Consider the following 288,358-nt stretch of genomic DNA (forward strand, 5'->3'; position numbering starts at 1 on the left):
TTGTTCTCTAGTCTCGCTAATAACCTTCTTGCTAATTGTATGTACTCCTCATCTTTAAGAAGGGATTTATTAAACTTCCAGAATGTCTTGCATTTTCCATGATTTTTTTCCTAGCTGAAGTGATATCATTATAGGGAATGGTCAGATCTATAAGATGGTTCTATTTTTGCTGAAGTAACTTCCCCGGCTAATGTTTCTGATATCAGAAAGAAGTCTAACCTAGCCTGTTGTAGTGGGTGTCTCTTGCGCCAAGTGAAACCTTTAGTCTCAGAATGCATCTCTCTCCAAATATCAACTAGATTAAACTCTTCAATAATGTTTTTTACTATTTTCCTCGAATTGGGATTATTTATTCTTTTATAGTTGCAATAATCAAGAGTTGGGTTTAACACCAGGTTCCAATCACCAGTCATGATGACATAGACTTTTTCTCGATTATGCAGCTTTTCTTTAAGTTCACTGTAATAAGCTGGACTATCAGTATTTGGGCCATGAAGGTTAACTAGCAGATAATCAGAGTCATCAATGCCCACTTTTAAAATCATAAAGTTTCCAGCTGGATCATTGTATAGATCTTTGTATTTGTATTCGAAGTTATTATTGATTAATATTGCCAGACCCTTAGCGTTTGAACTGTGAGAATTAAAGTAAATATCATATCCCCATTTCGCTTTGACAATATGTTCTATTTTTTTAGTAAAATGAGTTTCTTGAATACAGTATACGTTGTATTTTTTTTCTTTAAGGAAATGGAGAATATCATCTCTCTTATTCGGGTCTCCCAAGCCTCGACAATTCATAGAACATATAGTTAACTTATCCATTATTTTTAATTAGGAAAAAAAAAAAAAAACCAAACAAACAAACTAGACTGCCCAAAGAGTCATAATTAGACTGCTTCCTCTTCCGAAAGTAAAAAATAACAACGTACAGAGCAACAACATGTAACAAGAAACAAAAAGGCTGGCACGGTGGCGCAGCAAGGCCACAGCATTTTGCCATGAGCGGTATTCACAGATGTATTGATGTCGATGATGTATACTGTTACAGAAAGGGATGACATAAAGGTCCCACTGTGCATCTATGTTTACGTCGGTGAGCTTTTTGCTGTGCATAAGCGCTACCTTTATTTACGGCTGCGTACTTTTTCTTGATGCGAGTACATGGGAGGGGGGAAAGAAAGCACACTCAATTCTAAGTAGTAAGAATTCGTGCAGTTTAGAATTTAAATGCGCTAATAACTGTCTCTTACTTTTTTATTTAATAGAGAGAGTCTCAAAGGGTGGGCTATTTAAAAAAATAAATTAATTAAAAAAAAAAAAAAAAAAAAAAAAAAAAAGGTAACCCATCCTTGGCTCTGCGTATTCCTACTAGCTTCTTCACTCCCCTTATTTAGGTCTCAAAGAGTACAGAACATATATATATATGAAAGTTACTTACCAGTACACACTGGTTTTTGAGGGGAAATCAAATATATCTGATTTGTTACCTTGATAAAAGTTGTGCAGTTTGGATGCTGACTTTTATTTTGTTTTAGTTCTCGGATAAACCGAAGACCCAGAGGGCAGTAGGATATTCCTGAGTTCTGAGCCTCATTTATCATAATCTTTCTATTATTTCATCCGTTTCCCCCTACACACCCCTACTCATGTATTTGTTTGTTCACACAGCGCTGTGTACACAATTTGTTCTCCTTTTATTTGTGTTTCAGAGTGCCCGGATAATACTTACGGCACGAACTGTACTAATGAATGCACGTGCAACAGACAGAACACTCAGTCGTGTAACAAGACTACTGGCGTCTGCACGTGCAAGGGAGGCTGGACTGGCAGCACGTGCGACACGGATGTGGACGAATGCACGGCAGGCTCTGTGACGTGTCCGGGAAACTCAGTCTGTATCAATCTACCTGGAACCTACCTGTGCTCTTGTTATTCTGGTTTCTTCAAATCAAACCAGACATGCTTGGGTAAGTAATAAAGAAGAGTATCGCCCTTCTAGTCAGCCAGTCACTGTGTGTGTGTGAATGTGTTGTGAATGGGGGAGGGACCAAATATCACAGAGATCATTGTTTGGCAACTTGGTATAGTTCTCAAACATTCCCTTCTATTTACTATTTTTTAAGTATACGAAACAGACATTATAACTCTTATTTGTTTAAAATACTTTTTGTTTCAATAATTGTGATGTCTCCTTACGCCGTATTTAGAATAGACTGTGACGCGCGGTAGAAATGTTTAACGGACATGCTGTTTGATTACTTCAGAATGTGCTGAAGGCTTTTACGGGGCCAGCTGCACCAGTGCATGCAGCTGCAGCGTCAACACCGTCTCCTGCAACAAGACTACGGGCTCCTGCACGTGCAAAGCTGGTTGGACCGGCACGCGCTGTGACACTGACGTCAATGAGTGCGCCCTCGGCGTCAACAGCTGTACAGGCAGTCACGTGGTCTGTGTCAACGTGGACGGCGGCTACCGATGCGACTGTTCAAGTGGATACACCTACAACACGTCAGCTTCCACATGTTCTGGTAATACCTGGCCACAACAAGTCGTCAACAAATTTTACGTTTCTAGCTCCAAAATTTGTTGCCAATAATTCAAACAAATAATATTTTACGGAAAAAAAGAGTATCGTAGTTTAGTTGTATAATGTTCTGTACCAACTGTTGCGTTATCTGAGTGTTAAAAACGGTTTGTGTAAATACAATGTGACAGTAAACTGTAATGTGCTACACACAGGACTATAAAACGAGTGTGAGTATTTCTAATCGAACGAATCAATGATGTCTGTATTTAAATGCCTTGAATCAAACCATATCCCCATTAGAAAATTTGTCTCTTAACAGAAATAAAGGCTTTACATGTTGTGTCGTGCCTTAGTCACGTGAAGTTCATACAACGAGAAGAAGGCGTTTATTTATTGATAACTAGTGAGAAGAGTATTGAGATGAAGGATTTGCTCTAGTTATTAGTTAGACCTGACAGTGACGCAAGCGTTCTGTGTATGATAAACATGTTGATAACTGAAAATCACAGATACCGACGAGTGCTCCAACAACTTGGACGACTGCCTTCAGGTGTGTACAAACACTGATGGAAGTTATACCTGCAGCTGTGCGTCTGATTACTGGGGAACTGGCAATGATTGTACAGGTAAGCCTATACCATCGGTTTCTCTTTATAGTAAATATAGTTTTCTGTTTATTTAATTTAAATCGGAAGCGTCTGGGATTTAAATAGAAAAAAAAACATGGTCAAGGGAATGATGTCCCTACTTAACGGAGAGGTCAAAAGGCTGTTTACGAAAGGTAAATGTATACAGACAAAACTTTAGAAAAAAAACACACATATAAGCACAAACCAGAACATAATAAACAAAATAGATCAACAAACAGGACAGAAAAATTCCTGTAAAGGTAACATGCCGGCACTTAGCATGTAAAAGAAAGTGCAAACGGAGAAAGCTTAGCTCAATGTAGCTCGTGGAACCATGAGAAAGTTGCTGTTCGTACTGATGTATATGGCTATTTTGATTACCTAGACACTAGTTGTGTGCGACGAGTTCATAGGATAATCAAGGAAGGGGTTTTATGTCCCAGATTATTTTCCCGCAAAATCTGAGATTTGTATTTGATTCTTGTTGCAGAGCTGACTAAAGTCCCTGCCACACTGGTGGTGGACATTCCCATACCAGCCAGCGAGCTCGCCAATCCTTACAGCGTGAAGTATGAAGGGTGGAAGCAGATGACTGCAGGCGCGGTATGTATGACATCTCTTGTGTTTGTTACCTGGCTACATCTATCGAGACAAAGGTGTGAGATAATATTCGGATATAGTTCCCCTGACTATCAGTTCAGGTAAAACAGTTGAACTTAATCTCCCAAATTTACACGTGTATATAGACCACTATCTACATTATAATGTATTTGATTTATTTTCATTAAGTTTCTATTGAGTTGTTTCTCTTAAGATTTTCTATGAAGATTTCTGTTAAGACTAAGACATTGTATTTAGATTGTGTCATTACTGTTTATTGTTGTATATATTCATGCATATGCGCGTGCTGCAGAATACAGACTTTTGTAGTTTTTGTGAGCTCGCTTGTGTGTTATTCAGGTGTTTAAACGTTTGACAAGCCTCGTGCCAGGCCTCAAGGAAGTACACATTCTACGCCTTAGGTACCTGATATTATAATTACCTTAGTAAATAATAGGGATAACTCATTATCAGCTGCAGACCAACAATCTAGTCCCGTAGATGCTAAAATGTGCACATCTTATGGTTAGCACGTAGCCTGAAGATGCTCACTTATCTTTCGATCTGCTGCTATGGGTAAATGTTTGGGGGGAAAGTAGGTCTCAGAACTGGAGGAAATGTGACTCAGAAGACAGCTTTCTACCTACTTTTCTTGGTGATATATGGCTTCTAGTGTTTGTACACTTGTGCATGTACTGAATGGCTTAAAGATTTCATCAGAATTGTCTCAGACTTATTTGCAGGTAGAGGAGCTCAGCCATGCACCTAGCCATATTAGAGTATTCCAAGTACAACTAATGAGCAATATTCGGTGAGATCAGTGACATAAATAACTTAGAGACAAGTAGAATGAGATTAGTATTACAGTATGATCACATCAGGGATGTAAGATCAACAACTACCACACAGTATCAGAACAAGCTGCTGTTTTGTTGATGTCGTTTTGCAGAGAACAGACGAAGCAGTTAAAAAAAACTCTGAAGTTTGTTAGCTCGTAATTCAGCCGAGCATCAATGAGAACAATAAATGTAATCTTTACAGAGGACAGTCAGTCGCTAAGATTCTGCGCTTTAAAAGCATAATTTATTATTAATAATAAGTTGTTGGCTGTTTTTATTTAATTAGTCGAAATTCTTCACTTCTCCTGGATTTCAATCACAACTGTCTTCCGTAATCACAGTCTCTCCAATAGCCATATAATCGCAAGATTACACTCACACTCGTAAGGAGCACGCTCTTAGCGCTTAAGAACAAGAATGGTTTTGTTATTTTGTAATCTGTGTTTGTTCTGTGCAACATCTCTATCAACTGCATTATTATTTCTCTTCCTAGTGCCGGGAGTCTCATTGTTGAGTGTCAGTTTGTGCTTGACGACCACACCTACCTAACGGCGGTGTCAGACTTGATCTCGAGTCTGGCAGACCTGGCTTTCACCAGTATAACCATTGGCAATTACTCGGGGAATGTTGTCATCACCGTGAAAGGAACTTCTGGTGAGTTTAGATATGGAATTGGTAGACCGCTCTTACAGTCACTCTAAGTATAGTCTTGTGCATTAATTACTTTGCTTTGTATTTTTATAATTAAAATAATCTTATTTTATAAGCAACCTCGCCTATATATATATAAACCTTTTTTCGAATCAGTTTTCAAACATTTTTGTAATGAGTTGCTGGTAGGTGATGTAGCTTGTCAAAAAATGACAATTAATAGCTATGATTGTGAGAATATGGTAAATGTGAAAAATCTCAGTAATTAGCAGTACATGAATGGATGGAATTTAATTCTTCCGTGTTGATGTTTCTTCTACTTTCTATTATTTATTTGCAAAAATTGTAGCATCATCGTCCTCCTTGTGTACGGTGTACGACCTGGTCAGCCAGTGTCCCAGTGGAGAGCAGTGTCAGGTGGAGGACAGCAAGCCGGTATGCAAGTGAGTGAAGCCTCTACCTTATTTATACCTTATTTATACCTTATTGAAAAACCGGCATGGCTAGCAATAAATAAGGATCTCTTATAGGAAGAGTTTATTAGACCATGGTAATTTTTTTAATGTAATGATGTATCCGATGACAATGAAGAAAAATCTCTTATTGGGAATTAGAAATAAATTCATCAGTTAATGATGGTATAATGATGGTGTGATGGTACAACATAGACAACAGTAAATAACACAATAAAGAAGTAATATAAAGCCGAAAGATGTTGTCGATGTAATAAATAAAACTTGTATTTTTGAGGATCACAAAAACATGGCAGCTACACACTTTTGACACCAAACAAACGTACTTGAAACCAGCTGTTGTCAAGTCTTACTTCTTTGTACTAATGTTTCTTTTCTTGCTTTTTATTTTCAGACCAAGTCCAAAGGATGGTAAGCAACATTTCTGAATTAAAGAATCAAACGAGCAGAAATTGTATTATATTTTCTCTGCATAAGTTTTCCCATTTTTGGTGTTTATTGCCCTAAGCAATATCATTCAGGCTTAAGATAATAAGACTGTACTCGTTTTTCGCTGAGATTCATCTTCCGTGACTTTTGCCAGATAGTCAAGTTGTTTCCCTATGCCCCTGTGACCAAACTTTGCTGATGTATACAAGCTGTAGTCTACAATGTCTTTACTTATCACTAGACGTGGCGCTCATTGTGGGGCTGACTGTGGGGCTCACACTTGCATTCCTGCTGATTGTGGCTGTAGTCATCATATACATCAAGAAGAAGAAAACTAGGAAAGGTAATGAAAAAAGAACAGCCTTCTTCTGACATTATTTGTTTTCAGAAGAAGTATCTAATTCACTGATTATTCTGTGATGATTTAACCATCTAAAGTTATGAGACTTTTTTTCTCTTACTTAAACAATTGTAATTATCATAAATAACGATTACAATTCTAATAAAATTGACCAGGCACAAAAACTAGACAAAACGACAACAAATTGCACTCTTCATTATAACAGTTAGATTCTCACAAGCTAAATAAAGGAAAGTTGTATAGGTGAAAGTTGCCCTTAATTTTAACGGAAATCTATTGTTTTCAGGGACGACTAGACATAACCCAAAAGTATACAACAAAATCTCCATTCTCCACTTCAAGTGAAGAGGTCCAAGTCAACCAGTAGAAGACATCGAGGAATCCATGAACTCCTTCAAATAAGCCAGCATCGTAATAATAAAAACACAAACACAAGTTTACTGTGACACAGAAAACCACCGATGTGTCTCGTTACTGCACTGATTGTTTTAGGACGAACTGTACACTGGAATATGAAGAGGAACCAGAAGGTTGCATGGCACCGTGTGACAGACACAAACAGAAAGCAAAGTGAAAGAAGGAGACTCTAGTGTGACCTCAGTTGTTATTAACGTTGTTTGTGAAGGTTAGGTAAAAAAATATACATTATTTTATTTCTTCACAAGGACTGAGTGACATGTTTAAGTTTAGAACATTCATAATAATCTCCCAGTTCAGACTGAACTATTTTGCAACGTATGAAGATTAGAGCGATATTGTAATAAACACCCGAGTGTAGTTCAGTTAATAGCCTTTTCTACTAAAAAGCATGTACTTAAAGAAATATGAATATAATTTGTGATAGCTTCGATAAAAGAGGTAGTTTATTGCGATGCGGTACAGAATTTATTAATATCTTAGCCATTATTAGTATCATTGTTATGCTTTCCTTTTTCACGTAACAGCTTTTTATTTACTTGTATTTACTTATAATTATCTGTTATCTGTGTGCGTTTATTCAACTTTTGTAGGGTGAACTGTTTCAGTTTCAATTTCAAATATTGTCACATTTTTCTCCCAGATGCATTAGAAATCAGTGGTAACTAAACAACATTTACGGTATTAAATATAATTTAATCATACACTAAAACTGATTTGTATTATATGTTGATATAACGTTTCTTATTCTTATTTTTATTTTTTCAGACGAGTGTGAAATTGTGTTACGTCCTTCCTCCATAGGCATTCTCAGCCATGTTTTCGTTTTTTTCTCAGCCATGTTTTATGCACTCATAACGAATGTTCTCCCGTCGTGTGTTTTAAAACCTAAGGCTATCAAATTTTGTGTATTCTGAAACAGATTATGAGGCTAGTTGCACGACTTGTTTCTAAACAACGGCTTGCGGATTAGTTTACTAGAAACCCCATTCTTCCTGGCTAAAGCCTTCACCAAATTAACATATCCATGATCTTTCCTGACGACTGTGTTGTTGACAACTGTGCTTAGAGATGTTTACATGCTTGCTCATCGGAAAGGTAAGGAGCTATTCACCAAGATGTGGTAACCTTTACCCAGCCCGTAAAAGGGAGCTTTACACCCCACTTTGTCATTTAAAGCAGCTTGTGTGTGTGAAGATAAAAATAAAGCCCTACAATGTAAGTTCAGAGAAAGTAAAAGTCTTTCAATTTCGCAATCACACGCGCCGACTGTTAAAGGTGAGTCTCATCACGTGACTCGTAGCTTGACTTTGTGGTTATTGAGGGTTTGATCATGACATATTGCTTGGCTTCTATTAGTTTTGTCCACTCTGACCCATTCCCCTCGCTTTTGGGTCGTAGAGGCTGAGTGAGTTGCTTGATACAAGAAACCAAACCCTCTTGAAAATCAGTTTACACAGGTGTGCTTCTCGGCCCTCTAAACATGATGTATCATAATGGAAGGCGCAGGAGCGTCCAAGCTCAACCTCAACTGTAATCTAACGGATGCTTTTAATGACAGTGTACGAGATACAAAAGAAGACAAAAGGTTCAGAAAACTGGTGAAGATAAATGCCAAATAAAAAAAAAATATATAAAAAAAAACAAATAATGTTTCAAATGTTGTCAGATAATAAAGCGTGAGAAGAGATAACGACATTGTTGTTCAGTCGTTGTAGAACTGAAAAAAAGCCGTAGACTTGCACGAGCGTGTGTATTAGGCTCGGATGTAGCAAACAGCTGTGACTTGTCCCCGTTGTTGGGCATTCTGAGCTGCTGATGGTTGTGTCTGTCTTGTGAAGGATTCATAAAATATAGGTTTATTTTACCGGGTTATATACCTTGCCTTCGGGAATCTTGCTGTCTCTCTACTTCTCTCAAACATATAAGGCAATTTCTAGTGTCCCTGCACTGTACATGTCACATTTTTATATCTCTTTTGAAGATCAGTGTGCCTTTCTATAGTTTATTATTGAAAAATGTTTCACACAAAGGTGTGTTTGTTTTCTTGTCTCACGGACAGCCGTCGTAAGGGAATAAAACTGAACATTGACTAGGTCACCTTAACCTGTTTTCATATTACTGTTCGTGCATTTGGTGTCTCAGGGAAGACAGATTTAAGTTCGGTGGTTGTGGTGACACTGGAGAGAAAGAAGACGAGGCTAACAGAGTTACATAAAAACAAACACACCATAGTAGCTATTCTGGATCCTGGTGAACAGAGACACATGGAACATGGAAAAACATAACCAGCCAAAGAAATGAATGCTTAATGCTTAAATGAATGCTTAAAGAGCATTTCTTTCAAAATTGAACAGCGATTATATTGGTTTATGGAGAGAATGCACGTGTCTGCGGACGGTCCGTGACACAGTTGAAGAATATTTCTTTAAGCATTAATTAAATATTTTGGTACATGGCAATGAAAGGGTTTGTGGTAGGAATTTGCACATGGCTCATTTGCTTTGGAACTAAATTAATCATACTTTTCTACATGAAATTCTAAAGTGAATTAATTTCTATGTGAACTGAATGTCTCTTTTTATTATAACAGAACGTGTACCTTGGATCCAGGTGTATCATCAGTGTAGACTGAAACATTCAGATATCTTGTGGACTGTGTTGCACTGGTGTTGACTGATGATGTGACACATCTACCAGCAGTTTGTGAGATCTCCACACTTGGACAACCATGTGTCTACCTGTCTTCGTCACCCGTTTTCATGCATTAACACGGGTACACTAGAGTCACTCGTCTGCTGAGATGTCTCTTGAATGACTCAACATATTAGTCTCGCTACAACTTCCAATCTTATTACTTTGTTGATGATGAATGGTTGTGTTTTGCATTTCTGCATTATGTTTGTTTCTGTTAATTACAAGAATTATCGTAACCAAAAAAAAAAGTGATTTATTTTTATAACATGTACGACATGGACCGTATTATAAAAAGCCAAAAATAAGATGATTTTGTTTTTAAAGTAATCAGATTTTAAGGGACTATAGATGTATAAAATCCCCGAACGTTTCACCAAACATAAAATTGTATAGAATCTTCTCAATAAATATTAAAACTTGACTTAAAGAATTATTAAACATAAATTATTAAGCTATAGAGTTAAAATGTATTTATTAAAATATCAAAAGAACAATTAATTATTTTATACAGTGAGCAAAAGTGCATGTATCAACAGCCATATATATATATGTGTGTTTGTTTTCACAGACTCATGAGGTTCAGCGCCAAATGCCAGAACCGGAAAAGACATCAGTCAGCACAGATGGCGCTAATTACATCAACGGGTACTTCAGGAATGGAATCTGCACCTGCATTTATTGCAGCTTAAAGAGGGCGAAATTATTCATCTCGTCATTAAAGAATTTTAAATCCAAATTGAAAGTACCTGTTGTAACGAATACCCACACAGTTATCTGGAGGTTTACGATGGATCATAAACTGAAAACAGTTTGCTTATCCGGTACGGCTCTTCTCATATCTGTACGTTTAATTAAATATTTACACCTTGTGTGAAAAAAGCAATCGAGTGTAGCCGAGTGGTGGGGGTTGTGATGTGACGACAACAACCTTCACACACTCGAACAAAGGCAGAACAGTCAGCATGTGTGCGACCCTTTAATACACGGGCTTGTACAATGGCCACGGCTGCTCTCTCGTTTCATCTCAGCTCTACCTTTACAAACCTCTCGGAAGGCTCAATTTCCAGCGATGCTCCTATACGACCTGGGCAATTAGCAGCTTTAACCCCAGGCACTCACTGGCGAGTTTCCTCTTTCGTGATGGTTCAGCAGGTACCGCCAACAACAACAACAACAATCATCCGCCGGCCCCGCTAAAAACTAACAACAAACGCCGGCCTACCAGCCCTCGACACGAGGACGCGTGAGGAGTTTCTTTTATGGTTTGCTTTTTGTCTTCTAATGAATCTTTTAGTAAATAAAGGCAGGGAACAGCTGTGATAAAAAAAAAGTCAACAATATATCTGTATAGAGCGGGGAGAGACTTAGTTCTTAAATTTTTGTGATGTGGGGTTTTGAATTTTAATGTGATGATTGATGTTAGTGACTAAGCTTGAGGGTGTTAGGGAGATTGCTGTGTCCACACACGGTTTGTGTCAGTCGTAGAAGACGACGCTGCTAGCGGGACTTTGTAAGGGACACACTTGACAGGACGGACTTCGCTTTCGCCGGACTCTTCTTTCTGCTGCTGACCACAGAAGTGTTGAGGGATGATGGACGGTTGTCTGATGCTGTGACTCAGTGTTCCGGCCAGCAGTGTGGTGCCTGGGAGGGTGATTGTCTTCTGCTGAGTTTAGTTAAGTCCCGTGTGCGGTGCCGGACTACGTGGGCACCCATTAGTTTATTTGTTTTGCTGAAGTATTTACTTGTATGTGTGTTCTTTTAACATTTTCACTGGCGGAGGGGTTTTCTTTTTTTTTATCTGATTTATTATCTCCTTTTTTTCTTTTTTTTTTTCCTTTTGAGCTGGTGGGTCACACCTTGTGACCGCAAATAAACTTGTATTTTGTCCCTACGTGTGTGTTTATCTCTCCCCTGGGGAGCGATTGGCTTCGCTGCTCGCGTGTGAGTCTGTCTCTGTGCCTGTGAGAGCAAGTCTCGCGACGCCTGATCGCGTTACGCGACAGTGTGTTGTTATACCTTTACAAAAGCTAATAAATGCTCAATGCAGATCGTGTAGTTGTACTGATCTACTCCTGGTAACATCTACGATCCCGCGTCTTGTGGTTGTGTTGACACTCGATAAATACTTTGGCTTAAAACAGCTTCTTGTAGAGCTGGTTACAAGTTTGTCAATAAATTTACTAGTACGAAACCTATTTAATCCAAAGAGTGATCTCTTTTAGTTTTTACTGAGTTACTTTTTGGCAAGTAGGAAGTAAGTAAAAATTCTGAATTTTATATTCCTTTTTATTTTCAACAATAGTGTAACCCTAGAAATCATCCTGTGAACGGCTAAATATTTAAAGAATTATGTCCAGACAGAAAGAATATCATTGTAATGAGGCTAAAGAGATCCATAACATTTTACTTAAAAAGATTAGACCTTCGAGGACAGAAAAGGGTGTTAAATACAAAGTTTTAAAATGACATTTACCTCTGCACTTATTTCTTTTCTGTTCCCTATAAAATTCTCGTTTCGATACGTAAATTCGCTACCCCCATCCCTTAAAAAGCGGGCTGAGGTCATCAGCTATATCTGATTAACAATGCTATTTTTGTCACCTGTCCCGGTGCCGACTAGGTCCTCGGTTCGTCCTGAACCTTGGTAAGGTGATATCCCCCTCTGTGACCCCCAGCGCACAACGTCATCACCTGGGGGGTTCAAACGGTCCTGTCAACACAGCGGGAGCCTCGCTTTACAACCCGAGACATCCGGGAGATCACATGTCAGTGAGAGGTGTGCCAACGAGTGTTTAGTGGATGTCTCGCAACACCACTTTAATTAAAACGTATGTATGAGGCTATTGTGTGTTAAACTGATCTATTTTAGTTAGGAAAAAATACCCCGTCAAAGTTCATGAAGCCCTTTTCCGAAAAACAAATTACCATTGTTGTAATGTACAAGGTACATGTATTTACCAATACTCACATACAGGGGACATGGGCCCCGACCAGTCTAACCAAATGTTCAAGGTACAAAAGTAACATTGCAATTTTCAAAAATGTTAATAATGTGACACGCAGTTTTACCTGCCTTTATTATCAGACTAGCGAAAAGGTGTGGAAGAAGGACGAGGCATTCCTCTATTTCATGTTGCTGAATAGCATTTTTTTTTCACTTATAGGGAACGGCGACGACTGTCATAACGATGGATGCAGCAGCAACATTGAAACTCTGTGTTACTGTCTGTAGCCCGACCCTCTGTCCTGTCAGTTTTCTCTCACTCGCTCACATTTTCATCGATACTTTCATTCAAAATTTAACTGCATGACCTCCAAATCCAGTTTCCTGCGCTTTGACACCCGACCTTAGGAGAATGAAAATGAACACCTGTGTCATAAGGTACCGATGATGCCGCCCAACAACAAAGCATGGAAGCCTCTAGCCGAGAGCTTTTGTAAATAAGCAGTTTTCCTAAAGCATAGGAATTTTAAAGGGAAACAATTTCAGCACTTCGGTATATAACATGTTGAAGTTGCTAGTTTACTGGAATGGCCTTTAGTCGGTGTACGACGACTTCTCGATATTTTCAGCTTCTGAGCGGTCATAGATGTACAAACATGTACACATATGTAGTTAAAAGCAAAAACAGCGCCTACAGCGTCAGAGATTAAAAAAATTAACAATCAGGTTCTGAAAAAACTGCTACTTTAGCACGAGAAAGGGAGACTTTCAACGTCCGAATCACCCAAACTGTCGCTGTGAATAGTGTTGACGGCTGGCAATGTTGTGAATGGTGTACCAACGTGACGTAGTACACCGTTAGCGTGACGTAGTACACTGTTAGCGGCGCTCGTTGATGACAGGTACGAGTCGCTTACTTTGCTAATTAATAATTAATTAACGGATCGGTTTAGGAAGCTGAAATTTACAGGTTAGGTTTATGTCGCCTGTATCTACCGATACATGCACAAAACGCAAAGCATTCAAATTGGTCTTTAAAATACTGGAAGAATTTTGGCAGCTTTAGTGAGTAGCCGAGTGATTATATCACCGGTGTGCGACATAGCCCTTCTCTACAAGTTTATCTAGTAACTGACTGCGCACCTTATCCTTCAGAACTTTGGATTATCGAAAGGAAGGGAGTGTAAGGGGATGGACATCGCTCTCACATAAGGCTGTTACGAGAGTGTGGAACACCTCATGTTGCAAAGCTAAAAAAAACCACCAACAAAAAACAGTACTACCATTTTCACTCTTTACAAAATTAATGCATTAATGCAATTAATTTTATAGACTACATCCCCAATAAAATATATCTTTGCTGGAAGTGTGTAGCTATTATGATTGTAGAGCAAATGTTTTTGCTTAATATGTTCTCTATATCAGCAAGTGCCTCTCGTAGACAAAATATATCCAACCTCCTTGAAGCAGCATAAAGAATAAAATTAATCCCTAAGCTTTTTCGATTGTTGGGGAGTGAGGCTTTAAGGACTTTGTTTTTCTTGGAGCAACCCTTTATGTTTGGGGATGAAGGATAGTCCCCTTCTTCTTTCCCTCTCGCTACCTAGCCTTCACCAACTCTCAGAGTCCAAGGAGTCGACTATGGAAACCCATTGCACCACACGATATTCCAACCTGGCAACCTTCCAGTTTCAGATGACAGAGATCATAGCCTTGGACATCCGCATTGCAGAACCACTTCATGTTCCATTAAATTTTTTGTCACTGCCTTTGTGTTCACGCGACCTCTCGGCAGCCATGTTTGTGTGCACCGAAACAGGTTTCACGTTGGAACGCGCTTCAAGTCTTCAGGAAGTTTCAATAATATTACTGTCCTAGATGTAGTATATTCTAAAATGTTTAGGAGGGTTTTCTATGTTTATTTACCCGTACCTTGTCATTCTCAATCGCAGGCAAGATTTACTCACCCAGTCGGGTCTGAACGACTCGCTCAGGGGTTCAAACGTGCATTAACGTGACGAAGGTGTGAAAATATCACGCGGTATGTTCACAGACATTTAATTTGCATTTACTAACCCTCAAAACCAGCAGAAGTGAATAACTACTTCAAGTTTTCGACCTCACGACTATGCCAAGCTTAGATGTAAAACAAGTTTAAACTGCCTCCACTGCACACCAGGGGTTAGTGAGAGGTACTCAAAGACCGCAGAAATGCTGGCCATTCTGTTTGTTCAGTGTACATGATGTATCGTCTCTCCATAGGGCGGAAAAAACATTTACGAATTGTCATCCTTGTTTTATATATATATGATACATTTTGGACAAACTACTGCTTTACCAAATATTGCAATCTTAGTTTTAAGTTGATTATTTTGGATGGCACTCGAAATACTTTATAACTATCAAACATGAACCTCGTCAAAGAAAAGGTTCCCACCCTGAGTGAAATTAACCGAAAGCGATTATGTGAAGCTGGTGTAGAGAACACGTGACATGATCTCACTCCTGGTGACTACCGTTACAGACATTTTAATGCGCTAGCTCTTGGCTCAGGCGTCCCTAGCTACTAATGTTTGTTTCTCTCTGGTGGTGTGCAGGACACGCTACAGGTGATCTACTTCTACTTTACCAAGTTGTATGCTGTCTCTTTAGAAATTTCTCTCTCCCACTGTCTCTCTCTCTAACACACACACCCCAGTTGCTTGGCTCCGATTAATTTTGTCCGCTCCAACCCATTGTGGGTCGTAGAGGTTTAGCGAGTTGTTTGGAACAAGATATCAACACCCTCCAAGATTCATTGGGTCTGAGATTGGTGATATACAATTGAAGAGAGAATACAAGGCTTCTACTGCTTAAAATTATCTTTCCTACAAAGCAATTTACTGAGGTTTTAATTCACGGAAAGCACAATTATGAAAATAAACAAAGAAGTGAGACAGCAGAGAAAACAGACTACATGATATATAAAATTGTTTTTTGTTTTATTCATTTTATATCTATGCACACTTTTCGAAAATATTTGCCCACTGGGATTTTTAAAGCTGGTCATTGTCACTGTCATTGCCATTGTCACCAGGGAGGACACAAAAGAGACAGCCACCCATGACATAAGACATCACTATTTTGCAAACAGTTGTGACAGGTATTGGCAAGTTTTGTTTTTAACTTTCCTCTAGTTAACTGTTTATTTTTATATCAAAAATAATTCTCACCAGAATTTAAAGAAACAAAACAGCCACAAAGATAATCTGCTTTTTAAAAATATTTTCAGTTGAATCTGTAATTATATCTCAGTCTAGAAATATTTACAAAACCATGATTTATTGAGCCTGCAATGCAATTCACGACTTCTAAATCCTTTGAAATATCACTGCACAACGATGAAAGCTTTACCCTGAACCTTCTCAAGACCTTTGGAAATCAAGGTTGTTTCCTGGAGGTCAAGAGATGACCCAGATTGCGGTGTGTAATGTATCGTGCTGAAGTGAAAATGCCTCTTGCAGGGATTCAATTCAATTCCCAATGGGGCTGTCGCTTTGAACCGGGGACTTTATTCAAGCATTCAAGCAGCCGGATCCAATATACGCTGTAAGTATTGTGTACACAGTGTTGCTATCCAGCGTGAAATGTTCAGACCACGCGTGACTTGAAAGACAAAAGCGGTTCCAATTAAAGGTTCAACACCTGGAATATCTAGGTAGGTCTGCCAGACTGGGATCAGGTGTAGATATACACTGACATAGAGCTCCTGAAGTGTAGCACTGATGATGCCGACTGTTTCTACAGCCCAAGATTAATTTATTCACAAACACGACCTCGGTCTTCAGCATGCTCGTGCGTGCGTCTTACAATTTACTACTTCGTCATTTAGTTTGGCCTGTTCCTTACGCTTAAATTTCACAACCCGATCGGAATGTCACACGTCAGAAATTAAAGACAATTTTTTACATGATATATACAAGCATAAAGTACCAAAAAAGATCATATTTTATTAGAATGGTTTGTGTGTGTGCTGATCATGAGACAATGAGCGCTGCCTGCCTCAGTCATCTGTCCCTTGACTAGTGCCTGTCGCTCGGTAAAGCACATGGATAGACGAGGCAGCTCATAAGCCCCACCTCTCTCGCCAAGTCCTAGATTGACCTAGAAGGAACATCAAAGTTGCAGTAAGTGCAAGAGAACATGAGATTCACTGTTTCACAATATTGACACCACGCATTTACTGACCTAAGATTAAATCCAATGAAAAAGTGGATGTAAAATACTGGTCATAAATCACAGATGGACAAAAAAAGCTAGAAAAGTCAACCCGGACCAACGGGTAGCCATACGTGTTTGTGTGAAAGGAACATAGACACCATTGCAGTGTTCAACGTCTCTTTTGTTTTTTGTTGATAGCAACAGATCAGTCTGTTAGAAACAGGATTTTTATTGATATCTCCTTGCAGTGAGAAAGATCGCTTGATGGGTAATACTATAGAAAATAGTCTCTGGAAGTTTCTTTTTCAAACGCCTTGATAAGGTAATTGTTAGCGCTATTTAAAATATTCAAATTTAAATACACCACTCGTCAAAACAAGATGGACAACAACAACAACAACAACAAAATCAACCAAGACAAAGGGGTAGCCCTTCTTGCTTGCGAAAAAGAAACATTAACACCATTACAGCGTTGTATGCCTCTTATGTTGTTTGTTGATAGCAAGAGAACAGTACATAATGAACATGATGTTGTCAATATTCTGAATGCATAAAGCAAAATCGTATTGTGGGTGTGGTGAAGGATAATATGCTTTAAAATGTTTATTGAAAAGCCTGTGGGAGGCTAACCCCAGTCCTATTAAAATATTCAGATATAACTGGCATGGCGTGTCAAGGACTGGCATCCAATTACTTAGAAGGTCTTGCCCATTGTTCATTTTGCAAAAAAATGTGTCTCCATTGCAGAGAACGGAGCAGGGTAAACAAGATTACATTTCGAGTGTCTGGCAGCATGCCAGGAACGATACTGTGACACCCATTCCTGAGGACGAAAGTTCTTTTTCCGTGAAAGTAATAAAGGTATTGTGTATGGGAGGTGGGTGTATGCAAGCAGGAGGAACATTTCCGTAACCAATAGCATAACCTGTACTATGTTACAGTCAGGCCTCAGTGAAATGTGAGTTGATTGGACGTCACTGCAAGTCCTAACATAAAAACTAGATAATACAGCTCACTTCTACCAGACATCGTACTCTCCGGCCAGGTGATCGCACTCCCCACAAAAGTGACTTTATATTGAGGCGACATCCCTACACACATTGTACAAGTTACAAGGTTTTACGTGCAAATCGCGGGACCTCTGGTGGGTGAGAGACTGTTTAACTGATAATAGTTGTTATGTATTTATGCTACCTCGTGTAGTATAATGGTGTCTGTGCATGCACTTGTGCACTTAGTTTGTCATGATGGCATCCATTGCTGAGGCTTGTAATTTATGTATAGTCTGATGTCTGTTCGTGTGCAGCGCTTTAAGTTTGCACCTACACGGAGAAATACGCTTTATTATTAGTAGTAGTGTTATTAGTAGTACTTCGATGAAAGTAAGACGAATCTGTAACAGCGAACAGGAGTTACTTGCGTGCAAATGTTTAAGAGACATTTTGTTGTCCTATTATTGGGCAAAAGTTGGCTACCTCTCAGCAGTACATGAATAAGACTGAGTCCAATTAAGAAACATATCAGACGCTCCCAACTGGAAGAGTAAGCAACAAATCTGCACCGATACAAACCCGGGTAAACATGGAAGACATCTGATTTCTTATGCTGTTTTTTTCAATAACTAGGAGGAGGGATGGCAAAGCCAATGGCTCACCTTTGGTTCCTCTTGTTTCTTTATCTGACTGTTGTATCAAGGTCCACAAGCTTATGTAAGTCTTGCTTTGTTGACGTGTGTTCTTCCTATTCTGCAGTCAGGAACAGGATGAAGTGTAAAGTTATATTTATGTTGTTAACATCCATTCCTTATCACACGAGCTTATATCTATTGCCTTTGTGAGTGGAAAAAGACATTAATCCTGTATGGTCTACGCCATGGGATAGAAGTTTTTCACTCAAAAAGGAACAAAGATGAGCTGCCAAACAACAGAGAAAAACGAGTAACTGTTTAGGGAATGTCCTAAAATCGCCGAAAATCTCAGAGCATACTGTAAAATATTACAATTAAAGTTAAAAAAACAGCTCCATTAAATATCGATTTGTTGCATTTTTGATATCAAAATGTATTTTAAATTAAGCGTTAGTTGATGGTATTTGATTAACTCTATTTTTTAGATTTTAAATGAATTTATTATTGACCGCTGATTATGTTAACCAAATATTCAAGTTTACAATTAAAATAGATGCTTTCTGTGGTGCTCTCAACATTACAAAAAACAAAGTACCAGATTCCCCATGATTGATCTACACTAATAAATGATTTGTTTTTCTTGTAACTGCACTTGGTGTGCGACACAGTAATATCACCGGGCTATAATGGGACCATCGAGTCTCCAGGATTTCCACAGGAATACTACGGGGACCAGAACTGTTCGTACACCTTCTCTTCGGGAAGTTCTTATAGCACCTGGCAAATCAATTTCACCTTCTTTAACCTGCCGAACACATCATGTGACAGTGATTACATCGAGGTACGTCTCCCCTGGACATCTGCATACCATTGACAGGCTCTTGTGATAACAAGAGAGCAACTGGAAATAATATTTTAATCAGCTGTTAAAATGTTTCCCTTTTCTACGTCGGTCAAGGATGAGAATGTTAAATGACAAAGAAATAGTTTTCTCAAAACAACCTGCATCACGATATCTTAATTAGTGCATAAATTGTGTCACAATAGTATCCCCAGTACTGTAGTTGGAAGTTTAAAAGACAGCTTATTCTTTATTGTTCCTGAGTGAGTTTTACGTTCAGAAGATATTGTATAGGTGCGTGTTGTATGTATACATGAATATGTTCGTGAATGTCAGTTGTGTGAATGTGAATGTGTGTGTGTGTGACCTCTCTCCTTGTATGTATCCATATTTTTGTTTTGTTTTGCTTTGCTTTGTTCCGTGTTTTATTTTAAGCAATTAACAAATAAAAAATCTCCAGACAGGTAAAATCATACCTGAAAAGATTTGATGCCTGAGGACAGATGCCTTTGTTGTAAAATGGCACCAGTTTCGCATACAGTCGTGTCAGTACTTGTTTAAAGATCTGACTGAAATTGATTTCAGGTGTACAACAATTCGCAGTACCAAAGGTATTGCTACAACTCGACACCTCCTCCTGACCTGAGAGACATCTACAGATTTCGGTTTGTCTCCAGCATAAACGCGTCCGCAGGCTTTGGGTTCCAGGCTCGTGTGAGCAAAGTGCCAAGTAAGTGAGCCTTAGAGTAGAGGGAGCTTTGTAGGTCAGTGAGGAGGAAGGGGAATTAGAGTTTACACCGAGCCAGCAACTAAAGTTGTATCACGGTAAAGCAGCCAGCCCTGTAGACAGATGCCTCATGCAGAAAAAAACCAGTTGCCCGAGACGAGAGCTGAACCCACGACAGCAAAACCCTCTCTTAGTTAGAGACAAACTGTTTAGTGAGCATAAACGCGATTATCAACCATAAATATCACATTAATGTCATGAATAACTTCCAACCTTTCTAAAGCTCCTTTGAATTAGACCCTAGTTTCTCCAACTGTTCAACAAAATAATTCAACTCACTGACTGGATGATGTCGTAGAGACGTTCACTATCAAACACACTACTACTCTTCCTTGGATAATCATCCGCACATAATCCTCCTCTAATAATCTTCCTCGGATATCTTACACTTTCCAAGTCCCCGTACAGCAAGTGCTGATTCGGCCTAAACACCCGGTTGGTGACGAGACCACTTCAATAATCACAATAACCACAATATCCACACACAGCTGGTGTTGATTAGACATATACCCCAACTGCTGAAGATCCTACTCCAAACATCTTCCTTCTTTGATAGTTTCTAATGTCTTCTCCTTTTCCGAGGGGATTCCTCTCTGGGTAATTCCTCTTCTAGTTACTTCTTATCCTGGGTAATTACCGCAATGCTTATGCATATTGAACTTAATTACATCACAACAACAACCAGTAAATAAACTCTTTCCATTATCATCTCTTTCAAACAAATATTACATCATTTCACCATTCTTTCACGGAGAGGGAGATAGCAAAAGCAATAAAAACAACTTATCCCATAACTTGACTAAGCAAGGAATGAAACCGCTTCCCCAATCTCTTCTACTCAAAATTCTCTAGTCTCTCTCCATCGTTTCTATGGTTCCTAAACTCATTATAGTTTCTCAAAGAAGCAAGCTGCACAACTCTAAGCAAGAAAAGAATGGCTCGCACCTGTATGATCTATTCTATGACTAGAATAGTTTTGCAGCTTTCATTATAGTTTGTAATATTATTAGCATTAACTGGAGTAAATCACTACGAGAATACCCATAGGGCTGGGACAGAGCTCTATATTAGTGCACATCCTCAATCCTCAATCCTCAATCATCATCATCATCATCTGCTTTGATTTTCCAGAATGTGGAAGTACAGACATACGTCTGCACGAGAATAGTCCATTTCAAATGTACTATTCTCAGAACGAGCCAGTGCATGGAAGATGTGAATGGACATTAACTGCAGAACAGGGACTGGCCATCGTGATGATAGGTTACATCAGCTACAATGACATAAACGTAAATCAACAATTTAAAATGTACAGAGGAAGAACCAAAGATAACAGTTCTTTGATCACAATGTGAGTTGCAATTAGAGTTTCTGTGTTTAGAAATAAGAGTTGATGTCTTAATATGTTCATGCTGTTCAAGATGTAACCTGTAAGGACTGGCACTTAACACTATGTTCCTGTAGTCTGAGTAATTTATAAACAAAGCGAAAATGACTCCGAAATTACGAACCTGAAAATAACTGAAAAGATTAACTTATTCGTTTATACCGAGAACGGCTCTCATTCAATCCATTCATAATCTAAGTCATCAAGGAATACATAGAAATAATGAATTATTTGATTAAAATTTATGGTCAGGACTGTATTATGAGAGCCTTATACATTACGCAGACTTTGAGGGACTACATAGATAAAACCAGCGAACATTTTACCAAAATGAAAATGTGAAATTATTGCCAGCGAATTTTCTTAAATTATATTTAGAAAGTGATTATTTAATTAACAATCTGTTAAACATTTTATTTGTCTGATAGAAGTAAATCCAGATACAACGAGATCGCTATCGATGAGGCATCCAACATCATACTCATCGAGTACATTGCCAATGAAACTTCTTATTTTTATGTGTATGTGACTTTCATGGCTTACAACCGCACACAGAACTGTAAGTATTTCTTACATAGATATATAGAGATCAGCTGGTATTTCTTTCTGGATATACAGTCAAATCTCCCTACTATGCCACCCCTCTACTATGCCACTCTCGGTATTATGCCACTTTTGCTCGGTCCCGACTATAAATTCAATGTAAAAAAAAATTTACTATGCCACCCCTACTCTCGCTACTATGCCACTTTTTTGTGACTCTTAAAAGACACAAGTTGCAAAATTCCGCGCAGTGCTCGATTATTATACTGTATGGTAGTGTGGGACATGGCAGTTAGGTGGGATGGAACATAGCACGCACACAGGGAGGGTGGAGGCTGGCGATGGGGGGTGGTGGTCGCTGGCCGGGTGACAGCCACGTGACAGAGGGAAGGTGTGAGGGGGTCGACTAGCGACAGGATGCAGGTGCACGGATGTGGTTGGGAGGGATGGAGGATGAAGAGGTGAGGGGGAGAATGAGAGGAGACAGCTAGCGAAGCCGACGATTCTTGAGAGCTTTGGACCAGACCTGGGCAAAGGCCTCCTGTCTCTGACCGGCCCGCCCGCCAGTATATATATACTATACATACAGTATTAGGTAAAACTGAGTTAACTATATTAGTCCGGCCCTCTAAAACCATCCCAATTTCTCATGCGGCCCCTTGGGAAAATTAATTGCCCACCCCTGCTTTGGACTGACGGGTAACTTGAACAAATAAAGCCGCTTTTACGAACCCTCCGTATTATGCCACTCTCGCTACTATGCCACTTTTGCTCGGTCCCGGTAGGTGGCATAGTAGGGAGATTTGACTGTACATATATACTAGTTGTAACTATGCAACTATTCACATTTTGTGTGACCTGCTGATAGCTATGATCAAGCTAACTGCTGTAAAAATCGTCTTTAAATACCAACGGAATACATCAGCTACAGTTCTACACAGTGCGAATGACTCACGGTTATGTTTGCAGAAGTATGAAGGAAAGAAGTTCTAATCCCACTTTGCAAACTAATGTTCTCAACATCATATTTATTGCCTCTCTCTCTCTCTGCACCAGCTGTAAAGTTACATTTTACCTAATAAATGAGAAATGAAAACAAATTAGTGGACCTAAACATTACGCATCTATGTATAATGAGTTTTATTTCCTTTCACAGCCACATGTGGTTCAGCAACATATAACAGTTCTGTGGAAGGCGTCATCAATCTATACACAGATGGACTTTCAAACATCAACGGATACTACAGGAACGGAATCTGCACCTGGACTATTGAAGCTCAAGAGGGCGAAGTCATTCAGCTCGAAGTTACATACTTTTACATCCAATCTGCAACACCCGGATGTAACGACTCTGCCCGCAGTTATCTAGAAGTTTACGATGGATCACAAACGGAAGACCGTTTACTTGTTCGGTACGAGTTTATGAAAACTTTCAATACTCATATCTGTAGACTGAAATACTCCAGCTGGTAACGAAACATTTATTACTAAGGCTTATTTCATTTCTTTTAATAAATGTTTTGTGAAGAAAGGTTATATCAGTTTTATTGGCAAAATAAATAATGGAAAGAAATCTCTAAATCACTGTTCGGTATACAAAAAGAATGTGTTAGTATTAGTGAGTGTGTGTGTGTGTGTGTGCTCGATCACAATTAATTGTGCGTGTGTATATTTAACAAAAGCAATTAATGTTTGAAATGCAGAGCCTGCAGTTTTGATCCGCTGGTCCCTGTAACATCTAAGACCCGGCGCCTTGTGGTTGTACTGACACTCGACGAAGAGTTTGGCTTCACTCGGGCTTCTTTTACAGCTCGTTACAAGTCTTTTAATAACTCTGCCAGTAAGAAACCTTCTTTTCCAAAGATTGTTTATAGTTTTCACACAGTGACTTTATGGCAAAGAACAATGGGACTAAAATATAGGTCCACTTTTTTTCTACTACAAAGACATCATCAGATACGATAGCAAGAGCAACTTCAATCTTACTCTGTAAGTTCAACATAAATGTTCAAAATTAAACACATAAAAAAATTGTGAGGAACTAAATATCGTTTCCAGTTTTGAGGGATTGTGGCGGGGACATTTATGGTGACGAGGGTGTTGTGTCGTCTCCAAACTACCCGGCGAACTACGACAACCTACGAGACTGCGAGTGGAGGATCACAGTGGAAGATTCGTTCAACATTAGGGTGGACATACATGACCTTGACATCAGGCCCTATAATTACGGGTATTACTGTGCTGGAGATTCTTTACTGGTAAGAATATTGAATGGATTACATGATTCTTAAAACTCCTGATAGTGTTCTGGACTAAATGAACCACTTACACGCTTGCAGCTATTACCACTAAAGCCGTGTACTTAACTTTTATTTTATTCTTTAATAAATTATTAATCGTTGTTGCGTACAACACACACACACATTCAATCTATCAGTCACAGGTCATGTAGTTTGCCGTTGCAATTTGCAATAATTGTATTTAGGATCTGTGGCGGTTAATGGCGTCAACTGAACTCCCGATGTCATCGTGTTTTGTAAAATCTCTACTTCAGACTAAAAAAACTAATAATAATAAATTTTATTGTTCTCATTTTTAACGTTTAGTTTACAGGGGCATATCCCTTTGGCTACAGTACAGGGCTGTACTACCGAGTATGTGGAACATATTATGGCTACTACCGTGGACCTCCGATATATTCTACAAACAACAGTTTGACGATGAGGTTTGTCTCTGACTGGGAGAATACTGGACGAGGGTTCAATGCGTCTTGGAGAAAAGGTGACATTTACTGACATATTTTGAATTATCTTTTAAAAGATGCAAACATTTAAGTTCTGGCGATGTCACTAATAGGCTTAATTTGCCTACATCCTAATCTTCACAACAAAGATGCGGTTGGGGCACTTTCTTTACTGATCCTGAGAATAAAAGCGGATTGTATGCTTGTTATATTATTAGTCTATTATCTAGTAAAATCGATGCATTTACTTCTTATTATGCAGTTTTCATTAATACGTTTTTCAAAATGTACGTTTAGAGTTACATATGATTAGTGTACATAAACCAGTGTAACTTTTTTATCAGACCTGTTATTCATAAAGAAATGCATTAATATTTTTGTTCATTAATATATTTTATAAAGCTAAGAGTAGTCGAACACCGTCATCATTACTAGTATTTTCAATACATTATTAATTATTGCAGACAAATAATTTTGTTAGAAAGATTTCTCAAAAAAAAAAAACGCTACTCAGCATTTAGTAGAAACTCCATGAGGTTTACTATACGAAGCAACTCCTCAAGAAATATTAAAAGAATGAATAAATGCTTTTTTATTTTTATTCTTTGAAATGTTCCTAATATACCTGTTTGCGGAATACTTGTTTCTTATTGTTTTTATAATTGCATTTTTTCTATCAAGGCGTCATCTTTTAAAATAAACCTCACATAGGGATGTTGAGTTAGAAATTATTGTTCATTTTGTACTCTATTATTATTAATTATATCAGCTGCTATCTATATATATATTTATAAGTTGCAGAGAATTTGACGGACGAAAGATTAGAAAGAGTTTGAAGAGGTAGCACACATTTCGTGAAATTTTAACTCTTTTCACATAGCTTTGTGTCATGCCTTCAGTATAGTTGTTATGCTATCATGTCAGTTTATGGTATAATATTTATGGACACCTTTTATCATTCCAGCATGTGACATGATACTGCAGACTTCAAACGGCTGGATTAAGTCACCAAGGTTTCCTACCGGGTACCCGAACAATTTGAACTGTTCGTATATCCTACAAACACCTAATAACCAACCTGGCTACTTCATTACCTTCACTTTCAACAGCTTTGACCTACAAGAGCCTGATTCCAAAGGATCCTGCATATACGATTATCTAGAGGTGAGACAAGTAGGCTTAATTTTCATAAAAATTTATGTAATTATTATTTGAACTTTAACTTCTATGCCATTATAATATCACGAGTCACCTGTAAATTCATTTCACTTATATCGCTCCATGACAAACTCCATGGTGTTTCATGGCGAATTTTGAAGCACCCTGCTTGACGAGTTGATAGCTCATAGATATCCTCGTTGACAACAGGTCGAACCCTCCTGATGGTGTTTAAAGGTGAACAACTTTACCCTTTAGCCGCTTTGCACGTCCACACCCTCTCCACAGGTGCTTTCCTTCACTCATGTGCGCAGTCAACTGACAACACGGTTACAACAGCAATCATATGGTTTTATTTTTCCATCTCCCATCGGGCCGCTGATTCTGTGTACCTGCATGGAGGAACAACAGAATGAGGCTGTTCTTAGTTGTTTTGGCAGTGTGACTTCTGAATGTCAGTGTGCAAATGAATGTAGCTGTCTGTAAAATGAATGTATGAGTCTGTTTGGCGGATATGAATAGCTTTTGGTATTGTTTTGTACTTGTATACCGAGCATACCAAACTGCCGTCTCTGATCAATAAAGTCTTATCATATTCACATTAATCTGCGTATGTCCCTCCCTTAGTCCAGGAGTGGGAAACTTTTACTCTTTCAGGACCATTATGATGTTTGTAACATCCTTCGCGGGCCGTAATAAATTATTTACTTAAATTAGCTTGCTCTCTATTTCAATCACGGTGCAAGGCTTCAACTAGGTCACATTACCCTCAAGTGAATGTAAATCCACCATTTTCAAAAAATCAAAAGAAAATAGCTATAACGTATAAGTACTTAGAAGAGTGGGTAAGGCGGGAAGGTCGACAACCGTGGTTGATCTGATCTAGGGTAGTGGGCAGGAAGTTGTTTGCCCTTGAGCAAATGACGTAAATTGTGATGTCAAAATAAGGTGACGAAAAAGATAGAGGAAACTAACGTTATGAAAAACGGTAGCGGAGAGCAAACGGCGGAACCGAATTGGAATTGGTGGTTTTTCTCTGGACTTTCTCGCTACTGCTGCGACCGCGGAATAAGTATTACCGGGGAAGTAATACTGTGTTTATACTACAGGGGATATACTTCACAGATCGTGATTTTCTGTAGTCCGTGTCCGCGCCGTGGGGAGCTCTGTGGCTTGGGCATCCCGCAGTACAGTTGCTTGGTGGGGCCAAGAAACCACAGACTGGTGTGAGCGAGTAAACGACGGATCCAGAGCAGAAAACTTGGTGCAAAACTGGCGCACCGACCACCATCCGTCGCCCGGAAAGGACAGTTCCAAACAGCCTGAGATTTAACCGCCGGTTTCCTCTCGGCCTTCAGCTAACCTATCATCACCCTGCTAAACGCCTAGGAGGCAACCGCATGTGCAAGTCCGTGACGTTCTGCCTGTAAACTGTTGGTATCGTAAAAACACTTTTCTTTTAATGATAAATCGACTTCTAGGAAAGAAGATTAGTGTTACTCATTGGGAGGGTTGCAATGACTTTAATATAAAAGGTTTGGGTTTCGTTAAGAACGTACATTTTATACTATAATACAGTGGATATTAACATTGGTAATTCATCAAGAAAGGACAGCACCGGAGACAGCGGAATACTTTATCAGTGACAGTATTTATGTGAATCAACTTTATTGTTAACTCTAATAGTACGTTGGATGAATGATTTAATATATTGGTAATATATCTTGTGTGGCGAAAGAAGGAGTGAATCTCTGATTGTTGATACTTTGTCCTTTTTTTTCATTTAAAATTGTGTTTAATTATTGGTGCCTCTAAGGAGGTACGCCCACCCTCAAGCGATCTGAGTATATTGGTTTATTGAGAGAATGCCCGTGTCTGCGGACGGTCCGTGACAATAGCTATAGGAGATAGAAATTTTTTTTTAATGATAATAAGAGATTAAACTGTGTGAAACAAAAGTGTTCCTATATGAATCCTGCATGAACAGCCACTTATTTGGTATTCCAAAGCACATCAGGTAGGTGAAATTGAATTTTAAAAAAATTCACAGTTTTATACCATGCTGGCACAAGTTACACCTCCTGGAATCACACTTTGATGACTGCATATAAAGTCGAAATGAAAGAACATTGTTCTTGTTGAACCTTTCTTTTCTAATGCACAGTTTTCTCTTTGTGGTTATAGAGGCAAATACTACTACTACTTTAGATTACAAGTTTACAACGATTGTGAAAATGCTTGGTATCAGGTAGACGTTTTTATCTGACAGTCTGGTTCTGAGACAGCATTTGTGCTGGTGACACATCGTTTGGTAGCAGGGTACTTACGTAGGATGGCAATGTATAGTCCTTAGCCTGACGCCTTTGCCTTCTTCAAAAAGATTTTATGTTCTGTATACTACGCTGTGATAGGCCATTAGACTGCAAGAAGTGTGCTGAAATCCCCAATCGTTGGGGAACTTGGTGAACTGAACTGAGGTCCATTGTCTGCGAGGAGCTCTCGGCGGATACCATAACGTGCAAACTGAGATTTCATTGCCAGGTTGACTTCAATCATTTGCGTAGCCTATAGGAGGGATCCATCAAACACCTTGTTGCATTAATAAACAATCATGATACATTATTTGCCGTAACGTTGGAATAGATATGCTGCAGGCATTTGTGATGGTAAAGAGTGTCATCTCATGGGACATTAAGGGCTTCTTTTGTTAATTGTTATTAAAATTTGGATGATGATGATGATGATGATGATGATGATGATGATGATGATGATGATGATGATGATGATGATGATGATGATGATGATGATGATGATGATGATGATCCAAAACTACCTACTGTATTTTAAGCTAGTGCAAGTTCCATCTTATAACCCCGGATACTTCATAACTCCGAATGCTAAAGTGTTCTGTGGAAGAGGACCAACGCAAAGCTTGACCACCTACTTTCCAACCACCATACACTTTGTCACAGACGGCAGTATAACTAAGGGTGGCTTCAACATCTCCTTTATACAGACAATGGCTGGTAAAAAATATTTTTTCTGTTTATTGCAGGAAATAAAAATTTCCGGTCGGGTTCATATCACAGTAAATGCTAATTAACTTAGACGTTTATATTAAACGTTCACAGACAGATCAAACAGAAACAATTTTAACTCCTCATGTCAGAAATGACACGAGTCATGAGCATTTCATTAAACGTGTCCACCTTAGACTAGTTATCTCACCATTACCTCTCCAGCGATTGTCTGGGAAGAGGCGAGGAGAGTGTATGGAGGGTAATATTGCCCCGCTTTGCGTGCAACAGATTGGCTAATACTACAGTTAATTTTTGCCTCAAGATCATTGACTTTAAAAACCAATAAAACAAATATAATATCATGTTCATTTAAGCAAAGAAGTCAAGAATTGTTCCCTGTCCTCGACAAGCTGAAATTTCAGTTGCGGCGACACCGATTATAGTCTATCAAGCAAACATTTAATTATTTTATTTTTTATTCCAGGGTGCGGCGAAAGCTTGTATATGGGAGAGAAAGGTTTTGTCACTAGTCCTAACTACCCAGGGACATTTCCTCGACTTATTAACTGTACGACTACCATACGGGTAGAACCTGGACACAACATCACTTTAACCTTCCAGTCATTTTTCTTGGGCAACTATCTGGCAAACGTAAATGGAAGTAACTGTTGGTGGCGGGCTGGAGGTGTCTTGGAAGTCTACGATAGAATTTCATCACAATCAGTTTTGACTGGAACGTAAGTATTTTTAATCTCTTTCGTAAACAGACGATGACACAAATACCAGTGGAGTTTTGACTGTCAAGTAAATATAAACAAATATAACTGTGTGTGTTAAATGTCTGTATGAGTATGTATGCCTGCCCTTGTGAGCAAAAGAAAAATTTCTGTCTTGGGTCTCCTCGACAGACAATAAAGTCTGATTTGATTTGACTTGATTTGATAAAAATATTCTTTTTAGAATAATTTTAATGCATGACTAATAAACATATTACCTAATTCATTATGGTTGAGGAGGATTATAAAAACTAAACTTATCTATCCTGTAAAAAGTTGTGCTATAGCAATGCAATGATACAATGATATCCACATAATAATTCAGTTTCCCGTTGATCGGACAGTAATTTATGCAAAAGTTGCTTTGGGAATTCCCGATTAATGCTCATGAACAGTAAATACAAAACAATATTCAGACTATAGGATTTTTGAGAAAGCAGCTGGCAGGCCTATAGTGTCTCTTGGCACCAGCAAGTATTTTTTCCTGTCAAAGAACGAGCTAGCTACAGTTTTTAATGTTTGCTTGAAAATTTAAAAAAAATGTCACAATTATTCTCATCAATGTATCGAGTTGTGAATCAATTAACAGTGTTACTTAGAATGTGTGCACACCTACTGCATGTAGCAGCTCTATCAAACAACCATTTATAGCAATCAGTTCTCGTTATGAACGCCTCGTGTTGTTTCTGAGCTTAAAGCAGTTCTTAACCTGACAAATATTGAGGACGTTTATCAAGTTAGGAAACGGTTTAAAGCGAAACAGTTCTATAAAACTTTGCCACACGGAAGTGTGCATTCATATTTTTCTTGTTTTTGGTTTTTTTTTGTTTTTTTTGTTTGCGTCTAACTCTGTGAGGAAGGCAGTTTAGGTGCGTATGCGAGCCCATGCTGTTATATAGCGTGGAAGTAGAAATAAACATTGCTCAAGGGGAGATCACTCTCGCGGATTATAAGACGCAGACGACAATCGAAGGAAGCTGACGTGTGTTTAAAAGTTCAGAAGTCAGCGTTTAAGATATAATTCCTTGCTTATCCAAGGTAACATTCGTAAAACTATTCGCTACTCATTTTATTCTACTTCTATGTTTTATTTTTAGACATTTTCAACGATTTAATGTGTGAAGAAATCTGTGAATCGATAAGACGTAGTTGGTAAAGTTAACTGGTGCGTGTGATCGAGATAGCTGAGTGTAGAGAGAACGAGAAGGAAAAAGTATGTATTGAATTATTACAGATGAATTAGGAATTAGGGGAAGGAAGTGAAGTTTTTGCAGCCCAGGCGTGCAGGACGTTGGCGAGAGGCACTGAAACCGTTTGAGGTGGATCAAGATATCGTCTCGTAACAAGATTTTCTCCCCGTTCAGACCATCTGCTGACTCCAAACTGCCGTAGGAGACTACGCTAGTGGACAGTCGTAGGCAGAGAACGAACATGTGTCATTCCCTGTGTCAAAGTCCCTGTGCCTTGACGCAGTGTGTACTCAGTCTGTTAATCGTCGATTTTTTAGGGATACCCGGCTTATTGTTATGCCCTTGAAAGAATAGTGTTTGTGTTTTAGAAATATAATAGTAAATAGTATCGATTATGTACAGAATATGCACATTGCATCTTTTGACAGATATTGTGGGTACTCATCGCCCCAGCCTATCACGTCGACCAGCAATGAGCTGACCCTCGTCTTCAGATGCACCTATAACGATTATGCTACTGGGTTCAACGCAACATACATATCGACTTTAGCATTGACCGGCAAGTATTGATCTCTTGTGGTCTATATAGATATAAAGCTAAGATTTGCTGCGTCTTATCTGTGTCTTATCTGGGAATTAATGTTGCCCTTGACAACTCACGTATGTAAAGGTTCCAATATTTGACTTTAAATATCTTACATGTGATTTTATGATATTCTCTACAGGCCTTATCATGTCCCTTTGACAAAATTGGCAGACAGGAAATGGGCACATTTTTCACCGACTCCCACTCCACAGACTATTTAGGGAGAATCCTTGTTGTTTTGAGAATTTTCATTGTACTTGCTCCGCGTCTTTTTCTTCACACTTTCACTTTTCCGTACCTGTTACTACTTTTTCATTAACCCCAGAAGACAACAGAACCGGGCTTAATTTTATTATTGTGTTTACTTTCTTACTTTTGAAAGACTTTATATTGCTTAGTTTATATCTTAGTGTAAAGGTTTGAGGATTTTGACAAGGAGTTCTCAGTACTCCTTAATTTTATCTGTTTAGTAATTCATAATTTTTTTACCAATACTGGCACAACCGTGGAATAAGTTATATTAAGAATAATTTCTCTTTCAATGTTTTCATAAATTCAGCTTTTAGAGACTGTGGGGGACAACTGAATGGAACAAACGGGGAAATAATCTCCCCTAGATACCCGGACCTTTACCCGGCTAACGCTGTGTGCGAGTGGATCATCACCGGAGACACGGGAGATAGGGTCAGACTGTCGTTTGTGGACTTCCACCTTCAGGACACCATCTCGTGTCAACTTGACTCGCTAGAGGTGAGTGCCAAATAGTCTTTAAAATCATCATTGATCTTCGAAGAAAACGTGAAATAATGCTATCTTTTACTTGAGATATCCGAGGAAATAATTAGTTTTAACAGTATATTGTTCTGTAGAGAGAGATGCAGATTATGAAGTTAAGTTTTGTTGAGAAGCTTATGGATTTCATTTTTTTAACCTTTTTTTTAAAAAAAAGTCCTACAGAATCAACAATAGGTAATGAAAATACGTGATAGACCTGTTTTTTTTTTTTTTTGCATATTGTGTAGTCAGTGGATTTAAAAACTACATTTATTGTATATTTTGCTCTTAATCCAGTACGAGAAATCATTAAAGAAAACAAGAATTAAACAACAATGAGTGCTGTGTCTGGAGAGTACTTGTACTTGTTTTATTTTTAGATGCGAGATGGAAGCAGCGTGTACTCCCCTCGCCTGGACAGAGTGTGTGGTGACGCAATTCCTCAGGAAGTGACGTCTACTGGCAACATAATGTTAGTCAGATTCGTCACAGATGGAGAAATGACGTATAGAGGATTCAAAGCATCTTGGACATCAGGTTAGATTTTTTCTTGCAATCCTTCACTACATCGTTTATAAAGAATTCAGAAATACACTGTAAATTAATTTCAAATAATTCAGTTGAAGCAATTGTATACGAACATTTAGAAACGATAATATTTTATTGCGTTAATGTGATTCATTGATTATACTTTATTGCTATCACTACCACACTTGTTTGTGTTTTGATCCCATCTGAAGGAGTTTCTCTGTTGAGTAGGGGCAGGAAGAAATAAACTTCATTTGATCGTACATTGTGAATTCGCAGTTGTTCTTAGGATGATGTTTATAATGGATGCTTGTTAACCTTGACAAACTTCACTTACAGACTCACTGCTGCATGACACTATATTGTTATGGGAATCTAAGTATTCTGGGTTCCAGCTTTTCTTAAATGTTTTTATTTCACATATCTGGTAAATGTTCACATTTTTTATTTTACCACAATGACTAAAATTATCTGTCACGATTGTGCCGGATTATTATTCCCACTTTTAAACCTGAGTATCCTTGCCAAAACCTCCTCCTTATCAGAAAATATATTATGCAAATTAATTTTCACTTTGCGAATGACATTCCTTCAATGCTTTGAAATTAATTGATAGTTTAAAGCTACTATCAATTGGACACAAATTTTGCAAAAAGTATTCGCACAGATTATGTATCAAACACAAATGAAGAAAACGCATTAAAGATAAAACAAAACAGCACATGGGCATTGCCAAGATTTATTTCCAGACTAGGCAAATCAATGTTAAAGAACAAACACACTTATAATCGACACTTAATCTCAGGAAATCGTATTCTCTTCCTGCTCATATTGCTCCGAGGCTTCAAGGTGAGTTTTCATTCTATATTTCCTTTTTTTTAAACATAGTCTGTGAGGAGACATACAGAACTACAGAAGGAATCATCCAATCCCCATCGTACCCTAACAGTTATCCTCGACGCAAACAATGCACCTACTTCATTGAACAGAGGGAGGGCTACGTGTTTGAACTGACGTTCACCAACTTTAGTCTTGGCGACATCAGAGGCAGCTGTAGCAAGAATTATGTGGAGGTGAGGGGTTTGTATTATGTACAGCTATATTAAGTAAATATATTCCTATTGCAAAAGAACCACAGAAAACTTATCGCACTCAAATGGTTGCCAAGAACTGGCCCAAAACCACTATTTGTATTTATAGGTACGAGATGGCGGCTTTGACACCTCCCCGCTGCTCGGATCACGTTACTGTGGAGGAGATTTGCCGCCTGTCTTGACGTCCTCACAAAGCCTCATGTGGATACGGTTTGTCACCGACGGCTCTTCGACCAACAAAGGCTTCAGAGCAACTTTCAAGATAGGCACACCTTGTAGGTGAAACGTGTTTGGTTTCTTATAAGTAGATATGAGTTATTTTGCATTCCCATTGCTAGAAATAACATGATCAGATGTTCACAATGGACACCTTTGAATGCATCTTGTTAAAATCATATACGCGTAGTGTACGTTTAATTACTGTTGTGGCTGGATCATTCTGTATTAGCACTAAGAAATTATTTACGAAGCTGCTTACCACACTTTCATGCATCAACTCTCTTAAGATTTTGTTAACCTTTAATCCCATTTGCTTCCAGATTACTTTTATATATTAACTGCCTTCTCTGTGATGTTTTTAATGGTGTGTGTGCATGCGCGAGTGATTTTGGGGTTTGCTGAGCGATTCTTTAATTGTTTTATAAAATTAACATACTTCTTTCATGCTAATTACATATTTTTACCTTTTTATAGCTTGCGGTTCGAAAACGCTGACAGAGAAACAAGGGGTCTTCACAAGCCCTAACTTTCCTAACATCTACCCTAACAACGTGGAGTGCACCTGGTTGATCCAGGGTGTGCCAAACGAAGTCGTTACTTTGACTTTCACCTCGTTTCAGCTGGAAGGGTGGACATCGTGTCCTTGGGACTGGGTCAAAGTTTATGATGGAGACAAGCTTTTGAACACGTAAGCAAACGTTCATAAATAACAATAGTATTTTCTTGCTTAGAAAATCCGGAATAGGTCAAAACTGATATTTGAATTTATACACCTTGTAAAAGTGCTGACTTTGTGGGATATCATTTTTGAGGATTTTTTCAAATTTTACTAATTACTAAGCTGATGTCATGTGATTGACTACTTCAGGTTTTGCGGCTCAGCGATTCCATCAGCCATCACAACAGAAACCAATGTCATGAGAATTGTCTTTCACACAGACTGGATCGTGATATATCAGGGATTTTCTGCTTACTACAAAATCTACAACATGAACTCAGGTTGTTATAGAAATTGTAGTCATTTTGACAGTTTGTTACAAAATAAAGTGCAAACTAATATCATCTATATCATCTATTGTGCAAAAGATCGTGACATACTAGTTTTCTGTGATTTTTTGTCGGTAAAATAAAATAAAAACAATAGATGAAATGTTGCATCTATTGACAGAATATCCATAGTGTAAGTTGTAATTGTTTACACGAGATTTGACGGAAAATAAGTAATACGATCAACACGCATTTTGTTACAGACGAGCAAAAAAGACAATATGGTAAGTATGTAGTTGATTTTGAATGAGCGTTTGTGTACCTACAAGATTCACGCGCGCGTATTCTTTGTTTATTTCTGTGTGTGTGTGGAGGGGGAGGGGTAGCGGTGGTGGGTATGTGCATTGTATATATCTGTGCGTTAGCATGTGTTGCACGTGTGTGTGTAGTTCTTCGCATTGCTTCTCTCTTCCCATTTCTCTCTCTCTCTCTCGCCCTCTGTACAATATCCAGTTGTAAGAAAAGCATTCGCTCCGCAACTTCTGTTTATTAAATTGTTACTTCCAGACCTTCACTCTCTCACTTCCTTGCTTTCTAACACTCACTCAGCCTGTCATCACGATATGTAAATGTTGCGGAACACAGATCTGTATCCATATGGGGAGGCCAATGGTGACAGACAGCTATCGAAAGAAAAGGACAGTGTTGCACCAGTCTACATAAAAACAGGATTTCCTTTCAAAGAAACACTTCAGTATAAAGCCTTTGTGAGTAGATTTCATTTGCTTTTATTTATTTATTCCATCGCCATATGCTTTAAAGGGTATTACAGATGAAAAAAAATATTGTTTTTGAAAATTGTATCCTTTAAACAAACTGCGACCTTTAGCAGTCACAAATGATTATCATTTAGCAAAACTGACTTTTATGAGTTTTCTATTACGTGACGAAAGGTGTCTCAAAATGGACTGATTAGTTTCGAGAAACAAGACAGGGCAAGAAACAGATGCTGAAGAAAGACAGAATACAGATCCTGCCGTTTCACTCGGACATCAGTCTCAACAATAACGACAGTGGTAAGGGCATCTCTAATGAAAGACTATTATTCACATTTATAGAAGACCACCTACCCCCTCCATTAATTCTATGTTCTCTTCTTCTTTCTGCAGCCATGATATAATAACTTTTAACTATAATAATCAAATACTTTCATTTCTAATTTCGTCTTTTGTACCAACGCATCACCACCTATGACCACTGTACGTAAACCTTCGTTCTAGCGGTGTTTTACCGTCTGACCACAAACAACAACACAGTCCTGAATAAGGCCAGCGCTGAGGTCAGAGAGTTCACGCAATACAAGGACTACACAGCCAGCCTCGTTCTCGTCGCCACGTGGCACAGAGTTTCCCACGAACAAAGCAGAAACCCAAATGTAAGAAACTCTGATGCTATGCTCGTTTTGTTTGAATATTTTTATAGCTTAGAGATCAATGATGATCAAAACTTCAGCAAACATTTTAAGTAGTTGATAAAAGTTGCTTTGATAATTCTGAATCTCTTACTGTTCCCTGTCTTGTGTCTTAAGCTACGTTCATCAAACTCATCAAGAAATGTTCTTAATTTGCTTTCATTTTTGATATATCCGCGTAGTGTTGATTCAGATACCCCTACGAGTCGAATTTTTGCGGATTTACTGCGGATTAACTTTGTAGCATTGTAAGGTATGTATCGGTACAATGACAGGCGCCATAAAGATGACACTCATCGTTGATTTCATTACAAGTTATTTTACTGTTTATTGATCAATAAAAGACCAATCTTCTGTAAATACCTCTTTGAAGTTATAAGCAAGCATTTAAATGTTTAATCCGCTATAGTGTATAGAATGTCAAGCACGGACTATTGTAATGACAACATGACAGTGTCTCGAGTGTTTGAGATGCCATGTCCACGTCCCTATGATCCATAGTGTCAACAGTTGGAATCCAAGCATTTTGCGCGGCGCGAATTCGCGGATTACTGGACCTGCGGCTTATAACATTGGCCCTCCGCTGTAGACAGTACACACATAAAATAAGAATAAGAAATTTTGCAAAAGGGCGTGATGAAAAATATTCGAAAACTGAAAAATACCAAATGTTAAAGATGTTAAAGACCAAAGCCTTACTATGCGTTATGTTTAGGAGCCATTGTAACGATTGTAGAGTCTTCCATTATTTGTGTATGAGTGATGTCATGCGTTGTACGTCTTCTACTGTTTGCGTCATTCGGACGACGTCATTTTCAAGAAAAATGGACGTCATTGAGAAGCAGTTGAACATGTGTGCAAACTGCTAAAAGGCAGGACTGGACAGGATGCCATCTTGAACTAGCGAAAGAATAACGTTCTGGTTCTAACATCCGATGGAAAGGCTGTGTTGTCCTTGTGTAGCTTTTTAAACAAAGTACTTTCTCCTGACTTTCACCTTTCTGACCGCTGTCAAACATCAGCAGCCTTCACTGGCCATCTCCGTGACGACAGCTCAAGCTCAAGTCTTCCGTTATCTATCTTGACTACAAATGAAGATCAAGTGTCTCCACTTTCTTGCTGCTTCGTCTGTGGGGACTCGTCAAAGTGTTGTTTGTATATATTCGTCTTACGCATGCGGGATCAAGTCTTACAGCTATATGTTGTAATATATATAATCACATCTTCAGTAAGCATTATATATGAATTAGCAGGCAACAACAGCCCTTCACGTCCTATTTTACAGAATCATGTGATTTTACTTAGCAGCAAGGTGAAAATCCAATTCCTCATCGAATATATTGTTTCTTGTTCTTTTATCTTGTTGATGTGCTTTTCTTCAGGCAGAGCAAGCAACCTTTCAAGTCGCATTAATATCCAATGGAAGACAGACGTTTGGAATAATTTTCTATAAGAATGGAGCAATGAAGTGGAAAAAAAGAAATAATGAAAAGTTAATCATCGGGGTGACCAATGGAAACGAAGATGAAGCCATTTTGTCGGAATATTCCAATACAAAGATCGGCTTCCAGGACCTTGACAAAACCATCGGAAACACAGGTTCTTAGCACTCAGTACTAAATTTTCCCTGTTGAACTTAAAAGTGACTAAATAAAAGAGAATTAAAAAAACAAGATGTCAGTAAATTTGACTATAGTGTTGACAACTCTACACAAATACGTGAAAACATGTTGATTCTTTCTGGATATATCATCAAGCAAAAGTATGTAATCTCTAGCTAAAACTTTAATGGCTAAAATCATCCAGTGTTTCTGCGAATATACTATGCACACGATCAATGCTGATGTTGAACTATTTTACGTTGCAGTACCCTCTGAGTGTGTTTTAAATGTAGTCCGTTCTGTGCTATCTTAAATTAAGAATAGTGAGATTTAAGAAAACTTGTCCACACTTGCATTAGGATCTCCCGGATGACATTTCCTCTTTGTCAGTCCCACTACCACCCTCGTCTATCTGTATGTGTGTGTTGCCACTGAGTATGGTTAATACAATATTACACATGGGGTGGGTGCAGGTCGTTACGGCATGCAGATCTACGAGCTGGGTGACAGGTACAGCGCTGACCAGGTCTGTCAGGATTGGTACGACCGCAACCTGCCCCTGGACGTCGAGCGCCAAAAGGGCTTTCAGCGTCTTCCTCAGTGTCCCTGCCATTGGAACTTCCTTTGGGGCAACTGGATCTGGTCTCACTATATCCACGACTACACAGTAATATGCTACAGGATGATTCTCGGCAGGTCTCGATCCGTGTCTCCACATGGTCAGGTATATTCTAATGATTTCCTTGTGTGCTTTCTATAGTTTGGTGAACACAGTTTTTATTATCAAAAGGCCGTTTTCATGTCCCTCTTCCTATTCCGTTAAATTCTGATTCCTCTTCCCATTTACTTGAATGAAGCCTTACCTAGTGAGGTAACTTTCTTTGGAAATGCAGCTCGTCTGTTTTAGATGTGTATTATCTATTTTATTGCGAAAACTTATATTGCATATTTAAAACATATTGCGATAAGATTATTTATATATGTATAGGCATGCGTTGTGTTGATGGATAGGGTGTCAAAGATGTGTATATACAAGTATAGTGCAATACATAGTTTCTTGGTAAAAGGCAAAAGTATAAATAACAGAATAACACATGAATTCACAAAGCATAAAAAAGTAGTTAACAATTTGTTCATCAAATATAAAAAGAGAAACGAATTCTTTCCTCGATAATGCTGTATTTTTGTACATTATTTGATATGATAAACAACTATTTTGATAACTAAACGTGTATACATGGACAGAATTTTTATTTACAAATAAATAAAGACAAAGGAATTGAAGCAAAGAAAATTATTTCTTTTAAAGCGTATATACAAACATGAATCTGAACACACGAGTACAAGAATGAGGAAACTAAAACAAACACGCATAGCGATCGTTGCGTTGTCGTTAATTTGCACTAAACGCAAGTCTCATCCCACCTCGGACAGGAGTGCTGCTACAGGTGGAGATGGAACTGGTGGAACTGGTGGGACTGGTCCTCCAACGGTCAGTTCATCGCGGATGCTCCTGACCCTGTCTTCTGGTCACTGCGCGCCGACTACCAGCGAGAAGACAGGGAGGCCCATGACATTTGCTGCTACAACACTACGTCACCAGAGTACTGCCAAATGTACTACGAGCTCAGACCTGTACGAACATGCACCACGAGGATGCCGTTCAGCTTTTGTAAGAAATTTATTCCTGCCATATCGTTGCTTATAAAATCTGTTTTCTAAAGTTTTCTTTTACTGAATTTACAATAAAATCAGTCTTAGCGCTAACATTTTGAGGGTTGTATGTCAACTGGCCAAAACGATTTATATATATATATAAACTCAACAAAGTTACAGACTATGGAAAAAGTAGAAACTATCCAATGTCTAAAGTAAGGGAACTAATCATTTCAATCTGTTCGTCAGCTTTCACCTGGGGTGACCCTCACATAAAAACGTTGGATGGAGGCGAGTACACTTTCAATGGTTGGGGTGAGTACATCATGTTCTCAGTGATGACTACGGGAACCAATGGTACCCTGCAAGGTCGCACAGGACTGGCGGAGACGGAGAACGGCACGCTGACCAACGCCACGGTCTTCACGGCCTTTGGCGCCGAGGAGAACGGCGTGCGAGTCTTTGTCGAGCTACAGAACGGCACGGACGGTGAGTAGAGCTTACTCGCCACAGCACATTGCTTTTTGTTCTGTTGTCCACCTGCTTGGTTACAACTATCCCGCTTGGTATCTGCCATCTTAAAAAGCTACGACCTTTAAGATGTGCTTGTGGTCTCGGCAGGTATGATCATCTTCGGCGATAACACGGAGTACACAGTCGAGTTCCTTCAACAGGAAAATAATTTTCTGGTTGAGGCAGAGGCATTCACGCTCAAGAACGACAACAACAGTCTGACCGTTACGTTTTCATCCGGTAGGTTGACCTTAGTCTCTTGAAGCACCATCTATTCAGTGTTTAACGTAGTTTTATAACTGTCTACAATTCTTTTAGCTTTTGTGTCCTTGTCTCTGGATCTGTCTATATCAGTTTTTGGTACTTCGTTTATGCAAAGAAATCCTATTGTGTAGTTCCTTTTTGTGCAATTTAACATGAGGCTTGGCCTTCTGCCAGGTATCGGCCTGACCATTTCTGTCGGCTTCAAGTCTCTGGACATTGCAGTCACTATGCCCGAAGAATTTCGCGGGCTAATCAAAGGGTTGCTGGGGAACTTCAATGGTAACCTTACCGACGACTTTTTGCTACCAAATGGAAGGACCCTGAGTTCCAATCTCACAGACCGCCAGATCTACGAAGACTTCGGCCCCTTTTGTAAGTTTACTGTTAGAAACGTGTGTGACATTATTGAGATCTACTTTGTCTGACAGGTTGAGATATTTTTTTTATTAGTGATTAGTTTCACAGAAGCAATAAATCCAGATTGATGAACACGTTACCGTAACTATAGAAGGAGTATATGAATATGACTCAATATACACCGAGGTCTGGAACTGAAGACCTGAACAAAGAAGAATAAATGGGGAAGGGAGGACAGTACATCCATTCTGTTGATTTGCTACTTTAAATACTTTTACGTAAACACAACTTTCTTCAAATAGCATTTTTACTAAAGTGGGAGGGGGAGCGTTGTCTACTACGCCGATCCAGCAACTAAGGCTATATCATGGTAAGGCAGGGCAGCCCTGTAAACAGATCTATTTTTACTACAGGGGCTGTGACCGAGGAGAACACTGTGATGAGATACCCGCCCAGAAGAGGACCTGCCAACTACAGCCACCCGGATTTCGTGCCCATTTTCTGGACGAGCAGCCAGAAGATGTCCTGCAGGCTGCCAGAGCCAAATGCGGCGATTCTATTGCTTGTATCTATGACTACGTCGCAACTGGCAGTGCCGCCATGGCTGACGCCAGTAAGGACACCGCTGGCAAGGCTGACGACAGAGAGAAGCTCAGCAGTGAGTGGCATTCACGCTCTTGTGTTGACGTATTAATAAAATATTACATAAATACTTTCAAGTAAATTTAAACATAACCATTAAATGCTCTAAAATTAAAAGAGTGCAAAGAAATATCTATATGAAAACCCTTCATTCTTCTGTCGAAATGTTCAGATTTTTTTTAATGTTTAGATGTTTAGGTGTCCAGTATCTCCGATTTATCATTACTCTGTTTACTCAACAGTATTTTACTGTAATCAATATTAATGAGAGTAACCTTGTGCCCATGTATCAGATGTATGTTTTTAATTGCCTGTGTCATTCAAAATATTAATAATACAAACAAAAAAAAAGTTAGGTACTTAAAGCTAACTTTGTTTTTGTACAGAAAATACTGCACCAATATTAACTTTCAACGCAACCTTGACTGTGGTCATCGGTCAGCCAGTGAACTTTAACCTGGGAGGTTACGACCCTGACAAGGGAGATGTCCTGACATACCATGCTGTGAATAAGAGCGCTTTGGTTGTCCAGGTTGATCCTAGGACTGGTGACGTCACATTGAACGTCACCTCAGCAAAGACAGTGACCGTTAGGTACTGATGCCATTGAGTCTCATCCAACTCCTTAACATCCTTAACTCTTAACAACTGTCACACAGCTTTTCCACTGACACTTAAAAATGTCAGCAGACAGATTTTAACTAAACACGCAGCAGTCAATACTCATCAAGTAGTCTTACCTCCAAGGAACAGTCTACCTCAGCTGCTAACCTCTTCGATAGGTACTCCGTTTATGTACATAACCGCATTGCTGTCTCCAGTGACCGTTGCTTTACTCTTATCAGTACTAGTCTCCATTTTAAATCCCTTCGAACTGTCTGTCAGTCTGTTAGAAAGGTCTTGTAGATTGCTAGAGGTGTCTCATATCTGTATTAGAGTTAAAGAGAAGCGGAAAGCAAACATCAGAAAATTGGAAAAGAAAACAAAATGAAAGGAAGCGACGAAAATAGTCATAACGAAGGAAAAACATTACAGTACATACACATCGCATTACACAATTCAGAGCATTACACAATGCAGTGATAAACTTATTGCCAAAAACATAACTTCTGTTATCAGCTTTTATGCTGAAGACTCGTTGAAAGTGCAGTCCCCCGTCCGTGACGTGTCCATCATCGCCTGCAACAACACCTGCAGAACACACGGCACGTGTGACTTTTTGACCCCAATCCCCACAGATGTCGCCACCTTCTTTTGGGCTACGTGTACGTGCGCGCCTGGGTGGACAGGTAAACTTTGTTAACCTGTGATTTTGACAGAAAACATGCTCATGCATTTTTTTCTCCAGATTTTCGTCCATTTCCTCATGGCGTTTATTTAAAATCTCTTCTCATAAAATTCTCAGCATTTTATCTCCATCCTTCATCAAGAAAAAGCTTAATAATGTGCTCAATTTCTTACGCCGAAAAAAAAATATGAATCAGATATCTTTTTTTGCAAAGGAACGTCATGACCATTTGACTACCATCCACCCTAGCCATGTCCCTGTTGCTGCTAGTAGTCCAGGGCTTCTGCTTCCGCAAAAAATTGCATACAGTACGCATTCAAAGTTCAGAGGACCCTTCAATTTTCGCCAATGGGGTCCCCTTCAAATTTGGGCGAAGAACAGGGACCCCTTAAAAATCTGAAGAAGGGGTCCCTGGGACCCCAAAGAATTTAGCCTTAGCAGAAGCCCTGGTACTCTCTAATATTTCTTGCATTTTCACGTGGAAATAAACGTGTGCTGATGTTTTGTCTACGTTTCTGTCTCTCTAGACCAATCAGCTGCGTAAAATCTCTTTAAACTCTATGTGATGGCCAGTGGCCAGTAGTTTTAAGCATTGTTTTCACAAAGTATCCTCTGCAAATGTTACAGGTAATGACTGTGACGAAGACTTGGATGCCTGTCAGAAGAGTCCGTGTGGAGCGAGCAGGAGTGTGTGGACCTGACCCCGGCGCAGCAAGGAAGCAGTGAGATAGGATTCCGGTGTGGAGCCTGTCCAGTCGGCTTTATGACCGATCCCCTGGACGCGACAAGGTACAGCAACACTTGTGATCAGCCTTCGCAAACTGTTAAACCTTGCCAGCTTTTGTAATCATTGTATTTGCCGTACTTACTCCCTTTGCTGTAATCAAATAAGTTGTGGTCATTTTACATTAACTCGCGTTATAAGTTAAAGTTTCTACTTTGAATGATAATATCAGCATGTGGATGATGAGGCTGTCTTTGGGTGCCACGCATCCACTTTTCACGTGACTGTATTGTTGGTCGTCATGCAGGTGCATTGATGTCGATGAGTGCGTTAACTCGACCCTCACCACGTGCGGTAGGAACGCCACATGCGAGAACACGCCGGGCTCCTACATCTGTGTCTGCGCCAGCGGCTTTCGGCTTAAATCGGACTTCAATTGCGAAGACATCAACGAATGTGCTGAACACACCGACAATTGCCAGCAAGTTTGTGTCAACTCCGAAGGAAACTTCGACTGTCAGTGCTACTCAGGGTACACGCTCTCAGACAAAGGTGTGCAATTGCTGTATTATACTGCATTACTGTTGTTTTATTGAATTTATTATTACAGCTCCGTGTGTCAGGGTCAGAACCAATTTAGAGACAAGGAAAGAAAAGTAACTTACTGTATTACAAAGGACCAAACTTTTTACGTGAAATTAGGTTCTTCTGTAAGTCTGGGGTCGTAAATTAACTAATGCAACCTTAAATTAACATGCTTACTTTTCTGATCACGAAACTAAACATTTTGCATAATTACCTCGTCATCTTTCTCGCCTCCACTTCTAATGAAACCCGCATTTAGTCTCTAACAACTTGTGTTCCTAGGTACATGTGAACCTGACAGTCAAACAAATGGCACATGCGCTGTACTGGGTTGTGATCATGGCTGCAATGTAACCCCTGACCTCAGTGGCACCCTAGTGGCCTCCTGCTTCTGCAACTCAGGCTTTAGGTTGTCTGGAAACAGGACCTGCGTGGACAGGGACGAGTGTAGCGAGGGTGTGTGCAGCCAGGCTTGCATCAACACCGTGGGCAGCTTCTTCTGCAAGTGTTATACCGGTTACCTTCTTGGCAGTGACGAGCGAACATGCTCACCCTGTCCCAGCATGCAGTACGGCACCGACTGCAGCCTGACCTGTCAGTGCAGTGGCAGGGCGGTGACCTGTGACCCGGTCACCGGATGCGTGTGCCGGGAAGGCTGGCGGGGCATCAGATGTGACGAGGACATAAACGAGTGCAGAGAGAATCCTGACAGGTGTGGTGCAGGGTACGTCTGCTCCAACACAAACGGCTCCTTCATCTGTGATTGCCCTTCTGGATATTCCAAAAGTGCGGCTGGTAAATGCGAGGGTAAGGTTTATATCTGAAATCTTAAATGCATGTAAAGCTCGAGATTTATCTCTTGAGTGCACGACCATGCATAATTGTAAAAATATCTTAATGACAACTGTCAGCCTTTATATTATATATAACATGAGGATGTCAGTGGGATTAAACTTTAAAGCGTTGGTCACATACTGTCATGTCATGACATTTCGTGTAGACGTGGATGAGTGCGCGCCACGCTCAGTCCTGAATACCTGCGGGAGCTTGAGGACTGCATCAATGTGCCAGGTACCTTCTACTGCAGGTGTCGCACCGGCTACAGACGGCAGAACGGCCACTGTACAGGTAAAGTGCATTTCCTTAGGTTTAATCAGTTTCTAGGGAAATTTATTTTAAGTGCGAGTAAAACTGCGAAATCAGATGTATTGCTGACACGTGCTCTCCTTTCCCCACTTCTTAAAAAAGTCTGTTTTTCTTTGAATTTGTGCAGATATCAACGAATGCGCTAACGGTGCCTCCGATTGTGAACAGCTATGTGTGAACGTGGAGGGCTCGTACAATTGTGAATGTCGCTATGGTTACACAGCAAATCCTGACAGAACCACGTGCTACATGTGTAAGTCTCTGACGTCATCTCCTCCATTATTTTTTTTTGTTACTGGTAGCAAAGTAAAGTATTGAGTCTGTTAGTTGTGTTTGATATAAGGGCTGGAGGAAAAGCTACAACCAATACGGGAAAGTTTATGCATGGAAAACACAAAGTTAAGACAGCTCTGGAGTGAAATGAGTGCAGTCGATAGGCTGTGCCAGAGCTTCTTTTGTTTCTTTCTTTATTTTGTGAAGTTTCCTGTTTGTTCTTTCGTTGATTCCCTTTCCGTTTTATTTTACTTATGTGTTTTTATTTGTCTCGCGAGCTATTTTGATAGTCTAAATGTTTTCGTACTTTCAGCTGAGAACGTGTGTAGAGATTTTGAGTTGCTGGACTGCCAACAGGGATGCTCGCTTGATGACAGTGACAGAGGCTTGTGTTTCTGTCTGGTCGGTTATCAGCTGAACCACGACAACATCACGTGCAGCGGTCAGTGTACCGTGACTGGAACCTTAGCAACACAAACAAACGACCATAGCAGTGAGACAGATGAGAGAAGCTGACGACATCATTAACAATAGCTGTAGCTTCGATGTTGCAGATTATGTTGATAAATACAATTGAAGACGATAGAAGAAGAAGTGATGATGATTGATGATTAATGATGATTAATGATGATTGATTATTGATGATGATGATGATGATGATGATGATGATGATGATGATGATGATGATGATGATGATGATTTCATCTGTTCTATTTTAAACCTATTCCAGAGATCAATCCTTGCCTAAACGGGAGGTCCGGATGCTCTCACGTCTGTGAAAATACAGGAGTGCATTACACGTGTTCTTGTCCTCCTGGCATGATGCTGGACAACGACCTCAGGACCTGTATAGGTGAGCTGGCATGTCACACATCCTTACACATTTGTTGTTTTCCTTTCTACAGCGGTACTCACACCAAGAAAACATAGTATTGTAAACAATTATCGCCCGTCTATCAAGGTGTCGTTTTCATTTTGTCGTTTGTGTAGTCATCGACTTTACCAGGTGACATGAAAACAGGAATCTCAAATGGTTCATCGGTTTGCTGTTCATAATTTGCTTCCCAGATTGTTAGTCTTGACTGACAACGAAACCACAGGTCTGAAAACATGTGTTGTAGTCACGACGCTTGGGGGGTCAGCTGATCGATGTGCAAAGGTGTTTAAAGGGAGATAACTAGTAAAATAGTCTCCTTACAGACTGTGTTTCTTCCCTTATATTGTAGTGTATTGTCCCTGTGGTGTATTGTCCCTGAATTCGCGAATTCTTATCACAGAGCGCTTGTTTAAGAATAAAATGTTGCTTTTTTTTAGTGTAACTTGTATAGGTCTCGCGAAATAAAAAATTTCAAAAAGCAGCTGAGGAGGTAGTATATTCAACTGACACGCGTGAATGTTATGAAAAGTCAGATACGAGATAAACAAAAGAAAATATCAGAATACATAACAGAAATCATGAGGTGACAGTATTGTCAGAATGTCTGCTTATGATGCGCGTGCATGATTGTTTGTGTGTACTCGGGCACGAGTGAAGAAGTGAGCTGTCGATGCACGTGCGCTAACACCTTTGCATGGTCTGGCAGCATGCCCGGCTGGGACATACGGCGACAACTGTGCGCGAACCTGCACGTGCGGGACTGGCTCCAGCGGCTGTAACGCCGCCACAGGGTGCGTTTGTAAACCCGGGTGGACGGGTACCAACTGTGACCAGGACGTCAACGAGTGCGACACGGTGTCCGCGCAGGAGGAATGCCGTCAGTTCCTAGCGAATTGCCTCAACTACCAGGGAGGCTACCGCTGTCAGTGCCCCACAGGCTACACCACAGACCCGAGCAACATCTGTCATGGTAAGATTTAATTCACACACTTTCTTATTTTTACCTTACTGTCATTTTAGCACAGAAAGTCAAGTGTAAATGTATCACGTGTACCTACTCTCGTCGCCACAACAGAGAGTTATCTTCTAAGTTTACTATTTAAAAACATCAATCATTTCCATAAACAGACATCGATGAGTGCACCAGCAGTCCAAGTCCGTGTGGTCAGATCTGTGAGAACTCCCTCGGCAGCTACCGTTGTCTCTGCAACACCGGCTTCTTCTTCAACGCCTCATCTCAGCAGTGCGAGGGTAGGTAACCATGGAAACGAGTGGTGATCGCTGTTTTGTTGGTTCGGTCTGTGATTGTCTTGTAGTACTCCGGCTGACGAAAAAGAGAAATGTATATTTATGTTGTCTTTTCACATCTTTTTTGAATTGTTTTTGTAAATTATATTTTTTCCTTGTCTGGTTACAAAGGACAGATAAAATTACCTGCAGTTTATCTATAGACCGGAAGTGTGGGAGTACGGCTGAGAATCTGAAGTTCTCTGTCTCGCGTGTGGACCACAGCTATGATTACAGAAGAATTGTTAGTTCTGTTAGAGCTGAACCTAAGTAAAACAATCTACTGGGTATGATTGTAACTCCAGTGCATAATTAAGGCTGACAGGATGAGAACTGTCCTGTACAGATGTGGACGAGTGCGCTCTGACGGCGACCAACAACTGCACACAGCGCTGCGACAACACCCTCGGCTCCTACCGCTGCGGCTGCAACATCCCGGGTTCTGTGTTGAGTAACGATGGTGTCACCTGTCAAGGTAACTTTAGTGACTGCCAAACCCAGCCAAACGCATTTTTCTCTTGAAGTTCTTTTCAATCGGCTAAATAAAAAGACGATGTTTTGCAATGTTCTTACATAAAATAATTGGGAAAACTGGCTCATGCATTCGTGGACATTTGTACACTTTTGTACATTTAAGGAAATTAGGCTCAACGTGTTATTATTTTAGTCCTGTAATTTCTCAGCCAGTGTCAACTGTACACGAACTGACTGCCCCAGAGACAACGGGGGCTGCAGTCTGGAGGAGTGTTTCTGTAACAGCGGCTACAACATGAGCATCAATAACGACACCTGTTCATTTATACGTGAGTCGCCGGCCTGGTGTTTATCTCCATGTTGTCGCTAAAATATATGTGTGGTTTTCTCTGTGCTATATATATATGTTCTATTGACTTTGTGTGAGAATGTACTCCGTCTTTTGTTTGGGTTTTCTTTAATATTTCTAAGTCGGGGTTGTTGGCCAGATGGTAGGAAGTCGGCATCAGTTCTCCCCCGACTGTTTGGGGCTACTTTCTTTTAAGTAGAGTGATTACTCATCTACAGATCGTTTTATTTTCTTTCAGCCGTTAACTGGTGTGGCGTGGTCAGTCCATGTCAACAAACTTGCAGCAATTCGGCGGACGGCAAAACCTTCTACTGCAGCTGCTCTGCTGGGTACTTACTCAACAAAGATGGCCGTACATGCAGGGGTAGGACTGGATTATGAGTAGTAAATGTCATGTATGCCTTAATTTTTTGTAATCTGATCTGCAATGACTAGCAAAATATAAGGATTCTTTACTTTTGTCTTTGTGATCACTAAAACACAAAGCGAGGAAAGCAATTCAAATAATCTGCTACTAATTCTCGTGTGTCCACCACCAGTTGGTGCAGCTCACCTTGTAGTGGTGTGGTGAGTAGAAGTCTGCCTTGTTGCCTTCATAAATTTTGTACAGTTTCGATGCTGACTTTTATTTTGTTTTAGTTTTCGAATAAACCGAAGACCCAGAGGGCAATAGGATATTCATGTAGTTCTGAGCCTCATTTATCATTATCTTTCTATTATTTCATCCTTTTCCCCCTTCACACCCTACTCATGTATTTGTTTGTTCCGCATAGCGCTGTGTACACAATTTTTCCTTTTACTTGTGTTTCAGAGTGCCCGGATAATACTTACGGCACGAACTGCGCTAATGAGTGCACGTGCAGCAGACAGAACACTCAGTCGTGTAACAAGACTACTGGCGCCTGCACGTGCAAGGGAGGCTGGACTGGCAGCACGTGCGACACGGATGTTAACGAATGCACAGCAGGCTCTGTGACGTGTCCGGGAAACTCAATATGTATCAATCTACCTGGAACCTACCTGTGCTCTTGTTATTCTGGTTTCTTCAAATCAAACCAGACATGCTTGGGTAAGACATAAAGACGAGTATCGCCCTTCTAGTCAGCCAGTCACTGTGTATGTGCGTGAGTGTAATGTGGAGACGGGGAAGGGACCAAATATCACAGAGATCATTATTTGACAACTTGGTATAGTTCTCAAACATTCCCTTCTATTTACTATTTTTAAGTATACGAAACAGACATTATAACTCTTATTTGTTTAAAATACTTTTTGTTTCAATAATTGTGATGTCTTCTTACACCGTATTTAGATTAAACAGACTATGACGCGCGGTAGAAATGTTTAACGGACAAGCTATTTGATTACTTCAGAATGTGCTGAAGGCTTTTACGGGGCCAGCTGCGCCAGTGCATGCAGCTGCAGCGTCAACACCGTCTCCTGCAACAAGACTACGGGCTCCTGCACGTGCAAGGCTGGCTGGACCGGCACGCGCTGTGACACGGACGTCAATGAGTGCGCCCTCGGCGTCAACAACTGTACAGGCAGTCACGTGATCTGTATCAACGTGGACGGCGGCTACCGATGCGACTGTTCAAGTGGATACACCTACAACACGTTATCTTCCACATGTTCTGGTAATACCTGGCCACAACAAGTCAACAAATTTTACGAACTTAGCTCCAAAGTTTCTTGCAAATAATTGAAACAAATAATATTTTATGGAACAAAGAGTATCGTAGTTTAGTTGTATGATGTTCTGTACCAACTGCTGCGTGATCTGAGTGTTACAAACGGTTTACGTAAATACAATGTGACAGTAAACTGTCATTTGCTAGACACAGGACAATCAAACGAGTGTTAGTATTTCTAATCGAACGAATCACTGAATGATGTCTGTGTTTAAATGTCTTGAATCAAAACATCAATCAAAACATCCCCTCATTAGAAAATTTGTCTCTTAACAGAAATGAAGGCTTTACATGTTGTGTCGTGCCTTAGTCACGTGAAGTTCATATAACGAGAAGGAAGGCGTTTATTTATTGATAACTAGTGAGAGGAGTATTGAGATGAAGGATTTGCTCTAGTTATTAGTTAGACCCGACAGTGACGCGAGCGTTCTGTGTATGATAAACATGTTGATAACTGAAAATCACAGATACCGACGAGTGCTCCAACAACTTGGACGACTGCCTTCAGGTGTGTACAAACACTGACGGAAGTTATACCTGCAGCTGTGCGTCTGATTACTGGGGAACTGGCAATGATTGTACAGGTAAGTCTATACCATCGGTTTCTTTTTTATAGTAAATGTAGTTTTCTGTTTTGCTTTATTTAATTTAAATCGGAAGCGTCTGGGAAAGAAATTTTAAAAATGTAGTCAAGTGAATTTATGAAGCTGATGTCCCTACTTAATGGAGAGCTCAAAAGGCTGTTTATGAAAAGGTAAATGTATACAGACAAAACTTTAGAAAAAACACACACATATCAGTTCAAACCAGAACGTAATAAGCAAAATAGATCAACAAACAGGACAGAAAAATTCCTGCAAAGGTAACATGCCGGCGCTTAGCAAGTAAAAGAAAGTGCAAACGGATAAAGCTTAGCTAAATGTGGCCATGGAACCATGAGAAAGTTGCTGTTTGTACTGATGTATTTTGGCCATTTTGATTACCTAGACACTAGTTGTGTGCGACGAGTTCATAGGATAGTCAGGGAAGGGGTTTTATGTCCCAGATTATTTTCCCGCGAAATCTGATATGTGTATTTGATTCTTGTTGCAGAGATGACTAAAGTCCCTGCCACACTGGTGGTGGACATTCCCATTCCAGCCAACGAGCTCGCCAATCCTTACAGCGTGAAGTATGAAGGGTGGAAGCAGATGACTGCATTCACGGTATGTATGACATCTCTTGTGTTTGTTACCTGGCTACATATATCGAGACAAGAATGTGAGATAATATTCGGATATAGTCCCCCTGACAATTCGATCCGGTCAAAGCAGTCGAACTTAATCTCCCACAAATAAACTAGTACCACGTTTGATGACGAGATATTTTAAATATATCTTGTTACTGTTTTAACCGTTTTAGCAACCTCGCTGTTAGAAGGCTCGCATTACCAAATTTCCACTTGTATATAGACCACTATCTAAATTATAATGTTTTGAGTTGTTTCTATTAAGTTTCTATTCAGTTGTTTCCACAGAGTTTTCTATTAAGATTTTCTGTTAAGATTTCGATTAAAGGATACTCAAGGCTTGTGATAAGGCTGTGGCGACGGTCAAACGTTTAAAAACTATATTTAGTTACAATTACAGAGCACGAGAGCAATACAGGAGAAATAAAGGATTCGTTCCTCACTTAATTACCACTTATTATCACTATGTCGGTTGCCGATGTTTATAAAAATTGAAAAAATCCAGTGAAATCAACCCTTGTGTCCTTCCGCCGAGTAACCACGATAGCTTCCCGAGATGGTCAAGCAGAGGAGTCTTGTTGTGATGTCAGAGTCTTGTTGTGACGTCAGTCTCTGACAGGAAGTGTCTGTATCTGTGTCATTGCGAAGATTTGACGTCGTCTGTTTATTCGTATGACGCACTCTGTTTGTAAGGCTTGTAAGGCTCTGTCTTTCGGAAACTGATGAAAATAAAATTTTGAATCTTTTTCCATCTTTTAGTGGCAATCGGGTGCAGCACATTCTCGAGGCATGGTTCTCACTATGGAAACCACACGTCATAGGGTCACGTGACGGAGAACGAGACTTCGTGGAAGCAAAAAAAGAGTCCCGTGTAATTTCTCATATTAAACACAACATTCTACTAAAAACCTTCAACGTTTTCCACATGAACACACATATAAATAGACGAGATTCAAATTTATCCTACTCTTTACGCGATTACTAAGCATTTTTATTTTGCCTTTAGAATCCCTTTAAGACTAAGACATTGTATTTAGATTGTGTCATTAATGTTTATATTTGTATATTCATGCATATGCGCGTGGTGCAAAATACAAACGTTTTGCAGCTTTTGTGCGCTCGCTTGTGTGTTATTCAGGTGTTTAAACGTTTGACAAGCCGCGTGCCAGGCCTCAAGGAAGTACACATTCTACGCCTTAGGTACCTGATATTATAATTACCTTAGTAAATAATAGGGATAACTCAGTATCAGTTGCAGGCCAACAATGTAGTCCTGTAGATGCTAATACGCGCACATCTTATGGTTAGCACGTAGCCTGAAGATGCCACTTATCTTTCGATCTGCTGCTATGGGTAAATGTTTGGGGGAAAGTAGGTCTCAGAACTGGAGGAAATGTGACTCAGAAGACAGCTGTCTACCTTTTTTCTTGGGGATTATGGCTTCTAGTGTTTGTACACTTGTCCTGGTACTGAATGGCTTAAAGATTTCATCAGAAATTGTCTCAGACTTATTAGCAGGTAGAGGAGCTCAGATCGTGCACCTAGCCATATTAGAGTATTCCAAAGTACAACTTATGAGAAATATTCCATGAGATCAGTGACATAAATAACTTAGAGACAAGTAGCATGAGATTAGTATTACAGTATGATCACATCAGACGTGGAAGATCAACAACTACCACTCAGTCTCAGTACAAGCTGCTGTTTTGTTGATGTCGTTTTGAAGAGAACAGTCGAAGCAGTAAAAAAAAAAAAACCTCTGAAGTTTGTTAGCTCGTAATTCAGCCGAACATCGATGAGAACAATGAATGTAATCTTTAGAGAGGACAGCCAGTCGCTGAGATTCTGCGCTTTAAAAGCATAATTTATTATTAATAAAAATTTTGTTGTTTTTATTTAATTAGTCGAAATTCTTCGCTTCTCCAGGATTTCAATCACAACTGTCTTTCGTAATCACAGTCTCTCCAATAGCCATGTACTCGCAAGATTACACTCACACTCGTAAGGAGCACGCTCTTAGCGCTAAAGAACAAGAATGGTTTTGTTACTTTGTAATCTGTGTTTGTTTTGTGCAACTTCTCTATCAATTGCACTATGATTTATCTTCCTAGTGCCGGGAGTCTCATTGTTGAGTGTCAGTTTGTGCTTGACGACCACACCTACCTAACGGCTGTGTCAGATTTGATCTCGAGTCTGGCAGACCTGGCTTTCACCAGTATAACCATTGGCAATTACTCGGGGAATGTTGTCATCACCGTGAAAGGAACTTCTGGTGAGTTTAGATATGGAATTGGTAGACCGCGCTTACAGTCACTCTAAATACGGTCTTGTGCATTAATTACTTTGCTTTGTATTTTTATAAGTAAAATAATCTTATTTTATAAGCAATCTCGCCTATATATATATATAAACCCTTTTTTGGAATCACTTTTCAAACATTTTTGTATTCAGTTGCTGGTAGGTGATGTAGCTTGTCAAAAAACGACAATTAATTATTAAGCTTGTGAGAATAAGGTAAAATGTGAAAAATTCAGTAATTAGCAATACAGGAATGGATGGAATTTAATTCTTCCGTGTTGATGTTTCTTCTACTTTATATTTTTCATTTGTAAAATTGTAGTATCATCGGCCTCCATGTGTACGGTGTACGACCTGGTCGGTCAGTGTCCCAGTGGAGAGCAGTGTCAGGTGGAGGACAGCAAGCCGGTGTGCAGGTGAGTGAAGCCTGCACCTTATTTATACCTTATTGAAGACCCAGCATGGATAGCACGCAATACATAATGATCTCTTATAGGAAGAGTTTATTAGACCATGGTAATTTTTTTCATTTTGAGATGTATCCGATAACCATGAAAAAGCATCCCTTCTTGGAATTAGAAATAAATTCGTCAGTTAATGATGGTATAATGATGGTGTGATGGAATAACACAGACAACAGTAAATAACACAAAAAAGAAGTAATATAAAGCCGAATGAATGTTGTCGCTATAATAAATAAAACACATTTTTGAGGTTCTCAAAAACTCGGCAGATACACACTTTTGACACCAAACAAACGTATTGAAACCAGCAATTGTCAAGTCTTACTTCTTTGTACTAATTTTTCTTTTCTTGCTTTGTATTTCAGACCAAGTCCAAATAATGGTAAGCGAAGTTTATGAATTAAAGAATTAAACAAGCAGAAATTGTATTATATTTTCTGCATAATTTTTCTCATTTTTGGTGTTTATTGCCCTAAGCAATATCATTCAGGGCTTAAGATAATATGACTGTACTCGGTTTTCGCTGAGATGCATTTTCCGTGACTTTTGCCAGATAGTCAAGTTGTTTCCCTATCCCCCTGTGACCAAACTTTGCTGATGTATACGAGCTGTAGTCTACAATGTCTTTACTTATCACTAGACGTGGCGCTCATTGTGGGGCTGACTGTGGGGCTCACACTTGCTTTCCTGCTGATTGTGGCTGTAGTCATCATATACATCAAGAAGAAGAAAACTAGGAAAGGTAATGAAAAAAGAACAGCCTTCTTCTGACATTATTTGTTTTCAGAAGAAGTATCTAATTCACTGATCATTCTGTGATGATTTAGCCATCTAAAGTTATGGGACTTTTTTCTCTTAATTAAACAATTGTAATTATCATAAATAACGATTACAATCCTAATGAAATTAACGAGGCAAAAAACTAGACAAAACGAAAACAAATTGCACTCTTCATTATAACAATTAGATTCTCAAAAGCTAAATCAAGCAAAGTTGAATTGGTAAAACTTAACTGTACACGGAAATCTATTGTTTTCAGGCACAAGAAAAATTTCTTCTGTCGTGCCTATTTCCGCCAAAAGTGAAGTCTACCCCAGTGTTGTGGTAAATCCTTTGTTTGCAATAAACTTATGTCAAGTAAAGTAAGGTGGTACTTTTACGCCAGTTAAATTTCTGGTCTGACAGACTTTATGAGTAACTTAATGTGATATGATTATGTAAGAGGTGTAATCTATAATAATAAATGTCCTCTACGCTGTTTTCTTGCTTTTTTTACCTCTCGTTAACAAAGAATTGTCATTGTCAAAGAATTGTCCTTGTGCAGAAAGTTCAAACCTCAAGCAGCTTGAAATGGCAAAAGTTATCTTTAGTAAAATTATGTACTTGTGGGCGTGTATGCATATAATTGAATCCTGTAACAATGAGAGAAATACCTACACAGCTTTAATTATTGCGGCAAATATCCAGTGTAATATGTCTTTCACAGATGCCAGCCTGGGAAATGACATCCAATGAAAAGCAGGCAAGTTCATTCTTCACACACAAAATACTTTAGCCTCACACACAAACACGCATTCACGCACGCTCATTGCACATATTTTGTATCTGAAAGTAAGGTACGTGGAGTAATAGTAAAAACAATGATTATTAGTATGTGTGCGCGTGTGACTGTGTGTACAGGTGTGTGCTGTGTGTTAGTATGTAAGAGGAAAATGAACGGACCAATTTAAAGGCAGCTTGGATGCAATTAAATTGTCTACTTCTATTTCAGCTAATCGACATAACCGACTAGAATACAACGAAATCTCCATTCTCCACTTCAAATGAAGAGGTCCAAGTCAACCAGTAGAAGACATCGAGGAATCCATAAACTCCTTCAAACACGCCAGCATCGTGATAATAAAAACACAAACACAAGCTTACTGTGACACAGAAAACTACCGATGTGTCTCGTTACTGCACTGATTGTTTTAGGACGAACTGTACACTGGAATATGGAGAGGAACCAGAAGGTTGCATGGCACCATGTGACAGACACAAACAGAAAGCAAAGTGAAAGGAAGAGACTCTAGTGTGACCTCAGTTGTTATTAACGTTGTTTGTGAAAGTTAGGGTTAGTGAAAAAAAAAATACATTATTTTATTTCTTCACAAGTACTGAGTGACATGTTTATGTTTAGAAGATTAATAATAATCTCCCAGTTCAGACTGAACTATTTTGCAACGTACTAAGATTAGAGCGATATTGTACTAAACACCCGAGTGCAGTTAAATTAATAGTCTCTTTTAGCAACTAAAAAGCATGTACTGAAAAAATATGAATATAATTTGTGACAGCTTCGCTAATAGAGGTCATTAGTTTATTTATGGCGATGCGGTGCAAAATTTATTAATATCTTAGCCATTATTAGTATCATTGTTATGCTTTCCTTTTTCACGTAACAGTTTTTTATTTACTTGTATTTACTTATATTTATCTTTTATCTGTGTGTGTATATATATTCAACCTTTGTACGCGTGAACTGTTGATTGTGTACAATCACAATTTCTCCAGACCCTCATGGGATGAGTGAATAAAATATTATGTCAAATAACAAATGCCAAGTACTTCTTACTTGAGTGCTTACTTCTACAACTACTGTCACATTTTCCCTCAAACGCAACAGAAATCAGTGGTAACTAAACATTATTTGCAGTATTAAATATAATTTAATCTTACACTAACCCTAAATTGTATTATATTTTAATATAACGTTCCTAATTCTTACAACCTGTTTTCTCTTTTTTTTCCATACGAGTGTGAAATTGTGTTAGTTCCTCCTAATCCTCCCTCCCTTGCCCTTCTCAGCCATGTTTTTCGTTGTCTAAGAGCACTCATAACCAATGTTCTCCCGTCGTGTGTTTTAAAACCTAAGACTATCAAATTTTGTGTATTCTGAAACAGATTATGAGGCTAGTTGCATGACTTGTTTCTAAATCACAAAACTCTCCTAAAGAGCAAATTCATAAAACGGCTCCGGTGCTATTTACAGGCGTTCTACAAACGCACAAAAAATTGTGCTGACGGGAACTGTAGTCTGATTTAAACTGATTACTTTTACAAATATAATATTGTGTTGTACACGGTGCTTCCATGTGACTGTGCTTTTTCTGATTATTAAGCTTTTTTTAATTTGAAGCACAGCATAAGCATTCTCGTGCTGAAGATGTTTCCGCTTGGGAATTATTATACTAGACCCCCATTCTTCCTGGCTAAAGCCTTCACCACGTTAACATATCCATGATCTATCCTGACGACTGTGTTGTTGACGACTGTCTGAGCCTAGAGATGTTTACAGGCTTGTTCCTCGCAAAGTAAGGAGCTATTCACCAAGATGTGGTAACCTTTACCCAGCCCGTAAAAGAAATCTTTACACCCTACTTTGTTATTTATAGTAGCTTATGTGAGTGATAAAAATAAAGCCCTACAATGTAAGTTCAGAGAAAGTAAAAGTCTTTCAACTTCGCAATCACACGCGCCGACTGTCAAAGGTGAGTCTCTTCACGTGACTCGTAGCTTGACTCAGCTACTCGCATTGTATACACTTACTGCAGGTTCAGACAGCTGGTTGCTAGAATGGTCTCTTCAAAGCAATTACAACATTCGGGAATAAACATTAAACTAATATGAACTATCTAAATAAACATCTACACAAATAAAACGTTGTATCAAATATTAAATCAACTGCTCCATAAATGTTACCCGTGAAGGTAATGAAGTAAATGGTTGGAGGCCTTTAATTACCAGATTTGAAAACACTTACATGGCCAGCTTATGTTCTAATGTATTTAATTATCTGATATGATAATACAAGCACGATCAGCTTACAGTTTAATGTATTTGATTACCTGACAAATAACACAAGCATGGACAGCTCATTGTAATGCATTTGTGTACATTAGGACACATCAGATTTAACAATCAAAATTTAAAAAAAAACGAATTTAAAAAGCAATACTTTTTTCTCCTTAGCTACGGTCATATCTATAACAAAGTCTGTAGCATAAAACAGTTGCTAATTTTAACTTATTTTGTTGTAGAAAACCTGAATGACGGTTGTTGTGTTGGGTAAGTTATGAAGTATCCCATTCTCCTTTTCTTTTCTTCTCTTCTCTCTTTGGATCTTGATGCATATGAACCTCCGTCGTCTGACAAAAATCGTGAGTCTAAGGGTGATTGTGTTCATGCCTTCGTCACATACTTACTACAAAAATTTCACAGCGATCTGCTACTAGGAGACTCCAGTGGTGACCTCGTCTCTGGACACTGTGTGTATGTGACATTTGTTCGCGGGCAGACGTCCGGTTTCCTCCTCTTACTCTCCACACTGTAAGATCACTTCTAGTACTTTTCTAAGCACTGTTCTACCAAATTAATCAACCAGACAAGTATCTGTATTTTCCTCTTTGCCTAACTGCATTTTTGTATTAAAACAAAGTGTGATCAAACTGGCAACTGACTTCTTTAGTACATCTACAAGTATCTTTGATGGAACATAAAATTAATATTACGTGAATCATAATAATAAGGTAAATTTTGACGGAAAGCAATACATGCCTATAAAAGGGTAGAGAGGACACACACGAGTACATGAAGGGACAAACACAAATACTTGTCGGCTGCCCACCGCCCGTCTGTCCGTATTGTAGTGCCAGGTAGTCAGTGTGCATGTTGCAAACGTCTTGAACAAATATTGCAAGATTTTTTTTAAGTTGATAATATTGTATGTCCCACGAAATACTTTATAAATACCAAAATGACCCTTGGCAAAGAAAAGAATCCCAACCATGAAACTAACGCAAAGCGAGTGTGTGAAGCGGGTGTAGAGAACACGTGACATGGTCTCACTCCTGGTGGCTACCTTTAAAGACAGCTCTTGGCTCAGGAGTCCCTAGCTACTAATGTTTGTCTCGTTTGGTGTGAAGGACACGCTGAAGGACTCATGTGATCTACTTTTACTTTATCATGTTATGTACTGTCTCCTCAATAACTTATTTCCCACTCTCTTTCACACAAATAAAGTTTGGACTGGAATTACTAGCTTATAGTCTTTAACTCGTAACAAACACTGGATTACATTCTGGCAGTTGTCAACATCTGACATATCTAATAACTTAATTAAACCTCTGAACTATAAATGAAACCAGTATATATTTTCTTTTTGTGGTTATTGAGGGTTGGATCTAAGCCTCGCGCTGACCGATTGCGTGGCTTCCATTAGTTTTGTCCACTCCGACCCATTTGGGTCGTAGAGGCTGAGTGAGTTGCTTGATACAAGAAACCAACTCCTCTTGAAAATCAGCTTACACATGTGTGCTTCTCGGCCCTCTAAACATGATGTATCATAATGGAAGGCGCAGAAGCGTCCAAGCTAAACCTCAACTGTAATCCAACGGATGCTTTTGATGACAGTACGAGATACAAAAGAAGATAAAAGGTTGGGAAAACTGGTGAAGATAAATGACGTAAAAAAAATGCAAATAATGTTTCAAATGTTGTCAGATAATAAAGCGTGAGAAGAGATAGTGACATTATTGTTTAGTCGTTGTAGAACTGAAAAAAAGCCGTAGACTTGCACGTGCGTGTGTATGAGGCGCGGATGTAGCAAACAGCTGTGACTTGCCCCCGTTGTTGGGCATCCGAGCTGCTGATGGTTGTGTCTGTCTTGTGAAGGATTCATAAATCTAGGTTTATTTTACTGGGTTATATACTTTGCCTTAGGGAATCTTGCTCTCTCTCTCTGATTTTTCTCTCAATCACATAAGGTAATTCTTAGTATCCCTGCACTACATTTGCTCATTATATTTTCATATCTAAGTTCAACGGCAGTTTGCCTTTCTATAGTTTACTGTTGAGAAATGTTCCACTCAAAAGTGTGTTTGTTTTCTTGTCTCCCGGACAGCGCTCGTATAAAGGAACAAAACTGAGCATTGACTAAGTCACCTTAACCTGTTTACATGTGACTGTCGCGCCTTTGGTGTCTCAGGGAAGAAAGATTTAAGCCGCCGAACTCTCGGTGGTTGTGGTAGCAGTAGAGAGAAAGAAGAAGAGGCTAAAAGGGTTAAATAAAAACAAACACACCGTAGTAGCTACTCTTGATCCTGGCGAACACAGACACAGGAAACATGGAAAACATAATCAGTCAAAGAAATGAATGCTTAAGAAACCTTTGATTCAAAATTGAACGTTTTATTACGTATTAAAATATATTTTTTGTGTACCACAAACAATAAAATCATGTATATCTCCCTTAAGATAACAACTGATTTATGTATCTTGTCTTTGTTGTTCTTCTATGAAATCGCTGTGGCAGAGATCCACTTATGCAGCTGTTGGTGATAGAGGACTGAAGAGAGAATACAAGGCTTCTACCGCTTACAATCTTTCATACAAAGCAATTTACTGAGTTTTTTATGCACAGAAACCACAATTATGAAAATAAAAAAAGCAACGAGATAAAAGAGAAAACAGACTACATGATATATACAATTGTTTATTGTTTTATTCATTTTATATATATGTTAACTTTTTGAGTATAATTGCCCACTGGGATTAATAAAGCTGGTCATTATCACTGTCATTGCCAGTGCCACCACAGAGGACACAAAAGAGACTGCTTGTAGTGACATAATGTCTCTATTTTGCAAACAGTTGTGACAGGTAATGGCAAGTTGCTTTTGCTTTCAACTTCCCTCTAGTTAACTATTTATTTAATTTAGATGTTATTTTTCTATCATTTTATCAAAAAGAATTCTCACAAGAATATTAAAAAACAAAAAGGGCACAAAGGTAATCTGATTTATAAAAATACATTTTCAGTTAAATCTGTAATTATATCTCAGTCTACAAGTATTCCCAAAACTATGATTAGTTGAACGTTCAATGCAATTCACGACTTCTAAATCCTTTGAAATGTCACTGCACAACGATGAAAGCTTTACCCTGAACCTTCTCAAAACCTTTGGAAATCAAGGTTGTTCCCTGGAGGTCAAGAGATGACCCAGATTGCGGTGTGTAATGTATCGTGCTGAAGTGAAAATGCCTCTTGGTGGGATTCTATTCAATTCCCAATGGGGCTGTCGTTTTGAACCGGGGCCTTTATTCAAGCATTCACGCAGCCGGATCCAACATACGCCTTAAGTATTGTGTACACAGTGTTGCTATCCAGCGTGAAATGTTTAGACCACGCATGGTTTGAAAGGACAAAAGTGGTTCCAAGGAAAGCTTCAACACCTGGAACATCTAAGTAGGTCTGCCAGACTGGGATCAGATGTAGTTAAACACTAATGTGGATCCCATGATCTGTCTTCAAAATGTTCGTGCCCTCGTCTTACGCTTTAATTCTTCATTAGTTAGTTTGGCTCATGTCTTACTGTCATGATAAATTTATAATCCCTATCTATTTGACATATGTAACGATTTCAACTACTTAAAATATTTAACGTGGGCTGCAATTTTGTCTAGTTTTGCTCACGAATGGCGCATTTGTAGACTACAGGAAAAATATTGCACTCTACTTTGTCATTACTTTGTTTGAAGGCGAAGTGTGAAGACGTGTGTGTGTGCGTTGGTTCTGGCTGCTGCCTAAGAAAATTCACATTATTTGTCGGATCCCGGCCAAAATGGTGTGTGTGTGCTGATCATAAAACAACGACCGCTGCCTGCCAGTCATCTGTCCCTTGACTAGTGCGTGTTTCTTGGGAAAGCACTTGGATAGAAGCCGCAGATCAGAAGGCCCACCTCTCTCGCCAAGTCCTAGAAGGAATATCAAAATTGCAAAAAGTACAAGAGAACATGAGATTCACTGTTTCGCAACATGGGTACCAAGCATTTATTGAGCTGAAATCCAATGAAATAGTGAATGTAAAATACTGGCCATAAATCACAGATGGACAAAAGAGCGAGAAAAGTCCAACGGGTAGCCGTACTTGTTTGTGTGAAAGGAACATAAACACCATTGGAGTGTTAAATGTCTCTTTTGTTGTTTGTTGATAGCAACAGAGAAGTCTGTTAGAAACAGGCTTTTTGTTGATATCTGCGTGCACTGATAAAGATGTCATGCTAGGTTTACTATAGAAAATATTCTCTGAAAGTGTCTTTTTAAAACTCCGTGATAAGGTCGTCTCAGCGCTATTTAAAAAATATTCAAATTTAAATGCGCCGCGCGTCCAAACCAAATGGACAACAACAAAAAATGAACCCGGACAAAGGGGTAGCCCTACTTGTTTGCGTAAAAGAAACATTAACACCATTACAGCGCTGTATGCCTCATATGTTGTTTGTTGATAGCAACAGAGCAGTAGGTAATGAACAGGATGTTGTCAATATTCTGAATGCACAGAGGAAAATTGTATTGTGGGTGTGGTGTAGGTAATATGCTTTAAAGTGTTTATTGAAAGGCCTGTGGGAAGGTAACCTTAGTCCTATTAAAATATTCAGATAGAACTGGCATGGCGTGTCAAGGACTGGCACAGAATTATTTAGGAGGTCTTGCTCATTGTTTATTTTGCAAACAAATGTGTCTCCACTGCAGAAAGCGGAGCAGGGTGAACAAGATTACATTTCGAGTGTCTGGCAGTTTGCCAGGAACGATACTGTGACACCCATTCCTGAGGACGAAATTTCCGTGAAAGTAATAAAGGTATTGTGTATGGGAGGTGGGTGTATGCAAGCAGGAAAAACATTTCCGTAACCAATAGCAGAACCTGTACTATTTACAGTCAGGGCTTCGTCAATGAGAACTGATTGGACGTCACTGCAAGTCCTAACACAAAAACTAGATAATACAGCTCACTTCGTAGACATCGTACTCTCCAGACAGGTGATAGCACTCTCCACAAAAGTGACTTTATACTGAGGCGACATCCCTACACACATTTTAACAAGTGAAAAAAGTTTTACTTGAAAATGACGAGACCTCTAGCGGGTGAGAGACTGATTTACTGATAACAGCTATGTAGTGTATCCTACCTAGTGTAGTATAATGGTGTCTGTGCATGCATTTGTGCACTTTGTTTTTGTGATGGCATCCATTGCTGAGGCTTGTAATTCATGTATAGTTTGATGTCGGTTCGTTTATAGTCTTTCGTGTGCAGCGCTTTATGTTTTTATCTACACGGAGAAATACGCTTTACAAATTCTATTATTATCAATGTTTTAATTTTTTTGTTTGTTGGTTTGTATTTTTGGCTTTCTCTTTGGTATCAAGTGTGCCTAGAAGTAAAGTGGCAAACTTAAAAAGAAAACAACTTGTAAGTTCATCATCATTTTAAATTAAAAACTTATGTGGTATTGTATCACTAAATGCTATTTTTCTTTTAAAATTTCATTGCAAAGAATGTGAATGTGTAAGTAGGTTCGACACAAGTTCGACAAGGAATCTGTGACAGCGAACAAAAGTTACTTGTCCTAATGGCAGTTTTTGTCTCTGTTTACGGGCGTTTTGTTGTTCTGTTACTGAAAAAAGCTGGCTACCTCTCAGTGGTTCATAAAAGAGATTCAATCCAATTAAGAAACAGATCAAACTTGCCAACTGAAAGAGTGAGCGACAGAAATCCACCCAGGCAAATCCGAAGATTTTTCTTTGTCTTTTAATGACTAGGTCGAGGGATGGCGAAACCAATGGCTAACCTTTGGTTCGTCTTGTTGATTCACCTGACTGTTGTATCAAGGACCACAAGCCAAAGTAAGTAGTGCTTTGTTGACATGGTGTTCTATGTATTTTGCGGTTAGGAACTAAACAAAGTGTAAAGCTATAATTTGGTTGTTAAGTTAAGTTTCTTATCATACAAGTATATAATTATACTTCTCGCTTTAAAGGAGAGGGCAAAGAGATAAGACCCGTAAGGTCTACGGGACCTTGTAAGAAGTCTTTCTCGTAAAAGGGAACAGAAATGGGTGGTCACCGGAATGGAAAACACATTATTCTCTTTAGGGCATTGTTGTTGATCATCGAAAATTGCAGAGCGTACTGCAAAAATTAATATTAAAATTAACGAAAAACAGCTCCTTAGAATACCGATTCATTGTATTGTTAACATCAAAATACTTTTTAAAAATTTAGCTTTAGTTGATGGTATTTAATTAAATTGTTGTCTAGATTTTGAATTTATTCTTTAACGTTGACTATGTTACTCAAATGTTGCAAGTTCCAATTAAAAGAAATGCTTTCTGTTGTTCTTTTAACATCACAAAGAAAGCGAAACCCCACGTGTGATCTACACTAGTAAATTATTTGTTTTTCTTTTACCTGCACTTAGTGTGCAACACTTTCATCCCATGGGACTATAATGGGACTATCGAGTCGCCAGGATTTCCACAGGAATACTATGGGGACCAGAACTGTTCGTACACCTCTTATTACGTGAGTCCTTATGAGGCACCTGGAAATCACTTTTCACCCTACTTTTAACCTCCCGAACACTTCGTGTGACAGTGATTACATCGAGGTACGTTTGCTCTGGACAACTACATTCCATTGACAGGCTCTTGTGATAACAAAAGACCAACTGGAAATAATATTTTAATTAGTTGTTAATTTTCCCTTTTTCGATCAAGGACGAAAAAGTTAAAATTACAGCAGCAGAAACAGTTTTATCAAAAGAAGCCTGCATCATGATATCTCCAATACTGACTAAATTCTGTAGTTCTGTAGTTGGAAGATTAAAAGACAGCTCCTTCTGCTCCGTTTTTATTCTTGCGTGTGTTTTATGTTTATGCGATAGTTTTATGTGCCTTTATGTATGTATACATGTGTGTGAAAGTATGTATTTGTCGTATGTACGTGAATGTGTGTATGCACTCTCTCATTGTATGTTTTTGTAGACTCTTTTAAGTTTCGTGTTCTGTTTTAAGGACTTTGATCTTTCTGCCGTGCGGAAAAATGTTTAGCATGAGAAAAAAAATCTACAGACACGTAAACTCATACCTGAAAAGATTTAATGTTTGAGGACAGATGTTTTTCTAGATGGTTAAATAGCACCAGTATCGCATACAGTCGTATGTCAGAACTTGTTTAAAGATCTGTTTGAACTTGATTTCAGGTGTACAATAATTCACAGTACCAAAGGTATTGCTACAACTCGACACCTCCTGACATGACAGACATCTACCAGTTTCGGTTTATTTCCAGCTTAAATGCGTCAGCCGGCTATGGGTTCCAGGCTCGTCTGAGCAAAGTGCCAAGTAAGTGAGCATTAGTGTAGAGTAAGCTTTGTAGAAGGTCAGTGAGGAGGAAGGTGGATTTGAGTTTTACGTCGAGCCAGCAACTAAAGTTATATCACGGTAAAGCAGCCAGCCCTACAGGCAGATGCCTCATGTAGAGAGAAAAAAAAAAAAAAAAAAACAGCTGCCCGAGACGACACCTGAACCTAGGACAACCACCCCTCCCTGTATTGGTGACAAAATGCTTAGTGAGCAGGTGCTGCAGTTATCAAGCGAAAGTAAGTGGTCTCCCCAAGCAACATACAAAGCATTTTGTTTTGATAATTGTATTGCGTTACGGCTACAGCGGCGGAAAGCGCGGCTGCCCTAAAATACGTGCCGGCCGCAGGTAGGCGTCACATTGTTGTAACCACAGTAGAGTCTGAGCTTGTAAATCTGCGAGTAAATGAATACATAAGGGAGGCAACACTGGAACCTTTAGGATTTGTTCCTCTATTGATTACTTCCCTTTAAAGGCTAAAAAAAAAGTCAACCAATCAGGTATTTTGTTATGTTTGAAAGTAGGCGAAGTTTTGGTTGATCAAGCGCCGTATTGACATTTGCTGCCGGTTTCTCAATTCAACGTGGATTCAGGCCTGACGAGAGGGGGGGGGGCAGGGGGGTCTGGTGTACCCTGGCCCGCGGCTGTCAAAGGGGCCCGGCCTTGGTCAGTGGATTTTGTTTCTTCTTCTCCTTTTCTTTTTCTTTTAAAGAAAGGTCTAAGTACAGAACACCCAAGCATTACACGTTGAGTTTGAGTTTGAGTGCAGATATTGAGATTCGAATTGTAAACATACATTATATACTGGGAAAATAATTTACAATTACAAGTACAAGGGGCCCAGAGAGGTCGTCTGTCCCGGGGCCCTGGCTGGCTCTCGGCGGCCCTGCGTGGATTTGTACTCAACCGAAAAAGATAAGAAAACAGTCAGTAATGATTTAAATTCAAATGTATATTGTAATAAAACATATGCCTGTTTTGTACTTTTTGTGTGTATATATTTTATAAATATTTTGTGTTAGTGTCGCACTTTTGATCTACTTTCCGATTTGTGAATTCTTTGCTCCACACAGATACAGTCTTTCAGTGGATTTTACTACAAGAAAACAAAAAGTATATTTGTTAAAATTTCCACCACGTAAATATTTTTAAAATGCTTTTTAAAATGGGAGTATCACAGATAGTTGTCTTAATTGTAAATAAATATAATTTTTTTTTAAAAAATATTGGTCGAAATTTCATTTGCGGGCACTCGCCGCTGCGTATACCAGGGGAGAGTGGGCTACCGCAGTCGCGTACAGATTGTCCGCGGACACTACTCTGTTTCTTTACCACAGGATATCTTTGACACTGCTTTAGGACTATGAATCCAGCGGTAAGACAACACCAGTTGGGTATAGACATCCCTGTATAACTTCGGAAACAAGATAACTGTCCTTTTGTTCCCCAAATTGCCATAATTATGACTTCCAAACTACTGCATAATCGAGCATCAATAATGTGATGATAAAGTAGATCTACATCGTAAGGAGCACTATTAATGTGACATCTATGTGTGAGCAATATTTTCTAGTAGTAATTCGAGTGTTGCTGAACAGACAGCATGTATTTTAACTTAGACCATAATATATTAACTAGAAATGCACTGACGCGACTTGTTTTTGTTTTACCTTCATTAAGAAATTCTGACTATAGTATAAGACTTGCCGCATGTGTCATGTCAATAAAGAAACTTTCTTTTTCATATGCTGTCGATGTCTGATAAAATTGTATGATCTTCATAAGATTTTGTGTCTAACTACAGAGGAGGTAAAATATTCTTCTACGCTAAATAATATTCTTCCTCTTGTCCGTGTTTTATATATTTCAGTAAAATAAGTTGCATACCAATCTTTTTGAATGGTTAAGATGTCTAATAAAATAAACTATTTGTATTCTCTATTTCCCTTAATTGTGACCAGTCGTTTGGTAAGCAGCAACTGAGTTGCAGCAATATTGGTATAGGTGCGCCAGACCTATTCCTTGCCCCTTTCACTAGGTCTCCCAACTTGCGGCCTGCCCACTCTTTAATGTACTCAGCCCCCACTTTTGTTTGCCCTGTAGACGTCATCCCTCCACACACCCCTAGAGGACTGTTTGGGTAGAATGTCGTGAAGAGGAACATACCAAACTAGTCACCGCTTGACGGAGAGGTTCTTCGTTACCGACCAGGGTGGTGACCGTGTCAGAGATGTACAGTGCATTCACCACATACACAAACACCACGTCTCTTACACGTGCTGCTGTTTAACACTACAAACAACAAAACATCTGCACATGGGCTTTCATTTTGTTTGCATTATCTCGCCGAAAAAAAAATTCTCTGGCATAGCAATACTGTTTCTTTATTTTTTCAAATTGTCTTTTTTGAATTCTCTTATTTTGTTTTTCTCTTTTTGATTAATCTTGAATTTGGCCTCAAAGCTGACACTCCTGCAGTCCCATATCTTGTTCAGCTTCCCCATTGCTACAGTTGTTGTTGTGATTCTATGACGAATGTTTGCCAGCAACTGCCTTTCCAGATAAATGTCTACTTTTCCTATCCAACAGTGTTCAATTCTTGTGGTGTGTGTGTGTGTTTTGATGTCCATTATACAAGTTCCGACTCTATCTGTGAGAGCATAGCAACTAATAGTTGCTGCATGCCAGACACACAGAGTTTATGATATTGCCGGAGTTTTCGCCGCTGTTAGATGAATCTACAACACAGTTGAACTTCTGTCGAAAGAATCATATCAAGTGTTTTTGAACTGATTTCGTTTCTATTGTTCCTAAACTCATTATAGTTTCCTCAAGAAGCAATCTCCACAACTATAAGCAAGAAAACAAAATACACACCTATATATATAATATGCTATGACTAGAACAGTTGTGTAGTTTTAATTATAGTTTGTTACTATTATTAGTATATCAGGCGTAAGGCGCTATGGGAATGCCCATAGAGCTGTGACAGAGTGCTATATTAGTGCACCACCACCACCACCACCACCACCACCATCATCATTTTTTACTTTGATTTTCCAGAATGTGGAAGTACAGACATCCGTCTCCAAGAGAATAGTCCATTTCAAATGTACTATTATCAACCTGAGCCAGTTCAAGGAAGATGTGAATGGACAATAACTGCAGACGAGGGACTGTCCATACTGATGATAGGTTACATCTCCTACAATGAGTTCGAACAGATCAATCAACAGTTTAAAATGTACAGAGGAACAACCAAAGACCGCAGTTCTTTGATCACAGTGTGAGTTGCAATTAGAGGTTCTGCTTTTAGAAAGAAGAGCTGATACCTTAATAGGTTGATTCTTACCGAAAGTTACATAGAAATCTTTATGAATTAATAAGATGTAGCCTACAAGAACTAGCACTTAACACTATGGTCCTGTAGTCTAAGTATTCGATAAACAAAGCAAAAATGACTCCGAAATGACAAACCTGAAAATGATTGAACAGACTAAATAATTTGTTTATACCGAGAACTGCTCTCACTCAATATAATCCTGAATTAGTCATCAAGAAACATTTTAAAATAAAATGCATAGAAATGTTGAATTATTATTAAAAATGTGGTCGGAACTGTGTTAGGAGAGCTTGATACATTACGCAGATTTTGAGGGACTACGTAGATAAAATCACCAAGCATTTTACAAAAATGAAAATGTGAAATTATTTCCAGCAAATTTACTTAAATCATATTTAGAAAGTGACTTATGTAATTAACAATCTGTTAAACATTTTATTTGTCTGATTGAAGTAAATCCAGATACAACGAGATTGCTATCGATGAGGCATCCAACATCATACTCATTGAGTACATCGCCAACGGAACTTCTTATTTGTATGTGTCAGCGACTTTCATGGCTTACAACACCACACAGAACTGTATGTATTCCCTACAAAGAACTACATAGATCAACTGGTATTTCCTTCTGTGTGTGTGTATATATATATATGGTAGTTTTCAAGGCTTGGCGTTTTACATAAATAAAACAGAAATTATTTACGACAAATGGACAAGTATTTCAGCACGTCAGAAAGAATATTTTTATCGTTTCCAAGCTAATGTGATATTTTAAAAATGTTCCTGAGATAATTATGCAGCTATTAACATTTTGTGTGACCTGTTGGTAGCTATGATCAAGCTAATTGTTTGCTGTAAAAATCGTCTTTAAATACCAAAGGAATACATCAGCTGCAGTTCTACACAGTGCGAATGACTCAAGGTTTTGTTTGCATAAGTATAAAGGAAAGAAGCTCCAATCCCACTGTGCAAACTAATGTTCTCTACATCATATTTATTGCTTGATTCTTCTCTCTCTCTGCACCAGCCGTAGTTACATTTTACCTAATAAAAGCGAAAATGAAAACAAATTAGTGGACCTAAATAGTATGCATATCTGTATAATTAATTTTATTTCCTTTCACAGCCACATGTGGTTCAGGGACAAATTACACTTCTGAGGAAGGCGACATCAGTCTATACTCAAATGGATTTTCAAGCATCAACGGATACTACAGGAACGGAATCTGCGCCTGGACTATTGAAGCTCAAGAGGGCGAAGTCATTCAGCTCGTAGTTACACAAATTTACATCGAAGCAGCAATACCCGGATGTAACGACTCTGCACGCAGTTATCTAGAAATTTACGATGGATCACAAACGGAAGACAGTTTACTTGTCCGGTACGAAACTGAACAGTTTCAATACTCACATCTGTAGACTTAAATATTCCAGCTGGTATGGAAAAATTATCCCTAAGGTTTATTTCATGTCTTTTAATAAATGTTTTGGTAAGAAAGGTTATGTCAGTTTTGTTGGTAAAATAAATAATGCAAAGAAGTCTCTAAACCACTGTTATGCATAAGAATTTGTTAGTGTTAGTGTTAGTGTTAGTATTAGTGTGTGTGTGTGTGCGTGTTCGCGCGCACTATTAATCGTGCTTGCGTATATTTAACAAAAGCAATTAATGTTTGAACTTCAGAGCCTGCAGTTATGATCCGCTGGTCACTGTAACATCAAAGACCCGGCGCCTTGTATTTGTGCTGACACTCGATGAAGAATTTGGCTTCACTCGGGCTTCTTTTACAGCTCGTTACAAGTCTTTTAATAACTCTGCAAGTAAGAAACCTTCTAGTCCAAAGATTTATTGTTTATATTTACATAGCGACGTTATGGTAAAGAACAATGTAAGTAAAAATTAGGTCCACTTTTTTTTTACTTTACATACATCAGCAGATGTAAGAGCAACTTCAATCCTATTCTGTAAGTTAAAAATAAACGTTCAAAATAAAACAAAAATGCTAAAAAGAGTTAAATATCTTTTTTCAGTTCTCAGAGATTGTGGCGGGGACATTTCTGGAAAGGAGGGTGTTGTGTCGTCTCCAAACTACCCGGCCAACTACGACAACCTGCGAGAGTGCGAGTGGAGGATCACAGTGGAAGATTCGTTCAACATTAGGATTGACATACATGACCTTGACATCAGTTCCTCTAATTACGGGTATTACTGTGCTGGAGATTCTTTACTGGTAAGAATATTGATGGATTACTTTATTCTCAAAACTCCTGATACAGTGCTCTATACTAAATGAACCAATCACTCGATTAACAACTACGGCAGCTATTGCCACTAACGCCATAAATTTAGCTTCTGTTTTATTTTTTAATAAATTATTAGTCCTTGTAGCCTTATTAGTTCTTGTACAACACACACACGCACACACGCATATGCAATCTATCAGTCACAGGTCATGTACTTCACCTCTACAATTTGCAATGATTATATTTAGGATCTGTGGAGGTCAATGGCGTACACTGAGCTCCCGATGAAATGTCGTGTGCCATCATGCTTTGTAGACAATCATCAATCATCAATTATTATTATTTCTAACTGTATTGTTTTCATTTATTTTACGTTTAGTTTACAGATGCATATCCCGTTGGCTACACAGGTCCGTCCTACCGAGTATGTGGAACATATTATGGCTACTACGGTGGAGCTCCGATATATTCTACAAACAACAGTTTGACGATGAGGTTTGTCTCTGACTGGGAGAATACTGGACGAGGGTTCAATGCGTCGTGGAGAAAAGGTGAGATAATTGACAAATTTTGAATTATCTTTGAAAAGATGCAAACATTGAAATTCTATTGTTGACTTGATATTTTCTTACAAAATTAAGCGTTATTGCCTGCAATGATTAATAATGCATTTAAAATACCTTTAAATACGTTTAAGTTTGTTAAAAAATTTAAGCTTCAAGCCAACAAACTTAAACGTTACTGCCTGCAATGATGAGTTGTTACAGAAAGGTTATGAAAAAAAAACCACTACCCAACACTTCGTAGCAACTCCATGAGGATTACAACACGAAACAAAATCCTCAAGAAATATTAAAAGATTTTATAAATGCTACTTGAGTTTTGTTCTGAGAAAATTACTTAATAACTGTTCTTGGTATACGTGTTTTTTTATTGTTTTTGTAAATATTAATCTGTTTTTTTATTAAGGTGTCATCTTTTAAAATAAACCTCACATAGCCATGGTTGAGTAAGGAATTATTATGCATTTCGTACTTCATTATTATTAATTATATCAGCTAATATTTAAATATATGTATAAATTATAATTTGCAGAGAAATCGTAGGACAAAAGATTAGGGAGAATTGAACACGGTGCACACATTTCGTGAAATTTTAACTCTTTTGACATAACTTTGTGTCATGCCTTCAGTATAGTTGTTGTGCTGTCGTATATGATACAATACTCGTGGACACCTTTTATCATTCTAGCATGTGACTTGATAGTGCAGACTTCGAACGGCTGGATTAAGTCACCAAAGTTTCCTACCGGGTACCCGAACAATTTGAACTGTTCGTATATGATACAGACACCTTATTACCAGCCTGGCTACTTCATTACCTTCACTTTCAACAGCTTTGACCTACAAGAGCCTGATTCCAAAGGATCCTGTATATACGATTATTTGGAGGTGAGACAAGTAGGCTTAATTTTCATAAAAATTAATGTAATTATTACACGAACTTTAACTACTATGCCATTACAATATCACGATACATGCATCACCTGTGAATTCATTTCACTTCGATCGCTCCATCGACCATGGCAAACTCCATGGTGTTTCTGGCGAATTCTTTAGCTTGACGAGTTGATAGCTCATAGATATCCTCGTTGACAACAAGTCAAACCCTTGTGATGGTGTTTTAAAGGTGAATAACTGCTACTGGTAGCTTGCCTTACACCCATCGTTCACCATTCGCACGTGCGCACCCTGTCCACAGGTGATTTCTTTCACTCATGTGCGCAGTCAACTGACAACACAGTTACAACAGCAATAATATGATTTTGTTTTTCCATCTCCCATCAGGCCGCCGATTCTGTATATCTGTATGAAGGAACAACAGACTGAGGCTGTTCTTAGTTCTTTTGGCCGTTAGACTTCTGAATGTTAGTGTGTGTAAATGAATGTAGCTGTCTGTAACAGGAATGTATGAGTTTGTTTGGCGGATATGAATAGTTTTTGGTATTGTTTTGTACTTGTATATCGAGCTACCCCAAACTGCCCTCTGTGATCAATAAAGTATTATCATATTCACATTCATCTACGTATATCCCTCCCTTAGTCCAGGAGTAGGAAACTTTTACCCTCCCAGGGCCATTATGATGTTTGTAACATCCTTCGCGGGCCGTAATAAATTATTTACTTAAATTGGCTTGCTCTCTAATTCTCCTGTAGAGTGTGCAATCCCAGCATGCCTGAGACTACTGTCCTTGAAATCACTGAAGTGAGCCTTTAGGTAATTCGGTTCGCAAAAATTACTATGAAAGGCATGGTGAAAAAACTGTTTGGAATCTGAAATATATGTGATTACAATTATAAAGTTTCGAGAAGAGGCAGAATAGAGTAACAAAACCTTTCTTTTCTAATGCAAAATTTTCTATTTGTGGTTATGGATGATGATGATGATGATGATGATGATGATGATGATGATGATGATGATGATGATGATGATGATGATGATGATCCTACCTACTGTATTTTAAGGTAGTGCAAGTTCCGTTCTATAACCCCGGATACTTCATACCTCCGGACGCTAAAGAGTTCTGTGGAAGGGGACCAACGCAAAGCTTGACCACCTACTTTCCAACCACCCTACACTTTGTCACGGACGGCAGTATAACAAAGGGTGGCTTCAACATCTCCTTTATACAGACAATGGCTGGTAAAAATATTTTTCTGTTTATTGCAGGAAATACAAATTTCCGGTCAGGTTCATATCACAGTAAATACTAATTAACTTAGACGTTTATATTAAACGTTCACAGACAGATCAAACAGAAACAATTTTAACTCATCATGTCAGAAAATGACACCAGTCATGAGCATTTCATTAAATGTGTCCGCCTTAGACTAGTTATCTCACCATTACCTCTCCAGCGATTGTCTGGGAAGAGGCGAGAATAGTTTATGGAGGGTAATATTGCCCCGCTTTGCGTAAAACAGATTGGCTAATACTACAATTAGTTTTTTTTCCACAAGATCGTTGACTTTAAAAACCAATAAAACGAATATAACATCATGTTCATTTAAGCAAAGAAATCAAGAATTGTTGCCTGTCCTCGACAAGTTGAAATTTCAGTTGCGGCGACATCGATTATAGTCTATCAAGCTAACATTTAATTATTTTTTGTTTCCAGGGTGCGGTGAAAGCTTGTATATGGGAGAAAAAGGTTTTGTCACTAGTCCTAACTACCCAGGGACATTTCCTCAATATTTCAACTGTACGACTACCATACGAGTAGAACCTGGACAAAACATCACTTTAAGCTTCCAGTCATTTTACTTGGGCGACTATCTGGCAAACGTAAATGGAAGTAACTGTTGGTCGTGGTCTGGAGGTGTCTTGGAAGTCTACGATAGAATTTCATCACGATCAGTTTTGATTGGAACGTAAGTATTTTTAATCTCTTTCGTAAACAGACGATGACACAGATACCAGTGGAGTTTTGATTCTGTTACTATTGTCCAGTAAATATAAAATATATAAAAATATTCTTTTTAGAAAATTTTTCAATACATGACTAATAATATCACCTAGTCTATTATGGTCGAGGAGGATTGTAAAACTAAAATTATCTATCCTGTAAAAAAATTAGTGTGCTATAGCAATGCAATCATACAATAATATACACTTAATAATTCAGTTCCCCGTTGATCGGACAGTAATTTATGTAAAAGTTTCTTTGGCAATTCCCAATTAACGCTCATGAACAGTAAATACAAAACAATATACAGACTTTATAGTATTTTTGAGAAAGCAGTTGGCTGGTCAGTAATGTCTTTTGGCACCAGCAAGTATTTTCTGCCGGTCAAAGGACGAGTTGCGACAGTTTTTAATGTTTGCTTGAAAATGTAAAAGAGTGTCACAATTATTCTCATCAATATATCTAGTTGTGTATCATTAGCAGTGTTACTTGAATGTGTGCACACTTACTGCATGTAGCAGCTCTATCAAACAACCATTAATAGCGATCAGTTCTCGTTATGAACGCCTCGTGTTGTTTCTGAGCTTAAAACGATAATCAAGTTAGGAAACGGTTTAAAGCAAAACAATTCTATAAAACTTTGCCACACGGAAGTGTGCATTCATATTTGTCCGGTTTGCTTTGCGTCTAGCTCTGTGAGGAACGCAGTTTAGGTGCGTATGCGAGCCCATGCTGTTATATAGCGTGGAAGTAGAAATAAACATTGTTCAAGGGGAGATCACTCTCGCGAAATAAAAGACGCAGACGACAATTGAAGGAAGCTGACGTGTGTTTATAAGTTCAGAAGTCAGCGTTTAAGAAATAATTCCTTGCTTATCCAAGGTAACATTCGTAAACCTATTCGCTACTCATTTTATTCTACTTCTACGTTTTATTTTAGACATTTTCAACGATTTAATGTGTGAAGAAATCTGTGAATCGATAAGACGTAGTTGGTAAAGTTAACTGGTGCGTGAGATCGAGATAAGTGTTGAGTGAACGAGAGGGAAATAGTATGTATAGAATTAATACAGATGAATTAGTTAGGAATTAGGGGAAGGAATAAGAAGTGTCTGCAACCCAGGCGTGCAGGAAGTTGGCGAGAGACACTGAAACCGTTTGAGGTGGATCAGGATATCGTCTCGTAACAAGATTTTCTACCCGGTCAGACCATCTGCTGGCTCCAAACTGCCGTAGGAGGAGACTATGTTAGGGGACAGTCGTAGGCACATCGGAAGATTCGTGAGGAATCTCCAAGTATCAGTTGCCAAGGTGTTTTCCCCAGCGGACTACCCTCGGCGAGAAAGATTGAGGGTGGAAGGATACTCCTCGTTATGGGGAAGTAACCCTCGTTGGTTGAAGAATTCCTCCGGGTATCGCACAACAGAATGAGAAATTGCAATAACCGCAGGACTCTACTCCAAGGACCAAAAAAATTTTTGGAAAGAAACAAGACACTGTGTTGTGACTTTGGTCCACAGGGCCTAGAACCTGAGACCTGAGAGGCGTGTATTATAGCTATCTTTGTGCTTTAAGTTATTTGCTTACTTGTAGGGGAGATTTATCATTATCTATGTTGTGTATATGTGTATGTGTGCGCGCGCGGCGGGGAGGGGGGTAATACCATGTTCTGTTTCTATTATATGAAGTAAATATTTAAGAAGCAAAATAAGTAAAGAAGGAAACTAGAAGAAGCAATAAGTCAGTTTAAGACCAGAGCTCCTTTCAATACTAATTACGGGAATCCTATTGGCAGATGTTTGTTTTATGTGGAGAGAAAGAACACGTGTCAGTCCCTGTGTCTAAGTCTGTGTGCCTCGACGCAGTGTACTGAGCCTGACAAGCTCACTGTTAATCATCGATATTCTTAGGGATTTCTGAATTATTGTAATGCCCGTTAAATAATACTGTTTGTGATTTAGAACTTTAATAGTAAATAGTATTGATTATATACAGCATATGCTCATTGCATCTTTTGACAGATACTGTGGGTACGCATCGCCCCTGCCTATCACGTCGACCAGCAATGAGCTGACCCTCATCTTCACATCCAACTATAACTATTATGCTACTGGGTTCAACGCAACATACATATCGACTTCAGCATTGACAGGCAAGTATTGATCTCTTGTGGTCTGTATAGGTTTAAAGCTAAGATTTGCTGTGTCTTATCTGTGTCTTTCGGGAATTATTGTTGCCCTTGGAAACTCACATTATGTAAAGGTTCCAATATTTGACTTCTTTAAGTATTTTACATGTGATTTTATGATATTCTCTACATGCTTTATCATGTCCCTTTGACAAAATTGGCAGACAAGACATCAGCACATATCTCACCGACTCCCACTCCACATAGACAATTTTGGGACAATCTTTGTTGTTTTGAGAATTTTCATTCTACTTGCTCCTCGTCTTTTTCTTCAAACTTTCACTTCTCCGTATTTGTTAATACTTTTTCATTAACCCCAGAAGACTTGGGCTTAAATCAATTATCGTGTTTACTTTCGTACTTTTGAAATACTTTATATTGTTTAGTTTCTATCTTAATGTAAAGGTTTGAGTCTTAAAGGATTTTGACAAGGAGTTCTCAGTACTTTCAAAACAAATATGGCGGCGGGAAGGAGAATGAACTCTCGTAATTTAGTCGACAAATGACGCAAACGGACCATGATCTGCCAGCATTTCTTACATATCAAGTTGTCTCGGGTACCTAATAGTATCCATGTCTTTACTGCATGGGTTTGTCGTATAAAAAGGGGAGACACCTGGCGGGTTCAAGGAACAACTTTTCAAAATTCCTCGTTTTTTTACCTCTTATTAATAATTATTTAGTAACATCTTAATCGGATATACGTGTCAGATCACTAAAATAAAGGAACCGGTACTGTTTAAAGCGTGAGATGAAACCATTTATCTACTTTTGTATCACAAGCTAATGCCTTCGCCGTATCAAATATTCAGATATTTTATCTGTTTAGTCATTCATAATTTTTTAACCAAGACTGGCACAACCGTGGAATAAGTTATATTAAGAATAATTTCTCTTTCAATGTTTTAATAAAATTCAGCTTTTAGAGACTGTGGGGGACAACTGAATGGAACAAACGGGGAAATAACCTCCCCTAGATACCCGGACCTTTACCCAGATAGCGCTGTGTGCGATTGGATCATCACCGGGGATACGGGAGATAGGGTCAGACTGTCCTTCGTGGACTTCCACCTTCAGGACACCATGTCGTGTCAACTTGACTCGCTAGAGGTGAGTGCAAAATAGTCTTTATAATCATCATTGATCTTCGAAGAAAACGTGAAATAATGCAATCTCCTACTTGAAGATCCGAGAAAATAATTAATTTCAACAGTATAATGTTATGAAGTTAAGTTTTGTTGAGGAGCTTATGGATTTCAATTTTTAACCTGTTGTTGAAAAATGTCCTACAGAATTAACAATAGGTAATGAAAATACGTGATAGATCTGCTTATTTTTTATTTCCTTATCGTGTAGTCAGTGGTTCAAAAACTACATTTTCTGTATATTTTGCTGTTAATCCAATACTAGAAATCGTTAAAGAAAACAGGCTTAGCAATTAAACAAGGATGACTGCTGTGTCTGGAGACTACTTGTACTTGTTTTAATTTTAGATGCGAGATGGAAGCAGCGTGTACTCCCCTCGCCTGGACAGAGTGTGTGGTGACGCTATTCCTCAGGAAGTGACGTCGACTGGCAACACGATGTTCGTCAGTTTCGTCACAGATGGAGAAATGACGTATAGAGGATTCAAAGCCTCTTGGACGTCAGGTTAGATTTTTTCTTGAAATTACGAAGAATTAAGAAATAAATTAATTTCAAATAATTAAATTGAAGCAATTGTACACGAGCATTTAAAAATGGTAACATTTTATTGCTTTAATGTGATTCATTGATTATACCTCATAGCTATCACAAGACACTGGCTTAATTGTGTTTTAATGCTATTTGATGGATGATGAGCAGGGGCAGGAAACATTAACTTCATTCGATCAATGTACGACATGAACTCACAGTTGTTCTTAGGTAGATGTTTATCATGGATGCTTGTTAACATTGGCAAACTTCACTTGTAGAATCAGTGCCACCTGACACTATATTTTTTTTGGAAATCTGAGTATTCTGGGTTCCAGATTTTCTTAAATAAGTTTATTTAAAATATATGGTAAATTTTTATACTTTATATTTTACCAGAATTACTAAAATTATCTGTTACGATAAAGCTGGATTATTTTCCCCCGTTTTAAAGCGATCAAACCTAAGTATCCTTGCCAAAACCTCCTCATGATCAGAAAATATATTATGCTAATTAATTTTTACTTTGCAAATGACATTCCTTCAATGCTTTGAAATTCATTCACGTCGTGATGATAGAAGCTACTATTAATTGGAAACAAAGTTTGTAAAAAAAAGTATTCACAAAAATTAGGGACCTAACACAAATGAAGAAAAGTATTAAAGATAAAACAAAACAGCCCATAGGCATTGTCAAAATTTATTTTCACACTAGGTAAATCAAAGTTTAAGAACAAACACAAAAATAACCGACACTTAATCTCAGGAAATCGCATTCTCTTCCTGCTCATATTGCTCCGCGGCTTCAAGATGCCTTTTCATTCTATTTTTCCTTCTTTTTAAAAAAAAAATATAGTCTGTGAGGAGACATACAGAACTACAGAAGGAATCATCCAATCCCCATCGTACCCTAACAGTTATCCTCGACGCAAACAATGCACCTACTTCATTGAACAGAGGGAGGGCTACGTGTTTGAACTGACGTTCACCAACTTTAGTCTTGGCGACGTCAGAGGCAGCTGCAGCAAGAATTATGTGGAGGTGAGGGCTTTGTATTATGCTCAGCTATATTACGAAAATATATACCTAGTGCAAAAAGAACCATAGAAAACTTATAGTACCCAAATGGTTGCCAAAAACTAGGCCAAAACCATTATTTGTATTTATAGGTACGTGATGGCGGCTTTGACACCTCCCCGCTGCTCGGATCACGTTACTGTGGAGGAGATTTGCCGCCTGTCTTGACGTCCTCACAAAGCCTCATGTGGATACGGTTTGTTACCGACGGCTCCTCGACCAACAAAGGCTTTCGAGCAACTTTCAAGATAGGCACACCTTGTAGGTGAAACGTCTTTGGTTTCTTATAAGGAGTTATTGGTTATTTTGTATTCCCATAGGTAGAAATAACATGATCAGATGTTCAGAATGTACACATTTGAATGCATCTTGTTAAAATCATATACGCGTAGTGTAATTACTGGTGTGGCTCGATCATCCTGCATTAGCACTTAAAAATTATTTACTAAAGAGCTTACCACACTTTTATGCATCAACTCTTTTAAGATTTTGTAACCTTTAATTCCATTGGATCCACATTACTTTTATATATTAACTGCCTTCTTTGTGATGTTTTTCATCGTGTGTGTCATCGCGCGCGTGCATGCACACGTGATTTTGGGGTTTACTGAGCCATTCTTTAATTGTTTTATAAAATTAACATACTTCTTTCATGCTAATTACATATTTTTACATTTCATAGCTTGCGGTTCGAAAACGCTGACAGAGAAACAAGGGGTCTTCACAAGCCCTAACTTTCCTAACATCTACCCTAACAACGTGGAGTGCACCTGGTTGATCCAGGGTGTGCCAAACGAAGTCGTTACTTTGACCTTCACCTCTTTTCAGCTGGAAGGGTGGACATGGTGTCCTTGGGACTGGGTTAATATTTATGATGGAGACAAGCTTTTGAACACGTAAGCAAACGTTCATACATAACAATAGTATTTTCTTTCTTAGAAAATCCGGAATAGGTAAAAACTGATATGCTGAATTTATACACCTTGTTAAAATGCTGACTTTCGGGGATATTATTTTTTCAAGACTTTTTAAAAATTTTACTATTGCTGCAAAAATGTGTTTAGGAGTGAACACTGTGCATCTATACAGCATTCAAAAAGAAGGGTGTGCATGCACACACAAAAGAGCATAGACAGAGACTGAGAAACATGTAAAAGGAGTAAACTGTATTAAACTTTTCAGCAGCCCACAGAGATAAGCACTCCCGTTTGAAGTACCAGTAGGAGAGATTAAATGTTTCCCCAAGAAAGCATAATGCCAATACTGTCCAATAACATGTGGCAACCACATGATTACAACTGGCAAAATTTGGGCAGTACTCATAGGTTTCATTCACAATTTGACCATTTCCCAAACTCAGAAAATATCCATATAAAAAATATTCACACAAGAAAAACTCTGGAACTGGCATATTAAATGACCCATCTTAGTTAACACCAAAAATAACTTAAACAAAATGTTAGTCACTGAAACTTTGACATGAAATCCTTATTTTCATTCCAAAAGTTTGCATATGTAGCATCACTACTAAACAGACTTCTTAGTCCTGTTTGCCCCCACTGGAGCATAGGACTGCAAACAAATCAATAAACAGTACCCACATAAATAACATATCAATATAAACAATTAGAAGTTGCACAGTAATTGACGTGATAATTGGTAGAACATGGAGGAAATAATGTCTGTTTAACATTTAATTATTTTTCTCTGAACCTCCCAGATGTTTGTTTGTTGAGAGAAAATAGGACTTTTAAAACTAAATGCAGAAACAAATTAAATATATTTATTTTACTTTTCTTGTTTTACCTCTCCCCCCACCAGGCAGTCACATTGATTTTTTTTTTATTTGTTTGTTTGGTTTTTTTTAATAGAAAGTCGTGAAATTATATATTTTCAGATAAACTCATAAAATTCATATAATCAGCCCAGCTTATTATAAATTCCTGCAATTTCATATTAACAAGTGCGCTAAATTCCTCAATCTTGTATTTTCTATTTAACTGCAGAATAAAAACTCTTAAGTCTGGCTGTTTCTTCTCTATTTTACATTTATAGATAAAAAACTTTGATTCTAGTAGTATATTCTCTAACGTCTTATCTATTGGACAGTTTGCTTCATATCCAAATAGTATTACAGATTCGTTAAGTGCTAATTTATTATTTTTAGAGCATTTTTCCCTTATTGCCTTTTCTAGGCTTGTCCAAAATAGTTTGGTTGCCTTACAGCGCCAAAATAGATGTTCAATTGTCTCCCTTTCGTTGCCACAGAAAGTGCATTTATTATTAACTTCTATCCCCATATATTCTGCCAGGGAGTTTGTACCTAGAATTCTGTGGATAATTCTGCACTGAAACCATCTCAGTTTAATATCTTTTATTCCTTGAACCTTGGAAAATATTATTTTCCAGGGTAATTGGGCCCCTATTTTATTTTCCCACTTTTCACAACATTTGGGCCTGATTGTGTTTTCTGTCAATATTTCGTAATAATATTTGGAACCTTTCTTTATAGAATTAATTAGTTTAATAGTTTTTGATGTTTCTTGTGCAGTGTTGTTCCTAACTGTAATGCCCATTGACTGAACAAATTTTTAAATTATTTTTGCACAGCCCATGTACGTAACTATATCTATTGTTGTTCCATACTTGGCATTAATTTCACCCAGGGACAAAAGTACACCAGATTCATTATAGAAATGTTGAATTCTATATACCCCCTTACTAACCCAGTTTTTGAAGAAAATAGCCTTCTGGCCAAGCTGAAATCTACTGTTTAAGTGTATTGGTTCTGCCATCACCTCCTCTGATGTCTCTGGCTTGACATAATAATAGAATTCCTTATAAGCATTTAATACATCTTTCCAAAATTTATTTTTATGTTGTGTGTCACAGTACACATTCGGGCCATATTTATCTATATCTACGAGTTTTGGGTATATCTTTATCACTACATCTTTCCATTGGTGTTCAGTGACATTTAGCTTTTTAATCCATATTAGCTTTAGCGCTTTTATATATTGACAAATGTTGGGTATATTTAAGCCACCATTACGGACAGTTTTCACTGCAACTTTCCTGTTTATTCGATCAGGTTTTCCATCCCACACAAAGTTAAAACATTGCTTTTGGAGTTCTTGTATATCTTGGATAGGGGGATTAGGCAGCAGTATCCATAAATAAATTAATTTTGATAGTATTAATGATTTTAGCACAGCCACTCTTCCCATTGGTGTAATAACTCGTTTAAGCCAAGATTTCATTAAATTCCTCGTTTCAACATATTTTTCCTTAAAGTTTAGAGTGTAACATGTTTCTAACTTAGTGCTTAGCCATATCCCTAATATTTTAAATTCTGATGGGTTCCATTGAAACTTCAGGTGTGGGGAATATTTTATGGGTGAATTTTTTCTATTTCCTAACCAGATAGCTTCTGTTTTTCCGAAATTTATCTGCAGTCCTGACATTCTAGTGAATTTATTTAATGTAACCAAAGCGTTATTAAAAGATAATTCGTCGCCTTCCATAAAGATTTGTGTGTCATCAGCAAACTGTAATATTTTGTGTTCTTTTTCATTTATTCTAATACCCCTTATGCTAGCATTTTTCCTTATCATTACTGCTAGGACTTCAGCACAAAGTATGAATAGGTACGGTGATATTGGATCCCCTTGCCTACATCCACGTTTTATTTCGAACCAATCTGATAGTCTTCCATTAACCATAACCGCTGACTTAATGTTTTGGTAGAATGTTTTTATCCAGTTACAGATATCAGTCCCAAATCCAAGTGTCCTTAATACTTTGTGCATAAAGGACCAGTCTATGGTATTGAACGCTTTCTCATAATCCAAACTAAGCAATAAGCCCGGTAGATTTTTGTGGTCGAGGTATACTATCAGGTCATATATAAATCTAATATTGTCCCCAATGTATCTATTTGCCATAAATCCTGTTTGGTCATCTGCGACCAGTAATGGAAGTACTTTTTTAATACGTGTAGCTATACACTTTGAACCTATTTTATAGACTACATTTAAGAGGGATATCGGCCTCCAGTTTTTAATAAATTCTCTAGACTTATCACCCTTAGGTATACAAGTAATGAGTCCTTCCTTCTGAGGATTTGAAAGTTCCCCATCTCTGAAAGCCTCGTTGAGTGATCTTACGATAAATGACCCTAATTTCTTCCAGAAAAACTTAAAAAATTCTGCTGTAAACCCATCGGTTCCTGGACTTTTCCCATTTTTCATACTCTTAAGGACATTTCCTGCTTCTTCTATGGTGATTTCTCCTTCCAGAGCTTCTGCCACCATGACGGGCAATTTAGGGATACCATTAATTAGCTCATCTAATTCACACTGTTCTACTTCTCCCTTTTGATATAGCCTTTCAAAAAATAATTTAGTTTCAGTCCTTATTTCCTCTGCATCTGTAATACAACTTCCATCATCTTTAATGAGTTTCATAATTCTTTTATTGACATAGTTTCTTTTCTCTAGGCTACAAAAGTATTTACTAATTTTTTCTCCTTCTGCCAACCATTTTGCCTTTGCCCGTATTATGATCCCTTCCATTTTCTTTTCTCTAAGGGATCTTAATTCCATTTCTTTTTCCTCCAACATTTTCAAAATTGAGTTATTTTTATTTTGTTCATTTTCTAGCACTTTAATTTCCTTTTCTAAATTTCTTTCTAACTCAGATGCTTTTTTTTTTCATTGTTGAGTAGGCTATACTCTTTCCTCTAATTTCCATAAGTAGTACATCGAGAAACAATTTATCTGATATTGTTAATTATAGGTCTTGGTCTGTAACTTTAGATAAGCTGTCTCTATTATAAGGGAGTGCAGCATATTGTTCTACAACTCTGTCAATGGTCTCATGTACTTCCTTTACATATTGAGTTTCCTTTAAGAGAGTACCCTTTTTTTTTTTTTCTTTGGTGTTTTTTTTTTTTTTTTTGTTTGTTTGTTTTTTGTTTTTTTTTGTTTTTTTTTTTGTTTGTTTTTGTTTTTTGTTTTACAACATTTATAGGTCAATTTTGCCTGTGAATTTCTGATACAAAGCAACTTTTGTGTAATGTTTTGTGTTTCATATTATATTATAAGATACATTATTGGTGGAGAAAATAAAAACTTGAGGAAAAAAAAAAAAGAAGAAAAAAAAATTTACTATTTACTAAGCTGATGTGATGTGATTGACTACTTCAGGTTTTGCGGCTCAACAATTCCATCAGCCATCACAACAGAAACCAATGTGATGACAGTTGTCTTTCACACAGACTGGAGCGTGATATATCAGGGATTTTCTGCTTACTACAAAATCTACAACATGAACTCAGGTTGTTATAGAAATTGTAGTCATTTTGACAGTTTGTTACAAAATAAAGTTCAAACCAATATCATCTGTTGTGCAAAAGATCATGACATACTAGTTTTCTGTGATTTTTAGTCGGTAAAAATAAAACGGAAACAAAAAATTTGAAATGTTGCATCTATTGACAGAATATCCATAGTGTAAGTTGGAAATGTTTACACGAGATTTGACGGAAAATAAGTAATAAGATCTAAACGCATTTTGTTACAGACGAGCAAAAAAGACAATATGGTAAGTATGTACTTGATTTTGAATGAGCATGTGTGTACCTACAAGATTCACGCGCGAGTATTCTTTGTTTATTTGTGTGTGTGTGGGGGGGGGGGGTAGCGATTGTGGATATGTGCATTGTATATATCTGTGCGTTAGCATGTGTATGCACGTGTGAGTGTGTCGTTCTCCACTATTTTGCTTCTCTCTTCCCATTTCTATCTCTCACTCCCACCCTCTCTGCAATATCCAGTTGTAACAAAAGCATTCGTTCAGCAAGTTCTATTTATTAAATTCTTACTTCCAGACCTTCACTCTGTCACTTCCTTGCTTTCTAACACTCACTCAGCCTGTCATCACGATATGTAAATGTTGTGGAACACAGATCTGTATCCATATGGGGAGGCCAATGGTGACAGACAGCTATTGAAAGAAAAGGACAGTGTTGCACCAGTCTACATAAAAACAGGATTTCCTTTCAAAGAAACACTTCAGTATAAAGCCTTTGTGAGTAGATTTCATTTGCTTTTTATTTATTTATTCCATCGCCATAGGCTTTTAAGGGGTATTACAGATAAAAAAAAATATTGTTTTTGAAAATTGTATCCCTTAAACAGATTGCGACCTTTAGCGGTCACAAATGATTATCATTTAGCAAAACTGACTTTTATGAGTTATTGTGTTTTCTATTACGCGACGAAAGGTGTCTCAAAATGGACTGATTAGTTTCGAGAAACAAGACAAGGGCAAGAAACAGATGCTCAAGAAAGACAGAATACAGATCCTGCCGTTTCACACGGACATCAGCCTCAGCAATAAGGACAGTGGTAAGGGCATCTCTAATGAAAGACTATTATTCACATTTATAAAAGACAATCTACCCCCTCCATTAATTCTATGTTCTCTTCTTCTTTCTGCAGCCTTTATATAATAACTTTTAACTATAATAATCAAATACTTTCATTTCTCATTTCGTCTTTTGTACCAACGCATTACCACCTATGACCACTGTACGTAAACCTTCGTTCTAGCCGTGTTTTACCGTCTGACCACAAACAACAACACAATCCTGAATAAGGCCAGCGCTGAGGTCAGAGAGTTCACGCAATACAAGGACTACACAGCCAGCCTCGTTCTCGTCGCCACGTGGCACAGAGTTTCCCACGAACAAAGCAGAAACCCAAATGTAAGAAACTCTGATGCTATGCTCATTTTGTTTGACTACTTTTATAGCTTAGAGATCAATGATGATCAAAACTTTAGCAAATACAGTTTAAGGCCATTAAGCCGCGGTGATTGGGGTCCAAACTGCCCGTGGCTTAAATATATTTTTTTTACTTTGTAGTATTGTAAGGTATGTATCGAGTACAATGATGGACCCCATAAAGATGACACTCATCGTGGATTTCATTGCAAGTTATTTTTACTGTTTATTTATCAATAAAAGATCAATCTTCTGTAAATACCTCTTTGAAGTTATAAGCAAGCATTTAAATGTTTAATCCGCTATAGTGTATAGAATGTCAAGTACGCACTCTTGTAATGACAACATGACAGTGTCTCGAGTGTTTGAGGTGCCATGTCCAGGTCCCTATGATCCATATTGTCAAACAGTTGGAATCCAAGCATTTTGCGCGGCTCAAGCGAATTCGCGGATTACTGGACCGCGGCTTATAATATTGGCCCTCCGCTGTAGACAGTACACACATAAAATAAGAATAAGAAATTTTGCTAAATGGCGTGATGAAAAATATTTCAAAACTGAAAAAGACTAAATGTTAAAGATGTTAAAGACCAAAGCCTTACTATGCGTTATGTTTAGGAGCCATTGTAACGATTGTAGAGTCTTCTTCCATTATTTGTGTATGAGTGATGTCATGCATTGTACGTCTTCTACTGTTTGCGTCATTCGGACGACGTCATTTTCAAGAAAAATTGACGTCATTGAGAAGCAGTTGAACATGTGCAGAACGGCTAAAAGGCAGGACTGGACAGGATGCCATCTTGAACTAGCGAAGGAATAACGTTCTGGTTCTAACATCCGATGGAAAGGCTGTGTTGTCTTTGTGTAGCTTTTTAAACAAAGTACTTTCTCCTGACTTTCACCTTTCTGACCGCTGTCAAACATCAGCCACCTTCACTGTCCATCTTCGTGACGACAGCTCAAGCTCAAGTCTTCCGTTATCTATCTTGACTACAAATGAAGATCAAGTGTCTCCACTTTCTTGCTCCTTCGTCTGTGGGGACTCGTCAAAGTGTTGTTTGTATATACATTGTAGTCGTCTTACGCATGCGGGATCAAGTCTTACTGCTATATGTTATAATATATATAAAATCAAATCTTCAGTAAGCATTATATATGAATTAGCCGGCAACCACAGCCTTTACGTTCTATTTTACAGAATCATGTGACTTTATTTAGCGGCAAGGTGAAAATCCAATGCCTCATCCAATGTATTGTTTACTGTTCTTTTATCTTGTTTATTTGCTTTTCTTCAGGCAGAGCAAGCAACCTTTCAAGTCGCATTAGTATCCAATGGAAGACAGACGTTTGGAATAATTTTCTATAAGAATGGAGCAATGAAGTGGAAAAAAAGAAGTAATGAAAAGTTAATCATTGGGGTGACCAATGGAAACGAAGATGAAGCCATTTTGTCGGAATATTCCAATACAAAGATCGGCTTCCAGGACCTTGACAAAACCATCGGAAACACAGGTTCTTAGATAGCTCTCTCACTTCTTAAATTTCGCTGTTGAACCATTTAAATGGTTGTAAAATGATTCTCTTTTAGAGAACGAATAAAATAAGATGTCAGTAGATTTGACTTTATTGTTCACAACCCTACACAAAGACGTGAAAATGTATATTCTTTTTGGATATATCGTCAAGTGATAAGCAAAAGGATGCCATTTATAGCTAATACTTTAGTCTATAAAACCGTGCAGGGTATCAGCGAATATACTATCGACACGATCGATGCTGATGTAGAACTATTTTACACTAAAGTACCCTCCGAGTGTGTTTTAAATGTAGCTCGTTCTGTGCTTTCTTAAATTAAGATTAGTGAGATTTAAGAAAACTTGTCTACATGTGCATTTTTCTTGGTCAATCCCACTACCACCCTCGTCTATCTGCAAGTGTGTGTGTAAGTGTGTCCCATATAGATATGGGTGTGGTTAATATGATGTTACCCATGGGGTGGCTGCAGGTCGTTACGGCATGCAGATCTACGAGCTGGGTGACAGGTACAGCGCTGACCAGGTCTGTCAGGATTGGTACGACCGCAACCTGCCCCTGGACGTCGAGCGCCAAAAGAACTTTCAGCGTCTTCCTCAGTGTCCCTGCCATTGGAACTTCCTGTGGGGCAACTGGATCTGGTCTCACTATATCCACGACTACACAGTAATATGCTACAGGATGATTCTAGGCAGGTCTCGATCCGTGTCTCCACATGGTCAGGTATATTCTAATGATTCCTTGTGTGCTTTCTACAGTTCGGTAAACACAGTTTTTTTATTATCAAAAGGCCGTTTTCATGTCCCTTTTGCTATTCCGTTAAATGTCTTATTCCTCTTTCCATTTAATTGAATGAAGCCTTACCTAGTAAGGTAACTTGCGTTTGATATGCAGCTCCTGTGTTTTAGATGTGTAGTATCTGTTTTATTGCGAAAAGATATACTGCATATTTAAAACATATTACGATAAGATTATTTATATATGAATAGGCATGCGTTGTGTTGATCGATAGGGTGTTAGAGATGTGTATATATAGGGCAATACATAGTTTCTTGGTAAAAGGCAAAAGTATAAATAACAGAATGACTCATGCATTCACAAAACATATTTAAGTATTTAACTATTAGTTCATCAAATATAAAAAGAGACGCGAATTTTTTCTCTGCTGTATTTTTATACATTATTTGATATGATAAACAACTATTTTGATAACTAAACGTGTACACACATGGACAACATTTTTATTTACAAATAAATAAAGACAATGGGAAAAAAAAGCAAAATTATTTCTTTTAAAGTGAACATACAAATATGAATCTGAACACACGAGTGTAATCGTACAAGCACGAGAAAACTAATCAACACAAACATGCTTAATTAAGAAGCACATAGGCATGCATAAACAGTTTAAGATCGTGCACAGTCACACATTTTCAGCTTCATCGTCATTAGTATCATGGCGCTAATCATAGCGATCGTTGCGTTGTTGTTAATTTCCACTAAACGCAAGTCTCATCACACCTCGGACAGGAGTGCTGCTACAGGTGGAGATGGAACTGGTGGAACTGGTGGGACTGGTCCTCCAACGGTCAGTTCATCGCCGACGCTCCTGATGCTGGTTCGGCCACGGCCTTCAACCCTGTCTTCTGGTCACTACGCGCTGACTACCAGCGAGAAGACAGGGAGGCCCATGACATTTGCTGCTACAACACTACGTCACCAGAGTACTGTCAGATGTACTACGAGCTCAGACCTGTACGAACATGCACCACGAGGATGCCGTTCAGCTTCTGTAAGAAATTTACTCCTGCCATATCGTTGCTTATAAAATCTGTTTTCTTGCGTTGTCTTTTACTGGATTTACAAAAAAGTCAATCTTAGAGCTAACATTTGGAGGATTGTATGTCAACTGGCCAGAACGATTTATATATACATATAAACTCAACAAAGTTACAGACTATGGACAAAGTAGAAACTATCCAATGTCTAAAGTAAGGGAAGTAATCATTTCACTCTGTTCGTCAGCTTTCACCTGGGGTGACCCTCACATAAAAACGTTGGATGGAGGCGAGTACACCTTCAATGGTTGGGGTGAGTACATCATGTTCTCAGTGATGACTACGGGAACCAATTGTACCCTGCAAGGTCGCACGGGACTGGCGGAGACGGAGAACGGCACGCTGACCAACGCCACGGTCTTCACGGCCTTTGGCGCCGAGGAGAACGGCGTGCGAGTGTTTGTCGAGCTCCAGAACGGCACGGACGGTGAGTAGAGTTTACTTGCCACATTGCTTTTTGTTCTGTTGTCCACCTGCTTGATTCCAACTATCACGCTTGCTATCTGCCAGCTTATAAAAGCTACGACCATTAAGATGTGCTTGTGGTCTTCGGCAGGTATGATCATCTTCGGCGATAACACCGAGTACACAATCGAGTTCCTGCAACAGGAAAATAATTTTCTTGTTGAGGCAGAGGCATTCACGCTCAAGAACGACAACAACAGTCTGACCGTTACGTTTTCATCCGGTAGGTTATCTGACCTTAGTCTCTTAAAGCACCATCTATTCAGTGTTTAACGTAGTTTTATAACTGTCCACAATTCTTTTAGCTTTTATGTTCTTGTCTCTGGATCTGTCTATATCAGTTTTTGGTACTTCGTTTATGCAAAGAAATCCTATTGTTTAGTTCCTCTTTGTACAGTTTAACATGCGGCTATGTCTTCTACCAGGTATCGGCCTGACCATTTCTGTCGGCTTCAAGTCCCTAGACATTGCAGTCACTATGCCCGAAGAATTTCGCGGGCTAATCAAAGGGTTGCTGGGTAACTTCAATGGTAACCCTAGCGACGACTTTTTGCTACCAAATGGAAGGACCCTGAGTTCCAATCTCACAGACCGCCAGATCTACGAAACCTTCGGCCCCTTTTGTAAGTTTTCGGTTAGCAAGGCATGTGACATTATTGAGACCTAGCTTGTTTGTCAGGTTGAGATATTTCTTTATTACTGAACAAAGAAGAATAAATGAGGAAGGGAGGACATAACATCCACTCTGTTGATTTGCTACTTTAAATACTTTTAAGTAAACACAACTTTCTTCAAATAGCATTTTTACTACAGTGGGAGGGGGAGCGTTGTCTACTACGCCGATCCAGCAACTAAGGCTATATCATGGTAAGGCAGGGCAGCCCTGTAAACAGATCTATTTTTACTACAGGGGCTGTGACCGAGGAGAACACTGTGATGAGATATCCGCCCAGAAGAGGACCTGCCAACTACAGCCACCCGGATTTCGTGCCCATCTTTCTGGACGAGCAGCCACAAGATGTCCTGCAGGCTGCCAGAGCCAAATGCGGCGATTCTGTTGCTTGTATCTATGACTACGTCGCAACTGGCAGTGCCGCCATGGCTGACGCCAGTAAGGACACCGCCGGCAAGGCTGACGACAGAGAGAAGCTCAGTAGTGAGTGGCATTCAAGCTCTTGTGTTGATGTATTAATAAAAGATCACATAAAAACTTTCAAATAAATTGGAACAGAACCATTAAGTGCTCTAAAATATTAAAAGCAAACAAAGGAGCATTTATGTGAAAACCTTGCATTCTTCTGTTGAAATTTTAAGATTTTTTTTATGTTTAGATGCAAATTAAAAGCGGACAAAGGAGTATCTATATGAAAACCCTTCATTCTTCTGTCGAAATTTTAAGATTTTTTTTATGTTTAGATGCTCTTAACAAAGAACTGTGGTTGGAGCGTCCAGTATTTTTCATTACTCCTTTTTTCCAACAGTATTTTACTGTAATGAATGTCAAAGAGATAAACCTTGTGCCCATGAATATTTTTAATAGCCTGTGTCAGTCAAAATATGAATAATACAAACAAAAACAAGTTAGGTACTTAAAGCTAACTTTGTATTTTGTACAGAAAATACTGCACCAATCTTAACTTTCAACGCAACCTTGACTGTGGTAATCGGTCAGCCAGTGAACTTTAACCTGGGAGGTTACGACCCTGACAAGGGAGATGTCCTGACATACCATGCTGTGAATAAGAGCGATTTGGTTGTCCAGGTTGATCCTAGAACTGGTGACGTCACATTGAACGTCACCTCAGCAAAGACAGTGACCGTTAGGTACTGATGCCATTGAGTCTCATTAATTTCCTAAACAACCGTTACACAGCTTTTCCACTGACATTTAAATGTCAACAGACGTATTTTCACTAAACACCCAGCAGTCAATACTCGTCAAGTACTATGAGCTACCAGGAACAGTCTACCTAAGCTGCTAACGTCTTCGAACTGCACTCCGTTCATGTACATGTCTGCATTGCCGCCTTCAGTGACCGTGGCTTTACATTTTTCGGTTCTAGTCTCTATTTTATATGCCTTCAAACTGTTGTCAGTCTGTTGGAAAGGTCTTGTAGATTGCTGTAGGTTTCTGAAATCTGTATAAGAGACAAAGAGAAATAGAAACAGAACGACGGAGAAGAAAACAAAATAAAAGGTAGAGAAGGAAATAGTAATAACGACGGCGAAACATTGCATTACATACACATTGCATTACACAATGCAGGGATTAACTTATTGCCAAAAACAAAACTTCTGTTATCAGCTTTTATGCCGAAGACTCGTTGAAAGTGCAGTCCCCCGTCCGTGACGTGTCCATCATCGCCTGCAACAGCACCTGCAGAACACACGGCACGTGCGACTTTTTGACCCCAATCCCCACAGATGTCGCCACCTTCTTTTGGGCTTCGTGTACGTGCGCGCCTGGGTGGACAGGTAAACTTTGTTAACCTGTGATTTTGACAGAAAACATGCTCATGCATTTTTTTCTCCAGATTTTCGTCCATTTCCTCATGGCGTGTATTTAAAGCTCTCCTTATAATATTCTCAGCATTTTTCTCCACCTTTCGACGACAAAAAGTATCCTTTGCAAATGTTACAGGTAAGGACTGTGACGAAGACTTGGATGCCTGTCAGAAGAGTCCGTGTGGAGCCGAGCAGGAGTGTGTGGACCTGACCCCGGCGCAGCAAGGAAGCAGTGAGATAGGATTCCGGTGTGGAGCCTGTCCAGTCGGCTTTATGACCGATCCCCTGGACGCGACAAGGTACAGCAACACTTGTGATCAACCTTCGCAAACTGTTAAACCTTGCCAGCTGTTGTAATCATTGTATTTACTGTACTTACAACGTTTACTGGTTAAACGTAGTCAAGTTGTCAAGTTGCGGTAATTAATTTTACATCAACTCGCGATATAAGTTAAAGTTTCTACTTCCAATGATAATATCAGCATGTAGATGTTGAAGCTGTCTTTGGGTGCCACGTGACCACTTTTAACGTGACTGTACCGTTGGTCGTCATGCAGGTGCATTGATGTCAATGAGTGCGTTAACTCGACCCTCACCACGTGCGGTAGGAACGCCACATGCGAGAACACGCCTGGCTCCTACATCTGTGTCTGCGCCAGCGGCTTTCGACTTCAAACGAACTTCAACTGCGAAGACATCAACGAATGTGCTGAACACACCGACAATTGCCAGCAAGTTTGTGTCAACTCCGAAGGAAACTTCGACTGTCAGTGCTACCCAGGGTACACGCTCTCAGACAAAGGTGTGCAATTGCTGTATTATACTGCATTACTGTTGGTTTATTGTTTTTGATATTACAGCTCCGTGTGTCAAAAATCAATTTAGAGACCGGAAGGAAAGAAACATATTACGAAGGACCAAATTTTTAAAGGGAAATTTAGTTCTCCTGTAAGTCTGGGGTCATAAATTCACTGATGCAACCTTAAATTAACATGCTTACTTTTCTTATCACAAAACTAAAAGATTTCGCAAAATTCCCTCGTCATGTTCCTCGCCTGCACTTCTAATGAAACCTGCATTTAGTCTCTAACAACTTGTGCTCCTAGGTACATGTGAACCTGACAGTCAAACGAGTGGCACGTGTGCTGTACTGGGTTGTGATCATGGCTGCATTGTAACCCCTGACCTCAATGGCACCCTAGTGCCCTCCTGCTTCTGCAACTCAGGCTTTAGGTTGTCTGGAAACAGGACCTGCGTGGACAGGGACGAGTGTAGCGAGGGTGTGTGCAGCCAGGCTTGCGTCAACACCGTGGGCAGCTTCTTCTGCAAGTGTTACACCGGTTACCTTCTTGGCAGTGACGAGCGAACGTGCTCACCCTGTCCCAGCATGCAGTACGGCACCGACTGCAGCCTGACCTGTCAGTGCAGTGGCAGGGCGCTGACCTGTGACCCGGTCACCGGATGCGTGTGCCGGGAAGGCTGGCGGGGCATCAGATGTGACGAGGACATAGACGAGTGCACAGAGAATCCTGACAGGTGTGGTGCAGGGTACGTCTGCTCCAACACAAACGGTTCCTTCATCTGTGATTGCCCTTCTGGATATTCAAAAAATGCGGCTGGTAAATGCGAAGGTAAGGTTTATATCTGAAATCTTGAAGGCACGTAAAGAGATTTATCTCTTGAGTGCACGACCATGCATATTTAGCAGTCCGATTAATTGTAAAAATATCTTAATGACAACTGTCAGCGTTTATATTATGCAGGTAGTCCTCGGGTTACGACGGTCTCGACTTACGTCCTTTCGTGGTTACGAAGCTTTATAAGACGCTCATTCCGACTTACGAGGTTTAGCGTCGTAAGTCGAACTGTACGTGCGCCCCATTCCATGTGCTGCGGAAATCATAGAGTTCAGTACAATACTGCACAATATTTTATTGTACTTATGTTTATTGATAATTATGTAGGGTACTGTGTTAGGATAGGTGTTTGGATAGTGTTTGCAGTACTGTACTGTTATTATGGTACAGTACTGTATGAACGTAGGATCCGACTTACGTCGAAATTCGGTATACGACGCCGCGTAAGAACGGATCAACGTCGTAAGTCGAGGGCTACCTGTAAATAAATGAGGATGTCAGTGGGTTTAAACTTTAAAGCGTTGGTCACATACTGTCATGTCATGTCATGTCGTGTAGACGTGGATGAGTGCGCGCCACGCTCAGTGCTGAATACCTGCGGGGAGCTTGAGGACTGCATCAATGTGCCAGGTACCTTCTACTGCAGGTGTCGCACCGGCTACAGACGTCAGAACGACCACTGTACAGGTAAAGTGCATTTCCTTAGGTTTAATCAGTTTCTAGGGAAATTTATTTTAAGTGCGAGTTAAACTGCGAAATCAGATGTCGTGATGTCATGTGCTCTCCTTTCCTCCATCATTAAAAAAAGGATGTTTTTCTTTGAATTTGTCCAGATGTCAACGAATGCGCTAACGGTGCCTCCGATTGCGAACAGTTATGTGTAAACGTGGAGGGCTCGTACAATTGTGAATGTCGCTATGGTTACACAGCAAATCCTGACAGAACCACGTGCTACATGTGTAAGTCTCTGACGTCATCTCCCCCATTATCTCTTTGTTACTCGTAGCAAAGTAATGGGATATATTGTGTCTGTTAGTTGTGTTTGATATCAGGGCTGGAGGACGAAGCTACAACCAAGTTTCTGCATGGAAAACACGTTAAGACAGCTCTGGATTGAAATGAGTGCAGTCGACAGGCTGTGCCAGACCTTCCCTTTTTTATTTTGTGAAGTTTCCTGTTTGTTCTCTCGTTGATTCCCTTTCCGTTTTATTTTACTTATGTGTTTTCATTTGTCTCGCTAGCTAGTTTGATAGTCTAAATGTTTTCGTACTTTCAGCTGAGAACGTGTGTAGAGATTTTGAGCTGCTGGACTGCCAACAGGGATGCTCGCTTGATGACAGTGACAGAGGAGTGTGTTTCTGTCTGGTCGGTTATCAGCTGAACCACGACAACATCACGTGCAGCGGTCAGTGTAGCGTGACTGGAACCTTAGCAACGCAAACAAACGACCATAGCAGCGAGACAGATGAGAGAAGCTGACGACATCATTAACAATAGCTGTAGCTTTGATGTTGCAGATTATGTCGATAAATACAATGGAAGACGATAGAAGAAGAAGCGATGATGATGATGATGATGATGATGATGATGATGATTTTTTCATCTATGTTATAATTTAAACTTATTCCAGAGATCAATCCTTGCCTAAACGGGAGGTCAGGATGCTCTCACGGCTGTGAAAATACAGGAGTGCATTACACGTGTTCTTGTCCTCCTGGCATGATGCTGGACAACGACCTGAGGACCTGTATAGGTGAGCTGGCATGTCATACATCATTACACATCATTACATTACAAGGGAGATAACTAGTAACATAGTCTCCTTACAGACTGTGTTTCTTCCCTTACATTGTGGTGTATTGTCCCTGAATTCGTGAATTCTTATAACAGAGCGCATGCTTAAGAATAAAATGTTGCTTTCTTATAGCGTGTAAATTGTGTAGGTCTCGCAAAATAAAAAAATTCAAAAAACAGCTGAGGAGGTAGTATATTTAACTGACACGCGTAAATGTTATGAGAAGTCAGTTACGAGATACACAAAAGAAAATATCAAAATACAAAACAGAAATCATGAGGTGACAGTACTGTGAGAATGTACGCTTATGATGCGCGTGCATGATTGTTTGTGTGTACTCGGGCACGAGTGAAGAAGTGAGCTGTCGTTGCACGTGCGCTAACACCTTTGCATCGTCTGGCAGCATGCCCGCCTGGGACATACGGCGACAACTGTGCGCGCGACTGCACGTGCGGGACTGGCTCCAGCGGCTGTAACGCCACCACAGGGTGCGTGTGTAAACCCGGGTGGACGGGTACCAACTGTGACCAGGACGTCAACGAGTGCGACACGGTGTCCGCGCAGGAGGAATGCCGTCAGCGCCAAGCGAATTGCCTCAACCTACAGGGAGGCTACCGCTGTCAGTGCCCCCCAGGCTACACCACAGACCAGAGCAACATCTGTCGTGGTAAGATTTAATTCACACACTCTCTTATTTTTACCTTACTGTCATTTAAGCACAGAAAGTCAAGGTAAATGTATCACGTGTACCTACTCTCGTCGCCACAACAGAGAGTTATCTTCTAAGTTTACTATTTGAAAAACATCAATCATTTCCGTAAACAGACATCGATGAGTGCACCAGCAGTCCAAGTCCGTGTGGTCAGATCTGTGAGAACTCCCTCGGCAGCTACCGTTGTCTCTGCAACACCGGCTTCTTTTTCAACGCCTCATCTAAGCAGTGCGAGGGTAGGTAACCATGGAAACGAGTGGTGATCGCTGTTTCGTTGGTGTGGTCTGTGAGTGTCTTGTACTACTCCGGCTGACGAAAAAGAGAAATGTATGTTTATGTTGTCTTTTTACATCTTGTTTTGAATGTTTTTGTAAATTAAATTTTTCCGTGTCTGGTTACAAAGGACCGCTAAAATTACCTGCAGTTTATCGATAGACCGGAAGTTTCGGAGGTCGGCGGAGAATCTGTAGTTCTCTGTCTCGCGTGTGGACCACAGCTATGGTTACAGAAGAATTGCTAGTGCTGTTAGAGCTGAACCTAAGTAAAACAATCTACTGGGTATGATTGTACCTCCAGTGCATAATTAAGGCTGACAGGGTGAGAACTGTCCTGTACAGATGTGGACGAGTGCGCTCTGACGGCGACCAACAACTGCACACAGCGCTGCGACAACACCCTCGGCTCCTACCGCTGCGGCTGCAACATCCCGGGTTCTGTGTTGAGTAACGATGGTGTCACCTGTCAAGGTAACTTTTGTGACTGCCAAACCCAACCAAACGCATTTTTCTCTTGAAGTTCTTTTCAATCGGCTAAATAAAAAGACGATGTTTTGCAGTGTTCTTACATACAATAATTGGGAAAACTGGCTCATGCATTCTTGGACATTTGTACATTTTTGTACATTTAAGGAAATTAGGCTTAACGTGTTATTATTTTACTTGATCCTCCTGTAATTTCTCAGCCAGTGTCAACTGTACACGAACTGACTGTCCCAGAGACAACGGGGGATGCAGTCTGGAGGAGTGTTTCTGTAACAGCGGCTACAACATGAGCATCAATAACGACACCTGTTCATTTATACGTGAGTAGACGGCCTGGTGTTTATCTCGTTTGCTAGCTAAAATACATGTGTGGTTTTCTCTGTGCTTATATATATGTTCTATTGAGTTTGCGTGAGAATGTACTCCGTCTCTTGTTTGGGTTTTCTTTAATATTTCTAAGTCATGGTTGGGGGCCAGAAAGGTAGTGAGTCGACATCAGTTCTCCCCCAACTGTCATGTTATAGGCTACTTTTTTTTTTGTAGAGCGATTACTCATCTACAGATCGTTTTATTTTCTTTCAGCCGTTAACTGGTGCGGCGTGGCCAGTCCATGTCAACAAACTTGCAGCAATGCGGCGGACGGCAAAACCTTCTACTGCAGCTGCTCTGCTGGGTACTTACTCAACAAAGATGGCCGTACATGCAGGGGTAGGACTGGATTATGAGTAGTAAATGTCATGTATGCCCTAATTTTTTGTGATCTGATCTGCAATGACTGACAAAATATAAGGATTCTTTACTTTTGTCTTTGTGATCACTAAAACAAGAAGCGAGGAAAGCAATTCAAATAATCTGCTACTAATTCTCGTGTGTCCACCACCAGTTGGTGCAGCTCACCTTGTAGTGGTGTGGTGAGTAGAAGTCTGCCTTGTTGCCTTCATAAATTTTGTACAGTTTCGATGCTGACTTTCTTTTTGTTTTAGTTCTCGGATAAACCGAAGACCCAGAGGGCAATAGGATATTCCTGTAGTTCCTTTGCCTCATTTATCATTATCTTTCTATTATTTCATCCTTTTCCCCCTACACATCCCTACTCATGTATTTGTTTGTTCACATAGCGCTGTGTACACAATTTATTTTTCCTTTTATTTGTGTTTCAGAGTGCCCGGATAATACTTACGGCACGAACTGCGCTAATGAGTGCACGTGCAACAGACAAAACACTCAGTCGTGTAACAAGACTACTGGCGCCTGCACGTGCAAGGGAGGCTGGACTGGCAGCACGTGCGACACGGATGTTAACGAATGCACAGCAGGCTCTGTGACGTGTCCGGTAAACTCAATCTGTGTCAATCTACCTGGGACCTACCTGTGCTCTTGTTATTCTGGTTTCTTCAAATCAAACCAGACATGCTTAGGTAAGGAATAAAGACGAGTATCGCCCTCCTAGTCAGCCAGTCACTGTGTGTGTGAGTGAGTGTAATGTGGAGAGTTGGGGAGGGACCAAATATCACAGAGATCATTATTTGGCAACTTGGTATAGTTCTCAAACAATCCCTTCTATTTACTATTTTTTAAGTATACGAAACAGACGTTATAACTCTCATGTGTTTAAAATACTTTTTGTTTCAATAATTGTGATGTCTTCTTACACCGTATTTAGATTAAACAGACTGTGACGCGCGGTAGAAATGTTTAACGGACATGCTGTTTGATTACTTCAGAATGTGCTGAAGGCTTTTACGGGGCCAGCTGCGCCAGTGCATGCAGCTGCAGCGTCAACACCGTCTCCTGCAACAAGACTACGGGCTCCTGCACGTGCAAGGCTGGCTGGACCGGCACGCGCTGTGACACGGACGTCAATGAGTGCGCCCTCGGCGTCATCAACTGTACAGGCAGTCACGTGGTGTGTGTCAACGTGGACGGCGGCTACCGATGCGACTGTTCAAGTGGATACACTTACAATACGTCATCTTCCACATGTTCTGGTAATACCTGGCCACAACAAGTCGTCAACAAATTTTACGAACTTAGCTCCAAAGTTTGTTGCAAATAATTGAAACAAATAATATTTTATGGAAAAAAGAGTATCGTAGTTTAGTTGTATGATGTTCTGTACCAACTGCTGCGGGATCTGAGTGTTACAAACGGTTTGCGTAAATACAATGTGACAGTAAACTGTCATTTGCTAGACAGAGGACTATCAAACGAGTGTGAGTACTTCTAATCGAACGAATCCCTGAATGATGTCTGTGTCTAAATGCCTTGAATCAAACCATATCCCCATTAGAAAATGTATCTCTTAACAGTAATGAAGGCTTTACATGTTGTGTCGTACCTTAGTCACGTGAAGCTCATACAACGAGAGTAAGGCGTTTATTTATTGATAACTAGTGAGAAGAGTATTGAGATGAAGAATTTGCTCTAGTTATTAATTAGAGCCGACAGTGACGCGAGCGTTCTGTGTGTGATAAACATGTTGATAACTGAAAATCACAGATACCGACGAGTGCTCCAACGACATGGACGACTGCCTTCAGGTGTGTACAAACACTAACGGAAGCTATACCTGCAGCTGCGCGTCTGATTACTGGGGAACTGGCAATGATTGTACAGGTAAGTCTATACCATCGGTTTCTCTTTATAGAAAATATATATTTTTTTTTTCCTTATTTAATTTAAATCGGAAGCGTCTGGGATTTAAATAGAAAAATATGTAGTCAAGGTAATGATGTCCCTTCTTAACGGAGAGCTCAAAACGGTGTTTACGAAAGGTAAATGAATACAGACAAAACTTTAGAAAAAAAAAACACACATATAAGCACAAACTAGAACATAATAAACAAAATAGATCAACAAACAGGACAGAAAAATACCTGTAAAGGTAACATGTCTTCGCTTGGCATGTAAAAGAAAGTGCAAACGGAGAAATCTTAGCTCAATGTAGCTCATGGAACCATGAGAAAGTTGCTGTTTGTACTGATGTATTTGGCCATTTTGATTACCTCTACACTAGTTGTGTGCGACGAGTTCATAGGATAGTCAAGGAAGGGGTTTTATGTCCCAGATTATTTTCCAGCAAAATATGAGATTTGTATTTGATTCTTGCGGCAGAGATGACTAAAGTCCCTGCCACACTGGTGGTGGACATTCCCATACCAGCCAGCGAGCTCGCCAATCCTTACAGCGTGAAGTATGAAGGGTGGAAGCAGATGACTGCAGGCGCGGTATGTATGACATCTGTTGTGTTTGTTACCTAGCTACATATATCGAGACAAGAGTGTGAGATAATATTCGGATATAGTCCCCCTGACTATCAGTTCAGGTAAAACAGTTGAACTTAATCTCCCACAAATAAGCTAGTACATCGTTTGATGACGAGATGTTTTAAATATATCTGTTACTGTTTTAACCGTTTTAGCAACCTCGCTGTTAGAAGGCTTGCATTACCAAATTTACACTTGTATATAGACCACAACTACATTATAATGTATTTGAGTTGTTTCCATTAAGTTTCTATTGAGTTGTTTCTATTGAGGTGTTTCTATTAAGATTGATGTTAAGATTAAGACATTGTAGTTAGATTGTGTCATTACTGGTTGTATTTGTATATTATCATGCATATGCGCGTGCTGCAGAATACAGACTTTTGTAGTTTTTGTGCGCTCGCTTGTGTGTTATTCAGGTGTTTAAACGTTTGACAAGCCGCGTGCCAGGCCTCAAGGAAGTACACATTCTACGCCTTAGGTACCTGATATTATAATTACCTTAGTAAATAATAGGGATAACTCAGTATCAGCTGCAGACCAACAACGTAGTCCTGTAGATGCTAATACGCGCACATCTTATGGTTGGCACATAGCCTGAAGATGTCCACCTATCTTTCGATCTGCAGCTATGGGTAAATGTTTCCGGGGAAAGTAGGTCTCAGAACTGGAGGAAATGTGACTTAGAAGACAGCTTTCTACCTTCTTTTCTTGGGGATTTATGGCTTTTAGTGTTTGTACACTTGTCCTGGTACTAAACGGCTTAAGGATTTCATCAGAAATTGGCTCAGACTTATTGGCAGATAGAGGAGCTCAGATCGTGCACCTAGCCATATGAGAGTATTCCAAGTACAACTAATGAGCAATATTCCGTGAGATCAGTGACATAAATAACTTAGAGACAAGTAGCATGTGATTAGTATTACAGTATGATCACATCAGACGTGTAAGATCAACAACTACCACTCAGTATCAGCACAAGCTGCTGTTTTGTTGATGTCATTTTGCAGAGAACAGTCGAAGCAGTAAAAAAAAAAAAACTCTGAAGTTTGTTAGCTCGTAATTCAGCCGAGCATCAATGAGAACAATTAATGTAATCTTTAGAGAGGACAGCCAGTCGCTACGATTCTGCGCTTTAAAAGCATAATTTATTATTAATAATACGTTGTTGGCTGTTTTTATGTAATTAGTCAAAATTCTTCACTTCTTCAGGCTTGTAATCACAACTGTCTTCCGTAATCACAGTCTCTCCAATAGCCATGTAATCGCAAGATTACACTCACACTCGTAAGGAGCACGCTCTTAGCGCATAAGAACAAGAAATGTTTTGTTATTTTGTAATCTGTGTTTATTCTGTGCAACTTCTCTATCAATTGCATTATGATTTCTCTTCCTAGTGCCGGCAGTCTCATTGTTGATTGTCAGTTTGTGCTTGACGACCACACCTACCTAACGGCGGTGTCAGATTTGATCTCGAGTCTGGCAGACCTGGCTTTCACCAGTATAACCATTGGCAATTACTCGGGGAATGTTGTCATCACCGTGAAAGGAACCTCTGGTGAGTTTAGATATGGAATTGGTAGACCTTGGATTCAACCGTTGAGTTACCTGTTACAGAGTGACAACTACTAATATTAACGATGAATTTGTCCGTTTCCCTCCCCTACATCACCCACACACACATCACTTCTACGTTAGGTCCAAGCACTGGCCATCACTTCTGGTAAATCTTAAAGAGAATTTACAGTTTAAACGAGGGCTTCCTTGCTCCCTTTCCAACCCTTTTAGGAGTCAGGTACCCATTCCCGCCTGCTGGGTTGTTTTGGAAAAAGGGAGATGCGGGTATCAAACCTACCCGCCACTCAGTTCGGATACCAGCGCTCTAACCACTCGGCTATACCCTCCCCGCTTGCGAGTAGGTCGACACCCGGATGAGTGTTTTGTAGAAGGTCTGATTGACCGCGCTTACAGTCACTCTAAATACGGTCTTGTGCATTAATTACTCTGCTTAGTAGAAATAATCTTATTTTATAAGCAATCTCGCCTGTATATATAAAAATTTTTTCGAATCACTTTTCAAACATTTTTGTAATCAGTTGCTGGTAGGTGATGTAGCTTGTCAAAAAAACGACAATTAATAGCTATGCTTGTGAGAATATGGTAAAATGTGAAAAATCTCAGAAATTAGCAATACATGAATGGATGGAATTTAATTCTTCCGTGTTGATGTTTCTTCTACTTTCTTTTTTTTTATAATTTTTAAAATTGTAGTATCATCGGCCTCCTTGTGTACGGTGTACGACCTGGTCAGCCAGTGCCCCAGCGGAGAGCAGTGTCAGGTGGAGGACAGCAAGCCGGTGTGCAGGTGAGTTAAGCATCTACCTTATTTATACCTTATTTATACCTTATTGAAGACCCGGCATTGATAACACACCAGGGATGGGCAAGCTACTTTTAATTTGTAGCCGGCTAGGCTACAGCTACTTTTTTCAAAATGTAGCCGGCTACACTACAGCTACAATTTTGCAAAAAGTAGCCAGCTACTTTGGGCTACTTTTAAAATGTAGCCAGCTTCTTTTGGCTACTTTTAAAAGCGTGATGTTATAACAAGTTAGCTGTAGCCAGCTGGCTGTAGCAACATACACAAACATCAAACATACACACAAAACACTATTACTTGCTTTACAAAGTTTTTATTATAATAATGAAACGAAGAACTGCGATATACCGACAATTTTATTTAGTGAATCCATAAATGCTTTCATTCATTCCTTGCACCCTTCCTCCCCCGGCCTTTTTCACACAATAAGTACACGTATTTTACGATTATATTAAACATTTCTGGATCTTTTTCCTCATCCTGTTTTAGTGACAAAAGAAATTATATAAATAAATTTTCCGATAAACATTTGTTTTCTATAACTATTTGTTCCCTATTACTTAGAAATGAAAACTAAACAGATGCTTAAGTATCAGGTACCTGGTGGAATTTTCAATAAGTTAGGTTATGTGGTGATGAAAAATGTCAACCTCTTATCAATACTGTGACAATGAACAACAGACCATTGAAATAAATGAGTTTGCATGGAATATAAGTAAAACACTGCTTAATCTAATTTAGGCAAGCAGATCATAAGGCATTTTTTTCTAACACTGACACTGAAAACAAAGAAAGGAACACAAACTAATTGTTTCCAAAAGCTGATAGGGTGAAAAGTATAGTCCTGGCATACTAGAATAGACTTTAATTATATAGTAGGATGTCAAATGTAGCATATAAACACTGAAATATATTTTTCAAAAAGGATCTGATACAAGATATATTTATTTTAAATCTTTAAGCTTGAATTTCTCTGTTTGTCGTTTTTGACATCCAGTCCTAAACTATAAAAACATATTTCTCAAGATTGGCTTGTGCTACAGCAGTAAAATTTTGCAATTTTGTTTAGAAATGCATAAGCTACAAAGTGATGCATTTGAGAATATGGTATAAACATTACTTTTGATAAAATTAACATTTTTCTAAATATTTTCTAAATATTTAATTGCCACATTCACACTGAGTCGGGGGGTACCATGTCTGATTTTTTATATCTCCTAGAAATCTTGAGATATCAAAACGCCTTATGCATCAGTTTTCTTATCAGTGCCTCTAGTTTACAAAAAATCCAAAACCTTTGGTATATGACTTATGGTATTGTGTAAATTTGTTTTTTAAAATGCTTGTACGTTTTGAAACAAAAACGTTGATTAAAGTCACAATTTTCACTTTAGGTACTCAAAAACAGTTTTAAAGTGCTATATTTATGTTATTTTGTTACTCTATATTTAAAAACCCTTAAAGATATTTAAAATATGGATTTTAATTTTTGGAGTGTACCGGTAACCTTAAAACAAATCTACATTCTTTTAGTCCTTCATGGAATTGAATTTGACCAGAACTTTGGCCTCGAAGTTGCTGTCTGTCACCCCAGTGCGCAGCTTTGTCATGATAAGTCCTGCCAGACTGAACTATCTCTCAACAATTCTTGCATTTGAAACTATACCCACATTTTGTGGCTTCGCAAAATGTAAAAAATTTCAAATAAGGCTGGAAATTGATGGGTACGTCCATCTTCGTTTTTCAAATCGCTCCCGCCACATGGACGACCCGGTACTTCCGGTTACTGAGCGTGCGAGACACGTGGTGTCTGGCTGTCAAGACACCTAGCAGTGAGAGCAGTGGCTGTCGTCGTCTTGCTGACACGCTGTCGACGAATGGTCGTGTAACCAACACGTCAAATGGCTACGTAGAGTGGCTGTCGTACCAGAAATAACACAGAGATTGAATTCCACACTGAAGTTTTCTTTAATTCAGTATCTTTTTCTCAGCAGCTGGCCTAACTTCTCTCTCTCTCCAATTCACAAAGAGGTCCCACACCACTGTCAGCCCTGCTATTTATTCTCCCTCCCCTAGAACATTCTAGCACAGACATTCTATTTCGTCGCAATAAAGACATTTTTGAACATCGCTACATTGTTGAACATCATTTCCTCCCTCGCACAAGACATTTTTACTTTGAACATTGCTACATTGTTGAACATCATTTCCTCCCTCGCACAAAGACATTCTATCTTTTACATTGCTGCCGTGCTGAACATTCTGGAATATAGATGCAAATCTACAACCCAAAGACATTATACTTTGTACACTACTAGAGTGCTACAGTCGTGAAAGTAGCCAACATGTAGCCAAGCTACAGCTACTTTCTAAAATGTAGCTACGGCTACAGCTACTCCCCATCCCTGTAACACACAATACATAATGATCTCTTATAGGAAGAGTTTATTATATACAATGGTAATTTTTTTCATGTTGCGATGTATCCGATGACCATGACGAAGCATCCCTTGTTGGGAATTAGAAACAAATTCGTTAGTTAATGATGGTATAATGATGCTGTGATGGTATAACACAGACAACAGTAAATAACACAATAAAGAAGTAATATAAAGCCGAAAGATGCTATCGATATAATAAAAATCCTCCCATTTTTGAGGTTCACAAAAACATGGCAGCTACACACTTTTGAAGACAACCAAACGTACTCGAAACCAGCAATTGTCAAGTCTAATAATTTTTCTTTTCTTGACTTGTATTTTCAGAACAAATCCAAAGGATGGTAAGCGAAGTTTCTGAATTATAGAATAAAAAGAGCAGAAATTGTATTATATTTTCTCTGCATAAGTTTTCCCATTTTATGTGTTTATTGCCCTAAGCAATATCATTCAGGGCTTAAGATAATACGACTGTACTCGTTTATAGCTGAGATGCATCTTCCATGTCTTTTGCCAGATAGTCCAGTTGTTCCCCTATCCCCCTGTGACCAAACTTTGCTGATGTATACGAGCTGTAGTCTACAATGTTTTTACTTATCACTAGACGTGGCGCTCATTGTGGGGCTGACTGTGGGGCTCACACTTGCAATCCTGCTGATTGTGGCTGTAGTCATCATATACATCAAGAAGAAGAAAACTAGGAAAGGTAATGAAAAAAGAACAGCCTTTATTCTGGCATCTTTCTTTGTTAGAAGAAGTATCTAATTCTCTGATTATTCTGTAATGATTTGGAAATAGCCATCTAAAATTATGGAACTTTTTCTCTTAATTAAACGGTTGGAATTATCATAACCACCGATTACGATCCTAATAATACGAACGAGGCTAAAAAAAAACTAGACAAAACTAAAACAAGTTTTACTCTTCATTATAACAGTTAGATTCTCACAAGCGAAATCGATAAAAGTTAAATAGGTGAAAGTTGCCGTTAACTGTACACGGAAATCTATTGTTTTCAGGGACACGAAAAAATTCTTCTGTCGTGCCTGTTTCATCTAAAGGTGAAGTCTACCCAAGTGTCGTGGTAAATCCTTTGTTTGCAATAAACTTATGTCAAGTAAAGTAATGTGGTACTTTTACGCCAGTAAATACTCTGGTCTGACTGACTTTATGAGTAACTTAATGTGATATGATTATGTAAAGGTGTAATCTATAATAAATGCCTCTATGCTGTTATCTCTTAATGGAAAAAAACATTTTCTTGCTTATTTTACCTCTCGTTAACAAAGAATTGTCATTGTCAAAGAATTGTCCTTGTGCAGAAAGTTCAAACCTCCAGCAGCTGAAAATGACAAAAGTTAGTTTTAGTAAAATTATGAACTTGTGGGCGTGTATGCATATAATTGAATCATGTAACAATGAAAGAAATACCTACACAGCTTTAATTATTACGGCAAATATCCAGTGTAACATCTCTGTCACAGATGCCAGCCTGGGAAATGACATCCAATGAAAAGCAGGCAAGTTCATTCTTCACACACAAAATACTTTCAGCCTCACACACAGACACGCACGCACGCTCATTGCATATACTTTTGTATCTGAAAGTAACGTATGTGTAGTAATAAACAGTAAAAACAATGATTATTAGTATGTGTGCGCGTGTGAATGTGTGTACGGGTGTGTGCTGTGTGTTAGTATGTAAGAAGAAAATGAACGGACCAATTTAAAGACAGCTTGGATACAATTAAATTGTCTACTTCTATTTCAGCTAATCGACTAGACATAACCCACTAGAATACATCGAAATCTCCATTCTCCACTTCATGTAATCGACTTCAAGTGAAGAGGTCCAAGTCAACCAGTAGAAGACATCGAGGAATCCATAAACTCCTTTAAATAAGCCAGCATCATAATAATAAAAACACAAACACAAGCTTACTGTGACACAGAAAACAACCGATGTGTCTCGTTACTGCACTGATTGTTTTAGGAGGAACTGTACACTGGAATATGGAGAGGAACCAGAAGGTTGCATGGCACCGTGTGACAGACACAAACAGAAAGCAAAGTGAAAGGAGGAGACTAGTGTGACCTCAGTTGTTATTAACGTTGTTTGTGAAGGTTAGGCCATCATCTGTGGATTTGTACTGGAAACAAGGCATATCAGCACAGTTCTTACAACAACGAAGAACATTCTAGTAACGGAGGAAGTGGAGGTTTTTCTAATTCGTAACTATTTTTCTTTTTTATCTCTGAGTGATACTATACATAGTGATACTGTACATATAGACATGCTCCCATCCATCCCAATATGTAATATCTCACTTACCCCTATCCCCCACCGCCACCCTGCTACACACACTATCAACTTAGTTCAAAACCCTTAGTAATATCTTCACTAATTGGTCTAATCTTCTGAGGGTTTATTTATGTTTTTGAAGTTAATGAATTTATAAACATTAGGGTTGTGAATGTAGTAAAGTGGTAAATATTTTTTTACACCTATCAATTTTTTACAATTAAATAGATAGTGGAATTCGTACCCTATTTCCTTAGTATTACAGGCTACTGAACCTTTCACTTCTAGGTATATGTTTGCCTACATTTACTCGCAGGATAAAGGTTATTCAATAAAATGAATTTTATTCGAGATGATGATTGGGGGAAGTATTTTTAAGTAGTGCTCTAGTTTAAAAAAAACTACTTTTAAACATTCTATAATTTGAGTTTATTTGTTTGGAATATATTTCACATATCCAATTCTGTATATACTGATACTATACGCCTGATGTGTTTATGGTTTTATGCTCTATTGATAATAGATGATGAATGATGATAGTGTTTTTATTTGAACTTTTTTACCGCTGTCATGTATGTCATATACAGTATTTTCCTTAGTGATATTTTGCGACTAATGCTGTGATAAATGTGAGATATTGTTAGTTATATTTTATTAATAATATTTATTGTGATTTGAGTTTTAATTAATCTTCTTTTAACAAATACAGTAATAATTATAAAACTTTTCCTATTTCTGTTTCTACTATTAATAAAAATATAAGAAGATGCAAAGCAACAGTGTACATTGTTTTAACGTATTTTTAAAGTGAAAAGCTTAACCTTATAGCTTACAAAATGTTAACATTGTAGAAAAGTATTTTTAACACACTTCTGAAGAACGTGTCGTAGAAGCGACAACAGTGTGAAAGAAAGAGAAAGACCGACAGAGAATTATTTCAATACCAACGACGAGGATCAAAGAGCAACATGTAGTCCTCTACGTGTCTCCATTAAAAGATTATTGGGCACCAGATTCAAAATCACGTGTCTGCAACATGGGGTTAGCTTTGTAAGAATAATCTTTCACGTCAAGACATGATGGCACTGCACTAAAACAGTACTAATTAAAAATGGAAAGCAGCATGGTCCACAAAGCCGGAAAAGTCAAAGTGTCAGGGAAGAAAGCTCACAGTCCTGTCAATTCAAAAACCCAAAACAAGATGGCAAAACGAAGAACAGGACACAAAAGCCGTTAGTGGATGAATCATCTGTGAGTTAATATGTAACTAAATCTTCCTTTCAAAGTTAGCATCTATACATGTGGAGGGAGGAATTTTACACGGAGATTGAGGTGCTAAACACACTATTGACAACAAGTCTGATTGGCCGGTAAGTATCAGAATCTTTTGTGACTATCTCGTCTTTTTTCCGATGCAGAAATTAAAATGTTGCAATCTTATAATTTCGGTGAAATAGTAAAAGAGTTGTGCAAAGTGCATTGGAAACCGATTAATATGATGGTAAATGTATTTTTGAGTTCGCTTCGCTAATGACTTCGTTGGCAGTTCCCTGGACTGGTGATGTTTGTCTGACTCTGATGTTGAAAAATACCATTCTTCAGCTGTTTGTATAGTTTGACCATTGTTTCTTTTCTTGAGTTATTTATAATTATTCCCCACTTCTGTAAATACTCTTTCGTAGCTAACAGCATCATTTCCATGAAAAAGATTGTTTTTAATCAAATAATTTTTACTTCAGTACAACATGCAGAATTTTTAAAAAGCCATCCACTCACACAGAAAGAATACTGTCTCTTTGTTTCCCGAGTCCGTCAATGATTTCAGACTTTTCCCAGTTTCAGTGCAAAGGGAGACTATTCTACACGTAGCTGACTTTAAAAAAAACAAGTGTTGTCTTCCCTCGTTCTTTTGACGCTACCGATCTTTGCTTTGCCATGCACTGCAAAAGGAACTGAACTATAAACCGTTTCTGAACCTAAAGGCGGTTGAAGCAGAATGGTCATTTTTATTTTAAAATAATTCAATTAACAGAGGAGAATGAGTGCTACAATAATCTATGGCACCTTATTAACAAACCCTTCATCCAATCGTGAAGACCTCTTGAAACAAGTACACAAATTATTTTTGAAAAGCTTCCCAACCCAGACGTGAAGGATAAATATGTCCGTACATTTATAAAAGCACTTTAACCAGTCAAGAGAGACACTGGAAACATGTGTAATGCTATTGCAAACCACCTTCGCAGGGGATTTGAACATCTGCTTCTATAGCTTACAAAACCATTCAGGATTTTAGATGTCAGGCAAAGTACACTTTAAAGCGACAACTCTTTAAAGGTGTAAAACAAACTCTGGTGGCTTTAGCTCTAGATAATGTGTTTTACTTTGTTATTATGAAGTTGTCAGCCCTGAAAACATTTAGGGAACCCGCCCCTTTTATAAAGATTCCGTTCTGGGACAGTTTAAAGGTGAGGTCCTCAAGACCAAACTAAATGCCAAAAAAAAAAAAAAAGTGTTGCGTTTTAAAGACCCCATTCACAGTATTAATTAACGTCTAGAAGTCAAAATTGGTTTTTGTAAAATTTAATTAAAACGCCGCGACCAGAGTACAGGGACTGACATCAGTCAGGTGAGCAAACAAGTCACCTGTACTCACCTGTAGCAGGGCTGAAAAGCACATTTGAGAAACGAGGGTAGAGAATAGCTGTCAAAGGTGTGGGGAGCACTGTGTGTTGTGCCTGAATGCAGACGACCTCAGGGTAAACTATTTCCCAAATAATGTGTGCATGTTGTATGTCACAGCAGTTGAAGCACCGATGTTGGTGTTCAAAACCCGTCACGCGCCATCGACACGATGCACCGGAGTCTTGAGTGAAGTGAGGCAGACCTGTGTAAGAACACGAAGGTTTATGAATAAATCCCGGGACTTTCTTACTGCAATGGTTGCCGTGTGTTAAAGATTTCTGTCTCCTCGCTGATCCTTTATCTTCCCCAAGTCAATCTCGTACCTGTTCTGCGGGATGCTGGAGAGTTAAATACAGTTTGCTCCTTTTTTTCTTATTCTCTCTCTCTCTCTTTTTCTCTGGTTCAGGTGAATAAGAGCGTAGGAATGTCTGAACTGGAGGAAACGAGGCTCACCTTGTGATAATGGTAGTAATGGCAAAATGTTGATAAAAGAATTGAGATATCTCTCTTTGTCACACACAAAGTTCGTAGACCATAGATGCTCGTGATTATTACACAAATGAAAATTTATTGTAGTTTTATGTCGTCCATTATGAGATTATAATCGCAGAAAAGATAAAGAAATTACAAAAATTATTGTAGTATGCTGATTTCAATGATGCAACAGCTACAATTAAAACGGTTTAAACGCATGCACAGATTGAAAAAACGTTTACTCTGTGCTCCATGTTTACTGCCCAAGGTAAACTACTGTGACAACATCACATGACATACAAAAAGCGTTTCTTACAGAATTTCGGAATCACTGTGTAGCCGTGAGTGTTGTTTATCTGCGAACTGAGATGCTTTACTTTGTCAAATAGTAGCTTAGAAATAATTTATACATTTAATTTTATGGCTTCAAAGCTATAAAAACTGTGGGTTTTTGTCACTAAAAGTGTAACTGTATTGTGGAGCAAGAAAACTGAAAATTGTCTGTGGATGTCAGTGGATTTGGGATGGAGAGCTAGACACCCCACTTTTCAGGAGCCGGCATTTTATTTCTGGTGATAGCGGTGGCCATCTCCTCTCTCTTTCTCTCTCGCTGCATTTCTTTCTTCAACTTTCCATGTAGTCAGGTATCATTCCCGAGAGCTAGGCTGACTGTGCGAAGAGAAGTTGATTTAGCCACGCGAGTATCGAACCTCTGGCCAATTAGGTCGAACGCCAGTGCTCAAACTACTCCCCATTCTGCTTCCTCGGAAAGAGGGAGAGAGAAAGAAAGAATCAAAGGAGAGATCATAACGGCAAAGGAGAGATCATAGACGTAGTTGTGCAAGAGAAACATAGGACTAGCTCGAGTGGAAAATTCGGGTCACCGGAGCGCAGTACGCCCCTCGGAGGGGTTCCTATGGCTGCTATAGTGTTTCAGCCTGCACCTCTTTCACCCTGTTTATGGACGTGTGCTGGCCTGAGCTACTTGATACTGCCTACTACATTCTTCAATCCCTCCTTCCCAAACTTCCCGCTCCGTGCTTAAGAAAACTGGTCACGCAGCTTTGCTGGAGGGAATACCCAGGAGTGGTTGGGGGTACAGTTAGTTCTGTTTATTTAACCTTGACTGGGTTCTTTTTTGTTTGGATGCAAGTGGGGTAGGGTCGACCCCACCAACAAACTCCCATTACAGGCTAATGGCTCCACTAAGCCCGTGATTTTAGCCAAATGATAGAGACTAGCTGAGACTTGACGGATAGCTCGCGGGTCTGGACACATCCACCAGAGGACTTGTGCACCAACGAGGGCGAAATGTTGACCGACATTGTCACCTGAGATTGCATGCTGGAAAACTGATTACTGATACGGGTTAGAAGGATGAAAAGTTGGTCCACTCAGAGATTGGAGGTGCGTGCGCAAGCGCGCGTGCGTGTGTGTGTGAGAGAGAGAGAAGAGCGCGTTGGGAGAAAGAAGAATAGAGCCGAGAAAGGCATTAATGCAGAAAGACGAGGGCAGGAAACAAAAAGAGAGAGAAAGAACAAATTTAAAAAATTTCATAATGTGAGACGTGAGAATCCTCGTATTTTGAAGATATGTGAGAACACTAGGGGGCAAAGAAATGCCGACCTTTTAATTTCGTTCAGCAATCAGCATTAATTACTTAGCTCACAAAGCATCATCGTATTTTGATTCTGTCCACAGATTCTATTTCACTTTCTTCTCTCAAGGCAGCATGAGTCGTCAACACCTGCCTCGGTATGCGCACCAACGTTGTTGTTTTTTTTTCCCCAGAAAATGAGTGCAGCGGGTGGTAACGACTCTTTGTGCTCTGCGTGTGCAAGTTTGAACTCCTTCCTTCTTTTTTTTTTCTCTCTCTCTCTCATACATACATATGGAAGAGGCAATATTTCATATCCGGGTACATTTTTGAGAAAAAGAAATCGGCTCCTTTATGTTGTTTGAGTTAAAATTATCTTTATTCACATCCAGTAAGTCTCTCGGGGCGGTCCGGTGTCGCAAAGGTTAGCGACTGTCACCACTTTAGTGAGGGTGGGCTGGCCTGGGTTCAGCTCTCGTCTCCAGCACGCTGTTTTTTCTCTGCATGTGACATCTGTTTACAGGCCTTAGTTGCTGGCTCGTTTAAAGCACCGATTCCCCCTTCAATTAAAGCTGATATTTTACACTAATTTTCCTTGATCGTTGTGCACTCCAATTAAGATCGGCAAGTATTCAGGATTTTTTTTTTTTACTTAAGGGTCTTTGCTTTGTTTCATAATTCTCTAATTTATTTTAATTTAGCCTTATTGATACCATGAAAGTGGTTTAGAAAGGTGTTTCTATGTGTTAAGTTTCTTAAGGTTTGTGCGTTGGCTACTGCAACTCCGTGAAACTCTACTCACAAACGTTTCTGTGTTGATTTACTCAGTGCAATCCGCTAAAAGGAATAAATCACCTCAACTACCCATGTCGGTCGCCTGAGTAGAAAGTGAACATTTAATGGAACGATGGGAAAAAATCAAGGAGAACACGCACCTAATGATGGCGAGATCGCGAAATACGAGCGTAGCCATAACAACATGACAGACAAACAGAAATACGATCTCTGGGTCAAACAATGCAATGACTCGGTTTGGTTAATTATCGACATTGTCATCCGTCACCTGTGTCTAGTAACGAACAATTGATATTTCTACATGGTTACCTGGCTAATTATAAACCTTGTCATACGCCACCTGCTTGCTAACAGCAAAATCAAATAGGTTTTGCAAATCCAAACTTGAAAGTACAGAGAAAAGTGGTCTCAGTGACCTGGACATGTTGTCACCCTCGGTGATGCAGCGTTCAACTGTTGTGAATATTTTTCTGATGCTCTGATCAATAAGAAGGAGTCAGAAAGTTATTATGGGCTGAACATTGCCTGCGTGCGATGCAGGTAATGAAATTCGAGGAAAAATGAGTCATTCATTCATGCATTCAACTCTTGACGGGTAATGAATGCTCGGGGAGTGGGGAGGGAACCGAATCGATGAAGCATCTGACGAGGTCGGCAACTTCAGGCTCGAGTGTCGGGAAGCAGCTCCTGGTCATTCTTTTCTTGTCAGCCAGTAATTATTTTTTCCTCTGTTTGCCTTGACATTGACTGGCCTCCAATGTACCTTGAAAAAGGTGTTAGAATGTCGTGGCGGGTCAAACCAAACCTACTGGCCCCGCTTCCCTGCTGCTGCCGGATGAGGATCTGATTGAGATCCGTTAACATCCGTTGGTCTCATGTTCCATGTAGAAGATTTGGAGCAGTTACTTTAGGCTCTTGGACTCGAACGCATTGGTTGTTCTGTTGATATCAATAAGTAGCTGCTAATTGTCTGGCAGTGGCAGAGCAGGATAAGAAGGGACTTGCAGCAAAATGCAAGTGGGGACCTGGCAGCAAACCCGATGGTCTTGCTGCACCCGATCCTGTGAAGCCTGACATTGCTATTGCAATCTGTGGCGTAGATTTTTCCCCAATCTTTGGAAAGTTTGTTTAAAGTACCTGACACTGAGTAGATGGTGGATGATAGTGGTGTATCAGAGGTAGAGGGGAAGCAAGCGCATGTAAGGTGGGGTAGGAGAACCTCAATCACCGCGCGTTTCATTCTTACCAACAAACCCGTCCAAGCACAGGTCGCTCAGCTCTGGACTAACCACATATCAAGAGGTTACCGGATCCAGAAAACCCTAGTCTGATGAAGTGGTGTAAAATCAAAAGATTTAGCATTAACACAGACTCCATCAGTGACCATCAGAAACTGTAAATGTGACAAGGAAGAATCACAGCAACACTGAGAGACTGAGTTGTAGGATCCTCGCTCCTCGATGACAAACAAGAGGCGAGAGCCTTGAAAGAGGAAATGAGGCTTCAGCTACTGAGCACAGTCAGCTTAGGATTGTTATGTTTAACCTCTACCTGTTTTAATTTTTTTAGACAGTAAGTGAGTAAACCCAGTAACTGAACCCAGAAAGAATTGGGGCGTCCGTAGACTAAGGCAGTAAGGATGTAAAGTCTCCATGAAGTGAGGTAATAAGAAAGTGCATTATCAAAGGAGTAATGTAATGAGTATCACATAGTATCAATTTAGTGAAATACTAACAGTTCAATGATATAAGGTAATAAGAATCTACTGTGTCAACAAAGTAATGAAATGTAATTCTTTATCCTAGGCCACAATCTCGAGTATATCTCGCTTGACCCTTGCGTGGTGAAGTCCCCTGGTGTATCAAGTCGAGTAGCTTCCTAAATATTTTTGGTTACATACCACTGATCAACCACAATGTCGGTATTTGGAGGATCATGTTCGGTTTCAGAGCAACCGGTTGTAGTTACAGTAGACAGTAATGAGATACTTCAACGACCCCCTGCAGTGACATGTTTACCAACTATCGTCTGTCCCGACATCACTTGCAATGGCGCCAAGTACACCACGAAATCGGTTTTACGACAGTCGCAACAGGTTGGCTAAGATTGTTTTGTGTCAGTGCAATACATACACCTGTCTATTATTTTCCCCAAATTACAATGTCTCAAATGTTGCTCAGAGGGTGCCAGGTATTGAGTTTCCTGGGAGTATTCATTTCAATGTTGGTTTCTGATTTCTTCTTGTTGTAAACAATGGAATTTTTTTTGCAACAGCTCAGTAATCATGCGATTTATTTCGTTTTTAAAACGTGTTTCATGTTCTTACATGGTAGGCATACCTATCCTCGGATTAGCCTCCTATATTAGTCTTTGTTAATCTTTAAGAGTATAACCGTAGATTAAAATTACTGAACTCCTACAAGTGCTTTTCTTGTTTTGTTTTTTAGGTTCTTTTGAAGCTCTAGCTGCAGGAGATAAACCGTCTGAAACAGCACAAGTAGACTCAACGTTCATAACCATGAGTTATTCCTTTTTTCTGGCCTGAGTACTGCTCACTACCGCATCGCGCATGTGTCATACCTTGCTCAGCCATAGAGCTACACGTGCACACAGAGCTGGATTATGGATTGAACAGTTGACAATCTGTATACAAGAAATGATCGTGAGCTTCATAAGAACTATACGTGACAAAAATCATGGAGCTAAAAGGGAAGCCAGGATACCAGGACTCAGAACTTGTCCTCTCCGACAGGCTGTAAGAAGATTAGGATCCCGGATATCTCACAGCCTCTTGATGTAAAATATCAATCATCTTAATTAAAGTTAAGCTGCTACTTCAAATTAAGATTAATTTGTGATGTCACACATTAACATTTTGTTAATCTGACTTAATGGGATCTTCATCTTATGATCCATCAGAGGGAGGAACTGCGTTTTAAGCACCTTAAAGGAACATGCCTGAAATTTTACAGACTCGGGTTGTTAGAAAGTCCAGTTAACTGATGTTCCAATGCATAAATGCTTCCTTTTTGTTTCTAAACTTGCTTTGCATTTAACCATTCTGTTTGTGTCTCTTCACTTCGTGTGGCTGTTGATACCTACTAACCCATTGAAAAAAAAATGTCCACCTGCTTCCTTAGTTTCTGTAAAAAGCAATAAACACACTTCTCATGTGCGTCACACATGTTGCAACACGCACTATTCTTTCGCGCGTGCGTGCGTGCACACACACACAGACACACAGAGCGAGCGTGACAAAGAGCGACTTGAGAGTTTGGGGCAAGGAGTTATTTGAGAAGCACATTTCGAAATTTCTGTCACCATCAACTCGTCCTTGCCTGCCCTTCCCCAAAACACGTTGCCTGTCGGGATCTGAGTTTAACCAATATGAGAAGTGGGAGTGCGCCCGTTGCCCCACAATAAATCCATGGCTTCCTTGTTGCCCTAACGGGAGGGCCGCCCTTGGGGTGGCCGATCTCTAGTGCCTTGACAGTCGCTGCAAAGGACACGAACTTGTATTATTTTCAGCTGAAAACTCAAACCTTTTCTTGATTTCCTAGCGGGGAGGTGCGAATTTCGGCTGACCGATCCCTCCTGCTTTTATGACTGCAAGCGTTGTAAATAAACATATAAAGTATCATTGTTACTTGAAGACTATTGTGTGTGTTTAAGAACCGGTTACTCTGTGGTGAGACAGTTTCTCATACCTCTTGAGGAGTGGTCCTTCTCTTTTTGCCTTTCTTCATTTATATATTTTTCTCTCTATTAGTTTGCCTCTCTTTTTATCTCTGTATCTCTCTGTCTTTCTTTTTATTTTTCTGTCTTTGGCTCACTTTCTCTCAATTTCTCGGTTTTTTTTTTCTCTTTTTTCTTCCTATTATTTTTTCCCATTCTGTTGAATTCAGTTCTTCAAATATACGAAGATAACAAATAGCAAGAATTAAATAAAATGGTTTGGGGGACTGGAAGAAAAGGTTATACCAAGATGTAAGAAAAGAATAACTACATTGTGCGATAACAAAACTCCCCAAAATTTTAATTGACCAATGAGTGATCCATATTTTAATGTAATTATGTGCTTCAGTGTGTACTTACACTTGAATTAATCACGTTACAAATTAAAAATGGTGTAATACCATACATTGTCAAGGCTCTGGTGTCTTTCACTCTCATCCTGTTTCCATCACAGGAAACTATACTTAAAAGAATGTATTAAAATAAATAGCTTTTAAACTGCTGGAAGTTTGTAGGAGTAAGCTTTAATCACTAGAAAAGTAAACTTGTAGTCGTGCATGTAGTTGGCTCGAAAAAATAATCTGTAGTTTAAAGACATAGTTTACATAAATGTCCTAATGGTGATGGCACTTGTCTAATTAAACAGAATAATTACAGTTGATGGTCGCGATGAATCGAGAAGTCTCAATGATAAACTCTGTGCAAATAAGGCTGCTGTAATTACATTTTGTAGTAACATTTCTTGTTGGATTATTTTCATGGCTAATAGTGGTACGAGGTCGCTCAAAACAAGCAAATAAATATTAAATAGTGTAAAGAGATAAATAATAAATGCAGATAGTTTTCAAAAGGTGATCAAAGTTTTTAATAAACTTTCTTCATATTAAGAAAACAATGATGAGAAAACCCAGATGCGTTCATACTCACGTTACATTTGACACATAACTAACATGTAACCCCAGGTAAAGTCTTTTCCCACCTTTCTGTCTCTCTTTCTCTCTCCTTATTTATATGATCTTTCTCAAGCTCTTAAGTACAGAAACACTAAGCAGCACCCTCCGCTACCTACTCCACCCCTCATACACAGCGCATGTCCATTCGCAAAAAAGAAACATACTACACACACAAACACACAAACACCACTGTGCAAATCACATTTTTTCATTAATTAATTTTTCATCTTTTTATTATTTCACATTTAGATTATGTCTAACCTTTAATCGTATGTTTCTTCGCAAGCTTTTTAAGATTTTCTTTATTCTTGGAACTGACCATGACCTGTCCCTAGTTCTAACCAATGTCTCAGAACAAGTCCAAGTGGTTGCCTGTGTTCCAGTTCGTGAGAAACATTTTCAGGCTGCGAAGCGTGTCCTGCGTTCTACGTGCTTACAAGCTTGTCTTCTCCCCACGACCCCCACGACCCCCACGACCCCCACTTCCTCCGTCTCCATCTTGGGAGTCCGCCTGTCGGTTTTGTTGTTCCGACCACACGGGAGACACTTCAGTAATTTAAGAAATATCAGTGACTGGGATTGTTCGGTGCTTGCACAATTAGAACACGCATCAAATCGTCAAGGAGATGAACAAACAAACAAACAAACAAAGTTTGCCAGGGAGACGAAGAAACAATGACAGACCTCTTCAAGCGTGACGCATTCCTCTACACTGGTTCTTTCAACATCATGCGAGTTTGACACACATAATTAGAGAAATAACGTGGGCGGGGGGAACTCGGCACCGGGATTGGTTCCCCGGATCTCCTCCACACAAAATATCTGGGGACCGTCAGATCTCTCCTACCGAAAGAGGCACCTCAGTCTCAGAATAAGGAAAGAAAGAGAGAAAGAGCAATAAAAGAGTGTAGGTGGGCACCTTGTGTCACAGAAAATCACACTCACGCCGTCCTCTGGACATTTGCGTGTTCTTTTCTTTAGTCGTCAACATTAAAACTACATCTGTCTCTTTGCACGTCCTGTACACATTTAATTGTGTTTGAAGAATATGGTAAAGTGCTCAATAAAAATATACGATAATTGTTTAAGAAAACTAATTGCTTATACACATAAAGAAAGTTACTAATTATTCAACAACTTTAATTATCAAATATTCCAGTAGGAAACTTTTTTCTCAGTTTTGTTGTTAACAGAAGACTACTTGATTTTGTTTGGTTTTTGTTTTTGACACAAGGTCATTTTTTTTTTACTTTCACACACGCTTAGTAATTTTTTTTACAAGATTGTTTGTTGTTTCCCTATTCTATCCCGAAATATTAAGGTCGTTTGAGAGTCGAGGGTGATTTTACTTTTCTTGACCAGGTGTTTTTTGTTTGTTTGCTTGTTTGTTTGTTTTTTCAGGCGGTTCACATTTACTCTCGCCGTCTTGATTTTTCTAACCCTCAGCAGTCATGTGCCCTGTCTAGACTGGAGAAAGGTGACTGTTTTCAAAGGGCATCGGACCGCCATGCCTGTGGATTACGACAACTTGGTTATTTGCTTCTGCTTTTTATGCAAAATGGTTGAAAGCAGACACTCATAAAATGTGGTACTGTCACAAATCCACTTGCAGCAAGCCCGATATCTGTCATACTCTACTCACGCACGTCTTTTAGGTTGATATGTTTGTGTTGGCCTCAGGCCATCTGACCTCGACAGACGATGACGATTCGCAAATAGCCAATCAGAAGCTGTCGCGTGAAAGTCGAGTCAAAGTTATTTCCATTTGTGGATTCACCTTCTGCAGTATTAAAATAATATATTTCTGGTAACCTCTTTCGTGTAAGACACGTTATACGAAGCATTCATTCAAATTAAATTGAACGACATTAGTAAGATCCAGAAGAACAAACAACACAAGAGCAATCAAATCAACACCAACTCATGCCGTGAACTCTCTCACAGACCAACAAAACCTATACAATAAACAAACGCAAAATTCCTTATCTGTAAAGGTAAAAGCCGTCCTCTAACTCTTTTCTGGATGTGAAGGAGTGAGGTGTTAGAAACTTCACTGTACACGGATCCTTCTGTAGATGAGGGTGGCGTCCATCTCCATTCCCTGAATTTAAAAAAACAACTACGTAATGCACAAACAAAGGTCGTAACGGGCAAAACAAATTTTCCTGATGTCAAAATACTGAACATTCCTGTCCTCTTCAGCATCCCAAGAAATAATTTATAGAAAAGTGTGAATACACTTTCTGTAACTTCACGATACGCACAAAGTATTGGACACACACCAACACAAATTGCTCTGCAGAAGAGACTGATGAAACAAAGGAGGGAGGTTTCTTGGTTATAAACAAAAACAGTTGAAATATCTAACAATCCCGACATTGCAAAAAAGAGTTACAGAGAAGCAGGTCTAGCTGCACCGGCTCGAATAAACTAATGATCAAGAAAACATCCATAGAGAACTGTCGTCTTTACGGATGGTTTGACAGAGAAAAAACTCCAGTCTAACAAATCCTGATGATGACACCAGTTACTTTTATCACCAACAACTAGATAAGAGCGAGTGAGCATTGCACGACTCAGAGCCGATCTCTGCTAGATAAAACATCACACGTGCACATCGGACATGGAGAAGCATCAAACTGCGGCGCCCCTCAGATAAAAGAACAGAATAATTTCAGCGAAAAATGTTCGTCCCACAAACACGTCTACACGGACTCAAGGTTTGGTTTTCACGTGAAGTCTTAAAAAACAAACTGGATAAACAGAAGAGAAAAAAAGTCCCATTCTATCTTGTTTTTATTGGTCTAGCGCGTGTAAATGGAAGTTTTAAACATTCTCTTTCTTAATTTTTTTTTATCCTTTTTTTATTTGTCTCCTTTTTGTAAGTCCCTTTTGAATATTTTTTCTAGCGTCTTTCTTGAAAAGCACACCTGTTTTTCTACAGGTAACTGAAGTGTAGTCTATTATTCATTCTAACTTGTGATAACTTGTCCCAAATTCCACCTTCAGACTTCATTTTGCAGCAGTCTTCAGGTCAAGGGCAAGGACCTTGTGCAAGGACCGGGCGTGCACCTGTCCCGTTACTCTGCGTGTCGTGACTGGCTTTGTGGGGCAACTGACTTCCTTGTTTGAGTTACCTGTAGTTAGGGTAACGACAGGTGTGTCAATGCAAGGTTTTCATGATGATTTCTATTACTTTGACAGTTACTTCAACAGAAGTAGAGCATTAAACCAGAATGATTCTTCCTTCCTAGTAAGCGTTTTTATTCTTACAGTACAACGCTTTTTTTCTAATAAGTTTCCCTACGGGACTGTTTCCTCAGATCTGGTTGACTAACTTCTTTCAACTGTTGAGATTAAGGCCCACAAACATCACCATGCACACAATAAAGCCAAACCCCAGATGTGAGGATTGTACTCTGTGTTTATTTTGTCAAAACTTCAGCTAGAGACATCTGGTGGCACGTGTTCATGAGGCGTGTCCGAGGACAATCTCCATATCATGTTTTTTCTCTTCTGTGCCTGCAGAGATTACTCTCAATAACCCTATTTGAGTTATTCATCTACAAATCAACATCATAATAACCCTACTGGAGTTTTTTCCTATACAATATAGTACCAGACATTTTTATGTCCTATGCTCATTATAAGCCTTTAAAGCAAATTTTTAAGTGCAATAAATTGTTCAGTTTATTATGCAGAAACAATTGCCAGCTCATTGATTCCTAGAGACTAAATGGTCCTTTGTGGACACGAGAGACTGGCGGCTATGAAATGTAAGCTGGTGTGTTCCTTGGGAATGGCGCTGGTGGCTTTTCGTGATCGCATTATCTGTTTTCCTTTAGATAATCGCCGAAAACAATCAATCCTTGCAAAAGCTATAAATAAGGTCTGTGTTCTTCATTGTACCGGTCTCATTACGCACGACTGCTCACCCGTAAAACTTGTTTACCAAAGCCGAGATTAGTGGAAATTAGGTTGGAGTGGGTATAGGAATAGGGTTACTCTTGTATGACCTAGTGGCACACTATTTATTAGTCTGTCTGTCTGTCTGTCTGTCTGTCTGTCTGTCTGTCTGTCTGTCTGTCTGTCTGTCTGTCTGTCTGTCTGTCTGTCTGTCTGTCTGTCCCTCCAGCCGTCCGTCTATCCTCTATGATTCTCTATCACATATGTCTATCATCTATTTCGCTTTATGTCATGAGTCTGTCTTTCTACATTCTATTTATCCTTTAATCATTGATTTGTCTATCACCTATTCAGTTTTATTTCTCATTTATTTCTATCACCTATTTATCCATCATTTTATTTATCGGCGTATAATTATTTATCGTTTTGCACAATATTCAGTTCCTTGTCTCTCATCTGTTTCTATTTTATCTAACAAATTTATTCATCCATCTATCATCTATTTTATCTTTATATATCTATAAAATCGGTCAATCTGATAGTCTATTATCTATTTATCTTTTATCTGTGTTCACCTGTCTGTCGTCTATTCTTTGCATGTTTGCTTGATAACTATGTATTATTTCTATCTATTCGTCCTCCCACCCAGGTCAGAATTACATCACTCATACATTTTTTTATCGTAGTGTAAAAATATGCTACCTACTATCATGATGGATGCCATAAACGAAAAAAAAATGCCAGTGTACACAATTAAAAGGCACAAAAGTAGTCTAGAATGGACAAAAAAAAAACAAACAAACAAAAAGGCATAATCAGACTTTAACAGTGTAAACATAGTATTCGAATAAACAAACTCCAATTTATTAACAGACAACTAGACGATTACCACTGTTAATATTTTCTAAGTGATCGAAAAGCAAGTTTCTTCCCAAGTGCAAAAGCAATGATGCGTATGAAACACTTGACTGATTCTTTATGCGAATACCTTTCAAAGAAAGTATGTCAACATTTCGGACTTTTACGGGTATCTTGTGACAGCGTTCATCTGCCTTGAAGTGTCATTGTTGTGGATAAATAGCCTATTGAGCTCTCGTGGTACGATTTTGGCTCAGACATGTTGACAGGTGAATGAAAGAAATGAAAACTGAGGCGATGCAAGTCAGCAAGATGAAACAGCAGGCACGGCGGTTCAAAACCCAAGACGATCAGACGACAAAGTTCCCAAAGGGTCGAGAAAATCAGTCTTGTAGATGTCAGAGTAAGAAAAAAGACCTTTTATCTGCAATGTAGTGCTCGTGTGCAAGATGGACGTACAAAGGTCGTTGTCGTCCATTTTAACGATCATGCAACACGTCAGCTTGTGATCGAGTGCTCTTGGCTACCTGGTGTTTATGGTTTTGTTTTCCTCTTCATGTTCGTGACAATACTCAATATAACCAACAGAAAATGATTTTTGAAGAAGCAAAGAATTGATAAGCCTTGACTTGCGAAATGAAAGTAGATCTCATGAACAAACCTGCTATTTCATCAAAGTTAATACATACACATATACACATACCAAAGTCATTACTTGTAAGATAAAGGCAAAATGTTATAAAACTAGTAGTATCCGGTAGAAGTAGTACATGTGTGAATAAAATACACCAGAAAAAAGCTTTTAAAGATGAATGGTATGGTTTGTTTGTTTGGTTTTTTTTATTTTGTTGTTGTTGTTGTTGTTGTTGTTGTTGTTTTTGTTGTTTTTATTTCTTTTTCTTTTTTTTTCTTTTTTTTTTTTTTTTTGTTGGGTTTTTTTTTGCTGCTTTTTTTTGGAGAGGGGAACGGGTGTTGAAAGAATCTACTGTCTTCATTCTATACCTAATAAAGGAAATTTGACACCTGCTATTCAGTCAGAAATCAGAACAACGGGTGGATCTATACGCTTCAGAAGCAAGTTTTGTAACGCTGTACGAACCTCAATGTCGTCAGCTATTTTGCCGGCAATACAAAGAGAACAAAAAGTATCATAAACATATAGCACAACCTAGTTAGACATCTGTCAGGTGCCATTTATTATCGAGGCAAGAATAAAAACTGTCTGCACGTGTTCATTGTTCATTGTTCGTTCACTCACAGCAGCCTAGTGCTGGAGCGTTACAAATACCCTGCACCATTACCATGTACCCGCAATAAAATCCACCCAGCTGCGCCTCTGAATTACTCTTTACGGCAAGTCTTCTTTCATTTCAGTTAGCTGGTAATTAATCAGTCAAACCGACGGCTCGACGAGAAACCCTAACGAAATACCTTTACACTTTAAAAAAAATCAAATTAGCGTGAAAAAATGTTTTTAAAAAGTTTTAAAAACAACCTCAAACAAAAACAAGAAGAATGACTGGGTTCCTAACGTGCTGTAATCACCAAGTGCTAGGAAGCAAGGCATATTGCTCGTTTGGATTCTGAAGTTATTTGCTTTTATTGTGGCAAATATAGGTAAAATTAACATTCTCAGAATAATTATACTTAGTTCTCATTGTCTTTGTTTTCATCTTTTTTTTTTTCTCTCCATTTTCCGTTCATTTGTTTTGTTTCTTTCGAAAATAGTATCTTCTTCCCTCAAAGTACTTGTGGACAGAGCTACCCGCATTTTTGTATATGTTACGTAGTCTTGTGTACGAATGTTTGGAGTTGTATTTATTCATTCTTTTCACTTTTTAGTTTTTTGTTTTCTTTATTTATAAAATGTTGTTTTAAATTTTCTTACTTTCTTTTTGTTATTTTCACCTATTTTATGTGTAGATGGTCCCTTAATCAGGTTGGATGCCATTAGCAACTGCGCTGAATTGTTTGTTTCGTCCCCAGTCAAAACCTTCATTGCATTATGGGTAGACGGGGGGGTGATAGAGTTTTCGAGCTGATTTTCCAATAATTGTCGTAAGTTGTGAAATGTCTGTACAACACTTCGTACTCTTTGTTGGACTGCTGTAACACTACCTCTGGCTTTGAGCGCCTAGTCCGGAGGTACCTGACACCCAATCCTAGCGGGGTACGTCTAACACACCCTGTCCCCGCCTCCCGCACTGTACCCGTGCTTCACGCGTCTTCGCGTTTGAATAACGAGGTAATGCAGGAATCCTGTCTAAATGAAGCTGGGCACTCTTTGACAAAAAAAAAAAAAAAAACTTACTCTGAAACTGGAAAAGAATGTCGCAATCTCATTGCATTATTCTGGGACTGACGCTCCAAACGTCGAGAACTACATGTGAATGCAAAATACTCAAAAATATACAAACAATGTAGAAGTAAATATTTTGTACACACATTAGATGATATCTACAGATATGATTCAAAGTCTACCAACGTGTACAAACCTTCTTCATTCTCGATAAAAAAGCATAGAAACCTTAGTATAAAATAAAAAGAAAGACCTAAAGATTCTTTCAGGTAACTCTGCAGTTACCTTCGAAGGAAACTCCAACATGAATCTGATCAGAAGAAATAAATAAAAACATCAAAATATTAATTAACAAACAAAATGATTAACCTATTTCATAAACATACATTAGGATATAAAATCCTAAGTCGTCCTTTTACGAAAAAAGATTTTCATTTCTTACACAGTCCTCTGTGAAACCTCCATCGTCAGGTTACAAGATCCAACAAAAGGAACTCAGACACCTCTCGAAGTACAGCGGGATCCGGCTTATGAATACACGGAATACACAAAGAAAAGGGAGAAATGCAATCTATTATGTGTCACATGCGTTCAGATTCTAATTACCTACACTACTAACTTAATATTCCATATTGACAATAATTCAAAAGCTTACACGCTCAGCAAGATTAAAAAATATGTAAAACTGACCCAGACTCACATCAACAGTTTACACGTGAATCATTTAAACTTTTTTCAGAACTCTGGTCAGGACTTCACAACATAGAACCCATGAAAACTGCCAGTTGTCTCGTCCCGGTCAAAAATCACTCTTTTTCTCAGCCGTAACCTTTACTTTTTTATACTCAATGGCGCTGTTACATCTGTAGTAAGACGAACGTACACTCACCTTTCATATGCACGACGTGTCACATACAACGCTCGACGAGCCCCCCGTAGATGAGGATGACGATAAAGAGATTTGTAGATGAATCGAGTGGAAGAGGCGCAAGTTCAGAGGAATGTCACTGAGAGAGTCATAAAGAAGATGGCGGATGAAGACCGTTGTTGTTGTTGTTTTTGTTTTTTTTTTTCCCGCTCACTTGTCCATTTTTAGAGCAAATGCTTTTTTCTTGTATATGACGTCTTTTTCTGCTTCAAGTGACGTGGAACAAATGACGCACACATTATATATGACGTCTTTTTCTGCTTTAAATGACGTGGAACGAATGACGCACACGAGACATCAGACACAAGACACCATTCGTACCAAGACCTACCTCAACTCACTACAATGACAAAGAAAACGCTCCAATGTATACAGCACTTACTTAACAGATTTTTATGTCAACCCCCCTGTAACTTCTGCTCTCATCGAATAGCTCTAATGACACTCGCTCTCACCATTTTCCCATCAAAGTAAAACGAACTTATTAAAATAAATGGCACTTAGACTGCCGGGACTATTTGTAGGAGTAAGCTCTGGTCAGTGAGACATGACAGCTACAGGGGCGCCAGAACTTTGCTAGAAAAATCTGCAGTTCAAAAGCATAGTTTACATAAATGCCTTAAGGGTGCTGGTACTTAATGACATAGTTGATGGTTAGTTAATGGTTGCGATGGACCGAGAAGGGCACCTGGCAAAGTCGTCAGGGGAGATAAACAAACAAACGTCGACTGGGACAGGAGGAGACAATGACAGACCTCTTCAAGCGTGACACACTTATATGCGCTGGTTCTTTCATCATCATGCGAATAAAGTGCACTTAATTAGACATAACGTGGGCGGGGGTTACCCGGTGCCGGGACTAGTTCCCTGGATTTACCCCACACAAACTATGTGAGGACCACTCGACCCCTCGTGCGCGCCTCCATCATAGAAAACGAAGAAAAGAAAGAGTAAGAAAAGAGTGTAGTCGGGCAACTCGTTACCAGACATAAACGGATCCAATATACTAGGTGTAACGTGTCTTTGTTGCATAGGATGAACAGAAAATGTAAAAGGTCGTAGAACGGAAAGGGAGAAAGACAAGATACCAGTGGATAAATACTAACAAACAATAATTTATACTCCAAAACTGTTCTTTCTACAAGAATACTTTAGTAATTCCAGACATCTAAACACAAACGTCTGCTCGTTAGTTTAACTAAATACCTCATTTTACAATCTCAATATCTTACTGTAATATCAGAAGCTGACTTGCCCCACCTCACCTCTCAGCTCTCCTCAACTTGCGTCACTTTTATCGCCGCATCTCTGCTCCTGTCTGTCCCCAGATTTTTTTTTTTTAATAAAAAGAGATCAAACCACGTGTTTTCCTCTGTTTTACATACAGAATACGGCTAGATTACCAGCATGCACACCTTCCACTATCTTATCTGACCAGTCCTGGCGGAGCCTTGGGTCACGTGGTTAATGAAAGTTTCACCTTATATGATTACGCACACCTCCTGATATGATGATAATAAGAAATCTTAGTTCCACGTTTACTAACTGTTTTTAACTGACATTATGTTGCATTTTGCCAAGCGAAGCAGACGTTTTGGATGGTAAAAAAAAAAGCAGAGGTCGTCCCCTAACCCTGTTTTTAATATCATCGTATCAGGGGATGTGCGTAACCATATAAGGCGAAACTTTCATTGACACTTCAAAGGATCCAGAATCACGCTGATCACCTCATCTGTAGACGATCTAGATGTGAACATATAACACCAATCATTGGCTCTCTTTACAGGTTGCCAGTCCCGAACAGTAAAGCTTCCAAACTTTCCACTCTGGCTTGTTCTGCTTGTTTCTGGCACTGGCCCTCGGCACCTTTCCGAACTCCTATCTATACTCTCCCTCGACCTCTTCGCTCATCTTCTGACACCAGGCTTTACACGAAGTAAGACAAAGAGTATGGACAGAGGTCTCTCTCCTACCAAGCCCTATCAAAGTACCCATCATCCTTCGTCGCTCTGATTCTCTTACCACCTTTAAGTCCAAACTTAAGACACATCTTTGCAGGGCGACTTCACTGTGACCCTGTCCTGACTCTGAGCGTGCATGACGTGTGTGTATTTACTTTGTGTATGAGCGGGTATTACTGTTGTAAAATGAGCGTATGTGTGTTATGTGAATAAGGGTGCATGGCTGTTGATGATTCAGTTTACTTCTGTATATCATTTCTGTAAAGCGCTCCGAGCAAGTAGTTTGAAAAAGCGCCATATGAATATTCATTATTAGGATTGTCTACCATCCAGCTTCTAGAAGAAAGTGAAAGTAAACTATTGCTCTGTCTGCCGAGACCAACGCTTAGCCTCTTGCGAAGTGATCCGCTGTTAGTCTCGGCGAGCCTAAACAATGAATGTAACTAAACCGGAAGCTTTGTACACACCTGCCTCGTTTTAGTAGTTAACTGGAAAAGTTTCATCTGCCAGCAGTCCAGTAATACAAGTTCGTGGTCAGTTGATGACTCGGAGTAAAACGCCAATCCCTTCCCCCGCACACACACCCACACTTGACCACCTTGAGTCCACTTCACTCATTCAGCCACTCCACTTTTTTCCTCCAAAGATTTGTGTAAAAAAAAATCAGAGACAGAAAAATCCCTCAGCAAGAGTGATGGCTGTTATTCTACTTGTTTTGCTCAGTCACCGGCAACAGACATAATAGTCTATTCAGTTCCCCGTCGATAGAAGGACCCTGTCCTACCCTGTAGGCTCTTTATGGGACGAGGTCCCCCACAAATGTGGAAAATCCGATAAAAACTCACATTCTCTCCTCCTCCACCCACACACACATACGCTTTGGACACATTATTATATTTAGTATTATGTTACATTATATAAAATCCAACACACGATTGAGATATATCACTATAATCGTAATTCGTATGTGAGGCAGTTTCGCACGTGTTTAACGCACAGAAACCTTTTAAAAAAATTAAATTTTCTAGTATTTTTATGCATGTATTTATGGTAATAAAAAATAATTTAAATTTATATTATATGTTTATACTTGTTAAACCTTTTCTTAATACATTTTAAAGTCCACGAGCCTTCTTCACGATCTTTCGCAACATGACCTGAAAATGATTTTCAGTGATAACAAACCCGCGAATAATAAAAGCAGTTGAAGTGGTGAGACCGACTGCACCTGTCCTCCCAGCTCAGGTAGTGTCGCAAGGAAAGTTACGTGAAGTGAGACGACAGTCTATTACACAGACCCCAGCGTCAGGTTACCGTGAAGCTGTCACACCTGAGTATCTCTGTTCAAAACTACTCATCCCCACGGTCTGTGTGTAGGCGCCTCTTTGTGTGTCCCACCCACAAGACAAAAGAAAAAGCGGGAGGTGACTGCTAATGCTCGTGTATAAATCAGCAAAATAGTTTTGTAAAATTGTAAGTGCTTCCTAAGGTTACAAATTGGAGTTTGAACTTGAGTTGTTGTTGACGACACCATAGGACCATGAGAAAGTTAAAAGAAAAAATGTTTAAATAAAGGAAAGGTTACAGCGATACCAAGGTCACATGACTTTATGAGTCGAAAAACCCTGGTAGATTTTTTTTTCGCTTTGTTTTGGCAGAAATGTCCCCTTTGTTTTATGATGTATCACTGGAATAAATAAACGTTTGAAATGAATATAATAACGAAGGTATCAATGAAACAACGCACAGCACCCGTGAAGTAGTCTAGAACAGTTTTCCCAGGTACGGTCACTATGACAACAACAAGGTACACCTGACACGAAGGATACGAGGTAAGAAAGTCACACACAGGTGGAAATGTACCGATTCAACTTTGGTTTTAGTGCGTAAAACACTCTTAGTGATGATTCATCTTCCAAAGGCAAGTAAGTGGTTCATCGTGACAATGATCATTATGTGGATTTCGCAGTGACCGAAATAAAAGACGATTTTGCTTGAACATTTGTCCAATGGTGGACCTGTAGGAGACGAAGCTTACAAAGTTGTGAGGAGTGTCAAGTGCAGGGACAAAACATCAAAGCTCAGAATCTCGACAAAGAAGCAAAGCACTAGTAATTGTCCCGCAAAATTTCTCTAAGATTCGATAGAAAGAATTTCCTCTCTCGCTCTCTGTGGGGGGTAGGGAGTGAGGATTGGTTAACGGGTGTGTAAGGGAGCAGGTGAGTGCGAGACACTATTCCCAAATAATACATTATCACTTTCATTATTAACAATTTCAATGTCGGTTTTGATAATTTCAATGAGTTAAAAATATTCCTTTTTTTCTATGCAAGAAAGGTATTAGTGCAGTGAGAAATGAAATGTTTAGCTGAGAAATAATATTGAAAGTACACTACAGGTTTGGGCCAGTCTGTCTTAATGTGGGAGCCTACTTGTGAGCAAGAGAAAATATCACTAACCACTCTTCTAGAGGGGGTCAAAAGGAACAATGAACGCTTTCTTTTGAAAAGGATCATTCCGCCTACATGAGTAAACTACTTGTGAACACTTACATCCGTACACACACACACACTATCGCATTTCCTCTCTAACACACGCAGCAACAAACAACGCACGCATACACACGATTATTCACACACAAGAGATTTCGGAAAAAGGCAACCAAAAAAAGTCGCTTTCATAGACATTTTTCCCGCCCGAGATGAACAAGATTTAGCTTGTTCACAGACGGAGAGAGAGAGGTAGGGTGAGGTGGAGCAAGTTTATACAATACAAACTCGATCTTCTCACACGACCCTTCGAAAAGCTCCCTGGTGATATCCGGGTGGAGACGTGAGAACCGACGAAGGTCGGGTGGAGTCAAGCTGACTTTTCCCTGACAGGGAGACTGTTTCACTTTCGTTTTCAGTAAAATCAGCTGCAGTTCCTGGAAAACGTGCTTTCCCCACAAACGGCAGCAGCTGCTGATGAACATGCGACAGGAGCGACATCAGATGTGCAAACTGTGCACCTGACCAGGGCCGCCATACCCCAGGGGCCGCCATGCCGATATATATATTAAATATAAAACAGAAAGAGAAAATAAAGACGAAGTTTACTGCAATGTCTCCAAAAAACCCTGTGTTTCTTGTTAATGAGTCCACTGTGTTTACTAATGTTACTGGTCTAGAGCCGCACCCACCTGCAAACATTCTGTATGTGTATTAACAAAATAATCCTTGGATGTAAGTTAAGTAATTAACAGAGAGAGAGAGAGAGAGAGAGAAATGGAAAAGGGAAAAAATGCAAAAAAAATAAAGTAAGAAATAGAATTATAAAAAGCATATAGCTACAATAACAAGTTTGATTCTGTTAGGTGTAGTCAATCGCAGAAGAAGAGAAAGTTCAACGTTTCGTAAACAATTGATATATATAAACCGTAAAAATGAATTTGTATTTTCTTCATTTAATTTTAAAATATTTTCGTCTGTACCTTAACGTGTTCGACTTAAGATAGCTTCTGGTATCTCTGCCAGATTAAATCCTGAGTGCAGAATGTCAATCGAGTTTCTTACTAAGGTGGAGATGAGGTCAAGTGAGGTTGCAACAAAAGTTGATGTCTGGAAACCCGGGTCTCCATAGCTTCTCTTACTCAGCTGCTCACCCTGGTGGGCTGAACGAATGTTTCTGTGTGGAACTGTCATCCCGTTTCAAAAATCTCATATACTTACTAAGCCAGCAGGTATTCGGGGTAAGGAGTGGATGTGCGGGTGCGGGTGCGGGTGGAAGCTACCCGTAAAGGACAAGCACGGAGACCGCTTTCTTGTCTTGCAAAAAGCTAACGGGCCCTGCGGAACAAAGGAATTAACGGGTAGTTGCAGGGGGTGGCTGACATTAAGGGTGGTTTCCATGTGCGCTTGCACAACTTCGATCGTCCTGCAATGCAAGCAGCACCCGCAGCGATTCGTGACCGACCTTCTGACAGCTCTGGTATCCCAGGCAACGACCAATCAAAACACGCAGGTTCTTGACAGCGCATGCGCATGGGCAAGCATGGGAGGGTTTTGGCTACGCACGCGCACACACAACGAATAAAGTACTTTACCTGTTAATCCCGGTGTAATACCTGCAAACATTTGGGGAGCCGCCTGCGACAAAAGAACATCGTCGCCTCATCACTGGAAAGACTGACAACATGCGGAACGTCTTCAAAGGTGGGTACCGACACTTACTCTGTTGTTTTTCTCTATATTCATTTGTGTCTCTAGGTCTAGATCAATGTATACTTGTATAAATAAGAAAACACTGTCAAAATATTAATAAACATTCATTTTATATACATAAACACCTATTTTAAAATATATACATTATAATTACTCGGTTACTACTGGTGGTGTGTTAATCTGTTTGGAACAAGGTCGCACTCAATATTCTGGAAGTAAATGGACTTATTCACATTACTGTTTATTCACCAGCTTCTCTATAGTTATGCTTTTTTATCCTCACACACTCACTCACTCTTTCTATCTCTCTCTCTCTTTCTCACTCTCATACACACACACGCACGCAAGGACGTACGTGCATACGCAGTGTAAGCATACAAAATAACTATTTAGACTACTCACATCCATTTCCAAGCATCTTTTGCCAGCAATCATGTGTCTGCTTGTTGTCAGGTGGCGGCGCAACAAGATGGCGGCCCGGGTGCTTCATTTTGCTGGCTTACCTCCTGACCTCCGCACAAGGTGCTACTAATTAGAAACTGTTTGTGTAGCTTTAATCGGCCATTTAACTTGATTAATATAACCCGTGTATCTATAAGTGTGTGTTAATGTAATGATTATGACAATGAGGAAATGTGGTTTGTTCGTTCTCTTTCTTCGTCTGTCTTCTTAAGCAATACTGTCTATCCACACATAAACAGCTTTTTACTGAATATTCACGTACAGTGTTTTTCTAAGTGAGTAATCAAAAATGAAATTATCTCGTGCAGCTACGACGACTACCTACACAGATGACTCGTCTACTACCACACCAGAGCAGGTGTACACTTCAAGTGTTTCTGACAGCATGGCTGACACCGTCACCTACAGCCAGCATGACAGCACCTCAGACAACAGTCTGTACACCGTGGACAACAGCATGTCAACCGATTCATCGTCAGATGTGTACACAGGAAGAGTCTCTGAAGTCTCTGATCAAACGAGTTCAGTAGCACTCGCCAGTGACTACACGACAGGAAGTGACGCGAGCACGATGTCTGGAGGGTCCAGCACGATGACAGCTGCAGCCGACACCTCATCAGCTGACCCCAGCGCGACAACCGCAGGCTTCGTCACAACAACCTCAGGCGCTGGAACATCAGTTGCACAGTCCAGCACGACTGCTGGGTCCGGCATAACAACTACGGCATCGGGCACCTTAGCAGCAGAGTCCGCCTCCACAACTGCAGGGTCTGGCACGACAACTGCAGGGTCTGTGACTACAGCTGCAGGCTCCAGCACGACAACTGCAGGGTCTGGGACTACAGCTGCAGGCTCCAGCACGACAACTGCAGGGTCTGGGACTTCTGCGGCAACTACAGGGTCCGCCACGGCAACTACAGGGTCCGCCACGGCAACTACAGGGTCTGGAACAGCAACTGCAGGTTCCGACACAACAACTACAGGGACTGGAACGACAACCACAGGGCCCACCACGACATCTTCAGGGTCCGCCACGACAACTACAGGGACTGGAACGACAACTACAGGGACTGGAACGACAACTACAGGGACTGGAACGACAACCACAGGGACTGGAACGACAACTACAGGGACTGGAACGACAACTACAGGGACTGGAACGACAACCACAGGGACTGGAACGACAACCACAGGGACTGGAACGACAACTACAGGGACTGGAACGACAACCACAGGGACTGGAACGACAACTATAGGGTCTGGAACAACAACATCAGGGTCTGTAGTGAGCACCATCAGCGGCGCGACATACACGACGAACAGCGCCGCAACAGCATCCACGGGGACGTCATCCAATGGCACATCCGCCACCGGGGCCAGCTCCACCGCTGGTACAGCTACAGTTGGCACAGCGACTTCAAACACCTCCTCTACACTCAACACCAGCGCCACTGCTGCGACCACTGCAGTGTATTCCAACACTAGTCTCAACAGCAGCACCAGCACCAACATCAGCATCAGCACTAGCCCCAGCACCATACCTAGCAATCTCACAACAGGTGCCGTTTCCACAACAAGCATCCCACCCAGCACCACCACCAGCACCACGAGAACCACCACCACAACCAGGACAACTACTCCACCGGCTAACGGTAAGTTTTTTTTTAATTACTAGTGATAACTATCCATATCACTTGTTCTAATACCCATTCTCATTGCTTCTAATACATTCTAACTGATTTAATATCTACTTCTAATACGTATTCTGATTGTTTCTCATACCCTATTGTTATTGTTTGTATTAACTATTCTTTTTTTAACACGTAATTCTAAACACTTCTACTGACTTGTCTACTGCTCACGCCATTCTAATAACTTTTAATATCTAATTTAATTATTTTAATATTAACTCTAACTTCTTAGTGTCGTGCCAGGTCACATGAACAGACCAGGTCATGTCGCTTGGCTGTTGCAAGTAAAGGTTCCTGGTGTCAGTCTCTCTAAAGAATAAGTTATCCGCTCCCTAACTGGACCATCTATGAGAAATATGCTTCGCCACATGGGCATCAAAGGATGTGAGCTGTCGGGATTGAAATCCGCTCTTTTAATCACTAAGCTGCCTTCGCTTCTGCTTTTACATTGCAGTGATCCCGTGTTTCTGTTTATTTTAGCATGTGGTGGGTCGCTGTCAGGCAATGGAGGGGTTATCTCGTCACCCAGCTACCCGAGCATCTACCCAAATAACAAGGATTGTACTTGGAACTTGGTCGGTAATGCTGGCGAGCGCATTCGGCTATCGTTTGTGACCTTCGATCTCCAAGACAACTTCGTCTGCTCCAACGACTACTTGGAGGTGAATGAAGTTGTGAATATCGTCCTACGATTAGACAGGTCAAATGAGATATTTCCCTTTGCTAAATCGAAATGCTTTCAATACTATTGAATGTTTTTTGAATAAAAGGATTTATTTTCTCCCCTTCCCCACCCCCCCACCCCCCCCCCACACACACAGGCATAAGCAGATATGAATACATAATATTAGCCTCGTTTTAGCCGTGTGTCATTACTTCTGCAACAGATTTATGACGATCAAACGGGCTGGAGAATGGACAGAGTATGCGGCTCAGCAATCCCATTGGACTTGACCACCACCTCCAACCGTATGCGCGTGGTCTTCCACAGCGATTCCTCCGTAGCCTACACTGGCTTCAACGCAACCTGGAAATCTAGTTCGTATTTGTAAAACTCTTCTTTCTCATTTTTTTCTTCTTTAATTTTTTTTTCTTTCATCATAACTACGTCTTCTCCTGTATGTTTCTTATGTTGTTTCTTTCATTAATTCTTTCTTTCCTTCTTTTTTTTATATCCTTCATTTGTGCACACCAGTCAAGGATGTTAGAAAACCTGAAATCTTTGTCTATTGCCCACTATTGTCGCTGTTGAACATTAATTCTAGTGCCAGAGTGCTGCTATAGTTTCCGGAAGCCATTCTACTCTATATGTGTGTAAAATGAATTTTGGGACAAACGAAGAAGTGAGAAGTAAGGTTAAACCAGGGGTCTCAAACACGCGGCCCGCGGGCCGAATGCGGCCCGCGAAACATTTTTGTGCGGCCCTCGGCCACGTCCGCGGTGTATATGTATGTTGTGCTTGGTGATTAACTCCCGCAGTGAAAATTACCCCCGTTATTAGTGACAGAGACAACGTCAACTTATTTTAATAAACTAAACTGCCTGTGCATGTAATAAACTACACTAAATGTAATTAATAATTATAAAAACTTTATTTTAGCATTTAACTGCAGTGACAGTAGTGTTCGTAAAATTTAATGAAAAACATTTTCTTTTCGTGGTGCGGCCCGCTGACTGGCTGTTACTTTCCACTGCGGCCCACATGCTAATATGAGTTTGAGACCCCTGGGTTAAACAATACTTATTCTTGTGTATCAACACAATGTGTTTTCTGCTCACAGTATGTGAAACTAGCTACAACTCGTGGTCCTGGAGTGGAAGCCTGGAGTCACCAACTAACAGCAATTCAATGAAGAAGGAGTGCTCCTACATCATTGACCTTCCCTGGCAGGTGTACGTTGTTCAGCTGACTTTCAACACCTTCAACGTCGGCGTCACCAGTGGCAGCTGCACCACCGACTACGTTGAGGTTTGTTTGAACCTTAGAGCTGCAGCATGCTGTGCTATAGTTACTGTCAAACGCTCTTTCTTGAAATAAAAATGTCATGAGACCCAGCCGCAAATGAGAAATAGCATGTCGGAGCACGATCGGGTCTGAAAACCTTAAATTTATTTTTTTTTTTTCCATCCACGAACCGCTAACAGAGATATGTATATGTTTTATCCACGATCATTCCGTTATTTTATTTATATAAAAGAATGAACTGCTAGACAACATGCAGGATGTTTTAACCCTCGAGACAGGCTAACGTGGTATGTAATGTCAGAGCTGTGCCTACCTAAACATAGCTCCTAACAACCTTTCCCATAATGCTAGTCCTTTTTCACACCCTTCCTTTTGTAATATCGTGTTACTCTCAGATCTGGTTTTTGTTATTTTATTCCTCTTTGTGTTTTCTATATTTTATTCTTCGCTAGTGCGGATGTTTATTCTTTTATACTTCATATGTTATTTGTTTTCCTGTCCCTCGTATGCTGTCCGTGTTTCGTTCTTTTTCTTAGGCGCTAAGACCATACTCCTTAGGAGTGTGAGTACGCATTTACAAATTTTGCATTATTATTATTATTATTATTATTATTATTATTATTATTATTATTATTATTATTATTATTATTATTATTATTATTATTATTATTATTATTAAGTTTGATTCCCCCACCACTCATCGACCAGTACAGCTAGTCATTAGTTGGTATCAGTTAAGGGATAATTTATGATATATGCAGTTTTCTTTCTTTTAATCTGAATGCAGGTGACCAGTGAGCAAAAAGAAGTATTGTAGAGCCCGTACTGCAAGAACAGCAACAGCTGAACACCCGACAAAACAAAAAACTGATTTGTTGAAACTATAGCTGATATGTCATAGTTTACTTATTAAATAGCAAGCAAAAACACAAAAAAATCCCACACACAAAAATAGCACACTTTGTAAGGAGGTATATTCATTCAGCAAAGCATAAAAAAATTTCCAAAAATTTACATCAGTTTTTCTTTTTACCTTCAGGTCCGAGATGGAGCCGTGAAAGAAGCTCCGTTAATGGGTCGTTTCTGTAACAACACCTTGCCTCCAGTGCTGACATCCTCATCGAGTTCAATGTGGGTCACGTTTGTCTCGAGCGGAGCCTCAACGAACAGGGGGTTCACCGCGTCCTACATCTGGGCTACACCTAGTAAGAACAAATCTGTCAGTCTGCTTAGTTGTCTGCTTAGCATACCTTCGGACGATGTGTTTATCTCTCAGGGCGACCGTTTGTCTGTCTGTCGCTTTCGTCACTTTTCTGTCCATCATTTCAGCAACATTACTGTCTGTCTGAGTAAGAAGCTAATTTATAGAAAGCCATCAATTTTAGATGAGCGTTTGTAAAATACATCCAGTAAAATGCCAACGAGGTTACAGGGAAAGAACTCTTTCCGTTATAACGGAGTAAATTTTACATCGGTTGTCTCCCATAGATTGTTTTGCGGGTTAAGCCTCGCGGTCAGAGGTTTTCAAAGAGCACAATCTGAAACTCCCTTTTAGCATAAAACATCCAGGGTATTGCTGTGAACTTTCAAAAAAGCAAGGGCAGAAAAGTCAGACCAATTTTTTTTTTCGGTAGTGGAAATAGTCCGTGAAAGAAAAGTGAAGAAAGGAACTTCGAATTTGGAATAAACCTATAAATCTGCACTTGTCTATGATTGAGTTCAAATAATCTATTCTGCCTTTAACACTTTTTGATTGTTTTCACAGGATGTGCGCCTCAGAACCTGACAGACAGGACAGGAACAGTTAAGTCCCTACTGTATCCCAATAACTATCCTAATGTAGCAGACTGCTCGTGGACAATCACGGGGAACACAGGAGACCTTATTGAATTGAGCTTCAGCACATTCCAGCTTGAGGGGCCGGGCTACTGGTGTCCATGGGACTGGGTCAGCGTTTCTGATGGCAACAACCTTATTGGCACGTGAGTGTCTTTCCCCATCATTATCATCATCATCATCATCATCATCATTATTACAACAGAGATGAGCATTTGCAAATGAAGGAGAGACACTGAGGCATAAACAAAGAAGAATCGTTTTTCTTAAACAGGGTTTATTACTTTTCAGATGCTGTCTAATAAGTTAGATATTTGTCAAAATGTTTAGAGGGAAACGACAGCAATGATATTTATGTGGTAGAGACTGACGCTTCATTCTAATGTCAACAAGAGAAGACGGAGCAGAGAAGAATATGTAACTTACCGTCTTCAACAAGGAACTGTACAAAACTGCCAACATAGCATCGTCCACTGCTTCTGTGGAAGGACAGAAAAGGGGACAAAATACTTCACGTCTAAAATAGTTTATTTACTTTAAAGTAGTTTCCCTTTGTTTGTTTCTAGTTACTGCGGAGCCAACATTCCGCAAACAATCACGACAGAGAGCAACATCATGAAAATTTCCTTCCGGTCTGACTACAGTGTCACCTTCCAAGGATTCCTGGCATATTACAGAATCTACAATCCTTCATCAGGTACCACAGTCTTCCTCAAATGTCTAAGTATTGTAAATATGTAAAACTGTTTTTAAATAATTATTGCTAATGAGCTGAAATTTTAAAACTCGCAAGACCAAATACCAGAACGTATGTGTGTGTGTGTCTGTGGAATAAGTAAACAGCTTATACAGAAATGTTTTATTTAGTATATAATGCTTTAATTTGTGCGTTTACCTGTTTTATGCTTTAGAATAATGACATAAGCTTTTTGTACGAAAGGAAGACAAAAGTTTCTCACAACATTTTCTATTTTGATTTACAGATGAACAAAAAAGACAGTATGGTAAGTACGTGTAATGATTTAAGTAGACAAAAGATTTAATTTTCGTCAAAGCTTCATGAGCTGCATATTTTTTTTTAAAGGTCGATTAATGAAGGATGCACTGCTTCTCTATTTATCATCTCGTTTATATTTTAAAAGAGGTGAAACGATTATACCAAAGGCAACTAATTTGATCAAGTGTAATAATAAAAAGTTTGAGAAGTTTTTCTTGCAGCCACCTAATTGTTAATAAATTATTTGAACTCATAAGCAATAACTACTTCATAACAGTCTTGTGCCTACCCGGCAATATCAGTCTGACAGGCAAAGATCTGGTTTGATGATGGCTACCACCGCCATAAAATATCAGTATAATTACTGTAATTGTAATTATTGTAAAAATATCGAAGATTTATTTTTATTTCAGATCTGTATCCTTTCGGTGGCACAAATGGCGACAACATAGTCGCGAGCAGACTAGACCATAGTGTGGAAGTGTACATCAAGACCGGCTTTCCGGTCCAAAACACCCTTCAGAGATACGCATACGTAAGTACACTGCCAGATGCCGCAGTTGAGGCAGGCTTACCTGTGTATTTCCTACCTGGAGAAGTAGTGTCACGTGCACGTCACTTCCTGAATGAAGTATTAGCGGCGCGCTTTGTTCATAACGGGAAAAAGCTGGGTTAGTTCATTTCATAGCAACAATTGTTCATTTCCCTAACCTTTTTCTAGTCATGATTTTTTCAAAAAGTGGAAAAATTACTGATGTCTCACACGGCGTTTCAGGGGAGAGAGTAAAACAAAAATCGTTGCTATTCACGCTGCATGAGTTGTCTCCCTTCAGCACTTTTCGTAAGCTCGTCTCCATTTGTTTACAGCAGTCTGCTGGATTCTGTTGTCGCTGCATCGTAGTGCTGTAGTCACAGCATCAGACGGTGTTATCGAAACAACAACAGACAACACTAGAAAATCCAGTCAAAAACATTTTTAAAAGTTTTAATGAGGGAGGCCCGAATTTGAGAAATTCCATAATTATTCTGATTTTACCTTCGTCCCTCTTCTTGTTGTCCTGTCGTTTACAAACTAACAAGGACACAGATTATATTTAATTGAACACGCACACACACCGAGAGAATAAGAGACATAAATGTTTGTGGAAAGACTTGTACTTGTGGGAAAAACACTGGCATCTTGTAAGTAAAGAGGGTTTTTGTGGGTTAAGTCTACAAGTCAGCTGCTATAGGTAAATATTTGTTCAACGGGTTATTATGTGAATTTAAAGGTGTTTAAAATAAAGTCGAAGGTGATTTAGCAAACTTTTGGTTTCTGCACTATAGACGAAGGATGACTCAGAAAGATTCTGTTTTGTTTTCAGATAAGCACCAACGGGCTGGTTAGTTTTGGAGATAATGACAAAGGGAAAAGTCTGAAATTTAAGCCTAGAAAATTGCAGGTCTCACCATTTCACTCGGATATCGACTCGACGGTGGCTGGCAGTTGTAAGTTATTCAGTAGTATAGATTTATTAATGACAGACAGACTGTCGTGTTATGCAATCGGGTATTCGCTCTCACAAGCACGCTCACAGTCACATACACACGACAAGCACTCACGCACCCGACGCGCGCCAGCTCTCTCCCCCAAACAGAATAAATAACTCCATACACTAACCATCTTCCCTCCACCCGCATCTCCACCACCTCTGCAGCAGGCTACACGTGACAAGAAAGACAGACATTTTAGAAAGTACAGAGGAAAATAGAGGCAGTCAGATAGACAGGCAGAAGACAGATATCAAGACAGATGAAGACAAATAAATGTTGAGTCCGTAAAGAGTCATTTTATCTTGTCACCTTAGACTGTCATTATTTTTGTAATCAGCAATTCCAACACAATAATATTGCACATCTGTAGTTTATAGGAAACCGGCGTATATATGGCACTCATTTTTTTTTAAACTCATTGTCTAAAAGCAGAGTCTGGTCTCTTATCTCTCCGTTAGAGGAAACAATCTTTGTCGTTCTAGTTCCTGTGCTGTAGGCATGCCTTATGATGTTGTTCATTTCTGTTTAGATGTCTCTTATCGTCTGTATACAAACAACGCCACCATCCTAAACACTGCAAGCGCACAGGTGAGGGAGTTCACACATTACAAGGACTACAAAGCCAGCTTGGTTCTTGTCGTCACGTGGTATCGGGTGGCGCATAAATCCAGCAAAAATCCCAGCGTATGTACATATTTTGAAAATAATTATTTATGCATTAATAATGTATTTGATTAACCTAAAAAATTTTTTGCAATCTTCCGTATTTAAATGGCCAACAAACGCTTTCTTAAATACTGTTATTGCCATTTGACATAGTAAGTAATCTCAGAAATAAGTTTTTTTTGACTGAAAATTAAGCTAAAGCTAAGAGACATAAGGTTTCCCCTCTGTTATCCGCGTGTATTCCTATCATGGGAATTTCATTTACAGTATATAAGTATGAAGGAAGAAAGATGTTTAAAAAGCTTTTAACGATTGTGCCGTGTGTTTCAGTCAGAACGAGCCACTTTCCAGCTGGCTTTGATCTCCAACGGCAGACTGTCGTTCGCCATCATAACCTGGCAGTGGAACCAGATGAAATGGAACTACATGAAGTCTGAACCTCTGATCATTGGCTTTTCCAACGGCCAGGAAGATCAGGCTATCTTGTCCGAGTACTCCGATACCAGTATCGGCTTCAAAAAGATGGACAAGATCATCGGCAACACAGGTAACATCAAAAATATGCACCAGGCTTCAGGAGTAGGTCTCGCACAGAACTCATGTTCATATCAAACACCCATCTCACAACGTATCTGACAAACATGTTGATCATCAAATCTGATTCATCTTAACGAATGTCTGAGCTGCATTTGTTAAGTAGTAGGAGAAAAAAAACTTTAAGTATTACATTCTAACAGGTCCAGAAAGCTCTCTTTGCTAAAGGAAGGATTGAAAGCAGGAGAAGCCGATGGTTGGTAATGGCCGGTTCCTCTTGCAGGTCGCTACGGGATGCAGATTTACGCAGTTGGAGACAAGTACAGTCCAGACCAGGTCTGTCAGGACTGGTACGACCGCAACCTGCCCATGAACGCCGTTCGCCAGAGGGGTTTCGATCGTCTGCCCGACTGCCCTTGCAGCTTGTGGATGATGTGGGGCAACTGGGCGTGGTCTCGATGGCTAGATGACTACACAGGCATCTGCTACCGAATGACACTGGGCGACTCCCGATCCGTGTACCCGTATGGAAAGGTAAACTTGTAAACTTTGAACTCCGTTACTGAGTAGGTCCAAAAGGGGATTAATTGAATAATTTATGGATGTATTAACTGCTGAAATTCGCGACATGGCTCATCGTGAGAACCAGAAATCACCAGACTTGAAAGAGCTTTATACTCCTGTTTCTTGATTACAATGGAGTGTTTTCAAATACTGTTGCTAGTCATCGAAATCAAGCAGTATACTCTGTGAAACATTAAAGTATCTTATAATTCTTGCTAATTTATTCAAAAATAAATTTACCTAGTGATATAAATTTGTGAACATTTTGCTGAAAAATGAAAATGGTTGTATAATTAAAAGTTATAAAAAGTTATAATTAAATGTATACTAATACCTCCCCCTGGCCTCTCATGTCGGTAAGTCTTGGAGGAAAGTCGTTTCATTCTCAAATTCGGCCAGTTTTATTTTATGGCATAGAAGTCTGGAGCCTGTAGGCTGGGATAGATACATTTAAAAGAATCCACAAGTTTGCAATGACAAAATTTGAGGTGCATCTATATGATTACTTAATAAGATGAATAAAATCTTTTGTGTGTCAGCAAGTTTGTCTCAAATATTTTCCATTTATCCATAAAAATGCTTCCCAGATATGCGTGCAAAATGGTGAATGGTGATCTCTGTGGTCAGCCACTGCTAGTAGCTGGTTGCTTCCAAAACCACTCCCTATAAATCTTCTTGTCCCATAAACTTTATCACTTGAAGGTAGAAAAGATTGCAAAAACCGATCTGAATCACGGAAACCTCAACCATTACAAAATAGAAAAAAAGACTGTAAAGAATATAAACCAATTAGAAGCCTTAAATTGCTTACTCTGCATAATCTGCAGGAATGCTGCTATACCTACATCCCATGGTGGTGGTGGTGGTGGTGGTGGAGTTTTCCCTGGGGTCAGTATATCTCTGGTGGTCGCAACGCCGGCGCGGCCATGGCCTACAACCCCGCCTACTGGTCCCTGACCGCCGACTACCAGAAGGAGGACAAAGATTCCCACGACGTCTGCTGCTACCAAACGACATCTTCCGAGTACTGCGACATGTACTACAGCCTCCGGCCAGTGGGCGAGTGCACTACGAGAATCCCTTTCAGGTTCTGTAAGTAGCTTGTGCTTGCCAGCGATAGTCTTTACACCATGCCGATGTTGGCCAGGAACATGACATTTACTTGACAGTCACAGTACTATTTTTTTCATTTGATTCTTACTTTGATATTTATGTTTTATCGTTTATTACTATGAAGTACGCACTAAGCTACATTCCTGGGACTTGATAATGTACTTACTGAAAGAAATGGTGCAGCTGCTGCTACTGATGATGATGATATTATTATTATTATTATTATTATTATTATTATTATTATTATTATTATTATTATTATTATTATTATTATTATTATTATTATTATTGTCGTTGTTGTTGTTGTTGTTGTTGTCAGCGTTTACGTGGGGTGATCCTCACATAAAGACGCTTGATGGAGGCGAGTACACGATGAACGGCTGGTGCGAATACATCATGATCCTCATCAATTCTGCAAACACCAGTTTCACCCTGCAAGGTCGCACAGGACTGGCGGAGACGGAGAACGGTACGCTGACCAACGCTACGGTCTTCACGGCCTTCGGAGCGGAGGAGAACGGCGTGCGAGTGTTTGTCGAGCTCCAGAACGGCACGGACGGTGAGTAGCATCATGGACGGGTATAGGTGGATGGCTGAGACCAACACTCGGCTTCTTGCGAAGTTTTCCGCTGCTAGTCTCGGCGAGCAAATGAAAGTCAGACTACAGCGGCGTGATTATAATATATAACTTAGTTTTTGTTTGGTCATGTCTTCGGTGATGTCAAAACGACAGTTTTCTAACCCTTAGTCGTGAACTAAATGCATGAACAGGGAAGAGGAGGAGAGTAAGAGTGAGGCAACAATAAGATCATTCAAAGTGCCTTGAACAAATCTTGGCTCTCAATATATTTAAACTTTTTTCTGAACTGCCTACAGAATGAATGAGAGCAGCTCGCCACTCGTCTTGCTCTCTTGAAATACCTGCCCGTGGAAGCAAAAAAACTTACATCGAAATATTTTACATTTGCACAGTGGTATCCTCCCACTTAGTAGTATAAACCACCTCCTGACTGTTTATTTATTATTGTTACTCTCGCAGACTCAATAGACATAGCCATTGTCGTCGTTCGCTAAACCGGAAGCTGTTCCTTCAGTAGCCTCGTTCTAGGAGTTAATTGAAAAAAATCGTTTGAAAACCAGGGGAGACAGATTCATGGTAGCACTCACTGGCCACGCACTCCATTAAAGGACATTTTTCCATGACACATGTCGAATTGGTGATGACATTAGAAAATTCTTTAGCAGGACCCTCTTGTACAAATCTTACAAATATTCCACATTTTGTTAAAAGGACGTTGGATGTCTCAAACGGTGTTTGACAATACTTTGTTCTGTCTTCTTTCTTTGCCAGGGATGATCATTTATGGCAACGACTCAGACTACACCAACAGCTTCAAGCAAAATGTGAACGCGACTGTCGTCGAGAACGAGGACTTCACCATTAAGAATGATGACGGCGATTTGGTGATCACTTTCTCCTCCGGTAAGTCCGTTACTTTTCTAAACCTCTCTTATTAATAAAAGAAATCAAAAGACAAAAATATGAACAGCAATGTGTCTGAAGATACTGTTTCGATTGTTGATCAAGCAAAAATAACTATTATTATTAAAAATCTACAGATGACTACTTACTGAATCTTTGTAAAAAGTTATCTTAAAAAGGCATTTTCTTTTATTTGATTATTAAGCATGGTAAACATACCTCTAAATATATGTTGTGAAAAGGATTAAAAGAATGTCGTTAAGGTGATGACTAGAAACAAAAAGTCAGTGTCAGGCCAAAGGTTACTGATATCAATACAGTGTTACCGTTATCTCATGTGAGAGACTTAACGATAGAAGTCATGTGACCACAGGCATCGGACTGACCATCTCAGTCGGCATCAAGGCTCTCGACATATCCGTGTCCATGCCGGAGCGCTTTGGAAACCAGACAAGCGGGCTGCTGGGCAACTTCAACGGCGACAAGACTGATGACTTCCGGTTCCCGAACGACACGCTGGTCGGAAGAAACCTGACGGACCGCCAGATCTACGAGAAGTACTCCCCGTACTGTGAGTATCTGCCTTCTCTCTCCCTCTGTCTCTCTCTCTCGCTCTCTGTCTGTCTGTCTCTCTCTCTCTCTCTCTCTCTCTCTCTCTCTCTCTCTCTCTCTCTCTCTCTCTCACATACACACATATCCACACAACGAGAGATTCGTACCCCTGCTTTAGCAACGCTTTGATTTTGATCGTATCAGGGGTCGTCACCCAAGATAATACTGTCATGAGGTACCCACCCAGGAAAGGACCATCTGACTATTGCCACCCGGAGTTTGTTCCCATCTTTTTGGACGAGCAGCCAGCGGACGTGTTGAAGGCCGCCAAGGACCTCTGCGGGGAGGCTGTCGCCTGCATCTACGACTACGTCGCCACGGGAAGTCGAGCCGTCGCCAGCGCCAGCAACTCCACCGCCAGCACCGCCGACAACCGCGAGAAAGTCAGCAGTGAGTAGGACAGGGAGGAGATAGACATAAGCCCACTTTGTTTTCTGAGACATTTCTAGTATTTAGGAAACTCTTTGATTTGTTCTTTTGACATTTTTCTTTTTTTTAATTCAATTTTTCATTTCATTTTATACTCCTTTTATTTTATTCTTGTATTTTAGTTTTTATTTGTTCTTTTTATTTTTGTCTTTTTGTTTATCTACATACGTCAATAATATTAACTTGCATGAGTTCATTTAAATACACTTGCATGGAAATAGTTGTATGGGAGTTGTGGATGGATGCGCGTGCACGTGATACCCATGAACACTCAAAAGACCTGCCAGTCGTACAAATGAAAGAGATGCAACACTGCAAACTGAAATAGCCCGCGGGGTGATGTCCTCTGCCAGACTGTATGACCAGCGAGGTCTTGCCGTTTGTTTGAGTGCAGAAAACACAGTCCCAACACTGACTTTCAACAGTAACCTGACAGTGGTGGAGGGTGACCCATACACCTTTAACCTCATGGGGTATGACCCCGACGCGGGTGACGTTCTGCGGTACTTCGCCGTCAGCAACGGAAGCGGCACGGTGCAGCTCAACCCCAGCACTGGCAACGTCACTGTCAGGGCCAACTCCTCCATCCCCGTCAACATGTCGTAAGTCAGGGTCTCTCGTCCTGTCAGCTTAGAATCTAGTAGTTCGGAACACTTTAAAGAACAGAAAGCATCACAAATGCGCGTGCGTGTGTTTGTGTGCTAAGCAGTAAGTTCATCCAATCAGTTCCTAGAGTATGCAAGTGGATTGTAATTATGCAGACACTCGTCCTACTGTTCACAGGTTCTACGTGGAGGACTCCAGCAACGTCCAGTCGCCGCTGTACGATGTTCCCATCATCGTCTGCAACCGAACGTGCAGCACACACGGCACGTGCGACTTTACACGCGCCACGGTTTCCTCTCTGTCGCAAAGCTTCTACTACGCCGCCTGCACCTGTAGTCCAGCTTGGACAGGTGTGTTGCAGCCGGACCTGACCCATTGCTGAAATATCTGAAAACTTGAACATGTTGTTAGTAGTAACATAGTAGGTGGCAGTACATCTACGATAATAAATATTATAGTCTTTTAACCAGCAGACATGGCAAGAACAAATATTGAAAAATATTAAACATTAACTAGTCTTCTGTCTTTGTAAGTGGTTCAACTAAAGCATCACATTAGTCTTCTGTCTTTGTAATTGGCTCGATAAAAGCATTGAATCCTGTTGAAGAGTCGTAAAAAGGAAACTAAAACTAGGTTGTCTTTCTTCAATCAGAAGTAAACCCTCATCATCATCGTAAATTATTCTTGATACTTTTTAATAATAATATCTTCATAACGCAGTTCAAGAACGTCGAAGATGTGTGTTAACTACATAATTATCCTATTAGTCATGGATTACAAATCCCATTGTAATGTGGGTGCAGGCTATGACTGTAGTAAAGACTTTGACGGGTGTGCGGCCAACCCGTGCAGCGCTCAACAGACCTGTACAGACGTACCCGCCAACACTCAAGGCACCAGTAATGTTTCCTTCACCTGTAGCAACTGTTCATCTGGCTATGTCAAAGACCCGAACGACCAGACCAGGTAGGTAACTGAAACACAAATATCCAAACTTCCTTCCACCAGTAAGCAATAATTTTTGTTTACTTCACACGTTCCAAACTTTGTCACTAAACATGGAAACGAAATAATTTAGTACTTTATTGACATCGGTAAACACAGTTTTCTTATAAAGCAGCAGTCAACAGTCATGACAAACATTTGGTCACTGGCAGGTGGAGCTTGCATCAAGCTTGTTTGTCCCAGCAGCTGGAATTGTCTTGACAGTCATAAAAAGCGAGACACCTTTAGGGGCTTACTTAATGTTCTACAGTTACGAGTTAATGTTCAACCACACAGTAAATATATTATGTCAATGGACTGAATTTGAAACTCTTCTTAACTGGTCACATATTGTAAATGTTTGACTGGTTGTACTTATGGCAAAGTCCCTTCTGCATGCAGAGTCAAGCCTGAATCATCTTTTAGGGCTTTGTCACCCCCATATCATGTATCTGGCATCCGTGTATATATATATATGTGTATATAGTCCTGTGTGTGAACGTAGGGAAACTGATGTTGGTTTTTTTTTTAATGATTCATGTGGTAGCTCTGATGAGTTTAGAAATGTTTCTTTTTATATTTCTTTCTGTATGTTGATTCAGATACAAAGTAAAACTATTGTAATATTTCCTGATAACCAACTTTGGGTAAATAAAGGTTTCAATGATGAGCTAACCGCGTTTTCTTCACCGAAGGTGCCTTGGTAAAAAAGATCAGGGAATCAGGATGTAAAGGAAACGAATGGGAGAGTAAACAAGAGTATAAAGAAAAAAATAGTTCCGTTATTATACAAACAAGAGAGTACAAAAATAATTAGTTTATTGCATTAATTCCACTCCCCTTTATTTTTTATTAACATTTTGTAACCGAGCACATAATTTTCGTTGTAGATTAACAATGTTGGTCATTTGTCAGAGTATGGCGATGACATTTATGGTGGTGTATCACTACAGGTGTCTTGACATCAACGAGTGTAACGGCACAAGTAGAGTGTGCTACGGAGAGAACGCCACGTGTGTCAACACGCCAGGGTCGTTCCAGTGCACGTGCGGCTCGGGTTACCGCCTCAAGATCGATGGGGTCACGTGCGAGGACATCAACGAGTGCGCGGAGCGCTCGGTCACGTGTGAGCAGCAATGTGTCAACACTAACGGCACCTACCGGTGTGATTGTTACGAGGGCTACAACATGACGAGCAAAGGTAAGCCGCCGGAACGTCTCGGTTACCATGGTTACATCACAGGTGGCCATTTGTCCCTCCTAGGTTACCTTCAGATTTTTTTTTTTTTTTTTTGAAAAAAACTTTTATTAGTGGATACCAAAGGTGATAATTGACTCACATCAACACTTTCAGGCAACTTGCTCTTCCGTCCAGCAGATCCCTCCTCTCATGTTTGACTACCAGCATCTTTGCTGATGTTTTGCACGTGTTAGGTCAAAGCATATCAAATGGTCGCTTGATTAACTGAGAGATGACTTAAGAACAGAAGTTACAGGTTTTCTAGCCTCACTATTCTTTCTTTCAATAAAATAATTTTAATGTTCACAAAGAAACGCAGAGAAATGAAAGAAATACATTTCAAACAATATACGAGGATTATTAACTGCTATGTAGTTTATACAAATTTGTTTATATATAAAATAATGTAAGCAGGTTTATCAGGCTAATTCAAAACTTGTGCTTGAAATGTAAGTGTCATACAAAGCACACACGGCTGTCTGTGGTTTATTTAGGCACGTGCGAAGCGGATGCCAGCACAAACGAAACGTGCGGCAACGCAGGCTGCGAACATGGCTGCACCATTTCTTACAACGCCAGCGGCAGCCCTGTGGCCTCCTGCTTCTGCAACGCCGGCTACGTCCTGGTCAACACCACGGCCTGCGTCGACAAGAACGAGTGCAGCGAGGGTCTGTGCAGCCAGACGTGCACCAACACCGTGGGCAGCTTTGTCTGCACGTGCTACCCGGGTAACCTCCTGGGCAGCGACGCACGCACGTGCGAGCCGTGTCCCAGCATGCAGTACGGCGAGAGTTGCAGCAAGACCTGCCAGTGCAACGGGAGGGGGATCGCCTGCGACACCGTCACGGGGTGCGTTTGTCGGAGCGGCTGGCGCGGCACAGGTTGTGAGGAGGACATCAACGAGTGCGTCGAGACACCCGACATCTGCGGTGCCAAGGTGTGCGGGAACATTAATGGCTCTTACACCTGCGACTGTCCCGCCGGCTACACTGCCAACTCTTCTTCTGGCGCATGCCAAGGTAGGTCAGCTAGAAATCAAACTAGTACTACTTACAAACTACATACTCTTGATTCTACGGAGAATAAGAGTGGAATAGCATGCTGATCGCATCCTCCAAGGAGGAACATATTTAACTTGTGTTGGTTGCATTGTTACAGACATCGACGAGTGTGCTACTGGTTCCCTTCTCAACACCTGTGGGCCCAAAGAGGACTGTAGGAATGCCCCGGGTACCTTCAGTTGCGTATGTAAGCCTGGATACCGCCGAGAGAACGGAAATTGTACAGGTGAGCAGCATACATCACAGGTAGTTACCTGTTAAAGGCACTCCTATTGTAAAAGGTGTGTAAGGCTGTTCTAAGCTCAACAGCATTCTGTGGCCAAAGTTTCCCAGTCATGTGTTCTTCCTAGTATCAGCTGGGGCAGCGAATAACCGGGTGGTTAGAGCACTACCGTCTGAATCCAAAGGCGTGTTGGTTTGATACCCGGATGACCTGTAAAATGTCCTCTCTTTACCTTTAAATTAAAAATCGCCAGATTCAGCGTTTGTTTCTAGGCACTTCCAGTTGTTAATCAACTATAAATTTTTAAAAGAGCCTCTAAACCACAAGGAGTTACTAAAACTATTATTGTCATACAAACAGTTAAAGTATTAAAAATATCAAATAGTACAACTTTTTTAACCTTAGAAGGACTGAATACGCCATGACATTTTTAACAAACCGGAAAAATGGCTTTGGGTCAGATTAAGGGTAAGAATTTTTTCCGGTTTCGGGGTATATTAAGGGTGTCTATAATGAACTATTTTAATCAGTCTCGGGTCCTGCCAAGTAAAAGTAATTCCCACACAACATAACAATCTCAAAACAATTTTTAATACCCTATACTTCATGTTGTGAAAGATTCATAGATTCGGCATGCATTAACATTTCAGTTTCATAAAGGATTTTATATGCGATTGCTTCAGACATCGACGAGTGTGCGAGCGTGAACAAGTGCCAGCAGAAGTGTATCAACGGGGAAGGCGCCTACAGCTGTGAATGTAACTATGGCTACACTGCCAATGTCGACCGTACTACCTGCTACCAGTGTAAGTGGAAGAACTTAAATATAGGGTAACAAACTACAATCCTATTGAAGAGAACTGAGTAAGGAGTGTGGCCGACCATCAATCTGTGCTTTCTGTTATTTCCCTTTCTACACAATCAGGGAGAGAAACAACATTTAATACAACCATTAATTTCTGACAGGTGATTGTCTAGGAAGCAACATAAGTTCTCATTTTCCGAAAATGAATCCTCGTGTAGATTCTTCGAAAGATACGGATGAAGAAAGTTCTTTGTATAGGTCTCGTTCTTAGTTTTTGCAATAGAACCTTGATGTAAACATTTAGTTTAAGTAATGAGTTCTTAATTTAGTCTGCATGCAAAAGAATTGCTAGTTTACAGCCGGCAGTTGGTCTGTTAGTCATGTCCTTGTCCTTTTGACAGCTGAAGATGTGTGCGCCAAAGCCAACCAAACGACCTGTGGTCAGGGCTGCACCCTGGATGGCAATGACAGGCCCATCTGCATCTGTGACTTGGGGTACAGGCTGGACCCTGACGGCAAGACCTGCGCAGGTGAGCATCCACGTGCGTGCGAGAGTGAGTTTATGGGTGTTGGCAACAACACAAGGACAAAGGATCTCATGGTGGTGGTGCCTGTGGTGATTAACGCCCATGGATTAGTTTATACACAATATTTGCTGTTTTGGAGGTCCCAGACAGTATGCAATTACACAGCTGTCGTTGAGTTGCAAGAAGTGGCTATCAGAAAACTTTCACAATCTTCTAATTCTGCTTTCCACAGCCATTTTGAACTCAATAAGTATTTCTGGCATGCGCGTTATTGCCTTACTGAGCGAACTCCGTGAACTTTGCAACCCTGAGCTGTTTAAGGTCATCATAGGTTACTGACGTTTGCCTCATAACCTTTCCAATTTCTCTTCGTAGACATCAACGAGTGTGCAGAAGGCACAAGTGGGTGCACTTACAGCTGTTTGAACATGGCGCCGTTTTTCAAATGCTCGTGTCCGTTGGGAAAGATGCTGGACAATGACCAGAAGACCTGCATAGGTGAGTATTGTTTTTCAATATTGTTTCGTATATACGTTGAAGAAACAAACAGTTATTCTGCTGGAGCAAGTAACAGCTACAGGGGGGTAAAACAGACATGTCATTATGTTTATTAGTTGCAGTACATGTTATTCTGCAACATGTCAAATTTGGTTTCAATACCATGATCATGCTCGTGTGTCCCTGTTTTATTAGTTCTGTTAATTTTCTATAAATCGGTGTCGTAGATGTAAGCAAAAGCGTAATTGTGTCATTTTCTATATAGGTATTCAAGATTTAATGCATTTCTATGTATGCATAACTATCTCCAGTCCTTTCTCTCTGAGTGTATGTGTGTTAATAATCACACGTTAATACCTTGCATCGTCTGGCAGCATGCCCGGCTGGGACATGGGGTGAGAACTGTGCAAGCACCTGCACGTGCGGGATAGGCTCCAGCGGCTGTAACGCCACCACAGGGTGCGTGTGTAAACCCGGGTGGACGGGTATCAGCTGTGACCAGGACATCAACGAGTGCAGCACGGTGTCCACGCAGGATGAATGCCGTCAGCTCCAAGCGACTTGCTTCAACTTCCAGGGAGGCTACCGCTGTCAGTGCCCCACAGGATACGCGGCAGACTCGAATAACGTCTGTCGTGGTAAGCTTGATAACAGGCTATTGAAAACATTTTGCTCAGAAACTCCATCTTTTACTTCAAATTTTCGGCAGTTTGGTCACTTACTTGTAACCCATATATATATATTGTTTATCTCCCTTTCTTGTATTTAGTGGAATTTTTAAATTCGTATTTTCGTCTGGACATTTCCCGCTATCCACTTGTACTTTAGGATGTGATGGGTGTTTCTCGTCCTTCATCATAGGCAAAAAAGGAATCAGGCGCACATTTTGGGGAGGTAGTGACAAAAAATAACAATAAAATCTTTCGAGGCTCCCTAACAGGAATGATCACACCTGAAACCTTTTTTTTACTAGGATTTACTAGATGGTATGTCTGGTTCCAGCAGCCACATTAATTTCAGCACCAAACAACAGAATAAAGCTGCTGCATTCAAGAAACTATTCACGTCCCTTCGAATCTCTTGCAAGGAACACAAAAGCAACGAATATGCTTAATGCGGTCGCCTCCCTTGTCAGTCCCCTGGAACGTTTGCTAACCACAAAAAAAAAAGAAAACTGATTGACAGTCCTCCAGGGGTATGTGGAAGATGTCGGGGAAAGCATGAGAAATTATAGCTGGCTAACATCAAAGAGTGGACAGGCTTCCAGATAGAGAAGGTCTACTTAGGGGTGATCAAGACCAGCCTTCGTCACTGTTGTCTCATCGTGTCCCCTCGACGACTAGCGCGGGGTGGGGGGAGGAGATGGCTGCTTGCTCCGAGTCTTTCAGAACTATTTAACGGAGTGACAATGGTGATTTTTATTTGTTCTGTGTTCAGTGTTCTGGGAAGTTTGCGCAAAATTTCAGATGTCTGATATAGAATTTTTGAATCCTTTATAAATACATGTTATTCATTATTCGTAATTTGATCAAGAATGAAATTTTAAAGAAAACTTCAATTGTTTCCATTAACAGACATCAATGAATGCACCAGCAGCCCAAGTCCGTGCAGTCAGAATTGTGAGAACTCCCTCGGCAGCTACCGTTGTATGTGCAATACCGGTTTCGCCCTCAACGAATCCACTCAGCAGTGCGTAGGTAGGTCGCCTTGAATAGTAGATGTCACCTGAAGTGGTGGTGTTTGTTGTCTCATTATTGTGACAATACTGTCGGAATCAATGCAAGATTCCTTGGGGTATATGTTTTCTCTTACCTGATAATTGTTTTCATGATTGGGTATCTGACCTGACACGTGAGCAATGTGTGTAGATGTGAACGAGTGCGCTCTGCCGGTGACCAACGACTGTACCCAGCGCTGTGACAACACCCTCGGCTCCTACCGCTGCGGCTGTGACATCCCGGGCCTCGTGCTGAGCAATGATGGGGTCACCTGTCAAGGTAACTTTGGCTCGAACTCACCTGCCATTGCTTTATCTCCTCCTTCAGCACTGGTCGTCCATTCTTTATCTCTATCGCTGTTTGTAGTACATCTAACATTTTCATGTCTTTGTTCGCCTTCTTACTTTCTTCCCACAATGCGTGAAAACAATGACTTGAGAAGTGAAAGCGGAAGGCTGCGAAGAGGTCATCATCCTATCATCAAAATATATAACTTGTATATCCTGATTCTGTCATTTTTCAGCAAGTCAAAACTGCACACGGACTGACTGTCCAACTGTGAACGGAGGATGCAGTCAGGAGGAGTGTTTCTGTAACTCCGGCTACAATATAAGTAGCGATAACCACACCTGTAACTATATAGGTGAGTATTGTCTATCGTCCATCATTAGACTGTGTATCGGCGTAGAAGTACTATGATACCTGACCTGTCTGCACTTTCTTCCTTCCCTTAAAACTATTATGTATTTTTATGTAGGTTAAATTTCGTTCTAGTTCTCGGTGCATCCCATTTCCCAGCAAGACCGATCTTAAGGTGTAAGATGGGCTACCATCGCACTCAAACTATGTTGACTGGATATTTGGAGATTTACAAGTTGTTGGTTTTTTTTGTTGTTTTTTTTTTGTTGTTGTTTTTGGTTTGTTTTTGTTTTTTATTGGTTTGTTGTTGTTGTTGTTGTTGTGTGTTTTTTTTTGGGGGGGGGATTTCTATTTGGGGTTGGGTTTTTTTTTGGTCAGTTTTAAAGAATTCTTCAGATATTTTTTTAAAATTGTCTCTTTTTTCAGACCGATAAGTTACTCGTGTTAAAACTGGTTTCTGTCCGTTTCAGAGGTGGACTGGTGCGCAGCGGCCAAACCATGTCAGCAGCAGTGTCACAACACGGCTGACCGCAAAAACTTTTATTGTAACTGCTCTGTCGGCTACCTGCTCAACCAAGATGGCCGCACCTGCAGAGGTAAGTCAAGTGTGACGGCTGATGCTGCTGGTGTAGGACAGCGACATACACACGTGTGTTCCATTGTTGCTGTCTGCTGTTGGAGAAAGACCGAATCTTCATTCCAGTTGTCTCTCGAGGATTTGTTTATCTTTAATTTAGTCTTTAAGCAGATAGATGCATATATTGATATGTAAGAAACTAGGCCAATCTCAATTTTTCAGTTCCTATGCATAAGGTCTACCCTATTCAAGCTGAGCTCGTTTTATTTTTGGTTTTGTCGTACACCTGTGAACTCGTTTTTCTTTCTGTGTGTTTCAGAGTGCCCGGATAATTATTATGGCGAGGGCTGCTCTAATATATGCTCGTGCAATAAACAAAATACCCAGTTATGTAACAAGACCTCGGGCGTCTGCATGTGCAAGCAAGGTTGGACAAGCACAACTTGCGATACGGATGTTGATGAATGCCAGTCAGGCTCTGCCGCGTGTCCAGTGAACTCCATCTGTTCCAATCTACCGGGAAGCTTCCTGTGTACCTGCAACACAGGGTTTTTAAAATCAGGCGAAGCATGTGTTGGTAAGAAATTAATTTTTTTTAAAAGTCTTTAAAATCAGTGACCACGTCAAAAAAAATACAAATAACATATTTCTTTTCAACGCTTCTGTAATTTGCTTTTAAAAGAATATCAAAGGGGCATAACCACGAAAACTCTTGCAAAGCAGTTATCTACGCAAACACATTCATAGCTTGAGAAGCTTGGGTAAATCATTTCCTCGTTGATAGACACTCATCTAACTGAAAACATATTTTCGATGTTCCTGTGCATAATGACTATCATCGTTGACCCCCTGTCTGCTGCAGCATGTGACGAAGGTTTCTATGGGGACAACTGCATCAACAGATGTGACTGCAGTGTCAACACCGCCTCGTGCGACAAGATCACGGGGGCGTGTAAGTGCCAAGCCGGGTGGAACGGCACGCGCTGTGATATCGACGTCGATAAGTGTGGTCACGGCGCCCACAACTGTACAGGTAGTCACGTGATCTGCATCAACGTGGGCGACAGCTTCCGGTGCGACTGTTCAAGTGGATACTCCCTCAACTCTTCCACCTTAACATGCTCTGGTAATACTTTGCTCCAAAGCTGACTTTGGTTGCTCTCTGTAATTTCAACCTCAGCTGACGTTTGATCGATGTGATTAAAAAATAGATGGCATCGATCAAAGATTTCGACATTAGGAAATATTTTCGACTCGGGAGGGCGGGTGCTTGTTCAGAATACATAAAAGTTTCTAATGATGGCTGGCTTTTTTAAAGGTTGTCCAAGAAATTGCTAATCATAACAAATGTTATTACACGTGTATTCCTTAAATAAGTATTGCACATTTACTATTTGAATAATTTGTTATTGTATATTAGCTGTTTTAAGGATCGTCAAGAAGTAGTTACTTACCCTAATGTGTCCAAATTACAGACATAGACGAGTGCAAGAACAACGCGAGCGACTGCCGTCAGGTGTGCACTAACACTGATGGAGGCTACAACTGCAGTTGTTACTCCGACTACAAGGGAACCGGGAATGACTGTACAGGTAAATATTTTTTGTTTAGCTGCTCTATGAACTCTGCTGCCTGCTACTTCTTGGTGTCATCATTATTTTTTTCAATCATGGTACTTTTTATAAACTTCTCTGTGCTCAAACAGCGTATTTTATCCTTTATTTATTTATCGTGCATCAGCTCAGCCAAACACTGAAGAGTTTATTTTTTTCAAAAATAAAATAAATATCTACCTATTAGCACTTTCGGATTTGTTGTTTAATGTACCTTAGAAGGTAGATGAGTCAAAGTGTGGTTCTGTCTGATAGGAAAAAAAGATCATAAAATACAAGGGCTTGATATTCCAGCCGTAAATGAGATAGATATTTAAATCTTGTGATAGAAATGAAGAAGGTCAACGCCAGACTGGTCGTGAACATCAATGTCAATGCGAGTGAACTGGCCGACACCTCCAGCCCCAAGTATGCGGAGTGGGTGCGACTATCTGAAGAGGCTGTAAGTATGAGCACGTTTGATGTTTGTATGTACCCCGGGTAAGCAATGACTGGAGGGTCTGAAGGATGAACCTTTGCGTAATAGCGACCTCCGGCGTTCGAATCTTCTTAACATCTAAAAACGATAAAACTTCACACTACCTAGCGTCGTAATTCCAGTTTTCCATAATTAACCCCTCGTCCTCATGCATCAAGCTTCTGACATCTAGCATGTTCACAAAGAATTTGTTCACTTAAGGACATCTGATATTTGTAATTACCAGAATAATTGTTGTGAAGTTTATAAAGTTACTCGCAAAAAATAATATAAAAATAGAGCAGATAAAAAGACTACTTTGTTGCCAGATAATTTGAAAACTTCGATTTCAAGTCTTTTTTGTATTGGTTAGGGGTGTTGAGACCCAGAGCTTGCTGCTTTGCCGTGATATAACATTAGTTCCATGTCCGGTTTGAAAGACAAACTCCCGCTTCCTCTTTTGTGTGGGTGTAGGTGTGTGGGTGTGGGTGTAGGTGTAGGTGTGTAGGTGTAGGTGTAGGTGTGTGGGTGTAGGTGTGTGGGTGTGGGTGTGGGTGTAGGTGTAGGTGTGTAGGTGTAGGTGTAGGTGTGTGGGTGTAGGTGTGTGGGTGTGGGTGTAGGTGTAGGTGTGTAGGTGTAGGTGTAGGAGTGTGGGTGTAGGTGTAGGTGTGTAGGTGTAGGTGTAGGTGTAGGTGTAGGTGTAGGTGTAGGGTGTAGGTGTGTGGGTGTAGGTGTAGGTGTAGGTGTTAGGTGTGTGGGTGTAGGTGTGTGGTGTGGGTGTAGGTGTAGGTGTGTAGGTGTAGGTGTAGGTGTGTGGGTGTAGGTGTTGGGTGTGGGTGTAGGTGTAGGTGTGTAGGTGTAGGTGTAGGAGTGTGGGTGTAGGTGTAGGTGTGTAGGTGTAGGTGTAGGTGTAGGTGTGTGGGTGTAGGTGTAGGTGTGTGGGTGTGCGGGGTGCATCTCCCTCTCTTTCAGGGTTGTGTGAGAGTGCAATTGTGTTAGAGTACAAATGTCAACCCATGAATGCGTGTTTGTCAAAGCAATTAAGAACTACCAGAAATGTGCAAACACTCTGTTTTAAAATTTGTACGTTTTTAAATTGCTGGATGTTTGAGAATACGATTTCGAAAATGACTTAATTAACAAAAGTACGATAAGAGCAATTCAGTTAAGAAAATGGCATAATCGTATAAATTGCGCTATAAAATGCACGGCTTGTGTGTTTTGTGTAATATTTATTGTATGTTGGTCAGGTGTTTAGAGATGTGAGTAAAAGCACGCCGAGCCTAAAGGCAGTCAAAGTCTTATCTCTCAGGTATGATTTTGTTAAAACCTTTTATAATAATCTTACCTCTCAGATATGATATCATTAACGTCTGTTTACAATTATCTTGCCCGTAATAATGTTGTTTTTTTTTAAACTGGACACTGGCAGAGCTTGATTTGGTGGGAATAGGGGAATAACTTAAGGGATGAAATGATAACTTAATTCCTCAAAAGCAGTTTTGATTTCGACAGTGACAATGACAATGACCAACTTTATTAGTCCCAGTAGGCAATTTGAACATGAGAAGTTGCTCTAGTCACAAAAGTAAAAGTTAGAAATAAAAATAAGAAATAAAGTTCGTTTCCAGGTGCAGCGTTAAAAGATGTCAATAGGAAAAAATTAGCAAATAAAATAATACAAGGCAAGTGACAATTAGATATATATAATATGAACAAACTTACATCAAGAATAATTATGTCGAACCTACAACATCACACACACCATTGACACCTCATCTGAGGTTGAGCAGCTGGACCGCAGATGGCACAAACGATTTCCGGTGTCTGTTACTTCTACATGTTGGCTCAGCATCCCTATAAAGCTCTGTATTTTTACTCCCTCTAGGGTTGGAAGCCTTATCATTGAGTGTCAGTTCATCCTGGATGACCAGACCTACTCCACGGCCGTGTCAGACTTGATTTACAGTCTCGCAAGTTTGGAGTCGGGCACCATCACCATCGGCAACCAGTCGGGATCCGTCGTGATCACCATTAACGGAACGTCAGGTAAGCTGACGATGATAGTTGATGTCCGTAGAAAAACCTTTGTAAATTACCGTGAGATATGCTTCATCAGCAGCAACCACTGTCAGCTGTCAAAGTTAAGATCCATAAAGGCTTCAGTAGACCTTAGATAAACCTGTTTGTTGCTGGGAGCCTCTCTTACACGGTTTCAATCATTATTAGAAATGGAACTTTACAAAGGGCTTTTAGGAATTTTAGGTTAGGGACCTCCATTTACTCTCCCCACAAGCCACCTACCTAAAGTGCAAGTGTAAAGATGTTTCTGTAACAAATCCTTGAAAACTATTTTTATGACGATGCTTCATTGCACTAACAGCGGGGTCTCACATATATTTGTTTCTTTCCTCTGCATACCAAATAAGGTCTCTCTCTCACACACGAATTACTATATAATAATTGAATGTTTTCCACAAATTTTCATTGTCATGAAAGTTTTGTATTTTAATGCAGCATCGGCCTCCCAGTGCACTCTCTTCAACCTGATAAGTCAATGTCCAAGTGGACAGGAGTGCCAGGTGGAGAATGGCAAGGCGGTGTGCAAGTATGTGATGCTTTTACCTTTTTAAAAATCTGAATGTGTAGCAAATGCCTCTTCCATAATGTTGGGATGGAGACATGAAGCATACCAAAGAGAAGGAAGGAGCTTTAAGATATCAACAGATAAATTTACCAATGTCAGTAGTTGAACTCCAAGATAAAAGAACTACATTCTTGAAGACAGAATTACTTTTTTCAGTAGGGTGCTGCTTTTTTGAAGCATAACATAATATCTTCGTAATTACAAACTCAGAAGGCAATATCCAATTACACATAAATCAGTTCTTGTGTAATAAGACAAATGTTTTGATAATTTAAGTGCAAATTTTACGGAATACCGAAACTATTGTAATCATTCACAGGTGCTATGAAAAATATAATTTGATAGTAGATACATGTTGAAGGAAAAATATAGTACTGTAATTATAATGACACATCTGTAGACATCTTTGATATTGTATGATCAGTCTTTAATATTTTCTCTTTCCCGTTCTTTGTTTTCAGATCAACTGACAAAAAAGGTAAGCAAATTTAAAGCTATCTTTATAAAGCTTGAAGACAAATTTTTAGACACAGTAAATAATCGTCTTTGTCTGACATTTATTTGTCTTTCTTTTTACATCATCAATATGATAAAAGATTTGCTCTATAAAGCTGTCTTCTTTAAACTTTGTGAACAGCTACTTGGGGCTAAAGTTCATGGGGTTTGTCCCCTTCACTGATATTTTTCATGCTTGGTGAAACCTCGACTGTTTATTGATAATTTTTCTTCACCAGATATACCACTCATCGTGGGTCTGTCTGTGGGTCTTCCCCTCGGAGTCATCCTGATAGTAGTTATCGTTGTTATCGTAGTCATGAAAACGAAGAAAACTGGGAAAGGTACAGAGTGAATAACACATTGTTTCTAACTTCTTTTACACGATTTTTATGCTTTGAAATCTTGTTAAGAATGAACGTACAGAAAATGCTTTCTGTTTCTTCATGCAATCGAATGAACAAAAAATTTTGAAGTAACAATATGGATACTATGCAGAAAATAATAGAAGTAATATAAACAGCTGTAAGCAAACAATAAAACAAGCATTGAAGACCCTGGACTCCCTCCCCAGTACAACTGTCAGCAGTCTCAAAGATTGAAATCATACAGTTAACCACTTCATGTTGGAGAGACTGAACAACCTTTGACACTCATTAGCGACCTCACATTTTGCAGGACGACTGTTCAGACGACACTCCTCTGTTTCACCTGTGCTGGATCCGTCAGCTAAGAGTGGAGGATACTCCGCCGTTGGGGTAAATTATTAATGGCACTAGAACTACTGGCTTTCAAAGTGTTAATTGACAACGATGCTTACAGATCGCGACTGATATTAAGTCAAAGAATGTCGGTTGTATGTATGTTTAGAAAAGAGTGTAAATAGATGTGTAAAGGTTGATAATTTGTGTGTGTGTGTGTGTGTGTGTGTGCGCGTGCTTACGCTTGGGGGACATTCGTTTTCCAAATACAACTAATGTTTTTAAAAATTCTTTGTAACTTTTCCCCCCTTTTTTTACAGACGCCACCCGAAGGCACTACCAGGAAAGGCAGGCAAGTTTGTTTTGGGATTATTTTTTATATTTATCGCTTATTAGATTTTCTGCCTTGTGTTACAAGAACTGTTTACGTCTGAAGTTAGAAATCTTACCTCAAAACTCATTTTTCCATCCTCTCTGTTTTTCTGTTAGAATATTTTTTTCTGTTTTTCACAACTTCTCTCATTGCACACATTTCCTTCTTCTCCATAGAACGAGCAAAAAGTTATTTAATAACACAAGAGATGGTTGTGAAACATTAGTTGGTTATTAAAACTTACAAGAAGTTTATATCACTTCTGTTTCAGCTGGACCAACGACATTTAAGCTGCACCAATCAAGACAGAAATTAGTGATAAATCAGACCTCTCAATCTTCAATGTTTCTTAGACAACTCTCATCCGTCCTTATTAGCCGCTCTTTCAACTGTTAGGAACTGCAACCACTTGAGTATGAAGATGAACCAGGACACCGCGTGGCACCATGTGACGATGAAACAGGAACAAGATGAAAGGATGAAAGACAATGGACTAGTGTGACGACATTTTTCTGTAGGCCACGCCCTGCTCTGTGGATTTATGCTCAACACAAGCCCCATCAGCACAGTTCTAACACAACAAAGAACATTCTAGAGGCGGAGAACAGTGAAGCTTTTTCTGATGGACACCCGCATTCTCTTGGCGGCACTCTTTCTCTACTGACTATCGATAACAAGTGATGACAGTATTCTTTTCGAACCTCTTAAACTGCTGTGATACATTTTTCAATACATCGTCTTGTATTGTTTTTAAAAAAATTATTGTGATACTTTTGAGTGATGATTTTGATACACTCATTATTTAAAGACCTTTTTTTTATTTCATAATGATGTTGACAGCTTTTTCAATATTTTGTAGAAGCTTTTATTCAACTTTTTCCTAAAGATTCATCGTACCTCCTTGTACATATATTTCTTATGGCCTGTCCTTTTGTTTAGAGAAAAGTAATTCGATTAGAAGTGACAGGCTACAATATTTATAATGCCATAAAAATACTGGTTTCCAGATTAGTCTGAGCATTGAAGCGACCCATACTAAGCGGGTGCAATGAATTGCTTACATCTACTCTAATCTGAATTGTTATAGTGGCTGACGAAAAGATAAGCACACAAACACACAGCAAATTCTTTTGATAAACTGCATTATGGAGTAACAAATTACTCTGTTTTTAAGAATTATAAGAAAAGAAAAAGATGCTGTAAGAATATCAGAAAATTGCTCCACAAGAGTAATTTTTAAATAAGAGCATGCAAAATATTTTAGGCATAAATCTGTCGAATTTTTTCTGGAATATCTCTGGAACCAGAGGACTAAAACTTTTAAACAACGAATGGCAATGCGTTAATAACAAAACTGGATACCACAATATTAAATTTAGAGTGAGCAAGAATTCAGACTTGGTAGTAGTAGCAGGACCAATAAATGTACACTTTGATAGTTGCATACTATACATGAGTAGACACTGAGTTATAATCCAAACGCAGATTAATTACATGAACAATATAAAGAGTGAAAGATTACTACAGACATAATAATTAATACACGTTTTGCAACAATATTGTGATATCTCTGCAAGACTTCTCGCTTGATTTTTAAGAGATTGCCCTCCATTTTGCAGACAGTATTTTTTGTTTCGATTTTTGTTTTGTTTTCTTATATTTGCTCTTGTTTCAGTTGAAAGGTTAAAGTGCATAACAATTATAATTTTCACTTCGATCTAGAATTAAAGAGTGTAAAATCGTTCATAGTCAGCGCGGCGACTTTTGTCACAGCTCAGAAGAACAAGCAGACGTGGCTCTAGCTCCTTGTTTGGCCAAATGTAAAACTAAAATGTCCAGTGATAAGGTCCAGTGATTGCTAGTCCTCAAACAGCATTCTTTGAAACCTGGAATGAACAGTCTACACAGACGAAGATACCTTTATAAAACTGAGACTACAGGTTGGAACAGTCTGAGTCTGTTATTTTATGTTATTTATTAAATTGCAAGAGTAAGAAATACCACCCGGGACGAGGGAGCTGGCTGAGGGTTCTTGCCACTGTCATTGCTTTCCTTCAACAGCAGACGCACTTGTCAACGATGGCACAACCGAGCGGTTATTGATGGGGAGGGGAGTGTAACTGATAACAAGTTAAACGACGGCAACGCTTTTGTCATTTGCCAGAGTTTTGTACTGAGCCAAAGTTTTATAATTTAATAAATATTTACCTGTATTGTTTTCTTTCGTTCAAAATGTCTTTTCTTTTCTCGGTATATTAAAATGTGTGATCTGTATATAGGCCTTTGCCTGACTAGAATACTTTCTTTTTACTCTTGAATGAAAGTTGTAAAAAGTTTTGTTGATTCAAACTACATGATAACAGCACATTTGACTTATTTAATCTTTGTACTTCAAACTGAAGATTAAAGACATTTATTCGTTTCCTGACACCGACTGAAACAGTATCGACAAGTCAGACTCGCACTGACGACCTCACCTTTCATAAAAGCTGATGAGGAAAAAATAGAGAAACTGACTTCACATAACTCTCATGAAAAAACGATTCGCTGGCTTATTTAAACAGGGAGACAATTTGTAAGAGCACCTTACGACTTGCCAGCGTCTTAAATAATATTTATATTTATAGTTTCTTCTTCTCCTCTCTCACTTTCGCTTTATTTCTCTGTCCCCTCTTCTCTTCTCTTACCATTTTTGTCACTTTTCTACTGTCATATGTCATCCTGACAGTCTAGTCAAACTCGTGAAGAGATAAAGGGTCTCTCTTATTCAAAACTTCGACTGAACCTTTTTTTTTTTCCTTCGTTTACTGAACTGCAGAGGGAACACATGAGATTTTCAAAGCGAGGCTCTTAGCAATGTTCACATCTTAGTGGTGATCCGTACAGCTAGCCTTCTTTCCTCAAACAAAAGGTTTTGTCTCTCCTCAATGAGAACATGATTTTAAGAATTTCAACTTACCTTTTCGCAGTGATGGCGTGAGGTATGTTACTATTTTGTCGGTGCTTAGTAAGTCTTTGTCAGCAATGCAGTTTAGGTGTGTGTGTGTGACAGCGTGGAAGTAGTAATAACATTAGTCAAGGGGAGCTCACTCTAGAGAAATAAAAAAATGCAGACGACATTGGCTGACATGACAACTGAAGGAAGCTGGCGTGTGTGTGTTTAGAGAAGAAGTTCAAAGTCAGCGATTAAGAAGTAATTCCTTGCCTAGCTAAGGTAACATGCGTAAATTGATTTGTTCGTTATTTATTTTATTCTACTCTTATTTTTATTTTTGGCTTTGATAACGATTTAATGTGTGAGGATGTCTGTGAATCGATAAGACATCGTTGGCTAAATTCACTGGTGCGTGAGATCTAAGATTTAGGGGGAGGAATCAGAAGTTGCTGTAACCCAGACGTGCAGGACTTTGGCGAGAAGCACTTAAACCGTCTGATGTGATCAACGGTGAGATCAAGATATCGTCTCGAAACAATATTTTTTTTCTTCCCAGTCAGTCCATCTACCGGCCCCAACTGCCGTCAGTGGAGACTATGCTAGTGGTCAGTTGTAGGTTCATCGGAAGATTGTGTGGAATATCCAAGTATCAGGTGCCAAGGTGTTTTCCCCAGCGAACTACCTTCAGCGAGAAAGATTCAGGGCGGAAGGATCCTCTTAGAGCGCAAACACAACATAAAGGGGAAGTAACCCTCGTTTGTTGATTTCGTCCGCGTGTTAAACCACAGAACTGTGAATCATTTTCAAAGTATTAATTACAAATGTAGTAAGCTACGGACCGAGTTCCCAGGTCGAAAAACATAATGTTATAGGAACGGAAAGTGAAGAAGACACTTTGATTGAACCTGTGGTCTACAGAGCCTAGAACCCGAGACCTGAGAAGTTTGAATTATAGTGGGAATCTTTGTTTAAATGTTATTTGCGCACTTGTAGGGAAAATTTTTATGTATCCGTGTTATCTGTGGTTAATAGCATGTTTTCGTTCGAACCATTTGCAGGAATAATATAACAAGCAAGGGAGGAACTAAGGGAACTAAAGAACGATCAAGTCGGGATTAGACCAGGACAACTTTCTATATATTTACGGGAAACCCACTGACAGATATTTGTTATGTAGAATGGAAAAAAAAACACGTGTCAGTGTCTGTGCCTAATAAGTCTGTGTACCTTGACACAGTGTTCTGACAGCTGAGTTCTGACAGTCTGTCACTGCAGTAGTGACAAGCGAGTGTTCTAATCACTACACAACTTCCCACCCTAGGTCCACACCTTATCACGTGGCTTTTTTATATCGAGATGGGCATAAATTATTTTGGCTTGAAGCACCCTATTGGTCTGCAAGTCCTCGTTAAAATAACAATAAAAAATTTGTATCGTTAAAGTACCATAGGAAGACATGAACAATCTTATCGACTTAATTTACAGCTGCTTTACTGCAACTGAAAGCAAGTACTCTAAGATTTTTTACTTAAGAAAGAGGTGGAACCAGGATCACAACACATCGCTAGCTATGGATAGCTAGCACGAAGCATTTTAAAATCCCAAGCAGATTTACAGGCAATCGGTCGATGGAGATACCTTCTTGCAGCACTAGGAGGTATCGAAGCTATTGATTCTGGCGGAAAAGATTCAATACACCAAGCAGATGCTTGAATATTGTTTCTTAAGCAAGGATTTATTTCAAGTGGTGGGTAACTGTAAGCTTAGTTACACCATCTTCCACCATCTTTATATTGTTTGGTGTGATTAGTTCACTCTCCCAGCGGTAAGAAGCCTCGATTAGCCTGTGAGAGAGCGTTAACATTTGACTTAACAACCGCTTTAATGTGGTTCTCTAGTGAGAGTGGTGAGTGAATGGCTTCACCACACTAGACCTTCGTTAACAGTTTCTAACACCAAGAAACTCAAGTCTGAGTTTGTGCTGGACTATTCCAACTGCCTGTTGGCTGAGCTTCCAAACAACCTGCTTGACAAAAAAATTGTCTTACATAAGAGTACATCCCATGATGAGACACCATTCCTCTGTGAGTTACATTGGTTGCAACAAGGTGACCTCACTCTGCTATAAACACCCTATAAACACCTTATCAGCCCGGTGTAACTCCGATCTACTCATGCTGACCTCCTGCATGTATGTCAACCACATTGTTGGGAACACTCTTCACGTGACACACGTGACCTTAAATGCCTTCAAGCCTCTCTGTTAAGTTTGACCTAAGGACCCATCTTTTCCGGGAATTCTTTAAGTAGCTGGTTGCTTTCTCTTTTTCATACCTTCCATACCTGTTTGCAGGTGTGTCTGGATTTATTGAGTAGGCGCGTTTTAGTGTGTGTACGAATGTGTGACCAAAATTTTGTTAATCCAACTTTAAAGCGCATTAAGCTTGCTGCTGGCAGAGAAATGAGTTATTGAAATGCTTTGATGATGACGACGACGATGACGACGACGATTGACGATTGATGGATGATTATTGATGATGATGGATGATGGACGACGACGACGACGACGATGATGAAATGTGTTAAGCACAGCAAAAAGCTGTTTCACTTTTCGTCTAACTGTATAAGTTGCATAACTAAATCTATGGCTCTAATAAGAGATATGGGTTTGGCTGGCTATCTGTCAAAGATGACAGTTTTGTGTCATCTAGCAGGTCAACAAGCTGTAGGTTATAAAAGAGAAATAAATCAGACCGAGGCTAAAGAGTTTATAGACAATCACGAAACGAAAAAAAAATTGCACTTATCCCAAAGCCATAACATCTTCATTCGGACTTCTGTCAAATGTTGATTGGTTGGACAAGACATACTACAACTATATACTACGACTATTACCTTCAACCATTGAAAATTTCAGCACATGTAAAGCTGCATGTTCCAAGCGAATGCAGCAACCGTCTTAACGAATTTCAGGGTTGTAAGTGTAAGGCATGGATATTCTGGCAGGTGAGAGATGCACAGGTTTTTTTTTTTTTGTTTGTTTTGTTTGTTTGTTTTTTTGTTTGTTTGTTTGTTTGTTTGCTATTTGCTTTGCATGTTGTAAAAAAAAACACCTCTGTGTTTCCCGCTGCTATGTAATGCAGACAAACCTCATAGACCACAATTTTGATAATCTTGACTATTTTTATTGTCGGTATGAGAATGCTGATTATCTTTAGTAGCAGTATTCAGCCATACCAAAGTGTCCACATCTGAAACAGGTTTAATAGCAGAAAAATATCTTAATATCTGTGTTTCTGTCTTTCACTCGCGCGCATGTATATATATATACCTATGTATATCCACAAACAGAAAAATCACAAGGATAAAAAATTTACAAGAAATGTCAAGTAAGGTAACTGACGATTTGTGAGTAGAGCTTATTTAACAGAGTTTATGACATCAAGCGGTTGATCAAAACGACTGCAATTCATTATTATTTGCTAATTGTTTTTAATGATCAGGTGGAGGGAGGACGAAGAAAACCTCTAATTTTTTCTTCGCTCTTGTTCTTTTCCTCGGCATTGTGTCGAAGACAAATGCGACCACAGAATGGAGTAAGTATGCATTTTAACTGTTACTCTTTTGATGTTTGTTGTATATTAATTACCGGGTACTGTCTAGGTAATCGCTGCTACGCTGGTCTGCTCCTGTAGTCTTCTTTGGTTTTGGTATTTCTTTATTGTAACTGAAAATTTTATAAACTTTGCTTCGTTAATTTACTGCATGAATTTGAAAAAAACAAAAGCAGTCCTATAAATCTTGTCATTTGACAACTGACATTTTATTCATTTATCCCATAAGGGATATAAAGAATTTTAACTATTCACAATCTGCAGTTTACCCGTAAAAGCTTGAATAAACGTACACAGACAAAAGGTAAATACAAGTAAATATAAATAAATACAAAACTGTGTTATAAAAAGGAAAGCATAACATTGATACTAATAATCGCTAAGATATTAACTTTTGAACCGTATTACCATGAGTTAACTAATGACATTATTTATCAAAGCTATCACAAAGGATAATGATATACTCGGTAAGCTTTTACAGTTCATGAATTTTTTTGAGTGACGGAGAAGAGACTGTTAAATTTAACTGGATTCATGTGTTCAAAATAAAATTTTAGGATTTATTATTATTATTTAATTTTTAGAGTAATCCCATAGCAGAATGTAGTGAAATTTGTCTCCAATGTCACAAGCTTTGCTTTTAGTACAGTGTCGCTGTAACCTTGGTATATTGCCCAATCCTTCAGTCTGGACTGGGAGATTATTATTTAGTGTTCGAAACTTGAAATATCACATGCAGTCCTTGTAAGGTAATAAAGTAATGTATTTCGGTCGCTGAGGAGCGAAGTGTCATCTTGAAGTTTTATTGTAAGGGCAGAGCCCATCTCCTCTCCTTCGCTGCTTTTCTTTCCCAAACCCTTCAAGGACTCACACATCCATTTAACAAATGGGTTAAGTGTCAGAAATACATTCCTCTGTACACGAACTTCTCTCTGCCTTTGGATGCCGGTAGTCCAACAGTCGGCTATTTGCTTCACAACATGTAAAGGCGGCTACATGCTTGACATGAATAGCAATCTGCTGTTGTTTGCAAACATATTCTTTGACAACATACCTGTCTTTACTAACAGATCCAGTTCTCAAAACAGAGTTCACTTTAAAGATGTGGAGGATTGATTGGTGTCAACTTTAAATTATAAGATCACTTCTAACTGTATCAAACTTCAAAGTAATTTTATATTCAAACGGCACTGTCTTAGAGTGACTGTTTATTTGATAAACATGATTACCCTTTCGACCACTTTGCTACGCAGTCTCTCATGCTTATAAGACAATATGATGACGACTAAGACAGAAGCCATGCCATTAGTGATAAAAATGTAAAAATAAGGACGGAAATTAAACCAAAGGAAGCTTACATTTGAAACTCACGTTTCTATAGCAAATGGAACTTGCGGAGGGACCCTGACAGGAACATCAGGCAGGTTCTCCTCTCCAGACTTTCCAGCTGGAAACTGCACGTGGACTATCATCACAGACATCGACAAGATTATTCTACTCACTTTCAACGCTTATGATATTTCCTGCTGCAGAGACACCATCGAGGTTACCTTTAATGTTCTGTCACTCACTTTATAGCTATTGTTTACAACACACATGCATATACAGTATAAGTAAAATCATAAAAAGGTAATATAAAAATACACCTCTAATGTCTTTGCAATACTGCAGCTGTGGGATGGTAACGGGTCATCTGCATTGCTCCTGGAACGCTTGTACTACTTACCTCCTGGAGTCGAACTACGATCTACCAGAAACATACTCGTTGTCCACCAGACGACGTATGACGTCACCACGAAAAGTAGCTTTAGTGCTGTCTGGTCAACAGGTAAATATTTTTGGTTAATGCTGTTAAATATAGGTATTAAAAACAAAGCGAAATGAAAAAGGCTATAAAGTGATGTTTGAAAGCAATGAAAGTGAAATATGCGATAAGAACTAAATATTATAATATGTTAAAATTGACAAATCTTTTGTACCGTGTTAAGGAACAGGAAGGTGTGATCAAAATATCGGCTGCACTGTGCATTTCTTTCAAGAATAAATATATATTAGCAGTAATAAGAATAAATTAAGAGTATGCGTCTACTTTGGCTCTGAAAATAAAAGATTCTAAAGGGGAAAAGTTCAAATAGGGGTAACTTCTGTTAACGTTTATTTGCCTTGATTAAGACTGGTAAGTCTTTCCAAGAAAAAATTCTGAATGGCTACATTCATTTGAGGTAATGTTTCTGGTGCATGAGTAGGTCAAGGTAAGTAAAAAAAGCAGATGATATAGCGCTTATAAACAACAATCGGACGTAAAAGGTTAAAAGTCATTTCTTTCGTGTTCATTGAAGTCCAAGTGAACAAAAACTGTGGGGGAGTTGTGAGTAATCCTAACACCCAGCGTACACTGACCTCTCCATGCTACTTCAACGACAGCTGCACTTCCGACAGCTGGATGGTGTGCATTGGACGATCACCGTCGGCAATGGCAACAGAATAGACCTCTACTTTACTGACGTGCAGCTCGAGTGGTCAAACGGATGTTACAACGACAATGTTATGGTTAGTAAATGTTAAACACGTTAGAATAAGATGATGTTATACAACCCTGCCAGAGTCAGCTGGTCAACGGAAGTCATGATGACATTAGTCGTTACAATCACAAGAGATAGCGATCGTAAGTAAAGGTAAAACAAAATTAAGAAAAAAAGCACAACATAAAATAAAGTTCTCAAAATTATTCAGTTTACATTGTATAACATAACTGTTGATGACATGTTTACTTCATTCAAAATTCCTCGTATGCTTCAAGACCCAATCGAATTAGCACTTGCCAATTAAAATTGAGAGTTCCAATTTTGGAAAAGCTGAAATCGTCCTTTCTTTCAAGTGTCACGCATTTTTCACAGCAAACATTCCGAGTAATCGACTGAGTGAGCGATGCAATGTGTGCGTGCATGATATGTGTTTAAGTGCGTGCGTTGTTGTGTATGTGTGTGCGCGCGGGCGCTTGCTCGTGCTAACTCATTGGCATGAGAAAACGAGCGACTTTCAGCTTACTTTCTCTAGAAAAATCTGTAATTAACAGAAAACTCTTTATAATTGCGTTTCCATAAACTCACAGTTAATATTCATTTAAAACACATTTTACCTCTTCGTATGTATACAGTCTGTAGCCTGTGAAATTTGTTTGTAGCTGAACTAGACACACCCTATTTACTCAACGACTTTTTATGATTTGCAGGTATGGTATGATACATCGTATGAGCCCACAAGATTGTGTTACAGCTACTCGTACTATTTTCGCTCGAATCAAAACTCCATGACAGTAGTGCTTCTTTCCACCGGAAATGTAACATCTAAAGGCTTCAGTGCGTACTGGAATACAGGTGAGATTTTCCACTGGATAGTGTCCAGCGTGACGTCACAGTTTTGCTGTTGTTGATTTATCGGGTACTGGAGAAGAACAGAGATGGCATCGAAATGGAGAAACAGAGAGATTAACAGTTCATGAAATATGAAATAATATGCATCGTGGGAAATAGCATACACTCGTGAATAAGATACTTCTCCATTCGGCTGTACGAACGCCAAATTTTGTGTTTATAGTACTGTACAAATAGTGAGTGTTATTTCGCCATAAACCCAGCATTTTCAGCGATATGATTGTCTTCCTTCGATAGTATCTTCGTAAATATCTTTTCCAATTATTATGAAAGTAAGCTTTCATCGTTTGTCTGAACTAGACACACCCTATTTCGTTAGAGGGTTCTCTTCAAAACTGAGACAAAAATTATTTTATGGACATAACGTAAGATACAAACTGCTCTACCCGATCTGAGATAATACGGGATGTTTATTTTAACTGATTTCAGTTTGCGAGAGATCATTTCCAAGGGACTACAATGGGACTATCGAGTCTCCAGGATTTCCAGACGAATACTACCGGGGCCAGAATTGCCGGTTTTCTTTCTCGTTGAGTACCTACAGCCTTCTGCGAGTTATCTTCACCTACTTTCATCTCCCAAACACCTCATGTGATGCAGATTACATCTCGGTAGGTAACCATGGATAAGTGCGATGTACTTTTTATGGCAGATAAGAGTAAAGAGTGGAAATGCATGCAGTTTGTACAAAAGTGTTAAATTAATAAATAATGTCCATTTTGCTTGTAATGCTATTTCTCCCCTTGGCAAGTACAAGGCAAATGTGGAGATCAATTGCGACTTCATCGGAGAGTTCTAATCGTGTTTTGTCACACAGCACTCGTCATGTAGAAGCAGTATAGTATACAATTTTATACAAATTATAAATAAAATCAAGTAAAGGAAACATCTAGCATTTTAAATAATTTGTGAAAAAGCAAAAATTGAAACCTTTTAACACTTTCGCAACACTAAAGAGTTTCCGAGATTATTAGCTATTCTCGACTTAGCAGCGAAAGCCCTCGATTAAAATTTCGACCCGTTCTTTGAAAAAATGTATATCTATTAACCTACAATAAAGACAACTATGTGGGATACTTCGCTTTAAAGAGCATTTTAGAAACATTTACCTGGTAAGAAGTTTTCTATTAGTATGATCTACTGAAAGACTGTAACTGTATGCGACAGAGAATTCACAAATCGGGAAGTAGGTCAAAAGTTAGAAAATTAAGAAAAAAATATGTATACAATATATTTACAGACAGAAAGTACCAAACAAGCATACATTTTATTAGAATATACATTAGAATTTAAATATTACTTAGTGTTTTCTTCTCATTTTCGGTTGTTCAAGTACCAATCCAAGTTGAATTGAGTAACCGGCAACCGACTTTGACACGGCGCTTGATCAGCTAAACCTTTGCCTACTTTCAAACATTACGAAATACCGGACTTCCCCCCCCCCCCCTCTCCCCCCGGGAGCTAAAGGGAAGTAATGCATAGTGTAACAATTCCTAATATTACGGTGTTTTCTCCCTTATGTATTCATTCATTTACACACAGAATTACAACCTTAGACTCTACTGTGGTTTCAACAATTCTTCGCACCGCTGTGGGCTACGGGTTTACTAGGCCAGGCATCGCGCTCTGCCGTCTGTGGCATCATGTGATTCTTAGTCGAGAAGTTGGGAATGGGTACCCGACTCCATAGAAGGTTGTGAAACGGAGATGGGCACCACTGTACGGGAAATTCTCACTTCCCAACCACCTAAAAAAAAAGGAAGGTCATAGACGAAGTTTACTTTTAGAGAAGGGAAAAGGGCGCCGGTGATACAGACTATACCTGATAAGTATCACTAGATAAATACAGCCTGTAACACCTCACATCCCAACGACCAAAAGTTTAGTATGCGATCATAAGTACTTTTTTTGCTTTGAAGTTTCTCGTGATATTTATTTCAGGTGTACAATAATTCGTACCATCAGCGGTATTGTCACAACTCGCCGCCTCCTGACCTAACAGACATCAGCGAGATTCGGTTTGTGTCCAACTCCAGCGGGCCAGCTGGCTATGGGTTCCAGGCTCGTGTGAGCAGAGAGCTAAGTAAGTACGAAGAAAGATTAAGAAGTGTTCTCATACTTTCTATACTGTGAGGAGACAGCAGTCAGTACGTGTTAAATGTGTACATGAAACTGGAGGCTCAAGAAAAAGTGTCTGTACCACCCCTCTGCTTAAACTCCCTTACTGTTTATTTTATGTCTATCTTTAAAGATCTAGTTCTAATATAATGTTCACCAGAATATGAAAACGTTTCAAGCCTCAATTGAAAGTTGTTTATAAACATAGTATTTTTCTGCTAAATAGGGGTTGTGTTTATATATGTGTTTACTAAGCAATAAATGAAAGAGTGAATGTTAGATAAGTGTATGAATATTCTGTAAATGTATTTTCTGTCTCTTCAGAGTGTGGAAATACAGACATACGTCTGCAAGAAAATACCCAACACTACTTGTCCTATTATCATTACGAGTATTTAAATGGAAGGTGTGAATGGACAGTCACAGCAGAGAAAGGACTGGCCATCATGATGATTGGCTACATCAGTTGCGACTACGATGACTGCTTGAATCGATTCATCAAAATTTACAACGGAACAAGCAAAAATCCAAATTCCTTGATCACACCGTGAGTTGTAATCGTACATTTATTCTCAATTAAAGAAAAGAACAAACTTCCCGTCATCTACTTGTTTCTCAAAGCAAATGAGTCTGAGGAGTGACATAAAAGGTCACATCCAAGCTAAGTGACTGGTTCGTGACACTATTGTGTTTGCACTGTCTTCAAAGCACGCGCACAGTATCTTAATTTGTACTAGTTTGTACTAAACCAATTACAAGGAAATACTATAAATAGCGGTAGTCATAATGGCCTTTATACCAAAGCTACCAAAGTGTAGTGGACTAAACAAGTAGCTCTCCGTGTGAATGTTAAGCGTTTGATTATTGATGGATTTTTTTGTCTTTTCTTATGCAAACCTCTTTTAGGAAAAGAGTGTGTGTGTCTTTATCGTGTTAGTTTGTCATTTATAACTGACACAGCTTTTGGGTTAAAGTTTGGTTTAGAATTAGGGTTAAAATTAGGATTCGGGTTACGGTTTTGTTCCACGTTTTCATTTCGAACCGAATGGTTAAGCAGAGAAAACGATTGAGGTCAAGGTGTGTTAAGGTAGCAACTGCGTTGGATGCTTGTGCATGAGCAGAGCAGGTCCTGTGTCCGTCGGTGCGGAATAAAGTCGCGACAAGTTCGGAATAAATATAATAGCAGGATACCTTTCGTAAAGACCTATAAAACGTTTACTTTTAAACTGTAACCATAAATAATTGTTAAAAATCTAAGAGCACAGGTTTATTAAGCAGCTATTTTTTTTCTGGTTGCAGACGTTATCACTACTACGGAGAGATTTCTGTAGATGAGGCAACCAACACCATCGTTCTCGAATACCTCGCTGACAACAGCAGCTACTTTTATATGTCAGTAACTTTCATGGCCTACAACGCCACAGGTCATAACTGTAAGTAATCCAAACATAATATGGGATAAAAATGACTAAGTAGACGATTCAAGCATGCACACTTCTCAACAGTGCCAAAATAAACGATAACTGATTGCCTTTATATCACATCCATTTCACAGACTTCAGTTATTCTAAATTTAAACTGTTTATTGTAATTAACTTTCTCTGCCCATTTTGGTCATGCTTGCAGTCATTTATAAAAATAAATGCTTGAAACGACCTGTAGAGCCACTTGCTATTTAACGTGTTCTCTCTTTCTTCTAGTCACTTGCTGCTCAACAAATGTCAGCGCTGGGGAAGGGGACATCACCTTTACTTCGTATACATCACCAAATATCAACGGATACCACAGAAATAGAATCTGCACCTGGACTATCGAAGCAAACGAAGACCAAGTCATTCAGCTTGTCTTTAGAGACTTTTACATCGAAAGCGACTTACCTGGCTGTAATGAGTCATCACAAAGTTACCTGGAGATTTTTGACGAATCACAAACATCAGACAACCTACTTCTTCAGTTTGTATTCAAATGAAATTTTTACGGAAATACACCGATTTGTTTAAACTAACTCTTAAATCTGACACTTTAATTACTGCGAAAAAAACTTTATAAATCTTACTTACTTTATAATATTGAAACAAACTGCTGGGAAAAGTGCAAATGAATACATGAATGATTAGGGTAAAAAAGAAAAAGCAAGAGGACGGGGGCTGTACAAACGACAGAAAAACTAATTATTATTATGGTTACAAACACACATTAACACATTTTTGCTCAAAATGTGTATTGCTGTACTCGTGCTACTGAGTTTAAATATATGAGTGCCTCTGTACGTATCTTGTTTGCGTGTGTGTTTACAAAACATTTCTGTCTTTACTCAGAGCGTGCTACTATGACATCCCTCACCTTGTAACCTCTACGACCCGGCGTCTCGTGGTTGTGCTGACACTCGGCGAGGACTTTGGTTTCACCATGGCTTATTTCACAGCTCGTTACAAGTCCTTTAATGACACTGACAGTAAGATACACCCAAAAATTAATGAATTTTTGCTAAATTTTTAACTGACAAATTATATGGAAACGATATGATGATTTAAATGCTTTCATTTTAATTTTCGTTTATTCTTACTCTTTTTTCGCGAGATCTACATAAATGATACAATAAATAATAAAATTGATCACTAATTATAAGCTTGAAAAGGGCTACAAGACATATAACGGAGTTAAACATTTCTCAGAACCGAAATTTTGCAAAATTTACGAATTATACGATGAGTAAGACTGTACGTGTCTCATATATATAATATTTAAAACCATAACAAGTATAATTGGTAAAATTTGTGCATGATTATATTCTTTTTATGCAAAAGAAAACAATTATTATAACGTAAATGTCATGCATACCAATGTGCTTGCAATAATAATAATACTAACATGTAAAACGTAAAAGAAGGTGGAAAATAAATAATAATGTATTTCTTAAAAGATGTTGCATGTGTATTGTTTCAGTCCTTACATTTTTTAACAAGTTAATTATCTGTCACACATACAAAAGCCATCTGTCTTCATCTGTAAAATTCTCTTCATGACTTGTAATTTTGTGATTTCACTGTGCTGTACCTTAACACGTATGATAAAAATTAAAACTACTAATTTTTAGTTCTGCGAGACTGTGGAGGAGATATTTCTGGAGACGGGGGTGACGTGTCGTCTCCAAACTACCCGACAAACTACGACAACCTGCGAGTGTGCGAGTGGAGGATCACAGTGGAAAACACATTCAGTGTTAGGGTGGAAGTACATGACCTCCACATTGTATCTTCCTACTATTGCCAGGGAGATGCTTTACTGGTAAAACCCACTTGGAAATATCAAGAACAAACTATGAACAGTAACATACACACACTTAAGGACTGGCGATTGATCAACGCTTTTAAAATGTGGCTTTTACTGTCAATAATCGTATAGTTCAATACATCCTTGTTAACTGTAGATGCATTTAGGGCAATACTTTGGTAGGTGGTTATTTACTTCTGCCTTGAAAGGCTTACTAGACTTAGCCGAAGTCCATCCATTATCAGCTTTTATTTTAAAAATAATTAATAAATTTAGTTAATAAATTACCATAAAATTAGTACGCAGATACACGAGAAAACAAGAGTGCTTGGGAAGTTGTATCAGAGTTCTCTTTTAAAAATCCAAGTCTCAAATTTTGCATGAAGAAAAAATAATTTTTTCTTCATTTTCCTTCGTGTTATTAGTTTACTGGTGTATCCCCGACTCGCACAATGGGGTCAAACTACCGGCTGTGTGGACAGTATACCAGTTACAATGGACCCCCGATAAATTCTGCAAACAACACTCTGACGATGAGGTTTGTCTCTGACTGGCAAAACACTGGACGGGGTTTCAATGCATCGTGGAGAAAAGGTGAAGTGCGAATATGTTGAAGTATTTATCAGGGCTTCTGCTAAGGCTAAATTCTTTGGGGTCCCAGGGACCCCTTCTTCAGATTTTTAAGGGGTCCCTGTTCTTCGCCCAAATTTGAAGGGGACCCCATTGACGAAAATTGAAGGGGTCCTCCGACCTTTTAATTCGTACTGTACGCAATTTTTTGCGTAAGCAGAAGCCCTGTTTATGCTTCTAACAACGAATGTAAATGCATTTCTGTAAATATCAGTCACGCTTGCAAATTCTGATATAATCTCGTTTGTTTCTCACGACGTAAGCTTTGTAAGTGTCATAAAATATGTTTACATTTCTAAGCAGTCTGTTGAGATTCCTGTAAAAGTAGTAACATATACAAAAAATAGAATTTTAATGAATATTTTAACAGTTTTGCCAAATACAAAAATTAAGTAAACCATAATAATTTTCAATAGCACTTAAGAACACAAGCTTTTGTCTATATTATATTATCTGTATTTATGTTATACATTATATCCGCACACTAGAATAGGCCCTTGACTATCAATGACCTTTTCGTGATGTTTATTAATGGATTGACGTCTGCTGATTTGAAAAATTTTAATAACTTTGGCTTTAACGTAATAAAACAATTTTATATTTTGTCAGTTGAAGAAGAAAAGCACTTTTTGAAAAGTTTTATTCCTAATTTTAATCTTGAATTAATTATAGTAAAACTTAAGGCCAACAGTAGCTACAGTGTTGTCCATAGGAATGGGAATCCCATGGGAAACGTCCCATGGGATGGGATGGGATGGGACAGCACACATTTGTATTTCCTATGGTAGTCGATACTTGATATTGCAAAATAAATTTACTGTTATTTCATTCATCAAGGATTTAAATCTTTCCTCTGAATCATCTATTGTATGTGAAGTAGCAGGAATTATAGAACAAAAGCCGAAAAGTGGTTTTCAGTGTTGTCCATAGGATTGTTATTACCATGGGAATCCCATGGGAAACGTCCCGTGGGATGGGATGGGATGGGACAGGCATAAATTGCCATGGGATGGGCTGGAATGGGATACAAAAATATGTCCCATGGACAACCCTGAGTAGCTAGCAAAAGTCAGCTTGCTCATAATTTAGCATTGCGAATGATATATAATATCGTTTTTAATGATCTATACATATATTGTGCTTAAGGGTCCTCTTTTTCTGTTACAGTATGTGATCAGACCATGGATGTTTCAAGTGGCTGGATTGAGTCCCCAAGGTATCCAGACAACTACTACAACAATATGAACTGTTCATATTTCATACAGATACCTAATGACGACCCGGGCTACTTCATCACCTTCACTTTTCACAACTTCCATCTACAGGGGCCTGATGCCAGTGGATCCTGTGTTTACGATTATTTGGAGGTAAACAAGCTAGTTTTAATTCAGGTCTTTTAGTCGTCTCTTAGCCACTTATTTCCAACGACACCACACGTCCCGACAACAACCTAACCAAAAAAAAACGGTTGAAGTCAAGTTTAGTCAATAATCATAACGGTTAAAACGTCCAACCACCGATATCAAACAAAGGTAATCAAAAGAATTAAATTGTATCTTACTAATTCATAAATAATGCCGTAGTCTTAAGATCCGTTGCCCAAAGCAGGCATTCAATTTACAGTTGAAAAATATCCAAAGACATTTTGCTACATTATCTTCCAGATACACTTAGATGGAAAAATTACAGCTAATGTTCACCTGACTAGGAATAGAATCATACTACAATAAATTATATATGGTAAACGTGAAAATATTTCTCTCTCAAGATCTCTCTCGATATATATAAGTTTCTAAAATTGAGAAAGGGATACAGAAAAGAGTTCAAGACAAAGAGTCTACAAGGAACCATTTTATCCAATGATAGACCTCTTTTGTCCAACGATGGTCACAATGATGTAAAACTCTCTTCTACCAATCCTGCAGGTCCTACAAATACCATACTACAATCCTGGAGGACACATAGTACCTCCGAATGCCCAGCGGTTCTGTGGAACAAGCCCAACACAAACTCTCACCACCTACTTTCCAACCCTCCTACAGTTTGTCACTGACGGCTCTATAACTATGAGCGGCTTCAGCATTTCCTTCGAGCAGAAAATATCTGGTAAATAAGATTTCTCTGTGTATTAGTTTTATTTTTTACACTTGCTGTATTTATGTAAGTGCGTTTACATGATGATTAAAACGAAGATGTAAAATATATCATCAATTTAAAACGAAATATTGTAATAGTAACAAAATTTGCCATCACTCATATGAAAAAAATGCATCAAAAAAACAGATTGGTAATGAATAGACATTAAGTGTCAATATAAAAATGGACCTCATTCAGGGGTAGGAGCTATAGACTGCCACCTCCACGACACTATTCCTATTAAATTTTATCATAATCTCAGCGACAGTCACCATCCAGCAAGGCTAGACGGACCTCGCTTCTAACTATTAGTACAAATAAATACATTTCAATGAAAGCTATTAATTTTTTTTCTTTTCTATGGTTCTCCGTTGTGCTCAGAGTGCGGACAAAGTGTGCTTGTCGGAGAAAGAGGTTTCGTCGCCAGTCCTAATCATCCTGGGACATTCCCTCCCTACATCAACTGTACGACGACCATACAAGTCGAGGCTGGACACAACATCACTCTCACCTTCCAGTCGTTTTTCTTGGGAAACTTCCTGTCCAGCGGAAATAGTTGCTGGGGGTGGTCTGGAGGGGTTTTGCAAATCTTCAACGGACCATCGTCAGGATCACCTTTGATTGGGACGTATGTTTATAGTCACAAGTTTCTGTTTTAAAATCACTCATACATGAGCTCGTGTCTGGTAATGTCGGTGTTTTGAAAACTCCAGTAAATGCAAAAAACTACTTTGAAAAACGATCGACTAGACACATACCTTTAAAGGGGATAACAGGTCTAACCGAAAGTCTGAATAAAACGTGTTTGACTTTGTGTGTGGACAATTCAAATGATAATTTATCACAATTCATTTAAAATCGAAATGTCTGCAAAATATGGATTTTTGAAAAACTTGAGTCATTTTATAGTGAATTCTAATCATTGCTGACAATTGTCATGGTTTATATTGTTTTTCATATAGACGGAATGGCATCAACAATTGGCGAGAGTTACCTTGATCTGTTCATAACAAATTAATTAATATTACCTTTATTTCTACCATTTGACATGTTAAAGAGATGATGCTACAGAATTATCTGTTTCCCAACCGACAGGTACTGTGGCTATTCGTCTCCACTGCGTATCACATCATCTGGCAGTGCACTAACTCTTATCTTCTCATCCAACCACAACAATTATGCTACTGGGTTCAACGCTACCTACATGTCATCTTCACTATTACACAGTAAGTACACAGTGTTCTCATACAATGACAGTTTACCTGAGAGTCACACCTACGTGTGAGTTACCTGGTCATAGAAAACTATCCGGCAAGCGATCCTGCTACCTTGATAATCTTTCTCCCGTTAGACAGGTCACTGAACGCAGACTTATTTTGTATTTTAATCGAATTAAAAGGATATGAGAATAACCAGTAGTATGTAATAAAATATATTAATTGTATCTTAAAACAATATTTATCGAAACTAAATCAGCAGACCATTCTTTGTTTTGTAAGAAACTGTGTTAACTATTTTCATCAGAGACAGTTGCAATATTTATGCATTGAAAGTATTGACTTACAGTCAGCAATATTTGATAAAATGAAACTTCTGTTCCTCTGAACATGTTATTTCAAAAAAACGAAGAACCTAAACATTATTTATTCTGTAAGAAAACGTCTATGTTAAAAAGTGTTTTCATCATAAACTATTGCACAATTTATGAATTTAAACAATGATGAAAACTTTTCTTTTTTTAGAGCGGCTTTCTTTATCAAGTATAAGAAAGGCGAATTAGGCATGTGTACAGAACTAAAAGTTGATCAGCACTGTAGGCTCGTGTGAGCAGACAGTTCAGTAAATACAAAGAGAGTTTAAAAAGTGTCCCCACTGTAGTTGCGGGCAAAACAACGATCACCAAGAGGTTCGTGTTTACACAAAATTGGAGAGTACACAAAAAAAAACTTAAAAATGTTCCTTTCCTTAATCAGACTTATGTACTGCTTCTCCTCACAGCACTAGTTATATCATAAAGTTCACTAGAATATACCACAACTCACAAAATGATGCAGTGATGATGTGTGTTCTGTTCTCTGCAGACTGTGGAGATACTGACATCCGTCTGCAAGAAAACAGCCAACACTACTTGTACTATGACTATTACTCACAAAGGGATAGAAGGTGTGAATGGACAATCACAGCAGAGAAAGGACTGGCCATCATGATGTTAGCCTACACCAGTTGCTATGACGACGACTGCGTCAATCGATTCCTCAAGATTTACAACGGAACAAGCAAAAATGAAAGTTCCTTGATCACACCGTGAGTTGTAATTATGACATTGTCATTTCAAGACAGAAAAGCGAATATCTTTTGCAGTAAAGGCTAAGGTCTCAATTTTTAAGGACCTTTATTTTGTCTTTGGTAAACATCGTTTGTTTCTTTTCATTCAGACGTTTCTGTTTTGGGAAAATGTGTGTGCTTCATTTTGCGTGTTAAGTTGACATCCATTGATGAAGAGAGCTTTAAGTGTTAGTGTTTGATTTAGGTAAAGGGTTAGTGTTACCATAAATGTCTTGCTGGACGTTTTATTTTGGACACAATGATTCAGCAGATAAAACGGTCAAGGTAAAGGTTTGTTAAACAGTCAACCAAATTTAGCACATTGCACGTTTTTTAAACAGGTTTATCACCTTATTCAGTGTCAATAAAACAAAATGTGAGCTGTTCCTGAAACATTTTAACATCCTGATATTATTTTCCGTTAGATCTCTCATATGTATTCACATTTAGAAAGGGTAATACAGAGTGAATAAAACTTTCAAATGCAAGAACTAAAAATAAAACTTTTGTCTACGATAAGTATTGTAAAATGTGTAGAGAGTATTACTGAGAAGAAAAATACTCTTTATTCTTGCAGACGTCATCGTTACTACGGAGACATTTCTGTCGATGAAGCAACCAACGCCATCGTCGTCGAATACCTCGCTGACAACAGCAGCAACTACTTTTATATGTCAGTAACTTTTATGGCCTACAACGCCACAGGTCAGAACTGTAAGTAATCCAAACATAAGAATACATAAATATTGCTAAGTAGACGACTGAAACACATGAAGGTTTCATTATTAATGTTATAAACCGTGTCTGACAATCTTCAAGTTGCAACCTTTTCATAGACTGTGTTTGTTATGTGTTCTCTTATTGACTTTTTCTGCTATATTTTGTCGAGCATGAAGGAAAAGGTCTTAAACAACTTGGTGAGATACCTGCTCTTCTTTCTTCCAGTCACTTGCGGTTCAACAAATGTCAGCGCTGGGGAAGGGAACATCACCTTTACCTCGTATGCATCATTAAATATCAACGGATACCACAGAAATGGAATCTGCACCTGGACTATCGAAGCAAACGAAGACCAAGTCATTCAGCTTGTCTTTAGAGACTTTTACATCGAAAGCGACTTACATATCTGTAATGAGTCATCACAAAGTTACCTGGAGATTTTTGACGAATCACAAACATCAGACAACCTACTTCTTCAGTTTGTATTCAAATAAAATTTTTTCGTAAATACACCTATCTGTTTAAGCTAACTCTTAAATCTGGCAATTTAATTATTGCCTAAAACCTCTGTAAGTCTAACTACCTTTTTAATATTAAACCAAACTGCTGTGAAAAGTGCAAGTGAATGATTAGGGTAAAAAAAGAGAAAGCAGGAAGACGGGGGCTGCACAAACGACAGAAAAACTAATTGTTATGATTACAAACACACATTGTCACATTTTTGCTCAAAATGTGTATTGCTGTATTCGTGTTAGTGAGTTTAAATATATGAGTGCCTGTGTACGTATGTTGTTTGTGTGTCTGTTTATAAAACATTTCCGTCTGTACTCAGAGCTTGCTACTATGACATCCCTCACCTTGTAACCTCTACGACCCGGCGTCTCGTGGTTGTGCTGACACTCGGCGAGGACTTTGGTTTCACCAGGGCTTCTTTTACAGCTCGTTACAAGTCCTTTAATGACACTGACAGTAAGATACACACTAAACTTAATGAAGTATTGGTGAAATTTTCAACAAGAAATTCTATGGAAACGATAAGAAGTCTGTGCTTTAAATGTTTTCATTCTATTTCTCGTTTATTCTTGTTTTCTCACGGTCTATGTACATAATACGATAAGTAATACAATTGATAAGTAATGATATGCTTGAAAAGAGACATATGGCATATATTTATAACAGCGTTATACGTTTATAAGAACAGAAAATCTTGCTAAACCTTCTAATTATACTACGAGTAAGATTTTGCTTATCTCATATATAATATTTTAATCCCTAACCAGAATCTATGGGAAAATTTGTGTATGATTGTATTCTTTCCGTGCAAAAGAAAAAAGTATTTTAACATTTCATGCATATCAATAATGATGATGATGATGATGAATATGATGGTGATGGTGATGTGAAAAACATAAAAAGCAGGTCTGGAAGAAAATAATAATTTACTGCTTAAAAAGTGTTGCAAGTGTATTGTTTCAGTCCTTAAATGTTTCAACAAGCTAATTATCTGTCACACAAACAAAAGCCATGTGTGTACATCTGTAGAATTCTCTTGTTGACATGTAAGTTTGTGCTGTACTTAACACATATGATAAAAGTTAAAACTACTAATTTTTAGTTCTGCGAGACTGTGGAGGAAATATGTCTGGTGACGAGGGTGTCGTGTCGTCTCCAAACTTCCCGAAAAACTACGACAACCTGCGAGTGTGCGAGTGGAGGATCACAGTGGAAAACACATTCAGTGTTAGGGTGGAAGTACATGACCTCGACATTGTATCGTACTCCTATTGCGTGGAAGATGCTTTACTGGTAAAACCCACTTGGACACATCAAGAACAAAATATGAACAGTAATATACAATATGAACATCACACACACTTAATGACAGGCGAGCGATTGAAGCTTTTAAAATGTGGCTTTTACTGTCAATAATCGTGTCATTCAATTTATTGGCTATGTGCACGCGCTATGACAGCTACTATGAACCCCCGCTAAATTCTGCAAGGCAAAAACATGATTCTTCCTTCTTACTGTGTATTATTCTAGTTCACTGGTGTATCCCCGACTCTCACAATGGGGTCAAACTACCGGCTGTGTGGACGGTATAGCAGTTACAATGGACCCCCGATAAATTCTGCAAACAACACTCTGACGATGAGGTTTGTCTCTGACTGGCAAAACACTGGACGGGGGTTCAATGCATCGTGGAGAAAAGGTCAAATGCAGTTATATTTCATTATTTATGCTTCTTATAACGAATGTAAATTCATTTCTGTAAATGATATTCGTGCTTGAAATTCTGCTATAATCTCGTTTGTTTCTCACTACGTAAGCTTTGCAAATGTCAGAAGATATGTTGTGATTTCTGAACAGTCTGTTAAGATTCAAATGTGCTCTAAAAGTAGTAACACAGACAAAAAATAGAATTTAAATGAGTTTTTAACAGTTTTGCTAAAACACAAAAATAAATTAAATCCTATCTTCGACTGTACACAAGCTTTTATCTATCTTATTTTGTCTGTATCGCTGTTATACATTATATCGGCATTTGACTATCAATGACCTGTTCGTAATGTTTATTAAAGGATTTGTGTCTATTGAATCGAAACAATACCTTAGATTATTAACAACTTACAGCTTAATAACCTTTGTTTTAATGCAATAAAATATTAATATTTTGTTAGTGGACGAAGAAAAGTCATATTAGTAATTTTCATATTGGATTATTAGTAAAATGTAGTGCCAACTCCTGCTAGTAAAAGGTAAATTTACTCATAATTCATTGTTGGGTATGATGCATAACATCTTTTTGTAATGATCGATGTAAATGTTGTCCGTAAGGGTCTTTTTTTCTGTTACAGTATGTGATCAGACTCTGGATGTTTCAAGTGGCTGGATTGAGTCCCCAAGGTATCCAGACAGCTACTACAACAATATGAACTGTTCATATTTCATACAGATACCTAATAACGACCCTGGCTACTTCATCGCCTTCACTTTTCACAACTTCCATCTACAGGGGCCTGATGCTAGTGGATCCTGTATTTACGATTATTTGGAGGTAAAAAACCTAGTTTTAATTCATGTCTGTTAGTCGTCTCTTAACAACTTGTTTCCAACGACACCACACGTCCCGACAACAACCTAACCCAAAAAAAAGCCGTTGGTGTCAGGTTTAGTCAATAATCATAACCGTCAAAATGTCCCACCACAAATATCAAACAAAGGTAATCAAAAGAATTAAATTGTATCCTACTAATTATAAAAAACGCCTTAGTCTTAAGATCCGTTTTCTAAGGCAGGCATTCAATTTAAAGCTGAAAAATAATATCCCAAGCCATTTTCATACATTACCTTCCAGATACACTTAGATGGAAAAATTACCGCCAATGTCAATGTTTCTCTCTAAAGATATATATAAGTTTCTGAAATTGAGAAAGGGATACAGGAAAGAGTTCAAGACAAAGAATCTACAAGAAACAATATTTTATCCATTGATAGACCTCTTTTGTCCAACGATGGTCACAATGATGTAAAACTCTCTTCTACCAATCATGCAGGTCCTACAAATACCATACTACAATCCTGGAGGACACATAGTACCTCCCAATTCTCAGCGGTTCTGTGGAACAAACCCAACACAAACTCTCACCACCTACTTTCCAACCCTCCTACAGTTTGTCACTGACGAGTCTATAACTATGAGCGGCTTCAGCATTTCCTTCGAGCAGAAAATGTCTGGTAAATAGGATTTCTCTATGTATTGGTTTTCTATTTTACACTTGCTGTATTTATGTAAGTGCATTTACATGATGATTAAAATGAATATGTAAAACATATCATTAGTTCAAAACAAGTTATTGTAATGGTAACAAAATATGCCATCACTCATAAGAAAAAAACGCATAAAAAAAGCAGATTGGTAATGAATAGACATTAAGTGTCGATATAAAAATGGACCTCATTCAGCGGTAAGAGCTATAGACTACAACTTCTAAGATAATATTCCTATTAAATTTTATCATAGTATCACCGATAGTAACCATCCAGCAAGGCTGCACTACAGACCTCGCTTCTAACTATTAGTACAAATAAATACATTTCAATGCAAGCTATTAATTTTTAAATTTTTTACTTGTTCTCCGTTGTGCTCAGAGTGCGGACAAAGTGTGCTTGTAGGAGAAAGAGGTTTCGTCGCCAGTCCTAATCATCCTGGGACATTCCCTCCCTACATCAACTGTACGACGACCATACAAGTCGAGGCTGGACACAACATCACTCTCACCTTCCAGTCGTTTTTCTTGGGAAACTTCCTGTCCAGCGGAAATAGTTGCTGGGGGTGGTCTGGAGGGGTTTTGCAAATCTTCAACGGACCATCGTCAGGATCGCCTTTGATTGGGACGTATGTTTTGAGCCACAAGTTTCTGTTTTAAAATCACTCATACATGAGCTTGTGTCTTGTGGTGTCGGTGCTTTGAAATCTTCAATAAATGCAAAAAACTACTTTGAAAAACGATCGACTAGATACATACCTTTAAAGGGGATAACAGGTCTAACCGAAAGTCTGAATAAAACGTGTTTGACTATGTGTGGGGACAATTCAAATGATAATTTATCACAATTCATTTAAAATCGAAATGTCTGCAAAATATGGATTTTTGACAAACATTTTATAGTGAATTCTCATCATTGCTGACAATTGTCATGGTTTATATTGTTGTTCATATACACGGAATGGCATCAACAATTGGCGAGTGTTACCTTGATCTGTTCATAACAAATTAATTAATATTACCTTTATTTCTACCATTTGACATGTTAAAAAGATGATACTACAGAATTATCTGACTGTTTCCTAACCGACAGGTACTGTGGCTATTCGTCTCCACCACCTATCACATCATCCGGCAGTGCACTAACTCTTATCTTCTCATCCAACCACAACAATTATGCTACTGGGTTCAACGCTACCTACATGTCATCTTCACTATTACACAGTAAGTACACAGTGTTCTCATACAATGACAGTTTACCTGAGAGTCACACCTACGTGTGAGTTACCTGGTCATAGAAAACTATCCGGCAAGCGATCCTGCTACCTTGATAATCTTCCTCCCGTTAGACAGGTCACTGAACGCAGACTTATTTTGTATTTTAATCGAATTAAAAGGATATGAGAATAATCAGTAGTATGTAATAAAATAAATTAATTGTATCTTAAAACAATATTTATTGAAACTAAATCAGCAGACCATTCTTTGTTTTGTAAGAAACTGTGTTAACTATTTTAATCAAAGTCAGTTGCAATATTTATGCATTGAAAGTATTGACTTACAGTCAGCAATATTTGATAAAATGAAAATTCCGTTCCTATTAACACATTATTTCAAAAAACTAAGAACCTCAACATTATTTATTCTGTAAGAAAACGTCCATGTTAAAAAGTGTTTTCATCATAAACTATTACATAATTTATGAATTTAAACATAATGATGAAAACTTTTTTGTTTTAGAACGGCTATTTTTATTGAGAACTTCTGGTCTTCATAGCAGATGCTATTGCCGGGTACATCATCAGAAAACTATTGCTTTCTTTATCAAGTATAAGAAAGGCGAATTAGGCATGTGTACAGAACTAAAAGTTGATCAGCACTGTAGGCTCGTGTGAGCAGAGAGCTCAGTAAATACAAAGAGAGTTTAAAAAGTGTCCCCACTGTAGTTGCGGGCAATACAACGATCACCACGAGGTTCGTGTTTACACAAAATTGGAGAGTACAGAAAAAAAACACTTAATAATGTTCCTTTCCTTAAACAGACTTATGTACCGCTTCTCCTCACAACACTAGTTATATCATAAAGTTCAGTAGAATATACCACAACTCACAAAATGGTGCAGTGATCATGTGTGTTCTGTTCTCTGCAGACTGTGGAGATACTGACATCCGTCTGCAAGAAAACAGCCAACACTACTTGTACTATGACTATTACTCACAAAGGGATAGAAGGTGTGAATGGACAATCACAGCAGAGAAAGGACTGGCCATCATGATGGTGGGTTACATCAGTTGCGACGACGACTGCGTCAATCGATTCCTCAAGATTTACAACGGAACAAGCAAAAATGAAAGTTCCTTGATCACACCGTGAGTTGTAATTATGACATTGTCATTTCAAGACAGAAAAGCGAATATCTTTTGTAGGGAAGGCTAAGGTCTCAATTTTTTATGGAACTTTATTTTCTTTGGTAAAGACCGTTTGTTTCTTTTCATTCACACGTTTCTCTTTTAAGGGTATATGTGTGTGTGCTTCATTTTGCGTGTTAAGTTGACATCCATTGATGAAGAGAGCTTTAAGTGTTAGTGTTTAATTTAGGTAAAGGGTTAATATTACCATAAATGTCTTGCTGGACGTTTTATTTTGGACACAATGATTCAGCAGATAAAACGGTCAAGGTAAAGGTTTGTTAAACAGTCAACCAAATTTAGCACATTGCACGTTTTTTAAACAGGTTTATCACCTTATTCAGTGTCAATAAAACAAAATGTGAGCTGTTCCTGAAACATTTTAACATCCTGATATTATTTTCCGTAAGACCTCTCACATGTATTCACATTTAGAAAGGGTAATACAGAGTGAATAAAACTTTCAAATGCAAGAACTAAAAACTAAAACTTTTGTCTACGATAAGTATTGTAAAATGTGTAGAGAGTATTACTGAGAAGAAAAATTCTCTTTTTTTCTTGAAGACGTTATCGCTACAACGGAGAGATTTCTGTCGATGAAGCAACCAACGCCATCGTCGTCGAATACCTCACTGACAACAGCAGCTACTATTTTTATATGTCAGTAACTTTCATGGCCTACAACTCCACAGGTCAGAACTGTAAGTAATCCAAACATAAGAATACATAAATATTGCTAAGTAGACGACTGAAACACATGAAGGTTTCATTATTAATGTTATAAACCGTGTCTGACAATCTTCAAGTTGCAACCTTTTCATAGACTGTGTTTGTTATGTGTTCTTTTATTGACTTTTTCTGCTATTTTTTGTCGAGCCTTAAGGAAAAGGTTTTAAACAACTTGTTGAGATACTTGCTTCTCTTTCTTAGTCACTTGCGGCTCAACAAATGTCAGCGCTGGGGAAGGGAACATCACCTTTACCTCGTATACATCATTAAATATCTACGGATACCACAGAAATGGAATCTGCACCTGGACTATCGAAGCAAACGAAGACCAAGTCATTCAGCTTGTCTTTAGAGACTTTCACATCGAAAGCGACTTACATATCTGTAATGAGTCATCACAAAGTTACCTGGAGATTTTTGACGAATCACAAACATCAGACAACCTACTTCTTCAGTTTGTATTCAAATGAAATTTTTACGGAAATACACCGATTTGTTTCAACTAACTCTTAAATCTGGCAATTTAATTATTGCCTAAAACCTTTGTAAGTCTAACTACCTTTTTAATATTAAACCAAACTGCTGTGAAAAGTGCAAGTGAGGACATAAATGATTAGGATAAAAAAAGACAAAGCAGGAAGACGGGGGCTGTACAAACGACAGAAAAACTAATTGTTATGATTACAAACACACATTGTCACATTTTTGCTCAAAATGTGTATTGCTGTATTCGTGTTAGTGAGTTTAAATATATGAGTGCCTCTGTACGTATGTTGTTTGCGTGCATGTTGACAAAACATTTCCGTCTGTACTCAGAGCTTGCTACTATGACATCCCTCACCTTGTAACCTCTACGACCCGGCGTCTCGTGGTTGTGCTGACACTCGGCGAGGACTTTGGTTTCACCAGGGCTTCTTTCACAGCTCGTTACAAGTCCTTTAATGACACTGACAGTAAGATACACACTAAACTTAATGAAGTATTGATGTAATTTTCAAAAAGAAATTCTATGGAAACAATAAGAAGTCTGTTCTTTTAATGTTTTCATTCTATTTCTCGTTTATTCTTTTTTTCTCACGGTCTATGTACATAATACGATAAGTAATACAATTGATAAGTAATGATATGCTTGAAAAGAGACATATGGCATATATTTATAACAGCGTTATACGTTTATAAGAACAGAAAATCTTGCTAAACCTTCTAATTATACGACGAGTAAGATTTTGCTTATCTCATATATCATATTTTAATCCATAACCAGGATCTATGGGAAAATTTGTGTATGATTGTATTCTTTCCGTGCAAAAGAAAAAAGTATTTTAACATTTCATGCATATCAATAATGATGATGATGATGATGATGATGATGATGATGATGGTGATGGTGATGTGAAAAACATAAAAAGCAGGTCTGGAAGAAAATAATAATTTACTGCTTAAAAAGTGTTGCAAGTGTATTGTTTCAGTCCTTAAATGTTTCAACAAGCTAATTATCTGTCACACAAACAAAAGCCATGTGTGTACATCTGTAGAATTCTCTTGTTGACATGTAAGTTTGTGCTGTACTTAACACATATGATAAAAGTTAAAACTACTAATTTTTAGTTCTGCGAGACTGTGGAGGAAATATGTCTGGTGACGAGGGTGTCGTGTCGTCTCCAAACTTCCCGAAAAACTACGACAACCTGCGAGTGTGCGAGTGGAGGATCACAGTGGAAAACACATTCAGTGTTAGGGTAGAAGTACATGACCTCCACATTGTATCGTACTCCTATTGCGTGGAAGATGCTTTACTGGTAAAACCCACTTGGACACATCAAGAACAAAATATGAACAGTAATATACAATATGAACATCACACACACTTAATGACAGGCGAGCGATTGAAGCTTTTAAAATGTGGCTTTTACTGTCAATAATCGTGTCATTCAATTTATTGGCTATGTGCACGCGCTATGACAGCTACTATGAACCCCCGCTAAATTCTGCAATGCAAAAACATGATTCTTCCTTCTTACTGTGTATTATTCTAGTTCAATGGTGTATTCCCGACTCTCACAATGGGGTCAAACTACCGGCTGTGTGGACACAATAGCAATTACAATGGACCCCCGATAAATTCTGCAAACAACACTCTGACGATGAGGTTTGTCTCTGACTGGCAAAACACTGGACGGGGGTTCAATGCATCGTGGAGAAAAGGTCAAATGCAGTTATATTTCATTATTTATGCTTCTTATAACGAATGTAAATTCATTTCTGTAAATGATATTCGTGCTTGAAATTCTGCTATAATCTCGTTTGTTTCTCACTACGTAAGCTTTGCAAATGTCAGAAGATATGTTGTGATTTCTGAACAGTCTGTTAAGATTCAAATGTGCTCTAAAAGTAGTAACACAGACAAAAAATAGAATTTAAATGAGTTTTTAACAGTTTTGCTAAAACACAAAAATAAATTAAATCCTATCTTCGACTGTACACAAGCTTTTATCTATCTTATTTTGTCTGTATCGCTGTTATACATTATATCGGCATTTGACTATCAATGACCTGTTCGTAATGTTTATTAAAGGATTTGTGTCTATTGAATCGAAACAATACCTTAGATTATTAACAACTTACAGCTTAATAACCTTTGTTTTAATGCAATAAAATATTAATATTTTGTTAGTGGACGAAGAAAAGTCATATTAGTAATTTTCATCTTGGATTATTAGTAAAATGTAGTGCCAACTCCTGCTAGTAAAAGGTAAATTTACTTATAATTCATTGTTGGGTATGATGCATAACATCTTTTTGTAATGATCGATGTAAATGTTGTCCGTAAGGGTCTTTTTTTCTGTTACAGTATGTGATCAGACTCTGGATGTTTCAAGTGGCTGGATGGAGTCCCCAAGGTATCCAGACAGCTACTACAACAATATGAACTGTTCATATTTCATACAGATACCTAATAACGACCCTGGCTACTTCATCGCCTTCACTTTTCACAACTTCCATCTACAGGGGCCTGATGCCAGTGGATCCTGTGTTAACGATTATTTGGAGGTAAACAAGCTAGTTTTAATTCATGTCTTTTAGTCGTCTCTTAACAACTTGTTTCCAACGACACCACACGTTCCGACAACAACCTAACCCAAAAAAAAGCCGTTGGTGTCAGGTTTAGTCAATAATCATAACCGTCAAAATGTCCCACCACAAATATCAAAGGTAATCAAAAGAATTAAATTGTATCCTACTAATTATAAAAAACGCCTTAGTCTTAAGATCCGTTTCCTAAGGCAGGCATTGAATTTAAAGCTGAAAAATAATATCCCAAGCCATTTTCATACATTACCTTCCAGATACACTTAGATGGAAAAATTACCGCTAATATCAATGTTTCTCTCTAAATATATATATAAGTTTATGAAATTGAGAAAGGGATACAGGAAAGAGTTCAAGACAAAGAATCTACAAGGAACAATTTTATCAAATGATAGACCTCTTTTGTCCAACGATGGTCACAATGATGTAAAACTCTCTTCTACCAATCCTGCAGGTCCTACAAATACCATACTACAGTCCTGGAGGACACATAGTACCTCCCAATGCTCAGCGGTTCTGTGGAACAAACCCAACACAAACTCTCACCACCTACTTTCCAACCCTCCTACAGTTTGTCACTGACGAGTCTATAACTATGAGCGGCTTCAGCATTTCCTTCGAGCAGAAAATGTCTGGTAAATAGGATTTCTCTATGTATTGGTTTTCTATTTTACACTTGCTGTATTTATGTAAGTGCGTTTACATGATGATTAAAACGAAGATGTAAAACATATCATCAGTTCAAAACGACTTATTGTAATAGTAACAAAATTTGCCATCACTCATAAGAAAAAAAGGCATCAAAAAAACAGATTGGTAATGAATAGACATTAAGTGTCGATATAAAAATGGACCTCATTCAGCGGTAAGAGCTATAGACTACCACTTCTAAGATAATATTCCTATTAAATTTTATCATAGTATCACCGATAGTCACTATCCACCATGGCTGCACTACGGACCTCGCTTCTAACTATTAGTACAAATAAATACATTTCAATGCAAGCTATTAATTTTTATATTTTTTACTTGTTCTCCGTTGTGCTCAGAGTGCGGACAAAGTGTGCTTGTAGGAGAAAGAGGTTTCGTCGTCAGCCCTAATCATCCTGGGACATTCCCTCCTTACATCAACTGTACGACGACCATACAAGTCGAGGCTGGACAAAACATCACTCTCACCTTCCAGTCGTTTTTCTTGGGAAACTTCCTGTCCAGCGGAAATAATTGCTGGGGGTGGTCTGGAGGGGTTTTGCAAATCTTCAACGGACCATCGTCAGGATCACCTTTGATTGGGACGTATGTTTATAGTCACAAGTTTCTGTTTTAAAATCACTCATACATGAGCTCGTGTCTTGTAATGTCGGTGTTTTAAAAACTCCAGTAAATGCAAACTACTTTGAAAAACGATCGACTAGACACATACCTTTAAAGGGGATAACAGGTTTAACCGAAAGTCTTAATAAAACGTGTTTGACTATGTGTGTGGACAATTCAAATGATAATTTATCACAATTCATTTAAAATCGAAATGTCTGCAAAATATGGATTTTTGAAAAAACTTGATTCATTTTATAGTGAATTCTAATCATTGCTGACAATTGTCATGGTTTATATTGTTGTTCATATAGACGGAATGGCATCAACAATTGGCGAGTGTTATCTTGATCTGTTCATAACAAATTAATTAATATTACCTTTATTTCTACCATTTGACATGTTAAAAAGATGATACTACAGAATTATCTGACTGTTTCCTAACCGACAGGTACTGTGGCTATTCGTCTCCACCACCTATCACATCATCCGGCAGTGCACTAACTCTTATCTTCTCATCCAACCACAACAATTATGCTACTGGGTTCAACGCTACCTACATGTCATCTTCACTATTACACAGTAAGTACACAGTGTTCTCATACAATGACAGTTTACCTGAGAGTCACACCTACGTGTGAGTTACCTGGTCATAGAAAACTATCCGGCAAGCGATCCTGCTACCTTGATAATCTTCCTCCCGTTAGACAGGTCACTGAACGCAGACTTATTTTGTATTTTAATCGAATTAAAAGGATATGAGAATAATCTGTAGGATGTAATAAAATAAATTAATTGTATCTTAAAACAATATTTATCGAAACTAAATCAGCAGACCATTCTTTGTTTTGTAAGAAACTGTGTTAACTATTTTCATCAAAGACAGTTGCAATATTTATGAATTGAAAGTATTCACTTACAGTCAGCAATATTTGATAAAATGAAAATTCCGTTCCTATTAACACATTATTTCAAAAAACTAACAACCTCAACATTATTTATTCTGTAAGAAAACGTCCATGTTAAAAAGTGTTTTCATCATAAACTATTGCATAATTTATGAATTTAAACATAATGATGAAAACTTTTCTGTTTTAGAGCGGCTATTGTTATTGAGAACTTCTGGTCTTCATAGCAGATGCTATTGCCGGGTACATCATCAGAAAACTATTGCTTTCTTTATCAAGTATAAGAAAGGCGAATTAGGCATGTGTACAGAACTAAAAGTTGATCAGCACTGTAGGCTCGTGTGAGCAGAGAGCTCAGTAAATACAAAGAGAGTTTAAAAAGTGTCCCCACTGTAGTTGCGGGCAAAACAACGATCAGCACGAGGTTCATGTTTACACAAAAAAAGGAGAGTACAGAAAAAACCACTTAAAAACAACCCTTTCCTTAAACAACCTTATGTACTTGCTTCTCCTCACAACACTAGTTATATCATAAAGTTCACTAGAATATATTACAACTCACAAAATGGTGCAGTGATCATGTGTGTTCTGTTCTCTGCAGACTGTGGAGATACAGACATCCGTCTGCAAGAAAACAGCCAACACTACTTGTACTATAACCACTACACACAAAGGGATAGAAGGTGTGAATGGACAATCACAGCAGAGAAAGGACTGGCCATCATGATGTTAGGCTACACCAGTTGCTACGACGACGACGACTGCTTGAATCGATTCCTCAAGATTTACAACGGAACGAGCAAAAATGAAAGTTCCTTGATCACACCGTGAGTTGTAATTATGACATTGTCATTTCAAGACAGAAAAGCGAATATCTTTTGGTGTGAATGCTAAGGTCTCAATTTTTTAAGGACCTTTTTTTTCCTTTGGTAAACACGGTTTGTTTCTATTCATTCAGACGTTTCTGTTTTTTGGGGTATAAGTGTGTGTGTGCTTTATTTTACGTGTTAAGTTGACATCCATTGATGAAGAGAGCTTTAAGTGTTAGTGTTTGATTTAGGTAAAGGGTTAGTATTACCATAAATGTCTTGCTGTACGTTTTATTTTGGACACAATGATTCAGCAGATAAAACGGTCAAGGTAAAAGTTTGTTCAACAGTTAACCAAATTTAGCACATTGCACGTGCGTTAAACAAGTTTGTCACCTTATTCAGTGTCAATAAAACAAAATGTGAGCTGTTTCTGAAACATTTTAACATCCTGATATTATTTTCCGTAAGACCTCTCACATGTATTCACATTTAGAAAGGGTAATACAGAATGAATAAAAATTTCAAATCCAAGAAGTAAAAATAAAACTTTTGTCTACGATAAGTATTGTAAAATGTGTAGACAGTATCACTGAGAAGAAAAATACACTTTTTTCTTGCAGACGTTATCGCTACGGGGACATTTCTGTCGATGAAGCAACCAACACCATCGTCGTCGAATACCTCGCTGACAACAGCAGCAACTACTTTTATATGTCAGTAACTTTCATGGCCTACAACTCCACAGGTCAGAACTGTAATTAATCCGAACATAAGAATACATAAATATTGCTAAGTAGACTACTGAAAGACATGAAGGTTTAATTATTAATACCGTTATAAACCGTGTCTGACAATCTTCATGTTGCAAACTTTACATAGACTGTGTTTGTTATGTGTTCTCTTATTGACTTTTTCTGCTATTTTTTGTTGAGCATTAAGGAAAAGGTTTTAAACAACTTGGTGAGATACCTGCTCTTCTTTGTTCTAGTCACGTGCGGCTCAACAAATGTCAGCGCTGGGGAAGGGAACATCACCTTTACCTCGTATGCATCACCAAGTATCAACGGATACCACAGAAATGGAATCTGCACCTGGACTATCGAAGCAAACGAAGACGAAGTCATTCAGCTTGTCTTTAGAGACTTTCACATCGAAAGCGACTTACATATCTGTAATGAATCATCACAAAGTTACCTGGAGATTTTCGACGAATCACAAACATCAGACAACCTACTTCTTCAGTTTGTATTTTACTGAAATTTCAAAAGAAGTGTGTGCGTGTGCTTGTGTGTGTGCGCGTGTGTGTGTGTGTGTGCGTGTGTGTCTGTTTACAAAACATTTCTGTCTGTATTCAGAGCTGGCTACTATGACATCCCTCACCTTGTAACTTCTACGACCCGGCGTCTCGTGGTTGTGCTGACACTCGGCGAGGACTTTGGTTTCACCAGGGCTTCTTTTACAGCTCGTTACAAGTCTTTTAATGACACTGACAGTGAGTTCAACTGTGGTGAACTTAAGTTAAAAGTTGCACTAATTTTTAATTTTATGGAAAAAAAACAAAGGAGGAGAGGATCAATCGTTTTCCTTACATTGTTTTCGTTATTTCCTTGTACATTTTTGGCTTGTCGATTACTCCTTTTTTCTATTTTATTAGACACGGTCCGCATTCTTAAAATAATAAACAAATTAATACGATAATTAATTATAAAAATTAAAACGCAACAAGGCGTATAACATTGTTATACATGTGTCAGAACCTCCTGCAAAAAACGGGGAAAAGTATTTATTAATCTTAACTGAGAACTTCTTTTAAACAACACTTTAGCTGACTCTCCTTATTCTAACTTCGCTGGCTTCCAGAAATAATTACATATATGACACTATATAATAGTTAACACTTTTTGGAGACTGTCATATCAGATATTAAAGATTGGGAGTTCACTGTGCTACAAAATAAAATGTTTGAGAACAACTAAAAGTACCTTCCAGTTCTGCGAGACTGTGGAGGAAACCTGTCTGGTGACGAGGGTGTAGTGTCGTCTCCAAACTACCCGACAAACTACGACAACCTGCGAGTGTGCGAGTGGAGAATCACAGTGGAAAACACATTCAGTGTTAGAGTGGAAGTACATGACCTCGACATTGTATCTTCCTACCGCTGCACGGAAGATTCTTTACTGGTAAGAAACTTCAGTGAAGTACCACGTGGAAACGTCAAGAAAAAAAAAAACATGAACAGCAAGATACACACAATAACATGGAGACAAGACAATTGATCAATGCCTTTAAAATCTTACTTTAATTGTTCCCTTCAATACGTCTTGTTAGAATATGTAGATATATTCAGTAAACGTTTTCTGCGAGTTTTTTGCATTTCTTCTAACATGTCATGGGTGTGGGGTTGCTGCATAGTTTAATTGCTAGTAAACAAAAGCCGTATTGACTGTATTATGAGCTTTTATTACAAAAACTAGGTATTAAATTTCCATATAACTTACTTTACGCAAATATACACCAGAGTTTTGGGGAAGTTTTCTCAAAACTCTTTTCTGAAATTCCATTACCCAAGTTTGTCAAAAAGAAAACATGGTTTGTCTTTCTTACTTTGTGTTACTTTAGTTCACAGGTGTAACTCTGAGTGGTTATACCGGGCCAAACTATCTACTATGCGGACACTATGACAACTACTATTTACCTCCAATAAATTCTGTCAACAACACTTTGACGATGAGGTTTGTCTCCGACTGGGAAGACACCGGACGGGGTTTCAATGCATCATGGAGAAAAGGTGAAATGTAATTTGATTAATAATAAATTTGGCATTTAAAATTAACGCCATTTGGAAATGTCAGTTTTAGCATTTAACCTTAAAGTATAATGTGTATATAAAAGTATAAAAGTATGATGTATAATGTCTTTATGAGTTGAACTTAATTTTCTTTATCGTGATTTTGCTCATCATATCTTTGTTGTAGTATGCGATAAGACACTGGATGCTTCAAGTGGCTGGATTGAGTCGCCAAGGTACCCTGCCAACTACTACAACAATATGAACTGTTCGTATCTCATACAGATATCTAATAATATCCCTGGCTACTTCATCACCTTCACTTTCCACAACTTCAATCTACAGGGCCCTGATACCAGTGGATCTTGTGTTTACGATTATTTAGAGGTGAAGCACAATCTTTTAATTCCCTTTTAAAATGTTCATTTAGAACTGTTAGTATCCATCTCGAGCCATCTATTTAGCATTCCGACGCTCATTACCAAGTCACTACTTGTTGGGACAAGCTTATTGTTGATGTTAACAGATATAGTGAATTACTATGAAGCGTATAACCTTACACCACAATGGTAAGAGTGCATCAAAATAAAGTATACTAGCAGAAAATAATAAACAATGCTTTACTAATCCATAAGTAAAACTAATTTAAGATCTTTTCCTGACTTTATTTTCAAATGTAATAGAAATATGTTGCCTTATCTTTTAGCTCCCTTCAGGTAAAACTTTGCAGCAAACGAAGCCATTTGACTCTTATTGGCAGCATAAGAAACTAATAGTGTTTACTTGCTGTTAGCTGTTTGGAAGAGACTAAAAGGAAAGAGAACGAGAAAAGAATAACAAATTTAAATAACAAGAGAATGAAAGCAACTAATTTTAATTCAAAGAAGTGTAGTATTACTTGTAGAGCAATGCTCATGATGATGCAAAACTCTCTTCTACAAATCCTGCAGGTCCTACAAGTACCATACTACAATCCTGGAGGACACATAGTACCTCCCAATGCTCAGCGGTTCTGTGGAACAAGCCCAACACAAACTCTCACCACCTACTTTCCAACCCTCCTACAGTTTGTCACTGACGAGTCTATAACTATGGGTGGCTTCAGCATTTCCTTCGAGCAAAACATGGCCGGTGAAGTGTGATCTCTCTCCATATTTCTAGGGTTTCTTTTAATAAATGTATTTACATAGTTGCATTGAATATTGATTTATTGATATTAGGAATTCTCAAGACCTAAAAATTCTATAACGCTGACAAAATTATAAAGCTCATTTTGTTAAAAAAAATTTTATTCAATAAATTTATATTTTCTATTTTTTTCAGATTGCGGAGAAACTCTGATTGTCGGAGAAAGAGGTTTCATCGCCAGCCCTAATCATCCTGGGACATTCCCTCGTTACATCAACTGTACGACGACCATACAAGTCGAGGCTGGATACAACATCACTCTCACCTTCCAGTCGTTTTTCTTGGGAGACTACCTGTCGAGCGATAATGGAAGTAATTGTCGGAGTTGGTCTGAGGGTGTCTTGCAGATCTACGATGGAATTTCGTCAAGTTCACCTTTGATTGGGAAGTAAGTGTTAAGACACAACTTTTGTGATGTCAGGTACTACATGGGTTCAAAAGTTGACGAGGGTTGACTTGATCATTTGACCTCAAATTGATCAATATTATCTGATTCATAATAATATATCACGTTAATATCTTGGCGTTATAATTATAACACTATTTCACAACTGACAGGTACTGTGGCTATGTATCTCCATTACCTATCACATCATCTGGCAGTGCGCTGACTCTAATCTTCACATCCCACTATAATTATTATGCTACAGGGTTCAATGCAACATACGTATCATCTTCAGTATCAAACGGTGAGTACATCGGGTTTTCCTATATAGAGAAGGAATCGTATGAGTTACTTGCTCATAGAATACATGCTAACTGCTCTGGAACCTTCACATCTTCCTTTCATGAGCACTGTCGCTATACACTATACTAAAATTAGGTTCTTATGCTCAGATCATAAATTAAAATACACAAATCAGTAATATCTGATGAAATAAAAGAAAAGAAAATTGGGTAAATGCGTACACACTAATGATAAGTGCAAAATTTTCTGAAAGCAAGTCTTTTTGGTGCTAAAGGAAATAAGAATAAATAAAAATATTGCATTTGACTTGGTTATTAGCAGGCTATGAATAAATAGAAAGAGTCCATGAGACTGTTGAAAAATAATATCTTTTCGCAAATGGGAATCCTCCTTCTATTAAATTAACAGCGGATATAGAATAAGACTTTCTTCAGCTCCTCATGTTTCTTTCAATGTTTTAGTAACTGACTCAACACCTGATCAAAATATTACAGATTTTACATGTGTCAAAACTTATATCATCTTCTACATGTCATTTTTTCAAATTTTTAAAAGAAAAATAATTTCAATGAAATTATATAGAATAGATTCATCAGACACGGAATACTTTCATTGTGTCCATAAAACTCAGCCTTTAGGGACTGTGGAGGACAACTTAATGGGACCAGCAATGAAGTAACCTCCCCTAGATACCCGGACCTGTATCCAGATAACGCAGTGTGCGAGTGGATCATCAACGGTAACAAAGGAGATATCATCAGACTGTCTTTCGTTGACTTTCGTCTTCAGGCCTCCATGTCTTGTCAGAAAGACTCGCTCGAGGTTAGCGTGTGATGGTATCTGTTGAAACTTTTATTACTGGTCCTTTAAAAACTACAAATGTATTATTCTTTGACATGCTCTTTTGGAAGTAAGAACTAATATATTATTCACAAGTTCATAACAATTTGGAAATTCATTTTTTCCAGAACCTCTAGAGATTTACATAGCAACTATATCAATCTGCTAAAAACGATGTGAAGGTGTTTTAACATAGTTCATTAAAGCACTGACAATTGTTGTCCCGATAAATTTATGATTTATTCATAGGCTCTGTTTTATATCTTTAGGTGCGGGATGGAAACAATGCAAATGCTCCTGTCTTGTACAGAGTGTGTGGTGACACAATTCCTCAGGAAGTCACGTCGACTGGAAACACCATGTTCGTCAGATTTGTCACAGATGGAGAAATCACAGATAGAGGGTTTAAAGCATTTTGGAAGTCAGGTAAGATTTCATCTCTCGAGTTTGATTGAGCAGGAGACATACAAATATATGTGTCACTATGTTTCTCAAAAGTACTTCTGGTCAGCATATTGTAGTTGGCGTGGCTCATATTCCCCTCTTGCTTGTTCGTTTGTGTATTGCCTGTGGTAGTGATGGTAGTTTATAATTTTCTTCTTCTTAGTTAATAATACAAGAGAAGAAAAAAAGGATTTTCTCCCAGCAGTAATCTCCATTTTGGAAATACTTTTTCCACCTGAGAATTTTTCCAAGGGAGACCACAGTGCTGGTGGTTGAGTTACGTCCCGTTATTATAGATGTCGTTGTTTATATGTGCGGTTTTTTATTTATAATTTTCCCATGTACCTGTAATCTCTGCTGAGCTACCAAACACAGCCTTTGATGTTTCTTTGAACAAAAGAAGCATTCCTGCACATTTTGGTTAGGATTAGACAAACAATATAGGAATGCAAAGAACACACTTTCCTTTATCTATAAGTACATGGGACATTTAAATTTTTATTATTATTACTCTTTAGTGAATTGTGATTTTGTTCCCACTGTTTATTAGACCGAGTGTGCTATACTCATTTGTGTTCAAAACGCCTAGATGTTCCAGACTGCTCAAGGAAGGACTGTCCTACACAAAATGGCGGATGTAATAAAGATGAATGTTACTGTGACGAAGGATACGAGTTAAGTGCGACAAGTCCACACACATGTGACACTTCTGGTAAGTCCTGTCTTGATATTTTTTCTTGTTGTTATTGTTGTTGTTGTTATTGTTGTTGTTATTGTTGTTGTTATTGTTGTTGTTATTATTATTATTTTGTAAAGCACATTTCCTCGTGCGGGTACGAGGTGAATGTTCCGACAGGTTATAAACGAATTAACGGTCAACCATACGATAAGAATAAGCGTCAGCAAACATAAAACACCATGACAAAAAAGACATACGTGAATGGATGAAGTATTCAAGATTTGGGGGCACAATATTTTTCATTATGCAAAATAATTTTTAAAAGATGTGGGCTTTGAAGATGGGCAATTGGAAGGAAAAGGGAAAGAGAACTTCAAACAGTGTGGTCTGGGTAGGAATGTTCCCTGATACCTTGCAGAGAGAGGAAGGCAACACAAGCAGACCAATGAGACCGACTGGGCTAGTAAGACCTAGTAACTCAGTATAGCACATCACTGCTCACTAAAAGTACGTAGAAGAGTCTATCATATTTTAGGGGCCCAGCTGTGAAGATTTTATTTGATGTCTAGTTACCGTAATATGTGTAAACTCCTTTACAGAACTAGCTAAAGTGACCACAGAAATAACAGTTAATATCTCGGTGCCTCCTTCGGACCTGTTCAACAGCTCGGCTTACGACCGATGGAGACGGCGGGCTGAGGACGTTGTGAGTGTTACTCACAAATTATGTCAGAGTTACTGTCAGTGTCGTGTGTGTGTGTGTGGGTGACAGTGACAGTTGCGAGAGTAGTAGAATAAGTCAGCATAATATTTTTTTTTTATCTAGCCCTCGCCTTTTACCAGAGAAATGACAGCGTTTTCCTGATTTGTTAGCCTGTTTGTTAGTGGAAGGACTCATAGACAGGTGAAATCATTAGATTATCTTTCTTGGTTTTAGAGAAATGGCGTTAAGTGCTCTGGACACTTGCAAGAGGTTTCAGGGAACTCATCTAGCAGAGTTCCACAGGTTTCAGGCGTACTGGAAGTGACGATTGATAATCACGGCCAGATCACTGCCTACATAGTACTTGATCTCATAGTATATCTTCATGCAATAATTTCCTGCTGTGGTTGATGTGTATTTCTTTGTATGTCTTTGACTAGTACTTTATTTTGTGTCTAGCCTCTCAAGAATGTGTATGTGTACTACATTTTGATGGTTGCTTGCATGCATGTGTGTGTGTGTGAGGGAGTGTGCTCATACATACACGGCTTCTCACATAAGTCTCGTATGTCCCAGCTCTACAATCAACTCAAGAAAACTGTCCCTGGATTGTGGCTAGTGAATGTTACTGCACTGAGGTATGTCATCGTCATGTTTTGTGTTATGACCTTTATGCACCGCTTGAAAACATTAAACCTTAACTACAAATAACCATGATATTGTATTTATTTCTTTAGTTTTGGTACATTAATTATTTTATACGTTTATATATGTAGCGATATTTCAGGTTGACTTGATATCACATATCTGCGAGCAGTGAACCAGTTTTAATTCTTTCATTCTATCGCAGACTCGGCAGTCTAATAATAGACACTGACATAGTTGTTGATAACAAAAGTAACCCGTATGCAGTGTCCTTCCTAGTCTACGCCTTAGCCGCTCTCAGTGCCAACTCTCTCACCATTGGGGAACTTTCTGGCACAGTCATCGTCAGGGTACTGGGAAAGAACTGTGAGTCCCATCTTGTTCTAGGGTAGTATTTAGGTACTGGCAATGACTCGTTTTGGTCAATATTTAGACCACATGACCGATGTACAAAAAATGTCTTTTCGGTATTCACTCCATTATCTTCCAAATAATGATAATTGTATAAACCTTACTTTTTTTTGCTAAATTTGGGTTATCTCCAAGCAAGTAAATCGAACTTTCACTCTTGTCTTCCCTCTCTGTATAGAGAGGCAGAGCGACTTGCTTTTGTGGGATGCTGTGTTGATAACTGTAGAACTGAGCTCCTGCAGGTTGCTGTAAGATGAGTGCTTTTCTGAGTGTAGACTTACCATTTCTAGTAAATGTGGGCAAATGTGTATGTCTCTGTTCGAATTAAGACTTATTTACTTATTTACTTATTCACTCCCTTAAACAACAACCATTGTCTGACCACAGTGGACGCCGACTCAGTCTGTGAGATTTACACGAGTATTTCCAAGTGTCCAGAGAAACAGCTTTGTCATGCTGACAATGGCCAGCCCATGTGCCGGTGAGACAGTGGAGACAGCTATTTTAAAAACATGTCACAAAAATACGAAGTACCTTTGATGCAAAACCATTTTCTGATAGAAGAAGAAGATAATGGCTTAAGTAACCCTTGTCTTTTGTATTTTAAAAATACTGTGTAATAACTGATTGAAATGCAGTTTATTCCAACTTGTTCAAGTGCCGTTTATTTAAAATACGGTTTATTCTATTATTCCAGTGTTCCATCTGAAGACCATGGTAAGTTCAGTTTTTCATTGTTACCTACGTTATATGATGCAAACACATTTTGGTACATGTTTGAAGAAATAATAAATGTCCTGGTAAAAACACACCAGATCACGCAAACACACTAGATAGTGTAAAACACTAAGTAAATACTAGATCACGTGCAATATCTGGAGTTGTCTGCCACTAACTTTTGATTCATTTATAAAACTGATGTCTGAAACTGTTAACTTTTTAAAAGAGATATCGGTTTTATAACGTTTAATGCTATGTAGATCTTTGTGTAATCTTTAACATATTTTTTCATATTGTGTTGTTGAACTCTAATGAATTTATCCGCGGTTAATGTAAGAGCCCTCCTTTATTTTTACCACCACTAAAAGAGCTAATATTTCTACCTTTTAAAAGTATCTTGGAAGTTTATTTATTAAAAGAATTAGTACAATTTTGAGGAAGGCTGGCTAGCTTCTTTAAATATACGAGAGATTTGTATTCACGCCTGTTTCTTTTTTTAAAGGGAAAATTGTGTTCGCTGGGCTCCTCTAAAACTGTTCTCTACAGCAAAATGCTGTGCGTTCATATTTGTTATTCCCGTTTGTTGGCTGAATTCAACACACGCTAGCCTCCGAAGGACATGGAGGATAATGCATGAAGTTACTGTCAGATCCCGCAGCCACTCATGGCGATTTCTCTTTCAACAGCTGCTGACCAGAGTCTGGTGGTTGGCCTCCTTGCTTCCTTGTCCGCGGTCCTCGGCGTCATTGTGGTGGCCATGGGGATTGTGATCATGAAAAAGAACAAGAGGAAGCGAACTGGTAAGTGTCCACTTGTACACTAGTTGTTTTGCTTATTGTCAGGTGTACCTTAATATTAAGACTTTGCAAAGTTATAAAGACAGTATACAGCATACTCAGATTTTAAAAAGCAAACCCTACCTGAGCTTTCACAACTTCATAGACAGGGCTGCATGAGTAGCAAGGGAATTAATCCAGACGACGGACATCACCAGATCTTCTAGAAGTAGAAACTAACATTACTTCTTTCGTAAATAACATCCTTGTGTGTGTTTTTTTTTTTTTTTTTTCAGTTTCAAATCAAAACCCAGTTGCGAACGATGGCCAATATCCACGAAACGCGGTTTGTCAATAATTTTCTGTTGTAGAGTATCACTAGCAAATAAACAACAGTTCGCACACAATTTTCTCCCCCTCTTTTCTCTCTCTTGTACACGATCATATATGTGAAAGATTGAGAATGTGAAAGCATATATCGACACATAAGTACATGTATGAAGTAAATTAGCTAAGTTTTGAATTGAGGCCAATGTCCAAATCCACGCACAATCTGAAATAATTATATTCTTTGAAGGTTTTTCTTAATAAAAGTGGAAAGGTTTTAGAAAATTGTGGGAGACCTATTGCATGTGCTTTAAAGTGATCAAAGCTCACTCTGTGCAGTTTGGAGAGCCAGTCTTGTTTGCTCGTGCAACTGCTTTCAACAGCTTAAGAAATCCATTCAGGTAATAGTCCTACACAGGTACACAGGAATTAGTGACATTTTGAATTAAAATAAAGAGACAGAACTCTTAGGGATGGCTCCAAGATGTGATATTTTTGTGTTTATCAAATAATGTTCAGTATGTTAAATTCGATATTAGAAACCACAATCACATACAATTTCCAGTTTATTATTTGTTTATCTCTCGTATCCACAACGCAGTGTTTTGCTATAATACCTTATTATGAGATTTAGTTAAAAGTTATAGCGTTTCTGTTTATTTCATTTGTTCGTGCTTAATGTTACTTTGTGGGATTTGTTGCAGTGGGAACAAGTATTGACTGATTCCTCTATGCTCTTCTGGGACTGTAGAGTGGAGAAAAAAAAAACTTTTAAAATGTTGTGGAACATTTCTTGAAAGAGTCACTGTAGAGTGAAAGAGTGGAAACTGTCTTATGAGTTCGACAATAACAATCTGTCGTTTTATTTTTAAAAATAACGCTTACCTGTTAATTACATCTGGTTTACTTTGTTATTTCTGATATAGGCATACTCTTTTACCGGTAGCAGTTTTTTTTTTTTGATAATAGAGTGAGATATTAATGGCTGAAACTCGTTTTAAAGAAAATGACAGATGAATTGACAGTAAAAGCTACAGTATGGTTCGTCACAGAGAGTTCGTTTCCACGTCTACTTTCTGACATTTAAAAGCTTTCCTTTTTATCCACTATTTTATGATAAGTTTCTTCTTTACAGATCTTAGTTTATTAAGTTAATGATGTATCTATCAATATTAAATTTCATATCTATGATGCCAGCAAAAGTTTTCCTTCGCATCAAAAACATTATCTAAAACCCATGTACAGCAAACGCTGTATTGTGCAGTGCGCCCTCTCGAAAGGGATGAAATCGCTGTGTTCGTGCCTTAGGTTGTTGCTGTTGTTGTTGTTGATGTTGATGATGATGATGATGATGATGATGATGATGATGATGATGATGATGATGATGATGATGATGATGATGATGATGATGATGATGATATCAATAACAACAACAACAGCAACAATCATCATCATCATCTGAGCTTCTATAGCACGATATCCTAGGCAAAGCCAGACTCTTCAAGCATCAAAAACACAAAAACAATACAGAAAAAATTCCTGGGGTTCTCTTTGTTAATTCAGTGGTCATTCTGCCAGTTATCATTCATTCAAAGACCAAGATGCCAATAAGCCAGACTTAACAGAAAGTCATTTGACTACAGTAGAGCAAAAGTCAGAAAGGTAGGTCAAATCGACAACATGAACTGTTCGTATCTCATACCGATACCTAATGACGAACCTGGCTACTTCATCAACTTCACTTTCCACATCTTCGATCTACAGGGGCATGATACCAGTGGATCCTGTGTTTATGATTATTTATGATGTTTTTAATTCCTTTTAACAAAGTTTTAAGTTAGAGTTATGTACTATCACTGTCTCGTATATCTCGGATATAATCTTTTCAATGCCTTTTACCAAAAACTTCACCTTTCCAGACACACTTTCAAGCAGAAATAGCTGAAAACAGATGAGTGGAGGCGTGGTGTGATATTCCTACAGCATGTGATTATCAAACTTTCACTGACAGTTGATATAAATACACTTATTGTACTCATGAATATATTTTACATACACCTGCCTAATCTGGTGCATTGTAATTGTTCCCCGTTTCCTTCTGAAATAAACGGTGGTCAGTACAGCAGCCCTCTTATGTTTACTCTACCCTTAGGTAATAAGAGTTCTAAAATAATGATCCGTCGTTTTATTTTTTTAAATGCGCTTACCTATTCAATTATTTTTTTTATTTCTGATTGGGACATACCCCTTTACCAGAGGCAGTTTATTCTGATTATAGACTGAGACAGTTTTTGCTGCAAACTGTTTCAAAGAAAGTGGCAGTTGAACTGACACTGAAAGTTATAATGTGCGAGTTGTATAAAGATGAATCGTCCCAGTTCCTTACACTTTCTGTATTGGTCGTCAAGAGAGGCAAAGAGAGCTGACTGGTTCGTCACAGACGTCTACATATTGCGATTGAAAAGCTTTCCTTTTTATCTACTATTTTATCACAAGCGATTCAAGGTGGAGTGTAAAATAAAGGTTAATAGAAAATTACTTTGGACCGCTAAAGTAGGCTAAACGTTTTAGCGAAGGTTTTATTGTTGTTCACAGCAACAATCGGAGAGAATACCAATAACAATCACCGTGCTCGACAATAGCATTGTTCAGTTATAACTTTAACGCTTCTTTCTTTAAATAATGACTGCTTATGCAAAGCAATTCCGTCTTCTTTATTGATCACGGAGGGGAAAATGTATGTGTGGGAGGGTGCATGTATGTGTGAGGGGACTTGCATGTGTGTGTGTTTGTGGGTGTGTCCATGTCCTTATAAGGTATTTTTCTGAGACCTTTATTCTGATGACGCATTTCCTGTGGAAAGATTACGTAACCATACAATTGACGTCACCACGCTGTCCGCCATTGCTAAAGAACTCTGCTAGTCCTTATTCTGTAGATTTCTCACTTCCCAGCGGAACGACACTTGAAATCGGAAGTAAGGATACAACAATTCCTAACAAGTCCTCGGGACGAAACAATGTTTGCATACCAGGAAGCGCAAGTCGTATACCGACATCTGTGTTCAGCCCGTGCATACAGAGCTGTCTACTTTCCCCCGCAGTTGCAGGTGAGAAACTTAAAGTACAAATTACTTGAGGAGATATACTTCACACGCTCACCTTTTCTTTATGGTTGATTACACTATAAAATGAAGCAAACAAAAGTGACTATTTCTAAAGACTTTGTACGGGAACTCTCAGTATCATCAGATATTTTATTATGTCTCCAAGTAACTTCAGTTCTCAGTTCTAAAAACAGCAAGGTGTTACTGCCAAGACTCCAGAGCAAAATCATATCTCAAAGGAACAAAGCTAAAAAAAAAAGAAGCAGGCGGTCAAGCTGGGTCACTAACAGATAAAGCCATAAATGCTCTCATAAATTTCTGTAAAGAAGTACTTCAACGGTAGATTTTCGTCTCAAGAAAAGTTTGCATTTCGAAATTTTTCGAATTTGCAGGAGCACAAACTAGGAACCTCCGTCTGCATGGTTTGTATCCTAAACTATATTGCTGCATCACTCCGATATCACATTTAGTAAGCTTGGCTCTATTTTCTGACACCCTCTTCCCCCAAAGATAAAAACACAACCCCACAACTAGAAATCATTTAGTAAAAACTCTTGAAGCATTAGTCGATGAATAATCTAATAGTCGTGCTTGTGCTAGCATATTTCTAACTTGCTCTGATATTCAGTCTGAAAAACACTTGCTCAAATATTCAACACGTTAGATAACGCTTGAAATAACGGCAGTTGCTGTTTTTTAGCCGCAACTGGTGAAACTCAATCCCTTTTATTTTTATTCATCAACCTATGAACATGTTATGCTCAAGCTGCACACTTGTCTATACAAAGATTGGTCAGGTCTAAGGAACATTGGGTATATTAAACCGCACTCTGTAACAATCGCTTACTGACCATCTCAGCGTGTCCAGAGAATACCAAAGAGCGGAGATTTACTGATTTCTAATGAAAGCTGGAAATAGTAGCTTATAAGTCATTGGAACAAACATTTTGTGACATTTTGTGTACTATACTGAAGCGCTCTGACATTTTGTTCTTGCTGCCGGTGAGTTCCATGACCTTTCCTAGGAAGAAAAGAGAGCCATCCTGGCAGAGGGAAGAGGACCTCTGACCAGTGTCCCCACGTCAGACTTTGATGGCAGCCATAGTCGTCTTGTCGTGGATCGCTGCAGTGGTTGCCGTCTTTGGAAATTTCCTTGTGATCATCTCCTACTGGTTTGTTGGTTTCTGAAATGAAATAACAAATGATGATGATGATTGATTGATGATGATGATTAATATTATTATTATGAAAACTTTAGAAAACTATATTAAGAGCAAAATTACGTGAAGCTGACAGCAAGAACACATCCCCTAAATTCCCTTCTTGCTTGATCCCTTTCATACCTTTCCCCATATTCCCCTTTCCCTACAGTGCCTAGTCACCTATGTGACATAACAACACCTATGTCACATAACAACATCTAGAAATAAAAGTAACATTTAACTCACACATATTTTCACTTGTATCTACTTCAGAGAAGAAGCCTTCCACTGTCCCTCTTTCGGTCTGTCTACCTGCCCCACAGTCTGTCCACTAACCATCTGATATCCACGGGTCGGACTTGCAGTCGCGCGCTCGTTTCTGAACTGAGAAAATGAGAGATGTATGGTTGACTAGATGAATTGCAGACGATTCACGTTTTCTGTATCGCAGGCGGGACCGCAGAGTACGAAAACATTACATCTACATAGTACACTTGGCTGCTTGTGACTTCACGATGGGACTAGTAATAATGCCTTTGCATACCTATTACAACCAATGGATTTTCAACACCACAGTTTGTAAGGTATAATGCTACATCACACGCACAACTCTTCATGATTAATGTTTGTAGGACTGGGAAAAATGAACATACAAGTAGAAAATAAGTAAGACGGTCACCAAAAGAGAAGACGCAGACAGCAGACATGCAACCTTTTTCCGAGCGCTCAAGTTTGCGTTTTCTTTAAATTATTTAGTTTTTAAGTACAAGATAATATTTCCCATAATCTAAACATGTACCCCTCCGTGCACAAAGCATAAGTGAGTGAATGGCACTTTGGCCATACCCCTAAACAGCATGTCCAAACTTGTGCACACCATGGTTACGAAATCCACACAGATGCACTGTTTGTCTCCAGATCTTCTATTTGGTGGAGAACTTTTTGGAGGACATGTCCACCTTCCTGGTGATACTGTTATGTATGGACCGCATGGAGCTGCTGGAAGAAGGCACGTACTACAGCACCCAACGAGAGACGTCTCAGCGAGCAAAATCCAAGATCTTTAATTGCGCGTGCGCTTCCTTACTCCTGAACGGCCCTTGGCTGTTACTGTCACAAGGCAATAACAACGTCTGTGACATAGCCTTTGTGTTCAGCCTTCCCATAGAGATCACTTTATTCATCCTTGACTTCCTTGTGCCTTTCTTTTTTATCACTTTCATCAACACTCGCATCTACTTGGCCATTCGGAAGCAGCAGATGGCCGTCAGGTCGTCGATCAGCCCGACCACTTACAAACGAAAACTGTCGACGACGACAGTGCCCATATACGTGAAGAAATCAAGATCGGGAAGTAAAGGGTTGGTCGTCTCACTCCCAAGCCACCTAGAGGCTCCGACCACCAAAATCTTCCCCACCACGCTTTCCTCCCTATCAAAGAGGCATGGAGAAAGCGCATCTTCCTCGAACACCGAAAGACCTTCATCGACGACGACTGCACTGGAGTCCAAAACTAAGCCCGGTACTCGCGATCAAACTACGCAAACGTGTCAAGGTCAAGAGAATGTCTCGCTTGCGCCTCAAACCTCAATGTGTGAGTTTACTGAATCCATGCCGACCGACAGTGGGCGGCCAGTTTTGGTCCAGTGGTCACCTCTCTCGAGCGATACTTCAGAAAGCGAAAAGGCTACGGGAGCGAACAAGGTGAGTATGCCTTCGCTTGGGAAGATAATGCGGACCAGGAGTGCTTCACAAGGCTCCTTGCGCACTTTCCATCGGCAGTCCCTCTTGCCGTACTTTCGGTTCCGAGAGAAGAGCCAGCAGGATAAACAGGAGCCTCGCCCCACGTTGGTTTTGAAGAAGAATCATGCGGCTAAAGTCTTGATCGCGATACAGCTGGCAATGGTGGTCTTCTGGGTGCCACACCGCCTGACCAAGCTCGTCAAAGCGGCGTGCGACGAATGCGTGATGGACACTACGTTTCGCCTCATAGAGTTGGTCTCCTGGATGAGGCCTTGCGTTAACCCTGTGCTGTATGCCGCCCACTCTCCCGCCTTCAAGAAAAACTTTGCACAGATCCTCGAACCTTGTTTGTACTGCCTTGGCATTCGGTTCTGCTTTAAAAAATAGAAGTGAAGGTCGGGCATATACTGCTTCAGGACCCATGTCTGGTTTTTTTTAATTTATTTTTGGCTTGTTTTCCTAGTAATTTAAAATTTTCTCGTGTTCCTCAATATATACTGGGTCGCCTTTGTAAATACCGAGATATTCTACTTGTTACAGAGACATTGGCAGCCCAGAAAAGAGGAAAGGTACTCTCTCTCGACTTACTATATGCACGCGGTATTTTTGTCAGTCCTTGATATAGACTAAGTTTCCTTGTTCAACCCATTAACTGCCATTTTGTTTCTTTAAAGTTTTTACTTCATTCCTAATCATTCAAGTGCTGGTAGTAAGAAAAACAACTATTTTCAATTAAATCATCAGCATTTTGTCTGTGATTTCAAATTTTAGTCCGATCCCCAAATGGGGATCATAGCACATACCATCTATTTTTCATGCCATTCCTCAAAGCAATCTACATGTAGTCCCACAACATTAAGAGCATTGTTTTCTTGCATTTTTCTTACTTTCTGCACATTTTCTCTGTTTGCTTATTTCTGTGCGTTGGATACAATGAAATCTGGATGTCCTGATGTCAGTTGGGATGTGATGCATTGATGATTTTTGGAATCAGACAGTGGTGAAGGTATTGAAAGATACGCTCTTGCAACCCTCCTTCTGTAATCCAGACGGTGGATTGTACCATTTGCGAAACAATAGACACCGTGGGCGTTCACTAATGCCATATCAATAGCATTGATAAGTAAAGGAAAGCACCACTTCCCCCCCCCCCCCCCCCGTATTCTAATTCTGCATTTTTGGATGTTCCAGTCTACTTTGTACACTCCCTTCATATGCTTGTTATACTTTGTGCTCAGTTTGGGTTGGAGGACTTAAACATCTTTCTTCTCTGTCCTGCTCCATCGCTTCACATGGTTGATGGTTTGATGGCTTGATGGTTTCACGGTTGGATAGCAGTCTTACACAGCTGTTGTCATTCCAGATGACAGGCAAAATTTCATTCCTCGAATCAAATCTGTAGTGGTATGCATCTCTTTTTCTTCCATCTCCTTATCTGATACAACAGGGCACTTGTTTATTCTATTTAGTCGAGAAGGTCCTGTTGCTCTGACATCAATATCTTACAATTGTTTCATCGAAGAAAATCCAGTAAAAATTTGTGAAAATAAACCTTGTGAGCATTTGGTGTCTCTAAAACTGAAACCATCTTCAGGATAACAGAAGCTCCAAGTCAAGCCACGGCGGAGTCAACTCCGGTGTGTTTTGATTTGTCTTCATACACCTGCATCTGATAAACAATAGCTAAACCTCAAGGCACCTTAGAGGGTAGTGGAGGCCGCGGTGGTCAGATGAAGAACTGGGTTGCGAACGTTAAAGACTGGACTGGTCGTCTTGTACAGGACCTGCTGACTATCGTCCACAATTAATAGACAAGAGTGGCGGCCCTGTCAGCTGCCGCGTCTACCCACGTGATCCTCCGAACGACAGGTGCCGGTCAACGGACGGCTGAACTGACTGACAAGCGCAAGCTGTTTTAGTGCTCATTGTGATCGAGATGGATCAACGCACACGAGTCTCTATAGCAAGCACTATCATTAAAGAAACTGTTGAATAATGGACAACTTCATAGATAAAAAGTCACCAGGAGAAGAGAAATGTCAATGCTAGCGTCTGACCAGATGAATGTCTAATAATGTAATTAAATGTAACATCGAATTTCAACGGTTATGTGGGATTCAAGAAAAGCAATTATTTGTTCTGTAAAGACCTAGCAAATTTGGATGACACCACCCTATTAATCGATGCTATCAACAAATTCAATGTTACATGCTGGTCAATGCACGAAAAAGCCACCATCGTGGGAAAAAGAAGAAAAAGGGTTTAATAAGATATGCAAAAAAGCAGGAGAGAATCGTGATAATGCAACTCTTGAGAGCCAGCTTTCGCCCCCCTCCCACCTTCACGAAAAAGAATGAAAAGTACACAGGAATATGAAAAGGGTAGGGACAGTGAACGGTGTCATGGTGTAACTAGGAGTAGAGCTGTAACCTTGGTGTCGCATATATATATATTTAAGGATTATGATCATATTTATCACTCAAATCAATATGATGAACTTAGCATTACAACTTTCGCATGACGACAAATATCATGCCATTTTAGTCATAACTTTAGAAAAATACTAAATTAATAGAACATTCCAGTCATAACTTTAGAAAAATACTAAATTAATAGAACCTTTTATAACACTTCTGGGAAGCTACTTTAAAAGTCGATTTGAGAGTAACAGGGTACAAAGGAACACAGAAATCTCGACAGATACCCGGGTGCGTTGCATCATGAAGACACCGGTAATGAGAGGGGCTCTCTATCTGTACCGGAAGTCAATAATGCTTCGTCATGGCGGATAAAGCACGAACTCGTATTAGGGGACTGCTGGCAGACGATTTTTTTTTTTTTTTTTTTAATCAAGTAAACTACTAAAACAAGGCATGATACTACAAAGCTTCCGGTTTAGTCACATTCATTGGTTAGGCTCACCGAGACTAACAACGGATCACTTCCCACGAGCCTAAGCGTTGGTCTTGGTAGACAGACAGCAGTCCACGGTCCACCTATACACGTCCATGGATATGTAGTTTTTTGTGCTGCGGGGTTCTGAATGTGATCCCATATTCTGACCTCGGCTGTTACCGATTTCTTTCGCATGGGATGTGCGTCGCGTGCTGTGTGCGGCTGGACCCGTCTGTGAACAGACATCTGCTTAGTCACTCGATCGTCGACTCGTGGAGCGCAGTGAGTACAGACTTTCTCCGCCTTGCCTGTAGTACGCTGGTGTATGTTGTGTACACGTCACACACTTAGTCCTGCGCGTGTCTCTTGTGAGTTTACCTTAGTCTACCCGCATGTGCTTGTTTCAAAACACTGTGTGATTGCTAGTGTAGCGAAGCACTTCTCTGGGTTAGTAAAGTGCTTTGTACCCTCCACCGCTCCAAACTTCCTTCCTTCCCTAATGCCAACCGCGCAATCGAGACGAGTTACCCTGAAACGGATGACGTAGTACCCAAGTTTGTGTGTGTGTATAAATGGCGGGCAAACTGCAATAGTTTACCATATTTTTAGTGCAGGAGAAAGTACCACTGCTTCGTTTATATGTGTTTCCATCTGCTGACAAGTGGCTCACACATCTCAAACTTTCTCTTTTCCCTTCATTTTGCCCTTATTTTGAGTGCGGGAAACGAACCTTCTCCGTGTGTGGTCTGTTGTCAAGTGACTCTCGTACCTTGAAATCCCTTTTCTCTCCTCTTAGTTATCATTAACTAGAAGTAGACATTACGAGGCTGAACGACGCACCGAAGATAACACACTTTTGCGCACAGGTTTTTGCGGACGCCAGTGTCGACTAAGTGCGGATGTGTACATGGGAGGAAAAATTAAAACAACGCGGGGCCCTATAGCAGGGGAAGCCGAAAGAGCAAGGGTCCCATTCATATTTATTTTCCATGGCAAAGCCTGCAGGGTCTCAGATTCTTTTATTTTTAAAAACTAAGATTTAAACATACTCCAGTTCATTATAGACAGTTGCGTAGGAACCAGCTGGGAAGGAGGCCAAAAGGGGGAGTATAGTCGCTCCGACAGAGGAGGCAAAAATGTGAACTGCATGTCAGCTGTCGCGTAACGCGATATGGCGTTGCCGAACTTGCTCTCACAGGCACGCACACAATCTGAGCCTAAAAACAAAAAAGCAATGCACAATATAGTACAAAGTCCTCCGGCCATGAGCCAGACTGACTCCCCCGTCTCCCGTGTTACCGCTAATTAACCCATCAAGTGCGTCCCATACAAATTAAAAGTTCCAGCGTCGTCTGCTACGATTGACGCAATGCCTTACACACAGCAATCTATCCAACACACTCCATCCTAGCCTCTAACAGCGCAACATCATCTTCAAAATCATATTAACCTCGCAGAACAACAAAGTTGAACACCTAACTTCCCCCCCCCCCCCCAACCTTCACGCAGACCTCCTCACAAGTGTATTCGACTACGCAATACCCACATCTGCCTTAATGGTCTAAATACTACTAAAAACCTACTAAATGGTCTCCGTCGAAAGATTCACGACCTTCCAGCCCTCTCCCCCAGCACAGAATAAATATCTAACCGCCGGGCACCCTTTCCGCCCCCGCACCTCGACCACCTCTGCAGCAAGCCACACGTACGCGACATCAGCATGAAGTTTGCTCCCCAAAATACGAACACGCCAGTGAAAGATAGTTCATTAACGGCACACAACTCAATGCCATTTTCCAATCTGCTCAGTTTCACTTCCCTCTGTTCGGTGGGATCTTACCCGATGCCTGCATGTCTGTGTTCAGAAATATGTATACCTAGACATACAGTATCTCGATCTGTATCAAGTTTGAGCATAGGACTGGGGTGGGAAAAAATACGTATGTCTTTGGACTTGCCCGTCAGAAAAGTGAGGTGTTCTTATTTTCATTTTTATTTAACCTATGTTAATTTGATTTTAATTAAATTATTGGCGTTATAAATAAGAAGTCCGTAACATTCTAACACAAACTACAAAACTAGTGGCTGACATGTCTGATAGAACATTGAGAGAACATATGCGGCGGCGACTGCCTTCGAAGGAAAGGCTGGTTTTAAAGTTGTGAGCTAATTCAAACATTCATTTTTTCACATTAAATTCAATATGAATACCACTGTTACACATCTTTTCCATCCTGTTTGCACTAGGTTTGTTGTGTAGTCACTTGGCATGGGGTTGTTTTTTTTGGGGGGTAATGTTACCAACCCGTCACATAGTACAGAATTTTGAGACAGGCCCATGGAAAAAAAAAACTTTGCCCACCCCTGCCCTAAACTATTGGCCCATCTTGAATTGTTTACAATTTCCACACACACTCTGTGTAAGGCCTTAGAAAAAAGAATGGTCATAGATTGAATATTTTTAAAGGGATAAGGATTGTTTGGGGTTAAGCTTAGGGGAAGTGACGCTGGTTCAGATCTTATCTCTGGAATACTCATGCAGTTCTTTTCTGGATGTGGCCCCCCTGTTTAGAAGTCTCAATATGACACAGCAGAAGGCACAAAAGCAACAGTCATATGACTACGAGTATCTACCACAGATCAGTACACTTTTTCATTGCCTTTTGATCGCTTCCTTCTTTTAGATTAGGCCTAAAGTCACAAAATGAGTAAACTGCCAGCCACGGATATCTCAAAACTCCTTCTTAAAGATGCGCAAATGCTCCGGGCTAAAATAGTGTACAAAGATGCCACAGCCTCGACATCCGTGGAGGAAATACGACAAGGCCTGCTTAGTGTACTTAAGTATGGCGACGAACGTGAGAGATACACCCATCACATTACCTCACCAGCAAGTGCCACCTGTAATCAGATTGAAGAACTAACCTATTCGTACAAGTGGATGCCTGGGTACAGTCCCGGGATGATGTGTGGGAACACTGAAGGTATCTTATAAAATTGTGCAGTTCTACTGTTTTGCTTCAGAATTTCTTATTCTGTTATGAAAATGATTTCTTCTCTCACCATTTGCCTATTTTTTTAAAATCAAAATTGACCTCCCAAAAATTATTCTTTTTTAAATGACTACATTCATACCAAAACATGAGTGGGTGTGGATAGAGGTCATCCATTGTGTGTATATTATGTGTGTCTGTTGGTCATTCTACAAATACACACACAAAGAAATAAAGTTGGAGGAGAGGGAGGTGAGAAAAGAGAAAGGGAAAAGGATAGAAAGAAAACTAAGCCCACTTATTGGCTGGATGGGAGTGACGGGGGGATGTACAGTATCACAGTACATGGTTATTTGTGTTTGTACTTCTTGTTCATTGAGTAATAAAGGAAGAACATATTTCAAGTCTCATCGCTATTCTTACTGTTGGCAGTATTCCATCACATTGCCTTCAACCTTCGTATTATTGCCAAAGACCTTCGATCACTCCTTACAAACTACCATATTTTCTTCCGCAGCACAGTTCCTTAAAACCTTAGTCAGCATCCAGGGAGCACGTCGAGTGCTGGAAGTGGGCATGTTCACTGGCTACAGTGCCTTGGCCATGGCAGAGGCATTGCCACCAGATGGTGTTTTAGTCACCTGCGACACTCAGGATTTTCTGCGGGAGTTGAATGAGAAGACCTTCGCCAATTCACCACATGGGAAAAAGATTCAGATAAAAATAGGTACTTCTGTTTCTCTTTGTTACAAAACCAACCCAGTTCATCATTTGTTTTCTCTTTCCTTGGTGTTTCTATTTTTTTTAAAGTAATTTCTGATACTAAATGAATAAATATTATTTATTCGTCATGATAACATCAGAATCTCAAGATGACATCAATAAATCTGTTTCCAGGTCCTGCTGTTGAAACGATGCGAGAATTCCTAGCCAATGGTCAGAAGTTTGACTTTATTTTCCTTGATGCTGACCAAGATGTTACCCAAGTAAAGGTATGTATAGAAAAAGCACAGCCAAAGAAAAATCATCAGATTGGTCTCTCTTAATGCAGCCAACATTTTAAGAGAAATAATAAGCTAATTAACTGATTTGCAAGATGTTTATCTTTGGGATCACTGTTCTCATATTTTTTGACCGCCAATAACCCTGAACATCCAGGTCATCCCTTTGTCCATCATTAAAAGATGTGATGTCAAGGATTACTTTGCCCTTAAGAGATGCTTGTTGCTGACGCCCTCTCTTTTCAGTTATATTATTTTAAAATAAAGTCTGTTGATTGAACTTACATCAATGTGTGGTCAAGATCAATGAAAGCAGGTGAGCCATTTCTGTAGATCGCCTTTGAAGAGGGTCTGCTGGCTAAGAGAGGCACTGTTGTCATTGATAATGCTTACCACTATGGTCATCTGTACGACAAGAGCGGAGGCCCGCAGCAGCCGGAGAGGTTGTGGCCCATCTTCAAGTATGTGCAAGAAAACCAAGGGCTCCACAAAGTAAGAGAATTGGGGTTTTTTTTTGGTAGATTCTCTTGTGAGAAGGGTGGTGGTGGTGTCCAGTAAGTTGACAGCATTCTTGTGCATGCATTTCAGCATCAGTCGTTATTTGACAACAATCTCTTGCATGCTTAGTTCACTTGTAAGATTCGTAAGACTATTTAACACATAACTAGTCTATGTGTATTTTATCACCTTAGACTTCTTTCATCATAAGCTTGTCTATCTCTACAATAATTGCTTAACACCAATTGACCTCTAGACACATGCGCACTCTCTCACACACATATGCACACACTGCATGTGCATCAGCACATACATTACAGTTGGATGCACTCATATGCCTCCACACACATACAGGTGGGTGGTAAAAAGCCAGCCAGCTGAGGAAGTAACCTGCATGAGACATTGTTATTAATCTTGTACAGGTGCTGGTGAGTGTGAGAGATGGCGTTCTAATTGTACGCCGCTTGAGTGATGTGGAGTACAATATGTAAGCCAGTCAACAGACCTGATGTGAAGTACAAAGTGTTAAACAGCTGACAGATCTGCTGATGTGAAATACAGCCTGTCAGCTAGTCTGCATGCTAAGGTCACCATGACCTCCTGCATTAAGCTGTCCACATGGGAGGACATTGTGGCTGTCAGCCTGTAAGATTTGAAAACATCACAAAACGTTTTAAGCTTTTACTAGATCTTTTAAATTTCCATATCCAGTGCGTAAAAGCCAGAGCTATGCTTGAAAGTTTTACAATTTTTTGAATGTTTCTATATGCTGTCCTTGATTCCATCAGTGTCATGTGTCTGGATGCTTCTGCTTATAGAACTCGAACTCTGTGCTTCTCCAGTTTTGCCATGATTATGAGGCACTCGTGAATTTCATGTTCTTGATTTATTTTCATTTTAATCCTTTCATTAAAATGAACCCAAATAAAGATTGATTCTGCAAAACACCTTTATACATTCTTTGAGCAGCTTGTGGAAGTGGGAGAGGGTTAATGGTCAGGGTGTGCATGAAAGTGAGTTTCTCCTTTTTTCTTCTTTCTATACTTTTGTTTTTTAATATTTTTATCACAGAATGGTTCAAGTTGGTGGCTATCTCATTTAGTGTCAAGGATAAACCTATAAAAGAAAAGCATGTGTAATCTTTTACATGCATGACAGTGTCATCAGGAGTTACACCTGTATGCCTGTAATGGCTTGGAACCTGTATGAGTTTCTGTAATGGCATTAAATTCCATAACAGCACTAAACAGTTCTCTCCTCCCTTCTCCATGTAGGCTGCGCGTGTGTCCATGCATATATATATATAAAAAACAAATCTCACATGTCCTTTATGTATTTATATATCATGCCTACAAATTATTTCCCCAAATTTCCATTAATTGTGATGATCATGTGTCTCACATTGTGTCAACATGCCCATAGATTTCTATGTGCCTGACACATTTATGTGTACACACATAAAGACATGCATGCATACACACACAGACATGCAACAAAAATGAGAATAACAATTTCCATCTCCTTAGAGGATGCACACTGTAAGAAACAGGTAAATGTTACTTCTTATAATAATAAACTGGAATGATCCTCCACTTACAAATCACACAGTGCATATGCAGCTTCTGGCTGATGATTAAAATATGGATTGATCAATGTGTGACAAAATATTTTAACACCCAGACACGTGAATGCCACATGAGGATAACAGGATTTCCACTAAAGCAGTGGCATAGGACAATGCTCAGCTTTGAAGGGGGAGGAGGGTGAGCAAACTCCATACTCACATTCTTGCCTCCTCAGTATTTTTTTTTTTAGGGCCTCCCTTGCTTCTCTGATTCCTATGTCACTGTCAGATACCTAATCATCTTAAACCCTGTGCAGTCCCTTTCTTGATATGTTGTATAGGTATATATAATAGTTACATCTCTTCATTCTTTTGCTTTTGACCAAACTAACAATCAGAAGAATTGCCAAGAGGAAAAATATCACAAGATATTCCAACAAGAAACTGAGATAAGGTCCAGAAAGAATTATTTAGGAAGGATGCTCTTCATATGTTGTAATAGCACAAAATATACTTTCATAAACCTTGATAAAGTTCTGTAAGGTACTCAAAGCTTGCTGCTTGCATCTCAATCTGCTTACCAAAAAAAAAAATTCACACAGTATTTCACAAGCCTGCAGTGGTGAAAATGTCCTTATAAATTATAAGCTCAAGTGCCTAACATATCTACATGTTCTTGAGTTCACATTCGCAGGCTGCTTCGTGCTTTTTCCAAAATGTCCTTCTTGATCTTAGGGTAGTTAGGGTGTGCTGTCAAAACCTGGATAAAAATTAAGGTAAAGTCTTAATCATCACGTAAATATAAAGAAACGCAAGAAACATCTTTGACACAATGGGTCCATAGTCTTAGTAAGGAAAACATAGAGTAATAAATCCGACAATTCATATAAAAGAGCTATTTTACAGCTAATGGAACTTTATTCCACCCTATCATGACTGAAGATAAGTAAACTGATTTTCATGTAAAGTAACTTACATGATGACATATATCAATAGCATCAACATATCTCTTGGCCTTCATGTAGTTGAAAGCCAGCTTGTAGCCTGAAAGAAAAAAAAATTGTGTAACCTATCGCAACTTTACCATACACCACACTCTAACCAGTTTAAACCTTAACTTTTCTCCCCATTCTGTGATGATTTCATGTGGTGTATCTGTGCAGGAAATGTGAAATCTGACATGTAAACAAACAGGCAGGATGTACATCCTAAAATCTCACAAACGTTTTTGCATAATTGCACCTAATCTTTGCCTTCCTGAGAAAGAAAAATAATTGTCTGTTTTCCTTGTTTTTCCTTAAACTGCATTATTGCTTAGTATAAAGAATTCATCTTGAATCATTTGAACAAGTCATATGTGTGGTAAATCCGCCTTTTTTTGTAGGAGTACTATCATTAATTAATAATAACATGTTATTTATATACCACATAATCATGCTCATGAATGAGCATGCTTTCAGTGCTTAAGACAAGTAGGAGACATGGACAGCATATGAAGGACAGAAGGAGAAACAACCATATAGACAAACATAGAGGAATCAGAAAACAAACAGTAAGGATGGAGAGTGTCACAAATCTGCAGAGGAAGACGAGCAGGCAGACTAGTCAAATGACTATAATCACAATTATTGACATAATTGAATTATTGACTGTTGATTGGGGTCAGGAGTAATGATCCTAATTTAATGAACTCTTAAAGTCATTCAGCTGCAGCATTAAGTACAATAACATATCAATATCTCTACCCAAAGCTGAGAAATGCTTTACCAATCACAGGATTGTTTTTGTTGCCATATTTCCAGGCATTTTCATAGTTACTAGCTGCATCTTTGTAAGACTGTTCTTTCTCCATGATGAATCCCAGATACTCATAGGCCTTACAGCTTGACTGAAAAACATGTACAGATTCTGTCCACTTCATTCAAAATAATTCATATCTATAATTTTAATCTTCAACTTTTTGACAAGCATATTTTAATTCACTGCATTTTATGCACAAAAAACTGTTTAATAACATGTGAATTTTAAAAAAGTTTATGAAAAACATAAAATGCATCACACATACTGAAACACCAATACACATGGTATTCAAGAAAGAAAAGTATCAGGCGTTCACATGTGTGCTTGCCTGCATGCACACACACACACAATTATATTATACAAACACATGTATGAAAAATACATAAAAGGACCTCTAGAAAAAGAGAAATGAAAAATTTAAAAACAGAAATGCAGACTTAAACAAAAACAATGAATAATGAGGGAGAAGCACATTCTCAAAAAGAAAAATATTGTACCTTGTTATACTGCAGACAACGTTTTAGCAGTTCAGTGGCCATATCATATTTTCCAGACTGAATATAAATGTCTGCTAATAACAACCAGCTCTTTTCTAGATCTTCAGCATCCTGTTGTTTCAAAACAAAGTCTTTCAGTACACCAAAGATCATGAAATTCATAATTGTTTTTTGAGAGTGAAGACAATTTTAAAAATTGTTTGGCACATTTCGTGAAAGACTAAAAAAAATGTCTTCATGAAAGTGCTTGGCATTTTGACTGGAAAGACATACCTGAATTGTCCAGCTGCTTTTTGCAACACGTTTCAGCTGGTTTCTGGCACGTGGTGTCTGTTTCAGCACCATGTAGGCAGCTGCCATCCCATACAAAGCACCAATATGTTCACGTTGACCCTGCAATTGACTACTGTGTTAAATGCCTAGTGGGGCTAACATTTAGTCAGTTGAATTCCTATGTATTATCCCTCTGCTTTTTACAAACTTGTTTTCTGTTTCATGGGGAAACTATTTTTATTGTAAGTCTGTGGAGCATTTCTTTTTGCTAATTTTATTGACAAATGACACCGACAGGGTGAGACCAAAAACAAAAAACAAAATCAATGGAAAAAAAAAGTAGCAAACCGAGCCCATGAAATCCATAATTTCATTAAATAACCATTAAAGAAAAAAAGTTATACACGTATTCACAAAAACTACAGAGAAACCAGTTCATAAGAATTAAGGATATTTTTGCTAGAACCCTTCGCTAACCTCACTGGAACAGATCTCCATAAAGGCTGACAATGCGCGCTCTACATTCTGCTTCTGTTTGGTAGCAATGAGCGCCATGTTTTCTAAAAGTCGTGGTCGAATGTCTCCTGGCTTGGGTTTCACTTCCTATAAGGAAAGCATATCTTCTAATGAATATGACAATATTTTATATCGACTTCAAATGAAATGATATTTTTGTATTCTTGAATTCTTGTAAACAGATGCAACAATTCTTAAAGACAGAAGATCAAACAATTTTACAACCATTCAAAATTTTTCATGGGTGGAAAAGAAATGAAAAACTTGCTTTCAGAAGCTTTTCTGCTGTGCGTACAGCCATCATGTCACTATCTGTCTTGTCCTTGTCCACAGGCTGACTGTAAAAAGATTCAACGAACAGCTCACAGTAATAGCTCAATATTGAGACACAAATTAAAGCAAATTGAGCGGATGAAATTCATATCCTCCCTTCATGCATGGACATCAAGGTAACTGGCTGACAAAGTTTGCTTTTCGAGTGACAGGGGAGAATGCTGGTATTTGAAGACTTACATCTTGAAAATTAAGCATAGTTATGTACTCCTATTTTGGGGATTATTTTTAAACGAAAGTTGGATATCTTTATATTACACTCTAAATATTACACTTGCATTATGCCGATATCATAGAGATACGTTTAAGACTATCATTTTACTTTTCATTTTGTTAGACTCAACATAGATCCTTATATGGTTACGGATAATATAAAAGGTTTTAGGTCTCTTTTGGCCCATCGATTATACCCCCTTTTCATCTCAGTGAAATAGGAGAAACAATGTTCTTAACATTCCTTTCCCCCTTTTGTTGTAATTTCTTAATGAAGTGTTTTTGTGCAAAATTTTATTCTGCTCACAAAACTTGTAAAGAAATCATGACTAATATCCACAATAGCCAAGACATGCATGCACATCCCAAATTTAGTAATAACTAAACAAATTTTACCTTCCACTCCCTTCTACAGACTCAAAGACTTCTCCACCTATTGTCTCATTGTCAGGGTTAAGGCAGATCTCTATCATGTTGTAAATGGACAAGTGACCCCAATCGGAATCTTTCCGTGCTTTGTTAAACAGTTTAAGAGCTGCAGTAGGATTGCCTGTGTACCTGTTTTCAAAAAAGGAACAGAAGTTATTCTGTTGCACAGAGTACATACTTCATTTATAAATCACAAATAATAAAATAATGAAAGTTTCATGTTTACTTGCTTAATAATCATGTGATTGATATAGTACATAATCATGCTCATGAACATGCTCTCTTATTGGAGACATGAACACAATATGAAGGATGGAAGGAGAAACAATTATGCAGAAAAGTAATAAAAGACAAACATAGAAGACACAAAGAGGAATCAGGGAGCAAACAGTAGCAATAGAGAGTGTCATAAATCTACAGAGGAAGAAGGATGTTAAAAAGTATTTGAAAATGATTTTAAGATTACTATTTGCTGACAGTTTTTGCCAAATTTAGAGTAGGTGTATCTAGCACTGCTATTCATTATTATCAACATGTAAGATATATTGCACATGATCTACTCTTTTCATTGTGTAAAATAAATGAGGAAAATGAAGCTCACTGTTGTGTGTTGCAAAGCCCTACAGCATCTTAGAGAAAGATTCATTTAAATAAAGAAAATTTTGTATTAATCCATACACTTTTAAAATGAATTTGCCAGTGAACAAAATGATTGTAGAGAATTTGGCATTGTATCTGCTTTATGCATTTCAGTTTAGAAAGTCTACAGTGGAAAATTAATCCATGTGCTTAACTAATTGTATTGAAGGCAGTATTTGTATCTAAACTTTTACATCCAGCACTTATATCTAAACTTGTATATCTATGTCCTTGTGAACTGTATTATCATTGTTGCTTGCTCCCCTTCTATGGGGCAAGGCCTCTTGAATAAACAATCAATCTCCTAAGTACTTTAATGATCTTCTGCTGATAATTTAATTTTTATAAAGCTTTCTATGATGAACTCACCACTCATACAAGCCCTTGCAGTAGCTGAAGCCTGCTTCCATCTGTGCCCTAGGGGATGCAGCCTGAGCCATCTCAAGAAATCGAGGAACCTCCTCTAGTTTGCCAGCACGCCGCATCAGATCCACCAGCCTTGCTAAAGCTTCATAGTTGTCTATAGGATAAACAAAAGCAACCTGAGACTGTCAGTCTGGTTGCAGCTGGGTCAGCTATTTATTTTTAAACTTAAAATTTCTTCCCTTATAATTGTATTTTTAAATTTTACTTGTCACCTTCATGATCTCACCAGCAACCTCATCTGAGATACTGTTTTTGAGGACTTTATTTGATATTAATTGTCTCTGAGTTCATACAACAAACTGCCACACAACAAAAATATACTGATGTTTGCAAGTACCTGCACATTAAAAAAAATATGAACTATTGCCTCAATTAATAAAGGATGCAAAAGAAATCATGCTCTTCCACATAAAGCAGACTAAGGGTGCAATAAACAGACTTTATTAAAGCCCTTGGTAACACAGTAAACACATTTTACACCAGGTGGCAGATGTTATGATTTCATTCATTTCTGAGGAAAATGTCAACTGTACATTTTCCAAATATTACACAGAAAGTCACATGATATACTACATTGTTTGTTCGTATACTACTGTACACCTCACAGAACGTAACCAGTTGAAATTAGAAAAAACAGATTTTTAAGCATATAAATATATGAAAATGGAGGCTTGAGAAAATTGTATACCAACCAGACTTCTTTTGCAGAAGTTGTTGAAAGTGATACATAGCTGTGTCATACTCATTCCTGCGGAAAAGAAGGTCTGCAAGCATCTGCATAAAAATCAATAAATAGTATTTTTTTCCATGTATATTTGTATCTTTTTTGGGGTATTTGTATAATATGGAATTTCAATAATTCAATAAATGGATTACAGATTTAAACTGACCAATGATTTGTTGTCATCCTTTTGTGACATATTTATAGAGAGACAGAGAGAAAATATATTTCACAGAAGGATAAAATATCACTCACACACACACACAAATGCACGTCACATCACCTACAATAGTAGCTGAGTCATTCTCCTTATCTCCCTTCAGCAAAGTCATAAGCTGGTGCTGACATGCATCCAGGTCCTCTGTTGACAGGTACAGACCTGCCAGTGACAGCATCACCTGTACAGGTGTAAACAAAAATATTATGCTATCATAAACTTTATAAAAATATATCAATATATCTCTAACATTGTATAAATCATAAACTTTTGATATTGATATCATTGTTCCTCTTTTACTCTTTGTCAAACTGTTCCATATCTTTTTTGCTGCTGTAAGTCAAAGTTGTCACTGTTATGTCTTGTTAGACACCAGGCCTAACTTCTCACATTCTCCAAGGCACTATATGGTGTGCAGCATAACACACCTTGCTGTCATTTTCATTGTAGACCAAAGCATCCTTGTAGAAGCGAATGGCTTGCTCAAAATTGCGTTTGTTGATGGAATGTTCGGCAAGCTGGCTGCAAATGCTGAGCAGAAAATCAGTTACATTTGTTGTATCAGAGAAAATCCCCCATACCTATATCCATATTTATATTTTACATGCACATATACACATTCCACACATACATGCGTTTATTCAAACACATACAGTAATACCTCGCCACTTCACGTTTCACCTTTCACGGCTTCACTATTTTGCGGGTTTTTATAAGAAAGTAATGGGAAAAATGATTCGCAGATCTATGCTTCTTCGCGGATTTTCTGCGAAATTCGATCAGAGGAAAATATATATATTTTATGAATTTTTAGATGCACCTACTCAAAATTGTAAATAACAGTGTGGGAATGGCTATTAAGGAAATGGGAAAGGTTTATGTAGCGTAAAAATATGGGGGAGGGTTTATAAAGCCTTAATATAGTGCAGCGGTTCTCAACCTTTTACATGTGGCGACCCCCCTGACGAACACCGGTACGTCCGCGACCCCCTTAGCCAGCTAGGTCGGTGGAAGAGCGGGGGGGGTGGGGGAGGGGTGGGGAGCCTTAGCTAACCTCTAACGCCGCGTCGAGGAAATCAACAACGGAAGAACAAAGTTCGTATCTGCAAGAAATATAACTGTTAATGAAATTTTACTAAAGCAAATTCTGTGGTGCTAATAAATATTATTTTATTGGACACTCACTTTGATTAATGAGAAGGTTGAGCCTGCTTGCTGTTGCATAGAGAAGCGAACCTGTGTGCGATGTTCGTACCCACTGCTATTCGCAGCTCAGCCTCTGCGTCCACACGATTTCTGTATTTCGACTTCAGTGCTGCCAATGCTGAAAATCCTTGCTCACACATATATGAAGTTGAAAATGGCAGCAGAACTTTCATTGCTTTCTCAGAAAGGAGAGGATATTCACCGTTGGCGCTAATCCAGAATGTTGGCACTGGTGTTGTTTGGAAGACCATTTTCAGGGATTGGTCACTCGAAAGGTCGATGAGCTGCTCTCCTTCTTGCGTGGACAACCCGCTTGTGCTAGGATCAGCCAGAAATGGATTACGAATCCAATCGTATTTAGTCACATCAATTTCAGCGAAATAATGCTGAAACCTTTTTTGCAGTCCGCTTAGATGGGCAATAATTACATTCTTCACCTGATCAAGATTCAAGTTAACGTCAGCCTTGCACTTACACAAGCACGGAAACATATCAAAAATATTTTCTTGGAGTATCTTCTGCGTCCACAACGAAATGTTTCGGACGAAAGCATTCATCTTGTCAGTTGTTTGTAATATGGTGGTGTCCTTCCCTTGTCTGGTCATGGCCTTCTGTCAGGGACCTATAGAGTACTAGGACTGAGCACGTGCGAATGAAAGGGTGTGAATGATGGACGTTTCCTGAATGCGTGCCTTTTAGATGTTTTTAAAAAAAAGAGAGAGGTGTGACTGGAGAGGGAGAGGGGAGTCAGCGATGAGAGATTGGGGAAGAGAGAGGGCAAAAGGTGAGAGGAGGGAGATTGGAGGCTTAATTGTTTAGAGGGGGATTGTGTTTTGAGTTTTGGAAGTGAGAAGTCACTGCATTGCCGAGACAGTGTACTTGAATAGGGAGAAGAGATTTGGAGTTTGATCGCCCTCACCACTCGGTTACACAATGTAAACTAATTTCACTAATACCAGTATAAGAAACTTTTTTAAAAAATGACCACCTTCGCGACCCCCTTGTAGGCACGTCGCGACCCCCCAGGGGGTCGCGCCCCACAGGTTGAGAACCGCTGATATAGTGTATAAATACATAAATAAATATACCATTTCTATTTCGCGGATTTTCCGTTATCGCAGGTGGTTCTGGAGCGCATCTCCCACAATAAACGAGGGATTACTGTATACATAAGGGTGTGATGGGTACAAACACAGCACTAAGGATACTCACTCTGCTGCAAGTTGCTTCTGAGCAGGCAACACATCAGGCTGATCAACTTGAACTCTCTTGAGCACCCTGTAAACACATTTTATACATTCAAGTTCCAACATTTTTATTTTAGCCACTCACTATGTTTAAAAGAAGAATCACTTTCAATTACAAGGAAAAACTTGAAATAAAATCTTTCATTAAAAAAATAAGATTGAGACCTTGCTTGCATGTCTCTGGCTTTTGTCAACATTTCATGGGCTTCATCCATACGATCAACACGCTGGTATACTCGGGCCAGAAGAAGCAGGTACTTTGTGTGTTCCATCAATGTCTCTAAATCTAAAGAACAGTGATAACAATACATATTAAACGTTTCCTGTCACTCATGCAACTAGATATGCCAAACAGGTGTTGCTTGGACTGTCTTTATTTAGTTCCAACAGTATTTTCTATGAGCACTGATATATTTATCATAACTGATATTAATTTGCTTTTTCAAATTGTAAATTTGGTCTCCTAAAAAGATCTTTCAAGAGCTAGATGTCATAACTTCTATGATCTATTTTGTTCACTTACAGTGCCTGCAGTAATATGTTTCCTTTCCATCACCAACACAGAAAAGTCAATTTTGATAGAATTAGAGTCTTGTTGTCCACATAGTAAAATGGTAGCCTGTTACAAGCTAAACAATATTTAAGGCAGAAAGTGTGGAAATCTAAATGAAGGCTAAGAAAGAAGTGACAATTTACAAGCTGTATTCATCAGTTCAATCCTCTGTCTCACCTTGCCCTTCTGCCTCCAGAGCTTGCTTCAAAACCTTCTCTGCTTTGTCATACTGCCGAAGTCGTAGCAACAGCTCAGCAAGGTCATGTCTAAAGCATACCAAAATAATAAATACTACAATGTATTGCAAAGGGCATGTTTATAAAAAACATAAAAAGTGAGGATAGCTTTCACTAATTTGACTTATTACAGATGTTTTAGAGACTCCTACTTTTAAATTGAACTTAGACTAAGACAACAATCAGCCTGTCTCATAGATGTCATGACCATATTAAAGGCATTAAGGAGCAGTCAAGAAAGAGTTACCTGATGACCACAACATAACACTACTGCATATGTCAATTTTTAACAAAGGTGAACATCCCACACAAAAGAACTGTGCTGTATCAAGCTCTTACCTCAGGGAAACTTGTCCCCCTGACTTGAGAGATGCTTCATAGTAGTTTATGGCCTATGATTGCAGAAAATATAGGTGAGATGACCAAGTGAATATTATATCAAACAGAGAATAAGAGCATAACTGTGTCAGACTCAGAACTTAAAGCAGATAAATATTTGCTCTACTAAATCTAACTGAAGAATTGTGTTCAAAAATCAATCTTTGATCATATGGGGAAGGAAAGGGTTCTTCTTCAGTTGGAAATCAATGAAACTTATGTGTGTGTGTGTGTGTGCGTCTATTGCATTTAAGTCAAGCTTATTCTTGTGGCAACTATTCAAATTCCAATATTTTGCAAATCACCACTTAACAGGAGTAGACACCTGTGTCCTGTTTTCTGCTGCTCACCTTGCCATAGTTGTGTGTTTTGACAAGTGCCTGCCCGATCTTGGTTGCCAATGCTGCATCTTTTGGATTCCGCTTCAGTGCAGTCTCATACACCTCTATGGCTTTCTCTGGCTACACAAATATTTAAATCTCATTTCAGATGTTTCACTGAAAAAAATTATTTAAGCTATGGAAATACAACAATTTTTAATTTACTTAAAACAGCAGGCACCTTACACTGTCTATCCAAAATCTGCTACAGGTACATGTATGATACGTAGAAGCATGCACACACACACAGATGCACATCCACCATTAATAAAAGTTAGGCAAGACACATGGATTATTCATCTCAAGGTATTTGCAAATAAACAAATTCTCAAACCATATAGCTACATAAATCAAAATGAAAGCCTAAAATTGCCGAGCATAGAAGAAATATGGATTTATGATGCCACCTAGTTAACTTAAATTTCATCAGTGTTTTCCAGTTTCCTACCTCTTGTATGCTCATGTAGGCATCACCCAACAACAGGCAAGTATGAGGACTGGGATACTTATCCACAAGCTCTCTGTAAACAGCAGTAATTAATCTATAATGAAGATGTGGCCACAAATTATTCAAAGGACATAATCTCAAAAAAATGTCACTAAGTCCACTGTCCCTGAAATATTCAAAACCTGCTATTTACAAATAAATCAATCTAGAAAATAAGTTTGATAGCAATTACTCATTTTTTTCCCCCTCAATTGTATGATGAATAATAACCAGACATTTTGGCTCTGCAACAATATTAATAATGTTTAAAAAAAAATTCCTACACAAATTATGTATTATAGCTTGTAATAGTTAACTTTTTATTCTGGAAACTTTCTTTTAGAATGTTACTCAAAGGCAGCATTTTAATGTCATCTGCAAATGCAACACGATCAGTATAGTTCTGCAGGTATTATCTGTCTTAATATGTTAGATTATCAATTTTGATTCTAACATTTTTACAACTTCTACTAAACAGATGTTCCCTAACATCAGACAGTATCTTGATGTCTCGCGTATTTCAAATATTTCGTAAGTGAGAGAGGATCAACTTTATGGCTAGCATTTACATATATCTTACAGTCATAAGCTTGTTCTGCTTCTATTTCATTCTGTCCCCAAAACCCACCTGTAGCAGCTTGCATACAGCTTTTTGTCCTTTCGATGATGAAGGTAGATTTCTGCCATCTTTTCACGTGCTTCTACAAAGTAGGGCTGATCTGGCTGGATGTTTCTGAGCATGCCTAGAGCCATCTCCACATCGCCACGAGCCAGGGAAAGGTCAGCATTGGCAATCAGGATGCGCACTTCCTCTGGAGTGCCTTGAAACTCGTTGATAGCATCCTGCATTACTTTGGCTGCTTCATGCTGTCCCCCAATACAGACAACAACAAATAAATCAAACTGCACAGTGATCAAAAGAACAAAACTACGATTTATAGTCTAGTACATTTGTTTGCTAACCTTATCTTATGGTACATTACAGCATACATACAGAAAACTCGAATTTTTGTTCCTGTATACATTTATAACAGTTTTATATGTATTTTAAAAAGTATTCTCAAAAACATTATTACTGGCAAAAGCAATACATTTTAAGAAATTTCCAAAAGCAATTTTTCTTTCTGAAACTGGCCTGTTCATCCAGCATACGATGCGCCTCAGCCAACTCCAAGAACACAGACACTCGGTCGTTGACAGAAATATCTGACACCTTGCCTCCTTTCTTGCCAGCTGATTTCACTAAATATGAAACTGGATATCAGGTGTCATCCTCTTACTTTCTAATATCTCCCCTATTATCCTGCATGGTTTTAACCATAAGTTACTGTGAAGTGTCTCATTTTCCAGTGACTACCATTCAGCAAACATCATCACTAGTGATGACCATTATGCAAAGGAAGATCTAATATTTTCTCCTTCAGAGTTGATTATAAATCTTTAGAATTATTGAAAAATATACTTTTAAATATTTTGGAAGTGTTGACTAATTTTAATAAATGCCTCAGAAAAAAAAAAACAAAAGCAGGAATGACATGATGATCACCCTTTGATGAACGAAGTCCCAAAATAAAACCCCCCAAAAAAGTTAATGCTTGGCGACTTATCAAAAGATAAAAACTGTAATGACATTACAATCAAGTGAGATGCCTAAATGACAACCTGACCACTTGCTGAAAGTAAGGTGGCTGCTTACTCAAAGATGGGTGTTGTTCCTAAAATGTGTAATGGAGGTAAAATAACATCCTCTTTCTAAAGCAGTTGCTAAGAGATTTATTTGATTTACATAATTAGAGACCTGAGGACTTAATGCCTGGCAATGCCATTGCCTGCTTCAACATCTGAGCAGCCTCCTTGATGTCACCTTGTTTCTTGAGGATGCGAGCACTGATCAAATAATACAGGGGGTGATCACGAACCTGCACATGTAAGAAAAGAAGTATTAAGTGGTAGTACTTTCACATTTTAATATGAAAGAAAAGCATGAAGGTACTTTGGATTGGGACAGCCAAAGAACAAAATGACCACAAGACCAATTTAACCAATTTGACTCTTACTATGAAAAAAGTCTTGAAATGTGTTCATAATTACAAGTTCAAAACACACACACATATGAAAAGGAGCAGAAGTGACATTTTTATCATCGATGAACAGATACCTCAAAATTGTAGCTAAGCCCAACCTCCAGAGACTGGTTAGCCTGTTTGAAGTTATTCTGATGCAAATGAATCTGAAAAAAAATTCACACATACAAAAAAGTATATTAACACAAAATTTATCAGTAAAGGAATTTTATTATTTGAAATTAGCTCTAATTAATTAGCCTACTATCTTAATCATACAAATACTGATAGCAAAGTATGTCTATATCTTTTCTGATTGTTGAAAAAAATTTAAGTATATATATTAAAAAAGCAACAAATAAATAGCAATGTTGTGATTGAAACAGTCTTACAAACAACAAAAGACACACACCTGTGCCATCAAAATATGGGCATCTGAGAAAGTTGCATCTTGGTCAAGACAGTGCTGCAAGGTGCTTTGAGCTGATTCAATGTCACCTGCCATATGTCATAAAGAAAAAAAATTTCCTCATCAAATTAATAATGTCACATTTTATGCATAGATGAAACATAATATTTTCTATCCACGTTATTCTTATGGCTATTTCCATTAAGACACAACTAATGGTTTAACAATCATGTGACACAATTATAAACTCATAATTACACTCTCATTGTTCATAGCTTTATGTGGATTTTGTTTAACTCAGATGTAGATTTTTATCATTCATATATTTTAGCACTCAGCCTAGCCTCACATGACCTGAAAAAGATAAAAGGGAAGTAACGATGCCTTTGGGAAGCTATAAGCAAATTTTATTTATACGCAAATAAGCAAAAATCTCCTTTTATCCATTTTGTAACAGATTTGAATATATAACCACACAAAGTATTTCCTTCACTTTTTCTGAAAGCAGGCTGGTTCTTCCACAATGTCAATATGGAAATCAAACTTACCTGAAAGATATTTCACCTTTGTGATGAGAAATAGGCCTTCCATTAGTCCTGGTACACTCCGAGTGAGGGGATCCAGTACCATGTAACACTTCTTCAGTACAGGATTTACAGGCTGCCCTTTCTGTATTGGCTTAAAGGACAGAGAAATAATAAAATTAAATTGTGAAAACATACAAAGTATTTATTATTGTATAAAGAAAATACATCCCCTTTTATTAGTTTAATTAAAGTTTTAAATGAAAAAAAAGGTAGCTTCATGACCTTAGGGTTGAAATCTAGTGAAGTGATAGAGATTCCACTTGTCTCATGTCCAGTGCACATCTTCTGTCACTGCCTTACTTTTATATCCAAATATCCTTTGGGTTTGGATCAAGTTTTTGTGAAGGATATGATATTATATTCAGCACTGGACCTTGCTATTTCAAACAAAATGACTAGGATTTAAATGGACATAAATAAAATAAACAGTAATAGATGCCTCCTACAAATTAAAAATTAGCTTACCACTTGAGGAGCAAATTGCAGTAAGGTTTTGACAATTTGCAATAAAAAGTCTGGATTCAGCAATACAAGGTACTGAATTCCAAGTGGCAGACCCTATCAAAAAAACAGAAAACATTTACACCAATATCAGTATTGTACACTATAAAAATACCGTGCCACAGACTTTATAGGTTAATTAATGTTTGCTAAATCTGTTCAGCAACTTAGCAAACAGCAAAACAGAATGTGTTTCAACCATCACAATAACCAAACACTTACACATATGACAAAATGCACAAATGGATGTATACAACAACATGCACATTTTCTCTCCCTTTCTATCTCACCCATGCTCACTAAAACTCACAATCACATTAACAATAAAAGAACTATTAAGTTTACAGTTTTACATCTCAGGACTGTGCAGTCCTGTGTCTAACCTTTAATCCCATAAAATGGTGTTCTATTGCTTCATCCAGAAACTCCATAACCTTTTCAGGTCCCTTGCCTTTCTTTGATGCCAGTACTGCAGTCAAGTATGCAAGTTCCTGTTTGTGTATAGATACATCAGTAACTAACATAAATATATTTTAGCAATTATTCTTTGCAGCATACTGTCATAAACCTGTGGTTGTTGGTTTTTTTTTTTTGTTGTTTTTTTTCACCAAACAAATGGAAAGGAAATAAGAAACAGAAAAGATGGGTAGATGGCGAGTGATTTGCATGGGTAGGCCTCATGATGGCCGCTTTTTCTTTGATAAAACAGTGTAAATGAGAGGCTCCACTAGTGTCTGTGTGCACTTGTTGTGTACATATTCCCACGTGGCATGGTTCAATTAAAAAAACCCAAATTAATAAAATATGATTAATCAGACAACATTGGAAAACAAGAAGAAGTCATTCCAATAAATAAAGAACAAATGCATATCAATGGTGTTTAGCTTTCAGATGTAAAAACTGCCTGTATCAAAAACTCACAGCTGGACGTCCCAGACTTTGCTGGATTTCATTTAGAAATTCTAGTTGCTGAGCCGCCTCATCCAGCTGATCATCCAGGAGTTGACATCTGATGATCCCTGTCAGTGCAAGCACACTTGTCTCATCCAACTTCATGGCACTGCGAAAGCATTTCATTGCATCCTTTGTCTTTCCAGCCATCACCAGCTGCACACCAAGCTCATTGACAAAATCAGCATTGTTGCTGTCTATGCTGACTGCACGTTCAACTAGTGTTCGAGTTAACTGAAGAACCAAAGAATTTCTTCCTGACTGAAACATTAAAAAAAAAAAGAATTTAACAAGCACAATCTTTTTTTTTAAATATCAATTATGGAATGAAATGCTTCACCCTAGTGCATTATCCTTTGTACTTTATATAGCAATACAAAATATGTACCGTAAACTAATTAATCCTATTTTCAACATTAAGTAAATACGTTAAACAACAGCTTCCCTTGCCTACATAATCATAACATAAGCTCTGGTTATTTAATAATTTAAATTACATCCATCAACTACTTTAATTAAGATAGACTTTATTTTATATATAGTGTGAGAGAGAATGAAAACAGTACAAAACCTTGCTAAATTTAGAACAATTGGTATGATAATAATTTATTAATATATTCTAATAATATGATTAGATTTTGCAAGCCATGATATATTATTTCTTTCAAATGGCACATAAAACTAAATTTTATACAAGAACTAATGCTATAAATGGAATACCTGATTATCAATACTGGTGACAAGTCAAAATGATAAACAAGCAGTGACAACAAAATAAAAACTGCATAAATGTTTTGCATATAAATACATTAATTTCCAGTTATCTTCACTGACAGCCATTATACTCACCAGTCTAGAGAATACCTGACCCATGTGGCAGTAGAGAGAACCACTCTTTGGTTCATAGCGATCAAGTGCTGTCAACAGGTCTCCAATCCTGCTTGAAATCTGCGTTATTACATGACAAAATAAATTACATTCCATTTCTCACCATCTTTGCTGCATTCAGATCACTGTGGCAGCTATCAAGTATCAAAATACACACATGAGCCCCTGCTTGTGCGTGGGCACACACAAACACACACTCACAAACATACAAACACACACACTCACACAACCACAAAAAACAAACATGGTCACATGAAGACACATAGCCACAAAAAACCCACACACTCACATATACACTCTGACACCTGACTCATGCATGCCACTGCCCATTATGTCCTCACAAAAATGCACAAAAACAAATAAAGCAGATTTCATGAATACATTACCTCAGCAAAATTTCCCTCTCTGCAAAGCATCTGCAATATCTGATAAACCATTGCCTCTACGCAGTGCATGTTGATATCCAGAGCTCTGTTCATAACACAAACAGTAACAGGAATAAGTGGACTAACTGTTATTACATTGATATTGTAATCAATACATAAACACACACCATTCACCATGCACTACACATGGTGCGAAAGCTACAGAGCTAATCTCCTTAGTCCTAGAAGCCAAGCAAGTCCTCCCTTATACCTCTGAGCTGCCTCAAGAGTGTTGTCCCAGTCCTGAAGTGCCAACTGTAGCTTCATCTTTTCCACAAATGCAGGCAAGAAGTTCTGGTAGTTCACCACCACCTGGTTCACCAGCTCCAGAGCTCCACTGTAGTTGTGTTTCAGCTCAAAAAATTTGGCCTTGCCAAACAGTGCATCAATGTTACGTGATCCATCCCTGCATGACATAAAACATGCATATTTCAAATCCAATGGGTGGTTTTCACGTGACGTCATCAGTTTTTGCGAGCTGCTTCAGCGGCCATTTTTCCTCCCCTCTTAAAGCAGAGGTTACTGAAGCTTGCTGGCAACTGATCGGTTATCATGGTCGTCTGCGGTATAAAAGGATGCGGAAACAAGCCCTGCAGTAAACGAAATGTTCCTCTAGATGTATCTTTTCATAAGATACCCAAAATTATTTTGAACCAAGGCGACGAAACAAGAAAACTTACAGAAGAACGACGTCGTCTGCTTTACCGAGAGGATATTACAACAGAAGAGAAGTGGAACAAAATACTTATCTGTTCGAAACACTTTGTTGGCGGTAAGAAACCAGACGCTTTCCAAATTGCTAAAGTATTTAACATTGTTCTGCATGTTGTACACATTGTGATAAATATTCTCTTCATTGTAGGTTGGTGACAGTTCACGTGATTTGAGTGAACATCAAAACAAGACTTTCATTATGCATGACCACGACTAATAAACTATAGCTATAGAGAGAGAGGATAAAAAATGTTATTTCTACTTCATTATTTGTCTTTTTAGACGTGTATTTGGTTTATTTTGTTTCAGTGCTGATTATTATTATTTTTTTGTAGTTAATATCACAAAGATGTAATTCATGGGTTGTTTTATTCTTGTGTCTAGGAAAGCCAGCATATGTGAATTTCCGGAACAGCCCTTCGTGGCTTCCCACTCTACACTTGGGACATGAGCGATCAAGTACTTGCTCAGAAGCTGAGACTTCGAAAAACAGGTATTTGAGGCTTGTGTCTCGCAAAAGAAGTAATGCATCCGCCCCTACTCTACACACTGCAAGCAAGAAGCGAAAATCAATCAGCAGTGAGACAAGCCAGGAAGAAAAAATATGTGAAAGTGTTTTTGGTTGCTGAAGTGCTTGCGAAGAAAGTTTACATGGTGACATAGAAGATTCATGTTCAAATGATCAGAACACTCAAACAGATTTTGGTTGCTCAAGTGCTTGCGAAGAAAGTTTACATGGTGGCATAGAAGATTCATGTTCAAATGATCAGAACACTCAAACAGATTTGACTGGACTAAATATAGATGCTATCATGCAGGACTCTGAGACCAGACTTCTTGATTCAGTTAAAAACAGACAACATTGTTCTATTTATGAAAGACAGGTGTATGTTGAAGATGAAGCTAAAGTTCCATTCTACACGGGACTTCCTTCATTGGCAGTAATGGACCTTATTTTCAGAACGGTAGAGCCATACATGTCTAATCAAACACAGTCACTGTCCAAAGAGCAAGAGTTTTTGCTGTGTTTAATTAAGATCAGACTGAACTACCAATTCCAGGATATAGGGTATCAGCTGAAAGTATCCGCGTCAACTGTGCAAAGGAGTTTTCATAGAACTCTTGATGTACTTGTAGCACGGTTGTCTTTTTTGTTGCACTGGCCTTCAAGAGAAGCTCTGAAACTGTCTATGCCTATGTGCTTTAGAGAAAACTTTAAAGATAAAGTTGCTGTTATTGTTGACTGTTTTGAACTTGAAGCACAGAAACCCTCGGGCCAAACCAATCAGATCCAAGTTTATTCCAACTATAAAAATATCATTCTGGCAAATATCTGATTGGGATCGCACCACAAGGTTCAATCAGCTACATTTCAGATGCATTTGGTGGCAGGGCTTCAGACAACACATCATTGAAAATACTTCTTTGTTGTCCAACTTGTTACCAGGAGATGTAATTATGGCCGACAGAGGTTTCAACATTGAAGATGAAGTTCTTTTTTATCAAGCTAAATTAATAATTCCAGATTTTACCCATGGGAAAAAGCAACTTCACCCACTACAAGTTGAAAATTCGAGAAAAATAGCCTCAGTACGAATTCATGTTGAGAGAGTTATAGGCTTTGTTCGCAGAAAGTTTGGAATTTTGCAGTCTAAAGTGCCTATTGACCTGATGGCAACAAAGCCTGGTGATGATAATCCAGTCATAGACAAAATAGTTCGGCTTTGTTGCTGCATTGTAAATTTAGATAAATCCATAGTGCCTATTGAGTAGCTATAGTGCAATTTTTTAGTTTGAAATCAGCATTTATTTTCAGAATGCATGCTTGCAATCTGTATATGTTTACATTACCATAGAAGTTATTCTCAGATATAAAATGCACAATTACCTTACTGTAGTTCTTTTTCTTTCGCACTTTATTTATAATAGCATGACGATATCCAACTGATCAGATAAGTTACTTGGTAAATTGATGTGAAACTGTGAACAATATAGAATTTGTTCTTTGCTGGAGATGTCATGCTTTGTATGATGTTGATCAAAATATTTGCTGTTGACAGAATAATGTTAATATTTTTTGCTTATTAACAGGCTACTCAAACATGTATAATTGAATCAAATGTTATTGTCATTTGAATGCAAATGCCGTTTGCTTGCTCAGAAGCTAATTCAGAGCAATATTGATGCCAGAGCTTCTTTGTGGATTTTAGATTACCTAACCAATAGTTCTTCTTAGTAATCCATATCAGTGATGTTATTTAGATTGTGATTTTGATATGTTCCTTCTTACCCTGTAATGATTTTTTTTAAGTTATGTTCTGTCAGCAGACACAAAAATTTTCTGAAAAGAATTAATAAATATGCATTTGAATGTGCAAAAGTTCTTGTTTGATGTTTAAGAAGAAAGAAAGAAAAGGTGTGACTGGAGATTGGGGTAGCAAGCAATGAGTGAGAGGAGGTGAAACTGGACACTTAATGAAGGGGAGGAGGATTGTGTTTCTTATTGAAGGGAGAAGCCACTGCCGGGACAGTGTGTTTTAATAGGGAGAAGAGAAAAGGATTCGGAGAGAGGTGGACGCTTGTTTAAGAGTAGAGAGCCATTTGCTAGACAGTGTGTCTCACTAGTGTGTAAGAGATCGAGTACATTTTAGTTTGGAGGTTGTGTTAGTCGAAGTGTGATTGCCAAGACAGTGAGTTTTAATAGTAGATTCCGTGGATTTTTGTGATTGTGCTAGAAGAGCCCTTGCCAAGACAGTGTGCTTCATAATGTGTAGAAGATTCAGTGGAGATATGTGATTGTGTTAGAAGAACCATTGCCAAGACAGTGAGTTTGAATAGTAATAGATACAGGGATTTGTGTGATTGTGTTAGAGGAGACATTGCCAAGACAGTGAGTTTTAATAGTGTGCAAGGAGTTCGGTGGACTTGGTAAATGTGTTTGACGAAAGGAAGAGTCATTGTTATAGTGACTGTGTTTTCATAGGGTTTTTTATTTATTTATTTTTTTTATTAATAAACATAGGCAGACTCGTATAGGCAAAATCGTTTTGTTTATTTGAGTGAAAGAGCACGCAATTGTCCGACTCCGCTGGTGTGCTCGAGAGACTCTAGCGGTGTCGTGACACAAGCCGATATAGAGCCGCTGAAGAAACGCGAAGCGTTAGGGAAGGAAGATGGCGGACAGTGCCTCGTTGCTAACGTGTGTATCACGTGAGTGAAAACGACCCATTACCTGGGACAGTTACAAAACTGCAAATCAGTATTACAGAAACTGTTTTAACAAGACAAACCACCTGAAGAAACATTAAAGAAACATGGCAGAATCAGAAACTATCTATGCCATCACATTCTAGAAAGACTGACAACCATTCTATGAATTTGGTTTTCCATATAGGAAACAAACAGCTTGAAGAACCAATTTTTCTGCACTGTTTCTTTTCTCTTTTGTTTCAGGACATATATCTTTGCCTTTTACCTTTGAGCAAGTTTGGACTTAAATATGATAATAACTTTTTCCCCAGAAAATAAACAAAACTTTCACACATGTACATACATATTAATACATAAACATTGCATGCATGTGCACATACACAGACATACACATATGGACACACATACAAAGATTCTCTCTCTCTCTCACACACACACATAAGCATGTGTGCATGCATGGATACACAAGCACACATGCACGCTCACATACACACACACACACACACACAAAAAGATGGACATATACACATGCATTACCAGAGATCAGCGGCAGATAGTGATAAATAAGAGGCAACTCACACGTCATAAGCCTCACTTACTTCAGTGCATCTTCAAAAAAGCGAATAGCCTTCTTGGCCTCTCGTCCACTCATCAACTCCACCCAGCCCTTTACTGTCAGACCCTGTTGAATTCAGCATTATAGAAGGAATTACAATACATATAGACAATATGCACACCAATTACATACACTTATAGTCATGAACAAATGACAAATATTTCACTCACATTACACCCATATGCTTTTAACTACCACAGAGAAAAAAAAGGGTACAACTACCTCCACATGAGGATCTTTACCATATAAGAAACACTAAAGATAGAAAGAAATTAACAGTGCTGAGATTTAAATCACTCAAAAAGATCTATCTATTGGTGTTACTCCCACAAACATTTGTTAAAGGATCCCACTCATGTTGCTGACAGGAAGAACTGACTAGAGTTATTTTTAAATTTTAAATAAATATGGGAGGTTCCATTACCTTAATTTTTCTAACTAAATAACAGAGTTGTTTAAAGTTACAAACTACCAAACTCACCTCTACAGATGAAGGTGCAATCTTCAACATGCGATCTATGTACTCTCGTGCCTTGTCATGTTTGCCATTAAGGAAAAGAAACAGTCCCGCAAAATACAAGCCCTGAAGAACATTTTGCACAAATATAAAATAAACATAAAGAAAGGAGAAAGCATTTTATCCCCAAAACAGGGCTTGTAATGGTCTAGCCTAATAAAAGAAAAAGGACATCGGACTGGCAAGGATCAGGCATTCACAAATTCAATCACAAACAGAATATATAATCACAAAAAAACATAGACAACAAAGATCAATGAGTATAAATTTACAAATGACTCTTACCAATACAAATGCAATATCATATCAGATAAGAGATTCTCCATCCAATCCCACTTCATTGTACTTTTCACCCCACAAACGTCAAATTTATGTGATCATTTGTACATACTATTACAAACCAATGATTTCCATTTCCACATTTCCAGACAGCACTTCTGTCAAAAAGTGTGCCCATAAAAATGTGTCACTGTTCTCCAAAATTAGGGCTTTTTCTTCAGGCTAATTAGTTTTACAATAGGACACACAATTTTTTTTCAATGGGGGAGACTTGCTGAAAGGCTGAGAATTACAAGCCCTGACAAAAACAATAATATAAAAAAATCAAGAAAAGAACATTTCATCCTCGGTCTATCAAAAAAATTTTCAAGTAAAAGCTGTTATTGTTCTTGTTTTTCACATATATAAGAAAGTTCTGGTTCTTTCCTCTCATATTTGCTTACTGGTTCATTTTAAATCATAAAGAACTGACCAATTCTCCAGCCTGTTTCCTTTCTTCTTTTAGTTTTGCATCCAAAACTTGAATTGCTTCTCGATCTGTGACATTAAAAATTACAACATTTTGCATCACACATTACTATTATTTCATGGACCACTTGCCTCCAGCCGTATACCCTTATAAAATTCCTTCCTTCTGAAGTAATAATAAATGATGTTAATAGTGGGATAAAGTGCCTGTCAAAGCAAGAATTAGGTGGCAAGGGTTCTGATCTCAGCCCTCATACTCCTCTCTCTGAATATGAACTGTATTCTTTATGCTGACTATTGGTGGTTTTCTCCTGGTACTCTGTTTATGTGTTTATGTGGTGTGTGTGTGAGAGAGAGAGAGAGCAGAGTGTATCTGATACCTACTAAGGATTTTAGTGTAAAATGCTGTGAGTCTGCCTTCAGAGGTGGTAAAAAGTGCTATAAAAATAAACAATACATATTTATCTCTCACTTAGCATTTATCAGGGTTTTATTAAACTTACAAAAATCTTTCATTAACAAATCAAAGATTATGCTTGCAATATCAAGGGAAAAAAAAAGAATATTTGAGTCATCATTTCTAAAATCTAATTTTTGACAATTTTCCAGAATCTAATGAACATTGAGTGCAAATTAATATCTTTCTTTGTAAATCTATTGTGAAAGTAAAGACTGAAGTGACAAATACTGTAATATACTCACCAACATTTGGGCTTTTCTTGTGAGCAAACATAAGTGCCATAATGGAGCAAAGGTTAACATCACGTTTGTCCTTCAAGATGTCCAGCTCTCTGATTCCCTCTTGGACTCGATCTTTACACAATGATTCATTTATAAAATGTATTTTATTAACTCTTATCTTACAGTTTGCACCTGTGAATGTGAACATCTCTATAGTTCAATTATGTCAATAGACCCATATTGAATGAGCTATTCTATAGCTAAATTCCATCAATAAACTTACATCAAATGCATCAAGAGTTTACCTCAATGTTAGCAAACTACTCTATGTTGATCACCAATGGATAGATGCATGAAACACAGAGGCAATATGGTAAAGAATAAAAAGATAGATTCACAATTGTATAAAATTAAAAAAGAATATATTATAATACTAAATAAAACTAATATTGAATAAAATGATACATTATGCATCCACTGAAGCATTTATATACTGTAAACTTGCTACCTTCTTCCCCAATGTTTTAGTCTCTGGTGAACTGAACTGACTGTCAGCAATAGTGAATTCAGCTATTGACTACGACTGACTTTACCAAGTGTGAAAAAAAAGGATAAATAAGATAGTTTACACTTTTCAAAACTCAGTTAAAAACAGCAGACTGGTGGCATCAATAAACAAATGTTTTTTAAAAAACTTGTCATCTATCTTATGCACTTAAAGTTAGAAACAATACACGTCCTGTTGGTATAGATTGTTTTAAAATTTTTGGTGAAATATGTATAATTACTGCACTTTTATCTCTTCTCCCCTTATTGTATATTGTCATTATTTTTTATTGTAGTATTGTTTTATCACTGTTTTGTTCTCTCTTCTTCAGTATGGCAATAGTCCTTGAATAAATAGATCAATCCATTCACATTCCAGTTACTACTTCCCATACAGAAGATTTGAATTTAAAATGTTAATGCTTCATACCCTGCATGATTTTTGCAAAAGCTGCAAAGAATTTGAGAACTGGGTCATTGCCATAACGATGAAGCCCATCTGTTGCAGCAGTTTCCATATGTCCATAGTATCCTTCCCGGCAATAGTAATTGATCTTTGCCTGTGACATGGGTTTTAAAATCAGATGCAACATGCAAAAGGTGCAACAGCATTTTAGCTTGTAGCTGAGAGTTTCAAATAAAGTACATATTAATATCTTGTAACGCTGCTAGTATTTAGTATATGCAATTCAGATCAAATATTAATTACACCTTAATAACTTTCTCAATATTTAGATCAAATGGGTCTACTTGGAATGAAGGAAAGTTGGAAGAACAGAAGAAAGAAAAACATAAAGTTTGCAGTAACGAAGTCTTCTCGTGATCAGGAGTAGTCATCACGTAGATCGTCTAATAGCGAGAAATAGTTGCTCTCATATATTTTAGTTTTGAAACGTAACTATTAGTTTACACGACTTTCATTCTCTTAGGTATCATTCAGAAGGAATGCGCGTTACCAAGGTTAGTTGATCTGCTTCAGCCATTGTGTTTAAAGACTCGATTTACATTTATGTCTCTTAAGAAATGTTCTGCATAAGCCGTTGCCAACTAACGCTTTGTCGCGGCGGCCATGTCAAAGCTATTTCATTACTGCGCATGTCAGGTCGCGGTTTCCTTTTTAAAAACCATACCCGCACAGGAGAGTGATGGGAGGTATCATTTTCTCTACTTAAAATATTCAAAACCTTTGAACAAATAATTTATATGGTATCGTTTTATTATCATCTCATTAGAAACATCATATTTCTAAAAATTGCTGCCTTAATTTTAATCAAAATAATAGCACTATAGCTAAATAGCAGGAAAATCCGCAGGAGGGAGACAGCTGTCACATGACTGTAACATGACTTGGCACCATGACAATTCTGTCAACATTGTTTGCCCTTTTAAGCACTTTCACATAGTCAAGATAAAGAGAAAGCATTCGCCTGTGTTAAATGCACGTATCCTAACACGCAAGGAGGAAATCGATATTCGGCAGTATGCTGTCAAGTCAGCTGCAAGAGATTTCAAACAATCAAACGACTTTTGGCAACTAAAGTATGACTGTGAGTATTATATTGAGATGTAATTTGTAATATTAATATCATCTTTCATCTAACAAAGATCGATATTGCTGTGTGTTGCAAGGCAGTTCATAAATGATATCCACAAACAGCTTTTTTCAAAAATTATGTGCAATTTTATTTTTATTTTATTATTAAAACAAAAATGATCTTACATTTTGTAAACTAAAATTAACATCAACGACAACTATTAAAAGCCTTAATTCTCGATTTTGTAATTCCCTCGAGCTACTCTTTAAATGACGAGTAAAAAAAATTTAAACTGTGTCACACTATACTTTTATACACCGATGATATGTGTAAATCTTTATATGATTATTATTAAGCAGCTATAAATCTGAAAGGAACGTACAATCTCTACCGTGAACCAGCCACTCAACATTCAAGTATCTTTAACAGCAAGATTTTTGGCCTACAGCTCATGACATTTTAAGAAGATTTTTTTCTGGTTTAATTACCAAACACTGGAGTTCATCTTTGTCATAATTATATGCATAGTGCTGCGAACAAGAACTAGAAAACGAAAACTAAATAAAAAACGAAAATCAATATAGCAACAAAAGTGACAGCACACACACACACACACACACAGAAAGAAAGAGAAAGAGCTAGAGAGAACAGATCCTCACGCTGCTAGGACGCACGTATATACATCATACAGGTTTTATTTACGTCTGTCTTATCATTTACTTCACATTGTCATACAAGTCACGTCAACGGGAATAAAAAAAATCACGAACTTGTATTCCGTGCAAAAAATGAAATCTCTAACGGGGCGTATTATTTCACTTGATCATACTAGTGAATCTCTGAACAAAATCTTCACTGTTAAAGTAAGATTTTTACAAGGCTGACGTTAGCAACACATTTCTACCTACAGGCACAAAGTGTATTACGAAAAAGGTGGCTGTAACTCATTTGTCTCCTTCAGTGTGGACATGAAAAGAGACTGTTGATAAGCATAATAACGCCGGTGCTGTTATTGTTCAAATTAGATAAGAAAATAGCCATTCTGGAGGCTAATCGAGGTAGATACAGTAGCTTGATGGAAAAGTTATCTGCCACACATAAGTCGCAAGACAGATAACGGAAACTTGGCAAACACGTTCCAGATCCAGCCAGATCTTAATGCTCTTCAGAAACATGAATGCATGCAACCAGTGATATAGCTCCACGGATGGATACATCTATTCAGCTGATGCCTGCTTGAAGTCTGCCATTCTGTGGAGCTACCGCTGCAGTTGCAACATGAAACGATAATAGAATACATACTGATCATTGGTATAAAAAAAGGATCAAATTGTCAAATTATAATTAATTGTATATATATATATATATATCCCTTTTGCGAGGTGTCAGTGACACCATCGAATGACGAGCGAAATTATTGTAGAAAGAACCACCTCTCTGCTGTCCATACCATTCAAGACCATAACTATCATAGATTATCAAACAGTTGTCTGAAATGTGAGAATTTACGTTTATTTATTTTATATAAGCATTACTTTAAGGATGAACGCTAGTTATACCATTATTAAATCAGCAAAAGAAATGAATCTTTTTCAAGTATTTTTCTTGCAAAGCAAAGAGCGCGTACTAATTTATGATCAGGACTGTAAAGAAATCAACTTTTACAAACAAACATTCACTAATAATACAATTACCATCATGTAGATTCTCATTTTTTAATGTTCTTTGCATAATCTTGTAAAGTTATTTTGAATTTAAAAACATAGAGGTCTTGAATTCTTTAAATGCAGCTGCTTAAAAGTGGTTTTTTTTTTCTAATCACACTCTTAAATAAAGAATTGTGATCGTCATTGTCATTCTCTCTAGCTCTCTCGCTTGCTCTCGCTACCTAGCAAGTAAACGTGCACACACATACCAGATCCCAACACACACACACACACGATCTCAGGCGCGCGTCACAATAACTATACTCACTTCACATGCATGCGTACATAACAGTTCACTTGCATGTATAGACACAAGAAGTGTTAATGTGAACACCCGAACACACCCCTCTTAATTTATTCCTCTCTGTCGATATGTCCCTTTCCCTTTAATCATCTATTAATCATTAAATCACCGTAGTATGTTCTGAATGATTATAAAAACTCCACCACCAATCTGTATATTGCAGACACTCAGGAAATAGTATATTTGTTGTCGTACATCATATTCACCCTATAAAACCTATTGCCAGTTTCCTTGTACGATAAGTTAAGTGTGCTCGCGTTTCGCCTAATAGAAAGCCATCCACAAACAGAAAGGCGTGTCACAACGTGAGCACCTGGAATCACAGGCCGGCACGTACCTGTAGCTTTTGAACAAACAAGGCGTATCGGTGAGTGTGGAGGTGTTTGTGTCGTGTTTTCACACGGCGTTGACACAGGCATAACACTTTCTTCAGATGATCGATGATCACGCAGAGATATACATATTTTGCTTTCCGCTGAGGTATAGAACTCTGTGTGTGTGGTGCGTGTGCGCATGATAGAGAGAGCGAAGGGGAATGGGGATAATTAATTGTTTTAGGGGTTTGCAAGAAGCGTCCTTAAGTCTGTAACCTTTCTTCGACCACCATCACTGACCCGACAAATATTTTGACAAACTGTGTGACTGGCTGACTATTTCGTTCATTATTTCTCTTCTGTTATCCTTTTTGCCTTCTCTTATCTTTCGTTTCATTTATTTCCTCATTCCTTCTTCATAACAAACACCAGAAACAATCCAATTTTTGCTACTGGTCAGTATTAATTTTTGTTTTCCTCTATTTTACTATTTAATCTATTTATCTTCCGCAAATCAAGAAAAGTATTAGTGTTTTGTTATATTAGTAAACTTATATCTTGTCGGTAGCGCGGAAGTTTCCTATGGCTGTGCCGCTTTACTCACAAGAGTTGCTTCACCATTGTTACAAAAGCATGCGTGAGCGCTGAGATCGCTCTCACGAAGGCTAGTCAATATATTTTTGGTTCCAATTCTACAGGAAGACTAAAGGATGTAATTGTGGATATCTCTTTTGGAATAAGTTTTCTCCAGCTACCATTCTCTGCCTTGTTTTGGTGGTTGTTTCCGGGCAGTAGATTAGAATTTTCTAGATGTAATCACTGCCTTTCAAAATGGCGTCAGAGATGAGAGGTTTCACGCCGGTCCCCAGTGCAAAAAGAACTGAACTTGACATGTAACGGCAAACATTTGGCGGCTTTATAAATACAGAGAAAGTAGACAGCTTTGGAACATTAACTTCCACCCAAACTCTCAGGGACAGAAAGAACTGGCCAAGTAAAAAAAAAAAAAAATGATACATGCAGTGAAGTAAATAGATCTGGATCCTGTATTCAACCGGAAGTCAACAACTGACATCTAAACAGTCGGAGAAGAACGCGTGTTGAGTCATGTCGACCTGCTACGAGGTGGCCTGTGGTTGAGCTGGCACAGCATTTCTATTCTACTCCGCACTGGGTGACACTTCCAGAGGTCACGTCTTTCACACATACCTAGGAGTTGGCAGGTAAGAAAAAAAAAACTTTTCAGCTGAGAACTTACAGTCAGTAGGCGCCGCAAACGCGATCTGCACGACAAAAGATTTCCAACTCAGTTGTCGGCGTGGTTTGACTACAGAACTTCTCAAGCGGGTGTGCGAAGTCTTGCAAACGAGAGCTTCATTTTTCCGTTGCCGGTATCGTTTCATTGAGTTTCTCCAAACGATCGAGCGCCTGTCATTTTTTTCATATAAGACACGCCTACTTCATTTTTGTATTCTCTCTTCTCGATGACAATCATCAAATATTCCCCAAGATCAATTTTCATTAAATCTCGCGTTTCTGTTGTTTGAAGTGAAATATGAGTCCGTAGAGTGTCATTGTCACATAAGAAAAAATGTACAGGCCAGCGCACATGAATTTGTCTTCTTTTTGTCATAGTTAGGTTCTTCCAGCACAACTGCAAACGGTGCAGCAGTTTTCGCATGTTTCAGTCGACAGGTGAATGATTGTATAGTTTCAGACTCGTTTGTGCCTTTACCGACATATGAATATCTGAATAATGCTCTTTTTTTTTTCTTCTTCTTTTTTTTTTTATCTTGTCTCACAGAGAGAAATGATAGGCACAGTGTAACAGAATAAGCAAAAGTTATGTTTTTTCACATCTAGCCCTCGATCTAAGTAGGAAAAACTGAAACACTGCATTATTTCAAAATAAAGGTACCATAATAACAAAGTGGGGATTAATCTCAGAGCTGAAAATGTTTTTTTTTTCTTTTGTTTTGTTTACAAATGAATAAGGTGTGATATGTGTTCCTTTTTTCAGTGTTAGTAAAAGGTGTTTGAAATTGAGTGCCAAGCCTCCTGCTTTGAACTTGTATATGCTGGATACCTTTCGTTGGAGATGTGAAGGAAGGCTGTTCCAGAGAACAGTACCTGACTATTTCCTCAGGCTTGTCTTAAATAAGAGAGAGAGCGCGAGAAACAGGGACAACGACTAGTAAGAAAAAAAGAGAGAATGATGGCTCACAGAGAGAGAGAAAAAAAAGGGCAAAAAACTGGATGTAATCGATCTAATTTAAAAGGTTTAGGTTTGTTTTGTTTTTTTAACCTCCATTGTTCGCAGTTGAACCCAACAACCGGTCACATTTCTTGCCGAGCACAACCCAGCATTATAATGTATCCTTTGATACATAAAAATCAGTAAATCACAGCCCCAGCAATGTTATACATTTGTAATCGTTGATAAGGGGCTGCCCCCGTGCAAATTGATTTACTCGGCCCTCCTTCACAACCAACACTTACTGACTTCTGGGCACAGCGCACCACTCTTTTCGCTCCGAGTGCCGCGAGCCCTCAGTGGGTGCCGAGTGCTCTCCTATTACCCTGTAAGAGGCGACACCGTCAGAACCTCCAGTGACCCTTGGGTCTCATCCACGGCAGTCACCAGCGTGTTTATCACGGCGAGAGCTTGCTAATCAAAAGCGTTAAGTACCCAGGTGTCCTGTAGGTACACAAAGCAAGTAATCCCCAACCTAATCTTGACAATGCTTCCCAGACAACCAGCTCCGACTGTCTGGCTGATCACAAACACGACTTGAGCTGTGTTCTAACAGCACTTTAAACATCTTATGTCAGGATGAGTTTTATAAGGATGTGCAGATATGTATTAGTAAAACAGATAATCTGATTTTCAAACAGAAGAACGGTATTAAAAGAAAGTTGTTGAGGATGACAGTTGCTTTGAACTGTTATATTCTTCCGTTATTACATTCTATGTCCCTTGCCCGCGATTTAATATTCAGTAAGCTGTTTGTTACGGGTGAAATTCGGAATAATCTCTTTGAACTATGGTAAAAACAGAGGATCATATGTGGCATTAGCTCCTAAACGAGTCTCGTTTGACTGTTGTGTCTAACGCATTATAAGACCGAGGTACACCGCATAGGTGAGGTAAGCTTTCGGATTACTGACAAGTGAATAAGCGTAGACATGTAAAGGTAAAAGTATAGCTTGAGAGGGGAAAAAAGAGTAAAACATAAGCAATACTTCTTACCGGATATTTTAACTGTAGACATGTACATGCATGTGTTCCCCAATTTTCTTTCTTTTTTGGGATTCTGAAACGTTAAGGCCCTCGGACAAATGTTGACGAATATTTAATCAAATCTGGCAAAGTGTTGGTGTGACAGTTATATAAAAACTTTGCCAGTCTTGCTCAAACATTTGTTCATGTTTGTTCGGTTAATAAGGAGGCCTTTCTTTTCTCAGATTCTTAAAACATTAAGGCCCTTCTTAATCGGACAAATATGGACACATACAAATATGACAAAGAGTTTATATGACATTTATATAAAAACTTTACCTATCTTGGTCAAATATTTGCCATAGTTGTCCGGTTAATTATTAGAAGGGCATTCAGAAAAGTGCATGTGTGTTGTGGGGAGGGGGGAAGAAAGGAGGGAAGGGTACATCAGCTTAAATATATTGTTGGCACTTGTTTCGTTCACTGACAGCGAAAAGGAGCGACTAGGGTGTCAAATGCTTGCCAGATACCTGGCAGCGAGGCAGCCTAGTGTCTCCTACAGTCAGTGTCTCACAGGGGGTCTTCGAGTGTCTCCAAGCAAGCATTTGGGGCCCAAAAAATTTGACGGTACCCGAGGACAGAAATCGCCGACGCTGCTCAGGAGACTCATAGCTTGGAATTAAGGGTCAAATGTCAAAACGTGACTTTTTCTATGGGGCTGCGGCAATAGGATTATTGAGAGCAGCGCTAACCCACAAATGTTACAGGAAAGGAAAGAATACAATACACGAAATAAGATTCAAAACTTTGAATACCGACTAATGACATTAGTTCTGGAGAGGGAGGAAGCTGGAGCTAGTCTCTGGAGATGCTGCATATACTTTTATATAAAATGCAGAATAATTATAATGTAAAGCTCCTGACTTCAGCATTAATGGGCATGTTGTCTGAAACTGAAGTGGTGGCACCACGCAGAGAAAAGAAGTTCGGTGGGTGAGTTGGATGAAGAAAGAGAAAAAAGAGACCAAACAGAGACAAGTAAAGAAATAAAGAATACAGATTTTTAATTGATACGACGGAAGTTAAGAAAACAACAGAATAATAACTGAGAAGATATCGGAGAAGTGTGAAAGAAAAGATTACTCAAATGTCATTGATAGGGGTGCAAGGTTGCATGTGTTTCTAAGTTCTTTTCCTTATGTATATCAGCAAAGATTAGCGCTATGTCTCATCTCTCTCTCTCACACACACACATATATACAATGTTAGCATCCTCATCACGAAAACCGTCAAAGTGTTTTATACAGACTGCATTTTTGTTATTTTGTTTAAATTATAGCTTGTTAAAGTAATTAGCAAACAGGAACCCTCATACAAATGTTTCCTTTTCTGTATTTATTTATTTTGTTAACAGACCAGAGAAGACTTTTTCATACGCAGGCTGTGGGATCTTCACAAATCGCCACGGGACCACGTTGATTCTATCTTAGGTACAGTAAATCTTGTTTCTCGAGTGAATGTGTGGCATTCTCGCTTTTCCATGCGTTGTGCTTAGCGAAAATCTCTTTCTCTTCATGCGCTTTGCGCGGTTATGTTTTGTTTGGCTGTCTTGCATTCTGGCTGGCTGGTCGGATGAACGGACAAAGTATTGCAAAGTAAATCAAATCTGAAAATAACAATAACAGCTTCTAAGGAATTGCCGGAAGCTAGTAGTGACGTACGCTTGACTGATTCATTAAAAGACATCAGAAAGTGTCTTTACTGTAACGCAGCTTCCTTGTCAGAAACGCATCCACGCATGCGCACTCGCTGTTTCTCTTAAGTGAGAGTGTATGTTATGCTTAAACTATTGATTAAAATAGACGTAAATGTTTAAAAACAAATAGGCTGAGGTATTTATAGCTAAACGCGTCGTGTGATTTTTATGCGCTTGCGTGGGTGTTGAAATAATGTAGGCGTTTGTGCTTTCTGCTGGAGCTTGGATATAATTTTATTTATACATCAATATATGTATGTGTGTGTGTGTGTGTTTGCGCGCGCGCGCGCAGATATAATGACGTTTCATTTTCGCTCTTCGTGGGGCTAACAGTTGCAAATGGGGAAACGAATAAAGAGTGTTTCTCTCGAGTGAAAAAAAAAAACTTATTCAATAAAATTAGAAAATATCAATTATTGTGACTTTGTGGAGATGCCTGTCAGTTTGAACCGTAGAATATCTAGGATTGAAATTATGAATAACAGTTTTACGATCTTCTTTTCATATATATATATGCAGAGCTTTGTGTGTGTGTGGTTTGTTTGTTTTTTTTAATGGGGGAGATGTTTTTTTTTTTTTTTTTTTTTTTGTTTGTCTGTTTTTTTGACGCGGAATTAACGGACTGGAAATTACCGTTCATTTTAAGCTACTTGCTGGCTCGGTATATTTCACCTCTAACCAGAAAGCAAATTGTAGAAATTGTTTTTAACATTGCCGAGACAGTAGTCACAGTTCTAAATCTTCCAGGGGAAACAATACGACATTGTCGTCATTGGTTTCTGTCTCGATTACCATCCTTGACTGATTTACAGCCTCCGTGGAGCCAAGCTGTTCTGTTAGCCAGAAGTAAAAACATTGCGACAATGTAAAGCCATGAAAGATTTAACAACTAGAAATCATGAAAGGAGTATAAAAACAAAACACCCAGCTAAAAATTGTGCTTCTTTTACAAAATAGTAAGGTTTGTCTCAGGCGCGGAAGGAAAGCGAAAGTTTGTTCTTCTAATTAATTATTTAAACGAAGCTAACTTCTAGACATCTGGAGCTAATGGTCAATAGCGGATGCATCGTCCACTTCCCCCAGTCTCACAACTTGAGGCGAGTGCCGATATTTGAACGCCGCGTTTAACGGAATGTATACATGAACCTCCATGTAGTCTGGCAAAACGTCAGAGGAGAGCGGAGTTCCGTTGCGTGGTCACCAGACGGCGCTGCATTCTAAAGGTCATCAAGATGACCTCTGGTTGCTGTCTGACGTCACACTAGCTGATTAGATAATCGTTGAACGTTTTATTCTTGTCTGCTTGGAACGACCTTTATAAGAGACTTGTTAAAATTGTGTTCTTTAAATGCTTTGATGTCCTTCGTTGTGAACGAAGTTAGAACAACATTAGCATTATTACCTGTGGATTACTGAACAACAATTAGCAAAGCTTCCAATGGTTGTTTAGGAAACTCTTGCTGCAAGATTCATTAAGTGACCTGACAGTTTCGTTGCATGGTTTGGGTAAGTGAGCTGTGACTTCAGTGTTTGAAGACAAATTTCCTTTCAATGCACTCAGTATTGATGTAGTGTCGTGCGGTGGCTACTCTTTATGTTGATCTGAAAGCTTGTGCTCTGAATGAATATTTGCAGACCATCTTTTATTCATTAATGTTTTTTCAATGATTGTACAGTTTGGTTATCACGAAGTTTATTTTAAAACAATAGCCCAAACAGTTTGAATGTAGATGTTGGTGCACATAGACTGACTTTTCCATTTAGAAGGTGATTCTCTCTTCTCTGTTCCTAACTCTAGTAGACCTTTTCACCCCGGCGAAGCACCCCCTTGTTGATTTAATGTTCTCAGATCAGTTGACTGGTCACAGGCAAATGCTGTCTCCTTAATCCATTGTCCTCATGCTACACCAGTACTTGCAGATGAATTGTGCTTTATTTATAATTCACAGTGCACGAGCGAACGTCATCATGCGCAAGATCGCTCGCGAATAGTCATCTGCTTGCTGCCGATCATAAGGGTCTAAATAATTTTATGGATTGTGAGACGATAGATTGTCCACGGTCTTTTAATGAAGACGCAAAAGAACTCCATATCCTTAAGAATATTTTATCAGCTTGTGCATCGTCATCTGCCAGTGAGCGCACCAAAAGCTGGCTTCGCTTCCTCGCTCTGATCTTCTTCTCAGCGGGCTTGGCGGGTGGGTCTCTTGTTGCAGTCTAGCTTCCCGAGTGTTTTTGGTTTACGAAGGGCCAATTACGAAGTCAGTTTGGAGGAATCTTGCGACAAGCTGTGAGTGAGGAAAGACAGTGGCAGCACGTGGACTCCGTGAGTAGTAACAGTTAAAGAATGTTGCAGTGAGTAGTAGTGCAAGACGGGATGATGCTAACATCTTGCAGCTTGTGTGTGGCGTTTGCCGCTAGCTCTGTAGCCTAGTGGACAAGTGGACGTCTTTCCTGGTTACTTTCCGCACTTTCACAAGAAATATTTATTCTCTTTTGTCAATGACATAATTAATATGGTGTAACATAGACTAATTCTGTTTCTCCATCCTTTTCTGTAATTTTTATATTCCAGAGCGCTCGTACTCTTGAACATTTAACCACTTGTATTCAAACTCCCCCAATCTGTCACGTGCTGTAAGTTTCTTTGACTTTGGTTTGCCAGCTTTGCTTGTTTGCGGTAATTTTATTGGACTATATATATATTTTTTGTTCCCCTTTCCTTCTGTGTAACTTCCTGCAACTTTTACTACTGCACAAAAGATCCAATCAGTAATATCTCCCATTGGCTCATTTCTTGTGATTTTTCGATATTATTTTTCTTGTCGTTACCATTTGGAATCTTGGACTATCGTTTTGTTCGTATTGTAACTTGCTGGAGGATGATTTTATCCATATCTGTATATTAGTGACGACTGTCAAGAGGGTATATAATGGTGTTTTCATTCAAATAAAGAAATTGTTTTTATCAATGGGGTTAATTTAAACGATGTATACAAATATATATGCAAAGTTTAAGTCTGTTTGAGATCTTATTGGACATAAGACATACTCCACTCAGAGGGCTGGTGTTAGCTTGTGTTGCTTCTTAGTTGAAAGACAAATTATGCGCCCTCCTCCCCACCAAAATAAGTGATCAAGTTATTGGAATAGTGGAATAATTATGTTTTGACCGAACTTTTCTTAAACGAAAATATAAACAACAAATCTAAGCTTACATATTAGTCGACACATCGATTAGTACATGCAAAAAAAAAAAGAAATAAGTTAATGTGCGCAATTTGAGGTATTTTGCTGTCTGAGCATATCTGGGGTTGCTATTAGGGGAGGGTGGAGACTGCGGTAAACAGCTTGAGGTTAGAAATGCGTGAGATATGAATTATATTTTATCGACAATGCGCACATTTTGAATTAAAAGTTATAACATAGTATGTGATACCGGCCACCAGTAGCAAATCCATCCTAAAGAAATTTGTTTAGTTACAATGGCACAATAGTACTGGCGTACATCGAAGATGCTACGTGCTAAAAAAGATAGGTAGGGTGGGGTTAAAGGTCTGAATCTGTATTCCTGAACGGAGAGTAAGTCGTTACCCAGGGGCAAAATGGGGAAATCTCCATGTATATGACGCACTGTCCCACGCGGATTTTTTTTTTTTTTTTTTTTTGCTACTTGACCCCAGGAATCTTTGCCACTACTTCATAACTATCGTTCCAGAGTTTAAGCAACATCCGTGGCGTCTGGGCGCTACATTATAACTACGGAGACAAAATGCTTGCCCATGACTCACCCGAGACGACGACTTACCTTCGCTTCATGAATAGATCCCTGATTTATATAAAGAAAAACAAAACCCGTGAAGTGACGACGAAAGACGATGTTATGTTTAACTTTGATGGTATCCCTGTGGGCAAAGAATATCATCCGTTGTAGCTTCTTTGTCAACGCACATCTCTTTTGTTTGTGTGCCCCGACTGTCACCTGCCTGCTGGTACGTGTGACGTCAGCCTCCACACGTGACTACACAGTCTTTGAGAAGATGCTTCGCGATGGCACCCTGCGAGCTGACTTCCGGTTTCGAGGTTACCCTAACCAAAGCATGCAAAGTCCTCGCCAGCCCATCACGACGTCAATATTTGACGACAAACGCAGAAATGAAGAGAACTTTAGGAGGGTTTTTGGCAAGCCATCTGTGTTTGACCCAGGTAAGGAATATGCGGGTGTTCAAACGTAGAGGTTTGTGTCAGCAGAGAGAGTTTTCTGGCGTATCACAATTGTTGTCAGGCCAGCAGTCTCCTCTGAAAGTGAATCGAAATTGTCTGGTTTATTTTGCATTCTCTAACACTAACCACACAATGGTGGCGCTGTGAAATACTAGTTTCAGTAACCTCTACCTGCTGGAAATTTCGTGCATGAGTTATAGTCCTTCCAGTTACAAAATATCATGAATTAAGTTTTATGTAGCAAGGCGACTTTTGAGAGGTTGTTTTTCATTATATTTAAACATTTTTTCCTTGTGAACGTTTAGAAATGTAAATCTTTTTCTATAGAAATTAGACTAGATGGTACTTATTGTGAGAGGCTGAGGATGTTTTCGTTACAGCTTATGGCTAGGAAAATTACTCAGTTTCGGGGCAGCCTGTGGATGTTTTTACGCTTCGCCGCATGTGTTTCTTTTGGCATCCGATGAACTCGATCTCGAAGTCCATATTGCAAAACTGTTGTGTCCAAAATGTTGCTTTAGTTTATATGTGGTCTCGTTAAATGTGTATACAGCGTTTAAACACTTTTGTTAGGTTCAATCTTATTTGACGTGTGAATAGAATGTTATGGTACACAGAGCGATTGATAATTTTACTCTCTCTCTCATACATACACGCACGCACGCAGCGCAAGGCTATCAAGGATCATCCATTGTTTTGTTGGGGTTTTTTTTTTTTTTCGTTTTTTTTTTTTTTTGGTGGTGGTGGTTGGAGGGGGGGGGGTCTTTTGACTCGGATGCCTTCAACACGAGAGGCTATTTGACTACTTCCATAATACCGAGTGCAAAAAGTCGTCTTCTGTTCCCGAGCTAGAAACATCAGCATGTACCGACTACCTCGTTTAAGTCTAATTACCTTAAGTTCCCGCTCTCCCATCAGCTGTAACCTCGACGATGTAACAACATGCATGTACTTTGTGACTTTCTGGCATTTAACATCTTTCTCTGTTTGGTCATTTCTGTCGACACTTGTCCAGATCGGAAGTGAATCAATCTCGGAGATTTAGGACATGTTATCGGACTTTCAATAAAACATTCAGTTTGAGAAGCTTGATCCTCTAACTCCTAGTATTTTGTGAACTACAAGCAGTTGCTCTTAATAAAAGTGAACTGCTTTACCTACTCAGAACTGGAGTCTACAACTCTGTGTTTCTGTTATCTAGTGCTGGCAGAGGTCAAACAGTTCTCAAAGCTAAGGTCGATAGCGCTGTTGTTGCTTTCAGTTTTACAGTGTGTGCTCAACATGCTTCATCAATCAACTTGTCAATAGCTCCATGTCAATGTGGGCGGACAAAAACTCGGTTATTACCGTCTAAATATTGTGGAAACGCATGGAATGGGTCTTGCAGGTGTTTCACACTTTGTCAGTACACACAAAAAATATAATATAAAAAATAAATAAATAAATAAAAACTTCGTCGCGGACAGGATTCGAACCTGTGTGGGATGATCCCAATGGACATCTAATCCACTCGGTCACGACGACTTGGGGGAGCAAGGTAAAGTATAAGAGAAAATACACCAGTTGCGGTTTACCAACGGCGATTGAGTAGTTCGACGCGACCTGGCTACTGAGCAAAAGAAGAGAAAATCAGCAATAAATTTCACCTCGGAAGTTTCCTATCACGCTTTTATTGGACATTTTCCAGATCGTAAGTGGTTAATTCTCGATAACTGTACTGTAAGAGTTGAAACTCTCTTATCCGAAAACAAGGGGCGCGTTGCTGTGTGGTCAAGCAGTCTCTCCTATTTAGACGAAAAAATAAATTACATTTTAATTCAGTTACTTTTTTTTACTTCTTCTACTGCACAGCTGTAAATTATTAGCATCCAGAAAGCAGACAAAAAGATACGGATGAAACTTCTTTTGCTTTAACCAAAATGCGGAGCTTTCCTATACCATCTTCCGCCATGCCGGTCGTAGATGTATATACTTCCAGATTTAACCTTTCTTAAGTGAAGACATCGATTAATAAAGACGATGACGGATGATGATGACGACGATGACGATGATGATGACGACGACGATGATGGCGAGGAGGAGGATTTTTAGTTGTAGTAAGTTTTTATCAGTTGTCCATGGCCCTGGGCGTCTCTTGTACACTCTGCTTGGGTGACTGAAAATCGAAGACCTCGCACTGGAAGACAAATAGCAGATCCAGCACATGGCGGGAATCTGATCGTTGCGGCTTGATCGAATTACCGCGAGTTGGCTGGCTGAAAAGCTGCATCTATCGATGTTCTGGGGCCGCAGCTAACATCGGTAGATGATCTGCTAACCAGTGCGTGTCGTCATCGATACGCCTTGACTAACACCAATAATTAGCTCTGTAATGGTTCCCGTATGACCAGGCTGACGCTGAATTCTGGCGCCTGTAGGCGTCGCTAGCAACCCTAGTTATTTATTTTATTTTACCTGGCGTGCAACGTATTACTTCGAAAACGATCCACCACAGCTGCTCTTGTTTACATCATACAGAATGTTTGTATTGTCTTTGTTTCAAATGCCTGAACGCATGTTGTGTCATGTCAAGTCACGAGGATTGCAGGTCTGGGCCCATGTATGTCGCCGCTTTGCAAAACATATCGACACCTCTTTGATTTGTTGAGCAGATCGTCCTGGCAACTTTAACAAAGTTCTGAATACAGGAATGATCGATGTATCTCTGCCAAAACTGTTATGAGTATCCGAAGCAGACTTCCCTGAAAGACTTGTATACAGTTGCAGCTGTTGTTAAATGAGAAAAGTGTCAAACGAATTATTTCTGGGCTATCTACCGGAGCTGTCAAATAAATACGTAATAAAATGCAACCACCCGTTGCCAGGAGTCTGCCTGACTCAAACGTATAGACCAAATAGTATATGTATGATATATTTACATTAAAGGCAACGGTTTCTGTCAACCGCCAGTAAACGACGTGAAAATGACGTAGTGCAGTCAATACATCTGTAGTCGGTGTATCTCTCCTAGTACCGTCGTGAGTCGTTTACTGGCATTTTAATTTTAATATATATATATTGCATATAGCCTTTGCCCGAGTCTTCTGGGTATGCCACACCAAAGTTCTTTGAAAACAAGTTTAACCACAATGGATGTTGTTCGTGTTGCCCGAGATGAAACATGTCGATTCAGTCACGTGGCCCGTCGCGCTGGCAGTTGTAGTATCGAAGAAATGGGAGTAATGAGGGGTAGGGTCTGATTTCTGATGAATGTAGGTAACTTCTCGATGAGGTGCGCGTCTGTTCATGCCTGATAACTGCTCGTCTTTGATTTCAGCCCGGCCTACAGGTGGCGACGATTTAAGGGGTTCCCAGCCCCTTGTCTCATCACGTGATCTCTTGAGCATGAATAGGTAAGTATTAGGGATGGAGGGCAAACTTGTCAGCACACCTCACTCGCCGTTTCTTACTAACGTTCACCAACGATCGCCAGCTTATTACACCAGCACTCACCATTTCTCACCAACACTCGCCAGTATTGGTCATCACAGAAAGAACTCTAAAGACATCTCGTTACGGCAAATGTTGATGACAAGAGCCCTGAATAGGGAGAATAAATTAATGTTCAGACACTGCAAATCGTTATTAGGAAGGTAATGATTTCATACCAATTTGAAAATCATACCCAATCATCGAATGAAAAATTTAGCATAGGGTATTCTTAAGTTCACTTTAAAATAATTATAACGAGAGATTATTTTTGAGGACACCAAATAAACGTGTGGACAATGTATTCAAAAATAATGTATAGCGCCGCAGAACAATATTTATGTCAGACTCAGTAATTTATAAGGACAGAGTTATATCCTACTTCCTTTGAAAACTGTTGATCAAAGTAGAAACAGCCTGTCCCGACCGTAACTTGCATCCAGTTTCTGTTCAACTGTTCGGGTAAGGAAGATTGTACCAAACTGAGCACGATTTCCATGAGACCTTCGTGTATCTTTATCTAAAGCACATTTCAGATCCATAACTCGTTTTATGACATGCCACACGTTTTCTGCTTTAGCAAAGTTGTATTTTTCCTGAGGGTTTATTTTGCATTCTTCCTGTTGCCCTACAACCATCTTCATTGTCTTGTGTCTTGTCGCCTGTCTCACAGGTCGCCTGACTCCCAGCAGATGAGACAGCTGCAGAACGAAGTGGAAGAAGACATGATGAAGTACAAGCATGAGCAGAAAATTCGGCACCAACAGCAAGATGAAGGAAAAACGAGGGTAACTGACAAGAGTTGTGCGTCATAAACGACAAAAAAATTAAATCTTTGTAGTTCATTCGGAAAAGAAACGTTTACGTGGCTGATGAGAAAGGAATTATTCATGATAGTTAATCAAAATAGCAAAAAAACATCCGGAAAAAATGTCAAAGACGATCCTCTTCTTTAACCTCTTCTCGCAGTCATGTGTAAATTTGAGCATAAAGAGCAACTATTGTTTTGGGGATGTTATACTTATAGAACCAGCTTTGTAAATCCCGTCACGTGAAGCTGTCTTTACGTCGACGGCTGAAGACAGTACACATGTAGTCAACTATGTATGTACCCACTCAAAGTTACTAAGATGTACGATTGTATGTGTGTGTAGGACCATCAAGTCTCCACCACCCAGTTTCCTTGGGATCGCTTTAACCGCGGTCACGGAGCCCCGAAGGTAACTGAAGATTTGTAGTGAAGGGGTTAAAATGGTGTCGAAGAAGTTGTGCTGGATTGCTTCTTGGCTATTCAGTATTATTTATTGGTCTGCTGGAATTACTGTTGGGAAAACGATAGCAGTAACTTAAAAGTTCCCTGTTGAAAAGCTTATAAAAAGTATACATGACTTGAAAAGTGTTTTTATTGTTCATACTTTGCCTTATTTCAGTCGAATTTATTTGCATATTCGAGTCTTCAAACTTGACATCTTTTTTTTTTCCTACAATCCTCTAAGCTGTCGCTCACGATTTAAACAATCTGGTTGAAAAACATATTTAAGAAAAACTGTTTCAGGAGATCGAATAAAAATTACAAGACCAGTGAATTAGAGAGTCTAAGCTATTTCCGAACTTGCCTTAATAAAGATCCCGCTAAGAATGATACTTAAGTAATCGGTAAAAACAGTTTTTCTTCAAGTGTCTTGTTTCACCTTTTTGCAGCATTAATAATAGTATTTATGAAACATTATGTCAGTAACAAGAAAAGCAACAACTACACAAAGGAGAAGTCACGTGGTAAATTTTTATTTTACATCTACTTTGATGTTTTTCTTTGTATACACTTCTTGGTGCTGGTCACATGAGGTGGTGGCAAAAGCGGGTAGCCAACTCAGGTTTCTTCCAGCGGGGCCTCAAAAACTTTCTAATCAAAAAATTGTTTTAATCAGTTAGATGGTGTGTGAAATGCTTGCGCTGATTTAAAACAGTGTGGTTTGACTCTGGAGTGTTTTAGTAACAGCTGACAGCGTGTGGCTCTGACTAATTACTAAATGACGTACAGAAAAACATAAGATGAGAAAATATTTCTGTAATGAAGTTTCTTAATCCGAAGATCTCTTTCTTTCTCCCCGTGTCGTGATGAAGAAGTCAATAACAGAAGTCAATAACATTTATTACATTCATTACAAGTATTAAGTGTCAAGTTTTCTTGCTCTCTCACTCTTCCCTCTCTGGTCAAGACAAGACTTTTGCAGACACTATACCAACCTATATTGTGAGAGGAAGTTGATAGCAGCGCTGTTCTGTGTTTGCTGTCCTCTCTGCTTTGCCAGTAACATTTTTAAAAACGATTATCGAGTAAAAACATACGTTCAAAGCAGCAACATGCAAGGAGGGATGCACTTACATTTGACAATGTTGGGTCTTAAATTTTTTTTTTTCATTCATTTACTCTCAAATATACCAGCGACTATTTTTTCAATAGTTTACGAATTCGCTTAGGAATCTGTTAATGTACCAGCTTCTTTGTCGGTTTTTAATGCCGATATATTCTACACATATATGTAAGTGCCCTAACAGTAAGATGTTCTGAGACTTTGGCAATATTTAATGGGAGCAGTAAAGGTTATTGACGTTTTTCATAAGCCGGACAACGACACCAGACGACGGAAGTTCATGGAAGAGGATCTAACCTCCAGCCACAATCAGTTATCTAGGCCGACCATGAAGCCGGTGGGTGGTTTCTTCATCCTTCTCTCCCCTCTGATCATACGGCCGCTATGTTCCTCTACTATGAAATGACCCTTAAATGAAATGCCCGATATGTGCGTCTAGTATGAAATGCCTCAATTAGCGGATAAAGATTAATATGTAAAGTGAGTGTCGTTTAGTCAGTCACAATTCTGTGGAATGTATTTAGTTTGTAGTTCAAAGAGACTTGTCTGTGATGTGCTTTTCAGACCTGTCTGCACATATCCTTGCGTTCCATGTGTATGTGTGTGTGTTCTGGTGATTGATCTGGAACCCCTGTATAGCATGTACCTTTAAAACTGCACTTTTCTTTCTTTAACAAGTTTGTACGGGTACATCAAAACTTTTTCACCGCCAAAGACAGGTGTAGTGTTTGTCCCTGCTCTGCAAGGATTGTACTACTAGAAAGTTAACCCTTTAGTACCTCAAAATGATAAGTGTAGATCATCTCGTTGGTCTAGCTGGAATGTTAAACGTTTTCTCAAACATCAGTTCCATTTTCTTGTGGTTCGTCACAAAGGGCGGTCCGGTGGCGCAACGACTTGCGCCTGTCACCAATACAGTGAAAGTTAGTTGTCCTGGGTTCAGCTCTCGTCTCGGGCACGCTGTTCTTTGTCTGCACGTGGCATCTGTTTACAGGGCTGGTTGCCTTTCCGTGATATACACTTAGTTGCTGGCTCGGTGTAAAACACAAATTCTCCCCCTCCTCGTGTCTGAGGTATCTTATATACTACTTTGTGAAGAGAAAGCAGTGTTGTCTGCTGCTTACCATTTCGGTTTCTAGAGACGCTCACATCTACTCAAAGGATAGTTAAATATTAAAATATTTGTTAACTGTTGTAAGAATTAGTTCTCTTTTGTTGAATCCAGACTTGAGCATAAAGATTAGAAATAAATTATTTTAAGAAACAAAACAAAGGAATCTTCTGTTACATTATGAAACAAACTATTTGCAACACTTGCTCCTTTTTGTTACCTTTGTAAATATAATTTTCTGTAGGGATCAAGGCTCTTTTTTATTATCAGGTTTAACTTACTTTATATTGGTTGCGTGTTTGAAGTTGTGTTTTTTATTATTTCCGTGGTTACGAAGTGTCTGAAGCGATGATCTTGTTATGTTTCTTGTGCAGCACAAATATGTTTACGATCAACATAGCCCGCAATATCCACACTTACAACGCACATTTATGCATGCCACTGAAATGATTACAAAACAACTCCTGCAACAAATAACGTTCGTCCGTGTGAATTTATCTGTTTGACAATTTCTTTTGCAGCCCAGTTATCACCTGGTAACATTAAGTCGTGGTGTCTGTAAATGTGTTTGCACAGAAAGCTTTTTCTTTGAACATATTGAATAGTTGCTAGTGATTTGTGCTAGTGTGAGGCTGTGATTGGGAGGGAGGTGGAGTGGGTGCGTGGGTGTGAATACGAGAGTTAGTGTTAGCGTATGTGTATGCATGCCTTTACCTGCATACTAGATGTTGCGTAACTGGAACAAAGTTTTTGACGTGAGTTATTTCTCTCTGTATGTATGTATGTGTGTGTGCACGCGCACGCGAACTGCCCTAGTTAGTCGCACGTGGTATTTGGCGCTTGCAAATGTTGTTCACATAAGTGCGAGATCTAGGTCCAGAGTCACTGCGCTAGTCTTGTTCACAGATTTAAACCTTAATAAATAACGAATCTACTTTTCAATATTATCTACACCATGATTGATGATGATGATGATGATGATGATGATGATGATGATTATGATGATTATGATGATTATGATTTATTTATAACAATGGAGAAACACTATAACTGATACGTTGTCATTTCGTTTTATCCTTTACTTTTCCCCAAAATGTTATTACATATTTCCCGTCTGTTACAATACTAATTTGAAAGGAGCTTTACACGTAAAACGTCTATAAAGCTATGAGCAACAACCAGACTTAGTTGAGACACTATATATAGACAGTTATGATGCTATTGGCGCGCCTTTTATTATTATTATTCTCTTTGAACATCTCTCCTCCTTTCTTAACACTTTCATATTTCTCACTTTTTCTCTCCCCGTTTTAAGTTTGATTGTGATCAGTTATTTCCTATTTCTTGTCGCATTTGTCGTACAGCCTAAAAGTCATGATCTGTTCATCGACACGCTTGGCGGTCCAGGGGGCACAGTGGTGCGGCAGGACGGCTCGCCAAGTCTTCAGTCCCTGCCTGACCCGCGATATGGCGCCTACCGCTCTAAAGGTCATGCAGGTCAGGCCGGGCAGGAACGACAAACAGGTAACGACTAGACTACTCCTGCTCCACCTTCTTACGTCCCTTGACTGTATACATGCAGCGACGTCATCATTCTAATAATAAAGAAAAAGGACCGAGACATTGTTTATACAAGATAAAGACAGGCCTAAAGGGAGGTGGTGGTCTTGATAAGTTGATTTTTTTTCTTCTTTTCCTTGTCCTTTTCGTTTGAAGAAAAGTTGACATAACATTTCTCATTCTGGGATGAAACAAGTTTGATCCTTTATCATCATGTTCCCTCATTTACTAACCACTCACGTGTAAACAGCTCTATGTTCCAGTAGTGGAGTAGATCATAGTCCTAATGTTTGCAGTCTATATTATGTAACTGAATGAAATGTAGATACTGATAATAGAATTGTAAGCATATTATATACTGGGAAAACAATTTACAATTATTAATTACACTGATTACAAAAGTCACCTGCTCCTGTTCCCGTGCTGGCTCTCGGTGGCCCTGGATACACATATGCTAATGAAATATAAATAAATCCTGTGTGACCTTAACTTTCATAGTTATGGGATATATTGAAATGGATACTTTAGTCTTCTTTCTGCTATACCGACCATAGCGTTTACTTACACAGTGCATGTGCTCTAGTGTATGGACCTGTCATCTGTTGTTGTTGTTGTTGTTTTTCCTTACCTCTATAATGTTTCCCCGTCCTTAGCTCGTCTGTTATGCTTGCTGGTTCAGATTTTGACAGTTTCTGTTGATTGTTCTTGTAACTTTTATTTTACAAATTACATTCAGCTGATATTTTTTTCCTCAAAATTTTAGGCATAACAACAGAGGAGAAGAAGCTAGCCGAATCTGAGGAAAAGCTTCGCCAGTTAAGGAGAGAACTGGAAAGTGTATGTGCAAATTCGTAATTCTTGACAATGAGAATTTATATCAGTTAACAATCGAATAATGTTAATAAATGGGATCATTTGTTCGCGTGTTGACGCGAGCGTATTTTGATTTGGAAATAACGGTAAGGATGGAAGATACAATTAAAGAATCTTTACAGGAGTTTTGACAATTTTTCTTTTCAGCTTAAGAGTCCCAGAGATCAATCGACCACCGCACGTGAAACTGCGTGTAAGTTGACATCCACGACTTTGGTTTATTTTTGGTTGTGTTTTTTTGTTTTGTTTATTTTGTTGTTGTTTTTTTTTTTCGGGTCGGCCGGTTAGTTGGTCGGTCGGTAGGTCGGTCAGTTGTTTGTTTGGTTGTCAGTCAGAGCATACACAACATTTTAGTCAATGTCAATTTAAAACTTTTATAATAGCCATTAATATGTTGTGTTTGTGTGTGTGTGTGTGTGTGTGTGTGTGTGTGTGTGTGTGTGATAGAGAGAAAGTATGAGAAAGAGAAAGAAAGAAAGAAATAGAAAAAAACGAGATATGTTTATGATTTCAACCCAAAACCATTTCGCCCCTACCATTTCGTCCCACTCCAGAAGTCAGTGCGTCCCACGTAGGTCTATTTCGTCCCAAGACAGAAAAGTCAAATCGTCCCAACCACAAAAGGCCATCGATCACCGATGAAACAAGTAGCTATTATTGTCAAATATGACCAGAAGAGCCATACGTTGTTCAAACTATACACAGGCTCAGTTGCGTATTTTAAACAGAGCCATGCGAATAAGTTTAGCCACCATTTTACTTAATAAAAAAGCCCGCTTGATCACGTGATTTTTCTCTTTAGACTATTTTTTTAAATTAAGGATATTGTCATCATTTTATTGTGAACTTGTATTTTGATTTTTTTATCTTATTATTATAATATGCAGAGACTTTTCGGAAACTCCTCTAGCTCGAAGCATATCACGCTACAGCAGTGTACCGACACCAGTCTCGTCTATTGTGAATCCCGCTTTTTAAAAAATGTTGAATGTGCTACTTAAGTCCATATTGTTATCAATTGATAGACCAGAGTTTGCACAGTTTTTGTTTCGTGACACAGCGTGGAACGAAACGACGCGAGGGACCATCGGCAGACCTTCACATGATCTTAGGAATGATAAACTGAAAGTGAGCATCTGTATGAGTCTTCTTCGTTTGTTTCTTTCTTTTTTAACTCTATCATCTCCTTATTCTTGTTTTCCAGTCTTTTTTTCTTTGATTCGTTATGTATTTCCTTCCTTTTCTCTCTCCTTTAATTGCCGTTGTTTGTCGTTGCTCTCTGTCTTACACCATGACGTTGCTTGTCATCGTTTGCCTTATGTTCCACGTTTAGTCTTTACGATGTGAGAAGATAAATATTTGATGTTATGTGTCTGTTCTACAATAAATTCTCGATTTTATCATGAAAATTTCATTTTGACTTTTAACTTCATTTTTAAAATGCGCTCAATTCCATCGCCTGTCTGGTATTTGTGTCTGTATTTATTTTTTACAGCGGCGTTCGTGGTCGCCTTCCGGACCGTCTTATAGCTTTAGTAAGTAAACATAAAGTTTCGGTAAGCTAAAACCTATCTCTTGGACTAATGTTTCTAGTTCTTGTTTATCTTTACATGTCTTCTCGTTAAATTTCATCATTATGGTTTATCAGTATATTCATGTGTGAGGACCTTAGTGCGTCTGAGCGAGTGAGTGACGTTAAATCTTCATCCCATTATGCTATTGGGTTTCAGGTAACGAATTTCCTCGTTTGGAGGTGAGTACCTAACTTACAATTATTCCAAAATTATAGTTTTTCTCAGACATATTGCTCAAAATAACACTTCACTAAGCTGAGAAATCATTTTCTGCTAGAATTCATTACGAATATATTATTTGACTCCACTAGACTACCAAAAATGGTGTTTGCACACCTGTCTGATATGAGGGACCATGGCAGCCGATAAAAAGACAAATCTACAGCCATACTGAGCTCGTATCCCGAAGTATTTAAGAACAATATTAATATCCGTGACTCTTAAGCAGGAAAAACGTAGCCTCGACCTTGATGCCACCAGGGGAGGGGCCGGCGCTCCGGTGAGGGACTACCACGGAAAACCCATCACTCGTTTCCCGACTACCATGATCAGAGATGACACGGGAGGTAACAGAAAAGTAATCAGTGAGGACAGAAAATAAACGTTAACTGACAGACTTACAAGCTTTACTAAATTCATTCTACAATTATACCTGGTTTAATTAATGTATACTAACTCTCGTACTCTGTAAATTCACGAATTGACTCCCCACCTTTTTTTTTTTTAAACACAGAGGCAAAGATTCGTGAAGAGATCCCTGGCAAGATATATTCTTTGCCAGATGACGACAACCCGATTTACGATCCGTTTGGCAAACCTGGAGGTGGCGCTCCAATCAGAGATCGATGGGGAAACAGGGTCACAAACATCTTTGGTAACTTTGAAGGAAAGGTACAAAGCCGAACAGAGTTCGTTTCTTAATCGCACGGAGTGAGTGACATGTTTATCTTAATGGTCACTATTTGGCCAGTTTACCTGGAAGAGACACTGTTAGACTTACCCTCGCTTTATAATTACGGGCCTTTAGCACTAAGAACGGGTCTGATTGGCAGATGAGTCCACATGACAGAGGCACACAGTACGGATGATGATATAACACCATTTGTAACATGTACATGAAAACATGTCATCTGAAAATTGGGGGGAAAAAAATCGAAAGCCCATGCGAACGTTGGAAAGAACTTTCGCTGGCGATACAATGAAAGAGTGATTCAGCATCAATTAAAAATTGAACAGCTCATTTACAAACGAGAATACATCACTTTGTTAAAACAATTTCTTGTTGCATTCATCGGCTGTCTTTGTAAAGCATCGTCGGGGAAGAGGGGATGTTGATAGCCTATTAGTCAGAAGGGTATAGGACCCCATATGCCTTAGAGACAGCTGATTATGTATCATGATGATGATGATGATGACTATTATTATTATTGATGATCCTCAGACAAAGCTGGAGTCCACACAACAGAGGCAGACAGTCCGGATGAAGGAAGTCATGTTGCAAGATTTGAGTATGTGTCGCCTTCTCTTGTGCTGATTTGATGTTATTTTCTCTTGTGTTATTTGGATGTAACTTTCTCTTGAGCTATTGTGACATGAATTTTTCTTGTCCTGCTTGGTGTGACCTTTTCTTGAGCAGTTTTAGTGTGACTTTCGCTTCACGTTTATTACACAGCGCACATGTTTCCATCTTCTCCCTTCTGTAATCATTCTGGTTTGTTGTGGGTGACAACAATTTGCTCTTTTGTTTTTGCAGAATCTCTAATGGAAGAGCAACACAGACAGAAAGAAGACGAAGAACGCCGATTAAGACAGGCAGTGAGTATTATTCACAGAGTTCCGCATAAACTATGTTTACATCAGCGTTAGCTCAATATTACTCAGGGAGCTATAGATAAAAAGAGTGTTTATGTGTTCAGAAAAAAATGATCTTCATCTTCTTTCCTTAAATAACACACAAATAATTATCTGGAGGTAAACGCGCGCGCGCAAACACACCCACACACGTGCTGACATTTGTAGACATTTTTCTTGCAAGATTAGTAGACTGTCTAATTCTATGTCTGAGCAGGACACAGAACTGGCAGAGCTTGTGCGCCAGGGGCAAGTGGGTAACCCCAAGCGTGACCCGATCACGGGAGCCTTAACCAATCAGCATCTGGGATCCTCCGACGTTTCCAAAACAGTAAGGCCCTCTGTTATCCTATACCTGACTTCCCATTCATAATAAGACACACGTGCGTATGTGTGCTGCATGTTTACTAGTCAACTACTAACGACTGATATGACACGCAAAAACAAAACCAAAAAACATGTGACCTTACAGCAAAGACATGAAGGGTTGTCACGTTATTGTATCATCGCAGAAAATGAACTACCAGCCGGTGGCCCCGTCGGAGAAGAAGCAGTACTACGAGACCCTTACTCAGGCAGCCGAGGAAAGAGAAAGGGCGAAACAACTAGAGAAACTGCGAGAGCGACAGGAATCGAACCGGGTAACCGACCAACGAAACAACACATGACGTGTAACAATAGTAATATAAAAAACGTGTTATGTCATACAATCATATCGTCGTACATTAATGGCAACGATAAAATCTTAACATTCCTTCATGTAAATACCTTTTCCTTTTAGGCCGTCTTCTGAAAAAGGCAATTTTTGGGGGTGTTTTGGTAAATAATAAGAAGGGGCTTTTGAGTGACTGACTTCTCCCGTGTTGCAATACATCCATTGCTTTGTTTTCCTTTGTTGGTTCACTTCATAGTTAGTCATTAACTGCATGATACAACAGATGTAAGGCCAGGTCCAAACTCATGTGTCAAGATACCGCATGATTCACTAACATTTAACACAATCTTTCTCTTCATTTTTCTTTTTCAATAGCACTTTGAAGTCTTTGATCATCAGTGGGGAGCCCATGGTGGGGGCGCGCCGAAAGACCCTAAAATCCGCAAGAAAGCCAATCTTCAAAATACTCTCCACTACATGGAGAGACAGGTACACTTGCATTCTGTACTTTTAATTATCATTACTTGTTCATTTGAATGATAAAGTTTTATAATTTCAGTTTACGTTTTGAAAGACAGGCGCACGCACATAAATGTATAGGTGAATTCAATTTAGAAGATTGACAAACACAGGTTTGACCTCAGTGAAGTTGTTAGTATTATTGCGCCAGGTTCTAACAAGAAGAGGGAACACACAAGAGAGGTTGTCTGTAGTTCTATAGAAATAGAACTTCTACACAGAAGACAGTGGGCAGCAGCCTGGTTACACTGTGTTGGGCTGTATGGCACTCGTCTCCCTTTATTAGTCATTGATGTGTTGGAAAAGTTGAGGGGATCAGCCCTTCCCCCTTCCCATCGCAGACGTCTTTTTACGTATTGATAAAAAGACCCGAAGAGCTGTTCAGAGCAGCTATGTACAGACTAATCATTTCTCCATGCCTACTACCCTCATCCGAATAAAAACTTCGCTTATTGTCCTGACATCTGATCCTTTAACTGCTTTCTTCGAAATAATTCCTGCTGCTGTTAACGAAATGTTTCCTTACCGCAGAGCCGCAACGAAGGTGAGCTAAGTACCCGAGACCAGTTTCATTACGGGTATAGAGAAGGCAGTCCTCAGGTAAGTTACCTCTCGGTTCTACGTTAGCTATTCAAGTCTGCTAGAATTCTTCGATGAAATTGTTGAGATACGAAGGTAAAAGAAAAAAGAATCTCAGTGAGGCGATTCTTTACCGCCCGCAGGAGCTAAACGGTTCCATGCGCAGGAAGTATCCTGAAGATGATATCCGACACGAAATGGCATCCATTGTCACTCCCCGACACGTCAAAAGTCTCGTGAAGAGTACCAGCAACAACCTATATGAGTACCCCATTGATGGTAGTCCCAGGGTGAGTGCTTTGCCTTCCTCTGTCTACATTTCTGTCTCTCTGTCAGTTGGTCCGCCCTCTTACTAGTCTGTCTGCAAATAATCTTTGGCATTCACGAACAACACTAAATGATGATGCATTCGATAGTAAGCATTATCCTCATCTAGGTTTTAATGCATGTAATGGTGATTTTGTTCTTTTTTTTTGTTTTTGTTTTTTGCAGTCTCATAATCCAGCACTTCCGCCGTACGCCACCTCCACACAAGCTTACTGAGGTCAAGTCTTCTTCCTGAAATCTTCCCTTCGGACACAAGCTCTCGTTCTTTTTTCCTCGATGGAATAAGCACGACGATAAATTCACTAAACTTAAAATACTCTTAATCTTTTCCTGATTTTGACTCTAACCCAGTACTAGTTTACTGAGCAAACAATTTAATCTTTCTCATCACCGAAGGGGTACTGAAATGTAATAACAGATTCTGGCGATTTACGGTTTTTTATAAGGATGTTGATGTGCAGCTGTACAGATTTGTAATCCTGTTAACTTAAGTAGAAAATAAGCCCATTGCCCTTTCACCGTGTGTACTGAGTTTATACTCCTTGCATGCGGATACCTACGCTGTGATAAAGACTATTGAATGATAGCTATCTTTATGGTTGAGAACGAAATGCAACGCATGTGAGTGTTCAGAAGATGCTAAACAGGTTGGATTGTGTTCAGGTGGTCATCAGATCAGACTGAAGCATGACTTTCCCTCCTTGTATGTTTTTGAATAAATTTGTGTTCCTGTCTTAAGTAAGTAATCGGGAAAATGCGTCTTTTCATACCGCCGTAAAAAAAAAGAAAAATTTTCGATTCAAGTATATGATCGTTTCACGCGCGTCCATGGAGGTCGCTTACCATCCTCTCCTTTCGTCTGGTCATAAAAATCGAAGGCTCCATCTGCTGTTTCAATGTTGAGAAGAACACCCTTACCAAAGTGAAGCCCAACGTCCCAGCAGATTGGTGTTATGATGCTGACAGTATAAAACATCATTTGATAATTGCGTTTATGTAAAACTATTTGTTGACCAGAATTTTACTTATATAAATAATCACTAGAAGTTTATAAAGTAACGATAAAGTGTTACGCTATCAATTAGTTGCTAATCATACTTTGCTTCTTAGCCAACTGATTTTTATCTTTTATCAGTAGTCAACAAAACGCTAGTACAATCATGATAACATTTTAAAGGTAGAAATGTGAGTTAAAAGCAGGTTTTATTATCTCAAAAATCGTATAATTCGAACTTTCGGAGGTTCTAAATCAAATGATCTTAATATTTAAGGTGTTCAGTGTCATCAGGGTTATTACTTTGCATGGTTTAAAATTTTAAGTATTTCTGTTGTACAGTATACAGTATACATGTGATCATTTTGTGATTGAATCACAGCTGGATTTCTACAGGTTCAAAATTATGTGATGTAAGTGTTAATACTGTGACTGACATTAAGCGATTGATAGCAGTTTACGGCTCTAAATCAGATAATAATAGGAAGGTGATGATGCTACAGGAAAAACATAATGTTAAGTAAAATTTATTTTGGAAATATCAAAAAGGAAAATTCAGCATGAAGTGTCTAACGACTTGGTGAGAGGAATTTGTGTTATAATGTTACTGTTAGAATATTGAATAAAAATATTAAATATTGAGCCTCCCTTTTGAAACACCAGTTTTGAATGCTTAAAATGTGGAACGAAAGAACTGGTTAATTCAAGATTCGAGACTCTCAGGTTCCTTTTTAAAATACGCTATAAGAACACAGACGCAAATCATTTTCCGGTAGCTACAACTCTAGAAGCCCAGGATGCAGCGGACCATCTTACCAAGAACACAAACGTCGACATAAAAAATACAGTCTTTAAAATCTAGTAATCATTCAGCTTAAACCTACAATACTACTAATCAAATATTCCTCAATTGAAATATATTGAAATAAACAATCCAATAAACCACATTATGTTACTCTATGGTTTACATGGCTTCAAAAAATAAAACTGCCCAGTAGAGATTTTTTTAGCACTAATACTATACACTGTACCTGGTGATAAAAACATTGAAAGAAATTATCCAAGATATATATATAAAATGCAGAATAAGTAAACATTATACTTCAAAGGGTTGTCAGTTTGCCACTACTGCTGATATAATAAGATAACGATCAAAGCCACTTACTGGCTCACACATCTATTAAAGGATTTCAGGCGACATACGTATTTCGACAATCTTTTCATGTCAAGCGTGTCGGACTCATTTCTTGTGAGCAGATTGCTGCTTAACTGCGTTTTCGGCCCACCTGGAGCCTTACGGAATATGTCCTCTGGATCTTCATAGAGAAGGATGCACAGGTCTCGTACTCTTTGTGTCTGGACTCTTTCTTCCTCATCCAGAGAAATCTGCTCCTCTTGAAGATTGCGTGTGCATATAACCTGCTCCTCCATTCGCTGTTTGCACAGGTCACGTGACCACTTGGCTGCGAGATTGTTGAGCTTTCGTCTCTCGTTGTATTTCGCGTCCTTCATTTCCGTGGGAATCGGTTTACTCGCGGCCCTCGTGTGCTTGACATCGGGCTTGGAGACTTGCTTCAGGGAGGCATTTGCCAAAGTTGGGTCACTCGAGGCTGTAACACAGAAAACGTTTTAATTTGAAAAAAATTATACAATGTATAAAGTATCATATATTTTATACGTAAACAAAATTAGTAATACGTGATAAAGGTTGCTAAAACCTGTGCACGGTATCTCGGGCTCGTTGTGCTAAAAATAGTCGAGAGAACCAGGTACACACATGGAATATGTTTGCAACTTTCTAAGCAACCGTTGTGTACAGACTGCTGGAGCACATGAGACAAAAGGAAGAAAAAAAGCGCTTGTAACGACTGATAACCAGTCTATGGCTAGCTGTAAATGTTCATCTTCTCTTGATTCAAAAACTTTAGCTGTACGTTATAACTCTTAATGAGGTAAATTCATTCACCTTCCACATACAACAAACATTAGAGAAGGCAATAGCGAGAGAGAAGGGAAGAGAGTTTCTTACCTGCACCAGGAATAGCTAGAGAAGCCAAAGGAAAATTTTGCCAGCATTTGATGTTGATATGGCATGGTGGGTGCAGCGAAACCCTGAGGAACTCCATAACTTTGCATGGTTGGTGCAGGGAAACAATGTAGACCTCCATAGTTTGGCTTGGTGGATGCAGGGAAACTTTGAGAACTTCCATAATTTGGCATGGTGGGTGCAGGGAAACCCTGAGGACCTCCATATTCGTACTGTTGCTGATAGTGTGGTAGTGGAGTAAAAGCAGCGTCAGCATTCGATATCATCGCTGGAGGCTGATATCCATATGCAGGCTCTGCCTCGTCGTCTTGTGTAGGTAGTGACTCAAGGTACATAATCACGTCAGGGGGAAGAATAGGAGGAGAGAGGTCAATGTCGGGAGTTAGCCTCGCGGCTTTCCCAGGATCGCTGGCTTGGAACATACTTTGGTATGGCATGTCGTCGCTACACAGGATCTCCAGGAGCGTGAGCTGCTGTGTCCCCAGGCTCATGCTTTGGTTGTAGAACTGCCCATTTGGGTGGGTGTTCTCACTGGGTGCTTGGAACATCGGGTTCTGGACGCTGGTTGTTCCAAAGTTTGCAGGAGGATTTGTACTTGTGGATGTTGAAGCTTGCATGCAGTCCATTCTCCTTTCACTCAAATGTCTGCAAGCTACAAACCAGTTTGCCTTTAATCACAGTGATCACTAAAGACTCCATAAAACAAAGAACAACTATTATACGACACATTTATTTTATAACCTTAATGAACACGTGTTGAAGGACCTGATACAACACAAGCAATGACGGCGAAAGATAGGATGTGTGGTCGACCAGTCGGGATTTTGCATGAAAGTGGCGCCCAAAAATTAATTTCATATGTTTAACTTTGACAGTAATTTTAAAATAATATTATTTAAGCAATAGTATTAGCCATTAATATGTATAATTAAATATTTCATTTATCATTTTGTCACGGCACCGCCATCGTCCCTCTTTCACACTCCCTCGTGCACACCAGCGGAGTCGGACAATTGCGCGTTAAAACAAAATGATTTGCCTGTACGAATCTGCCTACGTTTATTAATAATAAAAAAATAATAATAAACCTAACTATAAAAAAATCAGTCACAAAAGCTCCGAAGTTCCTCTGCTCCAGTTAGGCACACGGTCTCTGCAATGGCTCTTTGACTAGCACTCTCACCAAAATCCACTGTATCTACTATCAAAACTTACTGTCTTGGCAATGGTCCTTCTTTCCACTGACACAATTTCTAACACACTAGTGAGGCGCACTGTCTAGGCAATAGTTCTTTTAGCACAATCACAAAAAAAATCTACTCAATCTACTATTGAAGTTCACTGTGGCAATGGCACTTCGACTTACACAACTTCCAAAATAAACACAATCCCTCTTCTATTCAAGTACACTGTCTCGGCAGTGTCTCTTGCCATTTCCAAAACTCTCTCCTCCCCCAATCCCTTCTCCCCACCATGAAATATCCAATTCCACCTCCTCTCACCCTTTACTCTCCATCCCCCAATCTGTCATCGCCGACTCCCCTCTCGCTCTCAGTCACACCTCTCTTTCCTTTGTTTTTAAAAACATCTAAAATAAACACGCATTCGGGAAAACGTCCATCATTCATACCCTTTCGACCTCGCACGTGTTCAGTACTAATGCTCTGGTCCCTGACACTTTTCTAAAATGTAGATTTGTTTATCTTTTGGAGGCAGGAGGCAGGTGTGGGAATCAGGATCACATGATTTGATGACTCATTGTGATGAGTCTCTCAAAAACTCGCAAGAATTATAGCAGTAAATAAATAGTAGATAATTATTAAACCGACTTTTATACTTGATCAATACGCATTACATTTGATTTTAACGTCTCAACACGGACAGTAATTATTGAATTTAGCCTTTTGGTAGTCGCAAATCGATTTGTCTTCTACAACATTTGGCTAGGCATTTTTTTTTTTTTTTTAATTGACGAAATACCCTCATTCCATTAACTTCCATGGAATCTTTTCAGACTGAATGTACCCCTGTAAATTTTCTCTTTTCTGTCACTCAATCAACCTCCCCCAACCCCAATTTCTTTTTAGATATGCATGTATAACAACTTGCAGCAAAGTCACCTCATGGCACCAGAACCCTCAGATAAAAATAATTAAAAATAGTAATAAAAATGTAATTCTCACAGCAGAGACTACTCACGCGACAAGGCGAGGGTCGAGGAAAGTGATGGCGGGAGCTTGATAACGTGTGCCGCACTCGTTGTGATTTGGTCCTGGTGTTGTTCCGCTGCAACGCCTTTGAAAACCGTGACGCTGATTATATAAACCTGTCTGTGGAAATAGTCACAAGAAGGCACGTGACGTACACGTGTTTAGCCGCAACAGTTTGTGGTGTTCACGCTTACTAACAGCCACGTAACGCGGACAGAGGTCCAAACTCGTCGAGGGTCAACGAAGTAATGACTTTTTTCGTAAGAGAAGTGTTACGTGATACAAATTCCAAGGCTCTTGACTCGGCACGTGTAGTAACAACTGCATCAGATGACTGTAACAATGTCGCCTCTCACGCGCACCGATTAGCACGTGACCAGAAGAGGCGGAGCACATTCGGGGAAAGGTCATTGTGCGGAGGGATAGTTCTGTGGGAGGGGGAGGAGCGCGTCAGCCAGCCAATGAGTGGGATGCTTGCGCCACTCGCTTTTACTATCTTCGCGCGTCTGACGTCCGTCATCTTTGTGACCAATGGCGTGCGTTCCTACTCTCAACCCTCCTCTCCTCTCTGCCATCCCAAACTCCCTGATTATTTTATATTGAGAGACAAGCTAGACTGATATAGCACTCATTTGGCAGAAAGAAACAAAGAAAAAATAAAAATAGAAAGTCAGACAGAAAACAAGAATGTCCACACTTCCCGCTTTAAGACGGTCACAGTATAAGCAAAAAGTTATGGTTTTTTTACTCTAGTCCTATATGAGTATCTGAGAAATGTATTTTACATTTTATATTTGAATGGTTTTTCCACTTTTTAGAAAGAAACGACTAAAGTTTTTGTTCAGCGAAGGTTTTGCCCTTTGCCTTTCAGTTGAGTTTCAGTTTGTACATTGCTATACTAAAAATGTCCCCTCACTACTTAACATCAGCCCTTTGGTTTTCCTATGTTTTAAAGGTGAACTTTACCTATATCCCTCCCTGAATACTAGCTCGATTGTTTGAACTTATTTAGGACATGAAGATGACTTCGCAAAAGCGTGTCCAACAACTCTCGCAGTGGCTGGAAGTGGTTCGTATTGAGGAAAGAACACACATGTAAGACTAAAAATATGTTCTTTCAAAAGCAATAATTATTATTACTATACTGACGAAATTTTAAACATATGTGAGTGTAAAATATGTACATTTCGATATCAATGTTTGACAGTAAAGATTAGGTGTCTATCGGTAAGACTTTACACAGCTAGATTACATGATTTCTCTTGGCAATCAATGAATTTTCGTGAAAGGCTTGACAGAAAATTGATCATATTAGAGAACGAAAACATCCCAAAGCAAAACACCAACAACAAAAAAATCAAAACAACAACAACAACACACATACACATACACATACACACCTAAGTTTTGAACGCACTACATGTCTAACTATAGACGTTGTTTGCAACCCCTATACTACAGACACGTGTCTCGCGATGTTTTCTAATCTAACATACTTTTAGTTTGACATTGTTTGGGCCGTCATTTATTTTACCTTTATCTGTCGTTAGTTTTAGGCTTTGATCTATTTTGCCTGTCGCAATTAACTTTATGCAGCCCTTCATGGTGTTTAAAAGTTGCTCCATCATAAGTTTCATGGCTTCCAAAGATTGAAACCGAGTCGCTGACGTCACGCTTCCGAAGGTTCCCGAGGTTTTCCCTTACACTGAGACCTTTACACACACAAAATCAGCCCCCCGGGAAGCAGAGCCAAAGCATGATGTAACGAGCTTAGCGTCCGTAAGAGCCCGGAGGGGGTCTACCAGCGGGTGCTTCTCCGCCTGTGCGGTGAGTGAATGACTCGGGTGACGTCAGCGGCGTTACGCAACAACATATAGGACGGCCGTGGAAGATGGGCTGACCTCAGGTGTTATTTGGAGAGGCGGAGCCCTCCACACTAAGTACCTATCAAATTACGTAATAATTATTGCCACGTCACAATGTCATCTCTTGAGGTGGAGAGGCGAGGGAGGAGGGAAGGGGTTGGCTTTATAATGGAGCTGGAGGTATCGTGCAGCAGAAGTTGAAGTGAAGAAGTCTTCGTAAAAGTGGAGAGGACAATTCCAGTCAGGTGTGCTACGCCAGATCAAAGTCATGCATAAAATACTTGGGACAAAAATAACTTTATATAATATGTGTCTAGAAAAGGATGATGTTTGTGACTATTGTAAATGTGAAAAAGAAAGAAATTTAAGATTTTTTTGGAAATGTAAAATAAATATTCCAAGATTTCTGGCAAAACTTTCAAAATTATGTGTGATGATGACAAGGATGATTTTAAGTGAACACCTTGTTTTATTTGGATGCAGAAATCTTGCGGATTAAAAAAACACACACCCCAGTTGCAACCATTCATTTGGATACTGCAGCATAGATATAAACTTGAAATTTTTAATGCACGCATGGAAATAAAAGAAGAAAAAAAATGTAAAATAGTGGCTACCTTATACACAACTTGTCGACCAGAATTTAAGCAGTGACTAGAGTTGTAAGGTATAGTTTCTAGGACAGAGAACATAAGCATTCTATGACCTTGGATTTTCAGAAGAGACGTGTGAACAAAGAAAGTGTATCGTCGTTTAATGTGAAATCAGAAAAAGAGAGTGACTACGAACATTAACATTGTGATGCAGTATAGTGTTAGTCATGTAACCTAGATTTACTGACAATGGATATAAAAAAAGGGGGGCGGGAGAGATGTCAGGGACCTAGACCAAGTACTAGGACTGAACACGTGTGAGGGCGAAAGGGTGTGAATGACGGACGTTTCCGACATACGTGTTTTGTTTAAGTGTTTAAAAAAAAAAAAGGAAAACAAAGAGAGCTGTGACTGGAGAGGGAGAGAGGAGTTAGCGATGAGAGATTGGGGGAGGGAGAGCAAAGGGTGAGAGGAGGTGAACTTGGATGTTTAATTGTGGGGATATTGTGTTTTTTTTTTTGGAGTTGGAAGCGAGAAGTGACTGCCGAGACAGTGTACTAGAGGACAGGAGAAGGATTCGGAGAGAGGTGGACGCTTGTTTAGGAGTGTGTAGAAGCACCACTGCCAAGACCAGGGGTGGGCAATTAATTTTCCCAAGGGGCCGCATGAGAAATTGGGATGGTCTTAGAGGGCCCGACTAATATAGTTAACTCAGTTTTACCCAATACTGTATATATAGTATATATACTAGCGGGCGGGCCAGCTGGCGGGCCGGTCAGAGACAGGAGGCGGGCCGGCGTTTGCCCAGGTCTGGCCAAGACAGTGTGTTTTTGATTAGTGCATAAGGAGTTGAGTACACTTCGTAAATGTGAGTAGAAAAGAAGAGCCATTGTGTTAGTGACTGTGTGTTCTGATTAGTAAACAGAGGCAGACTCGTACAGGCGACTCATTTTTTTTTTTTTTTATTTGGAGAGAAAGAACGCGCAATTGTCCGACTCCGCTGGTGTGCTGCAAAGAGTGTAAGCTAGAGGCACTAGCGGTGTCGTGACACATGTTGACATACATTATCTTATATATCTGTTATTTTCTTATATATGTTATATCGCAACGGTGTGAAAACATTATATCTATTATTCAAGACACCATAGGCTATTTTTCATCTATTGTTTGCACTGTCATCCCTCCCACCCATCCACCCCAATTAGGACCGACCCGAGATAAGTGGGGTAGCAGACAGCTTGCTGTGACCCCCATTGATCGAAACGCTAAGCTGAGTAGTCTTGTAAGTAGTCACAAAGGAGAAGTGTGATGTAACATCTGCCACCAAGCACAATGCCGCACGTTGACTGCGCTGCGCCTGGGGCAGCGTCTTGCCGGACACGACACCCGCCTTGTCAACCCTCTCGTTGATAAGCTGAAGGGTTGTGGGGGTGGGGATGAGGCAGGGGTTTTCTTCCCTTGCTTGCCATCAGCGGACGATTGCGTCGATTAAACCATTTTCGACGAATGTCATGAGATTAGGCGCATGGGAGGTCAAGCTCACACATCTCGTGCGTTGCTGCTCCTCCCCACAAGGGGGATGATAGCACTATGACCAAATAGAAACAACTAACTATTCGTTTACTGTCATTTTGTTATCTACGCTAGTGATTTATTATCACTGCTATTATTTTCCTATTTATCTACTCGGTATGTACAGAGCTAGTAACAAGTCATTCAGCACGTACACACATATCATATGGATGGTGCGCGCGCATGCTAGAGATGGAATTGGAACAGATGGAGGTGGTGAGAGAGAAAGGACACCGTGAAATTCGACATCACCCTAAATTTTGAAAAAAACCAAACTAACAAATTTCGCTTCAGAACACGACAAGAAAAGATCAATATAACCCAACACCACATACATGTTTTTATTTCAGGTTCCACTGTTCAAGTTCCTTAACATTCATCAATCAAAATATTTCGCGCAGTATAGCAGCACTAGACAAGCACACAAAAACAATTCTCAACATTGGAAAAATAAAGAACCCCCATGACTATTTTGTTAACCTGGTTGCACTATTTCCTTCGGTAATTTGTAACTTTAATAGAAGATCGTCTGGGTTAAAAAATAGATACAAAATAGATAAAAAAAAAATATTTTAAAAACCCCATAATTAATACTGTAAACAATCGCATTCAATGCAATGAACACCTGCTGTGAGAGAGGTCAAAGTTCAAAATATGTCACGAGAATGATTATCACGGCTGTGACCATGATTATGATGGCTAAAAATACTGAATAAGAACACAAGAGAAAGAAACCCCATTCCTAAGACTGATTTGTCCTAGTCGTTGACAATATCAGATTTCATAAAAAGCATTTAATGAAAAGCCATACATGGAAGTATATTAACCCCATTGCGATGCGTAAAATGTCGTGACATATGCAAGGAGAGTATCGAGCACGAAAGTCAAAAGATACTAAAAATATCTACACCAAGTATCTTTAAAAAAAAAAGTGTAAGATATCAGGCATTATTCTTTCGTCCCATGAATGGATCTGTGAAAATGAAGGACTGGCCAATCAACAGCGGAGGAGAAAAGAACTTAAAGCTCTGCACATAGAAAAAAAAACTGTGCAAATGTTGCGGAAATAATGCCAGTACTCCGTGTTCCTGAATAAATACTGCACTGTCGGCATTTGGCACACATCAAGACAAGCGCATGCAAAACTTTTAGTGAATCCTAATAACAATGGCAAAAAGGCCGAATTAAATGGATAAAGTTAATGATATGATTATTACTTTCGGGAGAAAAAAAAATTGCTTCAGCAACAAGCAAGAGAAGTGCATTTACACACGCATATGCACGCGGGTTGAACAACTAGCCATTTTGTGTACAAGAGTTCACGCAACCCACGTCAGCTCTTCTACGTGTGAAACCACAAATAAGCAAGGACACGCAAGATGGCTACTTCCACGCAAGCTGGCAGTGTTACACAGTCTACAAATCCCTCATAAATTAAGCATATTCAAGTACGTTAAAGTCAGTATTAGGAGATTGCATATGTTTACTAAGAAATGAAAAAAAAAAAGGATTCCAGGGCATGATAACATTCGCAAGTAGAGTTCTCTTTTTCCATGAAGATGAGATCTAGCGCTGATTATTCCAACGAACGTACATTTTGGCGTTTTGCAGTTGCTGCCCTTCACTTCTATTTCTGCGGTGTTTCTTTTTTGCTCATTTTTTTTTTCTTTAGCGAGTAAAGGGTTAATCTTAGGAAACATGAACAGGACGACCCAACCACAAATCCACAAAACTAAAGCGTGTTCTCACTTTAGCTTCTTCAGATAAAGACATTATTTATAATTGTAGGCAGCGCTAGCCATTTTGTAATGCATCCTTAGTACAAAAAATGAGCAAAAGGAGATAAACTTAGGTGGAATGACCAATCAAACAATGTATTGATGTTCGGAAGATGGGGCCCATCCACTCTGCACTAATCTTTCTGAAATACTGGCAGTTCCTCGCTATTATAATTGAGAGATCAAGCAAAGATATGGTTAAACCGGCAACAAGCAAAAGCAAACTTTCAGCGCTTTAACCTATAAAGCAAAAATAGAATAAAATGACGTGAACACATGAGTGAACTAATGAATAAAGTAAGACATATATTGAAATATCGAGTCGATCTTAATAACAAAAAAATAACCCAAACTGGTAAGTAAATTTGATTATAAAAGAGGTATGTGAACAAGAGAAGATCTCGCAGTTGTCTGAAAAAAATCGTAACGATAAAATGAGCCAGACATCAAGCAAACTGCAGACTGAAACACTGCTTTCGTAAAACTGACTTTCATGTTGAGAAATTGCTAAAAACGGGCTTCTATCCACTTCAAAAAATAAATAGAATAATAAAATTGAGTGCGACGAGATTATTAATAAGAACAATTAAGGTGGTATATCTCTAAGCAAACGAATATTAATCAATTTTTAAATTAATTGAGCCATCAGGAAACTTGTACTACTAGTTTTTTTAGGCGAACTGTTGGTTAATGATAATCTTCCCCTTTCATTGCTTCTCCCTATACAGCACCTGTCTAAGAAGCTTAAGCTACGAAGTCACCAAGAAACGTCACTACACGCTCAGTCCACCGCCCCCATTACACATGTTCTGTCATACACAGAGAAAAGCAAAACAAAACAACAATAAAAAAAAAAAGAGTTGAACACCAGAGCAATAAAAACATCAACAGCAATGACAGCACAATGTCACAAAAAAGTACAAATATCGGGACAAAATTTTGTAAAGATGTTAAGTTCTCGCAGCATTAGTAACCGCACTGCTTCAGGTAATCTCGCAGGCCTTGTACGGCCGTGCGGACAGAGGATCCTTGCACACTCTCATCTTTGTTTGCACCTATGATGACAGCTTGCGTGGACAGGGCAACGATCATGGTTTGCTTCTGGTTGTCCGTGTCCTTGCCCTTCATCACCAACAGGTCGGCGTCAGTTTCCAGACGAATGACGGTCCACCTCTTGCCAGCCACCACGGCGCCGGACCCGTACAGGCTGTTGTCGTTGCGAGCGATGGCGTTGGCGATGGTGACCACCTCGTCAGGCGAGCACGAGAAGCCTGGGGCCGAAGCCCACAGAGCCCCGTTCTTGCCATGGATGGCGCACAGCTCCACCTTGTTGGATATGAGACGGTCTGTGTAGGATGACCAAGACATGATAGAAGGTTAGCCTGAAACAGATAAGATTGACGACCGTTTGAGAAAGAGACGCGTCTTTCACGCGCAGTAACAAAAAATCTGTTCTGACAGCAATAGATGAGCGACTTCTTTCATGCAATCAATCAACCCGCAGGGACCGAACGAAATCGACAAATTTAAAAGAACTGGATGCTGTGCTCGGAAACGAAATTATTAAAATTAAGCAGAAAAATGCGACGGCCTAAGAATGATAAACTCTAAATGATTTATAATTCTTTAAATGCAGAGCATTGGCATATTTTTTTGTATATATAACACATAAACTTAAACATTGAATGCAGCAACGATGTTTATAAGACGTGCAAGGTAAAGTGCTTATTGTGGGTTTTACAATTTTATTAATGCTTTTTTGACAGTTTTTCCTCTGTCAGGCACAGCTGTCTCTGAACCATGAAAAGCTCAAGTCAGAGAGCCTCTCTTTGCTGTCTGCATTTCTGCTTTTTTTTAAAATGTGCAGTATAAAGTCACAGTCAGTGATTTCACTGACTAAAGGTTAGCATGAATAACAGCTGAAACTCTCAAGTAAAAGCTTTTCCAAACTGTCGCATTTGATTAGCACCGTACATCGGGGCAGGAAAGACATCGAAACACATAAAAATGCATATCGACGCCTCCTAAATTGTTGGTAAACAGAATATTTTTGTTATTACTTTTTTTTTTGGTGCATGTATGGTGCTAAGTGAGCAGTCAGGGCATGATAATTTTGCCTGCCTCCACTGCTCCCACCTTGCATACTCGACGTACCGTAGCATTTCACACACCCTTGCTTACTGCGAAAGAACTTGGCTGAACGCGCACTATCACGTAGCTGAAAAATTGAAGTGATAATGCCTAATGTCGTGTGCTACTTGAAAAGCAAGCTCAATGCTTTTCATATTTGTAAAATTAAATTATTCATTACAAATATTATGTTTATGTCAAGTGAAAGCAAGTGTGTACTAAATGCCTTTTTTAAAAGTTGTCTGAGAAGCGCGCCAGTCCGATACCCGTGTAGTACAACAAACGTCTCCCAGTCGACCCAGCTGGCGGTAATGGGTAACGGGGTTGAGGAAGGCTGCTAGGGAGAGGAAATAACGCCTCACAACGACCTGAAAATGTCAGGGGACGACCTTCACCATCCCTCCCTTCACCCTTTGCTTGTCCGCAACATTACGAAGGGAAGCAACACGTCGCACCGAAAGCGCTCATCAGCGTTGACCTCCCTTGTCATCATGGACGGAAGGGAAAGGCTTATGGAGTTCAAGCTTTGTGAACTGCATCACTGCATTAATGCTCAGTATAGTTTCAAAGACCAAGGACCCAAGGATGGTAACCACCATGCTGCTTTAGTCACCACAAAGGTATTTGTGGCTAAATTCTCTGGGGATTCTGGAAAACAAAACAGAAATTTCACATTTTCAAAATGTTTTTCTTCTGTTAAGAAACAAATTCCTTGACAGCACGCAAGGCCGAGCTTCATCTGCTATTGGCAGGGTGGAGCTATATATAATCTCTCTCATTAAATGGATAGCAGAAAATGGTGAGTCAAGTCAGGTCCAACTGCGACAGAAAATGGTAGTTCAAGTCCAATCCAACTGCTTTTTAATATTTATTGTTGTTTAGTAAAAAGTGCTTCACCTTGCGGCGATTTCCCACTAGGAGGGGGGGAGGGGGAGAAAACTCCCAGCCCAGTGAACAGGTGTCACACAGTGTCCCGAGACGAGACCTGTACCCTGAGCCTCTCACCGTTCTTTATAAAGGCCAGGTCTAAATGAAATAGGACACATATATACATATATGAACTTGAGCTGCATCATAAAAATATTTCCTGATGCAGAAGTTTTGAGACAACGAGCTTAGGAAATGGCTTACTACTTATTGAGTTGATTCACAATTTGTATCACATGACATGTAAATAAACTATATGCTGCTCGATCAGTGTATACAGTGCACGTTCTGATCAGTTTGTTTTAACAGTAAAAGTTAATCTAGTCTTAATCTCATTGTACATCAATTAAAGTGCAACTTAGATAATATGGACTTGCTTCTTACCCCATGATATGTGGAAGTTAGTAACTGTAGTAAAGCATGGTGTCGAAGTATCGACGATATTATGCTCGCAAACGTTGATACGTAAATTTATCGATCGACAACTGTGCTGGGTCTAGACTTATTGATTAGTTTTGATTAAAATGGTAGCTGTGGTCATATCTGTAGTCTTATATTTCTTTGACCATCAAATTTACTTGTATCTCTCACTTCGATAATATAAAATAAAGGGTAATACAATCTTTTATTTTAAAAGCTTTTTGAGGGAAATTATTTTGATCTATAGGGAACAATATAATTTTATCAATGTGTGTATATTTTTTAATTGCTTACATTGAAGTGATTGTGCCTTTTAATTACATCTGCACATTAGGATTTATATCCTGTTAATGGAGAAGACTGATGTTTGCAGTGTGCAACATACAAAATAATTTCAAGAAAGTTAATCAGGGAACTTCAAGTTGTCATTTAGCAAAGGCATTGTGATATTTCACTTAAAGCCAACAAACTACTTTAAATATCCTGCGTTTAAGAAAATTATATATATGCATTAATGTAAAGACTTGGTTTTGATCTATTAATGGGGCATTGCAGTAAACTAAAAATTAGTTCGCAGCTGGTTGCTGAATTCATGTCCTGTATGAAGTAATTCCAAGGAAGTTTTGAAGTCCCATAGAAAATGCGATTCATTTATCTTGTGCTTTGTCATATATTTTAACTGCCAGGACCAGTTGTATGGTTGGTTGTACAACTTTTATTTTGACACCAGTACACAATCCTATGCTGTGCAAATGGATATTGAATAAAGTCTATTTACAATTTAGGGGGGAATTTGCAAAATAATTCATTTATCCCAGGTTGAATCATCTAAACTGTGTAGTAACAGAAACATCCTACATGAACAATGATAAACTAGTATTCCAGCAGTGTAATTTTTACCGTTAAACGTTAATGAAAATAATGATAACACTTATCAAAAGATGTATGGTAATCCCACATTCTAAAAACTATTTCTTTGGTACAAGCCTTTAAACATCAACTGTTCACCTTTTGGGAAAAGGTATTTAACCTTGTGGTCAAGTTGTCACATGACTGCATAGGTACTTTTGTGTCTGTATGCAGTGAACTTCTTCAAATATGGGATTTAAAAAAAAAAGTGGGCTCTGGACAGCAGTCTAGAAATTTGACTGAAAAGATTTTTTATTAACATTTTGACAGAAAAATCAAATATCTAAAATGTTTTTATTACAATAAAAATTTTGACTGTAATTTTTTTTTAAAGTATGTTTTTCTTCAAAATAACTTTCAGAAAGTACCAAAAAGCACAGATCATTGATTTTAGTGTCTGTATAAAGTACAAACTACTATCTAAATTTCCAAGAATGCTCATTTGGTAACTTTGAAAGTCTTTGGCCATGTATGGTCAAAGTGGGGATGTGGATCCAATGCTTATATCAAGCCAATGCCAAGACTTTCAAACAAATCAAAGCAAGCATTTTTGAAAATTTAGATAACATCTTGTACTTTATAAAGACTCTTAAATAAACGTTTATGATTTTTGGTAGTCTGAAAGCCGATTAATCGAAATGGTCATCATAATCCTTCAAAAAATTCTTTTAGTTATTTGTTTTTTATTTTTCCGCCATCGTTGTTCTGCATTATTTTAAAGAATGTTGCAGTATCATTGTATCTGCTCCCCCCCCCCTGCCCTAATTGCTTTTTTTTGATACTGACATGTCCTGGCAACATGGTAAAATTTGTGT

General features: G+C 38.9%; 12 protein-coding genes and 2 long non-coding RNA genes across 37 annotated transcripts in view; 10 read left to right on the top strand and 4 right to left on the bottom strand.

Moving 5' to 3' along the window:
* Positions 1-8,876, top strand: part of LOC112557061 (cubilin-like) — an 87,338-nt gene extending 78,462 nt beyond the window's left edge. Inside the window, exons 15-24 of the mRNA XM_025226686.1 lie at positions 1,712-1,969; positions 2,267-2,530; positions 3,039-3,155; positions 3,649-3,761; positions 4,119-4,180; positions 5,091-5,251; positions 5,598-5,691; positions 6,116-6,132; positions 6,392-6,493; positions 6,798-8,876. Coding sequence (XP_025082471.1) covers positions 1,712-1,969; positions 2,267-2,530; positions 3,039-3,155; positions 3,649-3,761; positions 4,119-4,180; positions 5,091-5,251; positions 5,598-5,691; positions 6,116-6,132; positions 6,392-6,493; positions 6,798-6,856 — 1,247 coding nt within the window. The 3' untranslated portion in view covers positions 6,857-8,876. The remainder of the gene's footprint in view (positions 1-1,711; positions 1,970-2,266; positions 2,531-3,038; positions 3,156-3,648; positions 3,762-4,118; positions 4,181-5,090; positions 5,252-5,597; positions 5,692-6,115; positions 6,133-6,391; positions 6,494-6,797) is intronic.
* Positions 8,877-17,665: 8,789 nt separating this feature from the next.
* On the top strand, positions 17,666-108,593 carry LOC112557056. Of its 7 annotated transcripts, none has more exons than XM_025226660.1 (57): positions 17,666-17,920; positions 18,398-18,481; positions 19,056-19,240; positions 19,826-19,970; positions 21,159-21,378; positions 21,843-21,973; positions 23,114-23,369; positions 23,661-23,797; positions 24,016-24,215; positions 24,564-24,738; positions 25,665-25,864; positions 28,707-28,884; positions 29,363-29,615; positions 31,273-31,403; positions 31,990-32,180; positions 32,585-32,741; positions 33,621-33,805; positions 33,933-34,101; positions 34,520-34,733; positions 84,659-84,789; positions 85,035-85,055; positions 85,420-85,541; positions 85,738-85,861; positions 86,066-86,220; positions 87,534-87,750; positions 88,244-88,494; positions 89,302-89,563; positions 89,797-90,036; positions 90,166-90,297; positions 90,500-90,697; positions 90,985-91,230; positions 91,691-91,898; positions 92,380-92,549; positions 92,716-92,878; positions 93,137-93,381; positions 93,686-94,210; positions 94,775-94,903; positions 95,050-95,175; positions 95,493-95,621; positions 95,847-95,969; positions 96,415-96,678; positions 96,837-96,959; positions 97,341-97,469; positions 97,685-97,804; positions 98,067-98,192; positions 98,645-98,902; positions 99,209-99,472; positions 99,984-100,100; positions 100,599-100,711; positions 101,170-101,231; positions 102,148-102,308; positions 103,022-103,115; positions 105,896-105,912; positions 106,173-106,274; positions 106,588-106,652; positions 107,053-107,088; positions 107,340-108,593. In XM_025226660.1, exons 2-57 carry the CDS (start codon positions 18,406-18,408, stop codon positions 107,349-107,351), a joined length of 9,183 nt encoding a protein of 3,060 aa, XP_025082445.1. In that variant the 5' UTR covers positions 17,666-17,920; positions 18,398-18,405; the 3' UTR covers positions 107,352-108,593. The 7 variants fall into 7 exon arrangements, with proteins under 7 accessions (XP_025082445.1, XP_025082443.1, XP_025082446.1 ...); XM_025226658.1 differs by lacking the exons at positions 33,621-33,805; positions 33,933-34,101; positions 34,520-34,733 and adding exons at positions 79,231-79,415; positions 79,544-79,712; positions 80,134-80,347 and having other exon boundaries at positions 17,667-17,920; XM_025226661.1 differs by lacking the exons at positions 33,621-33,805; positions 33,933-34,101; positions 34,520-34,733 and adding exons at positions 79,231-79,415; positions 79,544-79,712; positions 80,134-80,347 and having other exon boundaries at positions 17,667-17,920; positions 21,846-21,973.
* LOC112557068 (latent-transforming growth factor beta-binding protein 1-like) lies at positions 43,488-45,994 on the top strand. Its single transcript, XM_025226696.1, has 6 exons — positions 43,488-43,613; positions 43,856-44,100; positions 44,416-44,940; positions 45,134-45,261; positions 45,407-45,532; positions 45,866-45,994. Exons 1-5 carry the CDS (start codon positions 43,588-43,590, stop codon positions 45,455-45,457), a joined length of 975 nt encoding a protein of 324 aa, XP_025082481.1. The 5' UTR covers positions 43,488-43,587; the 3' UTR covers positions 45,458-45,532; positions 45,866-45,994.
* On the top strand, positions 61,361-64,645 carry LOC112557078. Its single transcript, XR_003097887.1, has 4 exons — positions 61,361-61,505; positions 62,980-63,185; positions 63,861-63,944; positions 64,519-64,645. It is a non-coding gene; the product is annotated as an uncharacterized LOC112557078 (long non-coding RNA).
* Positions 108,594-119,965: 11,372 nt separating the features above from the next.
* LOC112557079 lies at positions 119,966-127,019 on the bottom strand. The gene is made up of 3 exons (XR_003097888.1): positions 126,062-127,019; positions 125,615-125,699; positions 119,966-120,210 (listed from the first exon to the last, which is right to left on the bottom strand). It is a non-coding gene; the product is annotated as an uncharacterized LOC112557079 (long non-coding RNA).
* Positions 127,020-132,103: 5,084 nt separating this feature from the next.
* On the top strand, positions 132,104-163,587 carry LOC112557058 (mucin-4-like). Its single transcript, XM_025226666.1, has 46 exons — positions 132,104-132,254; positions 132,717-132,785; positions 133,034-134,377; positions 134,897-135,078; positions 135,304-135,454; positions 136,198-136,385; positions 137,422-137,587; positions 138,148-138,364; positions 138,785-138,915; positions 139,202-139,222; positions 139,629-139,750; positions 140,580-140,703; positions 141,278-141,432; positions 141,745-141,961; positions 142,232-142,482; positions 143,340-143,604; positions 143,945-144,184; positions 144,977-145,108; positions 145,482-145,679; positions 145,865-146,110; positions 146,544-146,751; positions 146,933-147,105; positions 147,559-147,721; positions 148,693-148,940; positions 149,474-149,998; positions 150,138-150,266; positions 150,947-151,069; positions 151,470-151,598; positions 151,971-152,093; positions 152,468-152,731; positions 153,668-153,790; positions 153,962-154,090; positions 154,335-154,454; positions 154,921-155,046; positions 155,347-155,604; positions 155,890-156,153; positions 156,503-156,619; positions 156,970-157,082; positions 158,348-158,409; positions 158,986-159,146; positions 159,615-159,705; positions 160,206-160,222; positions 160,479-160,583; positions 160,918-160,997; positions 161,261-161,292; positions 161,585-163,587. Exons 1-46 carry the CDS (start codon positions 132,236-132,238, stop codon positions 161,601-161,603), a joined length of 8,340 nt encoding a protein of 2,779 aa, XP_025082451.1. The 5' UTR covers positions 132,104-132,235; the 3' UTR covers positions 161,604-163,587.
* Positions 163,588-170,268: 6,681 nt separating this feature from the next.
* LOC112557939 (bone morphogenetic protein 1-like) lies at positions 170,269-174,855 on the top strand. Its single transcript, XM_025228096.1, has 6 exons — positions 170,269-170,412; positions 171,095-171,239; positions 171,726-171,907; positions 173,238-173,379; positions 173,739-173,961; positions 174,714-174,855. The coding sequence occupies exons 1-6, from the start codon at positions 170,269-170,271 to the stop codon at positions 174,853-174,855; spliced, it is 978 nt and encodes a 325-aa protein (XP_025083881.1).
* A 499-nt stretch (positions 174,856-175,354) lies between these two features.
* LOC112557259 (cubilin-like) lies at positions 175,355-206,929 on the top strand. Its single transcript, XM_025227007.1, has 40 exons — positions 175,355-175,367; positions 175,733-175,869; positions 176,512-176,702; positions 177,113-177,281; positions 178,485-178,684; positions 179,243-179,423; positions 179,835-180,081; positions 187,362-187,492; positions 188,419-188,638; positions 189,242-189,378; positions 189,608-189,860; positions 190,223-190,359; positions 191,015-191,205; positions 191,443-191,611; positions 192,258-192,457; positions 192,951-193,131; positions 193,546-193,792; positions 194,262-194,392; positions 195,320-195,545; positions 196,151-196,275; positions 196,519-196,771; positions 196,886-197,022; positions 197,520-197,710; positions 198,150-198,318; positions 198,506-198,705; positions 199,269-199,449; positions 199,642-199,894; positions 200,065-200,195; positions 200,826-201,016; positions 201,304-201,460; positions 202,068-202,190; positions 202,757-202,863; positions 203,437-203,498; positions 203,711-203,871; positions 204,304-204,397; positions 204,614-204,633; positions 205,323-205,436; positions 205,709-205,758; positions 206,079-206,140; positions 206,444-206,929. The coding sequence occupies exons 2-40, from the start codon at positions 175,824-175,826 to the stop codon at positions 206,457-206,459; spliced, it is 6,054 nt and encodes a 2,017-aa protein (XP_025082792.1). The 5' UTR covers positions 175,355-175,367; positions 175,733-175,823; the 3' UTR covers positions 206,460-206,929.
* A 1,547-nt stretch (positions 206,930-208,476) lies between these two features.
* On the top strand, positions 208,477-212,213 carry LOC112557212 (muscarinic acetylcholine receptor M3-like). 8 transcript variants are annotated; one of them, XM_025226928.1, is made up of 5 exons: positions 208,477-208,848; positions 209,238-209,314; positions 209,871-210,017; positions 210,499-210,631; positions 210,966-212,213. In XM_025226928.1, exons 3-5 carry the CDS (start codon positions 209,938-209,940, stop codon positions 212,175-212,177), a joined length of 1,425 nt encoding a protein of 474 aa, XP_025082713.1. In that variant the 5' UTR covers positions 208,477-208,848; positions 209,238-209,314; positions 209,871-209,937; the 3' UTR covers positions 212,178-212,213. The 8 variants fall into 8 exon arrangements, with proteins under 8 accessions (XP_025082713.1, XP_025082715.1, XP_025082714.1 ...); XM_025226930.1 differs by having other exon boundaries at positions 209,238-209,267; XM_025226929.1 differs by having other exon boundaries at positions 209,238-209,267; positions 209,875-210,017.
* Positions 212,214-214,722: 2,509 nt separating this feature from the next.
* On the top strand, positions 214,723-220,122 carry LOC112557214 (O-methyltransferase MdmC-like). Of its 2 annotated transcripts, XM_025226935.1 has the most exons (6): positions 214,723-214,967; positions 217,370-217,669; positions 218,196-218,405; positions 218,576-218,670; positions 219,013-219,171; positions 219,600-220,122. In XM_025226935.1, exons 2-6 carry the CDS (start codon positions 217,390-217,392, stop codon positions 219,666-219,668), a joined length of 813 nt encoding a protein of 270 aa, XP_025082720.1. In that variant the 5' UTR covers positions 214,723-214,967; positions 217,370-217,389; the 3' UTR covers positions 219,669-220,122. The 2 variants fall into 2 exon arrangements, with proteins under 2 accessions (XP_025082720.1, XP_025082721.1); XM_025226936.1 differs by lacking the exon at positions 217,370-217,669 and having other exon boundaries at positions 214,726-214,967.
* Positions 220,123-220,499: 377 nt separating this feature from the next.
* On the bottom strand, positions 220,500-245,250 carry LOC112557211 (tetratricopeptide repeat protein 21B-like). Its single transcript, XM_025226925.1, has 36 exons — positions 245,104-245,250; positions 244,578-244,707; positions 243,623-243,733; positions 242,925-242,989; positions 242,138-242,239; positions 241,640-241,722; positions 237,328-237,522; positions 237,078-237,162; positions 236,653-236,751; positions 235,774-236,064; positions 235,236-235,343; positions 234,817-234,909; positions 234,313-234,442; positions 233,768-233,853; positions 233,451-233,522; positions 233,091-233,211; positions 232,428-232,534; positions 231,921-232,159; positions 231,254-231,326; positions 230,776-230,886; positions 230,387-230,439; positions 229,989-230,077; positions 229,424-229,544; positions 229,224-229,289; positions 227,234-227,336; positions 226,876-226,986; positions 226,560-226,641; positions 225,811-225,961; positions 224,770-224,931; positions 224,096-224,165; positions 223,789-223,914; positions 223,312-223,431; positions 223,039-223,149; positions 222,509-222,629; positions 221,718-221,785; positions 220,500-221,501 (listed from the first exon to the last, which is right to left on the bottom strand). Exons 1-36 carry the CDS (start codon positions 245,128-245,130, stop codon positions 221,424-221,426), a joined length of 3,960 nt encoding a protein of 1,319 aa, XP_025082710.1. The 5' UTR covers positions 245,131-245,250; the 3' UTR covers positions 220,500-221,423.
* A 276-nt stretch (positions 245,251-245,526) lies between these two features.
* LOC112557500 lies at positions 245,527-273,741 on the top strand. Of its 10 annotated transcripts, none has more exons than XM_025227403.1 (25): positions 248,630-249,229; positions 252,641-252,716; positions 254,433-254,488; positions 256,991-257,188; positions 260,523-260,598; positions 261,348-261,462; positions 261,829-261,894; positions 263,300-263,386; positions 264,682-264,696; positions 265,525-265,684; positions 266,484-266,557; positions 266,741-266,786; positions 267,654-267,721; positions 268,089-268,128; positions 268,324-268,346; positions 268,613-268,733; positions 268,901-269,058; positions 269,609-269,675; positions 269,921-269,982; positions 270,236-270,349; positions 270,531-270,659; positions 271,049-271,162; positions 271,724-271,792; positions 271,915-272,061; positions 272,264-273,734. In XM_025227403.1, the coding sequence occupies exons 4-25, from the start codon at positions 257,023-257,025 to the stop codon at positions 272,312-272,314; spliced, it is 1,968 nt and encodes a 655-aa protein (XP_025083188.1). In that variant the 5' UTR covers positions 248,630-249,229; positions 252,641-252,716; positions 254,433-254,488; positions 256,991-257,022; the 3' UTR covers positions 272,315-273,734. The 10 variants fall into 10 exon arrangements, with proteins under 10 accessions (XP_025083189.1, XP_025083182.1, XP_025083183.1 ...); XM_025227402.1 differs by lacking the exon at positions 254,433-254,488 and adding an exon at positions 255,199-255,308; XM_025227397.1 differs by lacking the exons at positions 248,630-249,229; positions 254,433-254,488 and adding an exon at positions 245,529-245,694.
* Positions 273,742-274,206: 465 nt separating this feature from the next.
* Positions 274,207-275,229, bottom strand: LOC112558405 (cell death specification protein 2-like). Its single transcript, XM_025228897.1, has 2 exons — positions 275,122-275,229; positions 274,207-274,702 (listed from the first exon to the last, which is right to left on the bottom strand). Exons 1-2 carry the CDS (start codon positions 275,216-275,218, stop codon positions 274,254-274,256), a joined length of 546 nt encoding a protein of 181 aa, XP_025084682.1. The 5' UTR covers positions 275,219-275,229; the 3' UTR covers positions 274,207-274,253.
* An 8,894-nt stretch (positions 275,230-284,123) lies between these two features.
* LOC112557943 (profilin-like) lies at positions 284,124-284,525 on the bottom strand. Its single transcript, XM_025228109.1, has one exon. The coding sequence runs from the start codon at positions 284,523-284,525 to the stop codon at positions 284,124-284,126; it is 402 nt and encodes a 133-aa protein (XP_025083894.1).
* Between the last annotated feature and the right edge of the window lie 3,833 nt (positions 284,526-288,358).

Source organism: Pomacea canaliculata, linkage group LG2 (genome assembly GCF_003073045.1).
Source record: "Pomacea canaliculata isolate SZHN2017 linkage group LG2, ASM307304v1, whole genome shotgun sequence".
NCBI lineage: Eukaryota > Metazoa > Mollusca > Gastropoda > Architaenioglossa > Ampullariidae > Pomacea > Pomacea canaliculata.

Coding starts and splice junctions, on each gene's coding strand:
- LOC112557056 (XM_025226660.1), top strand. CDS start 18,406: ATGGCAAAGCCAATGGCTCACCTTTGGTTCCTCTTGTTTCTTTATCTG. Junction 93,382..93,685: donor GTACACGCTCTCAGACAAAG/GTGTGCAATTGC, acceptor TTGTGCTCCTAG/GTACATGTGAACCTGACAGT. Junction 100,101..100,598: donor AACTGGCAATGATTGTACAG/GTAAGTCTATAC, acceptor TTCTTGCGGCAG/AGATGACTAAAGTCCCTGCC.
- LOC112557068 (XM_025226696.1), top strand. CDS start 43,588: ATGACCGATCCCCTGGACGCGACAAG. Junction 44,941..45,133: donor TGCGGCTGGTAAATGCGAGG/GTAAGGTTTATA, acceptor CATTTCGTGTAG/ACGTGGATGAGTGCGCGCCA. Junction 45,262..45,406: donor GCAGAACGGCCACTGTACAG/GTAAAGTGCATT, acceptor GAATTTGTGCAG/ATATCAACGAATGCGCTAAC.
- LOC112557058 (XM_025226666.1), top strand. Junction 137,588..138,147: donor CTACATCTGGGCTACACCTA/GTAAGAACAAAT, acceptor TTGTTTTCACAG/GATGTGCGCCTCAGAACCTG. Junction 141,962..142,231: donor CAAGATCATCGGCAACACAG/GTAACATCAAAA, acceptor TTCCTCTTGCAG/GTCGCTACGGGATGCAGATT.
- LOC112557939 (XM_025228096.1), top strand. CDS start 170,269: ATGCTACTTCAACGACAGCTGCACTTCCGACAGCTGGATGGTGTGCAT. Junction 170,413..171,094: donor GTTACAACGACAATGTTATG/GTTAGTAAATGT, acceptor TATGATTTGCAG/GTATGGTATGATACATCGTA. Junction 171,240..171,725: donor CAGTGCGTACTGGAATACAG/GTGAGATTTTCC, acceptor AACTGATTTCAG/TTTGCGAGAGATCATTTCCA.
- LOC112557259 (XM_025227007.1), top strand. CDS start 175,824: ATGGCTTATTTCACAGCTCGTTACAAGTCCTTTAATGACACTGACA. Junction 196,772..196,885: donor TCAGACAACCTACTTCTTCA/GTTTGTATTTTA, acceptor GTCTGTATTCAG/AGCTGGCTACTATGACATCC. Junction 203,499..203,710: donor GTGAATGTTACTGCACTGAG/GTATGTCATCGT, acceptor ATTCTATCGCAG/ACTCGGCAGTCTAATAATAG.
- LOC112557212 (XM_025226926.1), top strand. CDS start 209,938: ATGGCAGCCATAGTCGTCTTGTCGTGGATCGCTGCAGTGGTTGCCGTC. Junction 210,018..210,498: donor CTTGTGATCATCTCCTACTG/GTTTGTTGGTTT, acceptor TCTGTATCGCAG/GCGGGACCGCAGAGTACGAA. Junction 210,632..210,965: donor TCAACACCACAGTTTGTAAG/GTATAATGCTAC, acceptor GTTTGTCTCCAG/ATCTTCTATTTGGTGGAGAA.
- LOC112557214 (XM_025226935.1), top strand. CDS start 217,390: ATGAGTAAACTGCCAGCCACGGATATCTCAAAACTCCTTCTTAAAGAT. Junction 217,670..218,195: donor GATGTGTGGGAACACTGAAG/GTATCTTATAAA, acceptor TTTCTTCCGCAG/CACAGTTCCTTAAAACCTTA. Junction 218,671..219,012: donor AAGATGTTACCCAAGTAAAG/GTATGTATAGAA, acceptor CCATTTCTGTAG/ATCGCCTTTGAAGAGGGTCT.
- LOC112557211 (XM_025226925.1), bottom strand. CDS start 245,130: ATGGCTGAAGCAGATCAACTAACCTTG. Junction 237,523..241,639: donor TTTTTTGAAGATGCACTGAA/GTAAGTGAGGCT, acceptor TATGTCATGCAG/GGATGGATCACGTAACATTG. Junction 223,432..223,788: donor TGGAGATCTGTTCCAGTGAG/GTTAGCGAAGGG, acceptor AGTCAATTGCAG/GGTCAACGTGAACATATTGG.
- LOC112557500 (XM_025227397.1), top strand. Junction 265,685..266,483: donor CGGGCAGGAACGACAAACAG/GTAACGACTAGA, acceptor TCAAAATTTTAG/GCATAACAACAGAGGAGAAG. Junction 271,163..271,723: donor TCCACTACATGGAGAGACAG/GTACACTTGCAT, acceptor TCCTTACCGCAG/AGCCGCAACGAAGGTGAGCT.
- LOC112558405 (XM_025228897.1), bottom strand. CDS start 275,218: ATGGAGTTCCTCAGGGTTTCGCTGCACCCACCATGCCATATCAACATC. Junction 274,703..275,121: donor TCTAGCTATTCCTGGTGCAG/GTAAGAAACTCT, acceptor TCTGTGTTACAG/CCTCGAGTGACCCAACTTTG.
- LOC112557943 (XM_025228109.1), bottom strand. CDS start 284,525: ATGTCTTGGTCATCCTACACAGACCGTCTCATATCCAACAAGGTGGAG.